Raw genomic sequence first — 214,045 nt, 5'->3', positions numbered from 1 at the left:
CAAGGAGTAATGCATATTTCACTGTCATGCGGATTCCCCTATGACACTAGGCGTAGCTGGCTTTCTGCATATCTGTGATTGGGCCTGCACACTTGAAGCCATTACATATATTGCAAGCCTTCCGCGGGAGATAGCAGGATACCAATCAATAACAGCGTTCATCTGGCATAATTGCTGAATTTTATGTCATCCAGAGAATATGAGTGTTACTCGAGGCCCTGCAATATTCTACATATAGCAGCCGCAAATTGGTCCCTTGTGCTTTAATCACACAGGCGGGTCAAATCATTGACTTTGCAAATCATTACATCTCACAAGGCATTGTGCTGAAGACTACTGATGTATTGAAAGGACGCTAAAAAAGTGAAGATACTACACGGAGAGGAAGAATGATTCCAATCTGGCTGCAGCGTGATTACATTAATCCAAAACAAAAGATTAAATTAAACTCAACTATTAGAACAGTGAGAGATGTCAGAGGCAGAGAGGAACAATAGTGCTTGACTCACTCTATACAGCAGCACATTGTCTTAATTTAATTTATTAGGTGTTTATTTTATACTTATTATGTAGGACACCAAAATAAGTGAGGCCTAATTCAATTGCATAAAAAGACGTCCTTAGGCCGCTTTTCTTGTGCATGAGCACTATTTTAAGCTCCATTTATGGTGTTCAAATTAAACATCTCAGAGTTGCTGGAAGCTTCTTGTGTTAATGGAATCCCACATAGTGGATTGTGCGGGGAGGAGAGCAGATGAATCTGTATTCCCTGAATGTGTCTCGGTAAAAATCAATAAATGCAAGCACAGCTCCTCCGCATCTGACGGCTGTCCCTGTCTTTGCATGGTGGACTAATAGAAAAATAATAATTAAATCCAAATCAGCGGATTAATTTGTTTTCCATCAGTCTCAGGAGAGATCTTTTTTTTTTCCTGATTCTTTAGTGGCTCATTATACTTTCTAATCAAGACAAAAAAAGTCCTTCTTTTAGACAGACATGCTGTCTCCCTTCCCCCTTCTCTTCCCTGTGGTGTGCTTTCTCGCATTGCAGTCATTGTGCTGGCACTTATTATGTTACAAATGACCGAGGTACGGCAGGCATTCTCAGTGTGCATGCAAAGAGGGCCCACCCTTCTATGCTGCTAGTGCCTTCTCCTAATGACGATGCTCAGAGTGCCCCCCAACGCCGCTCCACGCTCCACACTCCCGCCCCCATGCGCTCTCTTTAATGAAGATTCTCCAGTGCAATTAAAAAGCCTTGCTTCTCGCTGCTACTGTATGACAAACAGATCCACTGTCATTCCTCATGGCTTGTCATTCCTGCTACAAGAGGTGGAGGAGATGGAGAAATACACCAGGGTGCCAGTGGCTAGAGAGACAGATCGAGGGGATTTTGTGTTGTGTGTGCGTGCGTGTGTGTGTGTGTGTGTGTGTGTTTACGTGAAGATGAGCACCCCCCATCTCAACAGGTAATAGAAAAGGGCAGAGAGAAAAATCAATGAGCAAAGAACATGAAGAGCGAGCTTATAAAATGGCTTTAACTGCACCCCACACGCTGAATAAGGGGTTCTGCCTCCATCCCCTAAACTTGGCTCACCATGAATGTTTTATCAGGCCCTTGCCACTGCCTTTTCTTTATATATATAAATATATAAATTTACATGAAAAATAAAATACCGCTTTCTGAGTAACAGCTTTGCAATTGTTGCAATAACATCAAAAAACATCAGGCTGACACTTTTGGATGTTGTGACATAACAGCACAGAGAGAGAGTAAGCGAGAGAGAGAGAGAGAGAGGGGAGACATAGAGAAACAGGAAACATTTATGGTCATTTATAATGTTTATGAAACATTAATATGAATGTGCCTGTAAACTAACACTCCATCATGCTGCTAACAATGAGTTCATTGTTTGTGTGTGATTTATGAGGTGTCTATAAACTAGCAGCGAACAGTTTGTTAATCCCGTATAATACCTGTTAAAATGGATACAACCAGTGGCAGTGTGACACGCACAGACACACACCAGTTGGCTCCGGCTCTGTGACCCGTCCTCATCCTCATCAGGGTGGGGCACATAAGAACAGTTGCCCACTCCATCTGAACCCCCCGCCCCCCTTACCACCACCACCACCCCTCCACTCCACCCCCTTGTTGTTTTCCAGTTGAATGAAATAATCTTCCCCCGTCTGGAAACCCAGTCTGGGTCAGAGGGCCTGCGTTCAGCCTGTTGCTTATTGTGTGTTCAGAAGAGGAGGTAAAGCACACAATTAGGCACAGATGGCTGTCTTTGCCAGACAATGTATTGATCCTATCCTGAGGTAGATCTGTCCTAGTTCTGGTTTTGTTTGGCAAATGCGCTGTAATGTGGAGCCTGTGTGTAACTGATTTGTATTTGTTTGATCATGTATCGTCTGAGTCAGATAGATAGATAGATAGATAGATAGATAGATAGATAGATAGATAGATAGATAGATAGATAGATACATACATACATACATACATACATACATACATACATACATACATAGATTTTAGCAAACTGTAATAAAGTTCACATTCAGAAAAGTAAGTAAATGTTTTAATAAAAAAAAACAATAATTAAAAGGAGGAATGTCAATAATGATATATTTATTTTGTCAGTCGCCTAAAAAAACGGCAAAATCCACCTTTCAAGTACAAAATGTAAATAAAAATTTGCATAATATTAATTAAAAAAAACAATTCAGGTTGTAGAAAACAGGACTTTCAGTTTCGAAAAAATATGATTATTCACATTTTGTTTATGTGCACTTTGTTTGTTTGTTTACTCTAATAGCGCACAACTGGAGATAAACACGATAAATAAAGTTTCCGCAACGTGCCTGCGTAAAGTAATAACGGTCAATAACTGGATGCTCGCTTTTACTACGGCCGCTGCACAAATAATAAGTTTTCTTTGTGTGGCAGTAGTGAGCTGACGTCAGGTCGGTTCCTTGAAGTGGAGCTGAATAAACCTTGAGAAGAGTCTCCTTCAATCTGCTGTTAGTAACTAACACACACACACTGAGACTCAATTACTGCCCAATTCCCTTCTTTATCATTCGTCCCCGACCTCTTTCGCAGCCAAAACCGAGCAAGGGGGAAAAAGGCGAGGAGAAGACGAGCCGAAGTGTTATTCGAACTAAAAACCCAGGCTGGAGATAAGTAAAGTGTCGAAACTAAAACAAGGTAAGTGTTTTATTTCCACTCATCGCAGCATGGACGACCTGCGCAGCGCTGCCTTGGCGTGTAGTTTCCTCGCTTTTTCAGCCAGTAAACTGGGTTACACGGAGTTTGTTGTTGTCGTTTTCACGGTGGAATCCGTCCACCGGCTCTCTCCCGTTCGTCCGGTCGTTACATTCGGGGGAAAAATCCCAAAGTTGTCCCGTTTCAAATGGGAAGCGAAGCGTTTTCCCTGCGCGGCTGCGAGCGCTGACCTGCCACCGGGAACCGTCTTTTGTGTCCCTCTCCCCGGCTCTCGCTGCCCGGCAGCTCCATTTCACAACTTGTTTAATCGTCGGGAAATTAAACTTTTCACACGGGGCCGTTGTGTCGTCTGCTTTGCGTTATCGGCCGTTTTAAAAACGCACAGTTGTCGATTTTTGGTTGCGTAGTTTGTGTGTGTGTGTGTGTGTGTGTGCTGGATGTTTAACGCTAACTAACTACGCGGCGCTGGACCGCCGTCGGTCCGTTAAAGACCGTCCACTTTAACAGTCCCTCGACGCGGAAATAAAACAATTAGCCACAAACACACAAATAAATCCCGCTACTTCCACATTAGCCCACACATATATACTATTAATTTGTGTTTTGCTGGAGACTTTGGGCTGTTTTCGTGCTAGCCGCGTCGCTGGCCAGCCTGCTCGGTGGAGGAGGAGGAGGAGGAGGGGGGCGCTGCTATCGCGGTCGCTTCCTCAAACCGAGCTGCACGCAGACACGCTAGCAGCCGCTTGGCCGAGTTGTTGAAATTTATCCCTTTGTGTATATTACAATATCCTCCATTTTTTTCTGCCCCTTCCAAAACAACAAGCCTCTCGCCATCTTGGTTACTTTAAATTCGACCCCCCCCCTTTCTCCCTCCTCGCTCGCTCTCTCGCTCGCTCTCTCTCCACCTCGTCCCCTCTCTCTCCCAGACAAACACAGGCTACTTTTAAAGGAAATGGATCCACGTTTTTTTGCGCAAGTTTTACCAAAGTTTTAAGACAGTGTTAGCAAAACAAACAATGACGCGGTGCATCGCGACGCTTGGGTGTTATATTGTAAAAACAGGAACTGAAGGTGATTTGTTAGATTACCGGCGATGATTTGAAGGCAGTTTTGTGTCACAGAGGGGAGTTTGCGTTTAAATCGCCATTATACAGCCGGCTGGTGCCAGGATCGCGGCTTTGCGGACGTGCGAGTGGACGTGGTGCGCCTCTTCTAATGAGCCGCAGATAGACGTGTGTTTGCACAAATATCATGTTGTACGTGTTTGCTCTGAGCTTTATGTTATGCTTGCGTCTGAACGTGAGTGAATGAATGAATGAAGGAAGCAGGAGGGGAGTGAAGCGTATTAATTACAGACAATCATATTGTGGGAAGACCGTCCAAATATAATGTACCTGAGTGCGACTGCCAGAAAAAAATGAACCGAGATTGTTTTAACCATAAAGTTGTTTGAAATAATTACAGGATGGTGAAATGTAGCTTGTTTATTGGCCTTTATGGAAACTGGTGTCGGTAAATTGGTGCACTGTTGTCATACAGGTGTAGCTGACGTGTGATTGATTGATTGGCAAGAATGACATCTTTAAAACATGCGCTTACACATGCGTCTATCGACACACACACACACACACACACACACACACACACACACACGCACACACACACACTGTTTAGAGATGAGGTGCTTCACAGAAAGAATTATCTCGTGACTAGAAAATGGTGACCTTGTTTAATTTCTGTCATCCATCTTACAATAGGTTTTTCTGTAGATCATTGATTCCCGTTGTCCTTCGCAGTTTAAAAACAAAACAAACTTGATCTTACTTTCTTCCGTATTTTCTCTAAGCTGTTACAGAATTAGGAGGGAGGAAGAAAACAAACCAAACAAATGCTTTGAAATGGAAAATGTGATCATTTCACCTCCCACCTCTTTTGTTTGCCCGTTTATTGCTGCAAAGCTGGAGTGCAGAGGAGCAGATGTTTAGCCAAACATGAAGGCGCGGTGCCTCTGCCCTTATGGGGATGGTTCTCCCTCCTCTCACTGCTGATGCATCTACATGACAGCTGCTTGATTTCATGGAGCTGCTAAGAAGCCATTAGTGGTATCAGTGAATTGAAACGGAACAGTGTCTCCCAGTTTCCTACCACTATTACAACTGTCTATTGTTAGTGTCATTTTGTGCAGATTTGTTTGACTGTGTGTGCTTGCGCATGCTCTCGTGAGAGTATGTGTGTGTAAGTGCAGCAGTTGAGCATACAAACCAATAACAAGGACTAATATATTTGTGCAGCGTGTTTTGGCCCATAATTTTGAGCGAGAGTGAGCAGGAGCAAAAGTGAAAAAAGGGGAACAAATCTGTCGTAGTTTGTTTGCCATGTTGGTTTGAAATGAAAGCACACTGTGCTACCTCAAGCATACTCAAATCAGAGATGTCTCTCCTTGCCAGGCCAGGAAAAAAAATCAACTCTCCGCTGGAGTTTCGTTCTCTCTCTCTCTCCCCCCTTCCGCCCTCCCTCGTTCTTTTTTTCTCTGTCCCCCTCTCTGTCAAATTGGGACTGTTGTTTTTTGAAGAGATAAAGGAGGACTTCTGCTTGACTTGAACATTCAGGAATTAAGCATAGACATAGTTAAGCCCTATTTGCATGTCTACCAAAGTCACAGCAAATGGTTGCTATTGACTAAGCTGATTAGGTGAAATTAAGTTCATGAGCTCTGTGTCTGGGGGTGCTGAATCTGACAGAACTTGGACAGCTTTTCAGAAGACAATCCCATGTGCACACAAAGCGGTAGTCTTTATAATCCTTTATTGTTGAATATAGGACTATCTTTTTGTTTTGAAAGGAAACCATGCTGTATGTTCTTTTGAAAATTAGATATTAGGCGCACATGATGTATCAATTATGTCACACGAGACTTCACGTTAAAAAACATTTTACTGAGATTTGGCTTTGACTAGAAGGGTGACATAAATATGCTGTCAGGTATGACTGGAATGTGGAAGTTTTATGTGATTGTGCATAAGTGTTTTTGCCACAACATGCTATTTCAGCCCGTTTTGGTTGAATAAAGCCAACACTGCTGGTCTGAAAAATGCTTGTAATGTGTGACTAGTTCTCAGTTCCACATTTTGATAATAATCAAAACTTTTCACTTGTGCCAACTGTCACACAGTTGGCACGTGAGGGTCCAACTGCTGTAGAAAAAGTGCAAGAATAAACTAAATGCTTTACTAACATACACCTAAGGTTGCTTGTCCACCTGACTGTGAAGACGCTAATTAAAATATCTTTTATTAGAATCAAGGAACGGTGTTTACAGCTGCACCGAGGACCACACTAAACTGACAGTTTTACATGTAATACAGATTTAGTTCATATTAACACGTATGTCCACATTGTGAAAAATATGTAATGTAATGGGAGAAAAATAAACCAAATGCAAATGTATATATTCATCATGGTCTATATATTGTGCTCAAATATCAGTCTGTGGATAACTCCTAATAGAGTAAATATTTCATGGCACTTTATATTTAGACAGAGATTAATCAGCGCTACAAACAATAAAAACGGCCATCTGGGAGCCCTGTCAAATCTCCGCATGTTAGCGCTGACACAGAGCTGTGAAATTTAGAGAGGAAGTAGAGGTCTGCTCTGTGTTAACCAGATCATTCAGGAACGAACGTTAGACAGACTCTTGATCATATTTCTCCTCTTATTCCCGTCAGTGTATCAGTCTTTACTGAAACACACTTGTACAGAAATACTTAGAAATCAATGAGGACACATGAAGTAATGTACTAAAAATGGCGATGTAAACACGATTGAGGTAGAGTCTAATCGTAGGATTGATGGTGTTTTGTGAAGACTCCACACTTTAGAAAAAGACCTAAATGGTTCTAAGTAGTAGATGAATTCCTCTTGTCCGTGACAGTGTGCTGGTTTGTGTTGCGTCAGGCCCATGCAGGTAGCCTATTGATACATGTTTACACGGCCTCACAGGGTAATGTCCGCTCAGCTGGAAAGTCGGTTAGCTCTCAGATGATCTACCTAACCTTATGTTACCTTGCTATTTTGGTAATGCTGCATGTTCATTGGATGTCCTGATAATCATCAGGGTACACAAATAATTGTCTAAAGTGCATGCTCAGTGACAGCAGCTTTTAGCGACAGCCTTTTTCAAACATGGCAGCTGTCTTGGAGGAGAAATATCTGCTTGTGTGTCTCTGCATAATCAGAAATGCGGCTGTATTTTGAAAACAGAGCTAATGGAACTGGGCACATGTGCCTCCTGTTGTAGAAAGTGAGCAATCCTAACTCCTAATTAAGACTAAACAAATCATCACCCATTTTAGCTTTCTCTACATTCCTATGTGGATTACATACGGTGGATTAATTACTGAACAATAAGCAGTGTAAAGTGCACGTTGGTCACCCTGCGTTGACTTTCAGGACACAGAAGACAGAGCGGCCAAATTTGGGAGGGAAAGGCGATAAGCTGCTTCTTTGCTGCTCGTCCCCTGGGCCTCTATTTATCATTCAATGTGAGAATTTCCTTGATGAAAGTCAAGGTTGTTTGTGCATGCTCTGTCTCGTTGGGATGTCTGTTTTTCCACCAGCAAGGTGAAAAGGTTGGTTTTCCCCTCCAAAGAGATGCCTTGTTTGAAAAGTCCAGGCTAGTTTCTTTTAATGAAGTCTCAAAAGGTCCTGATGATTTTTTTTCCACTTCAGGGCTGTTTTTGTTCAGTACGTTAGTGAGGAGGTGAAAATACATATGTACCGGTTGCTTGGAGGAGCCAAAGAACAGCATGCAAACAAGTTCTCATACGTCACTTTCAGTCTCAACCACATGTTCATGACATAGCAAAGAAAGCTATAATGTTGTGAGGTGGATGCACTGATTTAATGTCTGACTACATGAAAGCCAGACATTAGTTGATCTAGGCTGGATTCAACCGTATAAAATAATGTTAGGGATGTTGTTTTTCTGAGAAACCTTTCTCCCCTCTGCCATGTTTAGGTGCCCATCATTTTATTTCTGCAGAAACATCATTATGAAAATGGCAGAATAGTATTTAGTTTGATGTTCACCACGCTTTGACAGTCTCAGTCTCTAGCAAGGGGCCTCTATTTACGCTCTTGTGTAGAACTGTATAAATACACTGCACTCAGATGGGGAAAATATTGGGAATGGAAAAGAAATAGGAAGAAGGTTTCGCATGTGGAAATGGGAACAATATTGGTTTCTCTATTGGTGTGCCTCCTGGGTCAGTGGGGTTGTTGATGATACTATAGAATAGCTTGTAGCAGGCAGGGGAGCTGTGAGTGTTGATGGGTGTTAAGACGCACGCATACACACAAACATCTATGCGCACAAACATTGTTTATCGGAACATGGGCCTTTACGCTTAGGGACAAACACACACACACGCACAAAGGCATGAGATTGCGCCTTGACAGCCCCCATTTATTGATCTTCTCCAGCATTTAAAATCTGGTCACTGCTGCCACAAAGGCTTTTTATTTTAGCTGCGCTGGCAAAGCTTGCTCCACGCTTAGCCAGAATTTTAAATATTTAACTCCTGCGGAACACCATGAGAAATGACAAAGATAGGGGGAAAACAAATATGAAGGAAGTGCTGGACTGTGTGCTAGTTTTATTTTAGTCAGAGACAGCTTTTACACACACCACGCTAATAGAATTAGACCTCAGTGTGCTACAGTTTGGAGTAAACCTTCTCACATTTAATTTGACCTCATCTTGGGACAGACCTACGTGGCCTTAGATGCTGGCAGTCATTGGATTAGTCATTACTGGACCCACGACAAGCTGCCGTTTTTAGCATTTTGGGGTTAAACAGGGTACTTGTGTAAGGAGAGGTGACTCAACAGTGTCTAATCCTCTGAGGCCCTATAGCATGCAGCTTCTTCTCTTGACTATAGTGTTTCTCCTTTTCGTTCTCACCGCACACAAAACGAGGCATTAAAAATTTAATTTCCCCTTTTTCTTCTTAGGAAATTGTCAGTGTTCAGTTAGTCCCAGGTGGTGGGGAGGAAATGATCTGACTAGCTCTGTTCACACTGCATTTCAAAATAATTTGTCTTGAAAAGGTCAAGGCACATTTCAGTGGCACTGAAACACTTCGGTATTGTAGTGTGAATGTATGTTGCATTACATTATTATTAAGAAACACTACCAGGGAACCAAAACCACAAGGGTTTCCTCATCCAGCTGAATGTGCTGCTGCTGCTGCCGCTGTTGTTTTTCTCTTGTCCGGCCATGAAAGCCTAGCCCTGCTCGGGCTGTGGCATTGTCCCACTTTTCCCCCACTCTGTCTGTCTGTCTCTCCCTCTCCCTCTGTCTGTTTCTCTCACTTGTGCGCTCTGTTTCTGAACGATGACACTGAGAGACAGCTGTAACGTGAGACGCCTCTCGATCCTGGCAGGGGCTTCGAAAGCCGAGGCAGAAGGGAGGGAGAGGGCCTTTATCTGAGACTGGGGGTGCTGACCTCCCTCATTCCTCTTCTCTTTTTCTCCTCCTGTCTCCGTGTCTGCTAGCATATCCTATCCTTCCCCCATGCACAGGAAGAGACGACAACTCCTAAATGAAAGCACAATGTGAAAAAACAGCAGAAACCCGATGAATGAACGACGCGGTGCTTTCAAATGCTTCTTTCCATGTGTCGTTTGAGCTAGATGGATCCACAGTCTATTAAATCATTTGCACAGCACTGTACAGGGGTGATATTCAAGCCACATGCTGCATGTTCACATTGTGTCTAAGTGTAACATGTCTGTGCGGATGTCGATGGAAACATCCACACATTCCTTGGACTCTAGGCTATGGCTTCTAAATCCTCTGTGAGAGTTCCTGTGTGTAATCCAAACATTTAGAGCTAATTTAAGCATGCAGGCAGGAGCAGCATCCTTTAGGAAACAACAGCTCTCACTCTCTCTCCATCCTCCACCGTGTGCGTGTGTGTGTGCGCGCCTTGTTGTCGCTGGAGGGAAATGAAAGCGCTCAATCACTCACCTGTCAGAGTACTTCAAATATTGTCCATAACACACAACCACACACAAACACACACGTGCTTGTCTTCCTAAAGCTGTGAGGACATTCATCCCTCCTAAACCGCCTTGATATAAACCTTATTCTAACCTTACACCTAAAATCAAGCCTTAACACTCAGCAGCCCTTTGAAGTTTTTAGAGCCATCCAAAATGTGCTCACAAAGGTTTAAATAAAATATTTCCAAACAACCACAGATTTGTCTACACATGCACATGCACACTGACACACAGACACATATGTGCATACACTTCCCCCTGAGGGGTTTGACAGGACTGGCCCTTTATTGACTCCCTTGATCAAGGAGACAGCAGATCCATTTAATAGAAGCTCCACAGACACACAGGCATTGAAATCAAAGTGGATTCACATCTGCTCTCCACTCAGCTCCACTGTAGCCTTATCCCCTCTTTCAACAGAGCTGGTAGTCATTTAGAACTGCGACTATATTGGATGTTGAATTAAATTTTGAAACCTGCTACTAATGGATGTCAAAATGTTTTTCTCGTCGGGGTACACCAAGCGTTTCCTTATAGCTGCAATGTCATTAGAGCGGCCAGCTCGGGTTTGCCTCCTCAGCAGTATGTGCTATTATATGGAGTGGTAATTGTGTCACGATACGGACCTGGGTTATAGGCATGTTCTGCTGGCCTTGGCCCTGCTGCTCTCCACTTGGCCAGATTTTGTGCTAAATGTTTTGGAAGGCCACTTAGCCAAAAGGGTGCTGGGAGGAGATGTGACAGCTGTGTTGGTCACGGCTGCTCTGACCTTCACACGTCATCTTGATGGATCATCAAGGCTGTAACGATACGCTAAACCTGTTGTGTGGGCTTGTGCTAGCCTGATTATTCACTGGTGATGATCTGATCACATACTGCACTGATATCATTGTTCAAATGCAACCGCTGACAGTCACCAGCAAGGCCAGGTAGATGCGGCGCTGTCGAGATTTATCACTCAGACAAAAAAAAGAAAATAGCAAGAAAAGGAAATGGATTGGCTAATGCAGCAGCAGCCACTCGGCCATTAAGAGGAGAGTTATCTTGGCAACACAAAAACACTCATGCATACGCAGACAAAGAGATGGAGGCACACAACCAAGTCTGGCAGTTCGTGTACGTCGTAGCTCTCACAAATGTATTGCACTAATGTTCTGAGCTTTTTGGCGTTTTCAAAGCGATTTTACACTGTAACCAGTTCCCTTGAGATAGCATTTGCTCCATCAAGACAAGGAAAAAAAACATTTACTATAATGACAAACACGCACAGTATATTCACATATACACAGCAGCAGCAGCAGAAGGCTGCGAAAATTCAAACTACACTTAGACAAACGTTTCCTACACAAGTTCTTTATTCCTCCACTTGTTCCCCACTTTGCCCCGAACATACACTTACTCACATACAAAGGTACTTGCACAGAGATTTCATTTTGTCAGCTCTCAGCCTCAGATCATGTAACGATAAAAGATGCTGCCCTGCAGTTAAACACTACCAGTAAATCACAGGGCAAAGAAAGCTGGGAGAAGCACTTATTTTTAAGCAGCATGAGAGACCACACTGGGGGGAAGGGGTTGAGACAGATAGGGTAAGACACGGAAGGGAGAGAGAGGGGAAGAGAGAGCGTCTTTGTGCACTGTGTACTGGCCTTGTGTGTGATGAAGAGATGAATCACTGCTATTTAGGGATTGGTTTCCTGCAACTGATTGTGTGACGACTCGGTGGCGGACAGACTGTCAAGACTTGCCTGTTTTGTTCTGGGGGCTTCAGGAAAATGTCTGCGGCCAAGTCTCGCTCGCTCTCTCTCTCTCTCCCACAGGGCCCGGTGTGCCAGAGATCAAGGGAGACAACAGAGACAAACACCTCACCAGTGTCGCTCTTCTAACAAGGCATCAATAATTAAAAAGCCAGGGATTTTAGGCCAATCTCAATATGTGTATTTTCAGAGTACACTTGTTTTCCGAGCTCGAGTACCAACAGAGTTTTTTTGTAAAGACGGCCCCACGCACAACGCCGTGTGACCTTTCTTTCTAGCTCGCTTTGTTTCTTTCCATTTCTTTGTCTTTGTGTCTTTCCGTGGCTGGTGCACGTAGTCGTATTCAGCCCTGAGAGCCCCTGTGTGGCTCCCAAAGTCAAGTCAACATCTGTGTGGCTGAGCCAAGGGCTGTAGATCAGGCAAACCAAACAAGTAAGACAATTCAGAGAGGCGTCACAACTGGCTGTATGCAGCCTACGTGCCAACATGCCTGGGCTGCAAATGCTGGTAATTAGAACTTTGAAGAGGAGTCTTGTTTTTTAGTTTGTTTTTTTTTATGTTAATTAAATGGAAATTAGTAACTAATGACTGCTATTATGAACTAACATTTGTGTTTTAACAAATTCTCCAACATAACTTGGTGCAGTAATTTGTTATATTGTCATTTCACTTAGGTCATTTTTAATACCATAATAAATATATTTATCATTAAATGTATGCTTAGGTCATCCTGCTTTTGCTCCTGTGAAAAACAATTGTAGTCTTTTTTTATATTAGAGTAGTTTTGTTATTTAAGAGCAAATACCTTTTTGTCATTAACAAAATCAAAAACAATTGCCTCAAATATTCGTAATGATCACTAGGAACAAACCTGCATGTTTCATTATTGGGATTAATTAAAACAATATTGACATTATTCTTCTGAGCAAAATATTCTACTTGTTCCTATTTCTGTTCTGTTTTTATCCTGTGTGCTATCTGAGGGAACATCTTAAGAATAAACTGCGGATTAATCAATAATGAAGATAACTGTTATCTGTAGCCCTAACCCTCATGACCTATAGTGACACTGTAGTTAAAAAAAGCTTAGGAAAAAAGTGTGTGTTTGTGATGTTCCATCCTTCACCACTGATGTGAAAATGGTAAGATCTTACAACAAAATGGGGTTAATAGACTAACAGCCGGATTCTCAGTCAAGCAAATGATGGCAGACAGCACTGGCTTTCTTATCCAGTGTAATTCTCTGGCTTCATGGCTGGCAAATCATTTTCTGTGCTGAAGCCCTATGAGCAGGGATCCTTTAATCATCCACTAATAGGCCTTTATGAAAAAGCTGAAGATGAATTCAGCCTACCTGGCTCTCTGTTATCATTATCACTGCGATGAGTTATCAAAGTATTGGTGTGTCTTGTTCTCTTGTGTGCGCGTGTCTGTCTGTCTCTGTCTGTCTGTCTGTCTGTCTGGATGAGAGCGTGGCTGTGGAAAGGGACCATTACAGTTCGATCAGTGTGGTGATTATCAACACAGTCAGACTGGGTGATTTCTGCTCAGTGATAAATGGAGCTGTAATGGCAGATGTACGTTGCAGTGTGTGCCACAGGCTTTGACATGACTCGAGGGCACCTGGAAAGACAAAATCACTTAGGCTCGAGAGCCGTGCTGCTTTCTTTCATCACAGCAGTCAATGCAACAAGTGACATTTACAGAAATTATTTCAACTTTGCAGCGAAAATACGCGGCTATTTTAAAGCAAACACGATATTCAACCTTTGAAGGAAGAACAGAGATATATCTTTGTAATAGGCCACGTCCGTGCCGATTAAGCATCCACCAGACTTGGTTCTGTTGCTGTTGACCAGATGGATGTGTTTACTGTCAACAAAACCTTGTTAGATAGCTACCCACACTCACAGTAACACTGCGTGTGCATGTGTGTGTCTGGAAATTTCATAAGAGCGCTGTGGTGCTGTGTGTAAATGTTGAAGTAGGTTTGAAGTTGAATGTATTGTTGGCCATCTAAGCTCGTGCACACATGTTCTGACACGATTACACTGTCAATGCAAAAACCTGCCATGCGGTTGTGCACCAGCCTGACCAGCATTCATATTGTACAATAAGTATATATTAGCATAAACAAACAAAAGCACAATCTGTGTGTGTAGTAAGATATACATGTTAGGGTGGCATCTGTTATGGTGAGCTGCAGAGATTAGGCTCAGGCTGTAAGAGCAAAGGAGGGCCTTAGAGACAGTGCTTGAAAGATGGGCGTGAGAACACTGGCAAGGCTTGGTTCTCTGCAAGAACTGTCTTGTGTTTGGGGAAAATATCCTCACTCAAAGCTCTAATGTCTAGATCCATTTCTAACAAACAGGTTTTGCAAGAAAGGGCTTGGGAAGGAAGAGACTCACTGTGTGTGTGTGTGTGTGTGTGTGTGTGTGTGTGTGTGTGTGTGTGTGTGTGTGTGTGTGTGTGTGTGTGTGTGTGTGTGTGTGTGTGTGTGTGTGTGTGTGTGTGTGTGTGTGTGTGTGTGTGTGTGTGTTTGTGTGTGTGTCACACTGTATATTAATCCTAAACTATTTTGCTATCATACAAATCAAAGCATATTGTGGACAGATTTTATTCCTGTGACTTGTATTTTTAACCTTAACCGCAGCAATCTTTTGTTTCTGCTTTTTTTTCTCTAGGTGTTACAGCAGTTATGTCAAAGAGCTGAAGACATCTCTAACAGTAAGTACACAGTGTACTAAAGATTATTCGTATATCCTCTTCTTCACTCTGTGGTGTATATATAGGATTTGCATTTTACGGAACAGTTGATGTGTGACTTTTAGAAATGCGTATTGTTACACACCTCTGCCTTTACAGGCCCTACTATGGAACACTAGAACAAACTTGCAGACTCCTCCAGTTTCAGGCCTAATTTGATTTTCATTCATTCAGTGAAAGAGGATGTTTTTTTTTTTCTCCCCCAATTAAATTTGACAAGAGCCCCTTGAAAAGCAGTTGTTATGATTACGTTACAAATTTAGTTCATTCAGTGAATCAGGCAATTAATTAGATTTCTCCCATTCTAATCAGAATATTTGTCTGAAACATACACGCCCAATAAACATCCCTCTTTGCTATGTGTTCTAACCCAGTGGCAAGTGTAAATGGTTGTTAACTGTGCCCTGCGGTGCTTGTAGGTTAGGGTCCTGGCTCGTGTTTAGTCGTTCATGCTCAATGCGACGTGCGGCTTTATTCTTTCCCCTTACTCTCCTGTTTTCTCACTCTGTGTGTGTGAGAGCTAGCTGTACTCAGGGGCGCGGCTGCGTCCTCAAGGCTTCACTTCACACACACCAAGGTGGCAGTTTGTTGTTCTGCACACAGACAATGACTTGCACTTTTTTTCTCCTGTTTGACTTGACGGCCTTGTGCCTACAAGTGTGTCACAAGATCAAATGGGATCTTTTCTGAAATAGTGAATGCAGAGCTCAGGGAAATACCTTTTTTAAAACCTGTGACTCTTTAGGTGTGTGCTCCACCAGACCTGATTCTATCAGGTCTAACCATTACTGCTTCATTTCTTGCTGTGAATGATGCATTATATCCCCCGCAGGTTGGTGCAAGCTGGTTGTATCATTTGTGATAAGTATTGATGAATTCCCTTGGGGAATAGATTTCTGGGGGGGGTTGCAGCCTTGTAGCTCAACCCCCACCGCTGTCTGTTCTTAACTGGTGTCTTGGCTGCCTGACTCTTCCTGCAGCCCCGTAGAGAACAAGCACAGCAGAACACAGGGAAAAATGGAGCTCATCCAAACAGCTATGGTGTAATTAGCTGACATTTGTTGCTTAGAAGACAAGAGAAGGAAAAAGGAAAGAGCTGCTCAACTCAAACACCCAAAGGAATATGCAAATGTTGAGAGCGAAAGAAAATGAAAGAAAGACTGAGAAATGTGTCTAATGGCACATAGATATAATTATATTACACATATGCGTGTGCGTGTGTGTAATTGTGTGTATGAACCCACTGAACCCCATGTGAGTATTGTTGTCAGTACTTTGCCACTAGAAGGCACAAACCATTGGTTTCCAGAAAAGACTAATTCACATATTAGGACAAGAATGACTAACCAGGACACGCTTTGTGCTAAGAGATGATACGGCCGTTCAGCCGTCTCGTTTTGTGGTGCGTGTCTTAAGGTATTCAGCGACATCAGCGACACGTTGCACAGCTGAGACGCATAGTACCCACATGAAGCAGCCATCCACAGCCGGGCTGATTCTCTGGTTCCCGGAAGGTTGTGCGTGTACATGCGTGTTTGTGTGCACGCGTTCGGGGGGGGTGCTGTAATACGTGTGGACTATCTGTACTTAAGCCAAGGTGCTGCGTGAAGGAGCAGCAATGCTTACACAGCCCCATCTGCTTGATCCAAGCTTGAAATGCTATGCCTTTTAATGACAAAATACTGAGTCGCTGGGAGGTGTGCAGCGGAGGAGGGAGGAGTGTGTGTCTGCGCGTGTGTTGTGTGAGTGTGAAATAGAGAGGAATAAAGGGAGAGGGAGAAGGAGAGAGAAAAACATCTCGAAGGTCAGGAGCAGCGGGCGGCCGTAGGGGAGAGACACGTGAGACAGAGATAGTCTTGCGTCAGCCCCACAGTAGTCTGCTCTTTGTGCGTGTGTGTGTGTATGTGTGTGTGTCCTTTGGGGCCAGCATGGCCAACATTTCCATCCGCATCCTGCCGTGTGCTATAAGACAGCAGTATTTGATAGATAGACAGACAGATAGATAGAGAGACGGGGGGGCAGATGCATAGATACATAGATGCATGCATTGCAAATGAGCTTGAAGCAGTCAGTCTGTGAGCTTCAGATAATTTTTTACATGACTCTTGTGACAGTGAAAGGGGAAATTACACCTTCTAGCCTGAGGGAGAAGAATTTGAGTTCTCACTGCCTGTCACACAACCTGTATAGAGCTTTATCCATCCTAGCAACTACTATCATTTTTCAGCTCTTATTCACGAGCCCTTTTGTTTTTCATAGTGACTTTTTCTCGGTGCCCTTTAAACTGGTGCTCTGTTAGATTGGGGAAGTGTTAGAGATAACGCCTCAACATTTAGTACTTTGTACTTGCCTCGGAGCTAAGATTGTTAAAAAGCTGCTGCAGGATTGTCCTCGGGTTAAGGAGCAGTGTAGATTCAACAGACACACTCCAGCATTAGTTTGGGGCTTACCCGTCCATGTCACTGTCTTTTTCACTCTAACTCTCTGTCCACACACACACACACACACACACACACACACACACACACACACACACACACACACACACACACACACACACACACACACACACACTGACTGTCCCCCTGATGTCTCCCTTGGCCCACGTGGTCTCAACAGGGTTTATTCTTCCAGCCAGACTTTTGATTTGCTCCCACTGCCAAACAGCCTGCGCTCCCCTTGTCCCTGTGAAGGGCTGCAGCGTGGGGTGAAGCTGCTCTTTTACAGACCCTTGTGCCATGAATCACTGCTTGCTCCTCGGGAGCCTCAGTCCACTTGGGAGCTGCCTGCCCAAATGATAATATGCGTGGTCATGAGGGGGCCATTTTGAATGGAGGGCCAGACAAAACAGGAGCTAAAGAACCAAGCTGTGAGCTTTCCCAGAGAGGGCAACAACTAGAGCGGTGTGTGTGTGTGTGTGTGTGTGTGTGTGTGTGTGTGTGTGTGTGTGTGTGTGTGTGTGTGTGTGTGTGTGTGTGTGTGTGTGTGTGTGTGTGTGTGTGTGTGTGTGTGTGTGTGTGTGTGTTCGCTGTGGAACAGGGAAGATGACGGACACGAAATGCTGAGTTTTCGGTGTCATAATGTAACATTATTGCATGGCAGTAATTTATGAAACATTAGAAGTAGACCTTTAAACCCCATACATCACAAACCTTTTAGCTCTGCACAAACGGGATTGCAATTTGAGCTCCTTTGACTCAGGCCTAATGCCTGTTTCACTGTTAGGTTTGAAAACAGGAGATGATCAAACCTTGCACTTAAATCTACCAATTACATTACGATCTTGCTGAGTGAAATTTCTAATCTATTATATATTTTTGCTGGCTCATTCATAAAATAGTAAATTGCATTGATCATGGCTTTGTAGGTTTGCTAAGAGACGTGGTTGTGTCAGATAACAACCCGTGGCTGTCCTTCCGTTTGGAATGCAGGCTTTATTGGATACAAAGGTTAAAACCTGCTCGGCTGCGGTGACGTTTCATGTGCTGTGCTTGCTTCACTTTTGTGCTCAACTTTAACTGTTTGTTTCCGATAGCAGATTGGTGAAGTTGCTGTTTATTATAGTTAGTGTCTCACACAGGCCTGTGTCGTACCTTTCACCCCTTACCAGCTGTTTCCCAATCACAGCCTCTACATTTATTGGATCTATCTGCTGCTTTATGGCCAAACTACATCTTCACCTGCTTTTATTTCTGGTGTCACACCACTGCTCTTGTCTCCTGACATCCTCTGCAGCTTGCTGCCCCTGAACTCCCTTCCCCAGTGACTCTTTTCTCTTGCATACTTACTTCAAACACCCACACACAAACGCGTAGTCCACTATGAAGCCTGCGTTCTGACTACAACGCGTGCCTGTGCTTGCGTATGCTCTCTCCTTACCGGACCCATGTGTTGCAGGGCCTGTTTGCCAGGTCAGGTTGTAACCTGGATACAGCTTCAGTCCAGAGGAGCCATTAGCAGTGCCAGGAGGCCCCCGGCTCCCAGTGAGAGCTCATTACTGTATTTGTGCCGTCACACTTCTCCTATGAAACACAGCAGTGTGCCTGGTGAAACTAGCCAGGACATTGAGCCTCAGGGAAGCCATTATGGCTCCATTTGGAGTTCTGAGAGAGACAGAGAGGAAGAGACAGAGAGAGTGAGGTTCCATGGAAAGATGATAACGAATACAAAGAACAATATTAATCATTAAACACATCCAGCTTTCCCTGTACTTAACTGCAAGAGTGTGAGTATCGGTGTTTATTGGATTTAGTTTGCTCTTTGTTCGGTGTCTGCGGGTGCATGTGTTTGTGTGTGTTTGTGTGCTCTCTGAGGCCCAGTTCAGCTGTCTGGTCTGGTGTGCAGATGGCTGGTTGGGGCCTGCTGAATGAGATACCCTTTTTCCTTCCTCTGTCTCTTTATCCGTCCGTGTTTCTTCCTCCTCTCCTCTCCTCTCCCCTTCTCTCTCGCCTCTTCTGCTAGGTTTCATTTACCAGTTACATCCCTGGCTGCCTCCTCTTTTTCATCGCTGCATCTGCTAAGGGCCATCTTGGGCAGAGGAGAGTTTTCCACCGCTCTATTTTCTCTCTCCCTCCTTCTTTATGCGTCTCTCAGGGCTCAGTGCAGCAGCTATACGCAGTGGCTTTGGAATGAAATGTCTCTTAACCGAGCCATGTGCCCCGGAGCTACGGTAATTGCAGGTGAAATTCAGCTTCCTCTTTAAAATGCCATCTCTCATTTCCAGTTACCGGCCCCCTTCGTATCTCTCTCTCTTTTCTACCTCCCACCCCTCCTGCCTCTCTCTCCCTCTGGCTGTCTTTCAGAGGCGTGTGAATCCCTCAGCCCCTGTCGCGTCTCTCTGCCCCAACAGACACTCCCACAATGCACAGCGCTGATGGTTGCACAGTGATATCAGCCATGCAAAGGAAAGGGAGGGCCGCTGCCTAGACACATTGAGAAAGGGTGTGTGTGTGTGTGTGTGTGTGTGTGTGTGTGTGTGTGTGTGTGTGTGTGTGTGTGTGTGTGTGTGTGTGTGTGTGTGTGTGTGTGTGTGTGTGTGTGTGTGTGTGCGTGAGAGCGAAATAAAGAGTACACAGTTTGTATGACAGTGACTGAAAGTGTGTTGGTCAGTATGAGAGAACCATTACACACATATACTGTCTGTGTGTGTACGTGTGTGAGAGAAGAAAAAGAATAGTCTTGTGTGTTTGTTTCAGTGTGTGTGTGTCTGTGTGTTGAGCGTCGACAAGGCGTGAGCCGTGTAGAGGTGACATCAAGGTGAACGCGGCGTGCAGAATGCTCTGCCGACTCTGGAGGCAGCAAATGGCTCTGTGGCAGATGGAGTCTTTGTCAGGAAAGAAAAATGGCAGCTCAAGAGCGTCAGAGTCCCCCCCCCCCCCCACACACACACACACACACACACACTTTTTCTTGTCACACACACACACACAGACACACACACACACACACACACACGCCAATATCTGTCTGTATCTACCTCTGCCTTTTAATTTTTTTGCACAGTTGGTCACACGCACAAAACAAAACACATTCATAATTGTTTGCATGTAGACACACACAGAAACGGAAACAGCACACATTGACACATACAAATGCCCCCCACTACCACCACCAGCTCCTCCCCCTTCCCTTCCCAGTGAGCTGGGCTAGCGGGCGGTGACCTTCCCCTGCTCAGAGGGTTCCCTCGCTGTTTGATCAATTATCCCTCTCCCATTGTTTACCAGGAAGCAGGAGTAGAGAGGAGCGGAGAGAAGGCTCAAAATGGCCACTGTCAGGTGGAGGGATCCATTTCCCTGCCACAGTGTGGGGGTGGGGGTTAGGGAGAGAGTGAGAGACAGAGAGACCAGAGCTGCAAAGCGTGCTTAGAGGGAAGGGAGGAGCATCGTTCCCTAGCAGCTGCCATGATATGACATTTTAGTGAAGGTACAGCTCTGACAGAGGTTACCGTCCGTGATGCTGAACTTCTTCTACTAAAAGGTGGGGGTTAAAGCCAGAAACTCCGGACAATCAAACAGTTGTTGTCTTTATATAAATTCTCTCCTGTTTTATATGTTTTGCCACAACTGTGCTGCATTTACACACGTAAATGTGTAATGACACAGAATTGCAGGTACACCTCCTATTTTTAGTGTGAATAAGTAAGGGGGGGGCACATACTCTAAAGGTCAGGTGGCAGGGAGAAAAAACCGAGTGGGAACAAATGATGCACTAAGCGAATGACACTCTGAGGTCCTGCTTTAATATGTATGTATCGCAGGTTGATGGCTGATTTCATTAGCACTGCTCATTGTTATGCATAGATTGTCCTCCTGCAGCAAAATGAATATTGTATTCACATGCGCGCCCACACACACACACACACACACACACACACACACACACACACACACACACACACACACACACACACACACACACACACACACACACACACACACACAGTGCGGAACAACTCTGTTTTCCAGGGAATACTGTATGTTTGAATCTTGCAGAGGACTTGAAGAAAAGGTTGACGTTTCCACAGGCTCTTATCTGTGTCGGTTATAATTAAAACAATTTACAGCGCTGTCATTTTAACACAGGTTCCTGGCACTTGCTGTTGACAATTCTTAGAATATAGGGGTTCTTGTTGATATTAGTGAATAATTTTCATAGCGGCATAGAAAGGCTATGTTGGTTTAGGTGACTGTGACAGAAAAAGGGGAGAGAAATGAGCAGAAGTCGAGTGCATAGCTGTAGTCTGCGTATTTATGGGCTCGTATGCTCATCCTCACCCAGAATACATATGGTTAGTGAAAATGTCCGACGGCCTCTTTCTAATCATCCAAGATGACTGCGTTTCAGCAGGAATTCCAGTCCTTAGTGGGACATGAGCAAATGCTCTGCGTGAGATATTAATAGCTATTGTGGGCGGAAAAAGAAAAAAAGATTGTGCATTTTTCCATATGTTTTGTAAGGAAACAGTCCAGATGGATTATCTCTTGTTCTGAAGCGTTCTCTCTCTCTTCAACCAGCTCAACTCCGAGTGTTTTTGGACTTGCCAAAGACACACACGCTCACATACCAATGTGTTCACACTCGTCCCGTCTGAAGTACAACAGGCTATTACTGATTAACATGTCTAAACTTAGCCGGTTCAGAAAGCCAGGCTAATTCCCTTTGCATCTTGCTCTCGTATGAATCACAGGTGACGCGACAGTCGTTCTTCCTAACATACCTCACGTTCCTTGCAGTCACAGAGAAATGTTTGTCGCCTTTCTATTTGTTGCCTGAGAAACCATGTTGGCCTGTCTTCTCACATTTCACACTTGGTTTCATCCCCTTAACCCCAAAATGCTCAGTCTGGATAGGCTGCCTGACCTCTTGAGTCATGGATGTTAGATTCATTGGCATCCCAAAGGCTTTACGTTGTTATTGTTATTGTTTGTGTTATTGTAATCACAAACAAGAACATTTTCTACATGAAGTATTACAAAAATAAACTCACAGACCCACTGAAAATATTGAGAGCTAACTGCCTGCTGCTTTTGGATACCGTCATATTTTGATTCCTCTTCGTGAGCCACATGGCTTTTGGGCTGGCACCGGCACACATATACACACATCGACACATTATGTAGTGTGTCAGGACTTCACATGCTCAGAGTTTCACAGCAGACTGGCATTCCAGGATGGCAAGGAAGCGACAGCGTCAGCTGGTTAAATCCCCAAACACTTTAGCCTGTTCTGGGCCACAAAGCATGAAGGGTGCCGTGACACACACACACAGCATTTGCAAAGACATCTTTGCCTCTCCCAACCTGTTGGATGACAAAGGCTTAAAAACAAAGATCCTCATAGTCATGGCTGGCAGCATTGACAGAGGCTATTCTCATGTTTTTTATGACACATGGTTTCTGGAACCAGGAAGTGTTCCACTGACTGACAGGATGTAGGACTGTGTTGTATGGGTGTGAATTACACTTCCAGAGGTCACTAAACTTAAAGGAGCATTTTTGGAGTATGTGATTGTGCAGGACACATACATATACAGAGTGATCTTTGAAGTGTGTTGATTCTTCAGAACCCAGTGGTACTATTTTTAAATGAAGAAATCATGAAATTCACCTAGTCAGCAGCGGAAAAAAGCGTTTCCTCTCTAAACCGCCCACACCGCTTTCAGCCTTGTTGTGACTTGTTTGTCTGTCATTGGAGGATTTTAGCTTCTTCCAGAACAATTGCACTTAAAAACCCTCAGCTCCAGAGGATGGGAGCTGGTTACACAGCAACAGAACCGAGCTTAAAACACAAAAAATACAAGTGGAGCCCATGAGACCGAAACTGGAAAGTACTCCGTCTCCCACCACAATGCAGCCTGGTTCTGTATGCACGTCAGGTGCATGCATGCTATTCTTACTTTCATCACTAGTGTGTGTTGTCATGTGCAGCTGTTTGCTCTTCAGTTAGCGTACTATGTTGTGAGTTAGTGGAGGCACAGTGTTGTGGAGCTTCTCCACAGTTGAAGCTTCTCTCTGATTTATTCTTAACATCTGTCTTTGGCAGGTGTGGGGAACCACAAGGTCCCCTCTCTAAGCCTGTGATGTAGCTATTATTGCGGGTAGTGTGTGTCTGTGTGTGTCTGTGCGTGTACATTTGTGCCAAACAACAGAGAGGGCCTTCCTCCACCCCCTCCTTGGGATGAGTCATATTTGAGCTGTGTGTAATCCAAGCCCGTGTTTCATGTGTGTGAACAGACAGACCCTGAGCAGTGGTCTTGGTCCTGACTCCCTCTGGGGCAGTGAGTGGGTGAGACACGGCTATCAACAACAGGCCCAGGCAGCTTTGGTTTCAGAAATCTGCTCATCGTGACACAGACACAGATACACACACATACACCAAAGACAAGCATACATTTGTGGAGACCTTGCTATTATTCTTTCCCTACATTAGCTCCTCCTTCAATAATATCAGGTAACAAAAGCAGGCTGTTGGCAAACTTTGTGATTGGTTCAACTTTAAGGAAGTGGTAGGATCCAGGGGACGAGGCGCTGGATAAGGTTTCACTTTAAAGGTAGTATGACCCAACTGTGTCACTTGGCTTAACACAGGTAAGTCTGTGTATACAGTCACATTTGCATTCAGCTGTGGGAGTGTGATCGCAGTGCGCTAAGGTTGGGTTTGACACGGTCAACAGTTGCGCCTCAAATATTTAGACTTTTCATAAAGACACTCACAAGAGACGTGTGGTGACACAGGAATCAGAGCCGTGTCACCAGAAAAAAAAGGAGCTGTATTTTGTGGATATTGAGCACATCATTTCAAAGCCCCCCATTGCTGGTGTGACAAACTCTTTTAAAGGCACAGCTGGAGTTTTTAAAGGTCTTCTACATGTGCCCCTGGGGGGTGGCAGTGTGTCCTGGATAGAGCAGCAGAGAGGTGATACTGGCAAAATGGGACCGAAGCTGCTCATTTCACGTTTTCATAAAATCTGTGCACAAGGGAAACCGTTTCATTTTTATATCGCACGGAACTTAGTGTAAAAAAAATGTCATCCATGTAAAATTCAGAAATGTACGTTTTTATTGACTGTGACAGAAGCCAAGCCACCCTGTTATTCTGTAGGTGTTGCCAGATATATCCTGGAAGGATTTTGACGTTTGACAGTGATGAAAAGGTAGTCACAGACGCAGGAACAGAATCCCAAGGACTGGACAATGACATTTCCACTCTATAGACATCATTCATTGAGTCTTTTCTCTGCTGGAGCACATGCCACAAAAGCCCCATGTGTTGTAAAAGCCTGCATTTTAGTCTCTGATGGCTGAAGTGCAGCTTGGCCAGAATTGATTAAATTAAAATTTTACAGATGTAAAATTTAAATTTATTTTATTCCTTAATAATTTCCTTGCCTTGCGCGCCTTTGTGCACCGGATTCAGATGAATCCACTTCACAACACACACTTAGTTCACTAATTAGCTACAGGAACTTACTTGAACAAATATTTTCTTTTACAAGCCAATGGATCAGAGTTAATAGTGGCTTGTTGATCGTGCCTGTTGGGTGCTGAATGGGCATTTACCCCTAATTTATTACCTCCATTTGGAAACGAGTGAAAATGTCTTTGGTCTAGTTACATGCTCGCCAGCTGTGAGCTTTTTTTGCACGTTACATAACAGTTGTAACAGCGTTTGTTCACCGTCATAAAAACAGAGAACTGTAATCTTTCAGCAGCCAGATTTATTTGATTTTACAGGATTATGAGCACAATGTGTAACCGCAGCCTTTCCGCCTCATAATTTAACCCAAGTATTCAGTGCTGTGGTTTAATTTAGACTGAAACCCTTTATTGCACCAAACACTTTTTGTGTTTGCATACATGCAGGGTGGTGTTATTTATTAATGTGCAGTTTAATAATACTCTGATGTGCTTCTCCTTCTAATTCCAGTGTGAGTGGTTTGCAACTACATTTTATGTTCTTATCTTTGCAATGAATAATTCATCATTACATAGATGGGATTTACACATCTCATGTGATGCGGTCATTATAGTTATGGACATTTTCTTTTCTTTGTCATAGTGGCAGTGAAATGTTCTGCGCTGTCAGTAGCACCATAAAGGGAATTAAACAGAAATGCCCGATAATGTAGTGACAATGTGACTGTAATTACCTTAAACTCATTATTCATTCACTTTTAGTTTTACCTTCACGTTAGTACCTTGCAACTTCACCGACTCACATGTGCACCATGTAAACTAATCCCAGGCGACCACTGGCCCCAAAGGCCCCAGAGCTGCTTAGATGGGGCTGAAATGTGCAGCTCTGTTCAAGCTGCACATTTTTTGCACAGCTTAATAAAACTCTTGCAGTCGCTTACCCAGGCTGACATGCAGACGCTTTCCAGGACTGCTTGGGAGTTTAAAGTGGGACATGCAGCTCCGGTCAGCTTAATGCATGTCAGATGCTCTCTGAGACCAGGAAGTGTGCCACACTAATTTTGTCCAGAAGGAAACGAGATTTTTTTGCCACACATCACATACGCTGTGAAAGTTAATGTGTGATTTTTAAGCCACTAGGTTGTTAAAGATTTGCTCTTGACTCTGTCTGCCTCATTTCCTTTTCTTTCTGGAAAGTGGGAGCGAGTGCCAGGCTCCATTTGTCTGGAATTAACTGCTCCGTTCATCAATAAAGGTTGAACAGATCCTCTGTCACTGTTAGTTTACAGAAGCTAAGCTGTGATATTTCATTATAAAACCTACGCACTTACAACGTTTCCCCTATTCTGTGCTTTGGCCACTTTTTGATACACGATTCTTGTGTAATATCGTGTCGGTGTGGGTTTATGTTTGCGTGTGAACGTGTCTGTGTGTATGCGTGGGCATGTGCAAGCAGGAGTTTTTTTGCAACAGTACAAAGATGTCCCAAGGGTTTTTTCCCCCTTTTCTCATTACAAATGCTAATGTCACATTAATGAAATCGGCTTAGTTTAAGGTTTATAGCGTAGCCTACACTGAGCGATTTGGCCTTGACACTTCCCACATATTTCAAGTTGAATCATATTTGTTTTCCTGTGGGCATGCTATTCTGAGCTGCTCTGAAATCTACTGGCCTTGAGTGAAACTTTTTTGGGGAAAAGTTTAAAGCACGGTAGTTTTGTGTTGCCGTACGTTGCCGGGCAGCTCCTCAGCTGCACGAGTGATTTCTGCAGCGAGGAGTTAGCTAATGTAAACAATTGTGTTAATGTACTAGTAGCGGTCTGTAGAGTCACTGGCTGTGAATCACTGCTTAACAGAGAGCTTGTCAGACACAGCAACAGGCCAGATAGTTAATCATGGCTATAGATCTGTGCTTTTATAGAGCTGCTTAACAACTGCATTTCTAATTATTAGGCCTTTCCAGTGACACGTACAATAATGACACTATTTGGGATTCCAAGGGTCACAATAAAGATCTGATAAAACAAATATTTTTAAACGTACAACGTAAATATATAGTTATTTGATTTCTGGTCAAACTTGGGGGACTTTGTTGGTTGATAATGTCAAAATGTTTATTTCAGAAAAAAACATGCAATTTATAAATGAGTCCGAATGATTAGTACTTTTTTCTGCCGATACCTTTCAGCCATCCGTCATCTTTCTGGCTCGAGTGTGACGTGCGGCATTTTTAACCTTTCACTAGCGATTCGGTCTTTGCTCCAGTCTGCCATTTTAAAATGCTAAAGACATTTAAAGCTTAAACAGAGAATAAGTAGAAGAGATTGCCCTTTGTAATTAAAAGCCAATTTTGTAAAATTGATTAGATTATGCTAATCAAGGGAGATAATATCTTAAAAGCAGCGTGAGGAAGGGAGATAGAGGGAGGGTGAGGAGTGGAAACGAGTGACAGTCCAGCCGCCATTACAAGCTGCTGATTTCGGCAGAGTGCTTCATAAAATGTCAGAGCGCTTCTCCCTGAGCAAGACACTGAAAAATGGCAGCGCTGTGATGTGCTGGCACCTGCTGCACTGTGTGTGTGTGTGTGTGTGTGTGTGTGTGTGTGTGTGTGTGTGTGTGTGTGTGTGTGTGTGTGTGTGTGTGTGTGTGTGTGTGTGTGTGTGTGTGAGGGAGAGAGAGAGAGAGAGAGAGAGAAAGAGAGGGGGAGAGACTGTATCAGTGTGTACGAGTGTGCCGGTGTTTGTGTGTGCATGTGTGCGTCTATACTGGCCTCCCTCCCATGTTGCAGTGAAGCAGAACAGAGTGGCTGACTGCCCGCTGCTTTGCCTCTCTCTCTGTCAATACAACACCATTCTCTTCCAGCTAGTCATTTTCACATGTTTAACATTAAGTAAAGCACCCTTTTGAACAGAGGAATACAAGTGATTGACATATTGAGTTTAATGCTCGTGGATTTTCCCTCATCACAGCTTATGTTGCCAGATTGCTGTTCTGAATCTAGTCAATAGCCGTTAAGACCATCATCTAATTTCAGTATTCGAACGTGCGACGCGGTGGGTTCTGTGCCACTGTAAATACTCAGCACGTTGCCTGTTTACTGTTGGGTGTTAAACACATGCTTACATTCATATGCTGTTTAGCGGAGTGAACAGAAAGTTGGGGTCCTATAATGGACGTTGTGCTTTCAACACAAGCCTGGGAAAATTGAGTGCCTGTGAGAGAGGAGCTATGGCCGAAAAGGTCATGATAAAGCGAGAGCAATAAACAGCTTTTTGCAGCATATTAACAGTATAGAACTGTCTTTAAAGCTGCTAGAACCTAGGATCTTCAGTGGTGCGATGAAGCACAGATAATTCAACTTTTTTGTGCAAAGATGACTTCATGTAGACTGTTTAACATATTTCAGTGTTTTGCTTTGACCCGGGGGCGTTTGCCAAAACGACTTTAGGTTTGAGGGGGATGTTTTATTACAATTTACTAATTTACCAGGGCCATTTAAAACATAGCGGTTGATATTAGAGCTGCTTAGCAATCAGAGAAAAAGCCCAAGGCAACATGTTGAGTGGGATTATTTTGTTGCCTTCCCTCTCAGCTGTAACCAGGCAAGGTTGGGAGGAATAGAGGCCATGTTTGCCGTCTGACCACATCCAGTCCCAGACGCTGGTATTATGAGTCATTTTGTCACACCGACCGGCATGGTGGAAGCCTCAGTACAGGCTGAATGTTCACTCATCGCATTGCTTGGGAAAGTCTGGCACAAAGTAACATGGCCGCTGCACGTGTGACCGGACACGCCCGGCGTTAGTTACTGTGGCGTGTTTGAGCGGCACGCGACGCGCTGGAGAAGCCGTATCAGACCACAACAGGCCGCTTTTCTAAATGGGAGCAGTGAATGAACATGTGCCATTTTTGATATGAGTTATCACCTTCAAGTAAAGTTTCAGTTGAACAAAAATTACTATTCCTTAAACAGGAAATGAGAAGGGGCTCTAACGATTGCTCAAGCCAGTCTGGCTGCTTTCTGGCTATTCCATTGTTCTGTCACTGTCACTGTGTTTTGCTATTTGACACGCATGTCATTTGCATTATGCATATCTCACGTACTGAGCTCAGCCTCGCTCCCATCCCCCGTCTGTCTTTCTCACCCCCCACCACACACATACACACATTTCTTTCTATCCTTTCCTCAATTTTCTTTAATAAGTTATGCAGTTTCTTGTTATTCGGTTCTATGTATTTTTGTATTTCCTGTCTGATCTAAGGTGTAAGGGACATCTCTTTTAGATTTAGATTAGATAAACAGGAAATCGCACAAAATGAAACCCTGACACAGGCTCAGAATAAAACACTGCTGTTGTTTGCTGCTTGATTGTTGTGATTTTGAATATTTGATAAAAATGATATCACCATACTATCATATTTAAAAAGCATGTCATCTAGTAAACCAACATTACACCTTTCCTTTTATAACTTTTGTCAGTTTAATTGTGCTTGTTCATTTTTTGCAAATCATTATTTTGGCTGCCTTGAAGTTGAGACTTTGCTTATACCTCACCTTGTTTCCAGCACTTGCCACAACTGTGTGTGTGTGTGTGTGTGTGTGTGTGTGTGTGTGTGTGTGTGTGTGTGTGTGTGTGTGTGTGTGTGTGTGTGTGTGTGTGTGTGTGTGTGTGTGTGTGTGTGTGTGTGTGTGTGTGTGTGTGTGCGCGCGTGTGCGCGCGTGTGCGCGTGTGTGTGGGTGCGCAGATGTGCACACATGTACTTGCTATTTTCATTGAGATGGTGTTATTCCATGTTTAGCTGCTCCAGAGTCATTATAGAGTCGTGTAGACACATGCAGCCAGTGGTGAGCAGATCTGGTTCAGTCTGCAGAAAAACCGTAATGAGCTGTGAGACTGGCAGATGACTGTGAGTGGTTAGCAGAGGGAGAAGGGAAGATTCATCAGGGATGATGATGCACACTTCTGCTTTTCTGATGTGAAGACCCCGCTAGGTTACCATAGGGAGAATAATTACCTTTGGCTGGCTACAGATGCGAATGAGCATGAGAGACCGGAATTTTCATATTTAGCTTACTTTATGATACTTACAATTGTGTGTTAGGGCGTGCTTGTGTTCACACAGACACACACACCCACACACTCATTCTCAAACACTCGCACTCAGACACACACTGACTACCGGCTCATTCTCTTCTATTTATGGCCAGGAAATGGGAGTAGTACTATGTCTGCTTGAGCTGAGTAACACTATTCTGTCACACATAAGTTTGACATCAAACACAAGTGACAAGCCTATCCTATTCCTCTCCACCGAGTCATCACCATGTCCCAAAATCACATTATTGTCACTGGGAACCCAGCAGAGACGGATGGTGAGTAGGGGTGTAGATTCCAGCCTTTGGCATCTACAGTATGCTTGAAAAGGCAAATAAAACCATTTGGCAGGAGCTGATTTCTTGTCATTTCAAAAATATACAGAATGCATGTAGCATGCCATTTGGTTTTATATTCTATCTAAAGCCTCTTACAGCGACACGGATATGTGTGTGCTTGTGTTACGACAGGGGAGCGCTGAATCCTGAATCTGGAAACTCCTCCATGCTAATGCCATGTCGTACCACTTGTGACACACAGGACCATATCATTACCTTTTGCCCTGGCAGGCAGTAAGCAGCTCTAGCATGGTAAGCTCCAGTGTTACATGGGAGCAGGCAGGCAGTGGCGTGGCTGTAATAAGACCTGTGGCCAGCACCACTGCCAAGGCTAGCTGAGGCGGGGTGAGAGATGGTGCCCATCCCCTACATGCCTTGCTCTGCCATCTGTCACTGGGCAGGAGCCGAGCCGAGGGAGGGATCTGAGTCATTCTAGTTGTTGTCACCTAGAAAGGCCACACTGGGGCATGCTGTCTCTTTGTACTCCTTTCAGGCCTTGGCTCAGTCAATCAGTTTATAAAGCACTTATGCAGTTATGCAAATCTTCTATCACGAGTCAGTGATTCAGTATAGATTTATTTCATGAATTTAAATGTACTGCACTAAGGCCTTTTTGCAAAGTGTCATAAAGTGCTACATTGACAACCTGAAATAAATGGAGACAATTTGCTAATTGATTTATTTCCAATCAATCTCCTGAGTTTTAGCTTCTCTGAGTTATTTTCCTCCTCTTTGATCATCTTTGGGTTTTAGATCTGTAGTAGATCAAAACATGCATAATTCTGAGATTTAGCAAGTTGTTAGGAACATTTTAAAATAGTTTTTTATGTTTTTAGTTGATGAGTGGTCTGCTCACAAACCTTAATTTTTTTAACCAATCCAAGCAGCTGTCTCTTTAAATGTCCTCTGACTTAGTGTTTGACTCTGGACATGGCTTGTCTTTATTTCTGCCAGGACAGTCGGTTATGTCATTTCCTGGCTGACGGTGTGCGTGCAGAGATGGGAGGAGGCAACGGGTCAAGCTAGATTGTGCGTGCGCTCTGCTGTAAGCAAGATGATCTTGCTCAGTTAGTGTTCATTGCCAACAAGCATGCAAAGTACAAACATCCTTATCCATATGCACAGGGAACATTTACTGTACGTTTGAGTAACAGCTATAACAGATGCACTTGGTGATTCAGTGTTGATGATGTCATTTGTACCATCACAACTGCAACAGAAAGTACCTGTGTGTGTGTGTGTGTGTGTGTGTGTGTGTGTGTGTGTGTGTGTGTGTGTGTGTGTGTGTGTGTGTGTGTGTGTGTGTGTGTGTGTGTGTGTGTGTGTGTGTGTGTGTGTGTGTGTGTGTGTGTGTGTGTGTGTGTGTGTGTGTGTGTGTGAGAGAGAGAGAGAGAGGGAGAGAGACTGTGTTAGTGTGAATGTGAGTCTGTCTGAGGACAATGGACATTCTGTCACCTGCCAACAAGACCATCTATAGTGTATATCAGTGTGATCACTTCTCAGGAAGAACATCTTTATTTGCTGGAAATGGTACCACAGAAAGTTAATATGTTTGCTATGAGCAACACAGAGCAAGCTAGATGTTTAAAAAAAACCCTATGACTCTCACATTCTGATTAAAAAAAGAAGTGCTAATGGTGGATTACTCATTCTGATCCTCTTTTGTACCGAGAGCCTTCGCGACAGACTTGACATTTTTCTTGTCAGCTGCTCGGAGCGGGACACAGCTAAACAGAGGTCTGCGTTTGACACAGTTGCAGATCAACAATAAAAGGCGGGCAGTGAGCGATGCAGTGGAAAGAGTGAGCGCTGTAAAAAGCAATGATGATACAGTCTTTGTCGGCCACGGTGAGGAGGAAAGAGGGAAGGGAGCTGGGAGCTACCATGTGTCTTTGAATGGGGTCAGGGCATCATGGGGAATAATGCATTTCCCTTCTCTTGCGCCAGGCACTCCTTCCATTACGGCTGGAGAAGAGACATTGTGTCCACACTCTGATTACCACTGATCCATGCTGATGACTCTGTTGGCGGATTATCTCAGTTAGTATCAGCCATCTGTTAGTGTGTGTGTGTGTGTGTGTGTGTGTGTGTGTGTGTGTGTGTGTGTGTGTGTGTGTGTGTGTGTGTGTGTGTGTGTGTGTGTGTGTGCTAAAGGAGCGAGGAGGAAAGGGGCCAGAGTGTGATACACAAACCTACACACACACACACACACACACATATTGGCAGTCTTTTGCGAAACCGCTGCTTGTCGCTGAGCACCATTACATACACGCAACGCAAACACACTATCACAAAACAAATGCATGATGTAAGGCCACGTAGCAGGCAGCACAGACTGTAACAGCACCATCTAACATGCCCACTTGTGCGTCTCCAGTCCTGCCCTCCTTTAAGATGATGCTGACGTGCGAAGGCTCCTATGCGAAGGCCACATCCAGTCATAAAAACCACAGAGCTGTTTATAGCTACACTATTTCCTGAAGGGCCGTTGCATCGAACCACTATTAGCTGCATGCGTTGACAGCCGGGCGCTGTGTTGTATTTGTGGATGTGACTGTGGATCCAGCACCGGAGAACATAAATCATAGTTCGGCTATTAGCATAAATTCTTCGTCTCCTTGCATCTGCGGGACCTGCTGTTTCTGGTTGTGCCGTTCCACGTTGATTGGTCGGTGTTGTTCAAGTCAAATTGATTTAGCCGTTCACGGAGATTATAACGCTTGCCTTATACCGCCACTGTACTGTGCCGTTAATTACCTATAAAATCAAGCTAATTCTGATGCTAAATCCATTTTAATTTCTCATAATTAAGTCAGAATTGGATCCTTAAATACCTTGGCGCTCCATTATTGTTGCAATCACTGTTGTGGCTGTGCATTTGGTGGTACATTGCTGAACTCAATCTTATTATTGTTATTAGATTTAATTGCACTAAGTGATCAGTTTGTAGTTGTCAGAGGAAGATGGACTTGCCTTGCAGTCATTTCTTCCCCCCGCTGTCCTTTCTCTCCCCGTCTCTCATCCCAGAAAGAGGCCCTCTGAGAGATTGTAAGAGATGAGAGGAGATGAGGGGGAGGGTCGTTCTGCTTTACACCTCTGCAAAGAAGGGATTGCTTTTTTGTTGTTTGTTAGGGGGAAAATCAATTCTGTTCACATCATCACATTTTGACAAGGCGAGGCATTAAGTGCAGATATTGAGAAACGACAGGAATGGTTTACAGCCTGTCCTTCATCTTCTTCTCTCTTTTGCTTTCTTGTCTTTTTTCCCCTCAACAAAATCAGAGTGTATTGTCTTGCTTACCCCTTTCCTCTTCAATCTCTCTCTCTTTTTCTTCCTGTAGCTCTCTCTGTTTTTTTTTTCTTGCGTCTGAAAAGGTAGAGAATGATCCGCTTCACTTACCAGCTGACACCACATAAGCTTGCTCGTCCTCGGAGACATGAGCCTTTTGTTTTCCTGTGCATTATGATAATTATGAAGGTCCACAGCTCCTCTCAATTTTCATCACTCTTCTAATGATACTTGCATTTTTTTACGCCAAGCACAACCACAGGAATAAAATAACTCTTTTTTTATCTTCTGAAAGAATCCTTTTTTCCACCCTAACCTGACATTTAAAGGGTGACAACTGAGGTGAAGGAGCATGGAGTGCGACAGCCATTCGTGCAACAAAATGTGGTGGAGAAAGTAACAGTTTTTGTTTAAGAGTATGAGATATCTGCTTTTCACTGAGCCAGAAATGAATTCTTAGAACTAATATGTGTTGTCTGTTTAGTTGGCGTTTGCTTTGATAATTTGAGCCCACATGCTGTCACCTTGCATTAGAGGCCGCTGGAAAGACCTTTGACCTTGTTCATAATTACACAGCCACCATCTTTGTCACTGCAGCAGTGGCAGTCATGGCTGCCCAAGTCCAGTGGCACACCAGCCTCCTCCCCGTGGACTGCAGCAGGTTTTCTTGTCATCCATGCCTCTCCCTCTCCCTCTCTCTCTCCCTCTCTCTTGTCAGTGTTGCTCCTGGCGAAAGGCTGATACTTGATATTCAGAGGATAGCAGCTTTTGTCTCAGAGATTTAATCAGTGGCTCTGCTTCCACTGCAGAGGAGAGAGGGAGGGAGGGAGGGTGGCGGAGGGGTGGCAGGAGAGAGGGAAGGAAAGAGAGATGGAGGCAGGGACTGTTTATGTGTAATGACACAATAACAAAGCCTGCCTGTAAAACACAATCTGCAAACTGTGCTTTTGAAGGGGATTTTCAGTCCTGGATTAGTGTCAGGCAGAGGGATACAGAAAAAGAGAATAGAGGAAAAAAAAGTCAGGTTGATGTGATAGAGAGGCGAGGTGATTTTGCGCGTGTGCGTGTCCGTCTGCAGTGGGGGATGCAGTGTGTGTGTGTGTCTGTGTGTGTGTGTATGTGTGTGTGTGTGTGCAGAATTCATGTGTTTTGACACTGTTTTGTATTTATTTGGCTGCGCCGAGTTAGCGTCTGTGTGGGCACAGCCACATTGTGTTCTCAGTTCTAGGCAAAAGGGGATTAAAGTTGAATAATGTAAGCAAAATATTTGGCTGCAGAACGGCCAAGTGTTTCTTGTGAGGGTTTACGTTGCTGGTTGCTTGATAATGGCTGGCGTGTTGACTCTGTGAGAGTGATAATGGACAGCTACCGTGTTGGTTAATGCACCCATCATCTAAAAGCCTCTCTATTTAGTTCTACTTCCAACCAAAAGGACTCTGGGAGCAATGTTGTCTTTAAAGGCCTCAAAAAGCTTTTAAATTTAAATGACAGTTTTTTTCATCAAGGAGGTGTAAAGGGATCCTGGTTATCAAGCGCAGGTGTGCACGCTTGTCTGTGTGCAAAAGTTTGTCTGCACGGGTCCTTTTGGGTGAAAGTGACTTTTCTGATGGAAAACGTTTTCTATGCCAAAATGTAAAAACCTGCTTTGTTGGCCAGTATCAAGAATCCTCAAAGACGTCAGCCTCCTTCCCACCTCATATAGAATCAATAGAGGCTGGGAGCCAGTGAGCATGGCTAAATAGAAATATTGTTCAGGGGAAGTGAGATGTGAAAGGAAAAGTGTCAGGAGGTGTGTGTGTGAGTGTGTGTCTGTGTCTGTGTCTGTGTGTGTGTGTGTGTGTGTGTGTGTGTGTGTGTGTGTGTGTGTGTGTGTGTGTGTGTGTGTGTGTGTGTGTGTGTGTGTGTGTGTGTGTGTGTAGGTGTGACAGTATGCGTTGGTGTGCATGTGTTTAACCGCGTGTGTGTGTTTGCGTGTGTGCTTTGCTATTGTAACCCTGCTGATTGGATTGTGTTTGACAGATATGGAGTCTGGAGAGCGGCTGGCCTCCCCTGCGCCCACCCTGTCTGCTGCTCGCACCTCCTCCCCTGCGGCCTCATCTTCCTCCGCTTCTTCTTCTTCGTCATCCCCCGCTCCCCACTCTAAGAGCAGCCTGGCCCCGAGCCCCTCAGCACTGGGATCCACCCTCACCACGTCTGGTAAGAAACATTTTCCTCCCACTGTCAGTCTTAACATCATCGTACATCCTTAAAAAACAATAGAAGGAACCGCACACAGTTTCAGTGTAAGTATTATAAACATGACAAATATGGCCACCTTCATGTCTTGATAGCATTCACAGTCCCTCCTCATTTTTGTACCATGAAAATTAGTTTCTTCCAATATTAATTATACAGTTATTTTGCCGCCTCTATGAATACACCTCTCTCCCAGCTACCAGGATTTTTTTCATGACAGCTTGGGTTGCAATTGAAAAGCTTGCTGCATTAATGAATCCCAAACAATTAGAGGGCTCTTTTGTGTTAGAAACACACACATGCTTCGCCATGTCTCCTGACAACCTTCAGCTCTCCAGCTGCCTCAGAGTCAGACTCAGCAGGACACTGTGTGTGTGTGTGTGTGTGTGTGTGTGTGTGTGTGTGTGTGTGTGTGTGTGTGTGTGTGTGTGTGTGTGTGTGTGTGTGTGTGTGTGTGTGTGTGTGTGTGTGTGTGTGTGTCTATATTTGTTTACCAAATATCCCTTGTGAAAGTGGATCGTTTGCTCATACTCTTCTGTCTCATCTCTTAATGTCTTACTATTTTTGTAGGCCAACAGTACACACACACGCACACACAATTATGAAATAGTATATCCAGGTTTCCCCATAATTGTTGTGTTTTCTCTCTGTTATGGGAAAAAGGAGAAGGAGAGGGCAAAATAAAGCCTCTTGTTCTGTCCTTCATCTCCAATATGTTGCCCCAAAGACGACGCCATTAGGAGCATCTCTCTCCTTATGTATTATACATCCCTCTTATCCCTCTGTGCCATTACGTGTGCTCAGATTTTCTAGATAAGCGATTTTGGACTGAGCGTCAAATGAAATGCTGAGAGGCAGGCTGTTTGCTCTGAAGTTCTGCTGCGCTTTGTGGGAATCAAGCAAGCCAATTCTTTTCCTTTCCACACATTCATTCCATTTCAGTCGTCGGATCATAACTCAAATATATACACACATGTATACTGAATAAATGTAAGGCACAGTTCCAGCTTCAGGTATCACGATAAAGGGAAAAAAACTCCTCAGCCAGGGCGACAAGCAGAACTAAAGTGTGCTGTGTAAACAGGTAACGTCAGTAATTATGTATTTCATAGAACCAGTATCCTCACTGACCGTACACTGATTCAAGGTGCTTTGCCAATGTTCCAATAACACTTAAGGAAAGAATCTGACAAACATGAAAATAAGCACTGTGTGTGTGTGTGTGTGTGTGTGTGTGTGTGTGTGTGTGTGTGTGTGTGTGTGTGTGTGTGTGTGTGTGTGTGTGTGTGTGTGTGTGTGCGTGTGTGTGTGCGCGTGCGTGTGTGCATGTGTCATTGATGAGGATATCACTTAGAGAATAAAAGCTGATCGGAGCTTGTAGCACTCTCTCCTTCTGGGATCAACTCACGGATGCAATTAACTTAAATCTGTCTGTGGAAATTTGATTGACTGCAACAAACAACAAATTAATCCCCCTTCGGCAGCATCCAAACATGAAAAAAGCAGGCGGTGCAGTTTGTCAGAGAGGAAGAAGGATTGAAACAGAATGAGAAAGAGGGCGAGGGAGCGAGGGAGAGACAGAAAGGCAGAGCGACGAAGAGAGAGTAGGTAATCCTAGGTATGTCTCGCCCGTGCTTCTTTCTCGCTTCAAATTTTTAGATTTAATTATTCGCCTTCTGGAAGCCTGCATTAATATTGAAAAGGCATTTGCAGATGTCACTTTGTGTTGCCTAGAAAGGAAAGGGGGTGTGTGGGGGAGAGGTGGGCACCCCAGGCATAAGTGAATGCTGTGGCTGGCCTTTCTGGGGGTTGCATTGCAGTCGTTTATCTTCGTATCCACTAGCTGACGCTGGCAAGGCGGGCTCTACATATTCAGCATATTCTAATGACATTCAAAAGGCAGATTTTCGCTGCCTTTGTGGTACGTGGGGGCCTTGAAGCAAGGGGCTACACTCTCATGCGTCACCGTGCTGGCATGTTAGTAAAGCCTTTTTTCTTGTCAACGAACCACAAACAGTTTGCGTTCTCCGAGATGCATCTTGTTCATTAATAGTCTTCAGTGTTTCCTATATTATTATGTGTAGCACATACTGTGTAAACTCTGCCCCTGGGTAATTAGATCCTAGACTGCATTAGTTCAGAAAACACTGAGCTCGGGCGTCACTCCCTTTTACATTTCTGTGGTGTATGCAAGTGTATAGTAGTTTGACATTTTCATTTGCATTGTGCACAACACTTTCCTTTTCTTCAGTCATCACTTTTTGCATGTGTATTACCTGGCTTATGCAGAGGCATCAAGCAGGCTTGCTCTCCTTTTCTGGAATAGAAATTGAATTTGCATGAAGTATGCTCACACCAAATTGCATCTGACTCTGGGAGGAGGTAATATGTGGCAGTCGCCCCTGCCAGAAATGATTGTGCTCAGGAAAACGCTAGACGATGATGATGTTGATGAAGTATTCTTCTGTGCTGAAATTGAATGCCAAAAGGATAGGAGGTTAGCTTTTACACTTCATACACACATTCTTCACTTCACCAAGAATATTCACTTGTTGCCCGATGTAGCAAATTCTGACACCCGCATCAACGCTGAAGAAATATCACTGCACAAATAGTTCTATGTTGAAATTGGATTATGACAAATGCAATTTAAATGTTTCACTGTTCGGACATAAGCGTCACTCTGAAGCGGTAGTCTGTCTGCCTCTCTTAGAAATGACACAGCAGCCTTTTAAAATTGGACGCAATATGAAAGCTAAGTCTATAGTTAATTCTTGCACAAATAAAAGACAGTAGTTCTGTAGTCAAGTGGATGAGAAGTGACAACTTCAAGAGCTTTTTAAATCTAGGTTTTACACCCTGTCGATTGTTACGTTAAGAGCTCAGGGTGGTAATTTAAGAACAATGTTCTCAGTCTGGACAAATAAACATAAACAAAACTAACAGTAGGGCAGCAAGTTGCACCGAAGGTGCAATAAACAACTGTCACTAAAATCTGCAACATTTACAGTTCATGGAAGAAAACCTTATACATACGCAAGTAAAATTAAATCAGCAGTGGGTATTTTTAGATACTGGAGTTCAGCGTGAAGTTCACCTCCCGTATGGAATTAATCTTTTACGGGACTGTTTAGCTTCTGTCAGAAAGAGAACGAGTAGCTTTAAGGAACAAAGCACCAATAAACTCTACAACAAAAATGTGCAAAAAAACTCAGCTACTCAAGCTACTCAATCAGTTTGCTTTACATGTGTTTAAATATTTGGCAACGTCACAAAAGCAGAAATGTTAAAAACACCATCATTTCTCATTTTACTGTGAAAAATGCTAATTGAGCAGACACTGGAGTGATTTTAAGGTTAACACGTTTCTCTACCTGTTGCTCTGTCACTTATCTGTGTTGTTAGACACAAGCTATCTGCTGTGGGATGCATTTGACAATATTTGAACACGTTCTGCTTGGTTTGGATACATTTCAGGCCGTCTGTTTGGAGCAGCAGGAGAGCAGCCATTTATTGGCTCCACGTTGTCAAGTGCCTTCCCTCTGGTCAACCACCCAGCCTTTGGAGCCCTCTACACTGCTGGAGCAGGCAGGCCTGAGTTTGGAGGCCTGGGCTCCCTGGGCATGTCAACCGCTTTGGCTGCTCACCCCCAGCTAGGAGCCCTTTCTGGTAAGATGGGAGCGTTTGAATTTCATTTGGCAGTGGGCTTGATGGGAATGCATTTTTAATCCTCTCCTCTCTCCCCTCCCAACAGAGTGGTGGCGAGCTGCTGAAGCCCATGGACGGGGAACTGCTGCTTTCCTCCCTTCCTTCATTGGCTTCCCTCCTTTCTTCACTCCTCACATTCAGCCCAACCACAGCGCTAGTCCTGTCCAGATCAGGATGCCAGGCAAGAACAGTCACGCCCCACCTAAAGGTACAGCACCGTTCACGCCACAGATCGCCTCTAAGACCCTGATACATATTCAAAGTTAGTTGCCAGCCTGGCATCTGTCCCTCCTCACCAACCACCTCTTTCTGTGTTTTCTTCTTTCCCAACCTACATCCTCTTCATACGGTGACAAGACTTCTGCTTTTCAAGCTGTCAACATCTCCCTTGCTTTTCCTCTCGTAATCTCCGTTTTTGGCACTCTTTTAATTTCACAGTATCTTTTAATTTATCTTTTATTATGTAAACCACTCGTGTTGGGCTTGTGACTCACACAGCGAGCGTGTTTGATGAGATACATGTATAAACCGATATTTTTATTAGCTTATTACATTCCACAGTTAGTTCCATATATTTCATTATCCCGTGTAGCAAAATTCTCAGACAAGATGGAGCTGATTAGTGATGCAGCATATCTGTTTTGTGTTGCCTAGGGCTGAATGGGGCAGTGAATGGCAGTGGTGTCTGTCCTCCCACCACGCAGTCAGGGAGCTTCTCTGCAAATCCGGCCTCTGTCCAGGCACCAACCAAGCCGACCAAAACTTCAGACACCACCAACACTCACCGTAGCAGTCCTCAGAACAATCCAGCAGAATTGGTGGAAAAAACGATCCAGAAACCTAAAGAGAAGGTTAGTTTGCTTCTCTGCTGTAAAGCAGGGATGTGACGTAAAATATCATAGTTTTCATCAAAAGTCTTCTCCTCTTAACTCAGAAGCCACGAAAGAAGCCGGCAGACAATTCTGTTGCCAGCAACAGTGAATCAGGAACATCCTCAGACAGCTCGAGTGATGGATCCCTCAGCAGCGATCTGGAAGACTTGGCAGAGGATGATGAGGATGACGAGGATGAGGATGAGGAAGATGAGGAAGAGGACAAACAGAGTGAATTATCTGACTCTGAGAAGAGGGCAAGGAAGATCTCAAAGGTGACACAAAGACGATGGTAGATAACAGAGAGTAAACACAGTGTTTGTTAAACTCAAGTAAAAACAAACTGAGCCAAATACATTTGTTTTTATTGCAGTTCAGTGGTTTGACTTTGAATTGTGGACGGCCTTTGCCAATCTATCCATACCAATAAATATTAAAACCATAAGGCTTTTCTTTGTTCTGACAGTGCTTTATTTCCTCCGCAGGTTCTGATACCCAGCTCTGGAACCTCAAAGAATGACAGGCCCGTCTCTGGGGAGCACCGGGACAAGAAAGACACCAAGTCCCCAAAGGTCCCCTCCAACCCCCCGACCCTTGTGCCCCTACCTTGCTCTGTCTCCCCTCCTGCCTTGTCCCAAAACTCGCCACTGGCCCTGCACAGCTCCAGGTCCCGGACAGAGGGACCACAGCAGCACTTCAGTGTGATTCAGTCCACTGGTCTGGCTGCTGGCTCAAAGCCCCTGGCACTCCTCACCCAGCCCCGCAGGGAGTCTTCACCATCTTCCTCACCGATAGCCCTCACCACGTCTCCAAAGGCACCTGCCAGCAGCGCATCTCCCAAACCTCCTAAACTGGTGCCCTCCTCACCCCCCCAGCACCTGCCCCTCTCCCTCTGCTCCTCCCCGAAGCCCTTTTCTGTTCCCTCGCCACCCCGCTCAACTCTTCCTCTGTCTACCTCCCCCAAACCTTTTGGTTTGACCTCATCTGTAACAAGCTCCCAGAAGTCCTCACTGAAGCCACCTCAGCACGCAGTCCTTGGCGCTGCCAAATCCAACAAAAGAAAACTGCTGGAAGCCTCACTTGCGCAGATCAATGAGTTCAGGCTCAAACAGGTAAGCCAACCTGATAACAGCAGCCGAATAATGTCATTTTCTATCATGTTCACACAAACATCAAACCTGTAGTGCTTCACATATACGTCGTATACAGTGAGGCAGACAAGAATAATCTAGCTACACAGTCAGCTTTACTGTATTGATCACCGTTATTCCAGACAAATTGACATTAATGAATTTATCCGCTGGTGCTGAGTGTGAAGTTAAATTTGTAGTTAATCTTCTCTCTCTCCTCATCACTATCACGCAATTACCAACACCACTTACTGCGTGTATTTAACACAAGATCCAAGCAACCGCAGAGCTGCCACGAGTGAATCTGCACATTCAGTTACGAAATAAAATCCTGTGATTGACTAGTGCAGTTTTCCATTCACATGAGGATGTTGTTTGATATTGCGTTCCAGCGGGCCTCTTTAAAATTATAACAGCCTTGAGCAAACGCTAGCAATTGCAGTTGGATATCAGAGACAGTTGTTTCATGCAGTGAACTGATAATCATTGGGGGTAAACTTGTAGAGCACTGGGACAGAAATTACCAACAGTTATTATCAAGAAATGTTTTATTTATATTTGCTGTAACTTCTGTTGTAACCTTTGGAGTGAGGGAATGTTTTGTCTTTGCCAATTGTTGCTGTGCTTATAGAACCAGGTAGTCACTGCTGTGTAATCAGCACTAGTAATGTTAAAAACATTTTTCTGTGATGTTACATTTACAAATACTTATCTGATGACCAGTGTTAGCTCAGATACAGATTTTCCCCCTACGTTAGTACATCGGATACTTGGAAAGATGACTGTGGTTCCGTTGATGGGGAACTGATGCAGCGGTTCCTCCTGGCCACTTGTTGGAGTATCCCTGGAAAATACACACTGAACCCACTGTGCCCTGAACAAAAATGACTGAACACAATAATTTGTTGTGGAATTATCATAACAGAGAATCAGTTCTGATTGTTACGCCTGTGAATTTTCATTGTCTGTCATGGTAAGCAGATGATTTAGGCTGCCACAAGTCAGATATGCTCACTAAGCTTTCACCGTTGTGGAGCAGACTTTAACTTTGCAGCTGTGAAATCCACACATTTTGAAAATCTGCCACTTTCTTTGCTTTCTGACCACACAAGCCACATTACTTGTGAACAATGTGAACATTAGCCTAATAATCAATAAGCCAAACCCTTTTGAGATCAGGGCATTCTGTGAAAATAATTTCCCCAGTCTTGTTTTACCAGTAAAGAGAAGTTTACAACGAGCCAAATTCCCCCTGTGGTTTCAGGACTGTTACTGTATTTCATGGTCTGTGAAATTGATTTTTTTCACTTCATATCACATACAGTTGAAAGTGCAACGTTAAAGTCGAACCCACCTTTGCTTAAACCTAGATTGAACCAAATGTGTCATCAGTGTAAAAGAGGCAAACATGTGCCAGGCCGTGTAGGTAATGATGATGGAGCTTTTCAAATGTGTAGACAAGTAATTACATTTTTAGTGATACTGATGTGTTTCTTTTTGAAAACCTGTCCAAGTACAATGCCTTTGGTTATTGCGTTTGTGTTCTTCTTGTTTCCCAGAATGGGCTTAGACACAGTTAGCGGGACCAGTGTTCGGCATTGTAGTTTTGTCACCTGCTCAAACAATCAGCAGTGATGCAAACTGACAGCTGGAGCAACTCTACTTTGTCCCACTTCTTTTCTAATTTTTTTCCTAAACTTTCTTTGTTCCTCCCCTTCTGTTCCCTCCATCCCACTCCCCCGACCCCCCCTCCCTCTTTCTCCTCCATTCCCAGACTCTCATGTCCCAGGGGCAGACTTTCCCAGCTGACCAAAAGAAGCAGAAGCAGAGGCCAAACAAGTCTCCAAAGCGGACATCCCTGTCCTCATCACCATTGCCACCTGCTCCACCTCCTCCGCCCCAAAACAATCACTCCAACCTCTTCCTCTCGAGTGCCCTGCTGGGGCTTCCTGAACCACACCACCCCAATGGAGTCATCCAAAGTACCACTCAGGACGCACCTTTGGCCCTCATCACCAAACCTCGCAAAAACTCTGCCTCTCAAGGTAAGTCCTCTCAGTCTGACTCTGATGCTGGATCAATGCCTGTCAACCTGAGCACAGGGGCAAGTAGGACCCCAGCAACTACCCAAGCTGGGCCTCTGCCACAGCCTCCCACTACCTCACCTAGTGCCACAGGTCATGGATCCAGAAAGAGCAAGGCCCTCAAGGGTAAAGGACATGCACCAGGGCTTGGACAGGGACAAGCAGACCCTTTATCTGCCTGGAAGGGCTTCTCTCAGAACCACTTGGTACAGTCACTGGTAGATTTGTTTCGCGGAGGAGAGTCTGGGATCGGAATACCTGGAGTTAGTATCCCTGGAGTCGGAATTCCTGGAGTGGGGATCCCTGGTACATGTAATCCCACAGCCGGTCTGCCTGCTAACAAGGAATCAGATGACTCGGGAGATGATGACGATGATGATGACGAGGATGATGACCTTGAGGAGGAAGAAGATGAAGAGGATTCAGATGATAGCCTGTCAGGTTTGTATGGTCTTTGTACATTAATCCATTCAATGTAGAATTTAACCATAAGCTGACAAAAACCCCTTTAATGCGGTACAGTTAAAAAGGTGACAAAAAGGGAAGCTGACTTTATACATCCATGTAACATTCCAGCAAATCTTCACGGCTAATAGCCTGAAACTTAATCGTTTCAACTTGATATTTAGCTTCAGTCAGATGGTGCCAGCCATGGCGTTTTGCGCTCCTATCGCCCAGGTTGTGGGTTCAATGCCTTCAGTGAAGGGCTGCATCAGGAAGGGCATCCTGCATAAAATCGCCAAATCACTACCCCTTATAAATTCGGGAATTTATTAAATTAAATTAAATTAAATTCGGGATAAAGCCGAAAAGAGTTACCTTTACCTATTTAGCTTCAGTCAGATATTCTATATCCTACATGATCACAAACAAGCAGTGTAAAATACTCACGTTTGCCCTTGACACTAATAGATAACACAATATTTTTGAAATACCACATGTCATATCATCTTACCCTGGTTTCCCGTTTCAGAGTCTGACAGTAACTCAGACAGTGACATCTCTGGGAAGAAGCTGAAGGAGCTAAAGCTGCTGCCGTCTGGATCATCTAAGAAGGAGATGTCTCCCCGCAGGCTAACTAAAGGCCCAGAACTACTGAACACCTCCACCAGTCACAGCACAACCAGCTGCTCCCCTCTCAACCTACAGGTCATCAAGTCCCCCACCGCTGTGACCAGCTCCAGTGCCTTGGCTTATCACAGCTCTCCAGGCTCATCGTCCTACAGCCTAGCATCTCCATTAGGTAACATTTCCAAAATCGTGTGAAGACAGTGTATAAGCGAAGGATAAAAAATGGGTTTTAACAGGGTTGCAAAGTAGTCATAGTATATGGCCTGGAGGAATTACACTCCCACTGTCCTCAGATGATTGAAGTAAGATTGTTACTGTTAAGGAGGGCGGAGACAAACGTCAGTTAGTTGTCACCATCTAACTGGTGCTCCGAGGTCCTGTAAGGGCATGCCCAGGAGCTCTGACACCGTGTTTGGCATAGCAACACGTTTTTCAGTGCAAACAGTTTACCTAGACTAGAGGAAACAGGAATCTTTCAAGGAACCATTCATATATTTATGACTTAAAGACTTTTTTGTGCTTTTTGTAACTACAATGTCAACTGATAAATGTTAAATAATTGAATGTATGTATGTAATGTATAAATTTGCTCCTGGAGCAGGAACATAGTGGCGGAAACATTAGAACCATCACACTCAAAAAACCTCACCCCCACTGTGACCTCAATAATAAATACTTCTCTCTTAGAGCATTAGCTTAAAACCGTGTAACTGTAAAAACAGTATTTACAGCAGTAGCTTCTGTACTGGTGTGAATTGGTCTTTACAGGTGTACCTGATAAAGTGGCCAGTGAGTGTATGTGTATGCTAACTGACAGGTGGGATTACTAGTAAGCTTTGCTGCTGCTACCGTAGATTTCTTGTCATGGCTTTTACGTTTAAATTGATGGTTGAACTCTCTCTATCCACAGGCCTGGGGAAGAGGAAGAGGGTGATGGATGAGAAGGAATTGATGACACCTCTGGAGCTGGGGTATGTACAGTACAGGAGGCAGAGGAACGAGGGAGCTCCTATAAAGTGCTTCGGAGAGGGCTGTTTTTGTCACTTTCATGATCGCATCAGCTCGTAGTCACAAAAACACTATTTGTCTGACTTTTCCCTTTTTTCTTCAATCATCACTGAAAACCCAGGTGGCGGAGAGAAACAAGAATCAAATCTGTGGCTGGGCGCCCACAGGGAGAGGTGGCCTACTACGCCCCATGTGGCAAGAAACTAAGGCAGTACCCAGATGTGATGAAGGTACCTCGACCTTAAAGAGCTGCAGTTTAATCTGCATCCATGATACAGAAGCAGATGTTTTGAGGCATGCAGATGAGCAGCTGAGTTTGTACCAGGGTTTACTGTGGGAATCATTGTGGGCGGCATGGCTTATGATTTATTACAGAAGGCGGTTTTTAGCAATAATTGCTACACTGCTCATCCACATTACTCAAACAAGTGCTTGGGAATCATGATTTGTTGTGTGTTATCTATGCAATCGCTCCAGCTGCACTCCACCCCCACCCTACCCCCGCTGTCTATGACCCTAATAGTGAGAGATGATATTCTTAGATTCACTTCTTGTGCCACTTTTTTCACCTCACCTTCCCCCACTAAAATGATAAATGATTAGTGTTGGAATGCACAGCTTTGGCCCCATTTGTACTGCATGTTTGAATATTTAATATTCTTCTAATAATTCGTCAAATGCTCAAAGGTACCATTAAGTGTAGTGTCATATACAAAAGATGTGTAGTAATGTTCACTCACTGCTAGTCAGTGAGCGTGCAGTCAAAAGCCTAGCGATGCTGCAGATAAATAAGAAGGGGCCTGAATTGTGCACCCCAAGGTCAGAACCGTTTTTCTCTCCCGAGAGCTCCTGCTCTTTTTTGTCCCCTGGCTTTTATAATGATTAGTAGCACTGCACCGATGCATACTGTAACCAGCGTCTTCCTCCAGTCTAGTGCCTCCCAGTTGCTTTTCAATGTCGCTAATTTCGCATTTTTTTCTGCCTAAACCAACGCCATTATTATTTTCTCTTCTGTAGTATCTATCCAGAAATGGAATAAGTGGCATCACGCGTGATAATTTTAGCTTCAGTGCAAAGATAAGGGTTGGTGACTTCTATGAAGCCAGAGAAGGACCCCAGGTGACTGCCTTTCATCTCTCTATTTCTCTCCCTGATCCCTGTTCATCTTTTCATCTAGCGGCAGGCAGAGCTTCATGCAGCAGTCACTGTCAGGGCATGGACAGGAATCAACCAAAACCCTCAGTAGTCCTAGTTCATAGACCTCTCACTGTGCATGGAGAAATGTAATAATCAGCTGACATTACTTCCACAGGTGACCAATGATATATGCCAAGTTTTGTGTCTGTGATACAAAGAGATAAACTAGAAAATGTGTTTGGGTCTATTACTGGAAAACTGTAAAGAAAAGAGATAATCATGCAGTGCTGAGGGGATAGACAGATCAATAGATAAGCGAATGGTAATGAAAGGTACTTGTAAATAGGCAGATTTGCACTATGCATTATAGAAACTAGTTATTTTATATCAACCAAAATATTTAGATTTCATATTTAGATCACAGTCTAGTGAAGAATTAATTGTTCCTTTTCACATAAAAAAAACGCATGTCAACAAGTAATTTCCCCCCAAATCTCTCCACCCCCATTTTTCTAGGGCTTACAGTGGAGCCTGCTGAAGGAAGAGGAGGTCATCCCTCGTATTTTGGCCATGGAGGGTCGTAGGGGCCGCCCGCCCAATTCAGAACGCCAGCTAACGGGCGAAGGCGGTAAAGGCAGCCGGCGAAGGAAGGGACGGCCCCCTAATGTGGGCGATCCACTGGCACCCGAGGGCCCCAGTCCCAGTGAGGTCAAACTTCTGCGCAAACTAGAAGCTCAAGGTTAGCAGAGGAAATGAGCCCTGAAATATGTTTGTTATAACACTGTGTGCCATTAATCAACCAGCCATATTTCAGGTGGCTAAGAGCAAGAAAGGAGTTTCAGTTGGGAACAATGTAGTATAAGGACAAGGCCGTTTTTTAACTACAATGATTGTGGCGTTTATGTTTATGTGCTGCATATGTAATAATATAAATAGATACTCCAGTCTTTGTTACAGCAGCTGTAGGTAGGCCTTTTTCAGTGACAGTGCTGTCCTTTTCACGTCATGCAGAGATAGCCCGACAGGCTGCCCAGATGAAGCTGATGAGAAAACTGGAGAAACAGGCGCTAGCACGCGCTGCCAAGGAGGCTCGGAAACAGCAAGGTAAACATTTAGATTGTACTGCGGTATTGTGTGTTTGTATGCATGAGACTGTAGGGATGTCAGTGGCGGTTCAGTCAGTCACGTCAAGTGATTTTGAGCTAAATGAATGTATAATGAAGACTAGCAAAGCTCTTGATGGCTGTCATAATGCCTAAGTAGACATTGTTTGTATGTGACTAGTCCCTATAATGAAATTATTTTATCATACAGTTTATTGTTCAATATTTTTTAGGGTAGCTCAGGAAATGAGAACAAATAGCATATTTAATTTAATAATTTAAAGTAAGACATACATAATAATAACATAAAAGAATAATTGAAAAAAAATAAATCAAGTTGATTTGTAATAATAATATAGAACTCTAAACTGAAAGGAAATATTGGGTTATTTTTATTTTATATGTATTACAGCCAGATAAATGAGGTTTTAAATATTATCTTTGTTTTACATAGCAGTGTTTTTGTATCTTAAACCTGCAGTCTTAATAAACACGTGTGCTCATGTGTTTATCGGCTAATAACCGTTTAGAATGTAGTTCCTCGCGTGTCTTTGTCCGTTGTGTAAAAAACATGATGATCTCAGTGAGAGCTCCTGAATAAGTAAAGCTCTCAGGAGTGAATACAGGTGGTTCTAAACACTAACATAGCCCTGACTTGACTCTTGTAGCTATCATGGCAGCGGAGGAGAGGAGAAAGCAGAAAGAACAGCTCAAGATCCTCAAGCAGCAGGTGGGCCTTTCTTCATCTACCCGCTGACAAACCTTTTCCTTAACTTTCTCATCACCTAAGTGTCCTGACACACGTAACCCCTGTGTGCACCACGCTAGATGCTGAATGCTTATTTTTGAAACTGTATCTTTTCAATTACCATCATTCCTTGTAATAAACTTACTGCTGTGCCCTTTTGGCCACCTCAGTTGTAATAGAGAGTTAGCAAGGTGATGTTTTCCAAAGTCCAAAAACGTATTAAGAGATTAATTTTCTAAAACAATTTTTTTTTACAGGAAAAGATTAAGCGTATTCAGCAGATTCGTATGGAGAAGGAACTCAGAGCACAGCAAATTTTGGAGGTACAGAATCTGATCCAATAGCACCTCTGATTGAGCAGAACATTCCTGGATAGCTACAGCCTCAGTCTATAGTGTTTTAATCTTCCTAAAGCTCATTACTGAACAGCAGCATGCATTGGAGGTAGCTGCGTCGTCTTAGGCATAATTCCACATGGAACTAATGCTAAATTGGTCTTGGTTGATGGCTGTTGAATATTAAAATGGCTGTTGCTGCCTCTTCAGACTTTATTTAAATTGGACAGAAAAGTCTTTTTTTTCATCAGACAACAGTAACAGTTTAGCATAAGTGGGTCGAGGGGAAAAAAATAGGTGCTGTTTTCTGCACACGCACACACAAACACACGAGGAGATGCATACACACACACGCGCCGGCGCACACAATTATACTGTAGGAGCTTCAAAGTGTTTTAGCAGGACTAAATCAATTTTGAGTTGACACGGTTGGCAAGCCACTCTTAACGGGAGGCTTCAGAGTTTTCACAATTATGTGTTAAAGAGATACATTATTCATTTGCTGTGTTTTACAAATTTGACTGGCATTCAGGAGCATAAAATCTTTGCTCACAGCAGAAAACTGGAAACAATCAGTTAAAGTGCAACAAAGCCCGACTGATTGATATATGTCTCTGTGATTCTTGACCTTAATTTTTATTCACAGGCCAAGCGAAAAAAGAAGGAGGAAGCTGCCAATGCTAAAATATTGGAGGCTGAAAAACGAATAAAGGTACGTTCATTGCTAATTCTAATGTGCCTCTTGAAACGTGTGAAATGACTGTTGATATATTTAAAGCCTAAAAAGGGAAAGTTGCTCCATTATTTGATATGTAGTGCGATCTGGGGTCTCATCCACTTAAGAAGTTGCTGGCAATGAAATCAAAGCAGTCTTTTGAAATGGGCTGAAATTCCATCAGTCTGCAGTGATTTTCATGATATTGGCACCATGGAAGCATATTGATTTTCCACTCATATTCTCTTTCTTTTCTTCAAGGAGAAAGAGTTGAGGAGACAGCAGGCAGAGATTCTCAAACACCAGGTAGGCATTCACCACCATTTGGCTCAGCCTCTTAAACAATATAGTTACTGCTGAATAAAGCCATTTACCTCAAATAGGAATTTGGAGGCATGCATTTGTGTGTGTGTGTTTATGTGTGAGCATATACTGTATGAATGTGCCTAATTACCAAACATTTATTTAATTACACTCTGAAGTATTTCTATTTATTAAACCCAGTGCTTATTGGTATTGGATATCACTTCTGTTTCATAATATTTTGCCAACTCTCTCTGCCAGGAGTTGGAGAGGCATAGACTAGATATGGTATGGGTATGTTTATTTTTGTACATCTAACACCTGCATCGTGTAACTGGTTGTGTTATGGTTGTCATAGCAATGCATTAAGTGTAGCACTGGCTGCTGTCATACTACATTCTTCTGCATGGCTTTCCAGCAAAACCAACAAAAAAAAGGAAAAGAGTCAGTATGCTGCCTCCATCTGCTCGTCCTGAGGGACAACTGACCCTGTCACGGTGGCCAGGCAGCTTCTGTCCCCCCCTCCCCATCCTACTCCTTTTACTCAGAATACATTCCAAAGACTGCTAGCCAATCCACACTCACTGTCTGAAAGTGCACTCAAGGAGTTTCCATCCATCACATACATTGTCTAACTGTTGTATTGGAGTAGCCTGTGTTACCCATGAGTGCTTGACAATTTTGGGCCAGACATTGAGCTTGTGTCTGTTCGTCCATGCATCTGCTCTGCGGTCCACAGAGTGCTGGACTTTAACCTGCCCCATCCCAGCCTCTCTGTTACTCACTGTTCTTGTACTCTGCACAAAGAATGAAAAAAGCTACTGAGAATCATTTTGTCTTTATGGCGGAGACACATCCAGGCAGATTTCCCATAGCTTGCCTTGTGGAACAAACACAGTACAACCTTTACTTGAAAATAGACTTTATCGACTGTAACAGCCAAACGATCAGTTCCACCATGGAGACAAATGTGGTTCTGTGTAGCATTTTATTTTGGCCTGGCTGTCCTGCTTGTAGCCCTTCTCACTCATACACAGCTGCAGCAATCTGAAGGTCTACCTATCCGTTTCACAGTGGACAAACTACATGTAGCGTTACATGCAGCGCAAAGAAGGGGGGCAAATTAAGACATCAAATAATCCTGGTATTTAAGGTTGTCACTTGCAAATGAAATGCATTGGATTTCTTGTAGTTTTTTATCATAATGACCTTTAACATATTCAGTGTTGTTGATGAAATTGAAATCTAGGAAAAAGCTGAATGCCACAGGCTTGATGTCCTTTTTGAACTTGTCCCTTTTGAAGTTTTCCATTTGTAGATAAATCAAACCAATAAGAACATAGAAATATTGTAGCAGAGTGCCTGGCATCCAGCCTGTTTTTGTTTATCACAATGACAAAACAATCTTCACAGACAGCCCATTTTAGTCACTATGTGCTGGAAAATGTCCTTGGCAAACCCTAATAGTGGCAATTGTGTGTTTCTGGTGATCAGAGAGGGAATGACAGCCTGATATGGCAGAGCGGGAAACCTAAAGAGATCAAATAAAACGATAGTCAGTCACTGGTGATTCCTGTGCCCTTTGCACTAGGCTGTGTATAATGCACCAAAGAACTACATAGACGTCTCATCCCCAGCACTCACACGCTGTGCTAATACTTAAGCTGCCAGAACCAATGAAGTAGGACTGCTCTGTTTGTAACCCCTCTTTGCCATTCATACCTCTTTGTCATCTCCTCACCAATTAAAACGATACATCAGATAAACATTAGCGTCGAGTCACGTAATTAAATTTATTATTTTGATCACAATGCCAGCGTGGCATGCCAGAGAACTTCTGGCACCCGGCGTTTTGTTGCTTTTGTTGCGTCAGCTTTAGTCTAGAGGTGCCATCACCGAGTCCGGCTGCTTCTCCTTTTGAGCCTGTCATCACATCTACTTTGTATCGCATCTATGTGTCGCTTTTTGGTTGTCATTGTACTACTGTATTCTTCACTTATGCTTCCACCGTACATGTGAAAGTGTATACATGTGAAGCATTGTTTTGTGTTCGTTTTAAGTACGGTGCCTCTACTGTGCATCACAGTTTTACATTAATACATACTAAATGTAGTGGAATGTGAGCAAGGTGTGTGCTGTGCCTTCTTGTTAATGTACCGCTGTTTCCTGCCACTCTAGGAGAGGGAGAGGAGAAGGCAACATGTAATGCTGATGAAGGCTGTTGAGGCTCGCAAGAAAGCGGAGGTAGTCCATATGCACACAAATAAATGCAGAAACACACACACGGTACACTCAATAAAAAGCGCCTAAGTCATTATTCCCTGGATAGATTCCCTCTTTCTCTCCTTTTTGTGCGCTTTTTCCCTCCATTTATTTTTTTTCCTGCACACTTACCAAGTCAAAAGATTCTGGCCCTCAAGCACTTTTCCTTTGAATGCACAACAGCATTAGGCTGAATTCTAATACTGCTCAGCAAAGTCAACTAAACCTTCCTGTCTGCTCCTGCACGCACACACACACACACACACACACGCACACACACCCATGTGCATACACAAAAATGTATGCACACACACTGTGCTTCGCTAATGGTCCCTCGAATTTTGGACTCTCTAGGAGCGTGAACGCTTGCGGCAGGAGAAAAGGGATGAGAAGCGTCTGAACAAAGAGCGTAAACTGGAGCAACGGAGGCTGGAGCTGGAGATAGCCAGGGAACTGAAGAAGCCAAACGAAGACATGTGTCTGTCTGATCACAAGGTAGTTTAGACTGGGTGAAGCTGATCACTAATAAAAATCTAGGTTGCTGTAATGTGCATTTTAAAATTGTTCATATTTATGAGTTAACCTGCCCCAACACAACTGTCAGACTATGGTTATTATTGTTATTACTAGATTAAATTGTAAGTGAAACTCACTTTTGGACCACATCACAACGGAGCAAGTTTAACTGTGGATATGTGCGCCCCCAAGTGGTAAAAGCAAGTACTGCATAATGTAGAGATAAGCAGTCATTACTATAAATTGGAAAGCACCATCTTGATAACAGTCAGCAGATGTGTGTGATCCCATTATATTGTGTTTTTTATAGGATTTCATGTATTTTGCTCACTGTAATACAACAGGAGCATTAACAATACCAACCCTACTCTCTTTTCTTTGTCCAGCTTCTCCCAGAGTTTTCCCGGATTCCTGGGCTCATCCTACCAGGACAGGCCGTATCCGACTGTCTGATGCTGATGCAGTTTCTGCGCGGCTTTGGGAAGGTTTTGGGTCTTGATCTGAATGCGGATGTGCCCACCCTGGGCATGTTGCAGGAGGGTTTGCTCAATGTTGGGGACAGCATGGGTCAAGTCCAAGACTTGCTGGTAAAACTGCTTTCTTTAGCAGTCTGTGATCCTGGCTTACCACCTGGGCAAAAGGTGAGCTCAAGCAATGCTTTTATACCTAAATTGAATATTCATGTAGTGCTGTACTTTCTTTTAATGTGTGTCCTATAGAGGGGTCTATAGAGTAAACCAATTTACATTTGCTCTAGTTGCAAAAACCTTCATTTGACATTCAGCAAACTTAGGTCTTCTTCACTGTCTCTTTCCTCCTGTCAGACTAAAACTATGCTGGGCGACCACCTGACCAACGTTGGGATCAACAGGGATAATGTGTCTGAAGTCCTACAGATGTACATGGGCGCCCATTGTGCCAATACAGAACTAGCACCTCTGGCGCTCAGTCTGAAGACCAAGGCCTTCCAGGCCCACACACCTGCCCAGAAAGCTTCCATCCTGGGCTTCCTGGCTAATGAACTCGCCTGCAGTAAAGCTGTTATCAGGTAAGCGAAGGAGATTTAGGTGAAAAGCAATAGTGAGCTTATCGATCTGGGCCCAGTTAAGTATTTGTTGTCTGATGGTTATAAAGTGGTCTTACTATCTCTGAATTGACATAATTAGGCATGCAAAGTTAAAACCCTTATTCACCAGCTGCACACTGAAAAACTATATTCGTCTGTGACACACTGCATACGCTTTTATATTGCTTAACACTTTTCATTATACCCCAAATTATTCATTAGCCAGTAATGATATGTTTTATTGATGCAGTGGAAAATACTTAATAAAGCTGCAGGAGGGAGCAATAATTTGCAGTAGAGTCCTTTTGATTGTAATTATGCAAGTATTAATTTGTGCTCTGGGATAGCAGCTTATTAAACTTTGGCTGTAGATAGTTGCCACTCTCTGCTCTTTTGCGATAACTTTCTATCTGAATGCCAAAACATAGATAGACAGCTGTAACTCACAGGATTGCATTTTCCCACCCAGTGAAATTGACAAGAACCTGGATCAGATGGCAAACATGAGAAAAGACAAGATCATCATGGAGGGGAAACTGAAGAAGTAAGTATTTTAAAATATTTTATTTTAAGTCTTAAAACTTTTTTTCTCCGTGTGCTCTGTATCACGCTGAACTTGTGTATTGCAATGCAAGGCTGAGGACCATTTATGCCAAGCGCACTGGGAAGAGGGAGGCTAGTATGGGTGCAGATGAAAACCAGTCCATTGGCACTCCATCCTCTGCCGTCAAACGCAAAAGAAAGCTAGGCGGGGACAGCGACGATGATGAAGATGATGATGATGACAGCGATGACCAGGCCGAGGAGGAGGACGATGAGGAGGAAGAAGATATGAAGAAGGTTAAAAAGGTGGAGACCTATGATGAGGTAACGTATTATCTTTAGCTCCATTCATGAAAGTCAGGATAAAATTCCCTTGCATATGTTTGCTGAACTTGTTTTGTCGTGGCAGGATGACGTTGACCAGGCCACAAGTATCGAGGAGCTGGAGAAGCAGATTGAGAAATTAGCCAAGGTATGTTTTTTTTTTAATGAACACGTGCTGTGATAAGGTTAATACCCATTAACATAGATTTGTGAGACTTTAGATAATGAAGGCCTGGTTGGTTGACACAGATAAAATGTGAATGGAAGAAAAACACAGAGCGAGATAAAAAATTCTATTGGTGAAGCAACTGTTAGGCGATAAACCATGAAAATGTGGAGTGTTATTGCTGATTTAAAACTGTGAATGGCTATAAACTCCAGGGAAATATTGTGTGTGTGTGTATATATATATATATATATATATATATATATATATATATATATATATATATATATATATATAGAAACTGCCAAGCAAAGGCTACAAGCCTTGGCCAGCCGCCTAAAGAGATACACCAGAGATAACGAAGCCAGACGAATAAACCGGCTGTTCGCAACACAACCTGCGAAAGTGTACTCTCAATGGCAGGGTAATAACAGCAGAGCAGACCCACCAAGGCTGGAAACTGAACAGTACTGGAAAGGGATATGGGAGAGGGAGGCATCACACAACAACAATGCACAGTGGCTGGTGGATCTGAGGGAAGACCACAGCAACCTCCCTGAACAGAACCCAGTGACTATCACAGTGGCAGACATCCAACAAAGAGTCTCAGGTATGAAAAACTGGACAGCACCCGGCCCTGACATGATCCACGCCTACTGGCTAAAGAAACTCACTGCAATCCATGAGCGCCTGGCAGCACAAATGAACCAGCTGCTAAGGGATGGGACTCACCCTGAATGGCTAACCAAAGGGCGAACGATCCTGATAATGAAGGATCCCTCAAAGGGTACTGTCCCATCCAACTACCGGCCAATAACCTGTCTCTCCACAAAATGGAAGCCATGGATCGACTACAAGAAAGCCTATGACTCAATGCCACACACATGGATCACTGAATGCTTGGAGCTGTACAACATCAACAGAACTCTAAGGGCCTTCATTGCAAACTCGATGAGGTTGTGGAAAACCACACTTGAAGCCAATGGGAAGCCACTTGCCCAAGTATCCATCAAATGTGGCATATACCAAGGAGATGCACTGTCCCCACTGCTGTTCTGCATAGGTCTGAACCCCCTCAGCCAAATAATAAACAAGACTGGCTATGGATACCGACTCCGGAACGGGGCCACCATAAGTCACCTCCTCTACATGGACGACATCAAGCTGTATGCTAAGAATGAGCGAGACATCGACTCGCTGATCCACACCACAAGGATCTACAGCTCAGACATCGGGATGTCATTCGGGCTCGAGAAATGTGGGAGGATGGTGACAAAGAGAGGCAAGGTAATCCACACAGAAGGGGTCTCACTTCCAGAAGGAACAATAGCAGACATTGAGGACAACTACAAGTACCTTGGAATACCACAGGCGAACGGCAACCTTGAACAGGCAACAAGGAATGCGGCAACAGCCAAATACCTCCAACGAGTAAGGCAAGTCCTAAGAAGCCAGCTCAATGGCAAGAACAAATCCCGGGCAATAAACAGCTACGCTCTGCCAGTGATCAGATACCCTGCGGGAATAATAAGGTGGCCAAAGGAAGAGATACAGACCACAGATGTTAAGACACGAAAGCTCCTCACCATGCATGGAGGGTTCCACCCCAAATCCAGCACCCTGAGACTATACGCTTGCCGCAAGGAAGGAGGCCGAGGACTAGTGAGCGTGAGAGCCACTATCCGGGATGAAACATCCAAGATCCATAAGTACATCAAGGATAAGGCCCCGACAGATGACGTGCTGAGTGAATGTCTCAGGCAGTGGAGCACAGAGGATGAGATGCTGGAAGAAGGACCATCATGGGAGGACAAGCCCTTACACGGGATGTACCACCGAAACATAACTGAAGTGGCTGATCTCAACAAATCCTACCAATGGCTTGAAAGGGCCGGGCTGAAGGACAGCACAGAGGCACTTATCCTGGCTGCACAGGAGCAGGCCCTGAGCACCAGAGCCATAGAGGCCCAGATCTACCACACCAGACAAGACCCAAGGTGTAGACTGTGCAAAGAGGCCCCTGAGACGGTCCAGCACATAACTGCAGGGTGTAAGATGCTGGCAGGGAAAGCATACATGGAACGCCATAACCAAGTGGCTGGCATAGTATAAAGGAACATCTGCGCAGAGTATGGACTGGAAACCCCAAGGTCAAAGTGGGAAACACCTCCCAAGGTGGTAGAGAACGAGCGAGCCAAGATCCTGTGGGACTTCCAGATCCAGACTGACAGAATGGTAATGGCGAACCAACCAGACATTGTGGTGGTGGATAAAGAGCAGAGGAAAGCCGTAGTGGTGGATGTGGCAATACCAAGCGATGGCAACATCAGGAAAAAGGAACATGAGAAACTAGAGAAATACCAAGGGCTCAGGGAAGAACTGGAGAAGGCTTGGAAGGTGTAGGCCACAGTGGTACCTGTGGTGATCGGAGCACTAGGGGCTGTGACCCCCAAACTGGAGGAGTGGCTACAACAGATCCCTGGAAAAACATCCGAAATCTCAGTCCAGAAAAGTGCAGTCCTAGGAACAGCAAGGATACTGCGCAGAACCCTCAAGCTCCCTGGCCTCTGGTAGAGGACCCGAGCTTGGAAAGTGGATGAGACCACCCGCGGAGGGTGAGAATAGAGTGTATATATATATATATATATATATATATATATATATATATATATATATATATATATATATATATATATATATATATATATATATATATATATATATACATACACACACACACAATATTTCCCTGGAGTTTATAGCCATTCACACATATATATCATATATATATATATATATTATTATAAAATTGAAATCTTTTAAATATATATTCATATATGAAATAGCGTAGTGGCATATGGTCAGTAAATCACAATGGTTCTAAGAGGACTGTGTTGTGTCTTTTACCTTTGCAGCAACATCATCAAACCCGAAGAAAGCTGTTTGAGATATCCCATTCTCTGCGCTCTATGATGTACGGCCAGGACCGTTACCGGCGCCGGTACTGGGTCCTTCCCCACTGTGGAGGAGTCTTCATCGAAGCCATGGAGAGTGGGGAAGGTAGTCGGAGCGCTCAATGATGTCTGACGATTACACTCGTGATTACCCACGATGTGGCGAATTTAACCGTTGCGTGTTCAGCGGTTAATAATGCTGATGGTGTTTTGTTTTATCTTAATTCTTTCAAATTAAGTTGAGATTGCATCTGTAAACAATAATATTACAACACAAATCTACTTATACCAATTATTCAGCTGTAGTATCTCCAGCCGTGGTTTGGGTTTCAGCTACATCAACAGGTCTCTCTCATTCCCCTGCAGCTCCAGAGGAACTGGAGGAGGAGCGTCAGAAGAGGAGGAGAGCAGCGGAGGAGGTCAAGGTCAAAGAGGAGCCTCAGGAGGTTGAGCTGCACAAAGAGAAGCCCACAAACGGGCCGAGCATTTGCACACTAGGCTTGGAGCAACAGGGAGAGGACGAAAAGGAGCACGGCGGGAAGAAAGGCTCCTCGGCTCTCTTCTACCAGCCACCATCTAAACTGTGCACGCTCCAGGACGCCAGCAAGGATATGAGCAAAGACACCGTGAAGGCAGAGGGCAAGGAGAGTCACAGTGTGAGGCAGAATGGCAGCCCTGGGGGCGCTAATGCTGCAGCCACCCTAACGTCGTCCTCCCCCACTCATAACAGGCCGGAGCTGGCAGTACCAACCACCTCCTCCATGGTGACGAATAATGACACTACAAACATCCCTCCCCCAGCCTCGGCTTCCTTACCTGTACCCTGCTTAGCTCCACGTGAAAGCCCAGGGAACACTCCTCCAACCTCATCCCCTGCCCCTTCCCCCCACCTCCCATTCCAAGCCAACGACCAGCTGCTCCGAGTGCTGACGGAGAGGAGTGGACACTGGTTCAGTCTGCTACCACGCAACGCCTGCGACCTCTCTTCCATCACCACCACTCCTCCAGGAGCACCCCGCCTGTCTCCTCAGGACACCTCCACCCCAGCCAGGCCCAAGTCCCCACCCCCTTCCCCTGCCCTGCCTCTCACACCTTCAGCTGCCTCAGCCTCTGCCAGCCCACACCACCCAGCAGGCCTCCTCAACTATCCACTATCAGCCCTCCAGGTGAGGCTGTCGAAAGCATTCAAATAGACTCTTAAATATCACAGGACTTACAGAAACTGTGCTCCTCTGCCTTTTCCTCCCTTAAGTGTTTTTGTTTTACTCCTCAGGTTAAGTCAGGTGCTTCGTTGCTAGGAGTTTCTTTTGCGAGCTGGCCCAGTGGTATAATAAGTCCCAGCCTGCCTCTGTGCAGCAGCCCCAACCCCATGCTGGGTCACTCTCTGGAGGGCAACACAGCAGCAAGTATCTCCAGTAAGAGTGACTCGCCTTTACCTCGCATTGAGAAAACGTCATCCATGCCCTCTCCTGCACTGGAAATACCCAAATCCCTTGACCACCCCACACCTCGGCCCATCCCAGAGGGTGAGTGACGAAAAAACTCCTCATCTTTGTCACTTTAGAAGTTTCACCTGCCTGACAACATTTGACTTGCGTGAATAATCCAAGATAATTGGTTGAGGGAATGTTCTGCTCTACAGCGTACCTTTTCATTTGGGTATAACATGGCTGAACGCAAAGCTTTTTTTACAGGGATGCATGTTCATTGTAGTCTGGCTTACGTGCCTGTTTGTGCTCATTGTCACAGAGATGCTGACAGGGTGGTGGCGGGTATCTGATATTGAGGAGCTGAGGGCTTTAGCCCAAGCTCTCCACAGTCGAGGCATCAGAGAGAAGGGCCTCCAGAGGCAGATGCAGAAGTACATGGAGATCATCCCCCAGGTCTGCACCAAACACAAAGAAGGTAAGTGTCTCAGCACTTCATCTGATCATTAAGATTCATCTCTCCATCGCTGAATATGTATTACATTAACACGTGTTAGTCTATGGTGTTAATGTGTGGATGCATCACCACCAACGCTCTCTATTTGTGACTGACATCTTTCATGTTGCCCATCTAGTAGCCATGATTGAGCTGCGGGACCTGGAGGAGAGCCAGGTCAGTGTGGAGTCGGTGCGGGGCTGGTGTGTCGAGGAACAGGCCATGGAGATGGACATTGCTGTGCTACAGCAGGTAGAGGAACTGGAGAGAAAGGTCACGGCAGCCAGCCTGCAGGTCAAGGTAAAATACTGACATGAGGACACCAATGTTGCCATCAAAGGTCAAAGAAGTGAACATCCGATTTATATCCTGCAGGGTTGGACATATCCTGACCCTCAGTCTGAGAGGGAGGACCTGGTGTATTACGAGCACAAGCCCCTGACCACCAAGTCTACTGCAGCCTCAGCAAACGGGGGAGACAGGGACTCCAAGGAGCACCCAGATGAGCGGGGAGAGAAGGGTGGGGTGATGCGTCACCTGGACAACCCGTTGGACATAGCAGTGACACGTCTGGCTGATCTGGAGCGCAACATCGAGAGAAGGTACCTGAGGAGCCCCTTAGGTACCACCATTCAGATCAGGCTGGATAATGTGGGTACGGTCACTGTCCCAGCCCCCGCCCCATCCACTAGTGCTGACAGGGAAGGGTAGGTCATTTCTCCAACCAAAGCTCCCCACTCTCCCACTAAGACCCTTTCTTCTCTCTGTGCTTTATGTTTCCCATATTACTCACAAAGTGTGGGTCTTTGCTGCTTTTATGGCAGATTTTTGTGGTGGCTTGTTACATTTCAGTTTGGTTCTTTTTGGTCTTGTGCTGTGTGTTTTTGTGGGTGGAAGGGGGACTCCACTTAGTTTCATTTCCTGTACAGGCATTGTTCACTGGCACTTGTTTTTCTTCTGCAGTCATCTGCATGGTGTTGTGCATCAGTATCTTTGGTTATGGGCTCCCACTATAGTGTACAGTACACACTTACACAGGTCCCGCTTCTTCACTCTTTCTGCATGAACATCCCTTTAACATGACAATATGGGTGTGAACCTCTCCCCAAGCGCCTACACTCACTCCCCAAATTCTCATGCCTGTCTCTGCACAGCTGGAGCTCTTTATGGTCTACTGTCTTGTTGGCGGCTGGATAAATTGATAGCGTTTCCCGCTTTGTGTGTACATGTGGAATTATGGCCACATAGTCATGTATTTGTGCACGTTCGTTTCTCTTCGCTGAGCTTTTTTCTCCTGCTACTTGCTCACCCAGTGGCGAGGAGGAGGTGGCCCATGGCATGAAGGTGTGGAGGAAGGCCCTGAGCGAGGTGCGCAGCGCTGCCCAGTTGGCCATGTGTATCCAGCAGCTGCAGAAGTCCATCGCCTGGGAGCGCTCCATCATGAAAGTGGTGAGCAAAAGAGGCAAACAAGAAGCCACGTTTCTACCGTTTCCAGTCAAAGCTAATTCTGTACCGTGAGCGTATGCTGGTTTCTAATGGACGCACTCATTTTGTAGTACTGTCAGATGTGCAAGAAGGGAGATAATGAGGACCTTCTCCTGCTGTGTGATGGCTGCGACAAAGGCTGCCACACTTACTGTCACAAACCTAAGATTACCAGTATCCCAGAGGGAGACTGGTACTGCCCAGCCTGCATTTCCAAGGTAGACTTCTTCAATGCAATGCATTTGCTCAGTGGGTGTTAGACATTAAAATCAGAATTCATCAGTCATATGCCATGTACATACTTACTTATTCTTACCACCCTCTCCAGGAGCATGACAAAGCTCAAAGACTTAATAACCATTTAATAACATTTAAGTATTAAAACTATTATATTTGCTATTATTCATAATGTAACACATTTCGTAATCGAGAGTTACTGTATTTTTAGGCTGTCATTTGTATTATTGTGTAAAATATATTCTGCATCTTAACCCCACGAGGATTCTGTGCTCAACAAGTTCTCAAGGCATTCGCGAAGATTTTACATTGGCCCTGAAGTTTTATTATAGAATATCTCAAGTTTTATTGCTTGCTGGTTGGAATCAGCCTTTATACCACATAACAATAAGGCTCCTCATACATATTTCTACTCTAGCTGGAAAACAGCAGACTTTATTGAATGCGACCAGGGGTAAAATATCTCTAATACTGATACTATGACGAATAGCTCTGGTATTTTAGTAAAGGCCAATATTAGTATGATAAATTGTTTTTAATGGACACAGTACTATTAGTTTTAATTGCACTATTGTTTTTGTGGCACAGGCAAGTGGTCCATCCCCCAAAAGCAAAAAACCTCAGAGCAAACCAGTAGCATCCAGCGTAGGAGGTGGCAAGAAAGGTGGGGAGACGAAGAAGAACGGGAAGCAGGCAGGTAATGGGGATGTGTCTGAGGATGACTCAGCCAGTGCCAGCAGCACACCCAAGAAGGGAGCAAAGGACAGCAACAGAAAGAGGAAGCCAGAGGAGACCCCCCCTGCTCTGCCAGCGTCCACTCATGACAGTCCTGGGTGTGTGAAGCGAGCCAAGACGGCTCGAGACAACAACAGGGACCTGGGTCTGTGCAGGTATGGGGCTTCCAACCTTTATGCTGCTGCTACAGTAGGACACTGTAGGACTGGCTACTTTCAGGGATCATCTCTATAGTTTCTAATTATTCGAACCCTGGGTTTAAAGGTGATTTGTATGTGTAGTGAGTTGTCATTTCTTCAGCACAAAGTCAGCTGTGTCAATCATTTGTGTCATTTATTTAATAGTGTAAGACATCACCTTCATTGGCTCATTTAGGGGAAGCATGTCAAAATAAAATGCTGACTTTATCATCACCTTTTGGCCATAAAGCAATAACAACTAGCTCAAAGATGCCACTGACGCTCTACAGAGCTGACTCAGTTCTCTATGGGCTCATAAATGTGTCTGATACGTTGTTGGTACAAATCTTTATTGTAGTTGCTTTGAATAAGAACAAATACTAAACCTTCTCTGAATTGCAACCAGTGTATACAACAAGTGCAATTCTTACTCTTTGACCAACTGTGTGTGTGTATGTATGGGTGTTTTCAATAGGGTTCTCCTTGCTGAGTTGGAGCGGCATCAGGATGCATGGCCTTTTCTCACACCCGTCAACCTGAAATCGGTCCCTGGCTACAAGAAGGTCATCAAGAAACCGATGGACTTCTCCACGATACGTGAGAAGCTTGTGAGCAGCCAGTGAGTTCCCCGCCTGCTTCTGCTTGTTCTTTTGCTATCAAAAGCCTTAGAGTTAGTTAGAATGACGTTCTCCACGCTAGCAGCTGTATATGAGTTGAACTGGACTTTCGCCTAAAGTTTGTTTGTTTATTTTTTTTTATTACAGGTATCAAAACCTAGAGACTTTCATTATTGATGTCAACCTGGTCTTTGATAACTGCGAAAAATTCAACGAAGACAACTCAGACATTGGTCGAGCTGGCCATAACATGAGGAAGTTCTTTGAGAAGCGCTGGACTGAGCTTCTGAAACAAACTAACTGAAAATTCAGATCCTCTCTATGAACCCATTCAACCTTTCATGACGGAGCATCAGGTTTTTCTTTGGGTTTTATTTCCTGATGGAGAATGCGGCTGTGCGGGATGGAAAGAGAAGTGAAAAACATTAAAAAGGAACCCATGGTGTGCTAAAGGGAGGTGTCACCTTGAAAACAAACAAAGAAACTGTCTTTACCTGAGGTGTGCTGGATTTATTACAGCAGGGATAAAAGCCCCAAAGAGTCCCAGAGAAGTGGGGTGTCATAGTGCAATACCATTCCCTGTCTCAGAACACTGCACTGAATGAATCCTCAACTGTCACTGATGTTTCTGCTCTAGAATACTTTCCACTACTTGTAAATAGTCTTTTGTTATTTAATCGTATTATAGTGAATGTATTTAATTTTGTAATAATTATTTATGAATCAAGGTCCACTTCATTTTCTACGAAAAGGAAGAATCAACTGAACCGCTTTGAATTTAAAAAAAAAAAGGAATGTGTCTTTGTGTTATAATTTTTTCACCCAAATATCAGACAAAGCCAAGAAAAAAACTGTTTACACTGTTCAGTGCTTTGGGGCATCAGAGGACTGTATTCATTTGTTCAAACTGTAAAACTGCATTTATTTACAGGAACAGCAGAGGAACAGTTAGACGATGGTGATTCATGTGTATATACTGTTTATTAATGTCAATATTATGTCTTGTTTGGAACGATGTGTAAAAATTGTTTAAGAATATTAAGATATTGTTTATGCCTTAGAATGATTGTAGCATTCTATTTTAGTGAACGTGATAAAAACATTATCATATATATTGTTTGTACAGTATATACATATCCTCTGCAAACACTGTGGTATCCTTAATCTTGGTAGTGCCTACCCTTCCAACAGGGGCATGTAGGGGATGTTATTGGTTTTAGTTTTCATTCTGTTGATGACATTATTTTTTTATTTGATTTCAATCCAACAAGGCCTCCAAAGTTGGACAGCGACACAGAAAACCATTCCTCACCGTAACCGAGTAAAAAAAGGAACAACCAAGCATCCAGTTATGCTTCCATGATGCATTTCCTCGTAATCTGCCACAATACAGAGGACCTAAGGCCATTTGTAACCACTGTGTTGAACCTTGCTGTGTGTTGTGGCCTGATGGAGGCAGCTAGATTTTTTTGTACCCAAGTCAAGAGTACTTGAAGTTACTTTATTTAAGATATTGTGGAATAAAAGTATCATTCTTTTGTAGGAGCTTTATTTTTCACTAGTGTGTGGCACGGACCTATTAAAAAGGATGTTTTTTAATGTAAGTGACTTAAACTGGTTTTATTTCAATTTCACCTTGCAAGTACTGCTTTACATAAAAGGTGCTGTGATGGATCTATGGAGGAACTCTTTCTTCGCTCACATATCGACATGCATTACTGCTGAGACAAGTGTTTTTAGTGGTGATTAATCGGTTGCTTACTTAACGTGACAACGCAATTCGTCAGTCAGTGAATAAAATGTCCAAAAATTGTGAAGCATATCCTTTTCAATTTCCTAAAGCGCAGCATAATGTTCTAAAATGTACTGTTTTGTCCAATAAACAGCTCAGTTTACAATCGCCTAAACTAAATAAACACCAAAATATTGACATTGATCCTAAATCAGAGAATTTTGACAAGTTTCTCAACAATGCTCCTATAAAAGGGTATTCACAAAAGAAATGTGTCTGTGTCTTCTTCCACCTCCCATAACTTTATATGAGGACCTTAACCTCAGGTCAGACTGTGGCTGCACTTCACAACCTCCAGCCACAATGACAAGTGGAGTTACCCTAAACAATTAAAGGGCAGATATTTAATCACCACAAATGTTAGAAGTCACTAAAAATGATGAAACGAGAGAGGAAACATAGTCTTGACAAACAGTGTAGCTCTTTATTATTACGAAATAATGCATAAAAAGCATGATATAAATAGTGGAAGTGCAACTTGAAAAACAACCTTAAATGTACAGTGACGTAAGGCGTAAACGTCACGGTCAGCTGTTCAATCCGGAAGTAAACAGCGCTGGACCGAGCAGCAACACGACGGAGGAAGGTATGAAGTATTTAGAAGTTGTTATGATGTTAATATGATATTAAAACACAGGTTTGGTTCCACATATATGTTTGGCTCTTTTTCCACCGCCAGACACTCACACGTATGACGCAGTAAAATGAGACGTAAAATTTATTCTCGACTCTGTTTGTAACGGTTAGCTACGCTCTGTTTCTTTTGTACATGTATTTTTTTTGTAGCTTTCTTATTTCTTATGTTCAATTTTATTGTGATGTTTAAATATTTTTATCATATCTTGTGTTACTCATTCTGTTGAAATTAAACATGAATCTGTGGTATGTTACCTGGCAATACACATTATTCCCCCAAAAATCAAAATTTTGTGGTATTTTAAGTCACAAATCCCATTTAAATTGATTCCCTTTATATCTAAAGACAAGAAGCAGGGTTTAGTTGAACGTTTTCAGATTTCAAACAAACAAAATTAAACCTGGCAGAACAGGACAGCCCTCAGCTTGTTTACCATATAAACGTCCCAGACTGTTGTTATTCCTCTGAGCACATATGATCCCTGGTAGGTGTGATCCGTTCAACACGTTTCTAGGACACCAGATACTGGATGCTCCACTGGCCCTGGCAGAAGGATTCTTATGTCACATTTCCAGTTAAACTGGAATCAGCCTGATCACACTGAATCAGCCTTAAAAGCTAATGATCGTATAATGTAACAGACTCACTTTTGCCATGCGTGATCTCACATTTTTGATCATTATTGTCCCTTTCACCAGGAACCACTTTCCAAATGACGTCGCTGATTTGCACTTTGCAACACCATCGGGACGATGTCAACTGGTGCGCCTTCTCAGGCAAACTGCTGGCCACGTGTTCCGGCGACAAAACGCTCCGGGTCTACGACACGACAGACTTCTGTGAGCTGCCTTTCTCGCCGCTGTCAGGACACGGCTACAGCGTCCACTGCTGCTGCTTCAGTGCCTGTGGACAGTTCCTCGCCTCGTGTTCCACTGACGCAACCGTGGTGATCTGGTCCATGGCGTCGGGTGAGATCGAGTCCGTCCTGGAGCATCCGGGTCGCAGCCCGGTCAGAGTCTGTGCACTGTCCCTCGACTCCGCTCACCTGGTCTCTGGTGCAGCTGATGGCACCTTGGCTCTATGGGATTTTCCTTCTAAACGTCTGTGCAGGTAAACCTGACTGATGAGGCTGTACCTGAATCAGTTAGTCCATGGTTTTCAGCTTGCTCTTTGGAACTAAACGCGACTTGGCTGTTGGCTGTGTTTGTGAAGGACCGCCACAGTGAATGACGCCACGGTGGTGGCCTGCTCCTTCAGCCCCTGCAGCCAGCTGTTCATGACTGGCTCCAGCTATGGGGACCTGCGTCTGTGGAACCTGGACATGAACCAGCTCCATGTAGAGAAGAATGCCCACGACCTGGGAGTCACCTGCTGCACGTTTGCTCCCAGTATCCTCATTGGTGAGAAGTCATCAACTTCTTTGTGGCACGCAGCCTTGTCAGGTGTTTCCAGTGACATTTGATATTTTTAACCTACATGGGGCAGTGCTAATTTTGTTTCACACAAATTTGTGACCTTAATAATTTTGGACCTGAAATCTGCCTGTTAAAATGTTTGAAAGATACAAGGAACTGGATATAGAATTAGACACACCCTTTATTTAGATAAAGTTACCAGCAGAATAAGTATCAAAATCAAAAGTCTCAACTCATTCATATGTACTGTTGGATTTTATAGTAATATAATAACTTAAAATCTTAGGCTTGTTGTATTCCTAACCAATGATGTGGTAAGAAGATGTTGGATTCCACAGGTTTAAACTCATCTAACACTGTTTACTGTAATATAATATGATAGTTGTACTCTATATGTTTTAGGTGGTCTAATGGTGCAGTTTCGTCTGGCATCCTGTGGGCAGGACAGTCAACTGAAGATCTGGTCTATTACCAAGTCCAGCGCTAAGAGTTCAGTCACATGCTGTCGCCTCCCTTTAACTTGTTTTAGCGTATCTTTGTCCAGCTCATACCTGCCTCTGTTGTCTCTCGCAGCCTGTAGGATGCAGCTCCTGCACACACTAAATGGACAGATGGCTCCAGTCCTGTCCTGTGCTTACTCCTTCGATGGGCAGCTGCTTGTGTCTGGGTGAGTTTAATCGAGTACAGTTACTGCACCACTGCATATTTGCAATCTTTGAATTATCTTTGAAACCATTCTAATGACAATTCATGGCCTATGCTTCTTAATTTCACATCAGCCTCTTAATCCTAATAAGATCAAGACACAGCTACTGATTTGTTTAAGGTTCAGGTCAGAAGATGACAGCGTGTAAAACAGATCATTTACGTGGACATAGAAGTAGGCCAGCGTCGCCACCTACTCCTGCAGTACTCAATGGGTCCACTGGGGAGAGACATTGATTGCTTTATGCCTCTGAGCCCAAGCAGATTTGACTCCACTGCACCATATGGTCAGTTAATTAAAACATTGCTTTGATAATAATTATTGCATCTTTTTTAAATTCCTTTAGCTCTGTGGACAAAACTGTTACAATTTATGATGCTGTAAGTACCTCAGCAGTTTATTAACACATGCAGCGTTTCTGTCTTGTTTACTCCTCTTTCTGTTTACAGAAAAATGCAGTTTTGCTTTACACGTTGAAAACGCACGAGAGGTGAATATGCACTGGACTTTGTGTTACACATTAGTTTTGTTCTGTTGATATCTTTAACCGGACAGTGAGCACAAAATGGACAAATGGACATGATATGATGAGACTTCAAACTGCATCAGACTTTGCCCTTATTGCTGCAGAGTATCAGCGCTATGGGAGGCCCAGACGCTGCAGTGCTGTAGTTCAGCCAGGAGACTGATGCTGAGGCAGAGATGCCCTCGCTACACCGCTCCTTTTGCATGTCTGTTTGCATGTGCGTAGAAACCACGGGCCAGTGATCACACTTGCTATTTGTGCTATTTATCAGCAGCGAGCTTGTTTCCCGTCTGTGGCACAAATGAAGGTGAAATCACAACTCTTGACAGTCGCCTCCAGGAAACTCATTTGGCTTCAGTCAAACTGGTGATAAATCGGTGGGAGACTAACTTGCGATTGCGTCAACGCGCACCTTTCTTTAATCACTGATTAGACATTTAGACATGTTTAAAGCCAACTAGCTTTTGAAGCTTTTGTGGATCAACATTTCTGAGCAACTCAGCTTAGGTTTAGAGATTGTCCTCATTAACGTTGCTCTGGCTTCCTTGAACCTGAAGAAAATCTGATTATAATCCTTATTTAGATCTGTGTACTGCATTCTGAAGTTGTAAGTCGATTTGAATTGGCCCTGATGGAGAAAATATTAATCACTGCGGCATGTTTAGGTCTGGTGTCAAGCTGAAGCGGCTGCCTTTTAACCATGAAAGAGCTGAACTGCAGCCTCAGACTTTCACACGGGCTCTTACAGCTGCTCAAATGCTCTGGACCCACATTTGCTTTGGTTTCTAAAAGCGTAGCATGAGCCTGCATGTTCACTGAACCAGTTTTTATTTAAAGTTTCGTATCTTTCCCCTTTTGGGTTCACCTCAGTCGTCGTGTTTTTCTCTACTGCAGGTATGTGACAGCTTGTGCCTTTTCTCCAACTTTACCGCTAATTGCCACAGGATCGATGGATAAGACTGTAAACATCTGGAGGCTGGATGATGGATGCAGCGGTCAAGGTGGAAAACACACACACACACACACACACACACACACACACACACACACACACACACACACACACACACACACACACACACACACACACACCTCTCACCTGTCTCTCCCTCTCTCTCCAGTGGAAGCTGGGAAGTCGTTACCTGGTAAGTTTGCTAAACTAACTAAAACTAAAAGGTTGTTGAGACCAGGATCTATTGCAACTTTCCTGTTTGCCTGTTTTACAAATCTGCCCTGAAAACTCAGTAAAACTCAGTAAATCTTCTGCTAATTCACAATACTCCAAAAAGGGCCGTTGCCATAGCTATTTATGGGTTGCGTCAGCCGTTTAACTTCATTTGGCTTGAAGGATACAGGTGTTGTGTCAAGGGGCCTTGCTTCTCTTCACCCACTCGTCTCAAGTGTCGCCCAGATTACTTTGCAGCGCTCATGTTTACAGTTATTTATCGCATTTGTGTGTTTCAGCGGAGACGGCGCTGACGTCAGATGAAGGTAGGGAGGAGGAAAATATAGCGAGAATTACATTAAGATGTGGGATATTATTCATCATAGAAATGCTTTTGCAAAAATAGATATAGGATTCATGTGTCTGTCAGTAGATGTCAAATCCTAGTTTTGCCTTGTATTGAAGTTCTGCTTCTTTTTATGTAGATTGCTTTGTATCAGGGAAAACATTAATGAAACTTCCATAGTTTTATTTCTATCATTAAATAAGTCTTGTCAGCCGCAGCTCCTGATCAGTAATTAATCAGCAGGATTCCAGGATGCTGTTGCATGGATAATGTGTCACAATTTTTCACAAGGTGCTGCCGCTGTCACTGCACTGACCGCCTCGCTTTGATTACCCCCCATCTCCTCCTCCTCCTCCTCTCAGGGAGAAACCCAGCAAGCCGATCCAAGCTGCTGGTCAGTGATTGGTCAGAAGAGGATATGTCAGAGTGGCTGGTGGAGGAAGGCCTTGGGGGATTGGTGGACAAATTCAGGGCCAACAACATCGATGGGACAGAGCTGCTCGGTCTCACCAAGGAAACACTGGCGTCAGAGTTGCACATAGGTGGGGAAGACAAACACCACATACTGATTAGCAAGCGCAATGTCACTTCCTCAGTCCGTTCACACACACACGTCTTAACGCTTGCTTCTCCTCTGAAATGTAAGAATATAAAGCCCTGTCCTTTGGGTATCACACGCTTGGTCCCTTCAGAGAATGAACACGGACGTGTGTGGATTAGGATGTTTCTGGCACATTAAATCAAAGTAAGGGCGAAGGAATGAATGAATGTTGATGGGGGGGGTTACTCAGTAAGATTACATAATATTAGACTGCACTGCAAAAGCACTCAGCTTTGCAATTCTGACTTTAATCTAAAGCACTTCATAAGTTGCATAACCCAATCTCTGAAGTATTTCCCATAAGGTATAAAGTGGATTTAAACCTAATACCATTAAGCCTTCTTGGTGATTTCCATGTCTGTCTGAAATGGACACAAATATTGCTTCATCATTTCTTTGCTGCATGAAACGCATTTAAAAGTCTGAAGTAGTGGTGTTATGTCATTGTTGTCACTCCACCGCTTGTGCAAGTGTGCGTCGTGCCGCTGTGCGCAGCCGTTTGTTGCGTCGTCGTGCGTTTGATTCGTGCCGTCAGCTCCCAGTTCTCTCCACCAGGGAGCAACACGCTGCCACCTCCATCAAACACGTCACTCTTGTCAATCGATGCGTCCTCTGTTGTCAATCCTACCTGTCCTCTGAACTCGTCCCCTCCACTTATCTCCAATCAATGGGGACTATATTAACCCCAGCAGTTACTCAGGTCATCAGTACATCTCTCACGACCGGCTCACACCTCACTGCTTTACCCCCGTGTGGAGACTGACAGACCTGTTTTTCTCCAACTCCAGAGACAGTTGATAATTCATTAGTATTTAGGTCCAAAACAGTGATCTTTCATAGCAAAATACTACAAAAAAGACCCTTCCATGGAGCAAGTGATCATTTTTCTTATTGCAGAAACTGTATTTTTCAGAACATCTAGGCTTTTGGATGGACCCACCTTTTTGCTGTCGTCAACAAGTTTACCCGTCTTGGGTCACACGCATACCCATCACGAGCGCACACATTGGGATGCTGGCTTTGGCACAAAATGGTCCAACTTGTTCCAAGACAGCTTTGGCTGCCTCACTTGGTGAGAGGCTGCCCACCAGACCTGGCCTCTTAGCACACAGTTGTGCATCACAGTTAGAGAGCATGCACCTCAACATCTGGCGACTGCTTGGAAGCTTGGCACCAGTGATGAATCAGTAATGATTCCAGAGCTGGGCCCTGCTGGCTACGATACGATGTACACGAACTGAATCTGTTGACTAAACAACCGGTTTGGTGTTTGAATGAGACTAGTTAAAGCATAACACAAGCAACCACACAGTGCAGTATTGACAGTGGTAGATCCCAGTCAGTCTGGATTGCTTGTATGTTGTTGGACCTTTTAAATCAACATCACAGTCATATTTTGCATCTGCAAGAAACACTTTTAAACACAATACAGATCAATAAGCTGGTTTTTACAGTCACTTCGGATGTTATCAGCCATAACGAATGGGCTGATCAGAACTTATCAGCGCATTCGTACGCACCGGTAGGTGCCTGCTCTGCCTCCTCGCGAACAGCTAACAGCTAGCTAAGATGCTACGTTCAGCAGCTTTAGAGGTTATTGTGGTTAGGGTTAGGGCTGGATAACAGGGTGGGGGGTTCAGGTTACGGTTAGCTAACATGATACAGCTAGCTACTTCCTAAGTTATGCTCGCTAATAAATCAAAACCAAAAACTTCGATCAGCGCCCCTACTGACTCTGCTGGTTAAATCATCCGAGCCGTGATCAACCTTACGGATCAATGACAGCGATCTACTGCACCTGTTCACCGCTGCCAGCAGGTAGATGGGCACCTACCGGCTCATACGTATGGGCTGATAACCACTGATAAGGACCATTGAATGGCGTGATAACGTCCGAAGCTGAATTTCCACTGGTGTGCCACAGGGAGGTGTTTTTAGCCCTCTGTTATTTTCCTTTTGAATTACATCCATGCTTTCCTCCATCTTCTCACTTGGCTTTACTTAACATTTTGTATGTTGTTGACTTTAAACCCTTCCTTATTTTGCCACACTTGTCTGCATAGTGGTCAACTGTACAAAATCCTTATGAGCGCCCAGGTCTACAATCTGGCCGCCACCCTTTAAATCTCTCCTTCATCCACCATGATGTTTTAAACATGTCAGTGATGACAAAAACAACAACGTACAGTCACTGCACAACAAAATGTTTTATTGACTGCAATGAAATACAGGAGCAAGTTGTTTTTAAGGTTTTAACGCTTCTGTGGAAACAAGAGGCATCATTACTTGAATCAGACGGATTATCAGCTTGCAAAGTGTGTTAAGGACTGAATAAAATAAAACCTTATTTTGGAGAGCTCTTTAAATGTTTTGTATCAGGCTCGGTCTGATGCATAGACCGGCTCGGTTCTACTGAAAACAGGCTCGGTTCTACTGAAACAACGGCCTAAAACCTAAAACGCACTGGCGCCTGCTCAGTATTTAACTTTGGAATGGACAGACTGTCAGCAGACATGATCTGTTCCCACCATGTACACTCTCACCCACGCTCACTTTTGCCATCCAACAGCGAGAGGTGCGAAACACAGGAATAATAAATGCTCAAGACCATGACATTGATATTAATATATATGTTTCTGCACGTTCGACTTATTCCATTCGATGCTCCAGTGGTTTCTATTTAACTGAGAGCGCATAAAATATTGATTGGTCTTTTTTATGGCATATTCTCTAATCAGTTTTCTTGTTTGTGCATGATGTGTAGAATCTCTAGGCCTGCGCAGTAAACTGCTAAGGATGGTGGAGGAGCTGAAGAGTGAATCAGTGTGTTCAGGCATTCCTGATGAGTTCCTGTGTCCCATCACCAGAGAGCTGATGAAGGAACCGGTCATAGCTGCTGGTAAACCAACGTCTGAACCCTTTTCCACTTAACACAATTTTCCCCACAGCAGTGCATAAATTGTCATGAACTCAGAAGTGAATGGATCTGCTTGTTTGGGTTATTCAATAGATGGCTACTCATATGAAAGAGAGGCCATCGAGAGCTGGATCCACACCAAGAACCGCTCCAGCCCTATGACCAACCTCCCCTTACTGACCACCCTGCTCATCCCTAACCACACCCTGAAGATGGCCATTGGTCGCTGGAAGACCACTCAGTCTCAGGCATAGACAGACACCGTAAAGCACAGGGATGCTCCAGCATCCCAGGTACAGGTTTGTGAGAATTAGCTCCAGCTCAGGCAGGTTTACCACTGAGCAGAAAAGCAAGCATTGATATTCTGTCTGGAAAAGTGACCTGGCTGCAAAGAATTCACTTGCTGGTCTGCCCCCACCTGCAACAACCACCAGTCTGTGCCTCTCCAGCTGCCACTTGCTGCCTTTAGCCTCAGGACATTGTGTTCCCTGCACAGAGGGTTTGTTTAGGCTGAGCCTATCTGAGTAGCATGCGCACATCCAGTACATAAAGATAAAAATATACCACAAAGTGGCTGCAGCTTTGTAGGATTGTGATTATAAAATCCTTCATTTGCCCATTTTACCATGCAGTTCACTCATTTTTGCATCGCAACAGAGTCCGTCGACCTGCAGGAGTTGGTGGCAGACATGACGGTTTGCTAGATTGTCTGAATGTAGCTGGACCCACACTGTGGGCTACTGCGCTTGACTAAAGTCGATCAGCTTTCTTGGTTTGCACAGACTGTCATCTACCATGTAATGCATTAATAAAAATAATAAACATGGCTTCAATGTTTAGACATTTCAGTACCTCGAAGACTTTTATTTGAATGTTTTGTTTAAATGTAAGATGAAATAAATCTTTACCCACCTATAGAAACTGAAGCTGCCGCAACGTGTACTGTAAAAAATAGATGTAGAAATACAGTCATCCATTAATATTTTATTATACCACAATAATAATGTGGTAACATTCTGTAATCCAAAGTAGGACTCAAAAGGTTATATAACAACTATGGACATACAGCAATGTAAGTCTCCTAAGGTCTTTATCTGTGATTGTGTAAATGCTCTCTGTGTAAAATCAACTGATAACCCCTTCATACAGTATGAATATGCTCTCTGCTATGCAAAAATAAATAACATATAGTGTGAATATTAAAGCAGTCGATTCAATATAAGATTATGACGAGGCCTTTCCAACAATGTTGTGTACAGTACCTCTGTTATCAAACGTACCGAGAGAAAGAATTTAAGTCCACAAAGTCATCTCTTCAGAAGCTTGTGATGCCGACAGGGAACCACTTAGAGGGAAATATATATATAATCTGCAAATACAGTGTACACCGTACAAATATAAATGTTTTTTTAAAAGACACTTGACAATAGAAATGATCATATCCTTCAACTAACAGCATGAGGTTTTGTATATTCGTGCACAAAGCGTTCTCTGATTCCTGTATTGGAGACATTAAATTAAAAGTTGAGACTGTATACTAGCTATTTTTTTTCAAATCCCTACTTAAGGTATGTCTGGTTTTCTTGAATACACTAGTGTAGCTGTAGACATGTAAGCAAAAGCATAGTAGCCTGAGTTAAAGACTGGTTCTAGATTGTAAATGCAGTGCAGCAGCATAACTCTACAAAAACAGGCTCAGGGAAGGGGTCTGTTCCCGGAATGGGCTCCCTGCTACCTTATGTGGGACAACGGTTGTTGTAACTGTGCCTGTATCTGTGCTCTCACTGAGCCCATTCAGACGTTGGACTCTATAAAGGAGCGTTTGGGTTTGATGGGAGCCATGTGCAGCGCTGGGTTGTCTCTAGTGAGGCTCGCCTGCCTGTGCTTCCCCTCTGGGAAGCGGAGCTGGGAGGAGGAGGTGCCTCTGGCCTCTCGCTGGTGGAGCCGTTCCCCAAACTCACGGGCCTGCTGGCTGTTGGCCTGACCTCCAGGGAGCTGCTCCTGGAAGGAGGCACGCTTGAATTCATTGTTCAGCCCTTGGAACTCCATGACGGACATATTGAAAATCTCCACCCCCCCCGCCTGCCGACCCAGACCGGAGGTCTGCTGGCCCTGCACTCGCACCGCTTTGTCCATTACCCCCATGAACGGCCGGGGCTTCAGCTCGGGTTTGGACTTGAAGCTACCGCTGCTCTTGATGGGGCACGGCGTGTCCAGCACCTGCTGCCTGCCACCGTCGGACAGGTTCCCACTGGAGGCCTGACTGGAGCTTGAGCCCCTCGAACCCGCCGTGCCGCCTCCTCCGCCGTCCCTCCGGACCTCCATGCCGGACCCAAGAGCTAGAGCCAGGCCGTCCAAAGCCACAGAAGTGGTGGAGAACCTGTCGGAGCCTCTGGAGAAACTAGAGGAGCGGGGCTGGTACATTTGGAGAGGTCCAGGGGGGGAGGAGCTGCTGGGGGACATGGGGTGGTAGTGCTCAGTGGGGCTGTGTCCAGAGTGTTCACTGATTGATCCAGGGCCGATGTCGATACCCAGGACGGGCGTAGGCCTCAGAGAGGTGGAGATGTGCCTGCCCGGCAGGGGGCTAGAGGGACCACACAGGGACAACGGCCTGCCCCCGACCCTGCCCCCCGCCTGGAGGGAGTGGCAGTGGTGATGAGTCCTGCTGCCCTGGTTCTGGTTCTGTCTGCTCAGAGCGGGAACAGGCTCAGGCACGTCCATGAACAGTTGGTTCTGCACAAAGTCCTCTTGAGGAACACCCGGCGCCTGGTCCGTCAAAGCGAAGGCCACGCCTCCAGGGAGAGTCCTGTTGGGCGCATATGGATTGAGGGGCCAAAAGGTGGGGCTTTTCCCACAGTGCAGGCTCACCTCCCCCTCCCCCTCCTCCTCCTCCTTCTCGCCGTCGCTGCGCTCTCCCTGGATCTGCCTCTCCAGGCTTCCCTGCGAGTAGGCGTCGGCCTCCTCCTCAGTGCCCTGCTGGTGGTGGGCGTGCGGGTCCCTGGCGTGGCCCAGTGGCGCGTTGCTGGCCGCCTTCTGATGATGCTTGCATTCCTCCTCCACGCGGGTCAGCAGGCGGCGGATCTCCCGGTTGGACGGACAGAGGCGCGCGGCCTCGTGGAGGTCTGCCAGCGCTGCAGCAAACTGCCTGGGGAGGGCAGAGGAAGCGGACAGAGGAACTCGGATTACAGCACCACAGACACAAAGGGTCGGGAGAAAAAATAATATCTGCCGGTTAAACTGAGTTGTACCTGCTGCTCCTCTTGGCTCGTGCTCTCGCATAATACGCTTCGTAGGACCTGGGTTTGAGTTCGAGGGCTTTTGTCGCAAACTCTTCAGCAATGCCAAAATCCTGTGTTTGCAGACAGAAGGGCTTGTTTAGTACCTACTTTATTTCATCAGAGCATTCTACAGTCCGATTGTATTGTTGTGTGCTTAGGCGGATAGATTGGAAAAGGTTTGTTTTGCACAAATAGTCTGAGGCAATTCCGATACAAACAGTTTGCGTTCGCGTCTTCATTATATGGGCCTGAAGATCGAAGCCTATTTAATCCAGCGGCGCACGCTGCTATCATCTTTATTGATCACGCACGGGAGGAGAGGACGAGAAGCAGACGTGCAGATGCCGGTGTTGCTGCAGCTTCGCTCTCGGCTCAACGTGACCCTGTCGTGGAGGGGAGCGTTGACCTGGCGACGCCGCCTACGCGGCCGGTTCATGTTTCATCACGGCATCACGTAGTCTCTCCTCTGCCTGTATTCTGATGTGATATGTGGATCTGGCCACTGTAAATAACCCCCTGTAGGGACGCGGAGAGAGAGAGAGCGTGTGCTCCATGCGCCGGAGAGAGTGACCTTATCGCATCACATCACATGCTCCATTATTCATCAGCCACACTGACCCTAAGGACGGCGGCGTTACACAGTCTGTTAGGACGTCTGTCATCACCAGGGTGGGCTCCCAACCTGGCTGCGGGCCACACTCATCTATCTGCACTAACAGTCCACCGCTCTTCATTCTGTCACCACCTGCTTCCAGGTCCTGCACTGTACGTTCTGTTCACCAGCCACACGTGAGATCGGAGTCGAAAAGCAGAAGCCTGTTCAGCAGAAGGTGTGTTTTTGTGTTGATACGTGAGTGATACATCTTGAGCAGCCCCCCCCCCTACTGTGAGGGAGTTCGCTGCCACTGTGAGCCTTACGTTGGTTTTCCTGCGGCAGCGCGAGAGGTTCAGGTAGAGGGAGACGCGCAGGTCCTTGAGCCCTTTCAGCTCCTCTCCCTGCCCCTCGCGAGGCAGCTTCCTCAGCGCGTACTGGTAGCGCTGGCCCGCCTCCTTCATACGTCCCTTCTGGGAACATAGGGAGGGAACCAGACAAAACGAAGCCGGAGAATGAGAGAGTGACGCAGACTGGGATGAAATGCTGCGTAGCACGCTGTACCTTGTAAAGCATGTTCCCTTCCTCCATTAGCTTCTGCAGCAGGATGAGGAGAATGTCTGGCTTAGAAGACGCCATAGCCCACGTAGCATGACCTGATGGAGTGGTGCAAAAATGAATCCTTCTACCTGCATGTCTCACCTTGCCACCTTTACTTTGTGTCTTACGTAAGTCAAATACCTGATCGATCGTGCGGAGCCGTTTTGTAGCCTTTCAGTTGATGAAGAAAAAGAGTCGAGGATAAAGAGAGAGAATGAATGTGATGCTGAGGCTGCTGCAGTATAGATTATCAACAAGAATGGTATAAAGGGCGCAAAGTGCAATTTGACAGAACAACACAAAATCACACATGGGCGTTGATTTAAAAAGATGTTATTGTAACTACATCTTATGATGAAGAGCATCTTTTTTCATGTAACACTGACTGATGAGCTGCTTCGTACCCGTCTTGCCTCCTTTCTTGAGCACCGACGCCACCAGGGCTGGGTTCTGGCAGCCCGATGCCCGCTCGGACCCTCTGGTGCTGGTGGCGTCAGCTCGCTCCAGCACCGCTCCGTGCTCCATCAGGCAGTGCACCTGGCCATGAGGTTAACGGCAACGTGTTATATTTATAGTTAAATAGCTGGTTTAATGATTAGCTTGATTACACCGTGTGTGCTCCTCCACGTTGGCAGATCAGTTTTCTTTGGAGCATTTGTGTTCATCAGATACTTTTGATTACGCTCCTGCTGATGGACAGATTACAATAATGGGAGTCAAAATGATTGGAAGTTTGTTTTTTTCTGTGTGTGTGTATTGTGATTGCAAATTGACATCCTGTCTTGCATTGCAAATTAAGATAATTACCATTATCTTGTTAATTATGATTGATTTTCTTTGTCTAACAAAGTTGAAACGATGACGTGAGACATTTATGTTTTTGTACTTAAATCCTAATAAAGTACTAATAATAGAGGTTCTACTCTAAAGTCCATAATCCGCGTTGGAGGAGACTGAGCACACTTTCTTTTCATGGGGACCAGAGACGCACCGTGTCTGCGTCCCCGTTCAGAGCAGCTAGATCAAGAGGAGTCCTTCCCTGGTTGTCTGGGTGGTTCAGGTCTGCGCCCGCCTCCACCAGCAGCTGCACGGCGCCTTTCTGGCCCTTCAGACAGGCCCAGCTGAGAGCAGTCAGCCCCTCCTGGTCGGTGGAGGACGGAGAGGCTCCTGGGACCACAGACAACACAAGCATGGCTCTACAGTCGACCCGCTGACCTATCAAACGTCCCGGGACCTCACCGGGCCGGGTGGCTCTCACCTTTAGACAGCAGTAGCTCGGCCGTGCTGGCGTGGCCCTCGGCGGCCGCCAGCGTCAGCGCGGTGCGACACAGCTTGTCGCCGGCGTCGATGTCCGCGCCGTGCTTCAGCAGCAGCTCTGCGACCTGGGGAGGGGACAGACCTGTGCCCAATGACGTGCCAGAGGCAGGGCCCGAGCCCTCGGACGGCCCTCTCACCTGTGTGTGTCCGTGCTTGGCGGCGCTGAGCAGCGGGACCATCCCCCGGCGGTTCGGGAGCTCCAGCCCCGCCCCCCGCTCCAGGAGCAGCGCACACGTCTCCATTCGCCCTCGCCCTGCTGCTGCGCTCAGCACTGACAGAGGGTCGGCACAGAGATGAGACGGAGGCGGATAAGAATATGTAATTGACACATTCAGGAGTGAAGTACAAGCAGGGGTGAGAAACGGAGAGAGGAATAAGGCCAGTTAGCTCCATGAGCTCCGCGTAAAAATGCAGTAATCTGACAAGCGAGTCAGATTACTGCATTTTTATGAGTCTAAGTAATAGTTTCTGTTGTGAAATAAGGTTGAGATTGTTTTTGCTCTGGAATGTTTAGACATACGACGAATACAATGATTTCTTTCTGCTGCATAACTGCAGTCACACTCTCCCAAACCAACTGGTGCTGCTTTGACAAACGATGGGCATCGGCCCTTTTTACATCACGTGAGCAGCTGGGACTGGAGGCAACGCAGTGATGCTGGTCCCTAAATTCCAAGCATCCTCAATAACATGCTTTAGTGATCAAACTGAGTGTACAGTACTGCTTTAAAAAGTGTCCCCTCCTCAATAATAACACCGTCTTGTCTTTAACGTGGCCGAGTGTAATAACAGGGTTAAACCTGTGGTGCTGGTAACACTGAACACACTGTGCATGCAAAGGTGAATGTTTCCGGGGATATTTCCTGCTCTCATTTTGTCCATCTCAGCCCTGGAGGGGACGGTGTAATAGAATTATACTCTAATGGTGCTGTAGGCAGAGATACAGGCCTCATCCGACATGCTCTCGGGAAATGGACCTAACAGAATTCTGCAAAATGCACCATCTGATCTCTGATAGAGGTAAAAGTATTAGAATTGAATAACAGATGCTTTTTAGATGCTACACACGTAGACAGACACGATGTGATGGTGTGATAGATTTGATGCTCCTTTTTCTATCAAAAACAACACGATCAGTGGTTCGATATCATCGGAGCATCAAAAATTATAATGGTGAAATCCGTTGGTGAGTAGGTCCAGCTCTATTCACTGTGCATTAATAGACATGGGATATTCATTGTACAGAGCCAGGATATGCCTGAAATCCAACCCAATGCCCTTGAGCGTGACTCGAGAACCACAGTGATGGACAGAAAGAGGTGAGAAGGCTAAATTTATCTGAAATGCACCAGTTTCTCCCCAGAGAGAGTCGTGAGCATCCATCTGCACTGCCAGCTGTTCATCTTTCAAGTCCAGTATGCTCTTCACCACCTGCAGCAAAACAGAGTTTTACAGTCGTCTGTACGGCTGGCTTGTTAAACAGACAAAATGAAAGCAAGCCTCAGACCTTGACCACGAACGGCTGCTAATGCAGCACAGCGCTGCCTTTAATCTGGCCTCAACAGTGCTGAGCAGGCATTTCAGTGGGTGGGACCGGGCCTGGGCCTGGGTCTGGGTCTGGTGCCTACCTGTGTGTGTCCCACGCTGGCTGCCGCCGTCACCGCCTGCTGTGCCGCCTGCGTTTTCCCAATGACCGCGTCACTGCTGTGGTGTTGCTGTGGGTCAGCTGGGATCTCTGGTCCCCAGTCCTGGCCCAGTAAGATGTTTATGATTTCTGGGTGGCCCCTCAGCGCAGCATGGACCAGAGCACACTGGCCGCTTCTGTCAGTACGGCCCACCTGGTGCAGACGGGGGACAAATAAAAGGGTAGTGTCTGTTTATGTCACCTGTCCTCTTTAATCTGTGATGGATGTGCGCTGAAACCAGGACTGTTTGTGATATAAGTGGTGTAAAAGGGCCGAGAGGCCGTGTTCTGCCTCACTAATCGTACTAGTCACACCCTCTAAGCCTGTTTCTGCCTCTGTTCCTCTGACCTTGGCTCCTTTCTTGCAGAGCATGCTGACAATGTCGGCGTGTCCCGCTGCGGCGGCCAGACACAGCGGCACCATGCCGCCGTCGGCTCCGCCGTCCACCGGAGCGCCCATCTCCAGGAGCAGGGCCACCATCTCCACGTGCCCCAAGTGGGCGTGGACGGCCAGGATGGGGGCGTGTCCCAGAACCTCCGTGCTCCAGGTCACGCTGGCGCCGCCCATCATCAGCAGGCGGCTCACCTGCAGGAGCCACAGGTTGAAGGCTACAGTGCTGCGTGTGGCGCATCTGGGATGCGATGTGGAGCGTGCGTGTGTCACCTTGATGTTGGGCGTGTAGAGGTTCCTCAGGGAGGCCAGCGCAGCGGACAGAGTGTCCGTGCTGCAGTTCACCCACATGGCCTGTAAAACGCTGGAGGACACACCCGTCTTCTTGCTCAAACCCTGTGATGGTGTGAGACGGGCACAGAGATGAAGAGAGGCAAAATGGCAAAGATTAAACTTGAGATGCTGCAGAATTCAAATGAGGTCCCAGGAGTAAAAAGCAGTATGTACACACACCCACAGTACAGTGAATATTGTAGTGTTTACATGCATGAATTGCTCTAATGTGAGTGGGTGATGGTGCGGTCAGCGGTTCACACTCATTTGTGTGTTTCAGTGGAATAACATTACAGCTCAGTGCAGGATGCTGTTTCCATGAATCCTGTGGCAAGTGAGTATATTTAAAGATTTAGCAGCAATCAGTTCAAGTACAAACCTACATTGCAGCAGTCTACACACTGTGTCACAGTTCTTGTTACCTTGAATATGTGAGCCTTGAGGATGTGGTGTCCCAGTTCCATCGTCTGCTGCCGATTCAGCTTGGCCTCCTGTCTGGAGAACATGAACGCCAGCAGAGCGTGGCCGCTCCTGTGACGCACATGCAGAAGGTATGAACCACGTCGGGGGGTTTGTTTGTTCCGTCTGAGCGCTGGGTTCCGGCCTCACCTGGGATCGCACAGGAAGTCCGTGCTCTCTCCGTCCGCCCTCCACACCAGCCACTCTCTGAAGGACGGGTGCCGCAGCATCCGCGTACCGTCCCTGCGTCGGACCTGCGGGGGGGGGCACAAATTAGACCTGAGCACAGCCCCTGGACACGAGGCCCGACGCTGCAGGGTGCTTTGCATCGTCCTTTCACACTCACACAAACACACAAACGCTAAACCCCAGCCGCCCCCTCAGAGCGCCCTCTTACCATGAATCCAGCCAGGCTGTCTAGTCTCTGCTGGAAGTCCTTCCACTCCAGCTCCCCCCTCACGCTGCCTGCATTCAGCGCCCTGAACATTTGTTCATCAGTCAGCGGGTGCAGAGACGCCAGCGCCACGTTTAGCACCGGAAGCACCCGCTCAAAGACCTCTTTATCTGGGAAGCTCACGCGACACATGAGCAGGTAGACCTGAGGGACGAGAGGCAGCAGGACATGTTGGGCTGCAGTGGGTTCACGTGATTCAAACCATATTATTCTATTTAAATGTTACAGCCCACTGCTCAGCACACCCTCAGAAAAAAACCTATTCACTCCTATTACTACACCTATGAACACTGCTGATTATGTGAAACAAGCAATCTACTTGATTGATTGCTTTTGGTGAACAGTATTTCAGAATAGCTGCTTTTACCTTGCGGGAGAATTTTATTAACACTGATTTTTTATGCCTCGGGCTTTTTATGGGAGACTGCTCACCAGGATAAGTGACAGGTGTTAGACTGTGGACTGAACCAGATGAGGAGGAGCAGCAGGACAGAAATACATTCAAGATAAAATTAGTTTTTTAGCTACAGATGCTTAAATATTAATGTTTTACATTTTAAGTGGCAATAAACATCTATTACTCATGTAGGAGTCACAACATGTCACTACTGTGCTTTGATTAAGTCTGCATGCTTACGTCCTCAATGATGGTAATACTGCTGATGTGTGTGTGTGTGTGTGTGTGTGTGTGTGTGTGTGTGTGTGTGTGTGTGTGTGTGTGTGTGTGTGTGTCTGTGTGTGTGTGTGTCTGTGTCTCTGTGTGTGTGTGTGTGTTGGGACAAGTCTGACCTCTGACAGTGACACAGGCACCACCAGGTAGTTTCCTCCCTTCAGAGCCAGCTGGCCTTTGTGAAACAGATCCAGAGTCAGCTGAAGGTAGAGGATGGAGCCGTGGCTCCGCGTGGACAGGTGGCTGCTGAATTTGCTGAGGAGCAGCGGATCGGGGGCCGAGCCCGTGGGCGTGGTGACGTTTGCAGCAACCTGGGTGCTGCTGCTGACCCGGTGATGGATGTAGTCACTGAGGTCAGCTCCCAGATCACTGCTGTCTGGCAGGATGTCCAGAGAGATGCCAAAAAAGGGGAGGAGGGTGGTGATTTCCTGCAGGAAGGAAACAGCCATGTTTTAGTACACACAGACACAAAAGTTGAATATTCAGTGAACAGGCAGCGCGTAGCTAAGGACAAATTAAAAGTACCCAAACGAGAATCCATTTCTCAGATGTTGTTGCCTCTGACTCATGCACAGCCATGGGATACAGTACGGTAAATAGTGTGACAATGACTCAAGCTGTAACATTGCTCATAGGCATCTCTCAGATTCACATTTCATCCCCTATCTCGCCATCCTCATCTGCTCTGCACTGGCTTAAACTAGACATCCCCCTAAATCCACCTTCTGCAGGTCACTTCCTCATTAACGGACAATGACATTTTGGTGTGATGACACACAATTGACCTGTAGTTGTAATATCCGGGCTGTTACACAAGAGTAATCACTTTCGAAATAGCTGGAAAAAAACAGTGAATGAGGATCTGATCAGGGACCAGAACCATGATGACTGGACTCTCCATCTTTACATTTCTGTGTTTATTGCTCGCTGACTTCAAACGCATCATCATGAGGAAAAATGACCCTGAATGTGTTTTGTGTATTCCTCAACGCTAATCCAATTATGTAACCAGCTGGCTGGTTGTCAAGCTCCAGACTCTCAGCAGGCTCCCGGTAGTATTACCATCATTCAGGACGTAATCCAGGCAGCATTTGGAGACTTGGCTTCAGCGGTGGACAGATGCGGCCGCTGTTTGGTGGGATTACCAACCGGATTGAGAAAATACATCAGACTAGACAGAGCAATAGTGCCAACTGTCACAGTGTCTGCAGGAAAGCAGCAAACTTACAAGCTCAGACGGCACAGTCTGTGCAGCAGGCCTCAGAAGCAGCTCTGCAGTTTCAATAGAGTGTACAATTTAAAATTCTAATTCCCGCTTTCACCTCTTTGACCTCGGCCAAGATGAGCTATGTAAAACAAACAAATCTTCATTCTCCTGCATGTGCGTGGCTTAGATGCTTTTAGAAATAAGGGGCCAAACCGAGCTGTCATCATTGGGCACCACCGTCTGCTGCGTTGTTTACTCACCACCAGGCCTGTCCTGACTGTGACCACCAACTTCAGCCAGAGAGGAAATTTGGAGATTATTTTGGTGATGAAGGTGGCGATGGTGTCCCCATAGTCAGGCTTGTGGAATTCTGCCTCATTGAGGCTGTCAACCAGTATGATGTAGTCTTCCTCCGGTAGCTTCCTCTCTAAACACACACACACACACACACACACACACACACACACACACACACACACACACACACACACACACACACACACACACACACACACACACACACACACACACACACACACACACACACAGGATGGAGGTCAGGCAGAGAACACATAATTAGACAATGAGCACATCCTTTGTTTTCTAGCACACAACATGTTTTATTGTGTTGAACTGGGCAGAAGCCACAGTTGCTCATTACACTGAAACAGGACCTATCTATCATATTTCACTTCATCTGAGCTGTCAGTTCGTCCCTGCACGCCCCGCCAGGACTTGCACACTCAGCCACAAGGGCTCTTCATTCTTTGTCTAACCTGCCTAATAGAGATGGAGTAGACAACACACTCCTGCGCTGGGGCTGTGGGGGGTGTGCTCACAGAAACACGTCAGTCTGTTGGACTGGCTGCATGACCAGGAGCCCAGGTGGTTAACACGCCTGCAGCATTTGCAGTATTGATGTGAGCTCACAATCCTGCAGGAGGCTGGTGATTCACACAACGCTCGTCATCCCTTTATGTAAATGATCCAGCATCTTTTTACACATGGTTACAAACCGCTGACCTTAACCGAAGAAGTAATCTATGAGCCTATCAGGGACTCATTAATGGACTAATTCACACAGGAGAGAGTGACACACTCTCTAATTGCAGAGTGAGGGAAGCAGACAGCTTTGTAGCACAAAACTAATACTAGTTTAAACCTAAAAGGCATTTGTCTTGAAGTGTGTGTGTGTGAGTGTGTGTGTGTGTGTGCATGCATGCGTGCGTGTGTGTGTGCGTGCATGTGAGTGTGTGTGTGTGCGTGCGTGTGTGTGTGCATGTGAGTGTGTGTGTGTGTGTGTGTGTGTGCGTGCGTGCATGCGTGTGTGTGCGCCTGTATGTCTGTATGTGTGTGCGTCTGTGTTGCGTCTGTGAGTGTCTGTGCGTGCATGCTACGTACCCTTGCGCAGGCTTGCCATGGGCTCTAGGATCCCCTTCCTGAAGGCTGTGATGGGGTCTTGAACGCAGGAACGCAGGCTCAGCGTGTTCTGCAGGTGAGGCTCTTGCACCAGCAGCTCTCGGTATGGAGTGAGCTGAGGCGCTCTGGCCAGCAGGGCGGCGACGCTGTGCACGAACTCTGGTACCAGGCAGGTGTAGGTGTTGTCAGCCTGACAGAAGTGGTAGGCAACCACCTGAAATGCATGAGCGTTTTTGTTAAATTAAATCAAAGGCAGGACGTTGTAATAGTGGGAAGATACTAGTCACACATTTACACATCCACATTTTACTTTGATGCAGATTTCTTTACACTACGACAAATGTGACTCATGGCAACAGATGTTCCTGGTGTTTTGACAGTGAAAAAATGATTAAATTCAGATATTCAAATATGAGCCATTACAAAATATTATGAATTAGATTCTTTGCTGTAAAGCTGTAGAACATGATGTCAGCTGATTGCATTGAAGCAGCGTTTCACTCTGACTCAGGTACAGTGCAACTTACAGTAAGTGGGGAGTTGGCAAATTGTGTCAGCCGTGGGGGGGGGGATGTTGTAACTGCACCATTTGTATATGTCAGAGCGAAGTATCTGCTCATATCCCAAGAGGAATGACCAAAAAATGGAGACTGCAACAACTAAGTCCACAGAATGTGAAATTATCACGGGTTGAGATACAAACACGGCAGTGATAGAAGTAGCTGTGTCAGACGTTTGCCAACATACTACTGCAGATTATCTCTTTAACACATCCACACACCGAAGTGTAAACAAGCGTCTGAGAAATGAAACAAACCACTAATAGTGAGGGCAGTGTTTGTTATTTTTACAGACACTCACTGGAAGATCAATATTAGTTTTCTTCACACAGTAGGAGCAGAGATTCTCCTGTTTTCACTCAGGGCTTCACAGGGCCCAGATCAGTCCCATCTACACCATCAGCAGTCCATATATCCAGCAACGCAATGATTTTACTTCTGAGCGCACATCCTCACCATCAGTAGACTGACTAGTTCCCATGGAAACTCTTATTGAGGCCAAGTTAGTAAATTTAGAAGCTTCCATGTCATCTACGCGATGCATGTGCCCAAAAAGAGAGAACACTCACATTAAAACACTGTGTCACAAATGTTCCTTAACACTACAAAACAATGACGCCGTAAGCTTCCCTCTCTGTGAACTGACCGTTCCTCAGTCTCACATTAAGGCTTATACCACCTATAGCTCCCTAAAGGGCCGTTTAGAATTCATGTGTATTACATTATATTAATGCACAGTGTATATGAAGTGGAGACGGGCTATAGGAAGAAGCTAAATTTGGGGGCATGACTGTGATGTGGATATGGTTTCTTTCTCTGTATGATAACTGCAGGTGAGTCAGCAGTCTGCTCGGCAACAAGATCAAACGCGATGTGTGGTATTGTGTGTGAACTGCACCCTTGTGAGGACCAATATTTTGTGTGTTTTTTCAAAATGGGAGCTCAGCGGTTCAGCTTGGCTTGGTGTAAGGCATGTCGTGTGTTCAGTAATTAAAAAACGAGCTGGGTGGTTTAATTACAACAATGAGTGCTGTGTCTATAACCGTGACCGTGTGGCAGTAGGTCTGGGTCCGGGTGTCGGTACCTTGGCAGCTACGCCTTTTGCGGCCTCCTTCCTCGCGGTGGCGCTGTCTCCTGCTCCGGCGGCGGCGCCAAGGGTGGGCGGGGCCTCAGCTGGCTGTTTGGAGGCCGCTTTCGCCTGCTTCTCCCCACCTGCACGCGAGACAAACACACAGCCGCCATTCACGGTAGTCTGTGGTGTGAGTGCTTTAGGCAGAGTCAGTTAAACGAGGGCTGATGATGTTGGATTCCTCTCACCTCACGCTAACATGGCGCCTCATGCATCATATACTACAGATCTGAGTGAAAAACCTGACAGTGATGCTGCATTTTTCGTCTCCATCCTGACACTACTCTACATTAGTCTGCTATCTGCATTAGAGCCCAAAACAATGTCACCTCTCACATCTGATTGTGTGAGAGGTTGTTTTGCTTTGTTTTTTCAGAAAACATTTCCAGTGCCACTCATAAACTAGAAAAAAAACGGTTTCCATACACAACTGCAATCAGCAGAGAAACCTCAGGGGAGAACTTGAAAGAAGCGCGTGTGACCCACTTACGAGATCCTTCGCAAAAAGTGATATTTCCTCCACTTTCTTACAAGAAGCTATCTTTACTGAGGCATATTGGAAAATGCATTCAGTTCCTTCTATTGTACTGTTGTACAGCCATGTTCGTGTAAGTGTCTCACATTAAGGCCTTACATTTGGGGGAGGAGGCGGGACTGTGAGCGATGCTGGGACCTCCCTGTGGCGTGCGCGTGCCATGGCAGCTGAGCGTCACCAGCCGCCAGATGACGGCGGTCTTGCCTGACCCCGCGTTACCCACGACGACGGCACCGCGGCCCTCGCAGCTGCCCGCCTTGGTCAGCACCTCCTCCAGACGCGTGAAGAGCCAGTCCCGGCCCACGAACGCCGCCTCTGCGGTGACGCCAGGTACCTCGAACAGCAGGGGTTTGAGCATGATGTCGGCCTGTTTGAAGGGCGCCAGTCTCCCTGTGTGGAGTCAAGGGAAAGCGTTAATGCTGTATAAAGGAAGTGGGAACTATATTATGTATGCTATAACTAATTTAAGCGGTGACATTGGGGAAGTGCCCTGAATGGTCCGCACAAAGCTATATTTACACAGCATTCGCCCTGAGGTTAAGCCACCAAAATACCTTTGGAGTCATCACTTGTGCGTCCAGCTGTGTTGTGCTTGCGGACAGAGCTCCTGTGTCCAGCAGCCCTTTGGTTGTCCAGATAACTCAGATCCTCCAGACGAGTGGAGCTGGTTGCTGCGAAGGCAGAGCGGGTTTGGAACAGAGCGAGAGTGTGAGAAGGACGTAGCAAATGTGCAAAAGCACACATGCATAGCACACAAGTGTCAAATCCATTGCTGTAGTCAATTACTGTATCCATGGAGACGTAAGACATAAACAGTTGTTGCTCTCAATGACGAGTGTTCGGTGACCTTGAGGAGAGGAGACGAGAGAAAAGAAAAGAACGAACTTGCATCACGTCTTGCGATCTCAAACTCACACGGATCTGAAATGACCAAATGTTTCATGCAGTCTCACACGTCAGGACACCAAATTTGTGTTAATCTGTGGGCACACAGTGCCGGCTGCAATGAAAAATTGTGTCAGATGTCAGTAACAGGATTGGGCGCATTCTTCTAATGAGCCCATGAACGCCTAAAGAGAACGGAGAACATGTTGTACAAAGGAGCAAGAAATGGAAAAAGAAGAGCGCTGTTTACTCCCACATTCACCTCCATGCAGCCACACGCACACGCACGCTGCAGGTCAGCCAGCCGCACCTTCTGCAGTTTGCAGGATATTTAGCACAGTCTTCAGTTCAGGCTACTGCCAAAAAGCAATGTGAAAGGAAAGATCGCTTATTATCAAGCAGCTAAACGCAGATTTCTAAGAGCTGCACAGTGTCGTCTCAGATGAAAGGCTGGATTCTTTATGAAATCGCTTTACTTGGAAGGTGAATGTCCACTGCAGCAAATGTGGGCATGAATCCAACACCTGAAACTGAGCTAACACGTCAGGTGGCCGGGAAAAAGCACGTTTAGGCTTCTTTCCAGAGGCAGTTTCATCTGCGAGGACAACCTCTCCGTGCAGAATGGGATTTTGTGTCTCTGGACAATCTGTGTCCTCATCGTGTCGGAGGCTCTGTGGTGTCTTACTTTGTCTTCACTCCAGCCGTGGCAGAGAACCAGACAGATATCCTTTTTGTCATGTTCATTTCTTTTAAAGCACAAATGGTAAATTACATTAAATGACTTTTGAGTTTCACGGTTGTGTTGCCTCCAACATTTGCTTTTTTTATCATAAAAATGAATGGTAAACCAGTATATTATACATTGGTACCAGTCAGTAACTAAAAATAAGTACTTTCATTTTGCATAAAAGTAACAATTGGTCTATATTTTAAAGGATCTACCAAATGGCTACAGTGTGTGTGAATGTCCCTGCTGAGACTATACAATCAGATCATGAACATCAATAGCATTTACATTTATAAACCTGGTGAATTACTTGTACTCACAGCACATTAGCATGTACTTAGCACCTCAACTGGAGTAAATCATGTGGAATTGTGCTTGTAGTGAACCTTTCTTGCTTGAGTTTTACTTGGGTATTAGCTTTGGGTACTTCTGCCACCTCTACATGATGGAGAAAATCGCATTGGCATTAAATTATACAGTGTGAGACCAAAAAAACAACAACTGCAAAGCTGCATTGAAAACTAACTCTGCTGTTTTTTAAGGGTTCTGTTTCAATGAGATGTTGTTTCCAGAGACTGGTGCATTTCATTGATTCAATATATTGTAAAAAAAATCCTCAGCAAAGTCTGAAAATCTGATATTACCGCTGCCTCTAATCCCTTTAGAGTGGGCAGGAAATAAAAGAGTCACAGTGCACTCATCTACATAAAGCTAGATGATGACCTGACCTTACTACCATTGTGTACTGTGCACGCTAAAGTCTGTCACTGGTAACCAGTACATCCACGAGTCGTTATAACATAAGAAAATGTTCATGCGCAGGACACACTATTGTACTACACACGCATGTGTCCACCTGCACATATATAGTATAATAGTATCCCATAGTGTCCCAGAGTTTGTTTCAATGCTACTGAAATTTACCCAGTTTCAATTAGTGTAAACAACAAGAACTTGGAACTGTGAGTATGTAAACACCTTGAAGACAATATTTAGGATTGGAGACATGGAGGAAACTGCATAATTGTTGGGCAAGAGCTGAAGTGGTGAACAGAGGATTGAAAGAACATCCACGGTGAGAGGACGAGAACAGTCTGCAGCAAAACAGTGTGAGGGAGGTGTGGAGTGGGATGAGAGAGAGAGAGAGAGAGAGGCCAAATGGCCGAGTGGACCACGGATGCTGTGAAAGAGTTAAAGCAGTGTTTACAACCAGCTGAACGCAAACATGCAGGGGCACGGGGGAAGTTCATCCTCTCCCTGCCCTTGACGGCGTGGCCCGATGGGACCTGTGCGCCGCCACCTATCCCACACTCAGTGCCAACCTTTATGTTCACCGCTGATGACAGCGTCCCTGATTACCCCACAACCCCTGTGGATGAGTCATCACTTCTAAAGGTTAACGCCACAGCCACAGCACAAGCTCCCAGCAACGCTGATAGCACCGGCTCCAGAGCACTCATGAGTAACCCATCACTGACTCTATGGGCCTTTTCCAAGTTTAAGGTGATAGTTTGACATTTTGGGCAAATACCGACGTTCACGTTTGGTTATTGGAGAAGATATTAGTTAAGAGCAGCTCGTTAAAGCGGTGGTCATCTTAATGTGGCGAGTGTGATGGGATGTTTTGTTTGCACATTTGGTACCAAACCTGCAAATCAACCGTCTGATCAGGGCCAGTACACACCTCACTCTTAGGTGTGTGCACAAAGAATAAACACACACACGGTTCTCTTTTTGCTGACACTCAGCGTTTGTTTCCTGCCAAAGTGGCTCTGGTACCAGTCCAGCTCCAAGCAGGTAGCCTGTATAGACTACTTTTTGTTTCACTGGTGTCTGCAGTCATCAGCATTTATCTTAGAGAACTTTCGTTAGCATGAGCTACTTTTGTTAATTTCTCTTATGAGGATGTTACTGAGAGCAGTCAGAGGGACAATGCACAGCCACATAAGATGATGGAGCCCCCAGCTGCTGCTCAATACAAATACCTCAATGCATTGAGTTGGCTCAAGCGGCTAATGGCAAAATTAAATCTGAACATCTGTGTTTCAGATGTTGTTTTGTTTCATCTTGATGATCCGGTGCTGTTACTGCTGCTGTGCACACTGTTTAATATATAGACAAACTATTAATTAAATTAAATAAACCATCATTTTTCCATGACTTTCCTCATTCAACCTTTTGTTTCCTTTGCTGGAGCCTGACAATATTGGAATTATAATAACTGCATTTTCCACCTGGGGATAATTAAAGTTCACTTTAGTCTCATAATGTATATTTACAACCTTTACTGTACAGTCTTTCATGAATGGGCAGCAAAGCTCGAGCAGCTACAGTATATGTGGCTGGCCTCGTCTTTATTCTGAATTTCATCAACAGCGGCTAAATGAAAGCACCAGCTGACAGAAGAAACTGGCAGGCGTTGCTGTGAATCCACTCCTTGGGGATTCTCTTCTTTTGCGCTCGCCACAAATGAACTGACATCTAAGAGAAGAAAAGGAGCCTTGTGCACCAGCAAAGATCGTGACTGGGAGGGGAGGAGGGGTATTTTTATGACAACTGGAGCCTCCCAGGATATTTAACTGGTCCTGCTCACTGTGTGCATCCAGGCATCGCTGCTACTGGATCACTGGCACATGGAGCAGGGAAGTTCAGTTCTGTATCACGGAGGATTTTGCTAATTCAGACTCTTCTTTAGAGGAGAAGTTGGAGGAAAATGTCAAGTCAACCTTCAACATTCAATCAATCTATCATTCAATCTGTGTTTATCGGTCGATTAGGTAACCCACAGGTCCCAGCTGTCACATTCATACCCTGATTAGCTTACTTCATCTACAGCATAATGAAAGCTTGAGCGGTTCCCTCATTGGATCATTAATTAACACATTATGTCATGCTTGTTCACTTCATACAAAATGGATAAAAACAGCACATTGTGGTTCCACAGGAGATTCTATGACTGTTGCTTGGCCGTGAGCACTGACTTCCTGAAGTCTCTTCTGCTGCTTAACTTCAGGAAATAGAAATGTGTTAATTAGTAGGCCTTAGAGTTGCTGGTGGAAGGATTTTGTTCCCTTTAGAATAAAACCAGACTAGTTGTCCCCCCACCCCCCATTTCCAGTCCTTATGTTAAGCTCAGCTAATACTCAGCTCCAGCTTCACATTGAACAGAGAGACAGGGCTGCTGCGGTCTCTCTCCCCAAACGTGAAAACGCATAGAATGCAAAATATCCCACCAAGCCTCTGATTAAAGAACAGAATGTGGACGTACCTGCCACAGAGTTTGGACGAGGCATCACAAGGGAGCTGGTGCTATGTATGTGGTGCTGTGGGAGGGGTCTTTTTGGTGCTGGGGGAGTTCTGGACTCGGTGATGTCAGTTCTTAAGGCCTCCACTGGCTGGGCACTCAGGTGGTCCCTGCTTGGCCCGGGATGGCGCGCCTCCATGTTGTGGCCCATTGCACCAGCGCCGCCTCCCAAGTCCTCAGCCTTAGTCAGAAGCTCACTGGAGGTGCTGCGCTCCTCATTCTCAGAGGAGCTGGTGATGGTTGCTGAGCGCGGGTCAAGTGAGGTAGCGAAAGCGAAACAGAGTAATTATTAATTCATATTTGAATTTACCCCTTGACTGGGGAACCAGAGCTACAATAACACACTGTACACCTCACTGCTTCATTAGCTGTAGACTCAGAACGCATCAGTCAATGAGTTCCATTGTCTTTGATGCACCTTTTGCACTTTTGTATTCAACTATAAATAAAAACTCTATTTAGGGAGAAAAAACTGTCCTATTTTAAGAGAATCAGACCCATAAGCAACAAAGACAGCAGTGTCCCAGTTTTGACAGGAGGGAGCTGAAGCCTCGAGGCTGAAGTGGCACAGGCGGTATGGAGCTAGCTGTGGGGTAGGGGTACACTTAGCAGCGCCTATAGCATGGCTAGTCATCCCAACCACATTATCAAATGCACTGCAGCAGCCCTCACCTATGATCCCGCTGTCTTTGCTCTCCAGGGTGGAGGTGGGGCTTTGAGAAGGAGGCCCAGGACTGCTCCCAGTGGTGGATCCAGGAGCAAGACATGGCGAAGGACTGGGAAGTGTGGGACTGGAGCTGGAGCCACAGTGGGGTGAAGGTAAAGCCAAAGGCTGACTCCCAGCATTGGTGCTCAAGGTTGAAGAAGGGCTCCCCGAGCAGGGGGAGGCGGTGCTGCAGGTCAGAGTGGAACTGGGACTGCCCCCCTGGGCGGAGGTGTCACACTGGAAGATGGGAACAAATGACAAGAGGTGCAGCTATAAATGCAGATCATCAGAGGGAGGAATCAACGCTTCATATTGATCCAATTACTCATAATGATCCACTGCTTTACGGCTGTTGTAAATAACCAGTGACAGCGTGTTTGTACATTTGTCTGACTGTTTGACTGTGCATGCAGATGGAGAATGATGATGATAATTGTAGTTATTTTCATTCTGGCTGTCATTTTCCCAGCTGTGTTGAAAATTAAGGAACTCACTGCAGACACAGACTGTAGAAGTCACTGTACACCCGTTCTGCTGTCGCACATGGGCCTTATTTCATGAGACAATATGAAATGTTGAGACTACTGACAGGTCGCAAAAGTCCACTAATCCCATCTGTTTTAGTCCTCACGCTGAGGAAGCAAACCAGATCTGCAGTGTTTGGAGTCCACCATTAGGAGAACGTTAGACAATGGTGTGCATGTTCTGAAGGGAGGTAACCTCCCCTCCCTCTGTACATCATGGATGAAGATGAGCCAGAACGCTACTGAAAGAATGTTCAGTAAGGACGTGAGGCCAAAAAACAAGTTTTTGGCTTCGTTTTTGGCAACGACTAAACAGTGCACTCCATCATTAGAGCCTAAGCAGTATCGTGATTTGGGCCCGACTGCTGTCTGGAACAGGAGCCATTAACTGAGTAATACAGGCCAATGTGAAGGCAATTAATGTAAAGCAAGACAGCAAATCTAAACACGTAACACGTAAGTTGCTGTACTGAAAAATCTTTAAAGCATAAAGAAAATGTTTGTTTGGGAACGATCTGTCTTGACCTATTGACATGCTGAGACTGGACCAACATCCAATAGATGAGGCTGATCTGTAAAGTGCACTGGTCTAAAATCGCTATTTCAAAGTATTTGTAATATTTAATATTTGGTGATTGTGTGTGTTCCATAGTTGATCATGTGCATTTCAGTGCTTCTCATTACATATGCAGCGTTCCTGCATCCTATAGAGACTAATAGGGAGCTGAAGCAGCTCATGGTTATTCCCTTTATACCACAGCCTCATCTATCTTAGCCAGGACAACACACATTCCTCATATGAACCTCACTAGCGCTCTGCAACTGACTGAATCTGGAGCTCAGGTGGTTGGAATGAGGCTGAGAAAATGGGCCAAGGCTGAGCATGCAAAGGCACAGAGATAGGAAAGGCATGAGCACACACAGAGGGGTTACACTAATGGGTCACTGAGCATAGTAATGGAGCCCCGCAGAAGCAAAGCAACTCAATTAATAATGCTCCAAAATACATATTGATCTGTTTCCCAAGGGGGTTTTAAGGCCTCAAATACCTGAATAGAACACAGCCTTGCCTCAGTCAAACTGTACAGTGAGTGAAGGAGCACAAGTCAACAGAGGAGCTGGCCTACCTTCTTTTCCTTCCTGTCCTCCATAGGAGAGCTAACAGTGTCAGGCGTTGCTTCTCCCAGTAAGAAGCATAGTCTGGTCATTAGTTCCTGGGTAGAAAGGGAGGAGCCCAGCTGAGGCTCCACGTGCAGGTCTGAAAGGCACACACATTCACAACACGAAGATTAACACGCGATGCAGGAGCGGAACTGGGCGAAGCTCCCGCGTCAGCAGCGCTGCGCGGCCTGGACGTTCCCACCCAGCAGCTCCACGGGTCCACGGGTCAGGCAGCCCCAGCTGCCCCGATTATCAATGCATGGAAAGTGGCCTCCCAGTCCCCGGCTGAGGCAACAGAGAGGTGGTGTGAGGCTGCGAGCTCGCCTGTGCACACACGCCTCCCAGGTGCTCTGTTCAGGGACGGCCTGTGCATTTCAATGAGAGCTGGGGAGAGGGAGCAGGGAGCGCGCTGGCTCTGGCTTGGCTGTTGCTTCTGACTGACACGGCCCGTGTGCTAATTCGTGCACTACAGCACCACTCCAGCCTCCCTGATGCTTTAACCTCCGAGCCCCTGTTCCACGCTCATCCCACCAGAGTCAGGCTGTAGCGCTTCCCTGAGCTGCAAGCAGCTGGCCGGTGCGTTCCTGTGTTTTCATGGCTCATCTATGCACTGTTATCAGCTAAGTAACATGCATATTGAGTAGGCATATAAACAGGATGACAGGACATCACAGATTACAGGAACAGCTCACTCCTCCTCGCAAACATCTTTGCGTTCAGACAGCACACTCATTTCTCACTCCCTCCGCTGATTCTTTCTCGTTCTGTTTTCCTGGCTCTCTCTTCCCCTTTCAAAGGCACCGCATCACGCTGCTGTTACGTATGTTCAACCCAGTTCTGTGCTTAACATGCGCCCAGCCGTGACAGTGCGGTCAGTTCGGAGAGCCAAAACCAGTTGTTTCTGTTCCATGAGGCGTCTTATTTGGAGCTTTTGTCAATGCTTTGTCATTTCACAGAGAAATGTTTGAATACTTTGGTGTGGAGGGTGGACGTGTATTTCATGGGGGGAGAAAACTTTCCATTTAGTCAGCAGAGTACTGGGAACCAATCTGGAGTAACATGAGGACACACTGAATGACCAGTACTATTCATCTAACCACCTAGCAGTTGCCATTGGAAACGGGAAGCTGAGAGGTGCCTGGCAACCAGGATGGATGCCTCATAAAATCTGTTAAGGATAAGGGTAGCCCTATGGTCAGAAACACATTGAGAGCTGGGTGACATGTGGGTATTTACACCATTATTGTGTTAATCTAACCTGTACAGGAGAGGCGTCATGCACAGAAGTCGCGGAAACACTGAAAAAATCACTGACTTACGAGAACAAACTGAAAATCATGTAGACAACTGTTGTAACAGACATCGTTAAGGAGGAAACTTCGAGTAAAGCATTGTGAATTTAAATAAAGCACACACTCACTTTCCTTCTGTATCTCATCAGTCATTCTCCTCTCACCTCTACCCCATCCATCCCCGTTCGCCGATCAATACTTGATAGCACAGACACGATGTTAGAGGCATGCCCACACGCTGCTGTTCTCACCTCTGTGGTCTGTCTTGCCACGACACGAGGCAAAGACAAGAGGTTCTCCTGCACTGGACGAGCCATCCACATACTCCTGCTTCTTCACCCGTCCTTCGGCCACAGCGAAGAGGGAGAAGGAGAGGGAGGGAGGGCGAGCAGGCAGGGTGGGAGGGACGGATTGCGGGTGGAGATAGGGAGGGATACGAGAGAAAGTGAGAGAGAGAGAGAGAGAGAGAGAGAGAGAGAGAGAGAGAGAGAGAGAGAGAGAGAGAGAGAGAGAGATTAAGCCTCCCTAGATGAGATCTGTGGTGCAGAATTTGAATTGTGTCCCAGGAGTATAAAGCAGAGCGCGAGCCACGCATGCAAACAGTACAAAATTCACCGTACCACAGGGTTTATCTATTATATATTAAGACTGCTCCGTGTATGTGTTTGCCAGCGACGGCAGGGACAGTGGTGCTTCCATGTGTGGGTGTGTCTCAATTTATGCAACAACCTCTGAGCCTTGTGGAAACATCTTCTTTACGACCACAGATCATTCATGAGGATGAGGCGCTGTGAACGCTGAAGCGTATGGATTGGTTTTTAGTCAAGGTTAATCTGTACGTCAGGCACGTGGTCAGACTAATAAAAAGCAGGTGGAGTTCAACATGCAGGGTGAGATTTGATTGTGATTGAGCAGCTAAAGGAAGCTGTAATTTTCCGTGTCACGTTCATTCACGAACATGAGGAAACAAGGTAATGCTGCATGCAATGAAATGTAAGGACACCTTTCTTTCTGAATGGCTGAACTTGCTGCAGGACACTGTCCCCTAGTGGTTCGTTTCAGTGGAGCTGGATGAGCTGCTGGTCGTTCCGTTTATATAGTTAAAACGCCACACAAACCTCCTGAGCGTTTGCTTAAAACCTCCAATAAGTTAGATATTAAACCAGTGGACATCTTAGAGTTGTTTGATGTGTTGCTACGGCAACTCAGTTTCAGAAAAAAAATATTTTCAATTAATTAACAAATATATTTTAAACAATTATTGAAAAGGGAGAAATGTTCAAGATGCTATTTATAAGGACGTTTAACCGCTCAGTATTTTATCTGGGGTAATAGTGTCATAACATATTAGATTGACTACTGTTTTAACACACTTGACGTTTCTTGGCACACATGGTGCAATGATGAAAATGATAAAACCTTAATTTATAAAAATATCTTTTAAGTTATCTACATTTCCTTTTCTTTAAGTTGGTCCGTTCAATAATTTACTCTGACAATCTGTCGCTGTGTTCAGGCCCTGGGGGGCATAGTCTGTATTTACTGTCACATGTATGGAACAGCTGAACGCACAGAAGCTCTCTGCTAATCAAAGCAAACCCATCCGAGCTTTCTGCTGTTTGCACAGATACTCCCTGACACACAGTCTGTCATTCTCAGCTCTTCATATCCAACCATGCTTTATTTTTACCATAGTCAGTTGGACCCACCTGGGAACCTGATGCACGAGTGGGAGGGAGCCATGTTGGGCTGGCGAGGGAGGAGAGGGGAGGACGGCAAGGAAATGGACACACCCTTGGTCAGCCTCACCCGTCTGATCGGGCTTTTAGCGTAGCTGCCGTCATCACCCCGGACGTGCTTGGTGCATCCTCTGCCTTCCCTCTTCAAGGTGCTACGCATACACTCCTCACCACCTACATATGCAATGGGATGGGTTAAGAGAAGACCCAGATGGAGATTGGGAAGCTTCAACTTTATAAGGGCTGCACATACGGCTGCAGCATAGAGAACATTTCTTGTCTTGAAGGCAAATTATACAATGACGTAATGGAAAGCTGGCAATGCTGGAACATCTATTTAAGGGAATAGGATAACAATCGAGAAAAGGCTACACTTACTATATTTTAACACAACATTTCATGCCGAACGTAAATGTGTGTTAATTACAAACTCTAGTTGTTACAAACAGCTTATGGCCACTTAAAAATGCTGGTTATGAACTGGAGTAGTTTCCTCTGTGGCGTCTTGTTGCCATCCACTTGCTTTTTCATTATTTTTAACACTACCTAACATTACTCATCCACACTATACAGTGTTCTGCAGAATCTGAAATGATCTTCAGCTGTTATTTCAATAAAAGGGAATGCCTTTAAGTGATCAGAACCATATTATAGATATTATTTCACAGTATGTCCTTAATGAGGTTGACACGATTTTCTATGTTGCCCTCTGTTCTTGCTACCCAGAGCAGCACATGTTGAAATATTAATGAGCAACATGGTTGCTCTAATACTGAGCTCTACTTATGTTCCTCTGTCTTGGCTGCACAGTATGAAATCACCCCTATAATGTAGCAATCTGACAAGTTTACTCTGTAGAAAAATATGAACAAGCTAAAGGCTTAGTTCACATGTCAGCTTTATAGCAGCAGATATATCTCATTTACACATGAATCCCATTCAGAGTTAACCCAGTCACAGTTTCTCATGAAATTCAGGATGTTTTTAGTAGGTCAGGATGTTTGCCTAACCCACTCTTACTTTGCCTGACACACTTTAATTGAAAGCAGCGGGACACTGTGTGAAGGACAGAACACACTAGAACACACTGATGAACTGGGCTAATTAAAATGACTTCACTTAATTCACCCAGGAGAAGAGCCTGAATATTATAATCAAACAATGCAAGATCAAAATGTGCACAACAGGATAAATCTTCTCATCAAGGAGGGAAATTATATTCAATCTGGTGAGACAAATATAGCAAAATGTGATTAAGGTAAGACCAAGGTAACTGGTATATTACTGACATGCTATAGACATAATAGTATATATTTTGTAAAGGCTTATATTTAGGTTTAGTCACTGATTGGTTCTTACCTTCATGCCTCTGATTCTTGTCTCGATGCCTTCCTCCCTCTCTTCTGTTTCCGAACATCGATCTGAACATAGCTGTTGCTTCCCTAGTTTCCAGGATTAAGCAAACATGTTCAATTAAATTACAAATTATTTCACACACATCATTTCAAGCAACATTGCCCTTAACTGTTTCCTCCTAATTCAGCTGATGGAGAAAAGATTTAATTGTAGTTTTCTGAGACATACAGTAAGCCTAATTTGACTTTGAATATAATTTTTTTTAATATTACTATTCAGTACATGCACGACTGCTAGCAGATAATTTTAACATTAAGCTCTTACCTGTTTTTAAGCCTTCGGTGGTGCTTGCATACCTTTGCAGAGGAAACTGATTGCTGCTAGTCTCAGTCAACTCAAGAGAGTGATGAAAAGGAGGAGGGCGCGCGCTTCGTGCACGTGCGTATCTACGTTTCGCACGCAAAATTTAATGTAGCTGCTAAATCTGGACTTTGTTTAACCTTGTTTTGCTGGGCAGTGTATATTATTTCTACCTATTATTCCTTATTTAATTCAACCAATTTAAAATATAAAGATTATATGCAATTGTCCAGCGGGTGCCGATATACAGTATAAGATCAAATAATGCAACATATCTGATGATAAAAAACAAAACAAAAAAACGACAGAACAATAAATAACCAGAAACACCACACAAATTAAAGACAAAAAACACTCGGGCTGTTTATATCATTAATGCAATATCTGGAAAACACCAAAACGATTAAATCAAATGGACCACAATTTAATTTTGCGTGTTTTTGTGGACACCAGCAAATGAAAAAAATAAATAATTATGTCCAGGATGCTGACCGAATATTTTATTAAAATAAACGAATAAACCAATAGCGCAATAAACCACAGTGCTGCCATTGAGTAGTACAGTTTATCTATCACGCTCGAGCAACCGTGCGCATGCGTGGTCTGTGTCCACGCACTCTGGGGGTGAGTGTTATCTGGGGGATCAAGTGGTCAGCAGAGTCAAACTGAATTATTAGAAATGTTGAGAAAGTTCTGTTAACCAAAGCTCTATCAGTGCAATCTTTAAACTAGAGAAACGTATTTAAAGAATTGGAGTTTATACAGATACCATGCGAATTGTGTATGTAGACATGTATTTTGCAGTGAACTTCCGCCGCCGTCCTGAAGGCGGCGATCACGAGCCGAAGCCCATTTAACCTGAAATCTGAAGTGAGCCAGTCCTTTTATCAACTGCACGGCTCAGATGTAGAAGTCACGGAGGGTTGTTGTTAGTATACGCCTTAAAACTGCTTCAGCGGTTCAGTCGTAGATAGAAGCATGACTTATTGTAAGTATTTCATGTCAGTTAAGAGAAATAAATCGCGTCTGATAAGTTGATTATCGTGTACAAGTCTCCACGTGCGACACGTGTTAACTGGGCAGTGGCGTTTTAGTTCCTGTCTAGATCAGATTAATTTCACTAACTGGGTGAAAATGGTTGTTTTAAAGTTAGACATGTCTAAATAGCAATTATGCATATTGACGTAGTTCTGAAGGAGGAACGCTCTCATGGTGGTTAGCAAAGTGTAGCATAGCACACATGCTAATACATGCTAATGCTATATCGTTAACAGGGATTGTAGCTAACTAATCTTTCTGTCCACAACAAATTTCGGTGGGACTTTAGTTTATATGTTGTCGTGATGCTTTAAAAGCTGTAAGAAAATGTTATTTGTGATCTCTCCCATGCTAGAGTTTGCTTGTAATCTTTTAGATTAGCCATGTTAGCCTAGAGCTACAGTTTGTGTAGTGTTTCCAGTGCTCGCAAACGTCCTATCCAAAATGTTTTGTTAGGATCTTAAATATGAAATTAAAATAATCAAACAAGGAAATTATTGTATTTGTGGCAATATAGTGCAAGGGCACGTGACTTTTATTTATTTAATAAACCGGAGTTTACATCGAGCACTTGAGTAACTTAACGACTTGAAAATTTGTTTCTTAACGTACTGTTCGCGATTAACTAGACATGGCTGAAAAAGTGGGACCTAGTGTGCACGAGTTAATTTATTAGACTCTAAGTTTTCAAATATTGAGTAAACTGAATATTGTTGCATTTACGACTTTAGTAGATTAAATGAGTGTGTGTGAAATGTAGTTCATTTTTTTTGTAGAGCTGTCATTAACTTAAGTAATTAATGCCTGGTTTATTTTAGTAATCTTTATGCCATCGCTTGCATTAGCAATACTGAGAAGACGTTACGCTTTAAAGCATACTGGATTGACTGATTTGGTATCTTCCCCCCCTTACAGATTATGTGCCAAATGGTGTACACCTGTATGTGCCAGATGGTGGATAATGTCTGTCTGACCTTCAGGAGCAATCCTGAAGATGGCACAACAACGGATCCAGCTATGTAATTACAGGAGAATCGTCCTTTAACACCCTGCATCAAGTCATTGGTGAAAATGTGTGTAAATTGTATATGCTTTGGTGTTTTTAGGCATTTAATTTTCACGTGGTGCATCTTTGACAGCCTGGGCTCTCTGATGTGAGAGATCCTGGGTTTACAAAATTCAGATGCAATATTAAATGTCCCTGCGCTTTCTTCTCGCCCTTTTCCATGGCGTCTCAGATTGAAGATGGGAGGATAAATCATAATCATGAAATGCTATAATAACTTTAGACTTAATGTAGTGCTTTTGTGTTTCCAGTGCCATGGCTTAAGCTTCAGAGATTGATTGTAGCAGCTGTAACAAACTGAAGAGTTGTGGTCTGAACACATACATTGCAGGTGAGCACATGGCGTCCTGATTTGAGTGTCACTTAATTTTGCATCCACTGATAGACCTGAAGCAGGCTCCAATGGCTTCTGGGTTTGCATAGAGATGCTAAACAACGTTTCCTTGCGCTTTCTGACTGCTAAATCTGTAGCAGCACAGATTGAATATAGGAGTACATGTGTTCAAGGGTGACTTTTTTTTTAATAGAATGCATCTAATATTGGTCTGTCAAAATACTGTGGTTGTTTGCCTTTTAAAGCATTTGCTGTGTATGTGCAGGTGCAACTACTTGCTGGATGGAGTATTAAATCCCCCCTCCCTTCTGGAAATAAGCTGCATACACCAGTGAGAGATTCACTAATGTTGGACAAGATATTAATGTCTTTGCAATATTCTTATGGATTACTGAAGTGCTATGCTTATGTATTCTGACATGATCTTGTCCTTTTTTAAAGAAATAAAAATATTCTATTTCTAAAGCTTTGTTTTGCATATAAATATGAAGCATAATGTTGAGCATGTTACATTGTGCTTGCAAAGATTGAAAGGACTGAGAAACCTTTATTGACAATATAAAGTTTAAAAACAGTGAATTTCAGCTACTTGGGAACATTAAGCAATTTTAGGAATATAGTAAAAGTGTTTGCCAGTCATAATTTAACACAATGCTAAGTCTACTGAATGTTAAGTGGTGCAAACCAATTGTGGTTTGCAACCTCAACCCCTTCTAAAACCAATTCAATGCTAAGAATTAGAATTCAAAAATGCATATTCATGAAATGCTTAATGTTTCTGTATCAAACACACAAAGAGGCGTTACCTTGATGCGCTGAAAAGGCCAAGTGTAAAACCTCAAGCCACCTCCCCATTTTCTTCCAGTAAAACAATTTCACCTAACCTCATGTAATACTTGACCACAGCAGTCATGCTTTGAGACCTAACATATGGAGTAAACTCCAAGGATCCCCATCTCATGAACAGGTGTTGAAAGGGATGAATCAAACTACTTGTCAGTTTTTTCCTCGCCTTGGTAATGTCTATACTCTGGTTTGAGCTCCCAGGTATTCTTGTGTGTCCCCTTCACATTGTAGTTGCCGATATCATGCAAGATGTCCTTCAAGTAACTCTGGGAATGAAAAAATAAACGAGAAAATGTGAACACACTTTCTTGTATGTAATACAGAATATAGTAACCAATTCACAATATGTAAGGTTCATATTTAAGCCCTAGGATACAGGATTAAGAAAGAATCAAAACTTCTACAGTTGACTTCCTAGAGACTATGACATTCTTGGCAATGAACTAACTGCCTCATGTTGCCTCCAGTCTTACCACAGGCTGTTTGGTGATATCCACCAGGTCTTTGATGTTGTAGTACTGGTGTTTTTCAAAAGCTGAAAACAACATGTCCAACACCTGCTGTTTGTCAGCTCGCGCTCTTTTGCCTTCTTCCTTCTTTTTCCGCTCATACTCAAGCTGCAGCAAAAAGCAAACAAAACGAGAGGTCATCATATGCTGGTGCGATTCCTACTGATAACTGAGCATACTTACAACTTTACATTTAACGATTTCCAACCCTATAAATTATATATAATTTTTTTTTTACATAAATGTGAAAAGACTAAAGATGTGCTTGAGCTAGTGTGCATTACTTGTGTTAGGCTAATCAAACAAGCTTTTTTTTTCTTCTTATAAACCGTCCTTGTTTACGCAAAGTTTTCTTACATTGTTTGCATGGTTGGCAACAGGTTTATAGTTGCTGGTGACTGCTTTATCTAACTGTTGTGACAACCTGGCTGGTTTGGAGGACTCTTCAATTTGTAACCTGTAAGACAATAAAATAGTTAATCATGTGCTTATAATTACAAATGAATTACCCAGGTTCTTAATATGCAAGACAAACTAGTTTGCACCCTTTTATACCTACTTCTTCAGTCTCATGTAGCTTTCACTAACAGCGGGTCTGCACTCTGCTCTCTGCACTACCACTCCCTCCAAGGCAATTTTATCTGAAAAAAAAGAAGACGCTTAATTATACACAGCAAGAAAAGATTCATGTTCGTGCGCTCCTAATGCATTTTCAGTGCACATTGACATAAGTGTTGGGGGAGTGGTTGCTTGTATGTTAGAAGAGATGAAAGTACACGCAGTACTATTGAATAATGTAGATTTGTGTTTTGTGTTTTATACACAGCAGTGTATAAAGTGTTTGCTTCATGAATCTGGATTAGTCCTCACCTTGTTCCTAGAGTGGAAAGACAGATATAAAACAACCAAGAGTCAGTTTCTTAAATTTCAGAACAGATCCTAAGCCTGATAATAACCAACTTTAGTTATTTTATTATTGTTAAATTACACTAAGTCTGATTTCTTCAAGCACCATGTGAAGTGCTTTATATAATGGTGTGTGTTTACATAGGCAATGAGCAAGCAAATCAACCATATAGAAGTCAGTTACAGCTGTGGTCGTCCAGGGGAAGGTAAGCAGGCGTCTGCAGAACAAGATGACTTGTCTCGTATAAATGTTGGAACCGTCACCAATTAAAAATAAATAACATAATGTGAAATATGTGGTACACATATTTACATGATACACGTAGGTAAAACGAAACAAAGAAAAAAACAGTAGGGTTAAATGAAACAGCCCAATTCTATAACAACTCAGCAACATGCATCTGAATCTCAAGCCTTAGCTGATTACATGTAGTTATGAAGGGAGTTTGCGTATCTCCACATACACACCAGAAAGTCAGTATATTGATCACATTTACCAACACAAAGACTGTCAACACAACCATCACCAGGAGCAAGAAACTGCAAAAACTCCATCTCAACACAGCCCCGCCACCTTTTATCATCTAGTCAACATCGTGAAAATTAAGCAGATGTTCAGCGTAAAGAAATCTGATACAAGCTAAAATCGGGTGCTACGTGAGGCCATGCTACTAGGTTTCTACTGCAATGCTACAAACAGCATAAAAAATTAATAAACGAATGACAAACTTATGTCTGATTTCCAGTGATGCAGTGGTCACTCACTGGCAACACGGCGGACTCACCTGGTCCGGCCCCTGCCCCCGAACCTGAGCTGGTGCCATCAGATCTCTCTTCTGACTGGCCTACAGGGAGGGAGGGAGGGATGGTAAACATGAAAATATAGGGGATGGAAGACGGGTGGAAGAGGGGATCGAACACCCAGGGTTTAGTTGCACAGAAAACGTTTAATCACACAAAGCTTTTCAGTGGTTAAACTGGTACCTACACACGAGGCCAAGCAATATATGCCCTTAAAATAAGCCAGCAGAGCATCCATCCCTTCACAAATGCACAACCAACCACAAAAAGAGCTGCAAAGAACGAAAAGAACTCAAAGATTTTACACAGAAACAATCTATTGTCTGAAGCCTTATTTTGTAAATCAGTTTTACATACTTTGTTAACTGTTTCCACACGGCAGCCCTATTACACACATACATACACTCAGATCTACAAGACATTGTCACACAGTAAGCACAGTAACACAAGAGTACCAGCTCCCAGAGCAACAAAGCACCTACATTACATTCAAGTGAGTGGACAAGCACAGTCAAAGAAAACCCATGCATTCAACTGCATATTCAGCGGTCATTGCTATTTGTGTTCATCTACTCATCTATGTTAAATGCATTACTGTGACTGATGAGCACCCAATCTTCTCAGGCAGTAAAAATGTATTAGGTCACACCACTAACAAATATCTGACAGATGATCAAATACAGAAACATACAGACATACAGAGCGGTGTGAATGACAAACGTCAACCAGAAGACATTTCCTCCATTTTCCAGAGCGTTAACTTAGATCCACTATGGGCAACACGTTTTTTTTATAGAGTTTAGTTCAGTTTTCGTTTTTACAAAAGAAGTGAAGCATCTATACTTTCTGAAGCCATTGTGTGCTTTCTGTTGGGCCTATGGGCAACCTAACACTTGGAAAATGTGTGAATTTACAAAACATAGACACAAGCAGGGTGGAAAAGGAGAGAACTGTGCAAGCTTTATAAATCAATATAAAGAGCAGTGCCACCACCCAATAGCTGGATTTGTGAACTTTTAGGTGCGCCATCTTGCAGTAGATGCGTTCAAAGCAGACACCAAGCATCCCTCTGCCTGGGTCAAAAGCGAAAAACCTAAAACTCACCTGATGAAGTTTCAGTGAAGACTGCCAACATCTGACCTCCCACTGACTGCATGGTGAACGGGTGTTCACGAGGTGCAGATACAGTCTTGTCTTCTATTCCCTCAATCACAGTCAGCTCTTCATTTAATGTGAAAGACACCTGTAGATAGTTGTGTCATTCACAAGAACATTTTGTTAATTTTGTCTTGTTATATATTAAAAACATTACTGTCGACACAGCCTTAATTATCATTATACTTCTTTTAACCAATGCCTACCTCTGGTTTTCCTTGTGTTCCTTTCCTGGTAGATTTAGAAATAACAACATTCAATTTGTTACTACAAATAACAAGATAAACAAAATACTTCTTGCAGAACTATTTAGATCACCGAAATACCATACCCTGCTTCAGAAAAGACATACAGTATGCATCTATACTAACTATACAACTTAACACAAATATAGAGATACATCAATAAGTGGAAGTTGCCATTAATTAATGTTAACATACTTGCAGATTCGGATCTTCCCAACTTCTCCTCTGCCGGTTGCTTTTGCCCATTGCTGAGAAAGGTACTTGGGCACCTGCATGCACATGCAGAAATGTGGAGCGCTATAGTTTATTAAAACTGCTTCAAAAAGATATTGTGATGAATATCACACGAGCCCTGTGATACACAGGTACGTACAAAAACAGGAGAAAGGAGTTACTTCCACAGTAAGCTGTTACTGATAGTTGGCTAATGCTAGTCTTCCTTCAGCTGACTCGTTAAATAAAACAATGTTATGATGGATGTGACGGTTTTGAATAGGGTAAATGTTTTACAAATATTACTTTGGTATGGTTAATATTAGCTTTAGTCATATTTAGTTTAGCTTGACTATCTTAAGTACAGTAGTCCATTTAGCTGGCTCCACAGCAGGAGCTAAGCTACGTCCTTGCTAGTCTAATTTGTTTGACCATCTTGACCATCTATTCCACAAACTAGAGTTAATTAGAGTGCTATGTACAGACCTTTACAAGCCACACACCCGTATTCAGCTTGGCACCAGTTAAATCTACATCTGCTTTCTCTGTCATGTTTAAAATTTAGCTCCCAGTAGCTTATTGATAAAACCGGAATACGCGTGTGTTAAAGAAAGTACGGCGACTCTGAAGGGCCAAAATATATTCAGGGAAAATAAAACGTACGGCTTTCAAACGCACGTTAAGTATGCAGGGCTGGCGAGGTATTTTGTGTTCAAGCTTGCATAAGCAATATATTTTAAATTAATTGAAATATAAAACAGCTGCAAACAGGGAATTATACAGTAACAATTACCGTTTGTTTTTGTTATACTTTTATTGAGAGCTAAAGATACTACTCAACAAAGCGAGACTCAGCAGTAACTAAAAGTACCGCTTTACGTTGTTTATTTTGTTTATTAAACAACGTGTTTTTGTTTATTTAAGAACGTTTCTTACCTCATGTACCACAACAAAAAATCAAGTAACAGTTTATTGAAAAATTGGGACAAACAAACAAAAAAAACTATACTGAATATATGCAGTGTTAATACAATACCCAACTTATTGGTAAAAAAGGCTTCCTACATATATTTAGAAAACAATCAGACATTTAAACGAGGTATCATATCATTGATTGGCCAAAGAACAGGGAAATTTTACAACTTTTATATTTTATATGAACATCAAACAGAGAATATTCCCAGGTTTGTATGAATGCAGGATTTCTTTTGCCTTTGTATCATTAGTTCTAATTCTGGAAAAAAAAATGCTCCACAGGCATCTAATTTAATATAGCTTGAATCACAATGATTCGTCTACAAGCAAGTAAATTATAAAGAGAAAAATACACAAAAAAGAAAAAAATACACACCTTGCCTATATCTTCCTTGTAGCTGACACAGATTCCTCCACAAAAAATCCTTTTAATCTCCAAGTGTTTAACACAAGTATCTGTAAATACGCAGTTCATACTTTACAAACTCTGTAAAAGCAGCCTTGATTTTATTATTACAGACGGGTGCCTTAGAATAAGTTTTCATTTTTACATCCTGAGAATTTGTTACAGGAACATTTTGTCCTTGCTATGGGAAAAGCGGGTGTTCAGTTCCTGAGATTTCTTCAGCAGCCTCTGTTTCTGTGCATCGTCAAAGCGGTTCACCTGCAGATCTGCGTCCCGGTCGAATGGTCTCCTCTCTGCTGGTTTTTCAGTCGTCTCCTTTGCTTTCTCCTTTATCTTCTTTGTGTGCAAACTCATTAGAGACTCAGCACGTTTAGATTCCTGGTAACAATGAGTGCAGAGAAATATTGGTCAAATTTACTTTACAACTGAAAAAGCACTCCTGTAGTTCAACATGACAAGGTACCCCATCTTACATTATACTTAGACACTTTCTCTGCCATCTCCAAGTCCTTTTGGGAGAGCTGTGGGACACTGTCTTTCTCCTCCTCACTTTTTCTTTTTCCCTCAAGGCGTTCCTATCAGTCAAGAATAAATACATAAAATATGGGGAGATAATACAGAATATAGGCTAAGCTTAGTCTGTTATTAGTGACCCATAATAAAGAAAGGTTATCTTCATTAATTACCCTGGCCTTGCGCTCTCTGTCTGCTGGAGTATCTGTCCAAATGGAGCGATCTTTGTTCTCTGGGCCAGACCTTTTTTTGAAAGTTCGAGCCCCCAAACCAATGTGCTGCAGTTCTGGTGGGAGCTCCGTCATCCACGTTTCTCTGGTCACCACCTCTGGCATTTTCTTGTCACAAAGTACACAGAAGCAAGCAGAGGAAAAAAATGGCAGAAATATTTATCCACAACATTGTCACTGTTTTTTGGTTGACAATCACACATTATTTACTTTTGCATGATTAATCTATAAAATCCACAGTGCAGATAAGGAAAAAACATTGCACTTACTTCTCCTGTTAGCTTTTCTTTCATTCTCTTTGCTCTGCGCTCAAAGTCCAGAGCCACAGAGTCTTCAACAGGTCCCTTAGCCGGCAAAGGTCCAATCACATACTCATCCTCTCCCTCGCTGCTTGAGGGCTCAGCCTGATAGCCCGGAGGTAGCGCAGGCCCTGGGATACCTTCTCCATCTTCACCGTCACTGTTGTCATCATCGTTACTGTATGCTGCTTTGCGAAAACCAGGGGGAAGGGCTGGACCCAGCACAGGCGGCCTAATGAAAAAACTTTAAACTTATAGCTTCCATAGTTTGTCATTTATTCACACTTATAAAATAATAACAAAAAAACAAAATAATTATAGAATAATACAATTAACTACAATACACATTGCTTGGTCACCTTTCTGGGGAACTTTGTTGTTTTTTGAATCCTGGTGGAAGAGCTGGTCCAAAGAAACCATCATCTCCATCACCATCATCTTGTATTTCCCTGTAGAGAAAGGAAAAGACAGGTTCTACTTTTTTGTTTGTGAGCACAGTCTCTTATAACTAATTTATTGAACACGAATAACATTTTCTTTGACCTTTATTAACTTATAAACCTACTCTGGGTGCCTGTTTCCAGCTGTCTGTCTTATCTTAGCTCTTTTGACCGCCACCTCCTCCTCACTCTCGTCCGAAGAGCTCGACCGTTCTGCCCTTTTATAACCGGGAGGCAAAGCGGGTCCAGCGACTAAAAGATAAAAACAAAAAAAAAAAACACAATTAGGGATAAACGTCACCTGACTCAACTATGTGATGCTGGACAATCTTTAGATTTTCTTATTTTATTTTTGTTGTACTTACATCCTTTTTCATCATCAGACTCTTTATCGTGTTCCTTCCTCAACACCGACGGCAAGACAGGTCCGATTATTTTATCAGAAGACATATTTGACACCTATGATTCACTTAATTAGGCACTTAATTACATGAAATTGTTTTGAAGACAGAAAACTGCTCCATTACCCAGAAAAACATCGGCACAAAGTTGACCTTCCACACAGGAAGTAAACACTGAGGCTTTTTGGTTTTTGTCAAGTTGTTAAAGACGCCTTTACGAATCAGGAAATACATGTGAGGTGTTCATTTAAAACATCCGCTACTGATAGTGTTGAAGTGGTAAATAAATTAAACAATAAAATAAAACATAAACAATATCTGTTTTTGATTCTCATTTTAAATGTTATACTACAACTCTATTTTTAAGTGTTGTAACTAATGTGATCATTTGTGTAATCTTGTATTGGTAATGTGTCAATATATAACAAATATTGTATCGCAGTTTTATAAAAGCTATCTAAATGCATTATAATATTTAAAAAATCTTTAAAGAATTTTATAATGCCATACAGGAAAACTTTATTTTGAAGGCTACGGCCGGATGTTTTCTTGGGTGTTTTTTGTGTGAACCCAGTAGAGTGTCGCATTGACTTTTACTCTACGAACCAAAGAGTATTTTTTGCTATATTATTTCATGAGGTCACAAGACAGGTTGTGAAGATATACACGTTTTAGATGAAGTTACCTGTTTAAATATTTCTGAAATGGGTAAAAAGGATAAAGGCGATCGGGGTGAGTTACTCTGATGCTATGCTATAAGTCGATAGTGTTGCCTAGCTAGCTGTTAGCTTTTATTATTTTAGTGACCAACTGTAAGATGACAAAACCAACATCAGGAGCAGCAATACGAATCAAACATAATAAAACACACATTTTTTGTACTGTGTTTCATGAAATAGTCACATTTTAATTGTAATCGAAAACTTGTCTGGCTCAGTTGTGAGTATTTTTCGACACTTTGGAACCTAGCTATTAGAGCTATACTTGAGTGGCAGGAAATAGGACAAGTTATGGTTACTAATTTTAACTCAATAGATTGTGCGAATATAAAACAAGGTCACTGTTGTTTTAAATACTAACACACAAGGTAAAGCAAAATAGGCTGTAGCCTTGAAAGCACCCCCATAAGCTACACATTAAAGAGAAACTGTCTAATCGTATATACACTAATCTTTGGGGTTTAAAAGATTTCAGCCAGCAAGACCGTGTTACAATAATCAAACTAGAAAACCTATTATAGCTTATGTCAGTCAGGTGTTTATTTAACCCCTGTCTAAGAGGTTTGAACTGTAACCTACAGAGAAAAAGTCCAAAAAGCGTTTCTTTGAGGAAGAAGAAGATGAGGAAGAAGTGGTGGGCAGCGAATCTCAGGAAGCAGTACCCGCTGCAGCCGGGAAGCAAGTGGATGAATCCAGTACCAAACTGGATGAGTATGGAGCCAAAGACTACCGTGTTCAGATGCAGTTAAAGAACGATCACTCGTCACGGCCTCTCTGGGTGGTAAGGCATGCTGGATGCATTTTTTCATGATACAATGCAAGAGAAAGTGTTATGTTTGTCTTTTGTCTTCCATTACATTGACATGTTTTGTCTTGGCTTTTCTCCTCAAGGCCCCAGATGGACACATCTTTCTTGAAGCCTTCTCACCAGTGTATAAGTATGCCCAGGACTTCTTGGTGGCAATTGCAGAACCGGTGTGCAGACCCAACCATGTCCATGAGTACAAACTGACAGCCTATTCTCTGTATGCGGCTGTCAGTGTAGGGCTGCAAACCTCGGATATTGTGGAGTACCTGCAAAAACTGAGCAAAACATCTGTACCTGATGGAATTGTGCAGTTCATTAAGGTCTGAATCAGAATGTAGTAATGGGCGAAGTTATGGGAAAACTCTTTCTTTCAATATTCAGTGCAAAAATGAACAATTTTAATCATTACACTTAATCACATTGTTCCCCTTTAGCTATGCACAGTGAGCTATGGCAAGGTTAAACTGGTGCTCAAGCACAATAGGTAAGGTCACTTCAACAACCCACCCACACCTTCTAGATTTACATCTTTAGTCATCCACACTGTCAGCCTTCTTAATGTATTTTGTTCATCTACTTTCAGGTATTTTGTTGAGAGTGCCTTCCCTGATGTGATTCAGCACCTCCTACAGGATAATGTGATTCGTGAATGTCGCCTTCGTACTGCAGATGGAGCAGACACTGAACTTATTACTGAAGTCATTCACAGCAAGTCAGCGGTATACTATTAAAGAATTTTTTACTTTACTTTTTTACTCTCCAATGTAATCCAACTCCTGATTACTTAATGATTACTAGTGGATTGTACTCAGAATGACACCCACATGCAACATGCTGTATTTGAGGACGAATTATGCAGTTTCAGTTTGGTGGCAACACTGAAATAATTTAAGTAGTTTGGTGGTAGGTAGTAAAATGAGATAATGCACATATTATAGCAGTATGGGTCAAATGAGTCAAATTTGGGAACTCAGAATTTTTAGGCTAAAAGCTTTAAAAATACTAAAACAACAAAATTTTGTCCTGGATATGTAAATATTGCAAATTCTCTAACTGTTTTCTTTACAGATATCCAAATCAGTTCAGGACAAGGGTGGTGCTTCCACCTCACAGCAGCCAAGTGATGGTCAAACATCATCCCAACCGGTCCCTGAGGACATTTTCAGCTACTATGAGCAGATGGATAAGGAAGAGGAGGAGGAGGAGGAGACTCAGACGGTGTCATTTGAGATTCGCCAGGTAGAAATCAGAATCAAAAAGATCAAAAACAACTTAAAATGCCTTACTCAGAAACGTGTTCTTTTTCCTGTTTTTTTGCAGGAAATGATTGAAGAACTGCAGAAGCGTTGTATTCAGTTGGAGTACCCCCTCCTGGCAGAGTATGATTTTCGCAATGATACAGTTAACCCAGACATCAACATCGACCTGAAGCCCACTGCTGTGCTGCGACCCTATCAGGAAAAGAGTCTGCGCAAGATGTTTGGAAATGGACGTGCTCGCTCAGGGGTCATTGTGCTGCCCTGTGGTAAGACAGCTAGTTTATTAGATTCAAAGTGTGAAACATGAGTGGCAACAGAAAAAAATAATAGTCCTTATTAATCTTAGATATAAAATGTAAAGAAAATACTTGCAAAACCTATGAACTTAGGTGCAAAACAAAATTTTACTGGTATTTTACATCACTTTTATCTACTTTTCATTTCAGGGGCAGGAAAATCTCTGGTGGGTGTAACGGCTGCATGCACAGTACGTAAACGCTGCCTGGTGTTGGGCAACTCCTCTGTGTCTGTGGAGCAGTGGAAGGCCCAGTTTAAGATGTGGTCCACCATTGATGACTCCCAGATCTGCCGCTTCACCTCTGATGCCAAGGACAAGCCCATCGGCTGTTCAGTGGCCATCAGCACCTATTCTATGCTGGGTCACACCACCAAGCGCTCCTGGGAGGCCGAGAGGGTCATGGAGTGGATGCGGAGCCAGGAGTGGGGACTTATTATCCTAGATGAGGTCCATACTATTCCTGGTGAGCTATTGCAGTGCAATCCTTTTTAAGATAGTTTAATATCACCTACATTGTGAGTGTTGCTGTAACAGATGATGAGGTTGTCTTCAGATTGAATGGTAACAAAACTGACACTTGACACTTAACAACCCTATACTTATATATCCTATATAGCCAGGATGTTTCGTCGTGTTCTGACCATTGTTCAGGCTCATTGCAAGCTCGGGCTTACTGCCACTCTGGTCAGGGAAGATGACAAGATTGTCGATCTCAACTTCCTAATTGGACCAAAGTTGTATGAGGCCAACTGGATGGAATTGCAGAACAATGGCTACATTGCCAAAGTCCAGTGTGCAGAGGTGAGTTTGGACTGAAAAATAAGGTAAACTTGTGTATTAAATCTACGTCTAAAATAGTAAAAAAGAAGTACTTGGGCATTTTGAGATTCCTACTTAAAGGAAGCTTCTGCTTATATAACAGGTGTTATGCGTTTAAAATCAATCAGTTCGACTTTAGACAGGTCATCCTGTTGAGATAATTCAGCACTGTGGCTTCTACCTCCATATAGTAATAAAATAATAATCAAAAGATTATAATTAGATGTTGTGACCAGATAACGTGGTGCATCAAAAGCCGTTCCTACATATAAACTCTGGACATTGTCACATCAGTGAGTTCAGTCACACACGAGATTGCCCGAATCAGACGTATATTTAACTGGGGACAAACGCTCAATTTCAGTAAGAGAGAGCGGCTTCTGTGTTAAGCTTGCACGAGGCATGAAATGACAGCGTGGAGATCACATAGCGATCATTGTACTAGGCCTTGCAGGATAAAGTCTGGCTTATCTCCGAGTCGTATGACTCAGCCATTTGCTTTCGCACGTGCAGCTCACCCTGGTAATGTTGAAACTTGCTCAGGGTTCCAGTGTATGTCTGAAAGCGGCAAAATCGTGCCATTCAGATTTTTTGTCAGTTTCAAGGCTTCTGTGTGAAGACGTGCAAGAAGTTTCTTGATTTCCACATTAAATCTGACTCAACCATGTATTCATGTTTATGCTTCAGGTGTGGTGCCCCATGTCTCCAGAGTTTTACAGAGAATATGTGGCCATTAAGACAAAGAAGCGCATCCTGCTTTATACGATGAACCCCAATAAGTTTCGCGCTTGCCAGTTTCTCATTCGGTTCCACGAGAGGCGCAATGACAAGATCATTGTGTTCGCTGACAATGTGTTTGCCTTGAAGGAATATGCTATTCGTCTCAACAAGTAAGTTATTCACAGGAAGAAAAACCTAATTGTTTTTGTAAAGTGCTCTTTTACATGTCATTCCTTCTCTGTTTGACATCTTTAGGCCTTACATCTATGGACCAACCTCTCAAGGAGAACGTATGCAGATTTTACAAAACTTCAAACACAACCCCAAGATCAACACCATTTTCATCTCCAAGGTAAACCTGATCTGTTCTGAATCCAATATAGACATAGATAATTCTATGTATACAGCATTAGTATTTCTTAAATGAGGTTATTTACAGTCATCTTGAATAGCAGTAATCAAAAATCTACATATAGTATGTATAGAAATGAAGTAACGAAGAATAAAACAATGTTGCAATGTTGTTTTTATTATTGAACTAAATTGGGAGTTTGCCTTTGTTTGTGTGCACATGTGCCACATCTCTGCCAAATAGGTTGGAGACACTTCGTTTGACTTGCCAGAAGCAAACGTCTTAATCCAGATCTCTTCTCATGGTGGATCACGTCGGCAAGAGGCCCAGAGGCTTGGCAGAGTCCTACGAGCCAAGAAAGGTCCTGCTGAAACAAAACAGAACAGCATTATGAATTGTTTGAGATTTATGCTCATATAGATTCCATGCAACACATATCTCATTTCAAACATTTCTCTTTCTCCCTTTTACTTTTTTAGGAATGGTAGCAGAAGAGTACAATGCGTATTTCTATTCCTTGGTATCTCAGGACACCCAGGAGATGGCTTACTCCACTAAGAGACAGAGGTTCCTGGTAGACCAGGGATACAGCTTTAAGGTCTGTTCAGCGGTGCAACAGCTGAACACACGGTCACTGTTTTAAGTACTAAAACCATATTGTGTAACTTTTTGGAAACATTTTGTGAAGTTTGAAATCTGTACAAATGTAACTTGTCAGCTAGTGTGACAAACATTATAGCATATTTTCCACAAAACAGTCTTGGGTTGCTCAAGGAGTATTCGTCCACCTGCACTGTGACTTAGTGATCTACTGAGATAATCCGTTTTCTGGATGCTCTTTAAGACGTCTGCAGACGATTCGCCTGTATTTGGCAAGCAGACATTTGGCCTAGTTTGCATGTTGTCTACTCCTGATTGCTTGATACAGATACACCAGCTTTGTAAAGGATGTGCATGGACAGTTGTTGTAATTGTTTTGTCCTCATGGAGTTCCTCATATGACTTAAATCTGATATTGTACTTTAAATTACAGGTGATGGTCTATGGTTAAATTACAGATTGACTGCACTCTTTCAAATCCATTGTTTTAATGATCATGCCGATTGCCTCATCGTTTAAATACATGTAACCAACTTTGTAATGAAGAGCAACAACAACTCGTCTCTTATCAATGCTCTGATGTTTTTCTAAAACAGGTGATCACCAAGTTGGCAGGTATGGAGGAAGAGGACTTGATGTTTTCCAACAGAGAAGAGCAACAGCTGTTGCTACAGAAGGTACTGGCTGCTTCAGACCTTGATGCTGAGGAAGAAGTGGTTGCAGGGGAGCTGGGCACACGACCACAGGTGAGGACTTCACCCAAACGTATACCATGCTGTGGAAGTTGTGCTCTTACATATTGTAATATTCTCTCCTGCATTTTCTGCTTTCTCATCAGTTCTCAAGGCGAACAGGCACCATGAGCTCCATGTCGGGAGCAGATGACACTGTCTACATGGAATACCAAAGTCGAAGTAGTAAAGCTCTACTATCAAGCAAGAGTGTTCATCCACTGTTCAAGCGCTTCAGGAAGTGATTTGGGCCCTGACTCCTATGGACTTAGTCAGCAGGGTGCAATCACTTCAGCAGCAGGTTCAGATGAACAGAACAATAACTGGAGACAGCCTGAAAGTCATCTGAAGCTGAACTTTCCACTAGCTCCCCAGACACTGGTGATAATGACTGAACTGATCTGAAATGCAGCAAATGAAGATGACAGGGCTCACCTCTGGTAAATTTGACATTATCATTTCCACCTTCTTCAGCCTCCTACGTTGACAGTATTTTTCAATGAAATGCACTGTAATGTTCACTGTGCCAACTACTGCTATTGGCTATTGGCACTTATTTCAATTAAAACTTTCCAGTGAGCAGTTTGAGTTGTTTGTTCAGTAGTGTAGCCAGTAAATCAGGACCTACTCAGAAAGTAGTGGCAAATTACAGAACAGAATCCTACCTAAGCCCTTTCCTGTGAAACTACAGCAGTATTCAATTTAGCAAGCAGTAGGCAACATAGAAGAGGAAGCACTACTTTTACATTTCATCGCTTCAGCGGGACCGTGCTCCGGGCGCGTGGCCACCTGGGGCACCATGACCTGCTTTTGGTTTCCTCTGGTCATTCCAACAAGTCACATGAAACGTGTCACGTTGTTGGTGCCAATAACTGCCCACTGGAAACACATGAAATGGGGGATATGGGGAGATTCAGGATGTGCCAGTAATTCCTTAAAATTCCAGTTAATCCCACATGCTGCAGCTCAAGCCCTGACCCGTAATTACAGGATCATATTTATCCTATGTAAGCTTCTCTTGTTTGGCTCCTAATAAAATCTAGACTAGAATTTAAAATCCCTCGTCTTGGATACAAAGCACCCAATGATCAGTGACCTCATAGTCCCATATTAACACTTGCCTACAGTGCAGGTCAACTCGTGCTTGTGTGGATCTGCTTTTGTAGTACAAACACATGCATTTGGCTTGAATGCTAACTAAATAACCCATAGGTGTGAATATGGTGGCGAATGAGTGTTTTTCTGTAGGGATTTTGACATTTTTCTTTGACGGATTGGTGACCTGTCCCCCTAAACACTACCTCGTGCAGAAAGTGCAGTGCTTATTGCACAGAAGTTGAAAAATGACCCTGTGAGTCTTTCTAGGAACAGTATAGGATTATAGTCAGTAAAACTGAGATGGACTGCATGGGTAAATTGTGACTGAAAAACAAATGATGATGTAGAGATGTAGCAAAGTTCAAACAAACAGCCTAACACTAAACTCTTGCTTTGTCTGTTTCTTCCACTTTGTCTGCACAGTCATCATCTAAATAGTGATAGTGGATGCTGATTCCCCTGCTTCCACACACAGTGAGAAGACATCCAGTTTTGTTAACTGGTGGTTCTAATTTGCCCAAGGTTGTGGTTGTCTGTCATAGGCCTTGTAATGGACTGGTGACCTGTCCAAGGGTGTTCCCTACCTTTTGCCCCACGTTAGATGTTATTTGTTCCAGCACCCCATGGCCTTTATAAATGGGTTTAATCTGAACTAAAGTTTCCTATTCAACGACTGGTGAAATGTATTATATAAAAGTACTGCCTGTTTAGTGCAGCACTGCTAGAAACTGAAATGACCCTGGGTCTCTGCTCTCTAGGAACACAAGAGGATTATACACAATCATACTTCAGCTGAGATGGACTAGATGGATCAACTGCACTTTTGAAGATTATGACACTAAAGAAATAAAAAATCCTATTAGTATAGATGAAACAAAGTCCAAACCACAAAACGAGCTGAAGGCCTCAACGTGGGTCTCGTTTTACTCTCACCTGCCAGTTGTTACCTTCCTGTCTGCTCTGCAGTATCTTGGTTCAACTAGTGGACGTTTCCTTTCATTTTGCCACTGATTTGGCCTTGTAGTGTGCAGAGCAGTGTGCTGGCAGAGCTGTAGCAGCCTGGAGAAAGGTCTCTAGGTGTGTGAGATGCAGCCACGTTGCAGAGATGATTGTTTGTGCAGCGTGAGCCGGATTTCTGCTTTCATTAAGCATTTCAAGGAAAACGGATTTAGGCGCCATAAGATTTGAGCACGTAGGATTTTGTTTTAGGGGGTCATTTCGTGACGTTAAAACACATTTCATGATAACCAGTCAAAGGCGATTCAGGAGCTTCTTGATTCTGGTGGAAACCAAATGTCCAACAAAAACTTTATTCTTTACTACAAATTGAAATTAGGCCAGTGTTGCTTATTCGACTGGGCTGGATACATCAAAAATATGACCACATATTTAAGTTTACATGTGAACATGACTAAGTAAAGTATTTACCTATGTTAATTTAATAAGATAACATATACATAAACAGTTTGACTTGTATAGGCCTCAAGATGAACATGTGAAAGAAAGCCATTTAACCAAACTCCAACAATAATCCTGAACCTTTGCTTTTTTCTGCAATGTACAAAGATAGTCCCATAAATAATAAAATGTTTTTCTTTATTTTCAGTCCTCTGTCCTCTTGCGCTCAGTTGGCTGATTGGTGAAGAAAATTCCTTTGCTGAGAAACTCTTGAGCAGCTTTTTGCTGTTTGTTTCCATTATCTATCTGCAGTCTGAAGCAATGTTCTTTTGATTAATTAGTGTAGCATCAAAATGTATTTACATTCATAAAACCACCCTTTGAGTAAAGACTTTGGCTTCAGAAGCTACAGGTTTGTGAAGAGGCTGTTCTTGACCTACTGGGAGCATCTGATCTGATTTAATTTACAACAAGTCTTCAATTATTTATGAGCCCCCAAAACTGCTCTAAGACATTTTAAATATAGGTATAAAATGTTTTTAAATGTTAATACAAATTTACAGTGCGCTTTAGTATTTGCCTGTTCAGATGATACAATTGCCTTTAAATAAACCATTTTACAAGATATACATTAATATTTACAGCAATATTTATCTGCACGTGTGTTCTTGATTTTTTTTTCTCCCAAAATAAATTTTAAAAATGGATGCCTTCTACTTGCCTTTTCAACTGACTCAATAGTATTACATCACTTTAATGCAATTATTTTATATTTGATTAAAGTAGTATTAAAAAAAACTGTGTGGTATAAAACAACTTTTGTGTTTGAACTTGGCAGGGTCCATGTAACGTGCGCAGTGTGGGAAATGCCACTATGCCCAACCAGGCCCTCACCAGGGTCATGTCCGGATCCGTCTAATCCCTGTTTTATGTCCTTAGGTGGCCAAAGGTTTATTGGCTTTGAAAAAAGCCTGAAGTAATGAGGTGGACTTGAATTCACGTGTAAGTGAGATAAGGACTAGAGGTAAATGAGGATGCAGCTAAGTGGATGTCTCACAAAATAAATACAGTAGCATCTAAAGAAATAACACACGTCTGGTTTAGCTTCTTGCAGTAATTTCTAATAATAGTAAGGCGATCATTAAGGTGCTGATGTAAAAAGAGTCCAGACCTTTTTTCCTAAACTACCAATTAAGAGTCTTTTTTTAATCAGGAGAAATCAAATGTTACTCACATACAGACCCGTGTCCACGCGGTCTGAACCCTAAACCTTTAAATCTGCTCCACATTAACCCACCCGTGCACGTCAGACGTGCTGCGCCGTGGAGACAGTCGGCGCTTTCATGGCCACGACTGAAAGGGATTTGTTTTATAACGTGCAAACGTGAAATTTGGCTTCGCGCGCCCTTAATCACATCAGTGTTCATTGAGAGCGTGTGCGTGTGCCAGAGTCGCGCCATGTGGGCGCACACTCCGCGCAGGCTGATTGGCTCTGAGATGTTCCTAACCGCGCTCTGGCACGTTGTTACGCTCCCTTCCCACTAACCGATAAAGCCCTATCTGCCTCCGCGTGGAAACGCCCACACCCGAATATAGATATTATTCCTCCCTTTATTTACGTCAACACCCAATCGCGTCCGCGGCAGCGAAAGGGCACCCTTTAAAAGCTTGTTTAGCCTGGTCGCGCCTCACTGGTTTCGATTTAAAGACGACCGCAACAATTAACACACATTTGGAAACTTTGCAATAAACAGAATAGAAAAACATTTAAATTAGTTCTCGCATATAACCTTTTTGGGAAGAGGAAGGAGGGTGTTGCAGACATGGCGGTCCTATATAACTTCACCTCTGCGTGCATGAAGAACTTTGGTGGCAGCTCCTTCAACAGGCAGCTTTTCTGCGTGTTTCGCACCTTTCACAAATCAGCAGCCAGCGGCGACGTCCTCGGGATTTCGGAGGAAAGAGCAATAACGCCCCCAGATGTTGCGGAGGAAACCAGGGTGAAGTCTCTGAGGGAGATGCCGGGACCCAGCACTCTGGCCAACCTGATAGAGTTTTTCTGGAGGGATGGATTCAGCAGAATTCATGAAATACAGGTGATGGAGACTAATTGTGCACTTTGTCTCATTATTTGACTGATGTATGCTTTTCCAAAATTTGAAATTGTACCAAGAATTTTTAAATGAAAATATATTGAGAAGCGTTTCTGTCTTATTTGTGGGTAAATGATTCAGCCTAAGTCGTATTTAGACCTTTTTTTACTGAGGGGAACGTCAGGAGCGCTTTAGCCAACTGATGTGACAGAACGTAGGTTTTACTTGATGCTGACTAAGATCAGCTCATCTCGTTAAAAAATAAATGCGTGCTTCTTTTCCTGGGCAGATCCTTCTAGATAAAGACAATCAATTCATTAATTAATTGGGTTAATTATTTAATTATGATCATTAGTTTGTCACGTGTTCAAAATTAAAAGCTTTTCAGACACGTTGTATAAGAAATAAATAGAGCCAGAAACGTATAGTTAGTATTTGGTAAAGTTCTTTTTTTCAAATCATTTTTAATCTTTTACAATTTAGAGCCTTTATTGAATTAATAATAAACTTTCATAACAGACGCTGATGTCTCACTAGTAAATAAGTTTTTGGTTTATGTTCTGTGTTGTTTTACAGCTGGAGCACAGTAAGAAGTATGGAAAAATATTCAAGTCTCGCTTTGGGCCCCAGTTGGTGGTGTCAATCGCGGATCGTGATCTGCTGGCTCAGGTACTGAGGACTGAGAGCATAGCACCTCAGAGAGGTAACATGGATTCCTGGAAAGAGTACAGAGATTTGAGAGGCCGATCTACTGGACTCATTTCAGCGTAAGTTCCCTTTAACCTTTGACTCTGAACTTCGTTCAATAAATGTCTTTAGTGTTAAAAGGATAATCACTTGATCTCCTTATGTCTAGAAGCGCACACAACCACACTTATTTGGGCCAGGTTGCCAGCTGAAGTGAAAGCTGCCTCAGTAGTCAGCGTTGTGTTACTATGACAGAAGAACCAAAATGTGCTCTGTTATGCTATTGACCAGTGAGGGAGAAGACTGGCTGAGGATGAGGAGCGTGCTTCGTCAGCTCATCATGCGTCCCCGTGACGTAGCGGCCTTCTCTGACGATGTCAACGAAGTCGTGGACGACCTGGTGAAGCGAATCTGTGTTCTGCGCACGCAGCAGTCTGACGGAGCGACTGTCCTCAATGTTAACGACCTCTTCTTCAAATATGCTATGGAAGGTTGGTGGCGTCCTACAAATGACGAGCGGCATGATGATTAATACACAACATTTGTTTAACACCCCCTTGCCTTCGTCTACACAGCGGTGGCAGCCATTTTATACGAGTGTCGACTCGGCTGTTTGGAAAGCGAGGTTCCCCAGGAAACCCAAGACTACATCGCTGCGCTGCACCTCATGTTCAGCTCTTTCAAGACAACCATGTACGCCGGGGCCATCCCCAAGTGGCTGCGCTCCATCATCCCCAAGCCCTGGGAGGAATTCTGTGACTCCTGGGACGGCCTCTTCAAATTCAGTAAGTAGTTTACAGTGTGTAATCTGTGACCTCGGCGGCACATTAACACTTGGTGAACTTGTGTAATCTGTTCGCATCGTGCCATTAACATAAAAAAATCAGGCATTTAAAAAGTCACCAAACATCATGGTAAACAGGTTTATTGTTAATGGTACATGTCCATCACTTTGGATAAACAGCCTGGCAGTAGAAGAGGAGGTGTTAAATGTAGAAATGTGAACCCCAGCAGCATCTGATTGTTAGACCACAGGCTCCTTTTACTGCTCTTTCATTCTGTATTAATTCCACTGTCTCCGTCTGATCCCAGGTCTCGTTCATGTGGATAAGAGGTTTGCTGAGATTAAGGCCCAGCTTGAGCAGGGAGAGGAGGTGAGGGGGGGTTTGCTCACACACCTGCTGGTCACCAAGCAGATGACTCTGGAGGAAATCTACGCCAATGCGACAGAGATGCTGCTGGCTGGAGTTGACACGGTGGGTCCATATGTCAGCGCTTGGATGTGTGCACAGAGGCCCGGTGTGTGTTACGGGAGGTGAATGTGTGTCTGAGTCAGTATTGGGTTTCAGAGCCTGTGCAAATGTGCCAACTTCACATCAGAGCAGTGAATCGGGGATTGTTCACCATCTCAATGACTGTGGATTTAATCACACACAACTTTAGGGAATTGTTAGGTTTGAAATATCCAGTCTGTGTGTGTTTGTCTGTGGGTTTCCGTAAGTGGTTAATAGCATAACACAATTAATTTCCACACCTACATACAGTACATGTGAAGTTGTGACCTGATCCATCACTTGTGATTTCTTTATTGGAACAAAATGTGCTCATTAACAACAAACATAAAACTAAACAAATCAGATAATGAAAATTTTAATGAAAATCATTACCATTATGAGTTAGGTTCATTTCTTTCATGCTTGTCAGACTTGTGCAGTTGCTGCCTAATTTATTTGGGCCACTGTGGTTCTAATGAAATCAATGGCCGTAGAGCCCCCAGGCTTTAATGGGTTTGTGTTTTAGTCCAACTTGTTGCCGCGGTCACGTCCCAGTAGGGGTGAGCCATTACCTGACCTCATGGTGTGTATGGCCCCATTCAGAATGAACAATAGCTGTCAAGACACAGTAGTTCCAGTCAGAGTCATAGCACAGACTTGGCAGAGGTAGAATGACAACAGCGTAAGGACGCATGAGGGGGAAACTGGCCAGCGTGATGGGAAATGAGACTAAAGTGCAGCTCGTTTGTCTCGGACCTGCGACTGATTAAATGCCAGGTTAGTAAGACGAGGAAGACGAAGTGGGAGGGAAATTTTGGGAAAAGGACAGAGGACAAGAGAAGCAGAAGATGAAATGTCTGTCTAAAGGAAGAGGAATGTTTAAGCGTGGATTAGTTATTCCCGTGAGACACGTTGACCTGAGACTGAACTCTACTGTGAAGGAAACTCTCTGTGTAAATGGCACTATGTGATTGAGCATACAGTGAAGATTAAGAACAAAACCCATTGTTTTGATTCACTAATTATCTGTGTTTAATCTTAGAAAGTAAAGACTTCTTTTAGTGCTATGTTAGTACTATGAATAGCAACTGTGCAGGTAAACCAGGACACTGAGCTCAGTGTAGGACTAGTGGGAGTGTTCGGGTCCAGACAAAGGGACTGTAATGCTTTTAAGTGTACTCGCTATACTTTTAATCACATTAGTGGAATAAGAATAGATGAGAAGGGTGAGTTAAGTTTAAAGGCCAGTGAATGTCTGCTCAGCATGTAAATTTAGCCCCTTTACACCTCCTTGTAGTTGTTAGCATAAAGACACATGAGGATTAGTAAAGTGATACACCTCCATTAAGAAAAGCACAGACTGCATTCTTAACCCCCCCCTTTCTTCCTGTCCAGACGTCCTTCACCCTCTCGTGGGCCACCTACCTGTTGGCGCTGCACCCCCATGTACAGGAGCAAATCTTCACAGAAATCATGACGACTCTGGGACCCGGAAGAGTTGTCACAGCTAATGATGTCCAGCATCTACCACTCATCAGAGCGCTGGTCAAGGAGACGCTGAGGTGCTAATTGCGTTTTTTTTAATACTTTCCCTGCTTCTGTTGTCTGTGCTCATATAACGGTCTGTTTTTGTACACTCATCTGGGAGCAGGTTTTTCCCAGTTCTCCCAGCCAATGGACGCATCACCCAGGATGACTTGGTACTGGGTGGATACTTCATTCCCAAAGGGGTAAGACACAATGCATGCAGGCAAAAAGAAAACTGACTGATTTCACCTAATGGTTTGACTGACTCCCACAGACTGTTTTGATTTACACAACTGACATTTTTTTGCTTTCTCACCTGGTTAGACTCAGTTGGCAATGTGTCACTACTCCACATCGCTGGATGACGAAAACTTTCCAGAGGCCCTTGACTTCAGACTGGATCGCTGGGTCCGAAAAGACACCACAGATCATGTTGACAACTTTGGCTCCATTCCCTTTGGCTACGGCATCAGGAGCTGTATTGGCAGGAGGATCGCGGAGTTGGAGATGCACCTATCTCTGACAAGGGTAGGACTTACTGCCAAACGTACAGTTCTTAACTCTGTCAATGAAACATCCATGCATTGTGTGAATTACAGTTATCAATGTGCTACTCTTATTTGAGTAATGGATAAATGTCTAGATAAACGTGCTAAACTTTCTTTTACAGCACTCTCTGATCTTTTTGTTTTTGCACTTTCAGCTCATTCAGAAATTCCACATTGGTTTGTCTCCGGTCACTGATGACGTAAAGGCCAAAACCCACGGCCTGCTTTGTCCTGGAGCCCCGATCAACCTGCAGTTCATAGACAGAGAATAGTAGAATTTTTATGTATTTGTTATATGTTTATATGTTTTTAAAGTGCTGATTGGTTATTAAGTTGGAAAAAAGAACTACAATCTGTGTCATGTACTGCGATGTGTGCATACAGTGACGTGCATTAATGTTTTAATATATGCACACACTGTCAGTGTCTAAACAGCATTAACTGAATGTCAGGAGTAATGATAAATTTAATGATTGTAATGACCTATTTTCAGAAGTGTTAAACCACCTTTTTTATTGCTTCAACAAACATTATTGCCTATATAATTATGGAAAACCTTTAAGTTGTTTTGGTTAAAAGTAATGCTTTTAGTAGTGAGTGCAAACATTTGCTAATCTTTGTCAAACACATACAATATCAGATTTTTTTAACACGGTTTAGAATATTGTTTTTTTTTGTCTATGCTGTTGGTGCAAATGAAAGTATTTTAGCATTGCATTTTTATCTTGTACTCTAGAAAACAATTTTAAAGACATTTTTTATGTTTCCTTAAAGTGTGCAACAAAATAAATAGCTAGTGAATTTTGACTGCTTTGTTTGTTTTAATTGTTTGTCATTTTAAACTGTACACAGACACTGTATTATAGGTAGAGCACTGCAACGTCATGGCTTAACATATTTAGGAGTATTGCAGTGAACTACAGGTTAATAGTTATAATGTAGGCCTATCTCAAGGGCCTAAATGATATTCAACATTATGTTATAAATTATGATTACTAAGAGTATACATTTCTCTAATTCATAATCATTAGACAAATAAGTCATTTCTCTTTAAAGTCCACATTGACACTCTGCACCCTCCTGGGAAAATGATTAGTGTGGACTTGAAACTAGGTATGAAATGTTAACTAAAACCCCGTCCAACAGGTGGAATGCAGAGAGTTTAGATGCAGAGTGAATGAAATGTAATTTCATATTTGGTGTAACTGTCGATTTTTAAACAGATGATGGTGTGCTTATACAAATTGCAGCGCCTAGATCTAAAAGCTGCGACCGCCTTGATCTGATGAGTTGATCACTGAATGTGTCGTGACAAAAAATGACTGTCTAACAAAAGTCAGATGCTGTACGCGGGACCCGCACCGCCTCGTAAAAACGTATATCGGTCTAGGACAGCTGCTTGTTTCGAGTTTGAACTGCCATAACGTGTAATCACTGTCCGCTACAAGTTTCCCAGTGGTTGTAGTGATGTCACGTCTTACCTCATACAGCGACATGTTTGTTCTACATATCTTTACTCCACATTTTCTATCTGCTGAAACTAGACTAACGCCGAGGACAGTTTGTACTGTATGAAATTAAAAATATCGACTAGGTTAGTGGCGTGTCCTGCTCTGCATCATAAACCACGACAAAACCATATTTCACCACTTTTAACATTCATGAGACCAATTAAACCAGTAAGATGTTTTTATGTTGCCAAAGTGGGATTAAAGCTGGTATCTTTCGGTCAGAAGCTCATTTTATCCTCGTTTAGAGCACAGAGACAGAGGATTTATTGTTTGTGGAGATGGTGGAGGACGGGCTAAGCTCTGCCTGGCCTGTCATTTGTAGCACAGGGGTTCAATGACACATTTGAGCAGCCAGTTTTGGGGGATTTTTTTTTTTGTTTTGGAGAAGTGGCCAGAAGCGGGTGGTGAGGTGAAGGCCAGCGTTTTTTCTAGAGTGACTCATTTATTCATGATAATTTTGATTTTGTAGTTGTATTAGAGAAAGTCAGGAGGGCTGATGGTGAAACCAGGCTGCAGAGGATGATGAAGGCGGTAAAAGAGGAAACTTCACTATCAGAGATGACTTCGAAATGTAGCCTGTTTGACTGATCATCTGTGTGTTTGTTTGGAACCATTTATCAACCAAAACCAGTCTAACTTCCCTGCAATTTTAATTACATCAAATTAATTTTGATCATAGATGAAATTGGTTGTAGCCTATGGAGCAGCTGCTTCCTATCAGCGAAGCACACTGGAAATGCTCTGCAGGTTGTGGAACCATTTCAACCAGTGCAGGACCCTTCATGGCAACAAAGAGCAGCGTGTGGAGGCTCAATGGTTTCATATGACCTGATGGCTGGTGGGTGAGATGAATGCACTTCTGTCATGGCCCCACACAGCTGCACTGCATGCTGGTACAGAAACCCCTCAGTGATGTTGCTCTTGGACCTGTTTCATTATGTAGACCCATTTTACCGTCCAACAAACTGTTGAGAGGGAGAAAAACACTAACCACATTAATTTAATTGTTGCGTCTTAGCCCGTCTGGGTTGTTATGGTAACAAACAACAGTCCTATACAGTATGTAATGAGACAGCCTTGTATCCATCCATCTATCACCATTCCTGGGGTTGGGGTAACCACCAAGCTGTCACAGGGGGAGAGGTAGGTCCACCTGGACAGGACACCCGACACCTGTAGAGACAGCACTGTTCTCACCTACAGGCAGTTTAGAGCCACCACTGATTTGAGCATTGTTACTGTCCTGGACTTGCTAGTAGGAATCTGTTAAATGCAGTGCTTTTACTTATATACTAGAGTATTTGTCAACTATACAACTGCTTGACTAGAGTTGAGCCTATCAGAGTCATCTCTGACAGTGACCCTCAGCAAAACTCAGTCAGATGTGTCGGAGTGAAGCTCCACCTGGTTCTGGATCAGATCTTCGCTGAAGACACAAGGGTCCGACAGGGTCCAAGAAGGGTCCGAGACTAAAGCTGGACATGGATCACCTGCTCCTGCTGCTGTGGAGCTCAGGTGCTGCTCTGCTCCACACGCTGAATGAAGTAAAGACACATGGTCCAATCAGATTGCTGGTCTACACTGATGTCTTTTCTGTGATTCCCTCCTCAGGAGACAGTTGCTGTGTGGGTACACTGGAGCTGAAACATGGGACCGGAGACCAGTGGTTGACACTTTAAACTGTTGCCTGAATCTTTACCTATGTTAAACAGCTTCAGTAAACAGGTGAACAGTTTTTTTCCAAATGTTCATTTTGCTTTTTGTGTTATGACCCCCAGAAAGCAAAGTATTTACTTCATCCCTCTGTCTGTTAAGTGTCTGCTGTCACTTTGCTGCCTACATGAAGGTGCTGTGGTGCACAGACACTGGTTTGTCCACTGTCATGCAGATCAGCATCTTCTGTGCAGGACCCCAGCATATTCCTCATCTCTGTGCTTCGCATGCTGCAGTTTGTGTCATTAGATCTGCAGAGTGCAAAGTGTCTGGTTGTCCTTAACCCTGCCAATATAAGTAACATATTTGTTCCAATGTTTTTAACCTCACATTCTGAAGGTTTGTTGTCATAAACAAAAGCCAAGCTGTCAGAGGAACTGGAGATTACCAACGATTACTATCAAAAAGTGAAGATGAGCTTCAGTAATGAAAACCTGGTAACCTGGTTCAATATGCTGTAGTATTGAATGAATTATTGTTGGTAACTGTCCCTTCAGCTGATCATGGTAAGTGTTTGGTTGGTGTTTAGCGGTCAAACATGATGTCGGCTCAAGGTTTACCAATCCATAACAAGTCCTCCCTCTCCTGTCAGGCCCATACATATGTGACAGATTCCAGCGAGACCAGCAAGGAGGTGTGACAGGCTTCTGGCTGAGATACAGCAATGACCTGGTCATGACCTGGAGCAAATGGGGTCCTCGGTCTGTAGCAAACGGCTAAGAGTCCACATTCACGTGGTCACGCCATCAGACTACTGGTCATTGTTGACTCTACAAAGTGAGTAACACAACATTTTGTCCCCATTCTCATCCCTATTGTCCAAACCCACATCACAGCAGCTGTTCCACTTTACTTCCTGCTCTAATTACTTATCTGACCACGTCTCCTCTGTCTTTTTTGGTACTCTGAGTTTCTCATAAGCTCATAAGATTTGTGGTCATTAACAACAGGACAAACTAGTTGAGGATCCCCGTCAAACTACAAGATGATGGGAAGTGGAGATTTGTAGCATCCATCAGAAGGTAAAGTGACCTTCAGTAAAGAAAAGGTCCACTTCATTATATAACTGTCTGATAACAATGATATTGATAGAAACAATCAGAAAGTCACTCAAGATACAAGAACATTACTCAAAACAGAGACGTGCCATAGTGTTGCTCCTTTGGCCGGTGGATAGAAAAGAAAGTGTCCCACTACATATGTCAGAAGTTTGCTTTAGTTGTCTCAGGTTGTCAGTTTTAAATTGCAGTTGAACATTGAGGGTATTCCAGCTTTTAAAAGTTCAGGTGTACAGTTCTGGACAGTTTGGGAAATACTCCAGGGTTACAGTAGACAGCCTATGCTGAATGTGGGACATCAAAGTCATAGTCAGAATAGCTGCAGTTGAAACCCAACCCTTCTGAGCCAGATCTCACAAAGCTCTACATCACAAAGGGAGGGACTGGACTGGTCCACAATGAACATGAGGTTATTGAAACAGCATCCAGGAAACCAGACAGAGCAGAAACAAGCATCAGACAGTCTTTAAAGCATCACCTGGAGGAGCTCAGAACAGGCGGCTGGCATTGGGCAAACAGTCCTAACACAGAAGTTCAGAGCTTTTTTTCCACAGCTTAGTCTTTTTCTCATTACACAAACTCAAATATTCATCATGAACTAACCACAGTTTATCAAAGACACTACTTCCCATCCTGTTGCCTCTGTTGATGTTGTTTATCAGGGTTTTCACCCTGTTGTCATTGGAACAGTTTGATGTACAGTGACCTGGGTCTAGAGCACTTATGAGTTCCTGTACCAGTGTGGTATCGCTCAGCTGTATGGGGCCATGACAGCAGTTCATTTATCTTACCCACCAGCCATCGGCTCATACGCAGTTGAGCCTCCACATGCTGCTATTTGTTGCCATGAAGGGTCCTGCACTGGTTGGATTGGTCCAAAACCAGCAGCGCATTTTCAATTTCATTTATGATCAAAATTCATCTTATGTAATTAACATTGCGGGAAAGTGAGATTGGGTTTGGTTGGTAAATGGTTCCAAACAACTGGAACCATTGGAGTCAGATTAAAAGAACCTGGCGCAGTCGGTTGGTGAAGTGAAGCCGTAACAAGACACCACTCAACTGCACTCACATATTTAATGTGACTGTAGGTGAGTCAGCTGCTCTGAAGTCAGATCACGGACACTTGTGACAGAACAATATGAAGATGACACAAAACAGATGATTCAGCACGAGGACCCATGTTATGCTCTGTTACCATATTAATAGGATAACATACTATATTGTTTTTTATTGTCTTGCTCAAGGGCACACGTGTCAGCTGGGTTCAAACTGGAAACCTTCTGCCTTCTAAACCAACACTCCCACTACAATCACACTACCCACTGAGCCTCCAGGCCACAGATAATATTATTATACTGAGCTGCACCAATCTTCCTTTTTAAAAATGACACTAGAGTCCTTCAGAGGAAGTGAGTAAAATTCCACAGGTTCCTGTTACAAACTTCATAAAAGGCCCAGCCAGATCCAGATGGACACAGGCTTCACCTGCTCTCATCTGGTTCCTAAATCATAAAGTGAAATGACGGTCTTATTGTGAGAATATAATCTAATTGTTTTTTAAAACTTGTTAGAGAATATTTATACAGTTTTGTGCCGAGCTTTCTGCGGTCTACAGATAATAAAGCAGTTAGACTCCACCAGCGATTAACTACAGACTGTATGAAAAGCAGGTGAGCCAGATGGTGATACACAGCAGGAGTTCTGTCATACCACAGTTTGTCAAAAAACAGAAAGTGAATTTAAAAACCAAATGTATGAGGTTAAAACAAATAGCTGTGTTTCAAAGTCTGTGTTAAAAGCTGCACAACTGCCTCTGGTTCCATTTCCTCTGTTAGAAAGTCAGTGCATCGCCATCAGCCCGGACCAAACCACAGTGATGGTGTTTTAAAGATGAGCAAAAGCTGCCTTCCAACTGTTGATCTGGGTTTGAATTGTGAAAAACGTTTACAAATACGTATTAAAATGAGGTTCTGGTTAGTTTTAATCGTGTTTTGGCAACGTGAAAACATCTTACTGGTTTAATTGGTCTCATACATGTTAAAAGAGGTGAAATATGGTCGTGGTTTATGCTGCAGAGCAGGACACGCCACTAACCTGTTTTTAATTCCATACAGTATAAACTGTCCTCGTCGTTAGTCTAGTTTCAGCAGACACAACACGTGGAGTAAACATATGTCGCTGTATGAATGAGTCGTAGATCTGCTGAGTCCTGGCGTCATGTCATAGAGTTAAACAGTCACAATCGACGACTGCTGTAGAGCAGAATTACGATGGTTATTACGATTGTTTACGCAAAATATAAAAGACGTAGCATCACTACGACCACTGGAAAACTTGTAGCAGACAGTATCTACACGTTATGGCAGTTCAAACCCAAAAAAAAACAGCTGTACTCCTAGACCGATATACGTCTTTTCGAGGCGGTGCGGGCTCCGCGTCCAGCAATCGACCCTTGTTAAACAGTCATTTTTAGTCACGACACCGGCATTTTGGGGATCACGGGGAATAAAACAACTATCCAGCATGCACTGCGCACCAATCACCGGAGGTCGAACCTGCTCGTTTCTAGCAACTCAGAATGCGGTACATAACCATATCGCGATATTTCCCTAACGAGAGCACAAGCGGAAGTAAATAGTCGCCATGGCACATTAGCCTGCGAGAGGGGATAAAGTAGCAAGTTAGTTAGTCAGTTCTAATGCGCCTTACGTTTAGCAGACAAAAATCTTGTCCATACTTCAGAGTCATTTGAACGTCAATAAGTTGTAGACTTACTTGCCCTGCAATTACATTTTAGTTACGTTTAAAGAGTCGGACCGAACAGCACGTTTGGGGCCTGGAAAGACGTGTGGCGATCCAGCTAACGTTAACGCGGCCAAGTTACGCTAACGTCGCTCTTAGCTTAGCCAGCGACGACTACACTGGCCAGTTTAAGAAGCTAATGTTAAATATATAAACAAAGACGCCCCCGCTAACGTTAACAGTGGCCGTGGTGGAGGGGAAGTTCGGTTAGATCTAAAATGATCATTGAAAACCTTGATGCCTTGAAAACATGGCTGTCTGAAACCTTGGAGCCCATGTAAGTAACGTTAGCTGTTAGCCACGCAGCCTAACCATTGCAGCACAGCCTAAGAGGAACACTGCAATTTTTACATTAGTTATTCGATAACATTACACTGAGTGGTGTTTCTACACTTTTAAGTAGTATGACTATTCATCCTCTGTAGCTTCACTGAGATTCTGTTTTTCAATTCCAGCTGTGATGCAGACCCTTCTGCTCTGGCCAAGTATGTTGTGGCTTTGGTGAAGAAGGACAAAAGTGAAAGAGAACTCAAAGCTCTGTGTATTGACCAGTTGGATGTATTTCTCCAGAAAGGTAAATCATAATTCGCTACGGTTTGTGAATGTGTGAAATATAGGTCACCCAGGGAAAAGTTAGTCTTAAGAAGGGCTACATAGATTAATAGAATGGTAGAGTTTCCTTGTGTTTCTTATTGGTATGGTCATTTTGAAAGACTCTTAGATAAAGCATAATATTATTGATTATTATTATTATTATTATTATTATTATTATTATTATTATTATTATTATTATACATACTATACTGAACTTTATTTAACTGGTTAAGTTTTTTAGTGTTCAGTGTTCAAAACCAAGTGTTTTTTTAATTTACACATTATTTTACACATTGCTGTTTAAATATTTTCCATAGAAACAAAATGTTAACATTGTAGCCATATTTCATGTTTTAAAAATAATTTTGTGTGCATTAAAATATTAACTTTGATTTTACAATTTCCTTCTTTCAGAGACCCAACAATTTGTGGATAAGCTTTTTGAAGCTGTTAACAATAAAAGCTACCTCCCACAGTCAGAGGTGCCATCCTCTCTAGTCAAAGTTGATAAAGATGAGCAAAAGAAAGATGAGGTAATCTTCTTATAAAACAGCACAATTTTAGGCTTGAATTTAGGCTTTTTTATAATTTTGGTTATGCATAATTTAATTTAAGTTAATTTACTTGCAAATGAAGTGATCAACGTCACAAAGGTCAGTTATTGTTTTTTAATTAAAAATAAAAACATGTACACATTTTGTCACCTTTTCATTGTTCAGACAAATCGGGAAGATGAACGAGACAAGAAGTTTTCTCGGCGAGTGAATCACAGCCCTCCTCAATCAAGCTCTCGCTACAGTAGAGATGGCAGGTGTGTGTATTTGACACATAATAGTTATATTTGTACTTTTTTACCAGCTATGTTTACTAATACTTTCTCCATACTTTTAGAAGAGGAGATGACCGAAAGAGAGACGATCGTTCCAGAAAGAGGGATTATGACCGCAACCCACCTAGAAGGGACTCCTACCGTGATCGCTATAATCGCAGGAGAGGTCGCAGTTACAGTCGTAGTCGCAGCCGTAGTTGGAGCAAGGACCACATTCGAGACTGTGAAAGAGAGAGGGACAGAGATAGAGATAGGGACAGAGATCGCAGCAGGAGCCGCTCACTCAGCCGAACCCAGTCTACAAGCAGGAGCAGAGGTGTGAAATGTATTATGTAAAAGACGCATTTATACTTGATCAGTAGAGTGCTTTTTTGGCAGTTGAACCATTGTTGTTTTATAAAAGCAATTAAATAAAGCATGGATTTCACATGCTGCTATAGTTCTAATCACTAATCACTGGTGGCCATCAGTATTGTGCTAAGTAATTAAAACAGGACATTGATGTCAGGTCAGTGAATGAATCATAGTGAAAGTGAACAGCTCAGACCAATGATGGCTCGATATAATGGAATAAATGTATCACGGATATTCTTAAGTTGATGTGTAAGTTTATTATAGTTTCATTCTAATATATTTACAGAACGAGATTCTGGGAAACTGAAGTATGATCATGATCGGGTGGACAGATCGGAGAGTGGTAATGGCTTCACCCCAGCAAATCTGGTCTCCACTGCAACCACTTCACATTTTCCTGTGCCCTCCTTAAGTAGCACCATTACAGTCATTGCACCCACACATCATCACAGTAACAACACCACTGAGAGCTGGTCTGACTTCCACCCTGAGCACCCTACTTTTACTCGGGGACCCCCTCCTCAACAGAGGAAACGGTGCCGTGACTATGATGGTGAGCTATGAATGTTTGAACCATCTTTTACATTTAAAGTGAGAGACTATTTGTATTGTTGTTGATACAAGGGTGTGCTGTCTTTTACAGAAAAAGGCTTCTGCATGCGAGGGGACATGTGTCCTTTTGACCATGGAAGTGATCCAGTAGTAGTGGAGGATGTCAATTTGCCTGGCATTTTGCCCTTCCAGCCCCCACCAATTCCAGGTGTAGACCCCCCACCTCCACCAGGCCTCCCACCACCACCTCTTATGAACCCACCACCTGTGAATCTCCGGCCCCCGGTGCCTCCACCGGGTGCCCTCCCACCCAGCCTTCCACCTGTGGCAGGTAGGAATTCAGATAATTATTTGAAATTTAAGTTTAAAAAGATGCAGTTCTTTTTACCAAAAACGAAACGGCAAAATAGATTTTACATGTCAGTTCATTGGATAATTATAATGCTGCCAACATCTAGTTATTCCTAGATTTATGGGCAGCAAACATTGAAGAGGCTTTTCAGAGAAAAATTTAATCTAATTATTGCTTCTTGTTTTGTTTTACTCTGTCAAAGGTCCCCCTCCTCCTCTTCTTCCACTGCAACCATCAGGCATGGACGCTCCCCCCAATTCCATCACCAGCTCTGTTCCCACAATCGTCACCTCTGGAATGCGCTCCTCGCTCCCCCACCCTCCAAGACCACTTTTCAACTCTGGTAATAATATACAGGGTTTATTTTATATTTTCTGTGCCTTACTGTTTCATGATTGGTTATTTTTTTGCCAATCAGACAACTTTGAGACAGATGTCTACAATCCTGAGGCTCCAAGCATCACCAATACCTCCAGGCCGATCTACCGCCACCGAGGCAACCCCCAGAGGCCCAACCTGATCGGCCTTACAATGGGCGACATGGACCAGCCACAGAGAGGTATTATTCACATTAAATAATTTGAGATTCTATAGATTTGCCTAAAACATGCAAGTCATAAACAAATAGAAATGACCTGGTCATTTGGGAGCGCCAGTCCCTTTCATGTCTGTGCTGTGTTCTCAGACTTCCTTTCAATGTTTGTCCTTCAACAGAAAGGATTCCCAACAACAGTATGAGGATTGTTATGGAATCTGACTCAAGGAAGAGACCAGCTGTATCCCATGATGGAGGCCTTCCTCCCAAGAAACCTTGGTTTGACAAGTAAGAAGCCTTTTACCAAAAGCACACATGCTGCTATTGTTTAATTAAGTAACTTGATCAGCTTTGAGTGTTGTTCCCATCCTGAGTGTAATAATCTATCTTTTCTGCTTTAGACCAAACTTTAACAAATCCAACCACCAGGGCTTCCCTAAAAGAGCTCCCTTCTTTCCTAACACCAAGCTGTTGGTCCGGCAAATTCCTCCTGAGCTCAACAACATCAGCAAGCTCAATGAACATTTTAGCAAGTTTGGCACCATTGTCAACCTACAGGTCAGTTCATACTTTAGGTAAACGGTCATACAACTCAGTTGATTTTGTGTGAGAAACATGTTTATTAATGTAGTATCAGTGGTTGAAGAGTTTAAAAATGCTTTTCAGTGCTGACTTTTAAACAAAATGTAATGATTGTTGTGTATCTTGGTTTATTAACCTAAAAATGTATAAAGTATTATATAAATCAACCAGTGGTACTGGAAGAAATTACAGTATGTGCGCCACTTTCTTTTTTACAGGTGGCTTACCACAATGACCCAGAGGGGGCGCTGATCCAGTTTGCGTCTCCGGATGAGGCCAAACGTGCAATGCAAAGCACTGAAGCCGTTCTCAACAACCGCTTCATCAAGGTGCACTGGTTTCGTGATGATGGGACTGAAAGACAGGGGCAGTCTCACTTACAGCAGCTGCCACAGCCACCCATGGTAAAGGCTCATTTTCCAAACTGCCTTTATTTGGTAGCATGTTGTTGTTGTAAAATATTTCAACACAAGTACAGGAAAAACCTACTCTGTTATATTGTAACCATCCACACAGACTCAGTGTGTGGGAAGGTTCAGTCTTTATGAAGAAAACCAAGAGCTTACATTCAGTGTATATTCGCCTTTCATTATGGTCATTGTTACCGTAATATATTTATACACCAACCTTCTATTATAGTTTTTGTCAATATGTCTTTCCACTTATTTATTTCCAACTTGGTTGGTATTTTTTTTATGTTTCTCAGCCCTCAGCCACAGCACTGAAGCAGTCTGTCAAAGATCGCCTCGGACCTCTTGTTCCTCCAAACTCTGAACCTCCCCAAGATTCGAGTGTTGACTCTCAGGTAAGTATGGATGGTGGTGGGGGTCGTCTTGATATTTACATATCAAAATCTGCTTGAGGTTTGCATAAACATTATGCATCCTGTCCTTTTGATGCAGAATTCAAACAAAGTGTCAGTGAAGGACCGTTTGGGTTTCTCTACCAAAGTAGCATCTCCTGTTGAGAAAGTAAGTCATTGCTAGTTTGGTTTCCCCTTTTTAATTTTAATTCTACAATGTACTGTGCTATAACTGTTGTCCTCCATTCAGGTGTTTTCTACATCTGTGGGCCTCACAAAGACTGTATACAATCCAGCTGCTCTGAAGGCAGTACAGAAAACGTCAGAGGAAGCCCTGAAAAAAAAGCAGGTGAGAGGAGAAACTGGATGAATTTTGTGGGAAGTAGTGGGCATCAAAAGTATGAGCGATCAAGCACCATGAAGTCTCATTCTGGCAACCTAATTTATCACTTCTTTTTACAGGGAGCCCTAAGACTACAGCAACTACAAATACTGGAGAAGCACATCGGGACACAGAAGGTAAACTTATCAAAGCTTTAATAAACTTAGCCAATATCTAAGTTTTACAATCAAAAGTTTGCATCTAAACTTTGCAGCCTTCTTATACAAATGTTAAATGTCATTCTGAGAGCTGTAAAAGAAAGAAAAGCTGTGAAAAGAGCACCTGCATACTCGTTAAGAATCAGTTCATGCATGAGTAAACTTGTACTTTAGATTTTCCGCTTCTATTCTTCACAGCTCCTGATATCTAAACTGGAGAAGAACAAAACAATGAAGGCAGAGGATAAAGCCAATATTATGGAAACCTTGGCCATGTTAACAAAGAACATCACCAAATTACAAGAGGAGATAAAGGGAATGCCAGGGAGCAGCAACTTACCACACACTGCCAAAAGCAAGGCTGAGGTACTGACGTCCACACAGATACAAAACTGTTGAATAAATAGTCAGTTTGGCATTTGTGAGGGATAGTAACATGCAGGCAACAGGCACTACATATTGAAGATGGGCCGGTCAGATGATTTAAAAACAATACATCTTTCCTGATAAGTTTTTTTTAACATTTTCAGGCTCAGAAGGAACTCCTGGACACAGAGCTGGACCTTTATAAGAAGACTCAGTCTGGAGAAGACACTGCATTGTTGAAGATTAAATACACTCAGCTACAGATTGAGGTAAGATTCCGGTAATCATTAATAACCAAATAACTGTCCGTCAAATTGGAAACTAAGCTAAAATCACAGTTAACAACTGGGCATGACTTCCAATGACCTGTTTCACATACCCAGGTTTTACTCTGTGCTATGGTGGACATCTTTTCACACAATTTCTTTTGTCTAGGCGGCTAAAAGAGGACTTCTGTCACCTGGGCGAGGCCGTGGCGTTCACACCCGAGGCCGCGGTAGTCTCAGGGCTCGAGGTAGGGGATCCAGAGGACGAGGACGAGGTGCCCCGCTGCATGCATTCATTGATCATCGACCTCGAGCGCTGGAGATTACTGGTTTTACTGATGTGGATCATGTGGAGCTGCTGCCACACTTTGCTGTAAGTCAACCTAAAATTATAGTACTGACTCAGTGGATTTCTATTACTATTTCTATTGGAAAATTTCCAGTTTAGTTTCAGCATTAATAGTATTAGCTAATCAATGAATGGTAATTATGCTGCCCAATGTTTTTTTTTTTTTGAAGCAAATGCTATGTACACTGGAATATCATAAAAAGCAAAAGTCAAACAACAAAGCCCTCTGGTGGTTTTGTGTGTACAATGCAACTGATCGCCATTTGTATAATAACTTAAAGTCTTCTCCAGTCTTAATGCACAGTCAACTACTACCAGGTATAAGAATCAATTTGTGTGTCAGGTTCAACAACAACATGAAAAGCCTTAAAAATGTGACTTGCTGATTGAACGAGATGTATTGTACTATAGCACATCAAACTATTAAGACGACACGTGTTAATAATTGCACTGAATTGAGTGTGTATGTGGAGTCACCACAATGGTTGTTTGTTGCTGATTTTGAAGCAATATGGAGAGATTGAAGATTGTCAGATTGATGAAAACAACCTGTCTGCAGTCATCACTTACAAGACACGAGCAGAGGCAGAGCAGGTATTGCATTCTGTTTATTTTGAGGTGTTACAACTGAAATATGCCTTTAACTTTAGTACAGTGATGTATGGAGCTCTCTGTACTTTCTGCTTCCTGTAGGCAGCTCTTCACGGAGTGAAATTCTGCAACAAGACTTTACGCCTGGCCTGGCACAAGCCTGCATCCGCTATGAGCGCTGCAGATGTTGATGAGGCCGAACCAGAAGAGGATGAGGTTTGTGGGCATTTCTTACTTTGTATATGGCTTTAAGCATGGGGTTGCACTTCCTGTTAACGACACAGTAACATGTTTGCTAAAAATTCTCAAATTCTTGAGACATACATAAAATACACAAGGAATTACCTCAATATCACATTGTCCCCAGCATAAGGTTTTTTGTTTAGAACCTACTCAGGCTGAAGGGGGGTCTATATGTTTTCTGATTTTTCTTAGATGAAAAACTGTTAAAAAAAAGGATCCATCAGGAATTTCAAATTAAGAAGTATGAACTCAGGTTCATTATTACATTTACAGAACACAAGGGGGAGCCATAATACATTAAAACAAGAAATCATTTTGGCTTTTCCCTGGCTGCTTGTGTTCTTTAGCTTGTCCATCAGTATACTGCCAAGGTTATAACCTCTTGACAACTTTTAAAGAAGCTTTTTCTATTTCTATTTTGTCTTCAATACATCGAGCATCAAATCGGTTATCTTTCTTGTCTATTAGTACCCAGAGGAGTCGCTGAGTGACGATGCATTACAGGATGATGATGAAGAAGAAGATGACAATGAACCTCGCTCCTGGCGCAGATGAAGATCGTCGAAAAATTCTACCCTGGATGCACTGGTGTGGAAGACAAGCAACTGTCCAGCAAATGTCTTAGATTTCAGTGCCTGTGAATCAGCAAGGCACATTTCACTTTGGCTAGACAACCCCCCCCCCCCCAATACACACACACACACACACACACACAAACACACACACACACACACACACACACACACACACACACACACACACACACACACACACAGATATGTAACTGGCCTAGGAACCATGTGAGTTTTATTTTAGAGTGTGTATCAGATGCAACATTGTTGATTTTTTTTAATCATCTTAATATAGAAATAGTTTAGTACTTCTGTGTTTTGGTTCAAAAACTCACATTGTCTGTACATTTGACAGCTAGCCTCCTGATCACTTTGTTCAACACATTGTTTGAGAAAACAAAACCTGTGTAGTGATGAAACTAAACAACTGTAGCCTTTGCTAAATAGTATTAGTTGGACTGGTTTAAATGCTGTAAATATTTTATGTCTTGGTTTAAATGATTTGTATGAAAGCTTGGCTTTTCTCAGTTCTTGGCTTTACTTTGGATTGTACAAAAAATAAAAACTGAAATGGTCTGAAAACATCCTGCCAAAAACAAAAAAGAAAAAAAACAAAAAAATGTGGCAGTGAAAAAAAGAACACTCCTTAAGGAGCTGACAAAAGACCATTTCAAAAAACAAAAAAACTTCCTCTTCCCCTAAAGAGCAAACTTCCTGCAAAGTTCCTACCTATTTTCTGTATCACTAAGGTAATGTACACTGTGCACCGCCAAGGTAAGGACATTACACTGTATGCTTATTTTTTCCCCCAAATGTTCAAAAGAAATCTTATTTCTGTCCAGTAAAAATGTTTTTTATGGCTTTACTGGAATTTCACTAACCTAAATACATTGTTGTTTGTGTTGCAGGAGCAGTCAGAGGTGTCCAGACACAACTTTACCAAGACTCTTTAGAATCTTTCAACTTGTTAATTGTATTTATTGTGCACATCTCTATGATATGCCATTTTGTAATAATACAACAATCAAAATGAATTGTGGATAAGTTATTCTTGTTGTAATATTTTCCTGCCACAATTTTAGTTCTGTGATTGATACTGTGATGTTTCAAGTTTTTGTATTTTAAGCTTTTTACTTCACTATTTTAGCAGACTACCAATAAAAGTAAAACCTCCTTATGAGAATTATTGCATACCCCCATTCTCTATTAATAGGGTATAGGAGTAGGCAATGTAGGCACCAGATGAACTGATTTTGAAATCTGAATTACTTGTGATGACTCTAGTCAGCAGATCCCAATCGTTACACCCATGCTAGATTTGGTCTAGATGTGTCAGGCAGTGCTCTGCAACACCAGCTCACTTAAATAGTTCCATGCAGGATCCTGTCAGTTCTAGTAGGAACTGAGAGAATTGACTGACTTTTATGCATTCTGCTTTTAAGAACTCAGCAGGGTCACCTGTAGTTTTGCTGTCCTTTCATTTTGCACTGGAGTTGTTCACAAGTCAGCCACAAAATTAATGTTATGGATGGCGTATTTTTCTCCAATATATTTTTTTGTTTATTTAGCTAGCTAATGAACGGAATTACCAAAAGCAAAGCACAGTGGTTAGTGTCGTGAAATCAACACAATCTGTTGATGATGAACAACTTCATAACAGTAACTGTTTTAGGAAGTATTGAAAAAAATGCCTTATACTGTAAGGCTCAATACAATTTAAATATTGTCATGTTGTATATTCTTTACAACTGATCAGCCTTTGCTTTCCTAAAACCCATATAAGTTTGAGTTGTGGTGAAGTAAAAGGGCTTTTGCTTTCTTTGTATGGTCAACTGTGAGTTTGTGAGAACAGTGTGAGTTTACACCTGCAGAGAGGCGCTCCACAGTACAGCTCCCACCATCTCTCAGCCTCCACTACCACAGAACAAATAACCCAATCAGTGTCCACTAGTTCAGTGTCCCTGGGCCGCCCTCGGTGCCTGTCAGGCTCGCAGAGATAATTGTGAGAAATCAGATTTGCTCATGTAGAATATGTGCGGTTTATCATTTAAGCCCTTTCCCCCCTTGTGCCACCAGCAAAAATACCTCGTCTCATCCCTCTGTGTCCCAGTATGGGAGTGTTAAATGCCCCCTCCTGGAGCCTCATTTACCCACTGCGGTGCCACCGAACTAACACAAGAATCTTATGTGGCTCCAACGAGATGTTATAGTCTCACCTACATGCTTTTGTGTCACGGACCTGTAGAGTTTGGCTTGATTGACATCAATGCCCACATTTCTGACAATTGTTTAAAAGCACTTAAGGCAGCTGCACAAATAAACATGTCTTAAAATCTAAGACTGTTTCACTTGAGTGGGGATGTATGGAGTGTGCAGTTATGTCTGAGGGCTCCTTGCCTCACTTCATGCCCCACCGGGCAAGGGATGTTTATGTTCTCTGCATGAGCTCAGAAAATATGGGCTAACAAGTTTAAAGCACCGATGTCATCCATTATATAAATCTTTACTTTCTGATTTGTGTCAAGGAGACAAATGGCATGAAATTTTGGAATGAGCGGCACGCTGCTGATTGCTTTCTCCCGTACGGACATGGCAGATTAAATTGAAAGGACGTGTCACTAAAGGGAACAGTCTGGGTTTTTGTTTACTTGGAGATTTTGTTTTCACAAATTCAATCATCACTACGACTGTAATGTCTTTTCAAATCCCTCGGGGGTGGAAGAAGTCGGTCACATGGAGATGCAGTGAATAGGAATCTGCATAACATTACATGCTTCCAATGTTTTTGTTCAGCTCATTTGAATATTATTGCTACACAAAAACAACACAGTGTACAAATTAATACCAATCTCCACTTAACCAGATTTGTAGAATAAAGTGTACAAAATCTATCCTAATAGATGGATCAAGTGCAGTCACAGTGGTTTGGCCAATAGCAGTGTATCTTATCAATTTAAGGTGAAAATACAGGCTGGTGCTTGTGATCTCAAATCAGCAGTGACCCCCTCCCAACACACTGCTGCACGCTCTCACCCTTGCTGCACCCTTCGCTACAATGCCAGTGCTTTGCAGAACACATTAATATTTGATGTGATCATGGGCCCTCATAAGCAAATTTCAGTCCCTACCAAGTTGAGCCAAAGCATGATTAATTTAGTATTTATACCCCGACAACCCTTTAAAACAACACAGGGCGCCTGGTCACAAAGCAAGGCGCAGTTTGAAACAAAACTAGCAGCCTCTAAATCATAATCAGTATAGTCATTCAAGATCATTTGAGTTCGGGGACACTTTTTTTTACTGTAACACAGGCCGTGCTTTTGGTGTGAAGTCTCTGTAAGGACGGCGGCCACAGTTGTGAAGCTCCTGTCGGTTACTGTAGGTTTTACTAGGTACATTCAGTCACCCTCGGTTTGTTGGAAAATTCTGCTGAGTTGGTCTGAACGAAGCCCTTTAACCTTGTCTACTGACTACAGATTGCAGGTAATGCTGCTGCCATCAATAAATCAAGACATGGGTGAACTGATCCTGCAGATGACAATAAATCTCTTTCCGTCATGATGCCACAACCACCAAGCTGCAACTCATCTGTTCACGGAGGATGTACACAGTACACAGTACAGTACACCCTGAACTGAGGTTTCAGTCTTTTCTATACTTAAAACAGATTTACAAGTTTAATCTGTTCAGGGCTTTTGTTCTAATGTGTAAAGCATAGAGGGCTTTTTTCTCATTGAATCACAGCATAAATTTAGGACTGAAGGAATTCCAGCACAGTATCCGATATTCATCCCACTGGACCGCTTGGGACTGTTAAACCAAAGAAGAACAGGAGGAGTTCTCCTGGACATCTAAAATAATATTCAAAGAAGACTATCAACGTTTATAGATAGGTCATACTTTTAACTTAGTTACACGTAAGATATTAAAGCTTAGTTTTACTCAGATTCAGAATTGTGGAAAATGAATCCCTGAATACATAGTGTGTCAAAAATGATTTAACAACTTTGATTATTATTCAAATTTGAATGTACTTAGCATTCAATAAAAGTACTTGTTAAATGTTAAAGTATTGTTTAGCTCACATTAACTTCAGTGGTGTGCAAAATGTTTCCATCCCTTCCATTCAAATTAAGTTAAATAATACTGTAAACTGTGGAAAGTAAAATTACTTTTGTTCTAAATTGGATTAGAATTATACAGATCTTCATCTCTCCTCCGCTTTGTAGAGCACTGTAGCAAGTTAGTCCAAGTTAATCCACAACCCTTTGATCTGTCTCTCATACAGTTGATATAAATGCATCCAGAGTAAGATGCCAGGATGTGGACTGTACCTGCTCAGCACCAAACATCACAGTTGTGAATGTACTGTGAAGCGGCAGATAATTTCCTCAGGAGTCAGCAGAGACAAAAAAGAATATGAATATTAATCTGAGCCTCATCAGGTGGCCTTTAAAACACCTCCAGAGCTAATGTAAAGATAACGAGTCTCCTGTAACTCTGCCGCCCAGTCGGGACGCTGTACCTGAGAGCAGCTTTAATCTGACATGAGCAGGAGTTGTTCTTGTCACGCAGAACTTTGCATAACTTATGGCTGCAGTGGAAACACATGGACTCAGTGAGTGGCTCTGAAGCGTCTTATCTACATTCAGTGTTTCATCGTTAGTAAAGCAGCGTGTCAGTGCACTACGCCATTCAGAATCTAATTAGGCCACAGACTAACATAATCACTGTACAGTTCAGCTTCATTAAAGATAATCTCTGCGCAGACACAGCTGGACAGCAGCGCACTCCCTCTGTCCCCTCTCCTGTCATTGATTGGTGCACTGATTTGTGGCATGTAATCCAATGCCCTGTGACACGTTGTAACTGAGGTTAAAGATGGCAATTTAATTATGTGTCAAAGGTCACATTACAGACGGACCCTCCACCCATTACCACAAGGCTGATGATTAGTGACAACAACAGCAGCGTAACAGACAAATAGGACCGGTGCTAACAAGTCATCTTGTACATTTCATGTCACCATGTACTTATACGTTTTATATCAGATTTCTTGCCCAGTTAAACAATGTTTAAATAGTTGTTTTTCAAATAATATTAGTAGTCAGTTGATATTTACAGCTTTAATTAAATTTGTGTAAACAATAGCACAAATCATGTCATGCACTATTGCCACACAGTCAGAAACCTGATGAGGTTACGTTGTCTTTATTATTAGGTTTTAATGAAAGCACATGAACATAAAATAAAACCACAGGAATAGGCCAACCTCTGTAACTAATATGATGGCAATAATGTTTGCATCGCTATATGAGTTTTAAGATCTGGACGGGGCTCGTGAGCCAGTCGTCATCACCGATGTTGACGTCATTCGTCGTGTTTTTATATATTCAGTATTTGACAAACCTTAGACTATAAAAGCAAATTGGCATCCTGTGGAATTAAATGAAGACGGTTTTGGGGACTACCATGTATAGCATGACATTTTATAGTGTTCATTAAATTTAGGGCTATAATCAGCAGCCAGTTAGTGAAGCTCATATGGGAAGAAGAGAAAACAGCCTGCTGGGTTCTTTACGTTGTTTTCTGTTAAAGCAGTGCTCAAGTGCCCTTATCAACACTGATGGGATTTTCTTACTGTAATCACTCCCGCTTACACAGATGCCTTCAAAAGATGCTTGCTATCCAAACAGTGTGGGGCAAACGTCCAGTCGTCTACACTAGTCATAAGCACTTAATGTCTCAAAGGTTCATCTGCTTAATTACAAAATCCTCAGCAAAACAGTGAAACATTGGAGGTATGTGACACAGTCCAACCAGCGTATTAAGTCTCATAATATCTCCAGAAGCACGTTTAAATACATAACCACACTGAACAGTGACTGTGGAGGTTGAACTTCACCATGTTGAACTGGCACAAAGGCTTTCTTGGGTCGAACCACTCATCATGTTGGCTTTAGTCTGTTCTATCCAGACAGATCGTTAGTGAATCGGAAACGAAGAGTTTATGATCAGAAGGTTCCGTCCGTGACCTCCGGTTGCTTCGCGTTCGGTGGAACCTTCATGGCTCCTTTCTGAACGTCCCCTTTTGATTTTGGAGGGAAAATAAATGTGGCTCCTACTTGTTTATGATGCTGTGAATGAGAATAAAGTTATTCCATTGTGTCACTAGGCCCCTGGGTACAAGCACTAACATTTCTATAGCCAGCCACATATGCAAATGATAGGGCAATTGTAGATATACAAATATGTACCCATGGTCCATGCGGCCTAATGGCCTCCCTCCCTCTGGCTAGCTCAATGGCTCATTTAGATATCTGCTTGGTTTATTATGCGAATAAGTCACGCCTGGCTTGTTACGACCCTCTAGGTTCCTGTTTCTGCTGTGTAGCTGAGATGTGTGGTGCTCAATTAGGCCGCCTGGCTGGCAGAGTTAACCCTTTGCGCCGCATAAGCTGTTTTTTCCCTTTCCCTCCAGATGGGGCTGGTACAGTGTGAGGGGGGGTCCAGGCAGGGATCAAAAGATCAATCCTAATACAGTGCTACGACGCTGACCTCTCAGATGTAATAAAGGCGCCATCTTTCACCCTGGGGGCCTATTTCGAGCCTCCCGCCCCATGAACAAACCTGGTATCTTTAAATTAGCTGACTTGCTTGCCCTGCAGGTAATTGCATTAGTTTATCAATGTTCCACACAATTTATTACTCACTCCAGCACCAGAAGAATCCCGGTGTTAATGTCCTCTGTGAGGAGACGGGGCAGCGAGCTCTTTGTGTTGGAGGGCGTCTGGATGTTTATGCGCGTCTGCTCGCAAATAAAGAAAAGCAGACACCACGACACCATTAAGTGAAATTACAGCTTTATTACCACTGCCAGCGTTTATCCATACAGATCTATGCTTGAAGTGAGCATAGCTGGACCAAATGAGAACCTTACATGAGGGTGTGCATCCTTATTTCAACATCTGTATAATTTAGCGGTGACCTTATCGTTGCTCTGAGGCGTCAGATGAGCTCTTCCTCATCTCTGCGTGTCCAGATCCGGTCCTTCTGTGATCAATATGGCAGTAGCACTTGTATTAAAACTTTATATGACATCAGACATTTTGCCTTAACCAGCGCTTAAATCAGATTGTCTTTCATTACACTAAGCACAATATTACTCTCTGCACTCTCTTTTCCGAGGAGTTCTGTGGCCAGAGGCTTCTGCGTGCCTCCCTCACATCTGTATGCATTATGCTTCTGTCTGAGGTAATAAACAGACCCTGCTCTTATTCCTTCTTGCTGGTATCATTATTTCTTGCCCCTCAGATGGATTATAGCCCACTGTGCAACATGTAGATGAGTGGCGCTCCTCTGATTGCCTTATGGCCATCAGGCCGTGCATATTTACTAGCCATGAATCACGGCGCACAGAAAACCCACAGCCACATATTCCAGTCTTTGTCCCTCCTCCTCCACTCTGCTCCACTCTGTCTCGGTCCTTCGGTTGCTCATTCCCGTGTTTTTCCTTCAGATGTCTTTCTGTCACCACATCCCCCCGTTCTCCTCCACTTTTTCCTCCGTCTTCCCTTGTTCCCTTGATCCTGCTCTATGCATTGCTAGCTGCCTAATTAAAACATGTATTATTAATCCTGCCATATCTTTGTCCATCCCTCTTCACTGCTCATATGACTGCTACATTAAGTGTAAATTGTTTCGCTGTAATTCCCTTTTAATGTTCCTGTTACAGTGTTTCTGGCCTGCTGAGGCGGAGGAGGGGGAAGGGGGGGGGGGGGGGTGAGAATGCGACTGAGATCATAGGCTCTTACTGTAACTTACTGTGTTTGATGTGTTGCTTGCATATACTCCAGGCCCTGTAATTAGGTCTGTTTTACAAGTCAAATGTATATGGTGCCAATCTGCAAATTGTGAGATTAATAAAATGGAAGTTGTTAGATGTTGCTGTTATGCTTGTTTCTGCTGAGCCCCAGGGAGCGCGCAGCACACTTCAATGCTTGCAGCCTTTTCCTTTATAACAGCTACTGTCCTGTGAACACAAAACCAGCCCTGCCTTCAAGTCAAGCAGGATTCGAAATGATTTTTGGGTCGTTTGCTCCTTTAAGTAGAATTTACCTGTGCCACTGATTTAGTTTTCTTTATTTTATTGAGATATTAATGTTTGTGTCTTTTGCTTAAACGTCTTAACAATCATTGCTTGTGATGTGAAACTTATTTTACGTATCGAACTGTGACCAGAACACTGTGATACTGATATTTAGTAACTTGTGTGATCCAGCTCATCTGGAATTAGCAAACAAGCCATTGACCAATAAGTATTACCATTTTTTTGCCCCCTGCTACTGAACATTGTTTCCTCTAAGCCTGATTTCCAATAACACTGTGCTGGTGCTGATGGTCCGGTGGTATTGATTCGTAAAGGCCACCTGATTGTTAGGGTGCTGTAAACCTGGTAATTTAAAACCTGCATCCCCTCATTGTCACATGATGGGCGCAGAATGAGATTGTAAGAGACCGGATGAGTGTGGTGGCAATAAATAAAGGCTGCGAAATATAATCTGGCAGACGGACAGCGGCTGTCGATGAGGTCGGCTGATGTTCTCCAAGTGATTAACAGGCCAGAGATGATTAGCTGTGGTAAAAGGTACTGTAAAAGGCTGGTATGGGGACATTTCCTCCTCATATCCAGCTCCGTCTTTGGTGAGACACACGCATGAGTAATGGCTACGACTATCATGTCACACAGAGGCTCCATGTAGAGACTAGGTAACAGAAGTGAGGGCCCGTTAATATTGTAAAACAGTGTTTAAATATTATAATTTCATTTGTCAGAGGGGCCCCTCCTTGCACTCCATTACCCTGACAACCATCCTTCATCAGCTGAATGAGTACATTATTCATTAGCACTAATTATTTTCACATAACGTCTGCCCCGATATATTTAACCTCCACATTGCACACGGGATAATGGCCTTGTAAAATTGAATTGTGAGAAAGAAGCGGAGTTGAAAAGCTCATTTAAAGAACATAAAAGAGAGGGAAAAATGGCGAGGGAGGTGCAGGAGGGGGGGGTTGAAGAAGCTTGAGTGGAGGCTTGACAGGAAGAGTGTTAAGCACTTTGGGACATGGAGCCCCAGAAGTGAAAGGACATTTGTTCCTGTCTCATTTGCATGCTAAGAGAGGAGCCTGGTGGCCATGAGTGGGCTTGAAGAGATACCTAAACGGCCTGTGGGTTGAACGTGCCCTCCAGCCTTGAAGTTAAGACTCCTCCTGAATTGACACATGACCCCAACCATTAAAACAGAAATACATGTGCACACACAGCGGGAGCAGGGAGCAGACAGTGTGTTTTCATCTATCATTTTCTCTGACTCCACTTATGCTCCTTGTTTGTACCTCCCCTCTTCCTCCGTCTTCAACTCCGTTTTCTCTGTTCCTCACGTCCTCTTCGTCTTCTTTGTTCTGCTTTTTGTTCAGCTGCTTACTTTTAGACACTCCGCCGTCTGTGGAATCACTCACTCAGGCCTCCTTTCAAACCCTCCATTGAGAATATGAGCATTTCCACGTGGGCAATCCTAAAAAGCTCAAGACTAAGAAAGGCTTTAATCCTGCTTTGAGGGTTTATTCATTCATACATATCATACTAACATGTACAGTATTTACCTCATGCTATGCAGGACTCGCTGCTCCGTTTGCTGTATCTCTGCTCACTTTCACACAAGTACCTGGAAAAAAGAACAGACGCAAACGTAAGAAAAATACATATTCACATGTTCAAGGCAAAATTATGACTTAATTACAATGATAGTCAATTTTTTGTGACATAATTGTAAACTTTCTAATCAAAAGTTAAAATCGTAAAACATTTGGTACTTATCAAGTCTAAAAATGGCATATTCCATTGTCTTGCTCAGCTGACAAAGTTTTATTGTCACTAAACATCAGAAACTCTCTGGAGCACACATTCGATTGGAATAAAGGCTCAGTTTTCCCCATGACATCACTAAAGACATTTGTTTTAGCTTTTGTTGTTCTGTCGTTCTCTGATTCTAGTGTTGCAAACGTTGACCGTGCACCTCCCAGGCAACGCCATGTGACTGCACTGCTTTGTGTGCTTGATGCTGGGTAATTGCAATTCATTTCAGCTGGGAGAAAATATTATTCCAACATGTTTTTGCGGTTACGCCCAGAAGGCAGAGCGCTCTATGTATAAAGTATCTGTCTCTCTGACATTTAGATTTGCCTTTTAAAGATGACATTTTTCAAAACTGGCATTTCTTCATATGTTTTCTACAGGCGACAAAATTATTCTTTTACATCCCAGCGTTTACATAAGTGTCTCATTCATCGAACTTTGAATTGTTCACTTGTCTTGTTTACTTCAGTGTTGTTGTTATCTTTTAGTGCAATTTCTATACCTGATATGCAACATTTTCTCATATCACTTAAAAGATGCTTCAAAGTACGACTGTGCACAATCGGTCGAGTGTTGTCTGGATGGTCAGTAGTTAAAGGGTGTCAAAAGTTCCATCTGCAAAGAAGCTAAATACAAAGTGTCTATTTGTCATGAGTGTAATGTTATATGGGCACAAATACGGTCAGCAGCAGCTCCATGTGAGGATGGTCGTTGACGTCTCGCTGAGGATTAATGACGTGCACATTGAGCGGACATGCTCATCTTTGATTGACTCCCCCGAATCACTGCAGATTTGCAATTACTGCACACTGGTGCCTCAGAATGAACCTTTATCCATTCTGCAAATTAGCATGCTATCCCTAAATAATTTCCTCAACAATGATGTCGAGGGCTGTGCATTATGAAATATTCAGAACTCAATTTTCCTTTTCTATCAGACTTGGGAAAGATCCATAATTACGTGATAATCCACAATGTAATTCATTCTGAGCACTTTGGGAATTTGAGTCCTCTTCAAGACAAAATGTTAAATATGTTGGTGAGATGTGATGAAGCGTGCTTTGTTGCATTTGTATCTTGGGTTATTCAGTTAGTCTGGTTTTACCGTTCCATGCTGTTATCTGCATGACAATGCAATTAGTCAGAAGTAAGGAGATCCTGTAATCAGAGATGTCATATGCTGATAGATGTCAACCAACAGACATCTGATAATTAGGTAAAGAAAGGAACAGGGAAAAGAAAGGATGGGGACAAACCTTTAGAACAAACTAAAACCATAAACTTCCCTCAAACATGCTCCTAATACTCCACAGTAGCATTGTCAGACATTGTGTGTTGATAGAACCTTATGAGAATCCTGGGCTGGTGTTGGATCACATGGTGCGGGCTGATGTGGGGTTAAGGTTCAGAGCTATACAAATCTACGCTCAAAAGGAATGTGTCGTATAAATCATCAGCAATCTGCTGTGCATGAGGCTGGAAGGATAGAAATAGGGGTATATACTGTATGTATATATATATATATATATATATATATATATATATATATATATATATATATATATATATATATATATATATATATATATATATATATATATATATATATATATATATATATATATATATATATATATATAAAGAATAAGAATTATATAAATGAGTAGCATTTATTTAAGTAGCACTATCTCAGCGTAAGACATTTAAGGAAGTGGGTCATAAAAATCCTTCAGCCAATGGCTTTAGAAGCAATAAATTGAAAGGGAACTGACACTTTTAGCTCTGTTATTGTAATTCAGCCTTTGAACTGCACACGCGACCGACGTTGCAGGGATCATCAAAACAGCTGTCAGTCAATGCAAAATGGCGTTAATGACACGCTGCTGGTACAGTGTGAGGCCCAAGTGATAACAGCGCTGGGCTTAAAGGCCAGGACTGTCACATACGTGTGTGTGTGTGTGTGTGTGTGTGTGTGTGTGTGTGTGTGCGACTGAGTGGGCGAGCGAGCAGGTAATTCACCCTCTCTCTCCCCCGCTACTCCTGTAGCTCGCTATTTTTTCAGCTTGTTCCTACTTGTTTTGTTTTCTTGCTGTTGTCCAAGTTGTACGTTTACCGCTGTCTTCTCAGCAACTCGCTGAGCTTCAAGTCTGGGGAGAATGTGATTACAGAGTTCATCATCACCAGCAGCCCAAATCAAGTATTGCTTTAACTTAATCCTCTTCACCGTGTCACTCCCTTCACTCATCACCATCATCTATAACAAGAATACATTGTTATTGCAATGGAAAATTAAAATTGCAATACTCAATCTTGTAGCCAGACTTACAACTAAACACACATTACATTTAGAAGTTCAGATATATAGTAATTACCAGTGTTAAAACACAGGTCTTTACCCTACAATCCCAAACAATTGTAACTGAGCTTAAGCTGTTTTAAGGAAGAGCAGGGTTTCTACTATACATGATCCACACAGTTAAATAATGGGTTTTGAGGGGCGTATAATATATATGTCATAAATTTAAATCACACTGCATGTCAATGAATTGCATCTAATAAACAGATGTGGTGAAATAGAGGGATCAGGGAAGATGCAGCCAGTTTTCAGTGAACTGTACGTCTGTTGTCACCACATTAGTCATTTTCCTAAAAAAAAGACATTTTTGTCAGTGTAATCAACCCTTGATGTGCCTCATTTTCTCAGCACCATTTTCTGATGAATTCCCATCTACGGAGTATTTCCGAATACTTTGCCCAAGGAGATGTAATTTAAATAATATCAGTCACCGTGCAGCTGCCAGAATAAGAATTATGTCCACACTAATATCTCATGTGACATAGAGCAGAGGAAAGACTTTCCTCCTGAATAACAAAAGTGCAATAATTCACCCAACGTTATTATGAAACTAATTATAATGGGAAATATATATATCTGAGTCCCTTTTCCTGCCTGGGTTCAGAACAAATTAGCAAAATGATCAGTTATGTTAATCTTTTTCAAGATGCTTGACTATCATTCACATAAAGACCACAAGAGAGATGTTTAATGTTTGTCAATTGGCAGAGAAAGTAGTTGACAGGAGGCCATAGACTAAAACATATCCTCAGCATTAACTTTTCCATCACGCCATTCAGAGGGCAGAAGAAGAATCATATAAATATTAAACGTTAATATCACATTTTCCACAGTGTGCAAACTAACCACACAACAACAGCCCGCTGCACTTTCCAGACATATTTTCATAATTATATCACTATAACAAATTTAATGAGCGCAATCAGCATGAACATTTTTGCCTCCAAGGAAGCAGAGGTCCCAGTCAGTGACAGAGCGAGTCCCTGGTCAGTCTCTATTAATTTGCAGAGCGCATTGTTCGGATGTCAGGGTTTGCTGCTGAGTCCGCTGCACAAGTGGGTCCCAAATGAGACCTGTGTGTGTTTAATGGACCTGCTGCTTGACGTTTGCTCTGTTTTGCTTTTCAGCTTGTCTGTTTTCCAAGTCTGTGACGAATACAAAAGTCCTCTGCATTTGATACAGTGATGGATAATCGACTGAGGATGAACCTATGAAAATAAACACTGTATTCAATCATTCCAGTTGAGGCTGCTGACAATGTAGAAGACTGTGTGAACAGGGACCACAAACACAGTAGTCTGGTTAAAGGACTAGATCCAAATTAAGATGTCTGTAGTTGGACATTTGTTAGTTTTTGGTGGTGTTTGTAGCCTTTAAACTGCTTTTCAACTCCCCTTTTCAGCCATGCAGTGCACAGCATCAGAATCCAGCTCAACTCTGTCACATGTTTGATTTTGGCTCACCCGTTTGAACGCTTTCGCGTTCTGAGCTGCCTGTCCTAATGAGGACAGACATCTGGACCGATCTCGTAATACGAGGCTTTGACAAATGTCACCCGTGTGTTCAGCCCTTGCCCCCAAACCCATCAGGACACATAAAGCTGTAGCACAGCCCCTGTTAAAGGGCTGCACAGGAGCATAAATTGGTCTTGGTGCTTCTTAACCGTCCAATTTGCATGGGCCCTACACAAAGGGGCTAACAATGTTTTACCAGACAAACACGCACAACCTGCCAAACATACGTGCAGGTAGGTTGTGCAAATTAAACCTATGTTTGAATAAAACTGAGCCTTGAATTTACAAATCCAACTGGTGACCGACAGAAAAGATGGAATCACTGAGACAAAAGGGAAACATTTTTTTCTCAAGCGGGTGAATAAGGAAACACAAACCCAGAGAAAATGGAGAAGCAGTGCCGATGGGAAAAGGCAAGATGGAGAGGGTTGGTGGGATGGGACTGTGAGTAGTTTTATCTGGTGGGCAGGGAGATGGCAGCGGGAGGATCAGTCTCTGTTAGAGAGAACACGCTCCTGTTATTAAAGCCATTTATCACTGGCTGAATATTCTCCCTTTAATAGGCTCTGTCGTTAATTACCCAACTTTGTCAAGATACAAGTCGGAGGCGCTCTGTTTTCCCTGCCCCGCACACACACACAGACACACACGCGCGCACACACACACACACACACACACACACACACACACACACACACACACACACACACACACACACACACACACACACACACACACACACACACAAACACAAACACACACACACACACACACACACACACACACACACACACACACACACACACACTGGCGGATGAGCATTTTCACAGGTGGAGATTTTGGAATAGATACAGACTCCCATTAAATAAAGCATTTTGTCATGAAAGTGGAGGTTGAACAACAACAACAACAACAACAACATCTGTATAATATGACATCTAATACAACAATCCTGTTTTCAGAGGATAATGATTTTTATTTCATTCTGTAAAGGAAGTCTAAAATGCAAAACATAGAATACGTTGTCTATATCTTGTTGACATTTTAGAGACAATACAACAAATAGGTCATTTATTCATATGTGCAGACACAGCATTAACCGTTGCTCTGTTTCAGCTCTCATGAAGAGCTGGCCTGCTCTTCTGCCTTTGGGCACTTTCATTAGTGGGACTTCATTTATGTTGAGCTAACAGCTGCCCCGTGTGGACGGCTATAGGACCACAGCCACCTCGTCCTCCTCCCTCCTCTCCTCTCCTTTATCCCTAATCAGGCTCTTTTGTGATGCTTTTATAATTAGGTACTTAACTAGCGCACGGAATGGAGCTGTGGCTGTAAAGCATTTACAAGGGTGCTCGATGGGACACGCCAGCACCTTTTGTTTAGCAATTAGTTTGTCTGTGAAAGGGACACAGCGAATAGGCCGGAGCTCCTACTGCCAGAGAGAGAGAGAGAGCGAGAGAGGAAGAGGAACAGAGAGGCTGAGGAGGAGCAAGACGGAGGTTCAGAGCCTGTCAGCAGCAATAAAGATGGTAGCGCAAAGATTTGCTACAAGGGCTGTAAAGTTTACAGTCTGAGGAAACTGATCTGGAAATGAATAAAGCGGCTCTGACAAATATGATGATAAGAGACTGGGGGAGGCCTGCGTAATAGGGATCTATTTTTTGCACACTACTGATTAAGGACTGTCTAAGTGTCTGTAGAGATTCCCACGTGCACAATGCGGTGCAGGCAGAGTTTAGCATGTGCCCCAGTAGGCTTTCCTTTAGTACCCAGTCATTTACATTGTAGTTATCCACCGATGGAAGAATTGCAAGGCAGCGTGACAACCACTCCATTGATCCCATTGGCCTGATTAGCTCACCAGTGTAGCGTCAAAGCAAACTAATCAGATACATTGATCATGGAATACTTTTTAACGCTTCCCCGGGCAATAATATGACTTTTCTCAAGTCAAATCACTAGTTAGTTATCTGTTGAAGCATAATGTCAGACGTCTGGGATGTAACACTTCCTGAGATGTCAGTACGACTCGATGCTAAACTCTATCACTGCAGCGATAATGGCAACATAATTTCATTTAACTTCCAGAAACACTGGCATCATTTTTGTGAGCCTCGTTCAGTCAGACAGTAATGAGATCCTGTAGGTGTTGCGCACTTCCTTCATGGTGCCGCTGCTGTTGTCGCTTTTGTCCAGGAGAGGTTGCTATGTTCCCTGCATATGCAGGCGCTGAATAATCATGACACATCTCAAAAAACTGAGAGGCCCCGGCAAGAAAAAGATACTGGTGATTGTAGCCTCAAAATCAATGTCACAGCCAGACATTGTAACGCAACACACAGCCTGGAAATGCAAAGACATGAATATAAAATATAAAATATTACCACACCAAGAATAACTAACAGCTGATTTTTAGTAAAACCCATCCCTCTGAGAATCTGAAAATCCACATTAGAAAAATACTTTGTTGAGCTAAGCCTGTGCATTCCCTCATCACTGGGACCCATCTAATTGATTACAAATGTCATTTTCATCATTGACAGTAGGGGGCAGAATCCATACATTGATTGGACCTCCATTATGTGCAGGCCACTAATTGTACTGTACTGTGATGCCTATCAACGCACGTTACACAGCTCTGACTCACGTTATGTCGGTCCTGTTGTGACTGTATGGCGCGTGGCCTTGTAAAAAGCAATTACAAGCAAAAGAGCTCAGCTTTCGTTTCTAAAGCGAGACTTCCCTTCGCCTATTTACGCCAATATCCAAACAAGCCCCGCGACAGATGCTAAACAGCTGTGAGAGATACGAGCCTGTCTCTGATACTCGTGTTCCTGGAACGCTGCTGATCAAAAGCTGTGATAGCATAACATCCCTTCCTGTCTGTCACACCCTCAGGCTAAACATCAGCGGAGCACCTTGCAGCTGGAAAACGTTTCCATGACAAAGGTGAAATGTTAATCTGTGACTCCTCTGCTTTTTTGTCACTTATCGTGTCTGCTTATTCATCTTGTGATTCGTACCAGATACGGTCGCCGTGGTAATGTTACAGCCCCAGCAGGGAAGCTGTGGTGCAGAATATGCAGGTATGAGGCAAGACCCCTGTGCTTGTTTGATTAGTGCACTTTATCTGTTTTCTGTTCTGCTTTTAAGGCATTTGTTGTTGTTTTTTTCTGAAATTATTTAATAAATGCAATCTAATAAATAACACTGGAGCAGAAGGATTTACATATTCTGCCATTATACAGTAGTGGCCACCTGCTGATAAATTGCATCAATAAGGTTTGGCCAGAAATATGCCTCCATACACTCACTAGACCAGTGGTTTAAACCCTTCCTGACTTGTAGCCTCTTCCATGAAGCAATATTAACCTAATGTGTGTGGTTCCGTTTAAATTGAACCATTTTTAACAGAAGCATAACCCTGTCCTGTATTCTAGAGATCATATCAATCCTTAAAGAAAAATGATGGGTAACATCTAAAGCAGGACACTGAAGGTGTCCTGTAGTGGCTGATATTAGTCTTCATAATTTTAACATCGAGAGAATATTATAAAAGGGTTTTTTCAATATTCTGTCCTCAGGACTTTAGTTCCCTTTTAGGGATTTGACTGAAAGACCAGGAACCACTACCTTAGACGGCCTCCAATTATGACAGGAAATGAAGGTCCCATCAGCGGTGCCTCTCCTCCTTGACACTTAATGTCTCATCCATCCATCAACATCTAAGCAGGCGCCGTGCATGATGGTGTGTGACTTAAAAGCCCCTCTAGTCAGACCTAATTAGCCATCGCTTAATCGGACAAGTTCCCGTACAAGGGCACAAAGTGGATTGCAGGGAGCAGTGACGAGCTCCTCTGAGGTCGACTCAGCAGAGGAACATGAAGTCAGACTGTACCAGCGCGTGAGAAGCCCATTTGGTGAAAAATCAGTACGACTCAGGCTTGAAGACTTGACGAGGAGCTTAATAGTTGGCTCCTACTAATGACTTTGGGAACAAAACTAATGTGAAACATCAATTATAGTTTGCACAACACACAAACCCAGAGGCCGCGTTTTCATTTTTCAGTCAATGAAGCTAACAGACGGAGAGACCCCGGCTTGACCCACATTAACCATATCGCTCTTTCTTTTGTCTGCAAGTGTAAATCCGAACAAAACCTATTTTTGTTGGGGTGGAAACAAATCCACCTTCTGTCTTATTTTAAAACCGATGCTGCTGCGGAGCCAGCAGTCAAACAGCAGTCAAACGTTTGGATGCGCCTTTGCAATCTGTGTTTTTTCTATTAATAATGTGGAAATTAATAGCACTCCCTCAAACTAAAACATATATACATAATCCTGTTGCAATCACATTTTCTACAAAATATTTTGGCAGTTAGTTTAGAACATATGAACTATAAATAGGGCAGAAGGTGAATAGTAAATAAAGGACTCCTCTGTCTAACTTTCTCTGTTGCTCCTGTGTCTCCACATCCATTTAACAGCTCTCGTGTTAATCCTTTTTCTGCTGTAGCTGTTTACATTTTTTTACTGGATCTCTGATGTTAAGGTTTGAAGTATGATTAAGTCACCACCCGGCCAGTGGAGGCAGCTTAAAGGGGTTGCACGATGCTGAAGCTAATGCAGCCTGTGGTACAGGACAGATGGACGAGTGATAAATGGGGAGGAGGGATGGCAGCGAGTCGCTTCTTGTTGGCTTCGTTTGTGTGGAAATTAGGCTGACATGGAGATGCTGCATTAGAGAGGCTTTCTGAGGTGCTTGTGTAATCCAAGTGGAGAGCAGTTAGCACTTTAGAGGACGGGACAGGAGAGGAGGAGACAGGAGGAGGCAGCGGTGACTCCTCGCTCCGTCTGTCCCTGCAAACTAAAATATTAAAAAGCCTCTGTTTTGCCTAGTTGAACATGCAATGACGTGACACAAACTGTGAACAAAGACATTTCACACATGGGAGTCCTCGTTCTGGATAATTCATGACTACAGCCACGCCGCATCGTTGGCCCTGGACATAATACAGCTGGCAGATTTATGCATGCATTTAACAAACATGAAGAATGCTTTAGAGGCCTTTGTCAATTGTTAAAACCTATATTTCAGAAGCACATAAGTGAAAATTATTACCTGTTAATGGGCCGATGTTGTTTGTCTTTTTCAGTCAGGGAGATGAAAAAACAGTGGCTTGTTCTGCTTGTCTGTAAAGTCAAAAGTCAAAGTATAAAAAAGTCACAGCTGAAAAAAAGTGAGTATAAAACTAATTATTACTTTTTCCAAACAGCAGCACATTTAGGTATCATGGACTTCAGTTAGATGCTGAATTAGATGTTCAGATGTTTTTTTGAGCATATGCAGAATCTTCAAAAACAGCCTGGTTAACTTAACTTACTTATGAGTATTATGTAGCTTTAAATGCTTTGTTTCCTTGTTTCTTTAGATAAAACTGCCAAAAATAAAATGTGTATTTTAATGTGTTTATAAGTGTACTCTGGTAAAACAGCACCAAAAACTATTCAAAAAATATTCAGCCAATTAATATACTGACTGACATTAGCTAATTGTAGAAGTAGGGAACAAAACCTGAACAGTACAGAACATGACAAGCTAAAACAGGTAGGGAATAAATTAACAACAACAATAATAAGAACAATAGCAATAAAAAAGCCTATTATAGTATATATTTTATATGTTTTTAGTTTTACTAAACTAGGAAACAAAATATTTATTAGACTACGTTTTTATTCCCTGCCTCATGTCCAAGCAGCCTCTCTTGATGATATCATAGCTTGGCCTTTCAGAGTGTGTATTCCAGTGAATATGATATTCACACAGTGGAAGTCACAGCTCACCTGTGAAATAATGTCACAGCTAAAGTAAGAAAAGAGCGAACTCAGGTCCTGGCCTGGCTAAATCCAGTCTGTTGGCTACCTGAACCCTGAAGACACACACACACACACACACACACAAACACACACACACACACACACACACACACACACACACACACACACACACACACACACACACACGCACACGCACACGCGCACACACACACACACACACACACACACACACACACACACACACACACACACACACACACACACACACAGTACAGTTGCTGTGGGCATGAATTATGCATCTTAAAAAAGATGGTTCTTATGATTTTCCTTTTTCTGACCTTGTTTTCATGCTATTTTTCTTCTAAATTCTATCTCTATTATTTTCTGCACCTGAACTGAACTATAAGCTAATGCATTCATACTGCATGTAGTGAATTAGCACATTTTACCTTGATGGCAGGTCATTGGCATCCCATCCATGTGTGTTCATAATGGATTTTTGTAAAAGCTCTGCTCTTTGCATTTTGTAGAGAAAGACATCATCTAATCCTTCTCATGTTGATCTTGAGGCTTCTTTTATTTTTAACAAGTAAATTTTTGTTAGTAGTTTTGTACTTTTAATTTTAGGGTCTACAGACAGATGTATTATTGCTGTACTCTGTAAAATTCCCTGAGAAATAACACATATGGGCTTTGGGAATTAGGTTATAAATAAAATATAATTTAATTTTGTTTTCCTTTACAGTTTTACTTGTTTTCCTTTAAGGTCTGGTTGACTGCTGCTGTCATCCATAACATCAGGACCAGTGCTTCCCCTTTCGTTTAGCGGATCAGTCAGGTCTTCATGGTCGAATTTCTTTAATGGCTACTGTCGATGAGCAATGGTCCAAAACACAGAAGGAAAAGACATCTGCGCAGCAGAAATCTAAGAATGAAACAGACCACAGTCTGATGAGTCCAAATTTGTAATTTTTGGTTTTGATGGCCAAGTCTTTGAGAGACAAGATCTAGTGAGGAATGGCTCCTGCCTGTACGTTCCCATTCAGAAAGTACAGATGAGATGCGATGACGTGAAGGAGCTTTCCTCTCCAACAATTCTGACTTTCTGATCTTAAAGACAGCACTGTTGGTTTTTCAGAAGAACAATGGAAAAACGCACCTCTAGGCAACATGAGGGTAATTTTTACCAAGAAAGAGAGTGATGGAGAGCTGCGTCCGATGACCCAATTCCCCGACTCAGATGCTCGGGCTGTGGTGAAGGAAAGCAGCCAACAAGTGTTCAGCACATGTGGAGATGGACGTTTTCTGGGCGGCCACTTCACGAAGCTGCTCCAGAGAAGGTCAAAATGTTTAAACACGACTGCTTTAGAAGAATAAAACATTTAAAACATATTTTGCTTTGTTCATGTTTTTGCTTATTGTATGTTGTTTCATAGTTGTGATATTTTATTAATGTACAATATAGGAAATAACAGAAGCAAAGAAGATGCTTAATCCAATCTGTAAAAGGTTTACTGTGAAAGTCAATGGTGATGAATAAATTATACACATCATCACCGCGGGGAACCTAATTTGTACTGACATTCAGCGAACATGTTTTTAGGAGACGTGGAGGTATGGGTCAGCAAATTAAACCATAGTGCACATTCTGTTAGTGCGCACATGCGTTCGCACGTGAGCGTGTGTGTGTGCAAACATGTCAGATAAAACAAACCCAACAGCCGAGGGAAACTCCAGCCATAATTGTGCGGGTGGCATTTTAGAAATACTCACACAACAGGGGTCAATTCATCTCCAGGTCACTGAGAATGACATCATCAAACCACTATTAACTCTGCAAACAATCCAGCCCGGCTGCATGTGTATTGACAATGGAATCCTTCAAAACAAACCGCAGGCTCCGGGCTTTGCCCTCAATCTAAAACCATAACCTCAGAGTGAATAACAGAGAAGATGTCCATATGAGCAGGAAGGACCAGCACTGAGGGTGGAACACAAAAAGTGACACGGGCACAGATGTGAGCGGCCGGTACCGGACGTATGAGCTGTCCAGCCTCAGCGTTAGGGAACGATGTGGATGCGTCCGGGGTGAGACCCAACCCATTCAGGTCCACTTCCTCCTGTTTATCTCATCTGATTAACTCGTTAATGGACATTTCGATGCATTCAGGGAGTTTTGCTCTGCACCATGTAAATACACCCTTATTTAAGGTGTGAGCTTCCCAGTGGTCAGCGAGCACAGAAGGCCAATGTGTGTATTGACATACAAATGTGCGGAAGGCATCCAGGCGCACCTCGCAGTTCTCTTTGGGGGGGAAATAATAGCTAGCCGCCCTGTTGTTAAATAATTAATGTGGTCTTTCCAATTCAGAAGTGGTCCACGTCCACGTAGACGTAGAAGCTTCGCTCCTTTCCGTCTCATTCCCTGTCTCCTCTAACCAACACAATGCCTTCATCTGTGTTTGTTGGTGCCACTAACACTCAGCCCACATAATGGATGTGTTCACAGGCAACTCTTCTGTCCTCACTCATTATAATTTTACAAAGTCATCAGTGGGTTTAAGTACAGTCAACTGTAGACAACAACAGATTCTGGGATAAAACCTTCGTGAGGCCAAAGTGTTAATGAAAAGGGTAAAAAGTTAATGAGTAAAGTAAATCTTTACGATCCAGCGCCTCAGCTCGCACCCTCTCATCGAGCACATGTTGGGCTTTTTCCCCTCCGCTGTTTGTACAAGAAACAATCCTATTTGGAATAACGAGGCAATAAAAGTGCACAGGCATATCGGAGGTTATGGCAGGAGCAGTCACATGATCAATACCCTCCCACTTTCTGTCTCTTTGCCCCTTCCACCTCTTTCTTTGCTTTTCTTCTCTCACCAGCTTTTTCTCCCAATCAATTAACTGCCCCCAAGTAAACAGATCTGTCCCCACGCTCGCTGCTCCCCGCTGCTACCAGATATCCCTCATCCTGGTCCCGGCCAAGTCCGAGAGAGAAACCGGATCCGTGACACGACGCTGCAGCCAGCATGTGCGTCGGGGTAAGACGGCTAAATAAAGACCCGTGACATCATCTACGGATTCTTTGTCCTCAATGACATCATGACCTCTGAATGGGTCACAGATCAAACATACAGTGACCATTCAGACCCTGACCTTTCTCTAGTTTCTCTTTAAATCCAGTGGAAGTCCTGTAAACCTTTCACTGTGACAAGATCCATCCTGGCTGTCGGGTGTCTGCAAAAGTTAAGAAGCAGAATTCAGAGCCATTATGAAGTATTCTTACTCTACAGTCCTGCAACTGCTAATGCTCCAGATCTGATGCTGTGACGGACATTTTGACAGGGCAGACATTCATTATCACAGCTCAGATTCACAGACTAGACTTCTGCTCTTTTATTTAGACCTCCATCTGGAAAGCCAGCCTGTCCAGGCAGGCTGCGCAGACAGCGTGTTGCAATTGTTTATTAATGAAATATGTCTTATATGTCTGTCTGCTCTGCCCTCAGAGACCTGACAACATGCCAACCATATTTGCATTGCATTTATAAACATAATGTTTTTATCAACTCTGCAGCATGTAAACTGTTATCGGAGGACCCTCCTACCCCTCATGACACCACCCTCCATTAACTTGCCTGTTCAATACACTAGGTGAGGAATCCTTGTACGCAGAATTGCTCATTCTTGCAGCACCACTGCCAGTGAGAGCGGAGCTGCAGGCAGCACCAATGTAAATCTCCCGTGACCCTCAGTAACATGTCGTTATGCTTGCTAATCAGATTTAGAGACAACAAGTGAAAGGATGGCCTCCCTGGACCGTTTGTGTCCACAAATGGATCTGCTTAATATGGGAGATTAATAGACTACGATCTAATCTTCCATGTGATTGAAGCTATGATCTGGTTACGCAGAAACATGATGGATGTTGAGGTGGTTGCTTGTGAGTTAACCCTTTCCAGGCCGAATGTACGTTTTTTGGAGCAATTTAATGCCTGTTAAAAGGTCAGCGATGGTTACAGTCCTGTCCCCACAGCTGCTTTTTTATTATCTTTAGCAGGTTTCCATGGTATTACATTTGTAAAACACATACAAGCATAGCATCATAATGTGTAATCTTTCTCACAGTCCCACGGTGTCACTTAAGAGACACACTCAAGGTCGGTGCTTCACAGAGTCTGAACAAACGGTGACTGAGAGATATCCTTGAGCAAAAGATAGCAACCAGGAGCACCTCCACTGATCAATACAAAGACAACCTGTATATTTATATGACCTAGTGAAAGCACAACAGTGCAGACATCTGACTGGAAGTCCTCTTTTGCAGTGCCTGAAAACATGCATGGGCCCATAAACGTGCAGAAGAAAGCTTGTGATAACAAAATCAATTCTAAACATTGATCTCATTTATAAAGTTCACAATTAGAAAACAACACCACTGCCTGTACTGCATCTCATTTCAGCCTGTAGTGGATAAACCACTGAGGCCTAGTTAGTAGTTACAGACACAATGAATGATGCCTCACAGGCAAACTAATTACCAGGTACTTAACAGTCTGAACCTTAAATACAATCTGTCATAGGCTGATGAGGGACGCGAGCACGTGACCGCGCTCTTCTTTTTACCTCTCTGTCTACATCTTGTTCCTTCCCTCTTTATGTCTCATGCTCACACTCCCTCCATGTGCTTCTCTCCCACTCGTCTCGCTTCTCTCAGGGAGCCAGCTGGGAAACTGGCCTTGGGATACAAGCTTGAAGCGTGCAACCATATGCTGGATATTTTCATGAAACGTGTTTGTGAGCGAGGCGCAGGCGTGGGGAGGGGACGGGTTTCTTGTCGAAACGTACTACAGTGCGCTCGCTAAGTAGGACATTTATCTGGCAGTGGTTTGTCTTCCCCTGTTGTGCTTGTGTGTGAGTTCCTGTGTTCCCTCTCTATCCCACAGCTAAACGCCTTCCACATAGAGGTTTTCTTTAAACTCACACACACACACACACTGCAAACTGTACAGGAGGACTGCTGAGAGGGAGCTGCAAGACACACTGACACAGCTTGCTCATTAGACAGTTTCTTCTTGGACTGAGGCCAAATATCTGCAGGTCATAAACTCACTCACTCGCTGAACCGGGGAAGTGTTGAAAAGCTAAACATCTCCTTAGGACCACCTTTATTATCATTTACTGTACCGTACCCCTGTCACGCTTCATCTATACATAATGAATCAAAATATATAAAATACAGTGAAGCTACAGTGTCAAAGGCAGCACTTGGCCACAACATAATAAACACTGTACAAAACACACTTTGCTCCACACTGCACAAGAATAAACACATCAGTGTTAAATAATATAAACCAGTTCATACTATTAGGTATTCATAGATGAAATGTGTTAATTAGTGGGTTTTCGTTTGATCCTGACAGGCGGTTTTTCCTGGTTCTTCCTTAATTTTTACATGTTTTAACAGGCAGGAGTGTGGCTGAAGTAAAGTAAGTCTGTTCTCTAATATTGTAATAGTTTGACATTTCTCAAAATGTCAACTGTTTTTCAGCTTCTGAGAGATTTTAGCTTGACCACTTTAAATCCAACAATTACTCAAACTTTTCAGAATTTCCTACTGTGGCTGTTACGTCATGTTTATATTCGCCACTGAGAAGCCTGCAGTAATGGCTGTAGCATTTTAGGACACCCCCCTTCACCACCCTGCCCCTTTTCATGCTCACATTTGTAGCCCCTGAGGGTAAGAGTGAAGAGGCAGACTCCAGCTCTCATTAACCTACTGACTGGATAAATCAAAGGGCAGGGCAGACAGGAGAACCTCAACCCCAGCCATTCAGATAAGGAGAACACCCTACACCAGCTCGTAGCCTACAGCCCAGTGATATATGGATCTGCAGAGGCTAATAGCAAAGTATTGACAGGGAAATGGTGTGCTTATCCTGCTCCTCCATGCTGGGGAGAGGTCCCCAAAGCAGATGGGATACACTTTAGGGAGAGGGGAAAAGAGGAGGAGCAGGATAGAAGGATGAGATAGAACTGTACTGGGACAAATTAGAGTGTTTATTGCTTTATTTCAGCTAATTTGTCTCAGAGTTGGAGGCAACAAACACAACAATGGGCTTTAGTTTCTGTGTAAATAACGGTACTTGCCTACTTTTTTACTTGACTGTTCTGTTAAACTACCCATGGGTTGGCTTGAAGAGGAAATACAGAACAGCTTTTAAAAAATAACAGTATTATTATTTATTGTATTATTGAAAACAATATGATTAATTTAGTTTTTATAAAGTATAGTTTATGCAACTGAGCAGAAAATTCCTGTTTGCTAGAAGGTTCAAAAACCTCGTCAAACCTAAAGTTGGAGGTTAGTAGATCTTTGTCATGAGAACTTCTGTGCATGTGTGGAAATTAGCAAATACACAGAGTACGGGCAACAGTGTTGTCTCTGACAAGAGGCAATAGATCAAGATGGTGGCCACCCCTTCCCATTGGTGGGGTCTTTAATGTTGGAGTCAGTAGGTTATCGTCCTGGGGCCTGCACCTTACTCTAAGTGCCAGCTTTATCAAGCACAACCAATTCTGCCTCCGATGCAGCCGTGGATGCAAGAGATGGGTCTTAATGGCAACACTTCATCACCCTCAGAGAAGGTGTGCAGAGAAACTGCAGCCTCTAATGTTAGATAATGAGATTGTTCAGTTGCTGGACCAGCAGGTATAAGGTGCATCGTTGCTGTAGTTTGAAGCTTATATCTGTAAAATGACATTTTGACCCAACCATGCTGTCAACCAGTATGAGCCGCCAAAGCTGTTGCAGTTGAAGCAAAGACTCACACAATCTAAAACTGATGGAAGCAGGTGAATAATCCCAGACTGGAGGCATCCCAGTAGCTCTATATGGCAACAAGGGGACAGGCAGAATGAATGGTTGATAAGGGATCTGAGCGTGATACAAAACAATACAAAACTGTTCTCAACTCTGAAATAAAATGAGTCTGCATCTGCATCGATGAGCACCAAGGGCAAAGACAATGCGCCGCCCTGTCAGTGCCAAATGCCCGTGTTCCTCCAAAGAAGGCCGCATGTGAGCGGCTCTACATCTGGACGCCAAGCACTGCACCGGGGCCTGTCTATGACCGTGATTACCCACTTGACATCTTTATATCTCCATGGCAGAGATGCTCTTCCATGGAGCTAGAGAGTGAAACGCAGAATGCCAAAGTGGCCCAAGAGTGCTGGTGTGGGACATCAGAGTTTTGTGTTGAAATAATTAGCCTGCTTAGCTGCCATCTGGGCTCTGGTTACTGGCATGTGGCATAAGCCAGGTGCTTCATGGGTAATACCACAGAGAGACATATAGCAGATGCTCATGGGTAGAGCTTTCCACCTTGGCACCGGCCTGGAATCAGCTAATCCCTGTGCAAATCTGAAGTAGACCCGAAACAGGAAATGCCTGCTTTGAAACAAGGCTCTTTCAAACACGTCTAAACACTGACAACAATTAGTCGAGGAAAGTTCAATGAAGCTGGAATAACACAAAAAGTGCACAATGCTGTTTAGAATAACTCAGCAACTTTGCAATCTAACCATGCAAAAATCTATGAAATTGCTCTTTGCTCCAAGATAACTCTACTTCATCCAACGTAAAACACATAACAGATAATCAACAGTCTTATCTGTGAGAAGCAGGTGCCATTTAACGACTGCTCGTACGTGGCTCAAAATCTTGGGAGGTTTAAACCTTTTTTTGAGCCGTTCAGTAGGCCAGTAACTTGATAAGGCCCCTGGATTTACTCGATGAAGTAGAAAGTTCCTGAGCAAGCAGCAGGCATGTGGTTGTTGTTCCCAGAGGGCTGAGAAACTGTATCTGCCCTGGAGGAGCATCCTCTTTGGTAAGCACTTCTTATCCAGGCCATCACTGCAGGCCGATAGCGGCAGGGTAATATCCAGTAACTGCAGCTTTATGTGCGATCCAATACTTGGATCAATCTCTGGGACAGGAGGATTTGCCATTAACCCCTGAGATCTTTTTCTCATCCTCTCCTGTTTTGTCTGATTTCTATTGAATCTTTTCTTTTTTCATGTCACAGCAAAAATCACAATGAATGCATTAACTTGTACCGGGCAGATATGATTTACCATAATAGCTCATTGTTTAAATGTGTATTTCTTAAAAATGACATGAATGAATTCCAGTGAGTGGAACACATGAAAGTGTGAGTGTAAAACCACGTGGTTCAGTTCGTCTGCACTGGAAGGTGAGACAATGAAACAATACAAAGGCTAGTATTTCTGTGTGTGCAACATGATTAAGTGTGTGTGTGTGTGTGTGTGTGTGTGTGTGTGTGTGTGTGTGTGTGTGTGTGTGTGTGTGTGTGTGTGTGTGTGTGTGTGTGTGTGTGTGTGTGTGTGGAGGAGAGATGGTGTGAATAGGAAAGAGACAGTGGGTTTGAGAATTTGTTTGAAACTCCCAATACTTCTGGGAGTTTTGCTCCATATATTCTCCCATGTGACTGAGCATAAGAAAGTCAGACTGAACCAAAAATGTGAGTCTGTTGCCAAGCATTTCTAACTCCCGCTGAATATAAATGGATAAATTGTCTGTGAAATTAGTTTAACCTGAACTGATTTTTCCTATTTTAAATGCACTTACATGCTACAAAATGGCCATGATGGTCACATGAAACAACAATAACACACAAAAGGACTATAAATGACTATAAATCACTGCAGATGTGTATTTTTTTATGTATTATTAAAATACAAAATAGGTAAAGTTTTAAAATACAACTTTGTATTATAATGTATGTGAAATTTTATTCTTATCCTAATGACAAATATTTTTCCCTAAATAAAAGGAAATATGTGACACAGGTGGGGCATCTCACAAATTACCAGCTTTTAAAATTCACTTCACAACTGAGTGAAATAATAATGAGGCAACAAAATTGAACAGCTGCAAGAAATATTTTCTTCTATAAATATTATATTATAAATACATTTTTAAATATCTAACATAATGTTTTCTCATTAACGTACACTAATTAAATTCCTTGTGGTTACACTACATCCTGAGATAGAATAACCTGTGGCACCTAGTTATTTTACGTTAAACAATAATAGAAAAGTTTTAAACCTAACCATAATTCTAAGTATTCAAAGTGAAATAAAACCTTTTTTCTACTGATAGACAGCAAGAAAGACATTTCCAAATGATTTCAAAAGGCAAGCAGGGTGAATCCACAGTAGGTAAAAGTCTGAGAAGTCACTTACCGCAAGTGTTTCTGTTTTAGGAGGGTCAGGACCCCAGAGGTTCAACGCAGGTGTACTGGAAGATTGAGCACGTCCTCTGGTTTCCAGAACGTCAGAGGCCACGAGGCAGCTAGCTGAGCTCGGCTACATCACAGCCACACGCATGGATGTGTGCGAGAGTAGCGTCCAGGTGGGCAGGCAGCCGGTCTGACAGAGGGGCTGGTCAATCAGCCCGGCAGCAGAGACAGGGGACAGGCACGCAGGGAGAAGGACTGAGCCGGACTGGGCTCTGCTGCCAGGCTTTTTCGCCTCTCCTTCCCTGAATGAAAGCAATCCCTAAGAGTGAATGGGTAATGAGAGACCGGCTCCTGAGATTTTAGCTTTCTTAATCATGTTCATAATTAATTCAAGAACATTGATAATTTCATTACATTCTTTTTGTCTTATCAATAAATGATGTGCCTGCACTTTTGGTCTTGTGTATACGAGAGAGAGGGAGGAAGAGAGGGAGAGAGAGGGACACAAGAAGTAATACTGCACTAAAAGCACAGGAGATGGAAAATGATACAAACAGGGAAGTGGTAATTATAATCGTTGACCAAGCCACTGGCAGCACAATATGAAGTCAAGTGGCTACAAATAATTAATAAGGCCTCCTAGAGCGTGTGTGTGTGTGTGTGTGTGTGTGTGTGTGTGTGTGTGTGTGTGTGTGTGTGTGTGTGTGTGTGTGTGTGTGTGTGTGTGTGTGTGTGTGTGTGTGTGTGGTGAGTGTAGTGAAACATTATTTCACTGGCTTTCACTTAGTAAACCTATTAAACATCATAGTGTTTCCACCAGCATCATGTTATACACACTATTCCCGTTAGTTTGTGACACATTCACCTTTAATCCCCGAGTTTGACCAAAAAACAGTGTAAGCAGCTGCCTGTGTTATATCGCCCTTCAGCTCCAATAGGGGTTTGTGTTTCAGGGACAGTAATGCACTGTAGTAGTTTTGAAGAGACTGCTCCCCTCCCTCCTTTCTCTCCCCTTCACGGATCCACTGTCAGGTCAAGAAAAGAAAGAGAGAGAGAGAAAGAGAGAGAGTGAGAGAGAGAGAGAGAGAGAGAGTCACATGCTGTCCTGTGGCATATATAGTTTCCGGTTATTTGGCAGCAGGAGAAATTACATCATATGCATTTTTAATAGTTCATCTTGAGAATATTCAATAACCCTTCACCTCTGCGTGCACACTGTTATAGATTCTACGCTTTATCAATCGAATGTATTGTTCGAAAGTGAGCTGGAAATAGAACCAGAAGGAAGGCACTGGGTGGGAAGCAGGATGTAATGAATATCTGTGTTTCCTAAAATACTATGACGATGATGGAATCCGAGGGAGGCTCTGAATCCCACCCAGGACACGTAGATAAATGGCTTTAAGGGGACTAATGTGAGAGTGAGTGATTGACTGCTCTATCGCAGGTCCAATCTTTTACCAGAATAGTGGAGGGGCCTGTTTATTCTGATCAGACTTTCTTAGTACATGCTCATCAATCTGAGGCCAAACAGACACTTAAAACAGCCTGGAGTTCAGTTGTGGGAGTTTTCTCACCGCATTCTATTAATTACCATAAAGACGTCATAAATATATCTCCTGCATTGAATCCCCTGAATGAAATCAAGGTAATTTAACTATAAGAGGAGCCTGTCGCATTATTACTGGTCCATTTGATTCCTGTCACTTTCTAATGTATTTCCAACATGTGACACACTACAATATAGATTGGTAACGCTATATGAGGCATTAGAGATTCAAGTACTTTATGTCCTATTTATTCCTCAGGTGCCACAGGCCCCTTGTCTTGAGATATGACCGGCTCAACACAAGAAACCTTTAATAAAATAAAAAAGTAAAAAGGCGAAAATAGAGATTTACAGCTGGCCATTTTGACAGTAGACTTGATATAAGGTGTTCATAACAAGTTTTGCATTTTATTTCTGGTCCCCTCACACACATTTTAATCATATTTTATGTGATCTATGTATGCAGCGCTCATCCTCTCTCTGTCACCCAACCTCTCCAATGTGTTCTTCTTAAACAGATTGCTACAATACTTGTAATGATGGTCTTTCCCAGCTGTGCTGCAGGAGAGGGGAAGGGAGCAGCAGGCTATAGTATTACCATAATACCCGCTCCCTCCCTCACTGTCCCAGGGGCCCATGTGGGGATGCATGGGGATGTGGGGTAACTCTGCTGTGAAGGGGACTCAACTGGCTGCCAGTCCTGCAGGCTGTGTGTGTGTGTGTGTGTGTGTGTGTGTGTGTGTGTGTGTGTGTGTGTGTGTGTGTGTGTGTGTGTGTGTGTGTGTGACAGGGCTGAACCTGCCTGTAGGCGATGTAATAAAAGCAGCACACACTGCTGGTAGAGATGGTGGCACTGCTGCTATAGCTGTAGAAGGGGATAAATATAAACCAGGCCTGCATGAAGGAGGCGGCCCTCCAGTCACTGCCTGACTTACATCCTAATAATTAGGCCCCTTTCCAATAAAACAGGGATTTGTAGCTGTGCATCTATTTTACTTGTGTTTGCTGCGGCAGTGGGAGGGCTGCCTGCGATCTGCTGCAGTCTGTGACAGAAACAGACCCTTTAAGAGGCTTGGATTTCAACACTGTTGAAATCCAAGCCTCTTTCCAGACCCTGGAAAGTGATTAGTAACTGTAGGCATTTTATTTACCAATCAGCATATCATGGAACTACTTATATTTACGTTTCTGTTTCTATTTGCAAATGAAACATGTTCATCGCTCAATTTTAACTTTTCTTTTACAAGAATAAAATTACTACATTTAACTGTCATTACAGTATTTAATCATGAAACTCATTCATTCACTCCTTCAGTTTCTGAACCATTTTTTTCCTCTGGAGCCTATCCCAGCTGTCATTTGGGAGAGAGGAAGGGTCAAAGCGATGGATTGTATAGAGATATAGAGAGGCTATTTGTAACTGTGCTAACAGGAAAGAAACGGCTGTAGAGTGCGTGAAAGCTGAGACTGGTTCAACATATCGTGCATGTGAAACACAACGCAGGTTTGGGAAAACTCTGACTGTTCAGGAATTGTGGTCTTTGAAGCCCATAAAGATGACAGTTCACTTTCTTAAATGGAATGGATGGAAAAGTTTTTCATTCAAAAGACTTCTATAAACATGTTTCCACACTTTGAGATTATGGTAAATAAGTGTAAACATTAGGTAAATGTGATTCTTGATTTAAAAATAAACAATAGAAATGAAATGTGAGTACTGTCTGGATGTTCTGTTCTTCCTGTATTCTCCTGATATAGCACACACACACTATCTCAGTGGATGCTAATCAATAGATGCAGGTAGCCATTGTATGTTATCTTAAACTGGATATGTCTCTCTCTTGAAGAATACAATGTTTTAGTTATTATCCCTTTACTAATGAACATTAGATTCTCACCTAAGCATACATGTAGGATTTGCTGCCATTTCGATCACATTGATGTGATTGTGAGTTTCCAGAAGGCACGCTGGGAGTGCAAAGCACAGAGACAGAGAAGCTGGGTGGGGTGGCAGTCAAGGCAGGGGGTATCAGGCTAATTAAAGCAAGCATTTGTCAGAGATTAAGCCTTAAACAGAAAAGGTCATCTGAGCACCAGAGCGCACTACTTCGCTGCTGTGCTCTTAGGGCAGTCTAAACCTTTCCAAGCTAAATGGTAAAGATGCTATTTGGCCATGAGGGGGGAGGGGATCCAGATGCCGACCAGTGACAAGACTGACACTCGGGTCATTGGTTCTTTACTGTCCATTACACATGCTGGTCAAATCTGGCAATCGGTGTCATTTAGGGATGAAAAATAAGCTCCGGGACAAGATCAATAGATGCAGCCGTCTGTTCCAGCTGTGATTAATTGACTGTCACCAATTAATGGCTGGCTTGTTGCAAGGCAATGCAATCTATGAGGGACAAGAGGACTTGTTGAAAATGTGTATTCCTTTCCTTCCATTCTGTTATTGGCTGTATTTAGGGCAAATTTCCCAGTAACAAGTTCCTGTAGCACTTCAGTTGCAATTTGTAGCATGGCATACTGACAGCATCATGTATGTCAGGGGCTATTTTAAGTCATTTTATTGAAGTGAATATGGGCTTGAGTGAAAGTTTGCAGTGCAGAAATGTTGTTTCTTTTAGTCACTATTTAATCAGGAACGGTGACTAAAAATGTTTGAATCTGTTTATTGTGTGTACAGTCTACACCTGCTGTTAAAATAAACCGTGAAAGCATTTGAATAAATTCCCAGTATATGGTGATAATACGAGTAACATCAAATAACATTAATTTAGTTAATAGTACATTTAATTTTTGAAATAGGTTTACAGGAAACCTTCTCATAAAGCTCGAAATAAGCTACAACAATTGGTGGTCTGTGATGCAGTTAAGATTGCATTAAAAACAACCAAACAAGTACTAGCAGTGTTTTCAAATTAGGACCAGTGTACAAGCTCATTCTGTAGTCAGTCAATTCTAATCCTATTATATCCTGAGAAGATGTCTTGGTTTGAGACACGATGAAAAAACAGACATGTTAGTTTAGATATGAGTAATGGCTCTATTGGGCTAAATTGTGAAGGGAATGTAATTTGAAATATTTGTATTGGAAATTATTCTAATATTAGACCACTCTTTGTATTATTATGTATAAATTGCATTATTTGTTTGAGATTAAGCCTTTTAATACAATGTGCTGCAGTCTTCATTAATGGAATTTTAAATTGATGAATGTCTGTGGACATTTTGGACAAATTTATATAGTTTTTCCTGAACTACTTTATGCTATTGCATAAAACAAAGCAACTGAAAAACATGTAATTTTAACCCACACATCAGCACCTGCATCTTGCTAGATAGAGTATCTGCAAGTAATATTTATTTATTTTTACAACATTGAACCATTGTAGGCTTTTCAGGTCTATTTTATTTCTCATAAATTTCTGATATTCATTTTGAGCACAATCTGTGACACCCCAAACTTATGGATGACACATTGCTGTCTATTACTATTAAAAATATAACTTAGCCATGGGGAACATCATGTTGTTTGTATACTGGAAATATAACTGTACTGCAGTAATGAATGCATGCATAATATTTAACTTCAAATAATTTCAGCTGTTTTTATATAATAAACGTGCTGTAACAAACGTGTGAACTTTACATTTTGTGTTGCTTGAAATTGAAAATGTAGAGAGAGTAAAAAACGTTTCATAACAATTTATCTCTAGAAATATGCAACCAGCTTTTCTTATGACTTTCTCTGGCCTGTCAACACAGTTTGAGGATTCATTTTCTATTCTTAACTGAATAACACAAGTCAAATGTGTGTATGTAGCCCAGTAATTTCTAACAAATTCCTATCTACCAACTTGAACAGATCTAATATATTATTTTTGAATGAATGAAATTCTAATTTTGAAATGATAATTAACATGATTAACTGACATCAGGCGCTGCGATGGATTGGCGACCCGTCCAGGGTGTACCCTGCCTCTCGCCCATAGCCAGCTGGGTTAGGCTCCAGCACCCCCGCGACCCCACATATGGGAATAAGTGGCTTGGAAAATGGATGGATGGATGGAACTGACATCAGTTAATCACTTTTATTTATTTTTGTCTTATTAGAAACTTTAACAACTGTGCAGTGAGAGGCAGTTTGGCCACCTATATCTAAATATGGCTGCAACTAATGACTAAAAATTCAATAGATAAAGTGTGAAAATCATTCATTTTTTTAACTGTCGTTGTTACATATTGCTGAGGCTTATCCACGATGAACATACCTCCTGGTTTATGTCTGCCTTTGTACGTTTGCCACTGCAGCCTTTTTGGCCTTTCTGACGCACCGTAGTGTAGGTTTGGGCGCGCGCTCTGCAGCGGGTCATGGTGGGAAATTTGTATCGTCTCTGGAACAGTGTGGCGTGCGCGCGCTGTATTCTGACAAACTATGGCTCTAAACTACCAGACGTCGACCCTTTCTTTGACTTTGCCAATTTCGTGTCAGATATGTTTAGGAAAGGTAAGTGCTGTCCGGTTCAAACCCTTAATGTCGGGCTGCTGTTAAACCAGAGGGCTTTGTTTACAAGGAATTAGCCGCTGCCTAGTAACCTTAGCTAATGCCTGTTAACGTTACCAGTTAGCCACCGTTGCTAACTCTCGCAGCCTGCTTTCTCTTGTTTATGTAACTGCTTTACTACAAACGGTAACTGTTAAGTGGTGATGTTTGGTTCCGTTCAGGTCAGACAGCCTGTGATTTGTGCCAACTACCACGTGTTCTGTTCCTCCTGCATGGAAATGTGGTTAAAGAAAGCCAGCCAGTGTCCTGCCTGCAGAGTCCCCATCACAGCGGAGAATCCCTGCAGAGAAATCATTGGTGAGTAGCAATGCTAGCTCCTTACAAAGGGGGTCATGTGGGGCTTCGTCTGCCTGCAGCATCCCCACACTTCAGTCACGATCACATACACTTAGGAAACTGAACTGTTGTTAAGAAGCACTTAAAGTTCAGACTTTTGTAATCTTTCTCTTCAACAGAGTGGAAATAAGAATACTTTGTTGATATAGTAAGTCTACAATTAATTGTTTGTTTGTAATCTGTCCATATCGCAGACATATTCTCAATCCTTTAAACTAGTACTCAAACTACTTCTATTTTTCATCCTTTGTGGTTGACGCAATGTCAATGTACAACTTCTTTGCTTGTTTTATTAGCACTTCTATTAGGATCATATTGCAAAGAAAAGATATTTAATGTGGGCATGTAGCTCAGCCGCCACTAGCTGGATCTGCAACCTAAATAAAAATATTGATAGAAAGAAAGCACTGCAAATGCAAAAGCTTTGTGATTGCAATCATTTCTTCTAACAAACATTTGTTGACCAGTCCAGCCTTTAACAGACTGTAAAGCATGAATTTCTGTTGTTTTGAAAGAAAGCTTTAATTTGAGTTTGTGAACCAGTTCCTGCTGAATAGAGAAAGTACACTCACTCACTCACTCATTGAGTGGGGATTAAACTGCTCATGACTATTTACCAAAATGTTAGAACTTTGCTTATGGGGAGGCTACAAAGATACTACTCTTTTAAAGCCTTATTCAAACGTGCTCTTGTGGTTCAAATTGTCTTTTGTTTCTGTTGCAGGCGGTACAAACGAAAGTGATCATAGCGAGAGTGCTTCTACAAGGAAATGTCTTAGAAAAACTAGAGGAGAATTGCTTTTACGGGAGTATGAGGTACACACTCTATTTGGCCTGTGTTTGTCTGGCTCATTAGGAATTATAATAAACATAAATTTTTTTAATTAATTATTAAACCCAGCTTTACTTGTATAATTTTCATAGGAAGAAATTGAAGGACTCATTAGAGAGAATGAAGACCTGAAATCAAAAAATCTAAGCTTGGAGGCACAGTTGAAGACTGCTTTGCATCCAAGCAGCATTAATACAATGCAAAGTGGCGACAAAAAGGTAGACGCCCACATCCTGGAAGAATGGACCAACAAGCTGCGAACTGCCTCCGATGTTTGCGATAAAGTCAAGCAGGACATGGATAAGCTTAAAGAGGTATGTATGCTCTAATTGATAATAAATTAGAGGTATGTCATTGTCTCTCAGATTTTTGTGCCTCCTCAGAATGGCGATCATTATACAGCCTCACAGCAAAAACCTGCCTACTGTTCTGTTAGATTGATGGCTGTAGATTGGAATACTAGAGTGAGTGGATTGTCAGCTTCATGTATGTTGCCCTGTGATGGACTGGCTGACCTGTCCAGGGTGTACCTCGTGCAACTGACAGCTGGGCTAGGCTCCAGCAACCTTTAAGGACTGAGTGATAGTATAAGCATATTTGCTAGCATATTTCTAAAATTAATATTATAAGACTTTAACATTTTATAACATCTAATTGACATCCTTCAACTGACTCACTAAAAGATTTGCTTATGTAATGTCCTTGGTATAAATACTATGTCTGACTTTTCCTGCTATGTCTGCAGGAGGAGTAGGAATATTTGTTACATCATGTAAATATTACTTTACAATCCACAGGCAAATAAGGGATTACGATCTCAAAATATCGATCTTGTACAAGAAAATATGAGATTGAAAGCAGAGGTGGCAAGCAGATCTCCTCAGAAGTAAGTCATCTTCTTGTAATAATGACAAATACCTGTGACACTGACCTGTATTTACTTAGAAAGTCAGTAACAAATACAGGTTCTCATTTTATTTAGTATCATGTTTGGGACATTGTTCCCTTTAGTTAAGAGTGAAAAAGGTATGGGGATGGGTATTGTAAGGAAGAGGATACTTCAGACACAACCTTATGTCACTGCATTGGGTGAAACTGTACAGATACCTTTTTTAGTTCTTTGACAAATAGTTGTAATAGTTGATCAATTTAGGCTCTGGTAGATTTAATGCAGTGTTGTTTTCCATTTAGCAATGATTTATTTTCTGGCAGCAATCACACATAACCTATGACAAGTCAAACATTTATTTGAATTTTATGTCAATATATATTTGTACAATTTAGAAACACACTATGCTCTCCACAGGTTTGGTCGTTACACAGTGGCAGCACTAGAAGCTAAAATCCAGCAGAACGAGCGTGATGTAGACCACTTGAAGAGGGCTCTGGAGCGAAGTGACCAGTACATTGAAGACCTGGAGTCTCGGATCAGAAAGTCTGAAAAATGTTTTGATGGGCAGGAAGCCTGTGCAAGTAGCAAGGGTGGATCAGACACACTCACACAGCAACAGAAAATCAATATGATGATGAGAAGCTTGAGTGACACTGAAAGGCAGTTGATCTGCAGTAATCCAGAGACGGAATGCCCAACATTTTCAAGCAATCGCAGTTTGGCATACGTGCCTTCTGCAGATAACAAGGAGTTTAATAAAAGTCAAACTAAAGATCAGAAAAATGAACATTTAGAATACAACTCTGATTTTTTGCCCACCACTCCCTCTTCCGCCTTCCGATCCTTGACGCTGAGGAGCCCTGGCATCCGTGAAAAAAAAGTTGCATTTAAGCCTATGTCCCATCTGAGGAGGCTAGACTTTGAGGAGTTTCCTAGTCCCACAAAGAGTAACGGCAACATGGAGGATCAATTCAGCAGCACTGATAAATTTACCAAAGATTTGCCTTCAGCTACTATGGACCATTCCAAGTCTGGCTTCTGGGGTGGCTGGCAAAGTTCTAATTCTAATGAGCAGTCATGCCCAGGTGCAAGTAAAGAAAGCTCAATTAAAGGGTCCACATCCATTAATCCTGTAGTTGAGACCAATAGCTTCCACATGTCCAGTGAGGCCTCCATGGATGCAGCCTACCTGGACAAAATCTCTGAGTTGGATAGCATGATGTTGGACGGAGAAAGTTCCAGTAGCCGGGGGTCACAGCTCTCTCTGGCTTCCTTTCCTGCCATAGACCTAGACAACACTGTCATCCCAGAACCACAAACCTGCCCTGTTGTTTTATCGAGCCACAGTGGCAAACCTGTGCTGCAGTGTGACCAGCCAACCCATCCACAGCGTGACAATATGGATGCCACCTTGAATAGCACAGAGGCTCCAAAAGGCTCAGCAGAGGAAAGTTTTACTGGAGTGGTGTCAGGTAGGGAGAGTGGTGCCCATCTTGTTGGTTGTGCTGGGTATGAAGGGGCCTCTCAGGCTGAAGAATTGTCTTTTGACTTGCTGTTTGATCCGCAGGAAGGGAATAAGCCAGGTCCCTCTGGCTCTCTCAGTCCAAGCCAAGACCATGACAGTTTAAACTCCCCTACCTCTTCCTCCTCCAGCTACACCGGTAGACCTGTGAACACAAGAGAAAGCTTTTCACTAAATATCAGCCAGCCAATAAAGAGAAAGTCTCACAGTCCTTTTAACATAAGCAGTCCCACAAAGCTTTCAAAGCTCATGTGAAGGGGTTAAAAAGCAGGAACTCAGTTCACTGTACTGTGCACTGTTGTGTTCTAGTCAGGTTTGACAACCACACATGGCTCGAAATACTAACTCCAGTGTTGCTTCAAGATATATTTGTGTATGTGATGCTTGGTAATAAACGTCTAGTATTGTAATTTTGTCCACTGTGGTGGTTCATAGATTAATGGAAACTGTAACTGGTTTCTTAGGTTCTGTAGTGCACTGGTTTGTCTGGCCTGAATATGTGTATGTGTTGTAATTGAACGACCACCTCTGTGCTGTTCACTGTAGTAAATTGCTCTTGTCATTGTCATCTTTGTATGACATGCAATACTAAGACAAGTGAACATGAGAAACAGTCATTTGAATTAAGTAATACAAAAAATAAAATTATACATTGACACAATGAGTTATGATTTCATTGTTTTTATCTCTTTCAGCGTCTTGGTCACATGATTTAAGTTTTCTAATAACGCGTTCTTGATCAAAGGCTGTCATGCTGCACTAACGTTAAAAATGCTTAATATGGCGCATTAACAGTATTACGAATTTGCATTGCATCAAACTAAGGATTACTGATTCGCAGCCAATAAACACCAAAGAGCATGACCTGCGCACGCTGATGTAGAGCACGCTGTGTCCTATAACCGAACGCCACGTTAGACCGCGCGCGCGCAGCCGTTCCATTGTAGCAGAAAGCGCCTTATTTATTATGCAAATTTAACGATATCATGTATATTTCACACACCTCTAATCGCTGCATGAAATTTTAATTGGGTAACCGTTGTGCTTTGAAGAAATGAAGTGTTAATTCATTGGGATTAATTAATTAAGGTGAAGACTGTGTACAAGGTTACGCTGGTGTATTAAATCAATTTGTTTAGTACTCGTCTTGCGATGATGGGGTTTAATGACGAGGCGGCGGCCTCATTACCACCAAGGGTTAAGATGAGTGAGTGCGCCAAGAACAGCTGGCAAGTCGTGCAAGTACTCAATTAAATAATTGGCGCTATTATTTGATAATAAATGTTGGAATAGGTGTGCGTGATATTTTCCCTTTCCCCGATGTACATGAATTAGCCCAATGCAGGTCATTAATACGCACTACGTAAAATAGGCTACTAATTATGTTCTTCCTGTCTCAAAAACAATGCCCTAAATTAAGTTTTATTTTTTAATAAACTCCACCGATTGAATTGCTAATGTTGTGTATTACTGTGTAAAATATTACAAAAGTGATTTAAAACGTGTCTGCCGAGATAAACGGCCTAAAGTTAGGGGTTTATACGTCAAGAACGGGGCGTTAAGCACGTTGGGACAAGCGAAGTTCATGGATCCCGTGGCTGGATGGAGAGAAGAGAGCTCTTAAAAAACGCAGGCGTCTAGTCTCCAGATGTTATTGCCTGCCCTGTGAGCAGTTCTTATCTGTCAGCCTGCTCTGGCAGTTTTTGTCTCGCGAGAGCAGCCGAGCACGGGCTTGACGAGATCTGAGGCGCTCAGGTGTAAGAGCCTCTCTCATCCCCAGCAGTGGGAAACAGTAGACAGATAAGTGCGTCTGAGAGTCTGCAGGCATCTCTGTGATCTCCGGGCTCAAGGCTGCACTCGGCGCACTACACAGCGAACTGCGCCGCATCATTACTGGAGAGGCAAAGGATCAGTGTGTCTATGACTATTTTACAGCTCTTGTAGCCGTTCCCCCTTGTTTCCCGTGCACTTTAATTGGAGAAGCTCGCCAAGATGATGTCCATGAACAGCAAACAGCCGCACTTCGCCATGCATCCCTCTTTACCCGAGCACAAGTACACCACCCTGCATTCCAGCTCGGAAGCTATAAGGAGAGCCTGTCTACAAACTCCACAGGTAAACCATTCCCCTAAAAAACTTCGACTTTGTCCTTTTTTGTACTTAGGCTGCATGTAGCGCCGAACGCTGTCTGCGCGTAATAACGAGGGCTGCTCCAAGGCGCATCCCGCTAAGACGCGCACTTAATGTTTTTTTCATGTCTTCCACGGCAATCACTCGGAGCGTCTGTGATCTTTTTGAAAGCATGCTCGCGCAAATTTCGGCTTTACTGTTTTTGTATTAATTTTTATGACTTGTCGCTTCTGAAGGAATAATCCGAGCGCGTTCTGTGTCGCCAAAAGTCCCGGCTGACAGACCCATTTATTTATGTCTTTCCTTTCTTCTGCCGTCTTCTCCTTTTCCCCACTCATTTCGCACCCGTTCCTTTTCCCACCGTCTCCCGTTTAATTTCCACCCTGGCAGCTGCAGAGTAACATATTTGCGAGCCTGGATGAGACCTTGCTGGCCCGGGCTGAGGCGTTGGCGGCCGTGGACATCGCGGTGTCCCAGGGCAAGACGCATCCGTTTAAGCCTGACGCCACCTACCACACGATGAGCACGGTACCATGCTCCTCGACGTCCACTGTACCGCTGGCCCACCACCACCATCACCACCACCACCACCATCAGAACCTGGAGCCTCCGGACATCATGGACCACATCAGCTCACAGTCGCTCAGCCTGATGTCCAGCGCGCACGACGGGGCCGGCGGAGGCGGTGGCGGAGGTGGTGGAGGTGGCGGCGGAGGGCTGATCTCCACCTCCTCCGGCCACCCGCACTCTCACATGCACGGCTTGGGTCACCTCTCCCATCAAGCTATGGGCATGAACTCGCCTCTCACCCACCACGGGCTCTTACCGGGACATCACGGGGGAGGTCAAGGCGGCCCGGGGCTCACTAACTCCGGACTCCCCTCCATCAATGACTCGGACACAGACCCAAGGGAGCTGGAGGCTTTCGCGGAGCGGTTCAAGCAGCGCAGGATCAAGCTGGGGGTGACCCAGGCGGACGTGGGCAGCGCTCTGGCGAATCTAAAAATCCCCGGCGTGGGGTCACTGAGCCAAAGTACAATTTGTCGATTCGAGTCGTTAACTCTCTCTCACAACAACATGATTGCGCTCAAACCCATTCTCCAGGCCTGGCTGGAGGAGGCCGAGGGGGCCCAGAGGGAGAAAATGAGCAAACCTGACATTTTCAACGGAGGGGAAAAGAAACGCAAGAGGACCTCGATAGCGGCTCCAGAAAAGAGGTCTTTGGAGGCGTACTTCGCCGTGCAGCCTCGACCGTCGTCCGAAAAAATTGCAGCTATAGCGGAAAAGTTGGACCTGAAAAAAAATGTGGTGCGAGTGTGGTTTTGTAACCAAAGACAGAAGCAGAAGAGGTTGAAATTTTCCGCGACTCACTGATGCGCACAGAAAAGAAAAGATAAAACAAAATAAGAACTTAAGTGACTGAATTTGGGGACCAAGGGACACTACAACACCATTTTCAGTCTTTTGTCTCCAGTGATTTTACACGCTGGAGCACAATGGGCTTTAGATACCCGGTTTATGAGGCTTCATATATCTTGTTTATTTTCACGTTATCGGTGAATGTAAAGTATGCAAATAACAGATCACATGAATTTCGCTCAGTTGTTAAGAGGGAAAAAAAGTTTAGCGACGTCGAAATTGCCTTTAAAACACGTTGAAAGAGGTAATTTGCTTGATATTATAGCGAGTTATTTTCTCCCAATAGGCCTATTATTTAAAGCATAGCCATTTACGAATTACCTCATTGATTGTCGAACTGTGTTTTTGCTTTTAGGTTTTGTCGTTGTTGGTATAATATAATTCATGAATCTGTTCATTTATTCATCTGTTAAATTATTCTCGTTTGGAGGCTGCTATCAACTCAAATTTAGTTGCAAACTTATAACTAACTAAAAAAATTAGGCCTGCATGAAATCTTAATTCACGGGCAGTAATTTAGCCTCGGTGGGCTGTCACATCTATAGATATATTTATTTTAAATTTGCACAAAAGACCCTTTAGGTTTATAGAGCAGTAATGTCGAAATGGTTTTGTATATACAGACTTCACTTTATCACGTATCAGAGATGAGCTCCTGTGTTTGGAAATAAATTATAGTGTCTGTGGACACGATTGGCGTCACATGGGAACGTTTCAGAGGGCAAGAGAACCTTTTCTGCTCCATAAAGAAGAGACCACAAAAAATTTCGTCGTGTTTCAGTTTGCAGTGCAAACACTCTATGCATTGGGAAAAGATCACTGCGTACAGTAGAGCTGTCTACTGGTAGACCTTATTTTGTGGATGGTGTAAGTCACTGTTAAATGCCTGTTTTCACATTAAGATCACCACGTTGTTTGTCGTGTTAATTGTTACGGAAACGTTGTGTAAGTACTATTTTTTACTTTGTGCACAAGTATGTTTACAAAACTGCGGCGACATGTGCATCGAGGAAAATGTCCCACTGTCTCCTTCCCCTCTCTCACAACTTGTTCGCTCTCCTCTGTTGTCCCCTTACTTTCATTGGTACTCTTCATCCTGTAAGCCAAATTCAACAGGGAGGTGTGTTCCAGCAATCTTCTAATAAATCGAAGAAAGAAAGCTGTGATTTTATGGGTGTGATTGGATCTGAACGCAGTTATTAAGGTTCGAGTTAAAATAATGGTGTGACAATTTAATGCATTGTTAAGAGCTACAAATTGAAACGATTTCGTTTTAGATTTCTGTTCTTAAAATATTAGTTCAAGCAATATTTTACGACCTGTCCAGGATTTTCTTGGTCTTCATTGCATTTTTTAGTAATAATAATAATAATAATAATAATAATAATAATAATAATAATAATAATAATAATAATAATAATAATAATAATAATAATAATTATAAAAGCGGACGCCTGGAATTTTTTTGATGATGTTGCCGCATTTTATGTTATTGCAGGTCTAACAATCAACATTTAATGAAGTTTCACATCAGAGTCAGAATAATCCAACAGTGACTCCGCCTCACACCAGAGAGAGAGGGAGACCGAGAAAGAATTAATGAAAGGAAGAATAAAAGTTAATGTTTTTTTTAATTTTAAATGACCACACTGTCCTCCTCCAAATTCTTCCTATTCACACCCCAAATCTAAATATTTTTGTTGGGCTTCGCTTTTTGCTGCGTTTAAAAAAATGAATTTTTAAATGCAGACAATGCAATATTAAACGTGATTTGCTTATATAAAATGCAATATTTTCAGACAGCTTTCGGGGGTTTCAGGGGAAGCAGGCGGATGAAGGAAGCCGCTGTTAGAAAGCAGAAAACGCTGCCTCCTATCATTTTCATAGCTTCTTGGTTACCTGGACAAAACGATTCCTTAACGTGAGTAAAAACGTTTGGTTTCATTATAAGTTAGCTTTATTTTTTTCTATCTTGTTCTTATAGACTATTCATAGCATCATTATTAACCTACAGTATATTTAAAGGGGCTGAGGATTATTATAACAATTATAACATCTATCTATCTATCTATCTATCTATCTATCTATCTATCTATCTATCTATCTATCTATCTATCTATCTATCTATCTATCTATCTATCTATCTATCTATCTATCTATCTATCTATCTATCTATCTATCTATCTATCTATCTATCTATCTATCTATCTATCTATCTGTCAATCCGTCAATCCGTCAATCCGTCAATCCGTCAATGTATCTGTTATTTGGTCTCATAACTTAAAAGTTTCACCAACTAACACAACCTTCCTAGAGAAACACAACACCGCTGGCACTCAACACAGTCCACGCGCAGCACCACACGCGCCACATGGCAATAATTTCAGAACCATGAACAGCTCCGTTGGCGGATTGAAGAGTAATGCATTATTGAAAGCCTATATCAAACAGCTCTGGGGTGCTGTCTCTCTGCGCAGGGGCTCTGGATGAAGTCGGACTGTCTGCCTGCACAATAGCCTCTAATATGTTAATGGCCGTAAGGGATGCCTGAGGTACCGTCCCCAGCTGCCTCGCCTACCATATGTCAGCCCGTTACGACAGAGTCCTCTATTAATCAGGGGGCTATTTCATCAGTAACTTCGCCGATATCATAACCCTTAAAGCTCTGTCAATAGTGGGCCGAACCATCTCCTGATCGTGGGCAGACGTGAAAGGGCCTTCACTCTATATTTATGTTGCGATCATTTAGGTGAACCCCCTCCCATTCCCATTCAGCCTGGACCCAGCTTCTCTTGCCCCATCCCATAATGCTTTGGGTGTCCTGTTTGAATCTTTTAGCAGGATGGTAAATTATGAACCTCACATAAAAAATGATGTATAACATTTTTTTAACTTTCTATAGTATTTTTATTATTTTTATTATTATTGTCATTGTTATTATTATTATGTAACGATGTTTTGCGGTCACTGAACCGGTCCCTCCTCTCTCCTGCCCGCTGTGGATTAATCATGGTGCCTATACCGATGGATCTCATAACTTAACTCCTTCAGGCTAGTGCTCGTGCAGTAATTAGTCTATACCTCGGATGTAAATAAAAGGAAATTGGATTCCTGACAGACGAGATGAGGAAGTCTCTGTCACCAAGTCGCCAAATAATGATTTCAGCGCACGTTATGGTAACGCAGGCTCTGAGATTTACGAGCTAGCGACTTTTCACCATAGCTCTGAAGGGAGTGGGCCTGCCCTAATCGCAGCTGTTGGGCACTCAGGTTAAGATAAATTAGATTATTATTATCATTACAAGGCTACAAGCTAAAATAAAAACTAGAGAGCGCAGATGTACTGGGCGGATTCACTTCGAACTGGCTAATGCCCTTGTTTTTGACATTGTTCAACTTCACAAGTATCTAAAAATTTTAAATAAGAGCTCCCAGTGAGGGCTCTGTTGATTTAACAATGCACAGGAAGGTTGGCCTGTGGACAGAAATGTCAAACCTGGGATGTGCATGGGTAGATCCCCCAGATCTGCACTCATTTCCCACTTATATTTGCTCAGTAATCCGTCGTGGCAGCCCTCCATCGCCCGGAACTCGGTTTGAGAGGCGATGCTGTTGACACAGGGGTATATTTCAATCACAGAGGGTTCAGAGTCAGACGACCAACTTATTTGTCTAATAAATCCGTCATTTAGTAAGAAAAATATTTGCTGTTGAGGGGCTGACCTCTTGCCATGTAGCCAGTGACAAATAAAAATGGGCATGATATGCAGGTAGCCTGCATAAGAAGCACCATTTAGACTCAGATTTGAACGGATTGCATCCAGACATTACATCCAGGGCAGTATTTGGTAACACAAACGTAATTGAAACACAAAAAACAGTTTTGAAGTTCAGAAGTCAGATGAATGGAAAGAATACAACGACAAAAACGAACAAATGCAGTAAAACAGTGCTCTTTTGTGCCATCTCTTGCGATCTGTGTTCAAATTGAAATCGAAATAATTAGTTTTACGTCTACAAACGACAAAACTGAGAACAATTCGCCTAATCGCAATGAATGCACGGATCAAAACGTGAGTTTTTAATCCAGCTGATCAGTCGCCAGCCACGTGCCACCCAGATCAGCGAACAACTCACAGTCTGAATTCAAGTCTCTTTGCAGGAGACGTGGACGAGTTTTCCGTCACGAAGTTGACTACAGGACACGTTTTAACCCTTTAGCTCTCAGCCTCCTGCACCGTTTGACATCAATATGTTAAAGTGTTGCACTAACACATCAAAGCGCTCGTCACCGCCCGCACGTGGCTCGTCGCTGTACGTTTCACCTCATTCAGAAAATCACGCGTCGCCACCTAAATGTCACTCCATTCAAAATGTGCCTCACTATCTAAATGTCATTTATTTCCCAAGTCCCGTGTCTTAAGAGCCACTGTGGCCCCGGGCGGGGTGCTCTTTGAACCCGTGTATTGAACCTATTTCCCTGCACGTGCTGCAGCAGTAAAAAAAAAAAAGAAGATAGGCTCACGCGCCGAAAACAAGTGGAAAGGTGATTCAACACCAGTGCAATACAATAGGGTGGACACAAATAAAATTCAAGTTTAGTTTCGGTATTTTTTGTGATTCAGCAACAAACAGAAAGCTACAAATGCAATTTGCATTTTATTTATAAAACAAGCTAAATGCTGCTGTAATAATTAATGTAACCTATATATTCACCAGCGCTCACAGCTGTTTCCATTGTAAAGCAGGAAGATGTTTTCTTGCCCTAGATTGAACACCAACGCTGGCTTTCTAATTCTCATTATTTCCTTTTGATGACGTCATCTCACAACAACTTTTATAAATGACTTGCGATTTAAACTGATGACAAACGCAGCCTATAGGCTCCACTTTGCTGTTATGCGCATGCTCGCCAGAGTTCCCGATCGGCGTTTGCTGTCGCTGACCTTGGTGCTGAACCCTTCAGTATATAATGAGCAGATCTAAACTAATATCTCGTTATCATGGTGACCTCTGAAGTTCGCATATACCTGTCAATAAATTCAGCTGATGTGAATCCTTTGGTAAAGATTATTCCCAAAAGATTCAAACACGTAAGAAATTACTTTACTGATCAGACTTTTATGAAGTGCTTCATACCGACAAACGTCCAAAATCCAATTGATATTAATGTTAGGCAAAAAACTCAACACTGTTGTTATACACATTACATTAAATGTTCGGGTTTAATCATTAACTGGTTGGTCTATATTTTAACTTTGACACACAATTATTGCACGTATAATAAATTCTACCCTGCAAATCTGCATAAAAGTTTTTATAGCAGCCTATATAACATCTAGTTTTTCATTCAGGGCCTGTGAGGGCATTTCATGTGGCAGCGAGAGGCCAGGTCCCCATCGGTAGATATTGAATATCTTCCTCTGTACACATGGACTTCGATAATGAGGAGAGTGTCGGCCACCATTTGCCCGCCGCCACGCCATCAAATATTCATCACTGTTGATTAAACAGCCGGCAGCTCCCGATCGGCAGGGTGTCAAATTTGTATCCAGCTACGTCTGTGCGCACCTCGGCTGAATACAGTCACACTGAACTGAAATCACCCCCGAAATAATAAAGAGGTGCAGAGCACGTTCCCTAAGAGCGTGTATGTGGCGCATATGCGTGGGGGGTGGGGGGCAGGGATATGGCTGCACGCTTAAAATCTTGCGGGGTTTAAGCGGCAATTGACGTTTTTCATCCAATAACCATCAGCAGAAAGAAAACTGTATGAGACTGAAAGGGGGGGGGGGGGGGGGGTTACTGTGAGGCAGGTTAAATATTTCATGAGGTGTTGGAGTAGAGAGGAAAGACTGCCCAGGAAGGTTGGTTCAACTCATTTGCTGAACTGGAGCTGAGGAGGATGCAGGGAAACACGTTGGTGGAGTATTTTGCCAGAAGAAACATGGTGTGACTGGTTAAACCCATGAGTCACCTTATTGGCTGAGTGGATCTCCTCTTCAGAATCGGTGAAACAGCAGCGTTCGTTCTAGCAGCAGTACCACTCCCCCCTGTGCCACTTTAAAGCCCCATGGCTCATTTGGCAAAACAACACAAGTCTAATTGGATGATTGATAGCGGTTTAAGTTTTTGTGCTCCCATGACAGAAAAAATGACAACATTCCTTCTCCCTGCTGCTCATGAAATACACATGCAAAGTGAAATATTATGACAAAGAAACTAAGTAATCACATGCAAATGACAGGGGACACGTTGTAAAAGATGACCTGTTGTGATGCATTGGTTTGTTTAATCAAGTCCCAAACCTCCAAATAATCCTTTTGTATTGTAAAAACATGCATTTGACCTTGTTCAGTTTGTTATGATAATCGCTATAGCATCGATGACTTGTTCAGTGAACTGTGAAGGATGTTTATGACAACCCTGAAAAATCAGCCAGCGTTCAACAGCGAGAGGAAACAAGTGTCTGAGAGGGGAGGGAGAAAGAGACAAAAAGAGGGCTCAGCTTACTGCTCATTGATTGTCTCTCTGTGATCTTATTAGCCTCTTGTTACTCAGACTGGAATATCATCCTCTGGATCCTCTTACTGGAATATCCGACTCATGACACAGCTGTTAGATCAGCGCCTCAACCTGAGCGTCACAGAGCGACCAGCCAACACGCGGCGAAGACGACAGATGCTGCACGGATGCCAGTGTTTGTGTGTCTGTGTTAAAGGCTCCTGTCCCCGTCTGAAGCAGTGAGGTCACGCAGGTCATCTTTATCAGAGATTAACACAAAAAACAACAAAGTAAAAGTTTGAGCTCTGCCCAAGGGCACCTCGTCAATAACCTGTGTCCAGGCAGCGAACAGGCCGCTGCTGCTGCCTCGCATCACTGTTATACCACATAATACCTTGTTTATTAATGATGATCACACTCCAGAGGCGACTGCTGAGTGCTCGCAGGATCTCATGTAAGTTCCAGACATTTCTGACACTTTCCATCAATACCACGTGTTCTGACATTGATTGTTATGTCTTCAGTGTCCTGACTTCACACCTCGCGGGTCACGCGGTATGAAATCAGCGCGCAAGTTTATTACTCTGGGGACTTCATCGACTCCTTAGAAGACTGACAGCTTTGACAGGTGGAGCTGCAGTCGACTTTGACAAAGTACTGATTAGCCTGTCACTCTGAATGGAGAGACGCCACTAACTATGTAAAATTCATTCATTGACTCCCTTCGAGCCTGACGGAGCCAGATACACTGAGTATTGACTATTGGCACTGTGCTGGTGTTATGAACGCGGGTCACACTGATGAACACTTCTAGTAGTAACAGTTGGTATCACTTTGGTAATTACATGCCAGCTTATTAATTAATAGAATGTAACTATAAGATTAATTAATAATGCAAATTGTCCTTTAAACCTGACAGGAGATCATTTCCTCATTTAGTGCATGTAGTTGTTTTTGTGTGGGGCATTGTTTTCAAGTAAGAACATGCCGTATGGCGGTAAATTAATTTTTGAAGACCTCAGCACAAACGAACGCATTCAAGCGAAGAAATAAAGCAAAGCTAAGAATAGCTTGAACTTCAAAACATCCTTTACCTCAAACCTCAGCAGACCAGACTAGTGTTGATACCTCCTCTAATTACCGTGATTGACTGTTATGCAATATTATCCGTCTGGGTCCCCCACCCTCACATCGACCCCCCCGGCACGTCAAGCCGTCCCACCCAGTCAGGATCTAAATATCACCCACTTATTGACCAGTGTGACAAATGGCATGGCAGAGGGGTGGGGAGGGGCATGGCGGGCTGGGGAGAGGGGAAGGTGAGGAGATAAAGTGTACCACTGAATAATTCAGAATGAAAACACAGAGGAAATCAATCACAGGGCCAAAATCTGATATTAACAGCAAATTACACCAAAAAACATTAGGTGGCAGTTGGTGCTTGTGTTTGAGTTCCCCAAGTAACTCATTTAGTGAATCAAACTCTGTCAGTGAACTCACCCGGCTTTTATTTTATGACTTTTAAAATAACCAACTGCAGGGAGTGTAATGCTCTCAGTGTTAGTCAGACACTTAAGAGTTGCTAAGTAATTAGCACTACATGGGACATAATTGGCTGTCATCAGCCTTTATTGGTCAATTACCCGCTCAAATCAAGTGAGTCAGCCAAATGTAACATTCTTATTATTACTCAATTAAAACAAATGCTCTCTGTGGTAGGGGCTTTGAGAGGGTGAGAGATTTGGGGGGTGGGTGGGGGTGGGGGGGCTTCACATTCCCAGTATATCATCAGGTAATTAATATATTCATTAACTCACTCTGTGTTGAGCTGCGACCTGCCTCTGATCATTTCATTTCCCCTCCTTGGGTTCAATACTGCAGTGGCTCCATAATTAGTTTGATTTATATCCAGTCCCTGTAATGAAGGAGCGGGCTCCGTCCTTTCCTCTTCATTTTGCACAGCACCGCTGCTCCACTCTTCTAATGCCCAATAAATACATCAGGCCGTTCTCCACGGAAGGAATATGCCTTTGTGTATTGAGACAGCTCATGAACAAGAAACAGAGACATGGTTTATGAAAAATTCACACCTGGATCTTTGTGGGATGGAGCAAGGGCCTGTGTGTAACATGGCAAGGAAACACGGCTTATTAAAGATTGAAGCACACATACATGATTCTTTTCTGTCTCAGGACTGAGCTTCTTGATACCACTGCCCAAAGACCTCTGGGTTTGGGAGAAATGCAGAGCAGGAAGATGCTGAAGGGGAGTCGAAGGTATGGGGGGGGGGGGGGGGGGGGGGGGGGGGGGGGTTCTCTGGAGGATGATCTATGCTGGCAGGTCAGCCTGAACAATAACAGCTGTGGGTGTTTAAACAAAGCCAGGTTTCAAGGCTGCTTACGATCTCTGTCAGGGATTTTGGGTAAGTACGGGTCTCAGGTCAGTATCGGCAGTTATAGATATGGTCCCACTATGTAATACATATAGTGTGATCCACCATGTGACTTCAGAGACTTGCCTCTCAGCAGGGTGCCTGAGGAGCGCACATGAATGATTTCAGCATTAATAATGCTCCATTGATTATTGTTCTGCTGTTTAAAGGTGAATGGCAAAGCTTTCTGAACAGCAGGGGAGGGAGAGGTCTGTGTGTCTCAGCGAAGGCCTGATTTACATTTTGGAAAGTGCACCTTATTCCTGGGGGGGTTGCCTATCGTTTTCAGTCAATACTGACTCTGAACTTTCATTGTTGTGAAACACTCACGGCTGCACATATGACTGCTGCTGTTAGGTTCCTTACAGTTTGTATGTGGTTGAAAACCCAAATTTAACTCCATAAACATGCTGATGCTGCTTTATTCCGACTGAGAGTAATGCTTTACAATCATAATACTATTATTCCAAAGGTCTCTATATTGCCGCAAAACATGTTTGATCTCCTTGGTTCGATAAGTTTCAGGTCTAGTTTTTGGCCTATAGGCCGACTCCACCTCTTTTTGCTGATCCCATTAATCACGGGCCTGACTGAACGGCAACAGCTGTGTGGTCTGTTTGAGAGGCGCTACACCTTCCAGAAACACGAGCACCGGCTCCTGCCAACAACTGCCCTGCAGCTAGCTCTGCGTTGAGCTTATCCCACACCAGGATTTCCAGCAGTGGAATCGTCAGCATAAAATAAAACAACACAACACAAAATTTAAGGAAAGGAACTTATGCTTCTGGACACACTGGCTACAAATGTGCAGCGTTAACTGTGTCATTTTAATGATGTCAATTAGGTTTACTTTTGGTGCATCGTGTAATAAAACATTTCGTAAATGCACGATTTGTAGCCATGCAGGACTGCACATTGGTTTTTATCCATTTTACTGGGTTACGCTAAAGCTCTTTGGAAGCCATATGTACAACCAAGGCAATGCTAAATGGCAATGACAGGAAATACTATGAGATTTCACAAAAGCCAAATCTAAGCGGGTGGAAAAATAAAGATAATCGTCAGTGCCACATTAAAAGGGGCCAAATTAGCTAGCTAGCCAGCCGTCCATCGCTCACCATCCAGTATCTCTCAGGCACATTTAGAACGCATCGAATGCCGCTCGTTCCACCATTTCCCCTCACTCAATTATTGATGGTAATTATCATGGCGCGCTCAGTCTGCGCCATAACAATATATTCTTAACAAGGCGCGGGTCTGTGGGCATCCTCTCTCCATGATCCTATTTCTTATGGGGCGCGCTTGTTTTTCTTTTCCCCGCTCAGCTGAACACTAATCACTCTGATTCTTTTATATGTAATAATTTATGTGACTACAAAGTCGCTCTTAGCAATCGAAGCAGAAACAACTGCCTGATAACAGCACGCATGCCTTTTATGAATGTGCTCAGAAGAAGAATTAATTGCTTAAAATTGTCTATAGCGAATATATATGCAGGACTAACTTTAGTCTTTTATTCATTGATATTGTTATTTTTCCATCAAACCTGTTTTCAAGGTGAGGGCAAAGCGACCTTCAAAATGGATGAACTGTAAATAAAAAAGGAACACAAATGAAAGTGTGCCTCAGGTCATTGGAACGCGCTCACCCAGCAAGCAGCATGTTCCACATATGTAAAATGACACAGTGCCACACGTGTAAACAGGCAAACGGGACAAAAAACGGAACAGCTTTCTCTCCCCTGATTATGATCTGGGCTCTCTGTTATCTGTTCCTCCTTCCATTTTGGTGGAAGGCCCTCGCTTGCCGTCTTCCAGCGCCGCAGGGCATGGAGCTAGCCGGCGGTGAGTTTCCATCAATTAGTGCACCCCCGCGGCCTCGTGGCAGAACCCACCTTTGACTGCAGAGAGATATTGATTAGTTCAGCTGCACTGTCAGGTCTGGAGCGAGCAGGGCCGGGTGATCCAAGGCCTTCGCCAGAGACAAGATCATGTTGAGTTTTTGACACATGTAAGCACACACGTATACACACAGGCACATGTGTTCGCGCACACACACACACACGCACAAGTGCACACAAGACCGAGCACACTCACGCGTGGACACACATACAAACACAATGAAATGTGCATTCTCAGATGACTGCGAGGTGAGAGAGAGGGAAGATAAGAGGAGAAGTCCACAAGAGTGGCTTGTCAGGAGAGTGACGGCTGAGAACTGAAAGGTGCTTGTTAGTTTTTTTTCCTTATCCTGGTGGAGTTCCTAGGAAAACAACTGGAGAACCTCTAGACTGGTGGAATATCCCAAGTAGAAACTATATAAATATATATATATATATATATATATATATATATATATATATATATATATATATATATATATATATTCAAAAAAGCGCTTCAATGTAGAACTACTATTTTTCGGAAAAACAACACTGCTGTTATTTTATGTGAGCTGAAAGTGGGGCTTGACAACACAGAAGTCTACACAACGTGCAGCATCAGAGCAAATCAAGAAACAAAACATTTGTCTTTGACACAGTAAAACAAGTTGTGCCTAGATGAATAAATACTGTTTTTATTTGTGCACTTACTACACAAGGAGGAGTACATAAACCCAAATCATAAACTCCGTCTCATTACATTTAAAAAAGCCTGTTAGACAATAGGAGGAACAATAAAACGTCCCTTAAATTCACCACAAATGTATTCAGCTCTGTGGAGAAAAGCTGGGTTTTTGGAGTTCCTACGATGATGCAATCAGTGGTAACTCCACAGGTGCTCACCTGTAGAGACAAACATTTTACTGTTTGGTGACTTTCCAATTGCAAGGTCACATTCGTTTTCAAAGAATCTTCTTAAAAAAAGATTCTCAGTCAACGCCAAGACAACCTGAAGCTACTCCATAGCTGCGACATCTGATGCCGCACTGGTGCCGGAATTCACGAGTCACAAACATGGCTCAGATACAAAACAACAGGAAAGGAAAGAAGAAAGCAAGGAAGACTGAGAGATGTGAAAAAGGCAACGCAACTACAGTAACACTAAGGAAACAGGTGAGGAAATCCTACTGTACCTCGGTCTGTGCAAAGCTAAGCGCTACAGTGTCCACCACAAGAGTCACAGTGTCTCAAAAGGGACAAGATCACAATTTAGAAATCCATTATTGGTTTGACCACAAAACCGCTAGATCTGTTGGTTAATTCAATAGCTGACTCAAATAAAAAAGTAAAATCGATTAATTAGTCTAGTTGTCAAACAATGAGGGGAGGCATTACTGTTATTATTATTATTAATTATTATTATTATTATTATTATTGGACACTACATTTGACATAGAGAAACACATGTGAAACAATGTTGACCGATAGAGTTTAACTGTAAAAACAAATAATAAACAAACAAATAATAACAAAGATATGATCTACGATTCACTAACTGAACAGTTCATGTGGTTTGTGACCATAGAAGTAATGGAGCAAACGTTGCAGCTGAAATGAAGTTTGAAATACAGTAAAACTAAAATCAGACTTATGAAAACTTTAACTTCAGAGCATCCTCCGTTGAGCAGCAAGGCAAAGACAAACACAGGCCTCCCCTTTATCGAGCCTCTCTCTATCTGTGCCTCCCCTGTGCTAAATAATTTTTGCACAGTTCCTAAAGCTCTTGTGCCAGTAAGTTAGCTGCAATAAAAGCAAAGCTCCAGCTGCTGCTGAATCATTTTAAGCCGCTTGCTAAGAACTATCCCAGTCAATAAAGCATCTTATGACTCAGAAATATCTGTATTGATCTGGAAAATGTTTATTTGTTATTGGTCTTAACATTCAATTTAAAGCAAAACACAAAGTAATAGCTCGACTTAACAACTCCTAAAACGGCTTAACGTGCAGCCAGGGCTTAGACGATGTGCTGCATCAGCTCATTTTCTGTCTCAGATGTTAATCGTATCAATTTAAAAACAATGCAGAGGCGAGGATGCTCGGCCTTCATCCGCGCCCTTCCTGCTGTGCACGCTGCACCACACCGCTCTGTTTGCAACAAACACTTCCCGTCTCCTCTCTGCTTCATCCAAGCAGAACAACGTCACTGATGGAGACCTGAACCCCCCTGCAGTTCCTCACTCTCTGTTGGTTAAATAAGCCATTTCACCTTCTTTTCATCCCCCTTTGCTCCACTCACAGCCGTCACCCTGTTATGCTGAGCTGAGGATGCGGGTGCTGGTGTGAGAGTTCTGCTTCATCTATTCCAGTATTACACAACAGATGTTTAGTTAAAACTGGGCCTTTCAGAACGGCCTAATATTTAATTATTAATCCAGATTCATCTATTTATTGTGTAACACTTCAACTCTAGTCAACTGACTGTGCTATATAGTCTATATAGATTCAAATTACTTGTGCGACTAGATTTAGGCTTGGTTTGATATTTGAACATGTTCATTTATTGTTTTGCTTAGAGGCAGTCATCTAAAAAAGAGAAATGTAAAGGGCTTTCTGGTTTTCAAAAAGCAGGAGATAGTGAAAATATATCCTCAACTTACAGTGTAATAAGGCCAAGTGAAAAGCTGTTAAATGCATAAAAAACACAATATTTCCTCATGTCGTTGTCGCTTTGGTGGGGTTTAATATTACACCCTTCGCCTGTCAGACGGGACATTATGCAAGTCATTGCTGGGGGATCATCTGGGCTGCTCGCCTGTGATTTGCAACATCCGGATGGTGTCATTTCTCTGCCAAAAGTGTATATCCCTGCTCAGATTGATTTTGTCGCCTCATTGCTTCCGAGGCCAGCAGGGCGAAGGAACGGTCATAATTGAGAGAATTAGCAAAACCTTAAATATATGGCAGGTGATATATCATTACCCATAGACTTGACCTCGCCTGACCCCTCCCTGCTCCCATGTGGGCTCCTGCTCAGGCTGGCATGCAGTAGACGGAGGGGCCGCCTGCCTCTCAAACAGCTAAATCAACAGCGTCTCGCCGCAGCTCATGTTGGAGCGTTTTGCTTGAACGGTTTCATGAAAAACTAATCATCTGTTCATCATGTAGATCAAACATACAGGGTGCAGTGATTAGGAAAAGCAATCTGATCATCTTGAAAAGTCAGTAGTCCACGTATAATAATTTTCAGATTAGAAATGCCCCCCCCCCCCCAATCCCCAGCCCTCCTGTCGGCTCTTATACCCTCCTCAAAGTTCAAGTGCAGAAGCAAAATTGTTATCTTGTTTGTAATTGCTGCTCCGTTGGCTCCTGTGTCGCCACAGTCTATCTCTATTTCCTACATTTGTCACAGAAAGAAAACCCAGCCTGATCCAACCTTATTCCTATTCTGTCTTCACCACTCAGAAGAATTAATTAATGTTATGAGACTTCTCCGTATTGTTTTACACTCAAACGGCCTGAAAATGAAGTACGGCTTTTAAAAAGCCAACATGGATTACAGGGAACAGAGCAGGCACTGTTGTTCAAGGATGATTATTCAAATTTCCAATACTTATGTGCCGTCTTTAATCTTGTAAAGGCTTCACAGGAAGAATGCATCCAGTAATTAGAGCAGACCCTGTCGACGGGCAGGCCACCCGGTTATCTATTTCCCCGTTTGATGCAAACATGTGAAGTAAAACAAAGGTCAAAGCAATCTCCCTGCGCCAGCAAAAATAATTAGGATTAGCAAGTTTCAGAAAGTAACTTGAGAAAAGCAAAGTTGTTCCAAGGAAACCATTTAAAGTTGGCCAGTGTCAAGATTCCCTGGAGATCAGAGGAGAAAAAGATGATTTATTTTGTACAGAGTCTCTCTCAAGCATAAAACAATTACCTGCAGATGTCCCTATGTTACTTAAGCAAATAAAGTTGAAATAAATAGTGCCTATGGAATGTTTAATACACCCACTGAATGTAATAACATTTTGTCGATTCCACAAAGTGGACTGGAATGAAATTAGAGGTCCCCATAGTCTGTAATGAAATGTGGTGCCTCCCGACTCTAATGCATTTTGTCATCATGAGGACATATTAATGCTCTTCTCCAACTTTTTCTTGATGGATGTAACTCTCAGGAAGTAAAGACAAGCAAGAACAATGATGTCGGCGACTCTGTCTGGATCCCGCAGCGCAAGATTTTAAAATTGGTGAAACACGAACACCTTTGTTTGAATTTGCATGGTGTCATTTAAAAGCTCACAGTCTAAAAAACGTGTAAGAGAATTAATACTATGAAGTTAGAAAAATGAATTAAGCAAAAGATTTATTTTGAGTTATTCATCTCAGGTCATTTAAATTAATTATGTTTCCCTCTAGACGATTTGGACGCTACACCCTATATTCACACTTTCTAACTGGTCACAAGCCTAATTTTAGGAGGCAGCCCCATCTCTTATTGCCCATGGACTCAGCTGATGAAGGCTCACCTCTCACCAGCAATGCTGTTCAGATGGACCGCTGGACTTCCCACTGGGACCAGCAGAGATGAAATACAGTGGAGTCCGCAACTACAAATCCCCAAGGCTGCGGTATCACTCACACTTTTATAGCATTACCACTCATTACAAAACCCCACCTCAGGGCAGAGCTAGCACACAAACACTAAACTTTATCTGTGGCTTTAATGTCTTGTATAATAGTTTGCATTAAATTGCCTTTTGGTGGTAACTCGCTTGTATATTGTCGATGCTGAACATCATTAATAAAACTTCATTTTGCCATCATCCTCGAAAGAATAATTAGGAGGAGAGAGGGAGGTCACGAATGGGTGACGGGGGGACATTGGTTAATCTGTGAATAATGTCAAGGGTGGGGGTGGGTGGATGCGGAAGGGAGGGGTATTTTGGTGGAGGGGTGCGTAGATTGTGTCGTCTGGCAGCTCATCTATATTTAATACCGCCACTCAGACAAATGAAACAGGAGCCACCCGAAACAAGGGGGGACCCTCTGACACTTCAAAAGGAAGTCCTATGGGTGGTTTCTCCTTGAAGCTAGGCCTCTGCCAACACCCAGCCACATACATAACCTCCAACCCATGCGGGGAAGCTGCTGGGGCCTCATTAACCCTTAAACAGGCTTGCGAGGGGTGCGACGTGCCAGAGACTAATTACCCACCGACACACTGGAAGAAAGGCTGCAGCACCAACACGCAAACACACCACACACAGCGCCGGTGGTGGCGACGCCGCGGTGACGGAGGTGCCGGATGCTCCGGAGTCTACAGACTAATTGAAAACCCAGATATCACGTTTTACCCCCTCTTTTACTGGGAATAGCAGTTTGAGAGACACACTCCTCTCACTCCCCTCCGTGCCCCATCGTTGCTGTCACACAATAGCAGTATTTCATGATTAGTGAAATCTGACGGTGATAATGAGGAGAAGGGAAAGATGAAAGGGGAGGAAGGAGAATAGGACGCCAAATGGGGGGTGGGGGGGCAGATATCAAAGGAGGGTCTAATTGAGGTAACACAGCCAAATCCACAGCATCATTTGCATAAAGCAGTGCGGCTTCATTTGGCCATCTCTTACAACGCTAATGTCTTAACAAATTAATTTTGCTAATTAGGCATGCCCAGTGGAGCTCACCAGCAGATTAAGCAGATTAAACAAACAGATGCTGATTACCCCTGGGCGGGCGGAGAGGTGAGCCTCTGCAGCCATGCTCGCCGCGCTGCCTGGTGACTCCTGCAGAGCCGCGTTCAGCGTTGTGGTGACATGTGTGACAGAGCGGCTCATGTTAAGGTATGGGGCATACGTTCACACACACACTGTCAGGTGAGAGCACACCTGTTGAAATATGTCACCACTAAGACGTTTATAGAAGCCGTAGATAAAACCTGTCTAAGACCCTGAGTTGAGATGGAAGCTTCACGACGGATGTATATATATATATTTCATACCAAAGTCAAACGCTTTAGAAAAGACAGGATGTGAGAGACAGAGCAAAGGAAAACAGTGCATTTCATTTAGTGTGAAAATATGAAAGGCTACACTGGTGAAATCAAACCCACTTGCATGATATTATTAAAAACTGACTTTTTCATTTCTATCATAATTGTGCTAAAAATAAACAGTAAGAAAAAATGTGAAAATATTATAACACTTTTTAGATTGTAGATGAATTTAACTTTTTGATGTACTTTGATTAAGATGCTAAAAAACAAAGCACTATGGGAACTTAAATAATCCTGTTATATCTTAATATCTACTGTATCTGGAAATTCACTTTTATCCAGGTGTAAGATGAAATAAATCCAAAGTGGGTTCTGGAAGGTATTCATTCTTGTAGACATTTATCTGAATAATTGTCAATAGAAAGATATTAAAAATGACTGTACAGCATCGCCTCGTGTGATATCAGTCTGACTGTGATAGCACATAGAGTAGGAGACCACTGGGTGTGTTTGCCCTTTAGCAACCCATGCTACCTCCCTCTGCTCACGGACCATTTGACAGCGATGATCAGATCTACTGCAAAAACCCAAAACATTAGAAATTACACAACACTTTTTTGCTGTAGTGACGCTGAGGTCTTCTGGGAAGCTTTGTTACCATTGCTCCCATGAAGCCATCAGCCTTTTCTCCAAGTTTTAATCCTTGCCCTCTCCCCTGTTTCCAGCCCCAGTGCCCCTCCCCACTTCACCAGTCCCCTGGTGGTGTGTTGTGTGACAGCTGCTGCCCTCTTTGGCGGTGGAGAAATGAATAGATTAGGAGCAGTAATTAGGTATACAGCAGAATCAATGTGCTGTGGGGCAAGGCCTGGGGGCGCGGGGGGGGGGGGGGGGGGGGGGGGGGGGGGGGGGGGGCTGGTGTGTATGAGAGGGAGAAATGGCAGCAGGAAGGGGATGGGATGGAAGCTGTGGTGGCGGGAGGGGGTACAGTAGAGCAAACCTTGGCTTTTGGTTAACTTAGGGTTAAAAATTGCTGGAATCTTGTTAAAGGAGAGCAGCCTTGTTGAAATGTAGACCCTTTGTCAGTGATGAGGTAAAATCTTCCTGGGCTGAATTCTCTGGCGCTGATATTAGATTTCGTAGCATTCCCAGCCCAGTTCTTCCTTTTCTCATCCACACATGCTTTCACTCTCCAACCATATGCCTCAGTTTGGCCACGCCCACTGTCACGCCCACTTCCTGCTCTCACCGTCTGCTGATTGCTTCACTTAACTCACCTGTGCCTTCCTCCTTTTCTTTCACCTTCTTCTTCATTCATCCATTCATTCCTCATGTTGCTTCAACGTACCAGGTCCTGTGACCCGCTTTGCTTATTCCTTCCTTGGAGCGTTTTGCCAAGTGTTGGAGGCACCATGTTTGTTTAGCCGTGTCTTTAGTCAAGCCATGTTCCCTGCAGTATTCCTGGGTAGCTGTGTTTTGTGTTGCCGTACATTTAAGCTGCAGGTTTTTTCCTCCAGGTCCTTTGTTCTCTGACATTTGTTTAAAGGAGTGCTTTTGGTTAAATCTTGTTTTTGTCGTTTGTACCTGTATCTCTCTGTTGATTAAAACACTCATCTTCTCCTCCACTCAATCAGTCAAGCTATAGCACTTTCACACAACGAAATGTAGCACAAAATGCTTCACAGACCACCTCCTCCAAGATACAATGGAAAATCAAATCAAATTGAGAAAATACATAAAATACTAATAAACCATATACCACTACAATATAAGCACTGAAAATATATTGCACAAGGTAGTCAGATCAAATGTAAAATGAGGATAAAACATGAGTGGACAACCTTAGAAGCTGTTGTGGCATTGACTATTGAAGGAAGCACTAGAGTTTAGAACTGTATTAATAAAAGCAGAGGAGAAATCAAAAGGTTGGTGAAAAGTCAAATATTATTTCAACTAATAAAAACAGAAATTACAGTAATTTTGAGTATGAGAAGAATTGGATAAAAATCATATTAAATGGATATTTATGTTTTGAGTTTATTTTTAAATATATCAAGTTTTTTACAGGCTTTTACAGTTATAAAAAGACACCTCAGAGTGTGTTTTGGTTCTAAGTTCAGGAATAATTAACAGAGTACTACCAGCAGACCTGAGGCCTCTACAGGTTAAAAACAGCTGTGATAAGGAACTAGGGCTAAAACCATTAACAGCCTCGTAGAACCAGGAAAGGAATCTTAAAACTCGTAGAAATCGTTTCTAAAAAGCGGTCGGAGTGGTGTGAGCTCTCTTTCGGGTCCTTGTTGGTAGAAATAGTTAGAAGTCAACGTTGGCGCCAGTCAAAATATAAACTGGCCATGAAGCTAGTCGTTCATTTAAATTAGAATATAAAAAAAAAAAACGGATTACATAGATTAGCACTGTATTAGTATGTGCATAATATGGTGATCAATCAAAAGAGAGGCAAGAGGACAGTGGTAGTTATATTCAGAGCAAAATTATGACCAAAACCTTGGGTGACCTCAGTTTTATATGCAAGTAAACTGCTTTAATAACGATACAGTCACATATTGCCTCATATAACTTAATTATGAGAACAATTACCTTACCTACGACTACGATAATAAAAATGATCGTAACATTAATAACATAGAACTTGTAGGGAAAGAGGTTTTAAAACAACAAATGAAGAGGAGCCTGATGATGGAGATGTTAAATTATGAGAGAGACAGAGAAAAAGAGAGAGCGTGGTGGTGGTGGAGCAGTAGGATGGTGGTACACCCATCCCCACCCTAGATGTGCCCTCCAGTAATGCATCTTTCCCTTTTTTAGTGGCAGAGTGCTGGATGACCTGCCTGTGATCTCCTACATAATTAACACATGCTTGTTAGTCAGGGTTCGTTGAAGGCTGTGCAACCATCCAACACACACACACACACACACACACACACACACACACACACACACACACACACACACACACACACACACACACACACACACACACACACACACACACACAATCTCTGCTTCTCACGCTGGTACTTAGAGGAACGAGGAAGGCAGTCTGAGTTATATAACACCGGGCAAAAAGAGCAGAGCTGAAATCAAAATCACTGTCTGACTTTAAGCACATAACCATATGTCTTCATTTCCTCAACCTCTTTCATTCCTGTCAGAGTTCAAATAACACTTTTCAGTGTCAACACTGTGAGTAAATCTGATCAAATTTGCTCTGAAAATGACTCCAGACCATTTTAATAGGGTCATGAATATGGAGTGCTGAATGGGCATATGTCCTATTTGTCCAGTCTCCTCCAGCCTCATTTGGACATAATGAAAACATGGCCCCACTTCTGATTGTCCTCTCCATTTTCCAGACCCCTCAACCTCTGTGGATAGACAAACACAATCTACGCCACCTATTAGGCCAACAGATAAGAGCTAAATTTGCCCGTTCATTCTCTGCAGGGAAATGTGAGGTTTTGATGAAGTGATCACGATTGTCAAGCGCTATGGTTGGGGTCTCTGGAAGCCGGCCTTACTGCACTGCACACTGCAGTAAAAACGGGTACAGGAGGAGGTGTTGTCAAGGCCAGAAGGAGAATCACAAGGAGACATGTGTGAACATCCAAGTGATGCTGCAGCCACAAGTGCATCAGAACTGTATGGCTGTGCATACTGGTTATGCAGAGGTGTGTAGTGAGTGTGTGTCTGTGGCGTGTGAGTGTGTGTGTTTGCTCTCACAGCATCTCAGTGACATCAAAGCGCTGTGCAAACTGAGCCCCTGGCAGCTCTTTAGAATCCCATCTCCCCTCTCTGTTTAAAGTGAGCAAGAGAGAAAAGACCCAAACTAATAAAAGCAGTGTTATTCATAAGAGGTGCTCCGACGTGTGACATGCCTGTGTGTGTGTGTGTGTGTGTGTGTGTGTGTGTGTGTGTGTGTGTGTGTGTGTGTGTGTATGTGTGCGAAAGAGAGAGAGAGGAGGAAGAAATATATAGCAGAAAAAAGGTGAATGAAGAAAGAAAGATTTGAAGAAAGGCTAGAAAGAGAGCGTGCGATGGAGAGGGAAAAGAGAGGGCACAGGGAGTGAGGGTGAGTGAGGGTGAGTGAGGGTGAGCCAGTGTTTCCCCAAAGCCCAGCGCGTCTCACACAGCTCTTTATCTTATTTTTCCTTGTGATGCTGACACAAAACGTGAAGCGGTTGTTTGTATAATCAAACAAAGCACAGGGAAGAAATCCCACACTTTGTCTGCTTTGTTCTGTGCCAAAGGTTCCACTGTGCGTTGTCAGCGACAGATTTCTGCTTAAACTGCTTAAAAGCAGAAGCCAGCAGATGGAGGCAAACGGTAGCTGCTGTCATGAAGAACATGGGTTTGGGTCAGTCCGGCGCTGAACCGCTCTGTGTAGCTTCCCTTTCTTTTCAGGGTTCTAATTTGGCTGATTTCCAGCGCAGTAGATGTTACGGCCGGTTAGAATTCGTTGCTTGCATCGGACACGTCCTCTCTTCTTCTAATGGCTGAGGATCATTTGCCTAAACTGGCACGCGCTGCCTGAAAAACGAGCCGGGCAGGTTTAATTTGCTGCTTTCTTCTCCTTCGTAATGGCTTCCTGACTCGGGGAGGCAGTGAGTGAGAAATGGAAAGTGTGAGAGGAAGGAGTGCGGCGGGAGAAAGGCCCAGTTCAATTGATGTTGTAAAATAAAATACTTTGTAAAAGGGAAATAAATGCTGCAGTGAGTGGAAGATTGATGCGCTCAAATAAAGTGGGGCTTTTGAATTTTTAATTGGAGCGGCCCCTAATTATGGCCATCAGACAGTACTTCTAAACACACTCACTGCTCCCAGAGAGCAGCCATTGCTCTTTTCCCCCAGCCTCTCCAGTTTGGCTGCGGACGAGGCCTCAGTCCGGGTGTATTTTTCCATGCCATTAATATTTGATGAAAATGGGCCAGGCTGCATCAGCTGCTCATCGCCACTAAGAACATGGCCTCCATTATGAGCTCTGTGCTTCCCCTCAGCCGTGTACATTAGCGGGATGACAGAACGCAGCCCAACGCACGCACGCGACGGAGCTGCGCATGCATGTAAAGCATCGGCCGCGCACGTGAGCGCGCTTGTGCACGTGAGAGCGAGCGAGTGAGTGAGAGAGTGCAGGCTCCTCAACAATTCCTGTCGATTGATGCTATTAGATGTTGAGAAACAGTTGGGTGTGAGCTATAATTGAGCTGACACTAATAATGAAAGCAGATACTGTCTGGAAGCCCTTGGCAATATGCTAAAGATATTGATGCCCCTAATAATTCAGGGGCTCGACAGAGTAGAGGAGAAAATCTTTTTTCTCTCTCTCTTTCAGATCTTGCACAGGAAATAAGAAAATAAGATTTAAAATGGCTCTAAAATGCAGTGCAGCGCCGTCTTTTTAAAGCCTTTCGTCGTTTAATATTCGGTCATCATAAATTACTGGTAAAAAACATGAGGGCTTCAGACGGTGTGGATTACAGCGTGATGGAGTTTGTAGTAAACTGCATCGCTGTCATTGAAGTTGTGTTACAGTTGGATATGAGTACAACATGCTACTCGTGTTTGATTTGAGAGTGCAGGTGCAAGTGACCTTGCAGGCACACACACACACACACACACACACACACACACACACACACACACACACACACACACACACACACACACACACACACACACACACACACACACACACACACCTCTTGTTTCCATGTACCACTCACTAGGGAGTGTTGGAGGCCAATGTTAGGGATCGTAAGTTTGTGTTGTGCCCTAGTCAAGGACCTCCATAATGACCAAGTCAACCTTGTGACTCCTGTCTGAGAACCCGGTCCCTGGGGGTGTTATGACTGCGTATGTGTTTGTGTGTATGTTACACGAGCAGACACGACCCCACAACCCCTGGTAACAAAGTAGAAAGACCACTGGATCAAATCGAAAATGACAAAGGATGCATTCATGAGTTTGACATACCTGTCATGTGGCTGCACTACGTTTAATTGTCCTATTTATAAGTATTATGCAGCTATTTGCTGTCCACACAGTTTGAACGCACCACTCACACTAAAACAAAAATAACATTTTCTATTTCAGTAGCTCACAGAACTCACAGCTTGCGTTTTGGTCCTGCCGCTTTTCTCATTAATGTGTGAAATTATTCACGGGAGCCAGAATTGATCACAGACGTGCACTTTGGTCAAAACTATAAATGCTGCTAAAACATGGAATGATTGATTGGCAAGTTCCATTTGACGGGGCTAAAAAGGGCAACCGCGCGCCCCGGCTCAGCGGTGATGCCAAATGGAAAGAGACTGGGCTAAGTAGAGTAGAAAGCACCTGTCATCTCCAGCTCTCAGTCCGCAGGATTAGCATCAAATTTTAATTTTTCTCTCAGAGCTGTGCACTGAAAGGTTGTTGTGCTTCGGCTACACAGGCTCTGGCTTCCCTGGGTTCGTAGGTTATAAGACTAATGCAAAGCGGTGAAGGCAATGCGATATGATGTGCGTGTTTGCATGTGGAAAAGTGAGAGAAAACGCAAAAGTACTTCTGCATTTAGACTTTACGCTATAATTAGAGATTCTTGATGACGATACACTCAACCACAATGAAGTGTGCATTTGTGGATACAATATCCATCTGTTAAACACTAATAGACCCGACATCATTAAAATAAATCCCCACCCTTGCCTGAATTATTGTCTATTGAATTAAACTATATCTCACCATGTAAAAATAAAAACCCTGTCTGGGGAAATATCGAACACAATTACTTCAAAGGCTTCCCCCAAAAGCACGACACGAGCTACATGAATGCTGGACCCCAAACAACTCTAAACGGTTGCAGTCCCAACATGGAGGCTGTAATATTTCTTAATTGGATGATGGAAATCACACGGGCCTTTTGTTTAGCTCTGTGCTCCAGGAACACGCTTACTCCTTCCTCCCTGACTACCGCTCGCCCGCTCGCTCTCTTTCTCATTTGCATATTCATTGAGATATCAATTATTTATCCTTCAGCACAGTGACTAGCTGCATTAATACAGGACGTGACCGCATACAGTGTAACAGTAGTATATGCATTAAATAGAATAATACACAAACAAACGTGCGCTAAGAATAATACAGATAAATATTATATTGAAAAATATGTAAAAATAGAAACAAATGCATAAGCATTTGGATTCAAATTCATAAAAAATTCCTTCATTAGGTTTTGCTATTTTTGTAAAATATAATTATATATAATTATCCCCATGTTTAAAACAAATTCATGATTAAGCCAAGATGCATGTCCTTAATTATTATATTTAAATTATTAATCTTGGTTCCTCTTTAGATTATAGATAATAAATTTACAAAAAAATAGTCATTGCCATTTTCAATAATTCACACCACGATGTGAATTTCCCGTTTGCTCCTCATGCAGAGTCCCAGACACACACATACAGATTTGTACCAGCCAGCCGCTCTCACCCAGCATGTAATGCACGTATACTCGCATTAGGAGGCATTGGAGTGGATGCAAAAGTAAGAATAGGACCCAATATTTGAGAACCTCTTGTTCAATAACCCCATTACCCCTCGAGACACATACCCATTTACATGCTGTTGCCCCTGTGAGCTGTTTTCTCATATTAGTATTATTATTATTATTATTGTAGAAAAACAATAAGATGACTAATCAAAATATAATTTCAGCAGTGTGGTGCACCTCACACTATTACAGCTGCACCTCAACCAAGTGTGACCTGAGGTAAAAAAAAAAAAATCATGGCCTCGCCAGCCAATACTCTTTCTCCTTTAAGCCAGCTACAACGCAGACACACACACTCGCACACAACCTCGCAACACACACACACACACACGCAGCAGCACATCGCCCGTTACAGTAGCACAGAATAGATGACCGCACTTACTTTAAATGTCCCGTGAAAGAAAGTTTTCAGATTTCTCCCTCTCTCCTCCACCGCCTCCCTCAGACCAGCTCCGCTCTTTATGCTTCAGCAATGAGAGAGGCGCTCAGACAACGTGTACCCAGATGTTAGGCTTCCTTTTCACATATCTGTGGTTAAAAAAGCAGGTGGCTCCCTATCATTTTATACATTTAGCCCAGTATGGTCTTCTACGTTGCACGGATGCAGACTGTGCTCTCTGCATCTGGTTGCACAAGCACAATCAATATGGAAGGGGAGAGCTATTTTATGATTGGAGAAGTTGTTGTGTTTTTGGTGGTGAAATTCATTATTTAGTATCTGAACCTTCAGCAATTCAGTATCATTTATTCATAAAGTCCCTTTTTGCCAGGAGGAAATGGATACAGCTGCAGCAACTGAGAGAGAAAGAGAGAGAGAGAGAGTGTGTGTGTGGGAGAGAGAGAGCGAGGGAGTGAGAGAAGTGTAGAAAGAGAACGAGCGGGAGAGATGAAGAGAAAGAACGCGTGGGGGGTGCGAGCAGGGGAGGCAGATGGATTGATGATATTGATCAGGCACCTCTTGAAATAAAGGCATCGGGGCTCTATTTTTTTTTTCCACGCTCTCATGATTGACAGATAAAGAGACGAGATGGCTGGAAGGAGGAGCGGGCCCTGAACATCACATGCCGGTGCTGCGCTATTAAAGGACATCTTCTGACAAGCACAGCGAGGCAGGCTCAAATGCACTACAGAGGAAGAGGGTGGAAGTGAGGAATCACTGGAAATGTTTGTTTACTTTGCAGAAATACGGCAGAAAGAAAGCGAGAGGGGGAGAGTTGTTAAGTGGAGGAGTTTGGGTGCACGAAACAGCTTGCTTTGTGACCGAACAAATGCTGACTAATGTCAAAGCTGCTACGCCGTTGTTTGAAAGTGGCGGAAAAATGTGCATTAAAGGCATCATTTCTTTTTTCCAGTGGCACTGCATCCTGTGAAACTGAACCTACAGTGTGCAGTATATTACAGAAATGAAAGGAGATGTATGAAATCATTTACCGCGCTGTGGTTTCCCATGTTTTTCCTCTGACAAGGAAATCTTTCTGCGCTCACAGCACGGCACTTTTTTTTCATTGTCTGTTTTGTATTCTGTTCAAAATAAAAGCAATTTGAAAATCGTTCCAGGTCTTGAATTATTTAGATTCAACTTACAGCAGTGCTAGCAACAGAAATTGCTGAGATCCATCTCAGTCAGGCGGTAAAGAATGAGATGCACCTGTAGCTGCTGTGGCCTTTGGCTTCGGAGCTGCTAATAGCAGCCCTCACTTCCTGTTTCAGCTGCAGCTCGTGCTTCTGTGCTGCCGCTTGCTTGCTTCGTCAGTGCATTCATTCAAATGCATCTCATGGTTGAACTTTATAGCCACACTTCTGATCTACTCTGTTCCGTGGAGCCACAATGTGACTGCAGTCACCAAACAAATGCTGCATTTTATGTCTTTGTTCATGTCCACAAAATGACCGTCATTCAAAATAAGAGTTGGTTAATGTCCCGTTTTGTGTGGGTCCATTTTTGTGGAAACTGTCAATGGTCAAAGGAATAAAGGTGAAGACAAATGTCTGTATTACTATGTGCAACATTTAAAAACCCCTGTGCAAAAATCTAATAGGTTTTATGACAATAAAAAACATAATTCAATAGCCAGAGGATTGCATACAGTGTCAATTCATAACTGCTGCTTGTTATTTTCATTTCAACATTTCTATTAGAGTCGGCTTCGTCTGCCAATGTGTGAAGCGGTGCCGCATTTGTGAGAACGGGACCCGGCGACTGCACCTACAGGGTGTCGTAAACCGCTGAGGAAAGATTATTGAATTTATACACTGCACGCCGAGGCCTAAATGCCGGCAAGGCTGTTAGAATTATGTTAGACGTATTGTGTGGCCTTTTCTATGGAACTCTACAGGCGTTCAGAGTTCAGTAAATAACACAAACTGCAGCTATTTTAAACTGGACAAGGCATTTTCAGCTCAAGAAAAAAAAGTTTTTAACCATGTTGTGGTTAAAAACAACACCACACTACCTTCCTGTACAAAAAGGCTCACTGACTTCATTTAAGTTTAAAATCTGCAAATGTCACGCTCGTCATATAAAACCACAAGCATCACAATATTTTAGCAAAGGTGCAGGCGCTGGGTTCGGTTTTCAGCCCAGACAGACAAGCCTCAGGCTTTTATTTAGCCTCTGTCCTTGTCTAATGACACGGTAACTTGTACCTGACAGGTGAACAGTCATTCTGCTAATGAACCAACCTTCATGAATTTTAACAGACTTTATTAAAAGCCGAGGGCGTGCGTGAGCATGTGTTCGCTCCTGACTTGTTTATCACAAAATAAATGATTTGGGCATTTGTTACAAATCCAACTTGTTACACGGCGATCTAACAGCGGAATGTGCCATAAAAGCACTAAATTACTATTGCATGACATGGAAAATTACTGTGCAGGTAATACCTTTAGGTAGATTTTACTTTTATGAATGTGTACGTAAATGTTTAATGGTTGCATATTAAAGAAAATTCCCTTTTCCTCTTGACGTCTTAAAAGGTTATGCCTTGAAGACTGAGGCTGACTTGATAAATGGATATTGTTGAATAAGAATAAAACATATATTGATCAAGGGGCATAATACAGTAGATTAATAGAGCGGTCAGGATTATTTTTTTTAGACTGTCTGCATTTTGATCCTCAAGGGAGTCTGGTATGATGTCATGGATGCGGCAGTGGAGTGAGTTTTCGACAAAGCTTAAGAGCGGGGGCGGTTTGTATCTTGTGTTACTTATGAGGCTGAGATGATTTATGGCGTCTCACCTGAAGTAGGAGTAAGGGCACTCTAAAGTGTCACATAATTAAATGAATCCATAACCTTGCGGCGTCGTAGTGAAGCAGGAACTTCAACGTCACGTCTGTAAACTTAAAGTAAAGAAAACTTGTGCGCTGCAAACTTCCAGAGTCCGACAGGTTGTGTTGTACGACGGGGCCGAGGACTCTGAAAGGAGACAACAGCACAAGGAGGAAAACAAATGCTTTGAAGTTCCTCTTGATCCGAAGACACAAGCACCGGGGCTACTTTTAGTGCTGGATTGACTGGCAACTCTGGAGCCAGTCATGTCAGCTGTCAGTCAAACTGCCACAGCATTAAAGTGCGCTTCCTGAGACGCGGCGACTGCTCACGACGAGCAGGGCCAACCACATGAAAGCATTCATTACCACAGGGACGCAATCACTCTGCCTGCCAAAACCCCCGCGAGTTCACACCCGCTCCCAAATTACACATACCTGCAGCCCAATGTGATACAATTAGGAGTTGATTATGTGTAAATCAAATGATGACAGCCTGAGCGTGTGCGTGTTGTCGTTCCCCGGTAGCCGATCCACTGCCTTGGGAGAGTGGTAATTGATTCCCAGGCCCCCTGTGGGAACGATGCTCCTCTCGTTTGCATTTCACCCAAACACAACTATCCCTGACATCAAACAATATTCCTGAGATTATACACTAGCGTCTGGTTTGGTTCGCAAAGTTTGACCTGTGAGTCTTGTATGTACTCTGGAAAAGGACTTCATTTATTGTTAAACTGTAGCAGCGGAATGTAGGAGACACATAATATAACATGATATAAATCAGTGCATGAGTTATTAGATTTATCACAGTGTAAAGCTTTGTGTGTGTGTTTTGATTTTTGTATAAATGCATGCACTTTCTACGTGTGTGTGTGTATTCTGGGTCTTCTGCCAAATCACTGACTTCCATCTGAAGCCCCTTTGAAAAATGTATGAGCTGTTGAACCATTGTGTTTGTGTGCGTGAGTTCTGATGTTTGCGCGTGTGCGCGTTTGCGTACTTCAAAGTCTAAGTGTGCGTGTTAACCTTTACTTCATTCCTTTCTACCTGCAGCGCGACACTCACTGCAGTGTGATGCGTGGCTTATTACTCGTCTCATCATAAATGCTATCAAAAGCGCGTTTTTGTGTGGGTTTGGAATAACATTTGTTTGTGTTGTCTACTCAGGCTTGAAAACAAATACATGAACAAACAAAATTTGCAGTATCTCCTGATTTAGAGGTCGTATACAGATTTCTCTAATAGAACAACTTTAAATCTTCTATTTGAAGATTTCTTTCACTTGTACACGTTGTTGCTAAATTAAATCATAGTAACTTTTGCTGAGGAAAATCTAAATGAAAATAGCTACATATGCTACTAATTAAGGCTAAGACACACAACAAACACAGCAACAGTCAGAGGGATTACACACTGTGACCTGTGAGTGTGCCCAAAAAGGCGTGATGTGAGAGCACTCCAGTGTGAGAGCTATGAGTGCGCTTCATTGAGGATTAGGTCATTCAGAATCACTACTCCACAGATCTCCCCCAGTATTCCCAGTGAGACTGATTATCCAGGCCTGTCACAGACACAGAGGATAATTACAGGGTCTCCCTTAGGTCACTGCTCTCTCCATGCCCTACGAATGGAAATACGCTGCTGAGCCAGATGCCAAACATGACTGGGAGGGAACACAGGTTACTCTCGCACACCCGCATTAAAAAAATGCAGGCAGACAAACAATTTTTACTTGCTGTCTCTTTCTGATGTTGTTTTTTCTGCATTTTCTACCACATTTATTTTATTTTTTTTCTTGTGCTATATTACACAATTCCCTTCTAAAACATGTTCTCCATCCCAGTTAAATTGTGCACCCCTTTCTCTCTTTTAAGTGCTCCCGCTTCTTCTTTTTTTTTCACCCTCCACATTGTTTTGTGGCTCCAGATTCAGCTCCACCTCCCCCCCTAGTGGCCTGTTGATAAATTACACAGTGAAAACTGGCATTCACAACAAACAAATCTTCCACAAAATAACTGCCATTTCTATTGATGGGTAAAGTGAAAGTACAATTGATAGGAGAAGAGAAATAAGGAAAGGGGTAGAAACTCCACAAGGACGAAGTGACAATGGGGGAAATCCTAAACCTCTACTCGTCCCAGAGCCCCTACAGGAACATGAAACCAAAGCCCCCTTTCCTTCCAAAATACAACTGCCTCCAGACTGAATCCTCTTGCCACAACCACTGGTGTGTTGCAAAGGACAAAACCTATATACATTTATTTTATTCTAACTAGATACTTATGATCATGTATAAAACAGCAGAACAGAGCTACGTGTCACTTTCCTCTTTAGATCCTTGTATAACTCAAGCTGGTGTTGCTGGTGGAGTCCACACGCTGAAAGAAATCCAGTGACATCACTGTTGTTTAGTTCACCATTGCACTGATAGAGTGCCCTATAAATAAATGATAAGGTGCAGGCTGAGCCAGGTTGGGTCATGAGGTGCACAGGTTTGAACCAGTATGTCTAGTCGTCTGAGAGAAATCTATACAAAGGAGGAAAGAAAAAAAGAGCAGGAGAAAGAAAGACGTAGATGAAACCTAGTTTTGCTGTTTGGGTTTTAAAGGCGGACATTGCAGTGTGTTACAGTGAGTCATTGAACAGAAATGCATCCAGTGTTCTGCTCTTCACAGACCTTAGCAGCATTTAGGATCACTTCATGGCCAAGCTTGTGCACTGCCTGGACTCCACCCTCCTCTCAGCGTCCCACACTGTGTGTGTGGCTGCTTAATTATTGATGTTTATGTATTGCTGATTTTGGTCTTTGTGTTGTCCCTGGTGGATGCTCTGCTAAGGCGGATGGAGGTATTTATCTAACTCAGAGAGTGGGGCTCTATTCCTCATCCTGTCCACACACCGTCAGGCCATCCCAGTGGATATGACCTCAGCACTGCTGCACCAACAGGATGTTCTCACACACGTGACCGTATGTTTCCCACTGAAATCATATAGATTTATACATTATACAGAACACTGCTGAGGTCCTACTCATTCTATGCTCACTTGTAAGCCACATAAGCTCTAAGTTGAGAATGTTGAGAATGACAGAAACAGAAACCACCTCAAAGTCAAATGTAAGAGCTGTATTCTCACAGTCTAATCCAAAACAATCTAAAACAAGTGACTTAAAATTAATTCTGATATATTCATATCAGCATCAACAGCATGTAGACATTCAACTAAATTAATATCAGTAAATAATATTTTTTACTGAATGATATGAATGTCAAACTCACCTATAGAGACTCCAGAGTTCTGACTAAGTGCAATGATGCTCTCTTGTGGTAATTCAGAATCATTGCAGTTTTATTTCTATGTTGGTGCCATAAATGTGTGTATTTGCTGTATGCTGAATTGGACAAAGCTACTAATTTCATAAATCAGTCTATTGTCAAGAACTTCAAGGTAAAATCCCTCATTTAAATGTACATTCTTTCAAACAGAACATGTTGAGTGTCCCTTGAAAACGCGTCAGGAGAAGCTATCGTCTGCTCTGCACTGAGGCTGCAGGACTTGTTGTTTCACAACACAAAAGAACAATAAATGCCAATAAATGGACCAGACTTAAAAACTATGAAACACCTGAGCAAACAATTAAGTGGTTCAGCGGACACTTTCCAACCACCCTAATGGAGCTTGAGAGGATCTGTGTGAAGGAATGTTACACCCTTCCAAATCTGGATAAAACCTGCAGAGATTTGAGGTGTAGTTGCTTAATGATTTAGAAAATGTATATTGTATATGCAAAGAAATATACACAATGGACAAATACAGTGGTCTGAGCAGAGCTACTAGCCATTTCTTCTCTGTCTTCTTTTTCTTCAATTGAAGACATACGGTAGCCTTGGTCTCTTGTCCATGTGAAGGGTTTTCAGTAGATCTTATCAAACAGATCTGGTTACACAAGCTGAAGCTGGACAATCTCCAAAAACAATATTAGCTGTATTGACATCTTTAATGTGTGGCAAAGGTCTAATCCCATCGGCCACTGTGCTAATGGGGAAATATTGAGTGTTGCCAGAACAGAGGTTTTCTCCTAATCTGTCCATTATGTGCTTTGCACGACCACTTTTGCCAGAGATGAATGTACAGAGATGGATAGGAGATAATGTGATAAATTTTGATACAATAAAAGAAGTGATAACTTAAAGCCAGTCACACTTTTCAATGGGTTCACTTGTGCCATGTCTGAAAAGGACTTTTAAACTAAGATCTCAGAGACATTTTCTATTGCTGTGTGTCATTCTGTGGCTTACTGAGTGATCCAATCATTTTAACCCTTTCACCCCCCCCCCCCCCCCCCCCCCCCCCCAACTCATCAAGACCCTTCTCCCTTCTTTCTGTGTCATTTACTGTGAACTTTCTTCTGTACCACCGCAGCAAATTTCTAGAGTTGCAAAATCTAGAGTTAGACAAGAAAATCTGAAAAAGTTAAACTTGGGGAGTTTATTTTTCAATTCTAGTCAGTGTCTAGGTGCCACCGTTCGGATTTCATTCACTGAGCGCTGAGGAGTCGGATTTAACCCTGATGCAGGTGTTAATTGTGTGTAATACACAACACAGATTTATCCTCCAGCTGGATCCCTCCTGCACTTTGTTATGAGGAAAGC

At 43.2% G+C, this 214,045-nt stretch overlaps 10 protein-coding genes, 3 long non-coding RNA genes and 1 other non-coding gene across 31 annotated transcripts; 9 read left to right on the top strand and 5 right to left on the bottom strand.

Annotated features, from left to right (window-relative positions):
• The first annotated feature begins 2,679 nt into the window (after positions 1-2,679).
• Positions 2,680-64,517, top strand: baz2ba (bromodomain adjacent to zinc finger domain, 2Ba). 11 transcript variants are annotated; one of them, XM_041070010.2, is made up of 38 exons: positions 2,680-3,211; positions 14,739-14,781; positions 35,477-35,653; positions 39,170-39,361; positions 39,447-39,608; positions 40,055-40,251; positions 40,335-40,547; positions 40,758-41,384; positions 43,177-43,927; positions 44,460-44,729; positions 45,468-45,528; positions 45,687-45,795; positions 46,583-46,684; positions 47,219-47,441; positions 47,714-47,806; positions 48,474-48,535; positions 48,811-48,876; positions 49,535-49,600; positions 49,865-49,909; positions 50,168-50,194; positions 52,085-52,150; positions 52,523-52,663; positions 53,071-53,325; positions 53,509-53,732; positions 54,220-54,294; positions 54,386-54,617; positions 54,703-54,765; positions 57,699-57,843; positions 58,104-58,903; positions 59,011-59,263; positions 59,487-59,642; positions 59,800-59,960; positions 60,036-60,262; positions 60,974-61,109; positions 61,217-61,363; positions 61,971-62,272; positions 62,772-62,915; positions 63,061-64,517. In XM_041070010.2, exons 3-38 carry the CDS (start codon positions 35,479-35,481, stop codon positions 63,215-63,217), a joined length of 7,125 nt encoding a protein of 2,374 aa, XP_040925944.1. In that variant the 5' UTR covers positions 2,680-3,211; positions 14,739-14,781; positions 35,477-35,478; the 3' UTR covers positions 63,218-64,517. The 11 variants fall into 11 exon arrangements, with proteins under 11 accessions (XP_040925944.1, XP_028999247.1, XP_028999250.1 ...); XM_029143414.3 differs by having other exon boundaries at positions 60,036-60,367; XM_029143417.3 differs by having other exon boundaries at positions 50,168-50,200.
• Positions 64,518-65,139: 622 nt separating this feature from the next.
• On the top strand, positions 65,140-73,861 carry wdsub1 (WD repeat, sterile alpha motif and U-box domain containing 1). 2 transcript variants are annotated; one of them, XM_029144042.3, is made up of 13 exons: positions 65,140-65,291; positions 66,041-66,452; positions 66,555-66,742; positions 67,160-67,246; positions 67,331-67,424; positions 67,810-67,843; positions 67,913-67,953; positions 68,884-68,990; positions 69,111-69,134; positions 69,454-69,480; positions 69,863-70,042; positions 72,866-73,000; positions 73,112-73,861. In XM_029144042.3, exons 1-13 carry the CDS (start codon positions 65,201-65,203, stop codon positions 73,270-73,272), a joined length of 1,581 nt encoding a protein of 526 aa, XP_028999875.2. In that variant the 5' UTR covers positions 65,140-65,200; the 3' UTR covers positions 73,273-73,861. The 2 variants fall into 2 exon arrangements, with proteins under 2 accessions (XP_028999875.2, XP_055363502.1); XM_055507527.1 differs by lacking the exon at positions 69,111-69,134.
• Positions 73,862-73,982: 121 nt separating this feature from the next.
• On the bottom strand, positions 73,983-100,186 carry LOC114852024 (protein TANC1-like). Of its 3 annotated transcripts, XM_029144040.3 has the most exons (29): positions 99,665-100,185; positions 99,344-99,426; positions 97,955-98,158; positions 96,497-96,589; positions 94,920-95,050; positions 93,235-93,505; positions 92,527-92,805; positions 88,201-88,317; positions 87,746-88,036; positions 87,067-87,194; positions 85,405-85,636; positions 84,264-84,430; positions 82,916-83,224; positions 82,070-82,270; positions 81,823-81,926; positions 81,636-81,744; positions 81,154-81,276; positions 80,839-81,075; positions 80,434-80,643; positions 80,155-80,236; positions 78,943-79,076; positions 78,747-78,870; positions 78,480-78,655; positions 77,893-78,025; positions 77,630-77,659; positions 77,453-77,544; positions 77,215-77,361; positions 76,267-76,367; positions 73,983-76,163 (listed from the first exon to the last, which is right to left on the bottom strand). In XM_029144040.3, exons 2-29 carry the CDS (start codon positions 99,411-99,413, stop codon positions 74,813-74,815), a joined length of 5,646 nt encoding a protein of 1,881 aa, XP_028999873.1. In that variant the 5' UTR covers positions 99,414-99,426; positions 99,665-100,185; the 3' UTR covers positions 73,983-74,812. The 3 variants fall into 3 exon arrangements, with proteins under 3 accessions (XP_028999873.1, XP_028999871.1, XP_028999874.1); XM_029144038.3 differs by having other exon boundaries at positions 78,747-79,076; positions 99,665-100,186; XM_029144041.3 differs by lacking the exons at positions 97,955-98,158; positions 99,344-99,426; positions 99,665-100,185 and having other exon boundaries at positions 78,747-79,076; positions 96,374-96,508.
• Positions 100,187-100,527: 341 nt separating this feature from the next.
• LOC114852542 (uncharacterized) lies at positions 100,528-102,603 on the top strand. Its single transcript, XR_003785398.3, has 4 exons — positions 100,528-100,688; positions 101,654-101,811; positions 102,056-102,135; positions 102,404-102,603. It is a non-coding gene; the product is annotated as an uncharacterized LOC114852542 (long non-coding RNA).
• LOC114852838 (small nucleolar RNA SNORA31) lies at positions 102,174-102,304 on the top strand. The gene has a single exon (XR_003785459.1). It is a non-coding gene; the product is annotated as a small nucleolar RNA SNORA31 (small nucleolar RNA).
• Positions 102,604-102,665: 62 nt separating the features above from the next.
• On the bottom strand, positions 102,666-107,456 carry gtf2f2a (general transcription factor IIF, polypeptide 2a). 2 transcript variants are annotated; one of them, XM_029145032.3, is made up of 9 exons: positions 107,300-107,456; positions 106,796-106,869; positions 106,562-106,586; positions 106,305-106,443; positions 105,185-105,244; positions 104,053-104,134; positions 103,851-103,950; positions 103,458-103,601; positions 102,666-103,250 (listed from the first exon to the last, which is right to left on the bottom strand). In XM_029145032.3, the coding sequence occupies exons 1-9, from the start codon at positions 107,363-107,365 to the stop codon at positions 103,128-103,130; spliced, it is 813 nt and encodes a 270-aa protein (XP_029000865.1). In that variant the 5' UTR covers positions 107,366-107,456; the 3' UTR covers positions 102,666-103,127. The 2 variants fall into 2 exon arrangements, with proteins under 2 accessions (XP_029000865.1, XP_029000866.1); XM_029145033.3 differs by lacking the exon at positions 105,185-105,244.
• A 313-nt stretch (positions 107,457-107,769) lies between these two features.
• Positions 107,770-110,257, bottom strand: gpalpp1 (GPALPP motifs containing 1). Its single transcript, XM_029145338.3, has 7 exons — positions 110,042-110,257; positions 109,802-109,928; positions 109,596-109,685; positions 109,207-109,468; positions 108,881-109,045; positions 108,668-108,769; positions 107,770-108,572 (listed from the first exon to the last, which is right to left on the bottom strand). The coding sequence occupies exons 1-7, from the start codon at positions 110,124-110,126 to the stop codon at positions 108,354-108,356; spliced, it is 1,050 nt and encodes a 349-aa protein (XP_029001171.1). The 5' UTR covers positions 110,127-110,257; the 3' UTR covers positions 107,770-108,353.
• Positions 110,258-110,622: 365 nt separating this feature from the next.
• Positions 110,623-119,967, top strand: ercc3 (excision repair cross-complementation group 3). Of its 3 annotated transcripts, none has more exons than XR_008694187.1 (16): positions 110,623-110,809; positions 111,378-111,577; positions 111,688-111,924; positions 112,039-112,088; positions 112,188-112,323; positions 112,673-112,843; positions 112,925-113,129; positions 113,310-113,624; positions 113,778-113,962; positions 114,668-114,870; positions 114,956-115,052; positions 115,296-115,413; positions 115,532-115,650; positions 116,249-116,398; positions 116,491-116,823; positions 119,088-119,967. XR_008694187.1 is itself a non-coding variant. In XM_029144917.3 (15 exons), the coding sequence occupies exons 1-15, from the start codon at positions 110,782-110,784 to the stop codon at positions 116,626-116,628; spliced, it is 2,352 nt and encodes a 783-aa protein (XP_029000750.1). In that variant the 5' UTR covers positions 110,623-110,781; the 3' UTR covers positions 116,629-119,086. The 3 variants fall into 3 exon arrangements, 1 of the variants encoding a protein (XP_029000750.1); XR_008694186.1 differs by having other exon boundaries at positions 118,240-119,595; XM_029144917.3 differs by lacking the exon at positions 119,088-119,967 and having other exon boundaries at positions 116,491-119,086.
• A 515-nt stretch (positions 119,968-120,482) lies between these two features.
• Positions 120,483-125,815, top strand: LOC114852263 (cytochrome P450 27C1). The gene is made up of 9 exons (XM_029144570.3): positions 120,483-120,975; positions 121,549-121,739; positions 121,951-122,150; positions 122,235-122,444; positions 122,752-122,915; positions 124,329-124,495; positions 124,585-124,663; positions 124,785-124,988; positions 125,164-125,815. Exons 1-9 carry the CDS (start codon positions 120,703-120,705, stop codon positions 125,278-125,280), a joined length of 1,605 nt encoding a protein of 534 aa, XP_029000403.1. The 5' UTR covers positions 120,483-120,702; the 3' UTR covers positions 125,281-125,815.
• A 5-nt stretch (positions 125,816-125,820) lies between these two features.
• LOC129603877 (uncharacterized) lies at positions 125,821-131,853 on the bottom strand. The gene is made up of 3 exons (XR_008694188.1): positions 131,388-131,853; positions 127,924-128,054; positions 125,821-127,692 (listed from the first exon to the last, which is right to left on the bottom strand). It is a non-coding gene; the product is annotated as an uncharacterized LOC129603877 (long non-coding RNA).
• A 53-nt stretch (positions 131,854-131,906) lies between these two features.
• Positions 131,907-140,311, top strand: rbm26 (RNA binding motif protein 26). Its single transcript, XM_029144569.2, has 22 exons — positions 131,907-132,372; positions 132,551-132,669; positions 133,104-133,222; positions 133,409-133,500; positions 133,581-133,834; positions 134,159-134,425; positions 134,516-134,755; positions 134,979-135,119; positions 135,195-135,335; positions 135,491-135,599; positions 135,713-135,869; positions 136,112-136,297; positions 136,600-136,698; positions 136,796-136,864; positions 136,946-137,044; positions 137,158-137,214; positions 137,434-137,601; positions 137,766-137,870; positions 138,037-138,240; positions 138,724-138,810; positions 138,910-139,023; positions 139,519-140,311. Exons 1-22 carry the CDS (start codon positions 132,314-132,316, stop codon positions 139,603-139,605), a joined length of 2,973 nt encoding a protein of 990 aa, XP_029000402.1. The 5' UTR covers positions 131,907-132,313; the 3' UTR covers positions 139,606-140,311.
• Positions 140,312-144,515: 4,204 nt separating this feature from the next.
• Positions 144,516-169,142, bottom strand: LOC114852737 (uncharacterized). Its single transcript, XR_008694256.1, has 3 exons — positions 168,520-169,142; positions 146,336-149,350; positions 144,516-145,759 (listed from the first exon to the last, which is right to left on the bottom strand). It is a non-coding gene; the product is annotated as an uncharacterized LOC114852737 (long non-coding RNA).
• A 5,268-nt stretch (positions 169,143-174,410) lies between these two features.
• obi1 (ORC ubiquitin ligase 1) lies at positions 174,411-178,877 on the top strand. 2 transcript variants are annotated; one of them, XM_029145247.3, is made up of 7 exons: positions 174,411-174,574; positions 174,793-174,928; positions 175,692-175,783; positions 175,892-176,113; positions 176,597-176,685; positions 177,106-178,163; positions 178,259-178,397. In XM_029145247.3, the coding sequence occupies exons 1-7, from the start codon at positions 174,503-174,505 to the stop codon at positions 178,267-178,269; spliced, it is 1,680 nt and encodes a 559-aa protein (XP_029001080.1). In that variant the 5' UTR covers positions 174,411-174,502; the 3' UTR covers positions 178,270-178,397. The 2 variants fall into 2 exon arrangements, with proteins under 2 accessions (XP_029001080.1, XP_029001079.1); XM_029145246.3 differs by having other exon boundaries at positions 174,412-174,574; positions 177,106-178,877.
• Positions 178,878-179,938: 1,061 nt separating this feature from the next.
• On the top strand, positions 179,939-182,921 carry pou4f1 (POU class 4 homeobox 1). The gene is made up of 2 exons (XM_029145372.3): positions 179,939-180,328; positions 180,734-182,921. The coding sequence occupies exons 1-2, from the start codon at positions 180,206-180,208 to the stop codon at positions 181,715-181,717; spliced, it is 1,107 nt and encodes a 368-aa protein (XP_029001205.1). The 5' UTR covers positions 179,939-180,205; the 3' UTR covers positions 181,718-182,921.
• The last annotated feature ends 31,124 nt before the right edge of the window (positions 182,922-214,045 follow it).

This window comes from Betta splendens, chromosome 3, assembly GCF_900634795.4.
Source record: "Betta splendens chromosome 3, fBetSpl5.4, whole genome shotgun sequence".
NCBI lineage: Eukaryota > Metazoa > Chordata > Actinopteri > Anabantiformes > Osphronemidae > Betta > Betta splendens.
This window is presented reverse-complemented; position numbering and strand designations above follow the sequence as displayed.

What these genes read in the sequence shown, in the direction of transcription:
- wdsub1 (XM_029144042.3), top strand. Translation starts at nt 65,201, where the DNA reads ATGTACAGTGACGTAAGGCGTAAACGTCACGGTCAGCTGTTCAATCCG. An exon ending in CAGCAACACGACGGAGGAAG is followed by an intron (nt 65,292 to 66,040) that starts GTATGAAGTATT and finishes CCCTTTCACCAG; the next exon opens with GAACCACTTTCCAAATGACG. An exon ending in CCTTCTAAACGTCTGTGCAG is followed by an intron (nt 66,453 to 66,554) that starts GTAAACCTGACT and finishes GTGTTTGTGAAG; the next exon opens with GACCGCCACAGTGAATGACG.
- gpalpp1 (XM_029145338.3), bottom strand. Translation starts at nt 110,126, where the DNA reads ATGTCTTCTGATAAAATAATCGGACCTGTCTTGCCGTCGGTGTTGAGG. An exon ending in CAACAAAGTTCCCCAGAAAG is followed by an intron (nt 109,469 to 109,595) that starts GTGACCAAGCAA and finishes TTTTTTCATTAG; the next exon opens with GCCGCCTGTGCTGGGTCCAG. An exon ending in AGAAAGTGTCTAAGTATAAT is followed by an intron (nt 108,573 to 108,667) that starts GTAAGATGGGGT and finishes CATTGTTACCAG; the next exon opens with GAATCTAAACGTGCTGAGTC.
- baz2ba (XM_029143412.3), top strand. Translation starts at nt 35,479, where the DNA reads ATGGAGTCTGGAGAGCGGCTGGCCTCCCCTGCGCCCACCCTGTCTGCT. An exon ending in ATGACACCTCTGGAGCTGGG is followed by an intron (nt 45,529 to 45,686) that starts GTATGTACAGTA and finishes CTGAAAACCCAG; the next exon opens with GTGGCGGAGAGAAACAAGAA. An exon ending in TGTGTCTGTCTGATCACAAG is followed by an intron (nt 52,664 to 53,070) that starts GTAGTTTAGACT and finishes TTCTTTGTCCAG; the next exon opens with CTTCTCCCAGAGTTTTCCCG.
- obi1 (XM_029145246.3), top strand. Translation starts at nt 174,503, where the DNA reads ATGGCTCTAAACTACCAGACGTCGACCCTTTCTTTGACTTTGCCAATT. An exon ending in TCCCTGCAGAGAAATCATTG is followed by an intron (nt 174,929 to 175,691) that starts GTGAGTAGCAAT and finishes TTTCTGTTGCAG; the next exon opens with GCGGTACAAACGAAAGTGAT. An exon ending in GCAAGCAGATCTCCTCAGAA is followed by an intron (nt 176,686 to 177,105) that starts GTAAGTCATCTT and finishes TGCTCTCCACAG; the next exon opens with GTTTGGTCGTTACACAGTGG.
- ercc3 (XM_029144917.3), top strand. Translation starts at nt 110,782, where the DNA reads ATGGGTAAAAAGGATAAAGGCGATCGGG. An exon ending in AAAGGATAAAGGCGATCGGG is followed by an intron (nt 110,810 to 111,377) that starts GTGAGTTACTCT and finishes TGTAACCTACAG; the next exon opens with AGAAAAAGTCCAAAAAGCGT. An exon ending in ACACCATTTTCATCTCCAAG is followed by an intron (nt 115,053 to 115,295) that starts GTAAACCTGATC and finishes TCTGCCAAATAG; the next exon opens with GTTGGAGACACTTCGTTTGA.
- gtf2f2a (XM_029145032.3), bottom strand. Translation starts at nt 107,365, where the DNA reads ATGACAGAGAAAGCAGATGTAGATTTAACTGGTGCCAAGCTGAATACG. An exon ending in GAACACAAGGAAAACCAGAG is followed by an intron (nt 106,444 to 106,561) that starts GTAGGCATTGGT and finishes AACTATCTACAG; the next exon opens with GTGTCTTTCACATTAAATGA. An exon ending in ATATCACCAAACAGCCTGTG is followed by an intron (nt 103,251 to 103,457) that starts GTAAGACTGGAG and finishes TTTCATTCCCAG; the next exon opens with AGTTACTTGAAGGACATCTT.
- LOC114852263 (XM_029144570.3), top strand. Translation starts at nt 120,703, where the DNA reads ATGGCGGTCCTATATAACTTCACCTCTGCGTGCATGAAGAACTTTGGT. An exon ending in CTTCAAATATGCTATGGAAG is followed by an intron (nt 122,151 to 122,234) that starts GTTGGTGGCGTC and finishes TCGTCTACACAG; the next exon opens with CGGTGGCAGCCATTTTATAC. An exon ending in TGCTGGCTGGAGTTGACACG is followed by an intron (nt 122,916 to 124,328) that starts GTGGGTCCATAT and finishes CTTCCTGTCCAG; the next exon opens with ACGTCCTTCACCCTCTCGTG.
- pou4f1 (XM_029145372.3), top strand. Translation starts at nt 180,206, where the DNA reads ATGATGTCCATGAACAGCAAACAGCCGCACTTCGCCATGCATCCCTCT. An exon ending in CCTGTCTACAAACTCCACAG is followed by an intron (nt 180,329 to 180,733) that starts GTAAACCATTCC and finishes CCACCCTGGCAG; the next exon opens with CTGCAGAGTAACATATTTGC.
- LOC114852024 (XM_029144038.3), bottom strand. Translation starts at nt 99,413, where the DNA reads ATGTTCAGATCGATGTTCGGAAACAGAAGAGAGGGAGGAAGGCATCGA. An exon ending in CAGTCAGGACAGGCCTGGTG is followed by an intron (nt 83,225 to 84,263) that starts GTGAGTAAACAA and finishes TCCTTCCTGCAG; the next exon opens with GAAATCACCACCCTCCTCCC. An exon ending in TCAAGGCTCACATATTCAAG is followed by an intron (nt 81,277 to 81,635) that starts GTAACAAGAACT and finishes ACACCATCACAG; the next exon opens with GGTTTGAGCAAGAAGACGGG.
- rbm26 (XM_029144569.2), top strand. Translation starts at nt 132,314, where the DNA reads ATGATCATTGAAAACCTTGATGCCTTGAAAACATGGCTGTCTGAAACC. An exon ending in GTCTACAAGCAGGAGCAGAG is followed by an intron (nt 133,835 to 134,158) that starts GTGTGAAATGTA and finishes ATATATTTACAG; the next exon opens with AACGAGATTCTGGGAAACTG. An exon ending in GCACCATTGTCAACCTACAG is followed by an intron (nt 135,870 to 136,111) that starts GTCAGTTCATAC and finishes TCTTTTTTACAG; the next exon opens with GTGGCTTACCACAATGACCC.